General features: G+C 39.8%; 1 protein-coding gene across 1 annotated transcript; it reads left to right on the plus strand.

The window, feature by feature from the left end:
- Nucleotides 1-20,953: 20,953 nt before the first annotated feature.
- Nucleotides 20,954-186,253, plus strand: LOC136866638 (nose resistant to fluoxetine protein 6). Its single transcript, XM_068226786.1, is given in 14 exon segments — nt 20,954-21,004; nt 26,868-27,144; nt 59,585-59,760; nt 69,291-69,496; nt 105,690-105,760; nt 111,233-111,432; nt 125,395-125,555; nt 132,575-132,743; nt 160,922-161,115; nt 164,503-164,641; nt 166,314-166,503; nt 169,249-169,391; nt 185,914-186,016; nt 186,105-186,253. Coding segments are annotated over 14 exon segments (2,097 nt in total). The 3' UTR covers nt 186,122-186,253.
- The last annotated feature ends 43,562 nt before the right edge of the window (nt 186,254-229,815 follow it).

Consider the following 229,815-nt stretch of genomic DNA (forward strand, 5'->3'; position numbering starts at 1 on the left):
GCAAGCTTCAGAGCAATGGCTTTCTTTAAAACCTCGTATGTCGCAATGCTCCTCATACCCGATATATTCCTTAAGACTGGTCACGCCTCTCAGTCACTTATGGATATGCAGTTCATCAGAACAATATTTTCGTTGTGTTCATTTTCATATTCTATTGTGTAAAGGGAAATAGACCTTAGCATACCGTATTGCAGGGATGTTGTTTGCAGGGCGTATTTAAACACTTGCACAGTATAATGAGACCCTGTGCATGAATTGGAAAGGACTAGTAAATCAACTACGTAAAAGAGAACGCAGGCAACCACGGAAGATCTTAGGCAACAGATGGTTTGACGGGCAGGTTCGACTGAAATCCAGTAAAGAGTATACAACAAGATGGTACAGATAACAACAACAATTACAAACAGAAGATTGCTCTTTTGGACACACCTTCCGTATGAATAATAACCGGCGCACAAAAAGACTGGAATTTTCTAATACCAAACGCATCTAAGTTGAGATGGATGCAAGGGTGTAGGAAATATTTCAAAGAGGTGGGCATTACGGAGGATAACATCTATAGCAGAGTTAGTTCCAGAAGAATGGTGAAAGGCTATCAGGGTTTTATTGTGTAAACAGAACCCAGAAGACCGGAGAGGCCCTTTACCAAAAGAGCAGAAAAAAGTGCAGATCGATGGGCTCAAGAGATACTAGTAGGATGTCAAAGCCGGCAGACGAACAAGTCACAGAAAATGAAAATGGGATTGGTTGTTAACACCCAGGTCATTGAGGCTCAATTAAAAAAACTGTATTTAAGGTATTTTAGAACCTGTTTTCGCACATTTCAAAACCTATTTTGGTCACCTAAAATAATAATTTAATCGCCGGAAAATCTGATATGCAAAGAGGAAGGCCCATGTAGTCTCCAGAAAAAGCTGTGGTGCCTTTTTCCGAATTTTTCTACTTTACATCAGAGCTGGAAGGAAAGTAAGCGGTTAGGGTTTCTGATTATTACTTTGGAAATTAGGGGTCTGGGGTGTGGAGTCAGAAGTTGAATGTACCCATATAGCTGAGCATACCGACCTTTTCTAAATGTATTAAAATGTGATTATTTCCAACAAAGTGAAATCTGCTGTTCGCCATTTTAATTATTGATAGTTACCGTTATTCATTCTATTAAAAAAATCAACACTTCTAGCCCTTAGGTTAGCAACTCCATGTTGAAAATATCGTAGGGATATGAGCGGCGAATTTTAGGTAAACAATATAATAAAGTATGAAAATGTATTCTTTATTTATTCCTAAAAGTTATAATCCTTTCCTTAATCATCGTTCTTCGGCCAATTAGATTAGCAGTTTGCCTTTTTCTACCACTACGAAGGGTAATGTGAGTCAAAGAGATTTTCACTTCCTTCCTTCTTAATCTGCTTACCCTCCAGGGTTGGCTTTTCCCTTGGACTCAGCGAGGGATCCCACCTCTACCGCCTCAGGGGCAGTGTCCTGGAGCATGAGACTTGGGTAGGGGATTCAACTGGGGAGGATGACCAGTACCTCGCCCAGGTGGCCTCACCTGCTATACCGAACAGGGGCCGTGGTCGGGTGTGGGAAGATTGGAAGGGATAGACAAGGAAGAGGGAAGGAACCGGCCATGGCCTTAAGTTAGGTACCATCCCGGCATTTGCCTGGAGGAGAAGTGGGAAACCACGGAAAACCACTTCCAGGATGAATCGAATCCACCTCTACTCAGTTGACCTCCCGAACCTGAGTGGACCCAGTTCCAGCCCTCGTACCGCTTTTCATAATTTCGTGGCAGGGCCGGGAATCGAACCCGGGCCTCCGGCACTGGCAGGTAATCACACTAACCACTACACCACAGAGGCGGACGAGATTTTCACTTAAGCTCTAAAAAGTATGTTCGGTGTGGACATTTAAAAAATCCTGAGGCTATTGGACAAAGGAACAGATTACAGATTGAATGATGTAAGTAAGTTAATTTGGTAAGGATTTGAATCGAAAAGAAAGCGAGAGAAGAATCAAGCAATTTTAGGCTGTTTCGCCGGAACTGCATTTAGGCCGGACGTGATTTTATAAATTTGCTTTTTAGTTCGATATAGGTAGCCAAGAATCACAACTTGGAATCATTCCGTGTCTTTTAGCCCTTCAACTTTCGGCACAATTGTGTAAATTGATTAATTCTATAATTTTCTTAGTATGGGGACCCCTACTTTTTCTGCTAAGAAAAGTTTTCAACATTAAAATACATGATTGTTCTTATCAGTCGTCTTTAAGTCAGCAAGGAGTGCGGATGTGCTGAGTGGAGAGCGGAGCAATGGGTAATACGTTGACACAGTACAGAATAGCGATTGGTAGCTAGAACTGTAAAAAGGGAAGCAGAATGGAGAAAAGAATGGAGCTGAAGGGTGAAAACAGGAGGATGGTGGCTAATCTACTGGTGGCGACGGTGGTGATGGTGCTGTTGATAATAGGAGGAGTAGAAGTTAATCCCGGCCCAGGTCCAGTGGATTCCATTGGATGGGAAGAGTTCGAAACGATGAGAGAGATGATAAGAGATATATACTAGATATATACTTACCAGATATTGTAATACGAGTTCAATCATGGCTGAGAAATGATATAATGGACGCAGAAATTTTCTCACGGAACTGGAGGGTGTATCGTAGAGATAGGATAGGAAAGGTATGAGGGGGAGTATTCATTCTCGTGAAAGAAGAATTTGTAAGCTACGAAAGAGTTAAAGATGACAAGCACGAAATTCTAGGGGTAAGGCTCATTTCTAAAGATAATAGGCAACTAGATGTCTTTGGAAAGTATAGACCAGGAAAGGGTAGCGCAGATTATGATTCAGAATTATTGATAAGATAACCAGCTATATGGGAAACGATAAGGAAAGGAACGTGATCGTAACGGGTGATCTCAATTTACCAAATGTTAATTGGGAAGGTAATGCGAACGATAGGAAGCATGACCAACAAATGGCAAATAAGTTAATATGGGAAGGGCACCTGATTCAGAAAGTGATGGAATCAACTAGAGGGAAGAATATTCCGGATGAGGTGCTGGTAAAACCAGATGAGCTCTATAGAGAAACCGAAGTAATAGATGGTATTAGTGATCACGAAGCTGTTTATATGGTAATTAAAAATAAATGTGAAAGAAAGAAAGAGATTAAAATTAGGACTGTTAGGCAGTGCCACATGGCTGATAAAATAAGCATGAGGGAGTTTTTAATAAGCAACTATGATCGGTGGAAAACGGTAAATAAAAATGTAAACATACTCTGGGATGGGTTTAAAGAAATTGTTGAGGAATGTAAAAATAGGTTTGTACTTTTAAAGGTGGTAAGAAATGGTAAGGATCCACTATATTATAACAGGAAAGTAAAGAGACTAAGAAGGAGTTGCAGGTTGGAAAGAAATAGAGTTAGAAATGGCTGTGGAAATAAGGAGAAATTGAAGGAACTTGCTAGGAAATTGAATCTAGCAAAGAAGTCAGCTAAGGATAACATTATGGCAAGCATAATTGGTTGCCATACTAATTTTAGTGAAAAATGGAAGAGTAGGTATAGGTACTTTAAGGCAGAAACCGGTTCCAAGACGGAAATTCCAGGAATAATTAATGAACATGGGGAGTGTGTATGCGAGGATCTTCAAATGGCAGAAGTATTCAGTCAGCAGTATGTAAAGATTGTTGTTTACAACGATAATGTCCAGATAGAGGAGGTGACTAATACTAAAGAAGTATTAAAATTTACCTATGACAGCAATGACATTTAGAGTAAGATACAAAGTTGAAAACTAGAAAAGCAGCTGGAATTGATAAGGTTTCAGGGGATATACTAAAAACAATGGGTTGGGATATAGTACCATATCTGAAGTACTTGTTTGATTTTTGTTTGCATGAAGGAACTTTACCAAATGAATGGAGAGTTGCTATAGTAGCCCCTGTATATAAAGGAAAGGGTGATAGGCATAAAGCTGAAAATTACAGGCCAGTCCGTTTGACATGCATTGTATGTAAGCTCTGGGAAAGCATTCTTTCTGACTATATAAGACATGTTTGCAAAATTAATGATTGGTTTGACAGAAGTCAGTTTGGATTTAGGGAAGGTTATTCCACTGAAGCCCAACTTGTAGGATTCCAGCAAGATATAGGAGATATCCTGGACTCAGAAGGTCAGTTGGTCTGTATTGCGATTGACTTATCTAAGGCATTTGATAGGGTAGATCATGGGAAACTACCGGCAAAAATGAGTGCAATTGGACATGGCAAAAAGAGTGACTGAATGGGTGGCTCTGTTTCTAGAAAATAGAACTCAGAGAATTAGAGTAGGTGAAGCTTTATCTGTCCCTGTAAAAATTAAGAGGGGAATTCTTCAAGGCAGTATTATTGGACTTTTATGTTTTCTTATATATATAAATGATATGTGTAAAGAAGTGGAATCAGAGATAAGGCTTTTCGCAGATGAAGTTATTCTGTACAGATTAATAAATAAGTTACAAAATTGTGAGCAACTGCAAAATGACCTCGATAATGTTGTGAGATGGACAGTAGGCAATGGTATGATGATAAATGGGGATAAAAGTCAGGTTATGAGTTTCAAAAATAGGAAAAGTACTCTCAGTTTTAATTACTGCGTTGATGGGGTGAAAGTTCCCTTTGGGGATCATGGTAAATACCTAGGTATAAATATAAGGAAAGATCTTCATTGGTGTAATCACATAAATATGATTGTAAATAAAGTGTACAGATCTCTGCACATGGTTATGAGAGTATTTAGGGGTTGTAGTAAGGATGTAAAGGAGAGAGCATATTTGTCTCTGGTGAGACCTCAACTTGAGTATGGTTCCCATGTATGGGACCCTTACCAGGGTTACTTGATTCAGGAAGTGGAAAAAATCCAAAGAAAAGCAGCTCGATTTGTTCTGGGCGATTTACTACAAAAGAGTAGTGTTACAAAAATGTTGCAAAGTTTGGGCTGGGAAGAATTGGTAGAAAGGAGACGAGCTGCTCGACTAAGTGGTAAGTTCCGAGCTGTCAGCGGAGAGACGGAGTGGGAAGACATCAGTAGACGAATAAGTTTTGATGGTGTCTTTAAAAGTAGGAGTGATCACAATATGAAGATAAAGTTGGAATCCAAGAGGACAAATTGGGGCAAATATTCGTTTATAGGAAGGAGGTTAAGGATTGGAATAACTTACCAAGGGAGATGTTCAATAAATTTCCAATTTCTTTGCAATCATTTAAGAAAAGGCTAGGAAAACAACAGATAGGGAATCTGCCACCTGGGTGACTGCCCTAAATGCAGATCAGTAGTGATTGATTGACTGAAGAGAGGCTTGTCAGACAGAGCAAATAAGAGAGATGTTTCGAGAGCTATCCAGGGAGTTTATAGACCTAAAGTTGAGTATTAAGGAAGACATAAAGAAGATATCAGAAGAGGAAGGGTGTAATAAAGATGAGTTGGACCAGTTGAAAGAGAAGGTAAGAAGTTTGGAGCGGGACCTGAGAGAAACTAAGAGATCAGTAGAGAGGGGTGTGAAAGAAAGTGTGAGAAAGAATATTTTTATATGATGTCCAAGAAGAGGAAAAAGAGTCAAAAGTGGAACTAGTGTACAAAGTGGTGGACGTGTTCCAGAATAGGGTGAAGATCAACTTTAGTGAAGTGGATATAGGCGATGTGCATCGTGTGGGGAAAGTTAAGGGAAGAAGGCCCATCAGAGTGAAATTATTATCTACGTTGATGGCTGACATTGTGATAAGAAATTCGAGCAATTTTAAAGGAGAGAAAGTGTGGATAAGAAGGGAGATGAACAGGGAAGCCATTGAGGTGAACAGGATCCTGAACAGACATTTAAGGGAGGCAAACAAACAAGGCCTTAAAGCATATTATAGAGGGCAGCAATTGTTGAATGGAGACGGCAGATGGAATCGTATATGGGGGGTGGGCCGGCTAAAAGAACTTGATGAGGAACACCAACAACAGCAGAAGGAGTCCTTGACGGCAGAGGGAGTAGCAAGGAAGGGCATGAGGAGAAGTGGTAGTGACGTAGAGGAGAGTGATATTACGGAAGTGCGCGAAGTCCACATCATATCAGGTGCAGGAAGTAGAGATCTGCTGAACAGCAGTGCCAGCAACTAGATGGTCGGGAATGCAGAGACCTTGAAGAGTCAACGCAACGTAGAGGTGGAGGAAGCAAGTAATGTGTCACGAATGGTGCGGAGTGAAGTGAAAGTTGTGAATGAAGATAATAGGAAGCAGGATAATGATTCATCCTCCCCGAGTAAAAGGAATACAGAAAGTAAAATGGAGAGAAGACAGGTGCTAAGTAAGCAAAGATCATTATGTTTGAAGGATTTATGGGGAAAGAAAAAAGGCGTAGGTACGGAGAAAGGGAAGGAGGACGGGAGAAAGGAAGAAGAGGAAAGGGATGGAGAAGACTTGCAAGGAAAAGTGACAAGGAGTAGGGGTGGAAGTGGACAAGCACAAAAGCAGAGAGGGGGAGGGAATAAATAACTAGATATGACAACAGTGTTGTGGAATATTGAGGGGTTGATGGGGAAGCTAGGGAATAAGGAAATAGAGAAATTAGTCGAGTTTGAGATCATTGCCCTAGTAGAGACTTGGTTAGGAAAAGGGGTAGAGAGTGAATGGGATGGGTATAGAGTAGTCAACGTCATAAAGACAAAAACGGGGATGATGGGAAGAAACCCTGGTGGAATAACAGTTTTAATAAAAAATGACATAGAAGAGAGAGTAGAGAGAATACAATATGAGGTAGACGGGGTGGTGTGGTTTAGAATTAAAATGGGAAGTGAAGAGAAGGAGGCAATTTGTCTAGCTCTATTATACAATCATCCTAAGGATTCAGAGTATGCGAATATATTTTTTGAAGAACTGATTGAAGAAATAAACAAAATTATAGGTTTATATAGGGAAGATGGAATAATATTAATAGGAGATTGGAATGCAAGAGTGAGTAATAGGGTACCAGATTGTGGGAGGGAGGATATCGAAGTGAGAGGGTACAGAAGAAGCAGTAAAGCAAAGATATACATACTTATGGTGTAAGGTTGTTAGAGTTATGTGCTATAGAAAAATTATATATCTAAACGGATAGATGAAGGGAGACAGTATGGGGGAATTGACATTCATCACATCGAAGGGAGGGAGTGTGGTAGATATAGGTTTACACCGGAAACAGCTTAAAGGAAAATAATAAGTTTTGAGGTGGCAGAATGTGAGACAACAGAACACATGCCCATTAAGATAAAATTAAGAGATGATAATAATAAAGTGAAAAGAGGGGTAGAAAAAAGGGTAAGATATAAGGAGGGATGGAAGTATATTTGGAATGATACTGCGATTGATAAATTGAGATTAGAGTTAAGAGAGAGGGGAGAGAGTATAAGGGTAGAATGTGAAAGGGCGATGGAAGGAGAGGACATGGATAAAGTTTTAAAAATAATAGAACTCCCAGTATGGAAGGTGGGAAAGAAAGTGAAGATAAAAGAAGAGGGAGACAAAAACAGGGTCATGGGGTGGTTTGATGAAGACTGTAAGAGGAAACGAGAGGTTGTCGTGCCAGTTCTAGCAGAGTTTATGAAGGGAGGGAAACAAGAAAAAAGAGAGGAATATTGTAAATTAAGAAGAGATTACAAGAAGTTACTGAACGAGAAAAAGAAATGCTGGAAAGAGGCGTTAGTGGAAAGAGTGAACAAATATTGCAAAGAGAAAAGATTTGAGAGGAATTGGGAAACTATAAATAAGCTAAAGAGAACTAGGCCTACCGACAAGGGAACATGTGTAGGGGAAAATGAGTGGGTAGGATATTTTACAGGTCTTTTGGGTGGGAGGGGAGACTGGCATGGGGATATGGGCAAGACTTATATTCTAAGAGAACTACAAGTAGGAGTACAGTTACTGGATGGGGAGGTAACAAGACAGGAAGTAACTGGTGTGTTCAGTAAAGTAAAAACGAAAGCAGCGGGTGGGGCGAACGGTACTACTGACAGAGAATGGAAGGAAGTAGGGACAAATGAATCGATGTTGAAGGTGAGGGTTAAATTTTGTAACAAGATATGGGAAACGGCGAAATTTCCTAGCGAATGGAGAAAAGGAGTATTATGTCCTATATACAAGAATAAATGGAGTCGAAACGATCCAAATAATTATAGAGGAATAACACTCCTTGACTCGCTATCGAAGGTATATACAGGAATTTAAACCAATGGGATTAGAAATTGGGCAGAGAAGTATGGAAGGATATCGGAGTATCAAAATGGGTTTAGAAAAGAGAAAAGTACGGTGGATAATGTATGGATTTTGGATACCTTAATTACGAAGTATGTGAAGATAGCAGGGATGAGATTATATGTAGCAGCAATAGATTTAGAGAAAGCGTTCGATGCAGTGAATAGGGACGCGTTATTTACTAGATTAAGGGATATTGGGTTATGGAAGTAAATGAGGATGGCAATAGAAGGAATATACGGGAAAGTAATGGTGATGATTAAATTACAGTAGGGTGAGTTGAATAAATGTGTTGAATCGAAGAGGGGTGTGAGACAAGGCTGTAAGCTGACACCGATATTATTTTATTGTTTATAAATAATATATTAGACAGACATGGAGGTGAAGGATGGCAATGTCCTTGGATAGGGAAACGTGAGATACCGGGACTGATATTTGCAGACGATTTATTGATCTTGGCACTAACAGCAAGTGGATTGGAAAGAGGGCTAGAAGAAGTTATGGAATACACTAGAAGATGGGCACTTAAAATAAATGTTCCGAAGACGCAGATAATGGTATGTAGGAAAAGAAAAGAAATTTTGGATAGTAGAGCAGGAAGAAATCAGACCAGAAAAAATTGAGTATTTAGGGGTAATTATTAGTAGTAACGGATCCTGGAAGGATCAGAACAAAAGAGCCGAACTGAAGGGGAGGGGAGCACTTGCAGCAGTGGGGGTATTAGAAAATGATAGATAGATGAAGGTAAGTTGAGAGAGAACCTGTAAAGAGATGGTATAATAATTGAACTGGTAATGTAAAGAAATGTGCAATTAGTGAGTGTTTTTTAGACTAAGAGACGTAAATAAGATGAAAGAACTGTGAGGAGTAAGGGAACTGTAGAACTGTTGGCAAGGTCGGTGTTGTTAAAAGTGTTAAAAATATTAACTCTAGGACACAGTGGATGAAAATAAACAACTAGTGTGTAAATTACAGTGGATAAGTTACAATAAGGTAGATGAACAGGTGTATTGAATAGTAATGTAAAGAAATGTGCAATTAGTTAGTGTTTTTTTTAGACTAAGAGACGGAAATAAGATGAAAGGTCGGTGGGGAATAAGGAACGGTCGAACTGTAGACAAGTTCAGTGTTGTAAAAGGCGTTTAAAATTTTAACTCTAGGACATAGTCTTGAAAATAAGCAAGCAGTGTGTAACTATACTGGATAAGTTACTGTAAGGTAGATGAACAGGTATAAGTGAGAAAGAGAGATGGAAAGATTTGGAAAAGCGTGGGAGATACAAAAGGTGGAAGGGTGGTGTGTGACAGACCCATCCCGAGGTGAAAAGAATAAGCATGTCCGCACAGGGATGTACTGGAGAGTCAAAGATGGGAGCAGGCAATGTGTCTGTAAGACGACTCGGTATAGCAGGCGGGGTAGTAGATAAGAGCGTGACGGGTCGCATGATAGACTGGTTTCCGCTTCAGAGATTCGTCACGCAAAGAATGGGAGGGAAACACATTGCCAAAGAGGTTTAGATGTGGATGACATCTGACCCACGGGTGCAGCTGATAGTGGTATCATGGGTGGGAGGAGCTCTCTCCATATCAGGATATACCGTGAACAGCCAGTTGTCTTTTTTCTTTCTTTTCCTTTCTTTCCTGTTAATTAGTTGTAGTTCTAGTGAAGGGTGGTGCAGCTCATGTCTGGTATTACGTCTGTGCATGCTCACCAAGTTAGTTAGAGTATGTAGTTAAGTAGTTTTAAGAGACATACAGTAGATATTGTTTGTTTGTTTGTTTTTATTTTCTTTTCTGTTAGTTAGTTGTGGTTCTAGTGAAGGGTGGTGCAGCTCATGGTCTGGTATTCCGCCTGTGCGGGCGCCACCAAATTAGTTTTTTGTTTCTGTATGTTTCATTATCTTTATTGCCTGTAAGCCGATGGTGTATACGAGGTTGGGCAATAATGAAATGTTCTATTCTATTCTATTGTTCTTGTATTCTGTTATGCAATAATCAAAGTATTTAGAACCATGAAGGATGCAATATTCTTTCAATCAAAATTGTAATAACTGTTAAAAATTATCGAAAGGAGTGAGAGTGTATTCGAGGAACATCTCACTCACGTTATCGAGGAAATAGTGGAGACTTTGAACAGTGTAGGGGCACGTCCCTATTTGCAAGGTTTTGCCTTCTGATGTTTTTAAATGGGTTGGTTTGATCAATGTTTGTCCTTGTTGGGATGCATTATATTAATAAATACCTAGCATAGCAGATGACCTCGGTTTCCACTTTTAAATCGACCTTATTATATGACTGGTAAATGGCTCTGATCTTAATGCCCGCACCTTCCTTTCTTCCGCTTCCGCTGCCTATTCTTGGTACAGAATTCTGGTACCAGAGCCTTTATTTGAGCTCCTACCAGTTTTTTCCGGTGATTTTGAGCGCGAGAGGCTTATCTCGTTTACGATGTTCGTTATCCTGCTTGGTGGCCGGGGATATTTTCATTAAGGCTACTGGAGACGTGGCCTACCCTGGATATTTCGAAAAGAGGACCTCTTGCACGAATTATTAATTCGTATTTAGAGTCAAAAAGCACAGTTAAAGCGGATGAGCTATTATTAGGAACAAATTTAGGCAAGGTCATCGTAGTGCCCCATTTCTCCTACAGTGAGGTTGCGAGTTCGGAGTCCCTTCTTCAAGCCAATTGAACTGACATATCCTCAGTTATGGATTTTCTACATAACGATGTAGCGTCCCTCCACCAACTAAAACGAGCACAAGGGCGTCTAACCCATTATGTTCATCGGACGGAAGATTAACCTTCCTTAGAATTAAAGGAGGAATTATTAAGTCAAGTTGGAGTTTTATAGAACAAGTCAGTCTAACTCTTGGGAAAGGTTGAGGCTTGGTTGGCCGCAATTTCCAGTAAATCGAAACCTGTCATACCTTCTGTCAATCTGATCGAGGAGGAATCGAATAAGGGTATCTGTAATCTTGGATCCGATGGGAAGCAAGGCTCGCTGGAGTCGCAGCAATGTTCCTTACCTGGGGTTCCCCTCCAGGCGAATTCCTCTATTCAGCAATCCACCTTGCCTTATTTGAATTTGCCCTTTTCTAGTATCTCTCATCCATTAAATATTAAGTCAAAAACGTTCCTCGTTATTGAATAAATTCCGCGGATGATATAGACGCGTTCTTGCGATTTTTTTGTTGAATTTCAAGATCATGCCCTAGTGTTTTGACTAACTCACATTCAAATATTACAAATTCTCAATCCATATACTACAGGAGTGTTTCCGATAAAATAGTCAATAATATTACTGAACAGTTGTCACTTCAGCAGTTTCACGCCCATTTGTATACCATTTTATTCCGGCTAGGGCTCACAACTCTTTAGTGCTGAAATTTTACTTCAGGTTTCAACGCTTGGATGAGCCTTTAACTGTATTTCTGATATCAGATTTTATGCCAGGGTGTTTGCGTTACATTATAGTGTGGAGGAGGTCGTTCATACGATCTTAGGGGGCATTTCCCCGTCGTACCGCTCCTGTTTGTGCTTTGATATTCAATCTCATAGTTTCGCGGAGCTGGAAGCGATGGTGGTATCTGCTGAAGGTGTTCGCCATGCGGACTCGCTTCGTGTTAGAAGTTTACCCCCTATTGTTTCTAATGTGAGGGAGTCTTCGGTTGTATTATTAAGAAAGGGTTATAGCTGTGGTGCCCCCGATCATTTGCGCAATAAATTCCCCTCTCGATTTCGTATAAGACTCAGAGTTTTAGCGCGGGTTCTAAGGTAGAGGTTCCGTCTACAACTAATACTATTATATGTCTTCGGTGCGGAGTTGCCGGTCATGTCGCGCGGCGTTGTGTGACGACTCCAAATAGTTCCTGCTGCAATTGTGGAGGAAAAATGCGAATTTTTTGAGGAAGAAGAAGCCGTTTACGTTGATTCAGAACACGAAAATGGCGTTGAGGAGGGGACAATATCACCGAAAAAACGCAAACACGGAGATGAGATGGCTAAGGAATACCCTGTTAATCAGCGCAAGATAATGATTTCAAATCATTGTTGGACATCTAACAAAAAATAAAGGAGCGAGGACATATGTAGGCTCTAAGGAAGTATAAGAAGATTCGAAGACAAATTTATGGAATCGTCAACCACGTTGAACACAATTCAGAAATTAGGTTATGCGCAATGGTTCGAGCTTATGCGAAAGAAAGAGTTCACCAAGGCAAGGATGCGTTATTTAAATCTCACAAAATCGGTCATTGAGCGTTGGATTGGTGAGAATAGAGAGTTGTATTGCCACAAACACTCTCTTCAGACCTTATCCTACTTGACAAACCTTAAACGACATTTGAAAATTCGGTTCCGAAAAGTAACCAGACTAGTCAGTAAAACGTTCAAACAGACGAAATACGACATTAAGTGCTTAAAAAGTTTGTAACATTCATTAATGAATTGCAAGAAGAGAAAGAGGTCGCGGTTGCCAATATCTGGAATTTTGGATCTGTCCCGATTCGAGTACGAAATGGCAACACAGAGAAGTTATGATTTTTGTGGCGTGAAAGACGTTCTTGTTACGCTTGTTTGCAGAAATAGTTTTACGCACTCCCACACAGTGCAATATCACGTTTCCAAAGCCAAAGAAATGGGGCATTTGTTAATGATATTTTTCCAAGGAATTATTGGAAGGTTTGGACCAAGGGAACAAGAAAGTATCAAAGGCCACATGGATGGCTTTGAATATGCCGTCATTGATTGTTCATCTTCAAGGAAAAATGGAGAAAGGACATGGATGTGACAGGATCCAAAACGTTTTCTATCCCCAATACAGGAAGATGAAATAAATCTTCTTCTCATAGATTCATTCAATGGCCAGGGCAAAAATGCACAATTTGAATCTCTGATTAACAAACATGTACAAAATAAATACATACCGAAAGGAACTTCGTACATTTGTCAGTCACGTGATCATGGATTCTTACGACAACTAAAATGCTTAGTCCGTCGAATGGAAAACATTTCCTGATTATGGAATTTACACGGCCAGTCAATATTAAAACCCAAAAACAGACTTTTCATTATAATTAGTGAATACTAGCGAATAACCAATTACAAGCCGATTGTTTTGTACCAATGCTGAAATATGCCTGGAAATTATTTCGCAAAAAAATTTCATGATTTGACTGATAAATCTGTGCTGTAAATGATTGTACCAATTTTCCGTTTATAAGGAGAGCATATTGTTTTCTTGTGCTTTGTTATTCACATTTTGTGTTAGATTTTCACTCCAATGCCATGAACAACGAACCAATGACAGTTTGTGTTAGAATAAATGTCATTCCTTGAACACTTTGAATGTCATGATGATGCAGATGATATTTGATTATGTACTGTATCATTTGTAACTTAAGTAGTGATTTCTAAACTAGTTTTATAGTTTATTTATTCCATAATGAAATCATATTTGTAAATATAATATCCTAACTATCGTCCTCATTACACGCCATCCCGTGTATGCAACTGTAGGCAGCCGTATGTGGTCTGAGACAGATGAAATCCGAAGGAGCGGAGAGGGAAGGCGAGGCAAGACAGCCCCTGTTTGTCAGCGCTGACGTGTGCCGGCATGTACTGTACAATTCAGGGATCTGACCGCCTACTTGGAGCTCCCAACTGCCCCCTTAAAAAGCACCAGCGAAGAATTAGAATTCCACTACCTGTTTCGGTTTAAAAAGACCTTCACGAATATGTAAAAAATAAATCTATTTTCGCCGTCGAACTTCGCACTGTTCCCTCGTCATCCACATATTGGATGCATCAGTACAATTTCCATCGTGTTCTTTTTCGTATTTTGACGTTAAAAGAAAATGAACCTTAAATGGAAAGGGGGGGATTAATCCATTACTGACAATATTCTACAATTTCATACTCCTTCGCAACTAATTTTCATGATTTGAGTGCGTAAACAAGTCATGCTTACATATATTCTTAGAGTGCGATACGATAAGGTTCATTTACTTTCACACGCAGTCATAAGAAAATGATCCCAACGAATATTTTTCTGATTGCCTGCATATCCATATGTGGCTTGGAGATCTGGCCAGTCTTGAAGAAAATAATAGATAGGAAGAGCTTTGTGAAATATAACCTTTTGCCCGAACAGCGATGAATTTTCATTGTGTTCGTCTTCCTATGTGAAGTTGCAAAGGAAAATCAACCATGCAATATACTGTAGGAGTGAGTAAACACCACACACAAATATACATTTCTACAGCACTGTACAGAAGGGTACATTCTCTCTTAAATCTGCAGCACTGGTCCTCTGCATTGTGAACTGAGTGCTGATGCCTAGTTGCACACAACCATGTATATTTTTGAAATATTATTCTAAATTATAAGCAACAAACAGTTTTAATAATTTAATAGTATAAATGATTTGATAACAGGTAAAACCTAAATCAACCATTTGTGCTACAATTTACAGGCGCACTAAAAATTTTAAAAGTTGCTGTAAAAATGTGTAATGCTAGTTTACTTGTATTACATATCAAGAAATACTAGCGTCTATCATTTGCAATTACTTTACATGAAACCATATTCTAAAAAGCAAAACACCAAATGCAAAAATTGCATATGGTATAATGATAAGTGGGTTTAAAAATCAGGTTGTGAGTTCCACAAGTAGGAAAATTCCTCTCAGTTTTAATTACAGCGTTGATGAGATGAAAGCTCCTTTTGGGGATCACTGTAAGTACCTAGGTGTTAATATAAGGAAATATCTTCATTGGGGTAATCACATAAATATGATTGTAAATTAAGAGCACAGATCTCTGCACATAGTTAAGAGGGTATTTAGGGGTTGTAGTAGGGATGTAAGGGATATGGCATATAAGTCTCTGGTAAGACCCCAAGTAGGGTATGGTTCGGGTGTATGGGACCCTTGCCAGGATTACTTGATTCACGAAGTGGAAAAAATCCAAAGAAAAGCAGCTCGATTTGTTCTGGATGATTCTGACAAAAGAGTAGTGTTAAGAAATGTTGCAAAGTGTGGGCTGGGAAGACTTGGGAGAAAGGAGACGAGCTTCTCGGCTAAGTGGTATATTCCTAGCTGTCAGTGGAGAGATGGCGTGGAATGAAATTAGTAAACGAATAAGTTTGTGTGGTGTCTTTAAAGGTAGGAAAAATCACAATATGAAGGTAAAATTGGAATTCAAGAAGACAAATTGGGTATATTCGTTTATAAGAAGGGGAATTAGGGATTGGAATAACTTACCAAGGGAGATGTTCAATAAATTTTCAATTTCTTTGCAATCATTTAAGAAAAGGCTAGGAAAGCAACATATATGGGATCTGCCACCTGGGTGACTGCCCTAAATGCAGATCAATAATGTTTATTATTAAAGAGTAATCACTCTAGGCTTTAAATTCTATGGTTGAATTTGCTATTCATGAACGATTTGGAAACTGGAACGCCATTGATACAAAAATTTAGTATGACTTTAGACATAAAAACATTTTACAAAATTTGCAATAGTCTTACCCTCTATTACGTACATGAATCACATTATCTTTCTCGTCCCTGCCTGATTCTAAATCGATTTAATAATCTTCTTCCAGTAACACTCGTATATGATCACTTTACTGTTCACTGGCCATAGTTTTCTAAATAAACTGTCATTAACATAAAAATTCACACGAAGCCCAGCAAGAAGTTAGTAATCGACATTTCAAGCATAATTTATAAAACCCTAATGCGCTTCGACGTAATTTTATCCTCTAGGGTCCCGACTCCATCGTTTTGGTGCAAAACGTGAAATCTGCCATAACTGCACTATGTAGGAACCCCACATGGCAATTTCAAGAAGAATGTTTTTCTGCAGTTTCGTGTACTCGAAGGGCTATGTATCATATTTGATACATTGGGTCTCTACCAAGACCACCCACACAAAAGGAAATACAGGAAGTTTTGGTGTTTGAATATCTGCTTCATTGTCGCCTTTATCAAAGTCCAGATGTTTAATTGCAAGGGTCCCACGCATCCAACAATTCAGATGTTACATTCAGTTTAGATACTGGAGACAAAAATCAATACAATCATGACATTAACGGTAAAAATAACCTCAAATATTAAGGCAATATATTAAATACCGGAGCCACAACATGTTAAGAATACTACATACAAGTTTTCAAAGGCTTTTAGGTTCAACAAATGCAGAACAAATCTCGTGTTGCCCGTAGAAAGAAAGGTACTTCTCAGCATACAATATTGTTTTTACCGACCAGAAAGAATTTATAGAGTCCCAATGCAGAAAAAGCGCATGGAAGTTTCGCAACGTTAAAATGAATTATCTGACAGAGATGTGATAGTTACATTATCTATAGTCATCACGTTACTTGCTTATGAAAGTGAGATCTGAAAATAAGATTTTTACTGATATTTACCTTATTTTTTGTGACTCACCTTGAATTAGCCCCAGCATGCATTGGTAATAACTTAGAGCATTGGTAATAACTTAGAGCATTAATACTATAGAGTGCGAATAGAGCCACCTCGTGCGTGCTGCGGCGTGAAGCCAACATCACGATCAACTATGTGGGGGTAGTTCGAAGCAGATTCTGACAGAATATAAGGAGATTGTCATGTAGTAACATTCGAAAAGTGGACGACATCGGAATATCAGATGTACCCTGCTTAGCTGTTGTAGTTAAGCGTAAATGTAAATAAAAACCGTGGACATAAATGCGTAAATTACGACGAAAATCCTTAAAACCAAAAGGGACCTGCGATAGGATAAACCCTCATTATGATCGTATTTTTGCAAGTATTACATCTCCGTGAGTAACACAAATTGTTAATGTTAATTATTTATTATAATGTAAGAGACAAGTAATTGTTTTCCGAATTACCGCACCATATTGGGATTTGTAGCTGAAAGGTAACTTTTGAAAGTTGTCCGTAAGGAAGTGTAGCCTAATTTTAAATATTAATGCGACTGACATCTATAATAAACAGTTTATAACTTTCACAAACAACTTTAAAATACTGTATTTACCGTGTGGTGTACTTTTGAATGAAATAGGCCTACTTCAAACCAATGCCCAAGCACAAGATACAAAGAGTGACACAGCCTACAGGACCATTATGGAAAGAAAAGAACACAAGTATCATACTTAACTGAACCATACACGACCAACAGATGGAAACAAATATTAATTCTCCAGGGGAAACGATAAACAGGTACCATAATAAAAAATATTAACTTATCATAAGTTGAAAAAATCCACAATACAGCAGGGTCAACTACATATCAATTGGCACTGGTCGTCGTACCTATTTATGCCTATGAAGCAGGAGCCTGTCATAAAATGCTGCTTCAAGAAAAACAAAATAATAATAATAATAATAATAATAATAATAATAATAATAATAATAATAATAATAATATTGATGGTCTGGAAAACACAGCTAAATGCAAGACCGCTACTTGGAGGTAAATTACATCTGCTGCCATTGTCATTGCTGACAATGTGACCAGCACCATCGTCGCGCGTAGGCAAGTGCCCGAGATTTCTGGCGACACGTATGATATACTTCCGTGCATTATTGACCTTTTAGAGGTGAACAATTGCATGGTCAATTTCATTCCTATCATTTATTTGAAATGTTTTTACATTTTTATTTATATGGCAGGAGAATGTACAGTAATCTAACTTTATGTTCTCCAAAAGAAAAGAAGGTTCTTGAAAACGAACCCAGGAAAGATTAAAAATGATCAGTTCATGATCAGAATAAGTACATTATGAACAGTAAAATCAATTGGTCTCAACTCCTTTTTCACCCCACCGCCGTTAAGTTGGCTTATCCCCTCCCCCAAAAAATGAAGGCGTGTTTCCTTGTGTTTAAAGGAGATTCCAAATACCAATCTTCACGTCTGTTACCTTCAGTTCTGAGATATAAGCATCCCCATGAAAATAATTCACCTTTTCACTTCCTGTCACACCCCACCTGCCTTACGTGGATTTCCGTTAAAAATACTTGTTTCTTTAATAGTAAGGGGTCTTCTAAATACCAACTATCACGACTCTAACATCTTCAGTTTTTGAGATATGTGTCTTCATAAAAGGAATTCAACTCCTTTTCACCCCCGGCCCCAAGATCATTTCCCCCCAAAATGCTTTTTTCTTTGCTTTAAAGGAGATCCAAATACCAGTTTTCACGTCTGTAACATCTTTAGTTTTTATTAGATATAAGTATCCTCATGCAACTAATTCAATTAATTTTTTTTATTCTTTCAACTCCCCCCCCCCCACATCATTGGATTTTCCTAGAATAAGTGTTTCTTTAATTTTAAAGCAGATTCCAAATACCAATTTTCACGTCTGTAAAATCTTTCGTTTTGAGGTAATAGTATCCTCATACAAATAATTCAAATAATGTTCCAATTTCTCTACCCCCTTTAGGTGGATTACCGAAAAAAAATACATATTCCTATATTTTAAAGGAGATTCCAAATACCAAACTTCATGTCTGTAACGTCTTCAGCTTTTGAGATAATTAAACATGCAACCCCATTTTCAGTCATTTTTACCCCTCCTCCCAAGTTGTTTTTCAGTAAACAAAAAATCCATGTTTATTTTTAGTAGAGATAAAGAATACTATTTTTCACTTCGGTAACATGTTAAGTTTTTGAGATATACTGCAGAAATGCTCATTTCAAAATTTCATCCCCTATTTAGTTCCCCTTAAGTGAAGGTTCCAAAAACAAATCACCTATGTTTCTTAACTTTTACAGGATATTACAAATACCAATTTTTCCGTCCGTAAGATTTTACGTTTCTTAGATATACTGTAGATATAGTCTTTCTAAAAATTCACCCCATTTTGTCACTACTGTTTAACCCCCATTAATTGGATTTTCCAAAAACAAAAAATACGTGTTTCTTTATTTTCAAAGTAGATCCAAAATACCAATCTTCAGGTCTGTAATATCTTCTGTTTCTGAGATATAAGTATACTCACCTAGGGCATTCAACCCCTTTTTCACCCTTTTCACCCCTCCTATTGGGATTTTCTGAAAACAAAAAAATAAGTTTATTTTTAAAGGGGATTCTAAATACCAATTTTTACATCTGTACACTTTAAAAGTTTAGAAAGAGATACGGTATATATACACTCATTTTAAAAATTCACCCCTTTTCACCCCCTTCCATTAATTGGATTTCCTAAAAACAAAAAATACATGTTTCTTTATGTTTAAAGGAGATCCCAAATACCAATTTTCAGGTCTGTAATATCTTCAGTTTCTGAGATATAAGTATCCTCATTAAAGGTATTCAACCCCTTTTTCACACCTTTTCAAACCTTTTCACCCCTCCTATTGAGATTTTCCGAAATCAAGATAATACGTGTTCCTTTATTTTTAAGGGAGATTCTAAATACAAATTTTTACATCTATACTCTTTAAAAGTTTTGAGAGTATACACTCATTTTAAAAATTCACCCCCCTTTTTCCATCCCATTAATTGGACTTTCCAAAAGCAAAAATTACGTGTTTCTTTATTTTTAAAGGAGGTCCCAAATACCAAATTTCAGGTCTGTAATTTCTTCAGTTTCTGAGATAGGCTATAAGTATCCTCATTAAAGGTATTCAACCCCTTTTTCACTCTTTTCACCACACCTATTGGGATTTTCCGAAAACAAAAAATTACGTGTTTCCTTATTATTAAAGAAGATTATAAATGCCAAATGTAAATGTAAATGTAAGTTTTGAGATATAGTTACACTAATTTTAAATTTAACCCCCTTTTTACCCCGTTAGCGACGGAATATGGAAAAATCCTCTCTTAGCGAGCACCTACATATTAATATGAATGTATCCCCAAAATTTCATTTCTTTACCTCCAGTAGTTTTGGCTCGGCGATGATGAATCAGTCAGTCAGTCAGGACAAGTTACTTTATATATAGATCAGCCTACCTTACATTACTGGTTCTTGATTTCAGCAGTCTTTGTGTGGAAGCTTCGTACCCTCACACTGTGAAGGTTTTCTGTTTCAAGCCGTGCTTTATGGTGGAAAGTTACTTTAAAATATTCCATCAATTCTGCCCGCTTTAGCTGATGACTGTGGTTTTCAAGGGGCGGAGATTCAAATGTTAGCTCCTGAAGTTCATCAAACACTTCTCTCTTAGCATGGTTCAGTACTGCCATTACAAGTACATGTAAAGCGTCCTTAATCCTTGTCACTTTGTGCTGGAATTGTCGCATCGCCTTTTCACCTTTGCTGCAGAGATAAACTACATGTAATGATGGGATAGAAAAGCCACCTCTGTTTTTTTTTGTGCGTATCTTCCGGAGTGCTGAATGTGAAACTGTTGTTTGGAGAACCGCCTTGCAAACATGATATTTAACTGCTTTGTGTAATATTTTTACAACAAATGATGCTATATATTCCACTACATCCTCAACATACAATGTCAAGTTGGCTGGGTGTGAAATGTAGTCATGATCATGACTAACAAAAAGTACATCAGTACTGTTGGCAGGCAGATGAATAGGATCACCAGTTATTTGAGTGCGGCCTCTACAATTCACTATTACATTAGGGTCAAGTGCGGAATAATTGGCACTGGTTGTAGTACCTATCTGTATATGGAACAAAAGTCTTGTATATGCTGATTCAAACTGCCTAGCTGTGGGGTTATTATTATGACCACCATGACTCCTAATGGCATTAAAAAGTACTTCCAGGTGATCCCGACTAAGTGCGTAAGTGAGCAGAAAATGCATCTTCAGCTATGACGTGTTCAAAATTGAGTCATATACTCCTAAGACAGACTTTGGACACACAATCAAACCTATGTAACCAGTTTTCTTAGAGCACTTCACTAGACAAACACCACCACCCACCCCCTGCAGTGATTGTATATATTTAATAGCCTGCTGAATAAAGGTCCTCGTATTGTGGATATTCTCTGCTTTCAGTGGTTTCTGCCATCCCTTTGTTCCAGATAACAAACATATTGTTCACTAGCCTAACACATTTTACAGTCTCCTCACACTGTTGAAACTGTGGAAAATTTAAGTCTCTGTCACAATATGTCAATGCATTTGCAACACTCACTGAATGTTTGTGTGGCGAGCTTTACTTTCATGGGTTCCTTCTCCCAGTGAATGTGCCTTTTGGTAATTCTTGTTTCTAGATGAAGACCCTCGATACTCTGACGTTTCTCTAGCTTTTATAAGTACCTCAAATCTATGATATTATCACCCCTAGCAAAAGTTCTCTTAGCTCCTCATGTACTCCTCACTAATTTTATTACATGGCAAGAATCTAGAAGAGCAAACCCTTTAGAATCATTTGAGGGATCTTTAAACAAGTTCGACATATTATTATCATCAAAACAAGCTCTCAGAAAACGGTCCATGGATAAATTAGAAGCAGCAAAGTCAAAATTAAGTGACAATACAATTATATTTAGGTAATTAAAAATTTTAAGGCACTCAATCACGAGGTTTGCTCTCTCCGAGTCGCTTAAACCGTTAATCAATACATAACCCACTGGAATTTTCCGGTCTCCATTTAGTGAGACCACCATAAACACTAAAGCCTCCTTGGCTTCAGATAAATCCTGATACTCGTTTTAAGTACCACAATTAACATAACCAAGAAATTGTTTTCCATCAAATTGAATGTGCTTCCGGATGCACATTTCATCCATCATCAGCGCACACACAAATGGGCTTTCCGTTGATAGCCATCTCCTCCCCTTTCGAAATGAGAGCCGTTATGGCCTCTGAACTGAATCCTGGCTTACCATCCACTGACCGATACCACTTCCGCATTGTACCTGGATGGGAAAAATCGTGAGGAAATACGTATCTCAAATAGCTGTATGCATGACTTGAATAGAAATTCTATGTAAGTGCAAAGCAGCACAGATCAGGAGGATACTCTGCTCTTGTATCACCATCATTTGTTCGCATCAGAAGTTGGGCAGCAGCGGGAGAAAGACATTTCTGGAACAGTGGAATTTAAAAGGGGCATTATGCTTTTACACAAGTCAGTTTATGGTATTTCATTATTCTTGAAATATTTAACAGGTATTGTGATAAAATAAGAACAAATTACAGACTTCTAAAGGATACAAATTGTCTGTCTGTCTGTCTGTCTGTCTGTCTGTCTGTCTGTCTGTCTGTCTGTCTGTCTGTCTGTCTGTCTGTCTGTCTGTCTGTCTGTCTGTCTGTCTGTCTGTCTGTCTGATCATCAACCCAGAGACAGCTTGCATTCTCAAATAGCAACACCAAAGGTTATGCGGTTATAGGGAAACCGAAAAATATGATTTAAGCTCTTGTTTCCTTACCCCAAGCGGGCAAGCAGCACCTTCAGTTATCATTTTTTCCATCAAATGGTTTACTAAGGCTTTCCCATTCTGCAACAGATTAATAGCTCGCCGAAACTTCTGTCTTTCCAATTTTAGCTTCTTATGGGATTTATATGCCTTTGCTGGCGAGATGTAATGTTTACAGTGCACTATGTCTTCTGGTATGGGCTATATCAAATTTGTTACTTTCATTGACCTGTCTCAGTCTCATCCTTGGCTTTGACAATATGAAAGTGACTGAGCTATGAGTGATGCTAGTAATACCGTTCCTTATGCAGCCAGTCCCTGTTATGAATGGTGTGAAAATATCGCTCATAGGGTTGGTTGGTGCATACATTTCAGTGGGCTTGGCAGACTGATATGTAATAGCAACGGCTGGCTCGGTGAGGAAAGCAACGGGAAACTACCTCACTCCTCGTTTCCCTAGTACGCCTCTTCAGTGATGCCTAGGCTATTTATGACAGCTGTTGGCGGAGCTGCAGAGGATCAAACCAGCCTTTGGGCTGAATACCCAACATACATACATGGGATTTATGAATAACTTCCATGGCAATCTGCATGTAGGTCTGGGCTTTCCTTGGTGACTTTACTAGTTCCTCTGTGTAATCACCAAAATAAGATTTTCTGAACCAATTTGTATTAGGAAGATTCTCATTCTCTTCATCCTGAGGAGCACTGAAAAAATATGAAAATTATAAGGGTCAACAAAAAAACGTCTTCCCTATGTGTAATATAATAGTAACCTAATATGCTGCAATAGCTGTTGCAGTTGAACGGTATGTTAAGTGTCTTAAACACAAACAATTCACATATGGATGACAGGCCACATTCCTGCACAAATCTATGGAAAATAGTAAAAAATAAGAAAATCTGTTCACACATAACTTGTTGATGCAACAGGATCCATTTGAAGTTTCCTGTTCACAGGAGATTTTCTCCTCTTCTCAGTTGGTAAAATGTGGGGTGGAAAATTAAACATTTTTGGTACTGAATTTGTCTTCAGTTTAACTCCCACACCAAATGCTTCATTATCAAAACATTCCTGTGAAAAATGCTTAGAGCAAAATCTTGAATGCTTTCCGGCAACTACCCATTGCGTTTTTCTTATCTCATCAGCAGGAAAACTGAAATGATTTAAAGCACAATAGTCAAAATTGCTGTAACCCGAAAACTGGGATTGTAACCAATAATAAAAATTCTTTGCAATTGTACGTATTCTACAGACACCTGACAACAACTGGATTAAATCACTTACATGATCATAGTCTGTGACTGCCTAATTAATCAGAGATAGTTAGGTGAATATTTACTTACCCGTGAAAGGTGTTGTTGTTTGAAAGTTTTCATTACCCGCCTGTCGGGCGGGGCGGGCCCCCTAGATCGTTACGCGATCTCTCGTGCCGGGAGAAGAGAAGAGAACTGGGAGGTGTAAGAAATGAAGAGGGAGGATAATGCGAATTGATATTAGGTGGAGAAGTGATGAGGGCTTCTTGGCTGAGGAGATGTGGGTTAGGAAGTAGTGAAGGTTCAAATTGAAGTTCCGATGTATGAGATGAGGAGGTGAAGCGTAGCTGAGATGTTACATAGGGAGGAGGTGAGAAGTCGGAATAGGTCAGCTGTTAGAGGTGATGGGATGAAGGAGGGCGTTGGAGGAAGCGGGGGGGGGGCAGTTCGTGGTCGATGACATGAGGTGTGTGAGGAGGGTCTGGGAGGAGAAGGGGAAGGTTCCACGGTGAGTTGTCGACCACAGAGGCGTGCGCCGATGGTGATGAGGCGTTGAACTTCCTCTTCAGTTTCCAGCTGAAGGTGGACTAAGTATGTTGGTCCCGAGGTATTCCAGATGCGGAAGGCTCGCCGGACAGGGATACCTTCGTGGTTGAGTTCGTGGATGACGTCTCTGTCAGAAATGAGGGGATCCACGCAGCGGAGGACACAAACTATACGTGATGTTGCGGGCTGGTTTTAGCTGTGGCGATGGTGATTGTTGTGTGGCATCTGCTTGAGGCGGCGGTTTCGTTGCTGGTGGCGTCGTAGAGCTTTCTTCGGCGGTGGTTGGCGAGTGGTTAAAGTAGGGGGGAGGGATGTAAAGAAAACTGGGTGGATCAGGTTATGTTGGCTGAGGAAGTGTCGAAGTAACAATCGGTGGAGGGTGTGAGCACGTAAGAGTTGCGTTAGGAATGGGAAGAAATGTTAAAGCGGAGGTCTTGGTTGCGGTGGTGGTCGTGGTGGCCATGATGGGGAGGCTAACTTCCAGTGCAGATTCGGCCTATATGCTTTATTAGGTCGTCGGTGAGCTGACAGTAGAGATGAATAGCCACACAGCCGATCAAAAATGAAGAATTGTTGCGTAGGAGGTCGGAGTCTTCCAATTGCAAAGAGATTCCGAGAAGCGTTACCGTGAAAGGAAATGCCAGATCCTTTTTTGATGGTCGCCTTGCATCCATACGCTACGAAATAGTGCACCATAGCTTCATTAACATTAGCTAAAATTCACTTTTAAGTACGCTGATCACTATTCTCGCCTATAACAGAATGTTCAAAACTCTCGCGCTGCCCACCAGTCAGCTGATTGAGATCTTTGCTTCATGAATGTGACGTCATCATCCATCTAAAGATAGCGTTGTCGCTGGTATGATGAAACAGTTGACGCACACATAGCGTAAGGAAACCGGAATATGATACAATAGGTCACGTAGCAACATGAGGTCTCGCTTTGGTGAAAAATAATTTAAGAACGACTGTATCTTATTTAACACAAGGGGACGCTAGAGGTTATAGAGGAGTGCGTACGCTTAGATGTGTAACACAAACTCTGGCACCAGGACTGACAGACCCGAATGTCTATAATTTCCGGTTCTATAACTGACCACGCAACCCGAGAGGGCAAAGTCGAACTAGATAAGGGGAAAGGAAGGTACACAGAGAAACAGGTTTGCAACCTCCGTCCTTCGCCCACCAAGTGTAAAACATGTAGCATGGGACTGAGAGAGACAAAGCGCCAGTGCTAGAGGGTTAAGCTCGCCCATACGAAAATTAGCACAACAAAAAATTGTTCTGATGGCCTGCATATCCATATGTGGCTGGGAGGCGTGACCAGCCTTGAGGAAAATAATGGATAGGAAGTGCATTGTCGCATACGAGGTTTTGTTTCTGCAATGACGACATCATCCTATTAGAAAGAGAAGGTGTGACTGCAAGTACAAACACATCTAGGCTTGTAGTTCACATGTCTCTCTGTACCACTTGGCTTACCTTGATTCACAGCTTGTTTAGTATTAAAATAGTACTTTACCCGCATATCTCTCTGTGATATGCTTTACAAGTCTCCTTCATCTTCATGTCCTGTTTGTACACTGTCCTCCAGATAAGCTTCAAAACTCTGTGGATTGCTAATGTCAGTGTCTGTACCAGTTTAATCGGAAACAGTAAGAATTTTTCTTTCTTGAAAGTCGTATTTTCTTGAGAAACGCCGCCATAGGCGAAAGGTATATCTGTTCATCTTAACAAGAACGTTCAATTATAATACATAACCAAATAAATAAAAGGAGTGTATCGAAAGGAAATACACGCTTGTTAAGAACGTACAACACTCAGGATACATAGTGAGTCAAACTGTCGCAGGAACGCTATCAACGAACTTCAAGTTACTGTGTAGCTTGGGCAGCTGTCGCAGGCACGCTGTCAATGAACTACAAGTTACTGTGTAGCTTGGGCAGCTGTCGCAGGCACGCTGTCAACGAACTACAAGTTACTGTTTAGCTTGGGCAGCTGTCGCAGGCACGCTGTCAACGAACTACAAGTTACTGTGTAGCTTGGGCAGCTGTCGCAGGCACGCTGTCAACGAACTACAAGTTACTGTGTAGCTTGGGAAGCTGTCGCAGGCACGCTGTCAACGAACTACAAGTTACTGTGTAGCTTGGGCAGCTGTCGCAGGCACGCTGTCAACGAACTACAAGTTACTGTGTAGCTTGGGCAGCTGAAGATCCTCGCTATGAAAACTGCGAGAAGGAGAACCAGATACAGTATGTGAGCTCTTCACCTATATGGACAGCACAATCCCAGTCGAGGATTTAAAATTATACTCTTCACGTGAAAGTGAGTATTCCGATTTTCCAGGAATGCTGGCCTCGTGATACTGAATCGTGTGCGCAATCTCTCACTATCTGATACACACCTCGTAAAGGTATGATATCTTCTTCCTTTATCAGCTGTATATAATAATCTGTGCTCATGTTTGTTGGAACCAGATTCCAGTCATGTTGTCTGTGCTAATAACTCTGACTTGTTGTCTTGCAACACTGACTGCAGTCCATGGCGACACTGGACGTGATGTATGGAGCTTGCCAGCAGGAGGAAGCTCTGTATCTATTCCCGACCTGCTCCAGAAGCCACTTAGCAGTGATGTTCTACAGTCGGTCTCTATCAGTGACAGAAGTGGTTATAAAGATCTACTGAGTCAACCTTGCAGGAATCATACGGAATACTATGAATCAAGTACAATGATATTTGAATGGGCTATGCAAAGTAAGTAGTCATTAATTTATTCCATTTTGACAATAATCAGAGCATATTAAACAGTGCTATTATTATTATTTTATAATTCGCTTTACGTCGCTACAATACAAATAGATCTTGCGGCGACTATGTAATAGGAAAGGGCTAGGAGAGAGAAGGAAGCGGCCGTGGCCTTAATTAAGGTACAGTCCCAGCACATGCTTGCTGTGAAACTGGGAAACTACGGAAAACCATCTTTAGGGCTGCCAACAATGGGGTTCGAGCCCACACTCTCACGAATGCAAGCTAACAGCTATGTGACGCAAAAACGCACAACCACTTGCTGGGTATTATTATTATTATTATTATTATTATTATTATTATTATTATTATTATTATTATTATTATTATTATTATTATTATTATTATTAGCAATTTTTTCCAGTATTAGAAGACATTCAGCAAATAACTCAATGAATTATTCTCTCGTTTCTTATTGCTGTTCCAATAGGCTTTCGTTCTTTCTGAGGAAACACGTTTACCTTCTTCCGACCACTTCGGTTTGTACTGATTTTGTAGTGCTTGCTCTGATGTAGCTTCCCAATTGTTTACTTTGTGTCTCAAGACATTTCTTTCAAGACTTCTCCGTTGAACGTATGTTTGCATTCTTGAGGTCCTTCCGAAGTTCGTTAAGCTAAGGTGTTGGATTCTTAAACGAGGTTACATAATCTATTATACTTTTGTCAATCGATTTTCTGGTAAACTAGTCAGATGACCGAAGAATTTCGTTCGTCTTTCCCTAATGGCAGTTTCGATGTTTGATAAACTTTTTGTTGTTTTGACTGATTGTATTCTTTAACCGTCCTGGGTGTATCTTGCTCCTTGATTTCTTCAAGTTTTTGTTTTCTGTTGAGTGCCAGTGTTTTACTTGCGCAATGGACTGTTGGTTGTATGACTGTGTTGCAATGCCGAACTTTTGTATGTCTTGTATATATATTTTGGGCTAACCCTAATATTATTTTAATTTTTTGGAGACGAGTTTGTTGTGAGACCATTTTAAGGCCTGTCCGTTCGATAAATTCTCCGAGGTAATTAAAGTAAGGGACCCTGTCAGTAGTACCATATTTTGTTCTCAGGCTCTTCATATCTGTTCTTGAACATAACAATTCAGTTTTCGCGGACGATATCTGTAGTCCCACCTCTTCTGCACTTTCTTTAAGTATCTCTAGCTGTTTAACGGCAGTCTCCTCATCCTCTATTAATATCTACTGATAATATGCAAAAGTGAGTTATGGTATATAGAGGTTATCTTTGGGAAAGCCCAGTCGGATTGGCTTCCAAAACTCACATTTATTTATTATTTCTCCAATTATTACATTACCTCGTCTAGGACGAAGTTGAACAGATTTAGAGAGCGTCCATCACCTTGCCTCAGGCCTGTTTGGATGTCGAAGGGTTCTGAGATTTCCCCCGTAAGTTTAATTTTACAGTAGATTTCGTGCCAGTCAGTGTTTGTTTTATGAGTTCTAGAGTTTCAGGATCTAGTCCCCTCTCTTCTAGAATTTGAAACAGCGGGAACACTTAGCACTCCGACTTGCTGTCTTGCAGAGGTCCAAGCTCCCCAGAATCAGAATGCATTTTTTTTTTTTTTTTTTTTGCTAGTTGCTTTACGTCGCACCGACACAGATAGGTCTTATGGCGACGATGGGACGGGGAAGGGCTAGGAGTGGGAAGGAAGCGGCCGTGGCCTTAATTAAGGTACAGCCCCAGCATTTGCCTGGTGTGAAAATGGGAAACCACGGAAAACCATTTTCAGGGCTGCCGACAGTGGGGTTCGAACCTACTATCTCCCGAATACTAGATACTGGCCGCACTTAAGCGACTGCAGCTATCGAGCTCGGTAATCCGAATGCTTTGTTGCCACTTTAGCGTGGGTGGATCGTCCATCTGGGATAACGTTATCTTTGCTTATACGAGTCATGATTGCTTATAATAATTTCTTCTAGCTTTCGCTAGTGGTGTAAAACCAGGGCTTGTTAGTTCCTGGAGCATGTTTACAGCCGTACTTCTAGTGAACAGACTTTCACCACTTTGCCGCTTGCTACAAGTCAGGCCCGAATTGCTTTTGAATCAGTTCTGCTGCCCTCCCTGCCATTGGGATATATCCTCTTCTGCCATCGAGGCCGTTGTCCATTTTTCCCTTTACCTCAGGTGACCTGCGAGGAACTTCCTCAATCAGCCATTGGGACGCACCGTATCGGGGTTGAGGTGCCCCCATCCCAGTGTCTCATGCAGGGCTGTGCTTAGCTCATGCTCAGTTCGGAACTAAACCCCCACGCAAGCTAATCAGGTAATAATGTAATGTGGTGTCCAGTATAAAAGCCTCATATTGTCGGTTTTAAAGATGGCTGATAATATTGGCAGGCTGTGTGACCTAGGCAACGCCGAGTATAGTAGAGTGCATATCTTCTAAGGGATTTCCGTGGGAATAATGGCAAAATAAACAAAACGTGTGACAGTTACGACAAAGATGGAGCAAACGTAGTAATTGACTTTATGGCTGAAATTTACGGCATAAAATTAATAATAAATACAACACTAAAACATTATTATAAGAAAGTAGATTCACTGGATAACATTAACACAAACTAAGCACTCAAAATAAAGCCACAAATATTCCCTGGAAGGAACAAAAAAGCGCAGGCCTTCCTTATAAGTAGATATAAGACGCAGCACTATTACACGCGATTATTATTATTATTATTATTATTATTATTATTATTATTATTATTATTATTATTATTATTATTATTATTATTATTATTATTATTATTATTATTATTATTATTATTATTATTATTATTATTATATCGAGTTGAGCCCCTATGGATTGCTTGGCAACAACCAACTTCACGTTAGTACATGTCTGGATATTTCTCCTAATCTTGCTTCGACTTCCTGCCAGTATTTTCCGAGCCAATCAACAAGCACATTTTTGTACTCTTCGGGAAGAATTCCCCTCCTTCCTCTGGAGTTTGGTGCCATCTTAAAACTTGGTAGCTGTTCACCAATCGTCTAAATTTGTCCCGGTCTTTAAGTACTGTTACCTGCGTAACAATTTTTTCCCCCTTGGGAAATATTTTTGAACTAGCCTAAAGGCTGTGGAAAAACTGTGTCTTAAGAAGTGGTTCGCCGCTTCTTTATTTCTTCCTTTCAAACCTTATAATTGACTGTATGCACGTTCTTCGGTGCCTGACTGTATTCTCCTGCACTCTAGTGGCGTAGGTATGTACTACCTCGCGAGGTACGTTTCCACTCAGGCGCTTTGCCTCTGCGCACATGTGATCATTGGTGCCGGGACTGCTGAATCTTGGGAAATCGCCATTGCTGTTTGGTGACATGGAAGAGATGGACGTGTGTGGTTTCTCTCTCCCTAAGGAGATAATTTCACAGAAAATGTTCGAGCCTGGCTAAGTTAAATATACGGGGCTTTGGCCCTGTAGATTTCTGCAAGTTTCTGGTTAATTTTTTTCCTCGTCTGGAATTTACATGTTATGTTTTTTGAAGTAAGTAAGTAGTGTACGCTACTGAAGCCGTCCTCACAACTTTCATCTGGAAGAAACTGTAAGTGTTGTTACAATTAAACCTTTACTGATTTTTGGTGAAAGACCTGAAAATTTTCCTATGTGAAGAAAGTGCGCGCGGAACCATGTAACTGGCGTCATCAAAAAAAACTAAGTCTTGCCTTGTGGAAATTTAAACTTTCGGCTTGTTAATTGGAAATTATACCATATGTAATTATGTCTGTTAATTTGGGGCTTGCGTATCGTGTGAAAGTAATTTTTGGATTCTTCAATAATGTAATTGGGTAACCTAGGGTTTATTGATGACTTTTCTTGGCTTAAAAGTTTTGCGCTAAAAAGGTATTATTTAACCTGAAAAATTTAACAAGCGAGTCGCTTCAGGGGTGTGGGTGTTACGTGTACATTGTGTCCCGGTTCCTTGCTTTCGTGTTTCTCGGGTTGATTTTATTTTAATTTAACTTAATTTAATTTAATTTACCGGTTTCTGGGTTATTTTCTGCGTCTGTTTTCTTGGTCCTTTGTTGCTTTACGCCTATTGTTGTTTGCGGCCTGGGATTGGTCCGTTCCTTCCCTTGACTCATTGTTGGTCGTTGCCATGGGAATGCTAATGTTGTTGATGTTGGTTGTGATGTTTGATGATTGGTATTTTGATGTGCCGGTGATGTATTCTACCTTCTCCGCGGATTTCCTTGGTCCATTTCATTTTTCTTGGTGATTTTAATTTTACCTTCTGGTCATTTTCCCTCCCGGTGTTTCGGTGCTTATTATTATTATTATTTTGATTTCTTGAAAAGTGCACGTAATACCTACCCATCCTTGCAGGGGGTCGTTTGACACATCCTAAAAGGTGGTTTTCTGTTTAAAGGAGGTTAAAAGGATGTTAAAAAAAATAACTTTGGTACTGTACTAAGAAATCTTTTAGTCGTAAGAAATCTTCAGAGTTGTGGAGTGATTTCACAAATCTGCATTATCTTAAAAAGGTCCTTTAAGAACTAAATTATCATTTTCTTAATAAACGGTCGACCGTAGGGTTTTGCTTTGAGTTTAAGTATTTTCCAATTTTTAATTTTATTATTTTCCAGCGAGGATATTACTTTCTTGTTTACCTTTTATTATTTTGATTAAATATCTTTGTTCCCCAAGGTGTTTGTGTTTTCCTTTTAAAAGGGGTGAAAATTTGGGATGACCAGGTGTATTTTATTCGCTCCTTTGGGGCCCTGTTTAATTCTCTAATGGTAAGTGCCTTTGTTTTTCCTTCATTGGTCTTTGTCTAGCACGTTTCCACCTATCTGAACCGTGCCTTTCGTACACGGTCAGACACTTGGTGCTGTCACTTGGGGTAGTTATGCTATTAATTGCTCTAAGTGCGACAGTTTCGTGGCAGCAGAGCTTTAGTTAATTGACTTGTGTGCCTCTTACTTGGATCTACCTGTAGGTCTGTTGCATCCTCATTAAATTTATTTTGGCACTGTGTACTATATGCTTTATCTCCCTTTCATTAAGCTTTTCTATTTTGTTGGTGCCAACCACCTGAGTTTTTTTTTGCATTGTCCCTTTAAAAAACCTGGTCATTGGGGAACTTTAAATTATTTGAGGTTTCAAAGAGTGTAGAAAACTGAAACTTGTAAAGTATCTTACTGTGAAAGGAACGCTTTTATTTGGATTAATTATTTTTGATTTATTGTTTCATGTACATCAACTATGGCGAGGGCTGTGCTGTTCCCTTTCCAACTCAGGAAGTCAGAGCTAGTTTATGAGCTCACTATCAGGGGTATCAATCCTGCTAACACTGTTGCCGAGTGCGCTGCTTTGCTGACATCGCATGTCCAGGTTCCTATTAATCTTGACTCTGTAAAGATGTGCTGCAACTTTGGTGAGTCCTTGAATTTAATTACTGACTCCCTTACTGAAATTGAAGTTGTCAGACAAGAATTCATTGAAACTTCCCCCTCTAAGGGGCAGATTAACAGACTTAAGGCTAGGGTGTGGCATTATTTAGGCCGCATCCAAGATTTGATTACTATGTGTCCCCAACCTAGTCTTGTTTCTGAAAGCACTAAGCTGTTGACTATTGCTTCTAGTATTTCTGCTGAACTAGATATTATGCTAGCAAGTAAGGATATGGAGAATTTATCAGTTGTTGAGAGGGAAACCTCATTGCCTTCTAGTCATGCTGATGCCTCACTTAATAATCAACCTTCATGTTGTGCTGCCTCCCCAGTTCTTGAAAATTTGTTAGCCCGTTTAAATTGTGCTCCCTCTCACTCTTCACTGAAGGATCTTTTCAACGGAGTTAAAAATTTCTCCGTCAATTCTATTGAAGAAAGTACCAGGTTTCTGAGGTTCCTGGTAGAAATGACAGAGTCAGGTAGCGTGTATTCTGTTGATGACTTGGGAATTTTCCGAGCCCTATTCTCTCATTGTGAGGGAATTTTGAAACGTGAAATTTCTGAAGCAATTTCGAATAATTTAACCATTATGGAATTTCATGAACTGGTATTGTCAAAATTTATTCCTTCTTTGGCATTGCAGAGTTTGATTCCTCAGTATTGCTTTCGGACTCAATTGCTCCATGAAAACCTTTTGAACTATGTACTAGATTTGCAGTTTTATTGCAAGGTATTTAGAATTTCGGTGCCAGAAGAGGAAATGGTGGCCCGTATTCTGAAGGGTATTTCCCCTGCCTATCGTTCATACCTCTCCCTCACAAAGAGTCCGACTAATTTTCTTGAATTGGAAGCTGCGTGTACATTTGCTGAAGATGTAAAGCACGGGGATGCTGCAAGACCTATCTGCCACCCTCCTCCTACTGTGACCCCTGTTTTGCCTCAAACTAGGGATAGTGGGTCTTCTAAAAAATGTTATAATTGCGGGTCACGTGATCACCTTAGGAACGCTTGCCCCTCAGTCAAGCGTGGCTCTGGTCCTTGTTGTTATTTGTGTGGCTCGAGGCAGCACCTTAAAAATAATTGCCCTACTTCGTTCCGAAAACGCAGTCAATGACTAAGGCCTAAAGGTAACTCTGGTGAATCGCCTGCGCCCGAATTTTTCGTGGATTCTGAAAAGGTTATTTGCCCGCGGGAATGCAATAAGATTTCTGCTTTGGTTGGGTCTAAAAGTACCTTCGCGAAGGTGGAACTGAATAATGAACCCATTGTTGCTCTTATGGACTCGGGTAGCGTCGTCACCTTAATTGATGCTAATTGGTATGATGAAATGAGGTCCCCTTGTAAACTGCCTGAGTTGAAGAAGGTCAATGTTGCATGTGTCACGGCTAATAAGCATAATATGAAAATTTTGGGGTCCGTTGATGTGAAATTGCGTATTGGTAATTTTACTTGGAAGGTTCTTTGCTTGGTGACTCCAAAGCTAGCGTGTAGCATGATTTTAGGTACGGACTTCTTGTCAAGAACTGGATTAATTTTGGACCTCCAGGCTAGGAAATTTCACTTTAAATTTTCTCCAAATTGTAAATTCGATATTATTGATGCTCCTTTGGGTACCTTCAGGGTTTCTTGTGTAGGTAGGGCGCTACCTAGGGAGAACAACGAAATAGATCAGTTGGATCTTAGTCATTTGGATTATCAGCAGGCTAATAGTGTGCGTGACTTGTGCCACCAATTTCCCGATGTCTTCACTAGCAAGTTAGGAGTTACTGATGTTCTTGAGTATCAGATTGAGCTATCTGATAACACACCTGTTAGATCTCCTCCTTACCGTCTTTCACCACCTAAGATGTTAGAACTCAAAAAGATTATTGATCAGATGCTTGCCGATGGGGTCATCAGACCGTCCACTTCTCCCTATGCATCTCCTGTTTTCCTAGTACCTAAACCCTCTGGGGGCTATCGTGCTGTAATTGACTACAGGGCTTTGAACCGCAAGATCATCTTGCAATCTATCCCCTTACCGGATTTGCACACTTGTTTTGGGTGGTTCTCTGGAGCCAAGTTTTTCACTGTGTTAGATCTCAATCAAGCGTATTACCAAGTCCCGTTGTCTAAGTCATCTATTCCACTGACTGCTTTCATTACTGATTGGAACCTTTACGAGTTTCTGAGACTTCCGTTCGGGATCTCTTGTGGGGCGGCCGTTCTTACAAGGCTGTTAGATTCGATACTTTCGGGGATTAAATTCAAGTTCGTTTTTCATTACCTGGACGACCTCGTAATTTTCTCAAATTCCTTTGATGAACATGTCGAACACGTTAGAGAAGTCCTGCATCGCTTGAGAAAAGCTGGACTAACTGTTAAGTTGTCTAAAGTAGCGTTTGCTAAGCCGAGTATGTCTTTCCTTGGACACGTGGTTTCCTCTGATGGTGTCTCCATCGACCATTCTAGGACCCAGGCTATTAGGGACTTTCAACCCCCTAAAGATGTCAAAGGCATCGCACGTTTCGTGGGCATGGTGAACTTCTTCAGGAAGTTCATTCCAAATTTTGCAGAGATAGCAGCTCCTCTAAATCATCTCAGACGTAAGGATGTCAAGTTCATCTGGGGCCCCTCCCAGCAAGAAGCCTTTGAGACCCTGAAGCTTGCCTTGTCAAATGCTCCTGTGTTGGCTATACCCGACTTTAGTAAACGCTTTATTGTACAAACCGATGCCTCTGGAAAAGCAGTTGCTGGTGTACTCTTACAGGAATATGAGGATGGTCGTAGACCGGTTGCCTATGTGTCTAGGATCCTCAATGATCTGGAGAGTAAGTACTCCATCTATGAATTAGAATGTTTGGCCGTGCTGTTTGCTCTTGAAAAATTCAGACCTTTCATTGAACATGTAAATTTTGATCTGGAAACAGATAATCAGGCTCTGTCGTGGGTCTTGAACCGTCCCAAAAGAACGGGCAGAATCACTAGATGGGCGCTTAGGATCTTAGCCTTCAGTTTTCAAGTAAAGCATATTAGGGGGTCGGAAAATGTCATCGCTGACAGCCTTAGTAGAATGTTTGACGGGAGTTTTGGTCTTGATGAAAAATTTAAGGCTGAAGAATATGATGAAACTAATGTTGCTAGCGTGGGTGCCATTCTTTCGGACCTACCTCTGTTGTACCATGAGTATGCAGATCATCAAAAGGCTGATCCTGATTTGAGAGAAATCATCAACAAAATTAGTGATGGTATTGTGGTTAAGCCTTATTCTCTGGTGAAGGGTGTTTTATGCTGCAAAGGTCGAAGGGACACTAATTTCAAAATTGTTGTACCCAAGGTTTTAGTGCCAATCATCTTCAAGTACTATCACTCTTGTCCCATTGGTGGCCATTTAGGCACCTTTAAAACTAGACAGAAAATTCGACAGTTCTTCGTTTGGAAAAGAATGGATGGTGATATCCGAAACATGATTAGGTCCTGTAAAATTTGTTCTATCAGCAAGCCTAGTTTGAACAACCGTGTAGGTCTATTATCTTCTTCACAAGCTTCTCGCCCTATGGAACGGTTATTCATCGATTTCGTTGGTCCGCTCCCTCGCTCTACCTTGGGAAACACTCATATCTTCGTTGCTATTGATGCGTTTTCTAGATTCTCTTGGATTTTCCCCACTAGATCTACTACTGCTCGTACCACTATAAGTTGCCTTAATTCTATTTTCGCATCTTTTGGCCCTCCCAAGTTTCTGGTTTCTGATAATGCCAGTGCTTTCACTGGTCACTTGTTTAAGAAGTACCTTTTTGAGCTAAGCATTTCTCATGTCACCACTACCCCATACTATCCTAACCCTTCTTACGCCGAGAGGATGAACAGGAACCTCAAATCTGCTTTAATTGCATATCATCACAATAACCAAACCAAGTGGGACTCTTGCCTGCACTGGTTGGCTCATGCCTTCAATTCTGCCACACATGAAACTCATGGTAAAACCCCCATGTCACTTATGTTCTGCTACACCCCGTACTCCCCTATATCCAATGTTCTGGGTATTGATGATCTTCTTCCAGACTTGTCTAAACCAAATGACGTTCAGAAAATCTGGGATGAAGCAAAGAAGAAGTTGTCTGTATCCTATGAGAAAGGTAGGGTTAAGTATAATAAGGGTAGAAAGTCACCTAGGTTGAAGGTTGGAGATCAAGTTTTTGTGAAGACCTATCCTATTAGCAAGGCTATTAACAAGTTTTCTGCCAAACTTGCTCCTCGGTATCATGGTCCCTGTACTATTTTACAGTTCTTATCTCCGGTGTCGGTACTGGTGAGTGACCCCATCGCCAAGAGGATTAGACGGGTTCATTTGTCCCAGTTAAAAACAGGTTAACGCATGTTTGGACTTGTGGATGAGAGCTACCTTTCAGTGAGCAAATTTAATTGGTCTCCGTGGGTTATTATGTAATTATTCTGGTCTAGTGTGAAGTTAATCATGTAATATTTTTCTCCCTTTTCTCATGTACTGTATTTGTTTTGAGGAGTTTTGGTATTCCTTGTCGTACTTAACTTCTTTTCCTGTCAACCATGGTTGCTTAGTTGGGTGAGAATTTTTACCACGTGTTTAAGCTTTGGTGCCTTATCTGCTGTGTTCACGCCTCCGGTGATTCTTGGCATGACCATGTAGTACTTTCTAGGGTGTACTTGTTCTAATCATTGTATTTTGAAAAGGTAATTGTGGTTTGGGAGAAATGTCTGTACTTTCTCTTGGTCTATTGGCACCCAATTTCTTAATTGTTAATATCTAACTACTCTTTGGGTCTGGCTGCAGGTCTCTCCGTCTTATCATAATTCGATTATATCCTGATCATTTACGTTTGCAAAATTTTTATAATAAATTTATTTATTGGCTCTTGTACTGCTGTTGCCTTGTTTTGGAACTCATTTGGAAAATTCTGGGCAATTTCTGCTCTGTGCGTTGTTGTTAATCCGGTAGGAAATCTGTTAGTCTCCTAAACCCCTATTTATCTTGCCCTGTCTTTGTCTTTGGTCCTAGTTCTTGTTATCTGTTTCCTTGCGGGTAATATTTCGGTTATCTTTTCCTATTGTGGTTTGTTAGGTGTGCTTTGTTGAAACGAATTAGCTTTTGGTTTCCTTGTTGGTGTAGGTTGACTAGGATCTGGATATACCCGGTGTTATGGTCCTGTTGGTTATGTTTTGGATTGGATGTGGGTAATGGCAATGGCGGAACTCTGTCAATTGGAAATGGTGGTGGTTGGTTGTTTGTCTCTACGGCATGGACTTCACAGTCTTCACTGCCTTCTATCTCCAATTTCTGGTGACTCGATTCCCTAGGTTGCGAGTGCTCTGATGTCCTTCTCTGGGGCATTTCTGTTATCTGTTGTGAATTCCCGGTTTACTAAGTTATCCTCTCCTAATCATTTTGGTACCGATGGTTTTCTGGTATAAAAAAAAATCCTGCCCCGGCTAACCTAATTTGGTAAATTTTTCTTTGGGTTTTCCTTCCTGGTTGTGGCAGTTAACTAGGTGGTTTCTTAATGTATTTCTGCTTGCAAGTGGTATTAATTCTAACCTCTTCTGAAGTCTTTACTTCCCTGGTTTTTGTCTCTAATGTGGTGTATTATTCTTGTAGTATGTTATTTAAACGAGTCGTAGCTCCATGTTGTCCTGCCCAGTCTAATTGTTATTGTGGTGTTTTGCATGTGTTGCACCTATGGATCCTGAACCTGAGGAGTGCGGTCTCCTTTTCGTGCCTTGTAGGTATTGGTTTCGGTCCTGCCTTAGTAATGTTGTAAACGGTACCGTGGTTTGGTTTTAGGTTTGCCTTGTGAGGTGGAAAGATGGCTTCACGACATGTTGTTGAGGGTAGTTGCAGTTTCCTCCCTTTTAGCTAACGCATGTCCGTTGTGGTCCATTTTTGTTGTATTGTTGTTGCGTAGTATTGGTCACTTATTATGGCGCTTCGGTATGGGCGGTGTTGCCTTTAATTTACTCTGTGTCCCGGTAGATTGGGAAATAAACTCTGGCATGGATTTACTACTCTCTGTAGGTGTGTCTTATCTGCTTGCATATAATGTGTGATTTCTGTACGACCTGGTCTATTTTTAATTTTAATTTTCTGCATACCCTAGTAATCTGACGTCATCATGCAATTATCCTATACTGTAAACTTCTTCTCGAAATAACCTGCCAGCCTATTGGTCTTTTTTTTTCTTCTGGAGTGTTTGAAAACCTTGGCTATCGTTTATCATCTTGTCGTCCTACGGTGCTACAGTTGAGTATGGGATCAGCTGGTGCTTCATAGGCGGCACTGAAATCTTCCTACTGTCTGGTGATGTGTTTGTTTGGTGGTGTTTCTTATTTCTCTGTTATTTGAAGTGTTTTCTACTTACCTGGTTCGTGACCTTCCTTTCATACCTTATTTCCCTTGTACTATTGATGGCGAGGTACCTGTGACTCTGTGGCCACAGTGTGAGTCTCGGTTATCACTTTGTTTTAGTCTGGATTGGTCCGAGATTTCTTGTGGATTGTCGGTAGGGAATCTGGTCAGATCTGTGTTCCCATATTCAAAGGCGTTGGCTTGATTGAGGTGCTTTATTGAACCTTTTAATTGATTGAGTCGCCCATTGTTAAGGTATATGTTTGTATGTGTAGTAAAATTGTGGGAAATATGATTTTAGATTGGGTAACACTCCTATTTCCTTTTGGCCAATTTCTGTCCCGTTTCATCATGGTGTTAAAGATTGTGTATCATAACCTCTGCTACACTCCTATTACTCTTTGCTTGGTGTTGTTTTGGCTCGTTGCTGATGACCAACTATACGCGTACCCTCCATCTGAAAGATCTTGAAGTCTCCAACCGCAGCCTGTACATTCATCTTGTCTTGAGTAATTATTTACTGTGACCCATGAAATCTTGATTCTTACCTTGTATCCTGTTTCTGGAATTTTCTTTTAGTGGTAATATTAAAAGGGGGTAAACTATTTCCAATCCTGTTTCTTGTTTATTTGGGGTTTTGCATGGAATGTATACGTGGTATTAAAATTGATTTATTGCTAAATTTACTTCTTGTCCTTGGGCATGTGCTTAAAGGGGTTAACTCTGGTTAATTGACTCACTGATTGGTGGTTCTATTCCGTTTTAAATTTAACTTAAGGGAGGTTGTAAGCTTAATTAACTTGTAGTTCAGTGTTACGTTTTTCAACATCCTTTTCTTGGTCTGGGTCTTGGTTTCGTAATATTATGTATGGAAGGGAGTTTCTCTTAGCTTTTCCGTTATTGCAATTTCTCAGCACCCTTGAGTTGGTGCTTGTCTGTAAGTTTTTCTATGTAAAGTTGCCTCCTGGTTTCTGTTTGTCAATGGTGACGTTATTGTGTAACCTTCCTGGTAGGTTTGGTTGTATGCTTTGAAAGGTGTTTGGTGGAGATAACTATCTTGGTTTCACAGGTTTTTGTTTTCCTTGTGTCGTGAAAATTGTATCCTTGGCCATATATTTTAGTTAGCATGATACCTTATATGTAATGTAATTTGGTTTTTGGGTATGGTTTGTTTAAATAATTATCGTATTCTGTTGCTGTGCCATACCGTAATCTTAAGTCATGTTAATCTAGGTTAAGGTTAGGTTAAGTATTTTCCGGTTGTACCTTGTGATTGTGTTTTACGCTCACCAATGTTGTTTTCTCTCTTCCCTTCCCTTTCTGGGCGTTTTTCCTTTTTGGGGTTGTCGTTACCATCCAAACCAAAGGGTGGAAAACAAATGAAGGCGTTTCTTATCTAACGCAAGTCCTATAATATTACAAAGTTAACAAACATGTATTAATTTAAGTCTAGGTATGTGATCTGGTGCAATTAAGACCTAGAAGGTCTAATGTTCTGAAAGCAAATAGTTATGAACTTTACCTAAAGGTGTGTATGTGCCACAAGGTAGCGTAACCTCCGATCAGATGACGCAAAAGAACTTGCGGAAGATCATAGTCCGCATTAAAGTTTAGCAAGAAATCTAGAGAAGAAGTGTTCCCTGTGATCTGGACCATTAATAATTTTCCTGCGACTTGGGTGTTGCACAGTTTGGTGCATGGAACTTCATTATTATTGAAAGTGGCTAGACATTTGGTGTCGTCCTAGTGAACTGTACTGTTCCTTTAATTTAAATCACATGTGTTTGGGTTCTTAGTAACTATTGGACTCGTTCTGCTGGTGGTGCATAAACTGAAGCTGGCGATTGGTGGTCATTTTCACATTCGGACTATTCTACCAAAAACTTAGTTTGCTTCAAGGCCACCGCCTTATGATGGTAAACTTGTGCTGGACATGTCAAGTTTCGGGGAGGGAGACTGTTACCTGCGTAACAATTTTTTCCCCCTTGGGAAATATTTTTGAACTAGCCTAAAGGCTGTGGAAAAACTGTGTCTTAAGAAGTGGTTCGCCGCTTCTTTATTTCTTCCTTTCAAACCTTATAATTGACTGTATGCACGTTCTTCGGTGCCTGACTGTATTCTCCTGCACTCTAGTGGCGTAGGTATGTACTACCTCGCGAGGTACGTTTCCACTCAGGCGCTTTGCCTCTGCGCACATGTGATCATTGGTGCCGGGACTGCTGAATCTTGGGAAATCGCCATTGCTGTTTGGTGACATGGAAGAGATGGACGTGTGTGGTTTCTCTCTCCCTAAGGAGATAATTTCACAGAAAATGTTCGAGCCTGGCTAAGTTAAATATACGGGGCTTTGGCCCTGTAGATTTCTGCAAGTTTCTGGTTAATTTTTTTCCTCGTCTGGAATTTACATGTTATGTTTTTTGAAGTAAGTAAGTAGTGTACGCTACTGAAGCCGTCCTCACAACTTTCATCTGGAAGAAACTGTAAGTGTTGTTACAATTAAACCTTTACTGATTTTTGGTGAAAGACCTGAAAATTTTCCTATGTGAAGAAAGTGCGCGCGGAACCATGTAACTGGCGTCATCAAAAAAAACTAAGTCTTGCCTTGTGGAAATTTAAACTTTCGGCTTGTTAATTGGAAATTATACCATATGTAATTATGTCTGTTAATTTGGGGCTTGCGTATCGTGTGAAAGTAATTTTTGGATTCTTCAATAATGTAATTGGGTAACCTAGGGTTTATTGATGACTTTTCTTGGCTTAAAAGTTTTGCGCTAAAAAGGTATTATTTAACCTGAAAAATTTAACAAGCGAGTCGCTTCAGGGGTGTGGGTGTTACGTGTACATTGTGTCCCGGTTCCTTGCTTTCGTGTTTCTCGGGTTGATTTTATTTTAATTTAACTTAATTTAATTTAATTTACCGGTTTCTGGGTTATTTTCTGCGTCTGTTTTCTTGGTCCTTTGTTGCTTTACGCCTATTGTTGTTTGCGGCCTGGGATTGGTCCGTTCCTTCCCTTGACTCATTGTTGGTCGTTGCCATGGGAATGCTAATGTTGTTGATGTTGGTTGTGATGTTTGATGATTGGTATTTTGATGTGCCGGTGATGTATTCTACCTTCTCCGCGGATTTCCTTGGTCCATTTCATTTTTCTTGGTGATTTTAATTTTACCTTCTGGTCATTTTCCCTCCCGGTGTTTCGGTGCTTATTATTATTATTATTTTGATTTCTTGAAAAGTGCACGTAATACCTACCCATCCTTGCAGGGGGTCGTTTGACACATCCTAAAAGGTGGTTTTCTGTTTAAAGGAGGTTAAAAGGATGTTAAAAAAAATAACTTTGGTACTGTACTAAGAAATCTTTTAGTCGTAAGAAATCTTCAGAGTTGTGGAGTGATTTCACAAATCTGCATTATCTTAAAAAGGTCCTTTAAGAACTAAATTATCATTTTCTTAATAAACGGTCGACCGTAGGGTTTTGCTTTGAGTTTAAGTATTTTCCAATTTTTAATTTTATTATTTTCCAGCGAGGATATTACTTTCTTGTTTACCTTTTATTATTTTGATTAAATATCTTTGTTCCCCAAGGTGTTTGTGTTTTCCTTTTAAAAGGGGTGAAAATTTGGGATGACCAGGTGTATTTTATTCGCTCCTTTGGGGCCCTGTTTAATTCTCTAATGGTAAGTGCCTTTGTTTTTCCTTCATTGGTCTTTGTCTAGCACGTTTCCACCTATCTGAACCGTGCCTTTCGTACACGGTCAGACACTTGGTGCTGTCACTTGGGGTAGTTATGCTATTAATTGCTCTAAGTGCGACAGTACTCTGCCCGGGATAGCGTTTTGTCTAAGATCCTTTTCTCACTTCCGAAATGAACTCGGCCTTGTTGGTTGGGTTCAATAAAACTCCATATTCTTTTCGTTAATCAGTATTGTTCATCCTGAAGATGTGTTAGTAAAATAGTAGTTGTTTATTTTTAGTAGAGGATGTGATTGGTACAACATCACTGTACAATTCCTCATTTGACCTCAATCGCAATTTCCCAACAAACCATCTGCTACCTGGAACTTTCCTACGCTCCCCCTTTTATTAGCTGGTCGGTGTGTCCTTGTTCAAAGCTTCTGAAGCATATAATACCTCAGGTTTGGAATCTGTGTTACAGTGTTGACCTTGGCCAATGTACTCATTGGCTTTTTGTTCTAGATGTTTTTTGTCTGTTGAGATGCCCGTTGTCAGTTTCTTAATATGACGTTAATAGCTTTCTGTACTAATCCGTTCCGCTGGATCACATCGCTGAGATATAAGAAGTTCTTTCCTTATCCTATCTTCAGATGATTAGTGATTATGCATTAAGGACCATCACTGATGTATTTCAAACATTTTGCCTTTCCCAGTGAAGCTCAACCTGCAGGATTCCAGGAAGATATAGCTGATATCTTATATTCGGAGGTCAAATTGACCGTATCGCTATTGACCTATCCAAGGCTTCTGACAGAGCAGATTATGGGAGATGAGGGCTATTTGACTAGACACTAGAGTGGTTGAGTGGGTGGCTATATTTCTAGAAAATAGAACTCAAAGAATCAGAGTATGTGAAGTGTTACCTTATCCTGTTATGATCAGGAGGGAGATCTCGCAGGGCAGTTCTATTAGACCTTCTTATATGTACAAACGATGTGAGTAAAGAAATGGAATCGCAGATAAGGCTGTTATACTGTATAGAGTAGTAAATTAATTGCGGGATTGTGAGTGACTGCAGGTGGACTTAAACATTGTTGTGAGGTGGACAGCAGACAATGGTATAAACGTAAATGGAATGAAAAGTCAAATTCTACGTTTCATCAAGTGTAAATGTCCTCTCAGTTTTAAATTAGTGTATTCATGGGGTGATAGTACCCCATGGGGAACACTGTAAGTACTTAGATGTTAATATAAGAAATGATCTTCATTGAGGTAATCATATTAACGAGGTAGTTAAGAAAGGTTACAGATCTCCTCACATGGTTATGCGAGTGTTTAGGGTGTCTTAGAAGAGGGCGTCTATGAATGCAGTTAGAGTATGGCTCCAATGTTTGGGACCCTCACCAGGACAACTTGATACAGTACTGGAAAAATTTCATAGGAAAGCAGCACTATTTGTTCTGAATGATTTCCGACAATGGGGTAGCTAGTGTTACGAAAATGTTGAAAACTTTGGGCTGGGAGGACTTGAGAGTAAGGAGACGAGATTCTCTACTATGCGGTACGTTTCGAGCTGTCAGCGGTGTGTTGGCGTGGAATAACGTAAATAGAAGGATAAGCTTGAGTGAAGATTTTAAAGGTAGGAATGAAACTAAGATAAAGCTGGAATTCAAGAGGACAGATTGGAGCCAATATTCTATGTAATACGAGGAGTAAGGGATTAGAAAACATTACCAAGGGAAATGTACGATACATTTCCAAGCTTGTTGAAAATATTTAAGGAAAGGCTAAGTAAACAATGTTCCACCTGGGCGAGAGCACGAAATGCTCATCATTGATGATAATACCTCGGATTTTTAGGTGGCAATAGGTTAGAATGCAAAGTAATTTTGTTTGTAGGAAGTGTCATGCAACCCGTTGTACCACGATGTAGGAAGAGTAGCATTAATTCAAGGAGTTCTATAGGCTGTACTCCTAATATCTATGCAAATCTCGTAGCATAACCGTTGTACAGTGTAGGGTATACTTGTTACTGGCTAAAGTATGTTTGCATTCTAACCTATCAGTACCTAATAATCCGGACTCTGTTGATGATTGATATGGAGTGCTACTTCCTCGGCTATTTCTATCAGTCTGTTGATCTTGTTGACTGCTGAGTCAATATTGTCAGAAAAAATATAAAACGCAAGGCAGTCAATGCACGCCTGTTTGAGATTAGAACAAACTATGAACCGGTTGCTATTATATGTATTACACATACTATTAAAAATGTCACGTATATGTCTGTATGTGTTTGAATAGGCTAATCATGAAAGCTTCAAAACGGACTTTTTGTAATATCTGAAGCCATCTCTCCTCAGTGTCGGCTCAATTAATTTAAAACTCGTATGTTTCTCCGTCTGGTGAAACTAAATTTGAAAAATAAAATGATAAACCATTCGAAAAATTTAAATTCAGTAGTGGAACCGTGCTGCTCCGTTATAAATACGTCAGATAACTCATATGTCGTAGTCATATTGTTTGCCCTCCCTTTTCAATGGTTTTATGAACATTTAATAATACGCGCGGTATGTTATGCCGTAGTTCGCAGTCAGAATTCATCCATTCTGGCGTCATCGTACCGCCTGTTCGGTAAAAATATTTCCATATATTCGCTCTTTTAATCCTGCACTTGCTGATATGAAACTTTTTATTGTGTCGTAGAAGGCACTGATAATTTAAATCATAGTTTTTCTATATAGAACGGTTGTTTTGTGAGCTCATAGGTTAGTCTCGAAGAAGCGTTCATTGCCAGGCAGATAATTTTCTAAAGATACACTGCCTTCACTCTTTCTAGTGTAGCTGGGCAGATTCGATAGCTGGTCCCAGATAATGTGTGAGGGAGTCCGTATGTACGTAGATTGTTTTCTCTTAAAAACATGTAATAGGAAAGTTCTGCCATGTACTGAATATATTTGGAAGCTGGGAAAGGTTAGAGAATCAAAGCATATCTACCAGAGAATAGTATTCTTCCATGATAAGAGTGAGTGTATACTCTCTTGCTTAAAAGGCAGTAATCAAACATGGCTGCATGCATCAGCATCAGAATACTAATGAAAGTGTTAGACGCTTAACTACCTGCTAAGTACAGAATGTATTGCGGGTTAGGGTAAGCCTTCGCCTGCAATTATTGGAGTGATCATTTAATGATTCGGTTTAATTATTACGCAAAGTTCCTGAACTTAGAGACCTATCAATGTCTCATTATTCACCGGCAGTTAACTCTAAAGAGAATAAAACATAAATGAAGCAAATCGTTCTAGTAGAACGGACGGAAGGATTTGTCAAATCTGTTTCTAATAAACTCTTTTGGTATATAGACTATGTTGTTTCGTTTTCAAATAGAATTCTGTTACTGAATGCTTTATTTATCAGAGAGTTTATAAATGTATTCAAAATAAAATTTGGTGGACTGAACAAGCTGAGAGTTATATTTAAACGAACGGATTTCATGAAGATTTAACCATCGTATAGAGAGAGTATTTACTCGAGTAGTTTTGTGTCGCGTCCGGTTTAGTATGAGTATTGTAATAAACAATATATAAATTATGATATAACCTCTAGTAGTTGAAGTTAAGCAGGCCAATTCGAAACCAACACTTCAACTAATGTGGAAGCGAATCTCACAAATCAATTCAAGGTCAAATGTGCCCAGGAGTAAGCAGAGCGCAGGGAAGCGTAAAGTACTCGAATATTTACACAGTTCGAAGGCCGGGTTTAAGTCACCACAGACCCCAATACATTAACAAAGCAACGTGCAAGGAGTATTTTGGGCCATAACCCTAGAGGAAATCCGCAGTAGGTACATGTAAGATAATAAAGAGGAAGGGATCATGTAAGAAAGAACTCCCCAAACAACAGGTTTTGAAAATAACAAATATGTTGAACAATATCAAAGGTAATGACAGATATTTCCACAGGAACAGATAAAATGTATCATCTTCGGGTACATGCAAGTATGAGTTATCTGCAAATCACACAAGTTATTATTATTATCGCAGGTGCATACAGATACTGGAAAAAGGGAGAATACACTACTTATTATTGTTGTCTTTGGTATTGTACCAGTAAAAGTTCGGGGCGTAAGGCATGAGAAGGATCTCAGGTAGTGGAAGTTGGTTTTTGGAGCCGGTACAGAGCAGGATAGACTCGCAGGGCGAATAATAGATGGTTATACCCTTTTTTCAAGCAATTTATTAATGCAAATAATTTGTTGAAATCAAAACGGTTAACGTAAATCTTCTTGAATGCAATTTGTGAAAATAAATAAATCTCACAGATCCAATAGTCTTTTGCGAAAACATAAGGTGACACTTTTTCACCTAAAGTCTTTCTAAGTATTATGACATGACATGAACACACTTATAATTGAAAATAAGAATTTGAACTTCTGTTGAGTGTTTCTCAGTTTGTGAGCCTTGAAACATAGAACACTTGAAACTCCTAGAGTCTTTTTTATGTGAAATAGATTTTGAAAATAGATTTGTCATTAAAAGATGAATTTTGAGTAATTGGGGAAAACTACGAAGTATCGTCACACGCAGCACTGGGTAAACCACTGTTCACGATTGATAAGAAAGAAAAAAAAAAGAAAGTCAGTTTGTGACTACTCACTTATTAAAAAACTTGGCTTACGAATACTGATGAGAATCTGGAACATTCCGCGGGTGCGGATGATGATTCGAACTTCAAGTTCCACGAAGAAACCACGTTGACGTCATAGATGAAATGATGTTGAAGGTAGTTGGATCTTGTAGAATTTTCTGAAGATTTCTGCTGCTCGTGAAAATGATCTTAACACACGGAACATGCAAGTAGTATTTACAGATGCTATGTTAATTTTAGGACGTCAAATGAGTGATCACAGTCCTTGTTGCAAAAAGAACTATTTTAAACTGTCACTGAGAACGTCCAACACAGTGCAAACACGTAATATTTCTCATTACCGCCTATAACCACAGTCTTTGAATCGTTGTCCTGACAGATAACACTGATTCTCTAATGTTGATAGAACTATCTTATTTTAGAAAAAGTTCTTAACTTTCACTAAGTTTATCACTGTAACACGTCATGTCCTAATATGGCACATAAATAAAAAGACACAGTCCAAGGATGTGCTATGTTGGAAAATAAGTTCTAGAGTAGTTAAAGTTACTGTACACGAGAGTTTCTGTTGGTAATTTAATATTGTGTGCAATTAATTAAGTCCACACTTCATGTTGTGAATGTCCAATATATAACTTCAAACTTCACTGATTTCGTACGTGTTATACTTCGAAATGTCTGTAAGTTATATCGTAGTCGCGGCACAATAGACTACTTACGGTGCGACGTCTTTTTTTTCAAGTACGGTGGCGATTTACTAGCCCGTAATTTCGTCTCCGCGAAACACGACGAAAAGTTCTGTCTTCGAGACTGCACGAACATACTGTGTGAGGGCCAGTCTCCCCTCTCTCTTACTCATACACATACTGCACTGCTAGACTGGAATGCTTGCAATGAACTGAACTCAACCCAACACACACAACTACCTGTTAGCCTTGACCCAGTGGCATATATAGCTGGCGCTGGGAGGGGTAGTTTCTCTCGGCCATGTGACCGTGAGTGCGTAATTTCTGTTAGATTTTAAATCATTGTAACTCAGCAACCATAGGATGGATTAATTTGGAATTTATAGAGGTTAATTTTCATGACGTCCGCTACAATATAGCGTTTGTTCCATTAAAATTGGTACAGGCGTTGAAAACTTGCGAAAAGAAAGATATTTTCGAGAAATATCTCTAGGGGAGGTGAGCTTTGAACGACAGGTGACGTCACTTGACTCCGCCTAGCGCACTCGTGGAGGCTGGTACATACTGGAACATTTTTTTACTTAGATGTTCGTACGTCGGACGGATCTTATATACTGGAACAACATTTCTTTTGATAACTATGGACCAGGACCTAGGCTTTCCTAGTACAGTATGCATAGCAAAATTTACAGATATCTATCATTGGCAAATATTAACACGAAAACAAGGGAAAAAATATAAGTTACCTTTGCTTTGAGTAGTCTATATACAAAGACACCATGAAAGAGGAATTACACTCGTTATTACGCTCATCTTTGTTAAGCACAGGTACAAAAGGAGAACCATGGGAGTTCTTCTTCTTCTTCTTATTATTATTATTATTACATTTGAGATTCAAAACGGAGAATTTGACAAGAACTGTGACCCTCAAAAACAACATGTTTTAAAACGAACATTTCCCAAGGCTAGTGAACGAGCAAGTATAAATGACATTTGATCCCCCAAAGCTGTAACAGGCTTACTTGAAAGGGGCAATATGCTAGAATGTTCGAAAAGTAAACATTAAAATTACAATCGAATAGGCAGACCACAACATTTCCACAATCACTTCCTGACTATGATTAAATCTAACTGATAAGAAATCGGGAAAGGAGGTAGGAAAGGAAGTAAAAAAAGGAAGGAGCAAGAAAGAAAAGTAAGTAAGCGAGAACGATGGGATGGGAAGTCCTGGGAAGATCAAGCTGCCGAATCCCCAGCTCAAGATGACGGAAAGCAATGTTCATTACACCACCCGAGAAGTTTACAAGTTACTATTTTGTTGCAAGCCCAGCATTCCTTTGCCTCCACATTCCAAATAATAAAGTCCAAATGCAAGATATTAGTGCATCACAGCTACATCGAGTCCTGAAGGGACTAAAGTTCAAAGTTTCAGCAGTAGCAAAGCCCATGCAGGGGAAAGAAGGGCAGTTATGAAAACATGATAGTAATAATAAGTGTCTGCTCACCCAGTCAGTAGAGAAGAACGAAGTGAAGTTAAAATCCACACGGTCCAGCCGTGTACACTACTACAACTCCCACTGCCTATTACAGTGTCCGAAATCACAGCTGATCGCCGAACGAAGGAAAGCGGCGAGTATATATACACAGCAGGGGGCGAAATCTAGATATTACTGGAGCAGATGACGTCAGGGTGGATGCGCAGAGAGGGGCAACGGCCCATGCAGTAGTAAGACAGACAAGCAAGCAGACAGTTCGTAGAGTCGCGCAGTATAACGTGCACCAAATCGAAGCGGTGAAATCACATAAGGTAAGAGAAAAGAGCTCGTAACAGTTTCAGGTGTATAAAAACAAATAGCTTAACACGATGATAGTGGAAACTCTCCTCACTTACCACGCAGACTGGCGGCGACAGCGCATAATACTGTCACCTATCGGTTCGAAGAGAACACCAGCACAACGAACTATTAAAACAGTACATATACCGACTTAGAAAACCCCACTAAATACTGATTTTAAGACGTTTGCGTCACCCTTGCAACATAATATAGGGAAGGAAGAAGTGGTTGGTGGTCTGAAAGAACCAGTGATAAGAATAAAACAAATGTGTGGTACCATTAAATTAAAGGATTCGATCATCACGTTATGGCTAAAGCCTGATAACATCTCCAAGAGGAAATTACACATGCTATATATTTTTCAGTTTGATGTTTTTACTGGCAAGAATTTATCTGTTAAATCGTTGGTTCTATTCACATGTGACTTGATCAGGGCTGTGAAATACTCGTGCGTCAGTCATTAATATTATTATAATTTGCTTTACGTCGCACCGACACAGACCGAGCTCGATAGCTGCAGTCGCTTAATTGCGGCCAGTATCCAGTATTCGGGAGATAGTAGGTTCGAAGCCCACTGTCGGCAGCCCTGAAAATGGTTTTCCGTGGTTTCCCATTTTCACACCAGGCAAATCCTGGCGCTGTACCTTAATTAAGGCCAAGGCCGTTTCCTTCCTACTCCCAGCCCCTTCCCTGTCCCATCGTCGCCATAAAACCTATCTGTGTCAGTGCGACGTAAAGCAACTAGCAAGAAAAAAAAATAGCACCGACACAGATAAGTCTTACGGCGACGATAGTATAGGAAAAGCCTAGGAGTAGCAAAGATGCGGCCGTGAAATTAACTAAGGTACAGCCCCAGCATTTGCTTCGTATGAAAAAGGGAAACAACGGGATACCATTCTCAGGGTTGCTGACGGTGTAGTTCGAACCCACTATAACCCAGATGCAACTCAGTAATTTTATACAGTTGTTACATATACCTTCACTACATTCATTAACGAACAAAAATCTCTCAGTTAATTTGCTTCTAGTTCCACGTGTGCTTTCCAAAAAAACTGACAAAAACTATTCTCAAATATTCCCGATATTCTGGCAAACAATTCTGCCGACACATATTTTCAAACATCATTTTAGAATGATCATAATTCTTCATTCGTGTGTGCAAAATTCCCATGCTATAATCAACATCAGATAACAATACATCCCTACACTCAGGATGCGGAAACTTGCTACATGCCCAGCCCGTGACGTAACGGTCTGCTACGTCATAGTCACAATAATTTACCTGATCATTTACTTGAACACACTCCTAGTTTCTGAAATCCTTTTCTGAGAAGTAGTCCAAGCACACTACATAGTCTTATCAATCAATCAATCAATCAATCAATCAATCAATCAATCAATCAATCAATCAATCAATCAATCAATCAATCAATCAATCAATCAATCAATCAATCAATCAATCAATCAATCAATCAATCAATCAATCAATCAATCAATCAATCAATCAATCAATCAATCAATCAATCAATCAATCAATCAATCAATCAATCAATCAATCAATCAATCAATCAATCAATCAATCAATCAATCAATACTGATTTGCATTTAGGGCAGTCGCACAGGTGGCAGATTCCCTATCTGCTGTTCTTTTAGCTTTTTCTTAAATTATTGCAAAGAATTTGGATATTTAATGAACATCTCCATTGGTAAGTTATTCCAATCCCTAACTCCCCTAACTACGCAATTTCTATTTCTTAGACTATCACCCAACCCCGTAGTATTCTCTTTTCTGATCATTGATGTCCACGCCACCCATATGTTTTTGTGTTAGATGTTCTGGTCTTTGGTCCTTAGATTTTAATCTTAATCTGCCCTTCTGCTTTTCACAACTTACTGAGTACATCTGCAAATCGGTTAAATTCACTGCAATGTTTTAAAGAAAGTACGTTCACATAAATATTTAAAAAATATAGGCACACAAGCATTAACAGGTATACTCACAGCACTTCCTTTTTAGGAAATGCGTAAAATGTCTTGCGATCAGTTTGTCGTTAGTAAATAAAACAGCCGTACATAGCACAAATAACTCCTCTTCGTGCCATTTCCAAAATAGCTATAGAAAACAAGCTAACGCTATCTGAATTACAAATATCAGACATCTAACATACACAGCTGATTGCAGTAGCAAGTGTAGTTACTTCCTCGAACCGCTAGATGGTACGCAGAAGCAGTATCGCCAGTTTCACTCAGGAGTTTCCATTGTTATCATATTACGCTATTTTATAATGCATATAACGAAAGGAAAATAAGCAGTGACGATTTTAGTGGAGCAATTCAAAGGGAAAAATTCGTCATTCTAGAATTTTCTTGGATTTTCCTGCCTAAACCCCTAGTATTACTGGAAGTATTATCGGGTGTAAAGAGCTCTATGAAATAGTCCACGATGATACATACAGGATGTAAAAGAAATACACGATGGTGCAATCGTATTAGTGGAGACTTTTTCTTGTCCAGGAAATGAGATTACTTCCGGGCGCATGATTCAAATTGACGAACTTGGCGTACTTCCTATGCCAAAGACCCGGTTGCTGTGCGTAGGAGTAGGGAAGGGAAGGGATGGGATGGGAAGGGAAGGGAAGGGAAGGGAAGGGAAGGGAAGGGAAGGGAAGGGAAGGAAAGGGAAGGTAAGGGAAGGGAAGGGAAGGGAAGGGAAGGGAAGGGAAGGGAAGGGAAGGGAAATGGGAAGTTGGAGACAGAGGTAATGCTCGGTGTGAATTCACAAGTTTCTCCTTCATTTCGCGTAGTAGCTTCCCAGCCCCATTAGGCAGTGTAGAGCTTGTTCTGCATACATTGACTACTATGCGAACTCCTTAGAAAGAGACGATGTACTTGTACCAAGAATACAGGCAACTTTCCAGGTCGTTGTGACACACCACACATCCTGAATAGAGTTCGAGGGTCACTACGACCCCGTTGCGAACTGTGCATCGAGGAAGGATGTGGGAATATTGAACATCTAATTTAATCTTTGTTTTCTTCGTTCGGTATTTCATTCCATTTACAATGTTTTAAGTGAAGGAATACATAATCGTGGGGCGGTAGCATTGCACCGTCGAGCATCATAAATAATTAAGAACGTTACTGAGACTAGGAGATTAAAGGGGAACGAAATGGTGCATTTCTTGTCTGACAAGTGTGCCTTAATTACAGTGTGTTCTTGTACCAAGTATGCAGTTACGTCTGTTTAATGAATGAATTGTGGATAGTTGTGTTGTTTGGGACATCACTGCATGTATTCAATTATTGATATATATAATTAATTGATAAGATGTATATATTTAATCACTCATAGGTCATTTTTAAATTTATATGTATATATATAGGGTTTTAATCATCCATTTCACATCATTTCATTTCTTTTCTTTGTATCGCGGCTATAACGAATTCTGAACGAACCACATAATATTCATATTAATAGCTTGCAGTAAATTTTCCAATAGCCGTTGTGAGGTGACCAGAGTCAGCAGGCTAATTTCAGCCCATTTCCAGAAAATGTACGTCATCGAGGTTACGAGGGACCTTACCCTCTCCACCTTCTGAAGAGACAGCTGAAACATTATTAATGCCGACATTTCGAAGTACGCTACCTGACGCTTTGAATTCGCGGGAAAGTTCAGCCTATGTGAATGGACGTAATGGAGCATCGTGATGGATTCACACCAATACATAGGAGAAGGGATGAGACCTCGAATCTTACTGGACCATGTGATATGGCTGATGGAGGGAGGCTTTGGAACCTATATACTTCGAAGACAAGAGCTGGAAAGGACATTCTTTTTCTGACTCTTAGACACAGGGACACTCTTGGAAGACACTCTTACTACGATTCAACGTCTGCACATCGGAGAAGATTTTAACTTAGTTCACATCGCATCTGAGCAGTACCGTTGGATACTACTCAAAAGTTACTCTCATTGGGACTTGTTATCTCAATGACGAGAGGTATAGTCAACGGGAGACCGGTTTTGACTAGTACAGGGAAGGAGAGCTTTTATTATGAATTTAGTTACGCAACTGTTCCGTAATACGGAAGAATACAAGTGTATTCTCTCCATAAACATAACCCATGGTGGTTTTTCATTTGAAATTAGGAATCATTACGACTTTATGTAAGGAGTACAGTAGGAAGTGTTAAGGCAGGAAAGTCATATTACAGCTAGTGTATTATGCACAAAGCAGAAGTAGGACTGGAATCCAACAACAGATGACGCAGCCGGTACGAGAGATCCATCCATCATCAGCTTCAAGATAACATAGTCTACAAACGGTGAGCTAATGGCATTAATTACTGCAAGTCTTCGTGCAACAGTTCGTTTTCTTAGAGTTAATTTCATTCAAATTTTCTTTTGCTTCCGTAAGTTCAGATTTCGTTAATGCGCCGTTACGTCACGTTTCTCATCCTAATAAATAGCTGTTTTCATATGTATTTTCTGAAATTATTATTAATGATCCTGAAATTCCAAGTTAGTGTACTTAATGATTTGTGTTCCGTCACCTCAACCCTGGGAGTTTTTTGAGTCTCATTACGTATTATTATTATTATTATTATTATTAATAATAATAATAATTACCAACTATCGTTTTCAAGCCATAAGCTTGAAGACTGGCGCACATGAGATATTGTTTATGGAGAAACAATGAGATATTATTTATTTATATTAAAGTGACCCGCCACGTTATAATTTGTCACACATCTGTGGGCCGAGTGGGTACGTCACATAGTGCCCGCAAGAGACAAGGCCAATTCCGTGCGAGTCGAACGAGGAAACTTCTCCGTACGATCGGAGTATTATCACTGTCTCCATCATACACCTCACTTTCCCTCCCTCCCCTTGCTTTCTTGCTTTCTGACACAGAAATTACGGCGGGTTCGTCAATTTTAATCACGCCCGGAAGGAACTAAGTGAACTCATTTTCTCGAAACGAAACATTATCAGATATGACAACAGGGCTTGCGTAAATTGATTTTTAATAATTCCCAAAATTCCTAGTTTCAACCGGCTAAAATTAATACAAATGTAGTGTTTACTCCACAAAGTGGGGGTAGGGCGCCCGCCCTCTACTCGCTCCCAACGCAATTCCTTGCGATTTGTGGGATGAATTAAGAGCTAAACAAGAATAATGTGAAATGTTGTTTCACCGAAATTTGAATTAATTTAGTGGTGCGAAGAGGAGGGGGAATTGGTTTTACGAGTGTCTGTGATCCTTGAGGTTGGTTTGGTTGCTAAATTTTTCAGATATATATACAGTATATCCATTGCCTCCATTATGTTTAATTAATAGCATGTCTTTTTCGATTAATAAAATTTTAAGATCTGTGTGGATATGTGTGAAATGGTGGGAGCTGTGCTGTCCGAAGGCTGCATGCCTATTGTATCGAAATACAATTTTGAGTTCTTTGTACCTGGTGTTGAAACTGCGTTTTGTTTGTCCTACATATACGCAGTGCAGTAACGTTCTTAACATTCGAGTTCATAAACTCCTCATTTTCAGAGAAGGTCGATTTTGTTGAGGTTATTAGGCATCACATTCATCATTAAGGTATGTTTTAACGTTTCGAAGGAAAATCCACAATTCTGAACCGATTTTTTTGAGTTTCGTTCCATAAAACAAAAAATATTATACTAACAGTTTCGTATAATGCAATCAAAATTTTGTGCCTTATCTTCACCCAAAAATTTAGTTTAATGAAAAAAACACATAAATTTTCAAAATGTCATAAAATTTCCAAAAATGTAATAATCTTGAAATTGTTTTCACCAAGTTGAAGTATTTCATTCATAGAATGTTGTGAACTAGGATCTTCTAATTATCACAAACAGAAAGGGAGCTGGACATAATTTTTGACAAAAGTTTAAAAATAATTAATCACCCGTGTTACAATGGCTATAAAAATAATAATAACAACAATAACAATATTCACAATATTATGAAAGTACTAGTTTACAACATTCCCACGTTCATTAGCTTTAATTTAATCTATCATTGATTTTTCTATCTCAATTTTAAGGATATTTAAATGTATTTGAAATGTGGGAAGGTGTGCAAAAAATTACATTGAAGAAAAACAGCACTGAAGTTTTAGGACTATGTTATGAACATAACCTACTTATTTGGGCACCTAGAAACTTGCCTGTTCCATAGGCTCTACCCTCTTTTAGAAGTTTCTTGTCTTCTTTTAGTTTCCTTCTGCCTCTCAAGTACTGCCTCCGCTGCTTTTGTTCTTCAGTACTTTGATTTGCACCTTTGTGCAACCGTATTGCATCAGCTTCAAGTACACCAGATAATGTGTACTTACTTGCCAGGAGCAATTCCCATCCTCTTCAGTATTTCTATTTCCACTCCGTTCTCCCAGTTGAAATGGCAAACTGCATCCATCACTCCTAATTTTAAGGTATCAAGCCCCACATTTATGTCTCCTTAGGACACCTTCTCCATAACATGGCATTGAATGACTAATTATTTTGAGTCAATCCATGCAAGGACTTAGCATTTCTGGGTCGGTGAGTATCTCAATTATAGGCTTCAGTTTGAAGGACAGGCCTGGTTTGAATTAAAATTGTTCTAACTCATTATTTGCTTTAGCTCACTGATATGAGCACCAGCTGTCAGTTCCTACAGGACACCAATGGTGGGTGGGACGGTCCTCTGTTGCTATCAAATGGTACAATGTGGCCCATATGCCATTTGACATGGCGTGAATACTGCTTGTGTTGGAACGTAAAGCAATTCCAAATAACTTTGCATCTTATCGATGAGTGCTCCTGTCAGTTGCGGAATTCATAATCACAGTTGCTGCAAAACAATGCAAGGGACATTCCCCAAACAAATCTCAGAATTTCTAGGTTTTCTACAAAAACTGTATTACAGCTGAAGCAACTAGGGCAAGCTAATGCAGACAATATACGTGTAAAGCACTCTATGTCAATAATGATACTGTAAATGTCACTAACACTATCAGATTCAATATCTACAGATGAAAGTTTGGACTGAGAATCACTAGCAAATGATTCCCTTACGTTAGGCCTACCTTCCGTCTCTCTATTTATACTGATAGCACAAGTAACACTGACATTCACCTTGCTATGTCTGTTTCCATGAAATTTTCTCTTTTTCTTTGCTCTACATTGGCTTTTAGAACCCATTTTATACACACTCACAGAGAAACAAGCTCTTTGGTCGCAATGTGAAAGACCACTTGGCCACAAGGAAGGTTTGTTTATATCCGTTGCCTATCAATGGAATAAAAGTCTTTGGAATATACAAGTATTGACATCTGTTAGTCAGAACTATGAACTATGTACTCAGGAGGCATGTCACACCAAAGAGGTAAATTTGAATAAGAAAATCTGACGAGATGTTTACATGTAGGCAGGACACTGCAGCCACGCCCCTTATCACGCACGCACGTGGCTAGTTAGATCTTATTTTCGGATACTTACAGTTGGAATATATGTATGAATTATATCTCATTTTGAAGTAGAGACTTCAAGCTTTCATTTCCAGTGAAAAAATTAAAATGGCATTTTTGGGCGAAAAAGGCGATTTCGAACGTTAATACATACCTTAATGCGTGAGGGACACTTCGAAAGAACGGGTTGTAGTGCCACATCGTGTATTCCTGTGAGCATGTTTTGACAATTTGGGCGCTATTTTTAAAATTTTATTCTGTGGGCTGGTACTTTACTTTTATCCTGTATTGTCGGACATCCTTGTCCACCGTATCTTAGCGGGAAATCCAAAATATAGTCACCGGTGTACCCTCGGGCGCTCAATTTGTTAACCTCAACATTTATGAATACGGAAGAAAAAGAACAAGAAACACGCAGAATTTCGAATGAATGGAATTCATCTGCTGACTGTCCATTCCTCTTGATAATGAATTACGAATTACTCCATTTATGTAGTGACAGTGAAAACGAAGTGTCAGAGAAGGGGGTGGTAGTTTACATGTGATCCCACAAGAAACGGAAGACATTGCATACTAGCCCCATCTACAATACATGACAATAATTCTGACACTGGCGATAGTCATGTTGAGCGTCCTTATATGCGTAGTGTGAACATATATGGGGAAATTAGAAAGTTTCCGTACGACGCCCGTACAGTCCTGAATCGGGTCGCCAATCATGTAATGTCGCCGAGAGCACTTACTCATCTCAGCGACCCACCAGGTTGCAGATCCCCGTGTAGTAAAACACCGGGTCCTGCTGCGTTAAGAAGTCCGTGGTCACCTGCTGCACATCTTCTTCCGACAGGAAGCGTCGACACTTCAGTGCCATTTTCAGGGAACCGAACGAGGGATAATCCCATGGGGAGAGTTTAGGACTATAGGGCCTCATGGCCTCATCCACCGCTCGCATGTTGTCCTTAATGGTTGAGGCTGGCCTCCCAGAGTGAGCGGCTTCTTGTGTCGAAAAGCGACTCGCACGGAACTTGGTGCACAATTCCACTACGGTGGATTTCGGCAGACATGCTTCTACATACATAATCTTCATTCTCCGATGGATGTCCACCGGTGTTTGTCCTTCGGCAGCCAGGAAGAGAATAACAGCACCTGTTTGGATGTCGCCATAGTTCACGTGGGCGTATTTAACGCACCCATCTTGGCACGACACGACTGACACATTAATCTCTTTGCCTACATGTTCACACATATATACCCTCATCGGAGTTGCGCTACGTTGGATGTCCGCTGCAGCAACGCCCTCAAACGGAAACTCTTTAATGGGACTTTTCATTTCGGGTACAATTGATAACTTCAAACTCTCCAACCTTCAGCCTGTAGATAACAGTGACGATGAAGGTAAAGGCTTCAGTAGTGACAAAGGGAAGAACAGTAGTAGAGAAGTGAATAATTTTTATTCTAACCATACACGATTAAAATACCCTAAAAGTTCGGGAATCGAACCTGGTGCCCTCTGAATCAAAATCCTCGGCTGCGACCATTCAACCAAGTCGGACTATAACCTGGTACAGTAAAAGTCACAAATTACATGGTGATGATGTTTCAAACACACATTTATTGACTAAATTAATTTTTATTTCGGCATTTATTTTGGGACAAATCTATTATGTGACAAATTGGGTAATTTTCTGATGAAAGTGCAGAATTACATCACAGTGGGCTATTAGCAATATTGAAAAAATGGAGTGCATATGGTTCTATTAAATTTGTATGTACTATTTCTGTTTGTATCCACTTCTGTGGTGTAGTGGTTAGCGTGATTAATAACCACTCCCGGGAGGCTCGTGTTCGATTCCCGGGTCTGCCACGAAATTTGAATAGAGGCAGGAGGACTGAAAAAGGGTCAACTCACCCTGGGGACATCAACTGAGTTGAGGGGTTCGATTCCCACTCATCCATCCTCGAAGTGGTTTTCTGTAGTTATCCACTTCTCAAGGCAATTGCCGAGATGGTACCTAAATTAAGGCCACAATCGTATCCTTCTCTCCTCCTTGTCTATTCCCTTCCAATCTTCCCATGCCCTACAAGGAACCTGTTCAGCATAGCAGGTTAGGCCCCCTGGGAGAGGTACTGGTCCTTCTTCCAAGTTGTATCCATTACATAATGTCTCACTTCCCACTACACTGCCCTTGAGAACGATAAACTGACTTTAAAAAGTTGTTTGTTTGTTTGTTTTGTTTTGTTTGTTTGATGTAACCTGCTTTACGTAAATTTTGTTATTATTTTCCATATCAGACCTTATCTCACATCATTCCCTTATTTTGTTGCAGTGAAAGATTCAACCGCTAACTTCCCTGAAGGCATGTTTTACGGAGCATTAGTGCACATGGGTAATTATGACGAGTGTATCAACGTTCGTGATGTACCGTCTGAATCAGGAGTGTTCCATGGTCAACACTGCCTGGCCTCTATTACAGTGAACAAGTCTGCTGTGGCAGCGAGAGGGGTGAGTAATTTACATGTAACTAGTTTGTTTGTTATGCCTTCGATTTCAGGACGACTGATCAGTGAAACTTTGGAACTTCAATTCTTCTTAGAGTTGAAACTTAGACGGTGTGATAAACCAAAATTGTGTTATTTTCCGGGTTGCAGATGGCTGTTCGTTTATGAACACTTGCCGAAAGAGAAAGTGAACGTGGAGATATAGTCGCCTGCAGAATGTACAGATGGGATGATAGGACGTGAAAAATGGCCTTATTTCGCTGTCCTTTTACGGCCACAGGACATGGTTTTTACGTCTCTTGACCGCAAATGTAATATATCCATCCAATTAATATAATATCGTAATGCATGCACTCTATTTCGCCCGGCGGTCGCCTTATAAATTTGAGGAGTGCTTCTAAACATGCAGGCTTTGTTCAAACACTCCCCGCTGGTGTCAAGAGTTCGAGTCTCGGCAGGGTAAAATATGTTTAGCCTATATTTATTCATACACTGACTGAAATTCCTTGGTCTTATCATGCCATTATTGACAGTGAGTGGGCTTATCTGTAGCCCTAAATAGGGTCCTTGGGTGGTCATCTCAGTAGGAGGACCACGCATCGCCCCTGTGTGATCATGCAATCGATCAGGGCAGAATGTCTTATGGCCGGGGTGAAGCCAAAAATTTGTGTAACGTTAAACTGTGTGGCGGAAATGTAACCATCGTAACCATACAGAAAGTGACGTAAGGCAGTGGTCCTCAAAGTGAGGAAGGGGCGGCACCCTGGGTGCAGAGAGTGATGAAGGGGTTCGCCGGTTCTGACTGAATACGTCAAATTTGATCAGAAAAGTTGTGTCATCCATGCATATTTTGAAACGTAACGTGTCATGTACACCACCTTTCATGCGAAAACTACTTGTTCAAAGTCATATATTCCCCATAATTGACTATGGATCAGTCGTATACGACGACTTATCTAAAAACTTTTAACATAAAACTACAGTGGGTACAAAACGCATGTGTTCGTTAGGTGAAAAATGCCAGTCGTGATGAACACATAACACCCTATTGCATACAGCTGCAATGATAGAAACCCCATGAACGACGTGAATTCTCAATATCTGTTGCTACGCACAAAATTCTCAAACTGAAGACCCCAGCCTATCTTTATAATGCACTTAAAACTATGGAGTAAGTATATAACAGGTTAGGTTAGATTTACAAAATCTACCCTTCAAATTCCCCTTCATCGTACTACTAAATTTAACAAATCTTTGTTTGCACTTCGTCCCGTATCTTTAACGTCTTTAATCATAACGTTTCGTAAATGACACTAACTGTACTCAAAGAAAGGAGTCCTTAACATCTATCTTCCTGAATGAGTAAGCAAGAGGCTGAGATCAGGCACTCTTGTGTCTAACAATGAGAAATATGTATGTTTCGAAGAAAATTGTTTCTGTTTTAATATTCTTCAGACTCTTGTAGTCTAAAATAATAAATAAGTTTAATGATAAACTTTCCTACTTCTTATATACTTTATGTTTCAATTTTATTGTATTTGGTATCTGTATGTTAATTTCTTAAGTTTAATTTTAATTTAATAATTTCATATTATAAAATGTAGTTAGTGTGTTTATACACCTGTATTGTATTACACGGAGGCGCTACATAAAGGAGATTTTCAGCCTCAGTGGCATGTAAATCATCATCAATTAATTCAATTCAATTCAATTCAAATTCAATTCAATTCAATTCAATAAATATTGCTATCCCCAGATTCTTACATCCATGAACCTAGGTACGAAGATCTTCCACCACGATTCAAGAATAATAAACTCGTACATTTGCAGTATTATTTCACAAGAACTTACCAGTAGATCCTGCCAGCACGTATTCTGAGAAAAGGTGCACCCTTTCACCCACCACTCACAGCAGTATCACCTTACCAAGCACCTAACAAACACTAATGGCGATAATCCGCTTGACCATGTGACCGCCACTTCCCTACAAGAATAGATTCTTCTTCTTCTGCCATTGTCGACTCGATTTCTGCCAGGCCTTTGCAGCCAGTAGAAAGAGAGCAAGTGAACAGGGGAAAGCGTGTTTATCCCGATGTACAAGTATCGCCATGCACATGGATAAGTGGCTTCCTAGCAATTGTAAAACGAAACACCGTGGAAGTGATTTATCGAGTGCTTGCCCTCCCACGAAAATATTCATTCGTAATAAAGAACAAGATTCGAATTATACAAGGTACATTGTCCTTCCGCTTCTACTTGTGTTCCCACCAGCAACGTTAATTATTATAATTCTACCTCCAAAAGCAAAATGCGTAAATATCAAGATGATTCTCTGACACTAGAATGTAAGACTGCCTTGGACAGTAAAAATTAGTATGTAAAATGTAATTGTAAATTTGAAATGAACATAAGTTACACTTCCCATGTGTCACGACCGTATAGGATCGTAACAAGAATTATGAAATTTCCTCATGAACCACATTGAATGTAGTTGTAGGTGGGAGTTGTATTTTGATGTTTATGGATCTACGAACTATTGAGTGACTCCATAGGCCTCTAGGTATCCATGGACTGAACTCGATAGCTGTAGTCGCTTAAGTGAGGCCAATATCCGGTATTCGGGAGATAGCGGGATCGAACCCCACTGTCGGCAGCCGCGAAGATGGTTCTCCATTGTTTCCCATTTTCACACCAGGAAAATGCTGGCGCTGTACCTTAATTAAGGCCACGGCCACTCCTAGCATTTCTTCTCCCATCGTCGCCATAAGACCTATCTGAGTCGGTGCGACGTAAAGCAACTAGTAAAAAAAAAAAAAAAAAAAAAGAAGTTATCTATGGCTAAATATTGAAGTGGATATATTCATCCCAGATTTACACAACTTGTTGTAAAGTTTGTCCCTGTGCCTTCTTGCCTGTGAAAGAGAAGGCTAAGTTTTGAGTAAATTTCCAAATCTTTTCTTGGCATAAAACACGTTCTTCCTGAAGCTGGGCCCATCAGAATTTCTGAATGAACAATATTTTTGTCCAGCTTTACCACAGTCAAACTCGTCTCTCCATTTATATGTAGATTTATTTCTTCCTTAAGTCCACACCTTCATTTTTGTTTCAACCCCTTTCAACATTTCAATGAACTCAAATAACCGAATAGTTTTATTTAGTTTAAATGTAGCAGCCAGAAATTCTCACTATCTTCAAGAGAAGGAAGCTAGAATACTTCGGTCATATGATGCGGAACAGTAAATACCACCTTCTGGAAGTAATACTTCAAGGGAAAATTAATGTAAAACGTGGTCCGGGAAGAAGTAGGACATCGTGGCTCAGCAACTTGAGCCAGTGGTTTGGGGTGACAAAGCTTAATCTGTTCAGAACAGAGATGAAGAAACAACAGATCATGCTACTGATCGCCAACGTTCTGCGAGGACATGGCACATGGAGAAGAAGATAGGAACTTGATCAATAACAGGCAGCAACCGGTCCATACGGTTGTAGCCCAGAAATATGGTTGCCACTCGTGTCCATTAGCTTCAGTTCTCGCAGCACATTTGTGAGGTGCTCGACCACATCCTATTCTACGCTCGTTGGCAATCATCTACAGCGAAGCTTCACATACGTAATTTCCTTTAAAAAATGTAAAATTCCCGGTTGTGAGTGGTTCATAGTATTTTTATTGTAAGTGAGTAGCAACAACATATGTCCTGTGCAAAATTCAGCTATTGAAACCGTCTCGTTTTTTTCATAATCGCTGGGAATGACATACAGAACAGGGATTTTACATATAATATTTAGGCTTTACCAGTATTCTTTTGAGTAATAGATAGAAACAAATACTGAGCATCTCGTGATCTGTTTTTGTGGGAAATAGCCTATGAGTAGTGTTAAGGAAAGAAATAAGAACATATAATTCATGTTTCAGAACGTGGTAATAAGTTTGAGAACTCCTGATGTAAGGCATGAATGGATGGCCAGGCAACGTTACCTAGCAACCGTGCAGACTATAGGGTAATTCCGGGAGAGTTGCCGCACTTTTTATGTCTTTTGTTATATCTCGGTATATTTACTTAAAAAATTGTTGCAAATTCATCGAGCATAATTTGAAAACATGTACATTTGATCAGGGATGAACAAAATATTGGCAATTGAAAGTAAATGGGAGAAAGGAGTGAATAAAGGAATTGTTGCATCTGCGGCGTCTCTCCCTGGATCCCGGTATAGATGCCGACTTTGCTCGGGAGAGATGCCGCGAGTAAAATAATTAATGACAAAATCAAATTTAAGCCAATTTCTTCAACTCTAATATAACCGAACACAAGAACGTACTACAAGACAATTATATCCACATAATATAATCATTCAATGGAAAAAATCTATCTGATAATTTACAACATTAAAATCATATTTTAATTTCGATTTACTATAAATGTGCATGTGCAATGTATTCTTCACTGTGTTATATAAAACCCCACGGCACTTAACACCCTTGAAATGGCTCTGGCCTGCACAGCGACCGCTGCTCAGCCCGAAGGCCAACTATCAGGGAGAGACGCCGCACCCTCCTGTTTTCATACCTCAAGGCTATCATGGCCCAAAATTAGCTTACTCTCAACTACAGTTATGTTTCTGACGTCTACTGTACTAAAAACGTCTGATTTAAGCATTTGAAGCCAACTTAATATACAATAAATTAACACACGCAAAAACTTTGTCAGGAGGAAACATGTACTCGCCTCATGATATCGGCTATAATTGGCGTAATATACGAGCAAATTTCGTCACACTCGCAGACAGTAGTTCTTCCTTAGAAACTGAAAAACCACACATATTGCCATCTAGCTGTAACGATGGGAACCTTTAGCTACAGTGTATGCGGCATCTCTACCGGGGCGGCATCTGTCCCGGATTTACCTTATCTCATAGCTGGTTGCCATCTGAAATTAGCAGGCGTTGATGAATGGCCTTGACTGAGAGACATATTTATGATCATTTCATTTTCGCAAAGTGAAATAATTGTGTTTTTTTTCTCTTTCTGAAATGTCTGGTGTACATCATTCTCGGTCAAAGCAACCGTTTTGCAATTTGCTACTTCAGTCTCTTCTTCTCTAAATTCTTCGCTGTTCTCCTCATACATTCAGAAAAGGTAATCATTGTAGTTGGAACTTTCACTCGACGTTTGAATTTCCAAGCTTCTGATGACCTATTGTATCCGACTAAATATCTACCTCGGCACATTCTTCTCCCAAAACTTCTCTTTAACACAAATAAACATATATTTTACTTCTCTCTTAATTTTGTTGTCGCCGGACAGAGTGGTTCAGACGGTTGAGGCGCTGGCCTTCTGTACCCAACTTGGCAGGTTCGATCCTGGCTCAGTCCGGTGGTATTTGAAGGTGCTCAAATACGTCAGCCTCGTATCGGTAGATTTACTGGCTCGTAAAATAACTCCTGCCGAATTAAATTCTGGCACCACGGCATCTACGAAAACCGTAAAATTAGTTAGTGGCATGTGAATCCAATAACAGTATTATATTTTTGTCTCTGTTAGAAATTAACCATACCTGAGAAGCAACCTTCTTTTCTTCCATCCATTCCTTTGACGACTGGGTCATCCATTCCAAGAGTCTCCACAGCAGCTTGTGATAAACGTGGTTTAATCCACACACAGCAATGTTCATTTCTCTCCTTAGCCAATCTTAGTTTTTACTGAACTCATCTCTAATATAGATCACGTACACTCCAGTCCTGGAAAAGCCCCAAATTTAGTCGTTGCAAATCAATAACAAGTCACCATTATTCCCTTTCATCATCGTTATCTTAGAGGAATTATAACTCTTCCTACTACCATGCGGTGATCTGTTCCAAAATTATGGTCCACGAAACACTATTACATCCTGACCTACAGCATTTCCATCTTGTCTTGTGATTACTAAATCATTCATATAATTGATCGGAAAATCCTAGTTGGGTTGGATCCATGTATATTTATGGATATCCTTAGGTTGAAAAATTTATTTAAAATTTGATCGATGCCAAACTCTGCTGTTCAAATCCCGCAGTATAAACAGTTCCTAGTCTACATCGGCTTATCTCACCTACATTCAACACGTCACCTCCAAGGAATGCCTTCAGCTCGCCAAAGCACTTTTGTCCAGTAACCTGGCACATCAAACGTTCACTCTTATCACATCGGATTCAAACCGCTACGTCATTTCTATCATCTAGATTGTTCGAATAATTTGTCCCCATAATGTCGTAAGAGATTCAAAATATTCTTCTTTATCAGCCGAGGAAGAATCCTCACAAGAAGCATAAGTTTCTAATATAACCACTACACTACCAAACATTCCAATCACCAGTATAAATGTCCGGCTCCATGGCTAAATGGTTAGCCTGCTGGCCTTTGGCCACAGGGGTCCCGGATTCGATTCCCGGCAGGGTCGAGAATTTTAACCTTAATTGGTTAATTTCGCTGTCCCGGGGGCTGGGTGTATGTGTTGTCTTCATCATCATTTCATCCTCATCATGACGCGCAGGTCGCCTACGGGAGTCAAATCAAAAGACCTGCATTTGGTGAGCCGAACTTGTCCTCGGACACTCCCGGCACTAAAAGCCATACGCCATTTCATTTTCTTTTAACCAGTATAAATCATTTCACGTTAATATCCTTCTAGGTCTTTATTCTTCCATTTCAGATATTCTTCACCAAAATGGACACTCCAGCTTTATCCCGTATACTCTCGTCAACCCCACTCTACATATGCTGCTATTTTCCAAGAGTTTCACTTCCTTTACCTTTCTTCTTCGTCTCTTCCAAAACTAAGATTTCCTAGATGTTTCCAACTTCCGATATAACTTACTCGAATTTCTTGCTCATGCCATTCCATCTCGAATAGTTCTGTTTCGAAATTATTGTCGTTTTCCATGAGATCCTCCGGATTCTTTCTTTCTGGGACACGTATCCGGTTCTTTTTACCCGTAAAAGTGGTTGGCCTGCTGCAGAACCCTCAACTTAGAGGACAAGGGGACAACGTTTTCGGGCATACCCTAGCCTCATCGCAGCTTTGAGATCCCTCTTCCCATTTGAGTAGCTTCTTAATTTGGTTCCTCATCACCAACCTGTCCAGTGAGGGACACCCTACCATTAGCTACGCTGACGCCGACATGGCTTGGTGGATCTTTGAAACACGCAAGCCCCACCAGCGCGTCAAAATCTTGAAACTCCTGGATAGAGTATCCTACCCACTCTCTTCCACACTCACGTCTCAAATGCTGCCCCTTTCCTTTTGTCCACTTTCGTCGGCATCCAACTTACAGCGCAACACTCCGAAAGAAAATAGTCACAAGTCTGCTCTTCGGACGCATATCCAAACATTCACAGACGATTCTCACCTTTCTGTTGAAGGCCTTCTTGACCATGGCGATGCTAGTATTATCTCTCCGGTGCATCCTATGTCCTCTGTTATCATGATTGCGAGATATTTGACGGCTGACATTTGCTAAATATGTTGCTGGCTTACCTTGACGTTAGCTCTATTCCCTCTTTCAGTGATGGCCATTCTCTTTGCCTTATCAGCTATCCATGTTGTTCACAAGCCATATTCATCTCTCCTACTTCTCCACCATAATCAGTCCCGCTGAGACCAGATATAATGGTGTTGTCCTCCGGAGAAGACTGGTACAGGTCCACCGTGTTTACGTCGATGGGTTACCTGCGCGTCTACGAGGATAGCGCCCTACCTATTGTAGATGGTGTCAAATGGAAAGCAGTTTCATTTCCCGTCGCTTTTACGATGCATTTGTTTATCACTGCAAGTGATGGAATGGGTGAAATAATGAGCCGCTTGGTTGGACAGTTGTGAATAAACCCTTGACGCCAGGAGACTTCCTACTTATAACGGTCTATAGGGTGAAGTTTAGTGTCGAAGAAAGCACGGAAACCAACAGTCCTTGAGCTAAAAGAATTCCCCAGGGAACGTTAAAGTTCACGAAATCAAACTCTGGACCAAAGGCCAGCATATGAATCAGCTAGCCATTGAGCTACATTAATCTCTTATAGTGTTTTATAATCGTTAACTCTCTGATATGAACACCAGAGAATACGAAATTGAAATATATTCTCCTGCAAGCAATTTAACTAACTCAGCACTTCAGTGACTTTTCTTCTCTTCTTCTTCCTAGCGTTGTCCCGCTGGTGCAGCGTCTGCTTTCTTGGTCACTGAACGTCATTTTGTCCGGTCTCTTGCGTCGGCAGGTTGTAGGCTGCTTCGATCGTCTTCTGGGGCATAGACCTTCGATCGTCTTCTGGGGCATATACCTTCAACATCAGAACGGAGGACAGGTTTGGCAACAGTATCAGGCCATACCATCGGTGCTGTTTTTCTCTCATTTTATCCACAATTGGAGCTAAACCCATTTTCTCTCGAATTCTGTCGTTTCTGACATGGACAATAAGCGAGATACCAATAGTTCAACCGAGCATTCTCACTTCAATGGGATGTAGTTTACGTTCTGAAATGTTTTCATATGGTCGACATTCGGCTCCATACAGCGCAACAGGCCGTTCTACAGTCCGTTATATCTTGGATTTGAGACGAAGTGTAATTTCTTTATCTCAAAGTGTACCGGTGACCTCCTTCCACGGCAACCAGGTTGCATTTACCCTGGCTCTTATTACAGAACTGATATTTCCATCACTCTACAGGCGAGAGCCAAGGTACCTGAAGCATTCTGTCTTTAAGCAGATTTTCTCCAGCGACTTGAATGGTACCGATGCTAGGATTTGAATCCAAATATACCGCTGTTTTCATGTTCAGACGGAGTCCATATTGGGAGAGGCGATTATTCCAGTCTTCAACTTAACGTTGGAGGTTCTCTCGGGTGACATCTGCTATCATTATGCCATCTGTATACAGAATGATCCAATGAACGTTCGGTTGCAGGACCATCTTCAACGTTTGTTTTTTCCACAGATGATGGCGATCTACTTGGCAGTTCGACCTCTGAAAATGGGCATATCTCTTCCTTCCTCCTCCACTCCATGACAAGAACAAAAAGGGATGGCGATAGTGTTGAGCGTTGGCGGACTCCTACTTTTACAGGAAACTTTCCGAGTTGCCAGCAGCACAACGCACTCTCCTGCAGGTGTTCGTGTATAATAACTTGATCACATTTATAACTAGCTCTGGTACTTCAGTGATTATGGATCGGAAAAGGAATAACAGAAGGAAGGAAGGAAGGAAGGAAGGAAGGAAGGAAGGAAGGAAGGAAGGAAGGAAGGAAGCAGTCGTAGCCTTAAATATGGGACAGACTATTATTTCTTTGGAGTGAAAATCTCGGAAAATCATTTTCAGGGCTGCCGACGATGGTGGAGTTCGCACCCTCCACCTCCCAAAAGCAATCTGCTCTGTCCGTGCCACAAAGCTAACACACTCGGTAAATCGAATGTAACTTAGAGGAACATCTCCTATAAAACTTTTGTTATTATTGGTAGAGATTACTACTGAACAATGAGTCCATCCTCAACGTTTGTTATTTCCACAGATGATGGCGGTCTTCTTGGCAGTCCGACCTCTGAAGATGGGCATCTGTATTCCTTCCTCCTGCAGTACGGAAGACACGGCACTCATCGCTACGGATACGTATAAAAGCATTCTGAGTCTTTCGCCAATTCTCATGGTAGAGGTTAACGATCTGGAGTGTCACACTGCAGACGAACCAAGTTACCGGGCCGGGGACTGGGTCGCCATGTGAGTAGAGCTGTCGGATGATTTTAATTAAAACTAAATAATTCATACGTGGGTGAGTAAGGTGGGAATACAGCCACACCCCAGAGTAGTTTTATTCTGGGGCTGTCTGAAGTAGGTAACATTGATTTTTTTCATCTTCCCTGACTTTCTTTGTCTCTCTCTAGAAGGTAGTCAGTGTAACTGTGACATTTGGTCTCCTTGTTTATCAGTTGTCTGGACACTGATCATGGGGAAACTTCTCACCCCACCTTACTCTTTCTTGTGCAGTTTCACTGAATTTATTATCATGCCTGGAATATATATATATATTGTACCCGTCTAAATGGTACCTCAGTTAATTTGAGAAAGCTGGGAATATTTATTACGGAGCATTGCTTACGAGTGCGCGTGTACCAGCTGTGACACAGTTGTGCGAGAGCGAGCCGGCCGAAACTAGGTCAACAGCTGATCGAGGGCGACCAGAGCGCAGTTACGTCATGACACCGGCAGACGACAAAGGGGAGGAGAAATGTTCTCATAAAATCCACTCGTAGCGGTCAAGGACGAGCTATGGCGCAGGTCGATTACCAGCCAATAGAAATTGAGGAAAGTGCTGGAAATATTAGGATTGTTCTGGAACTAAGTCGAAGGAAGTTCTTGGGTAAGAACGTCAGAACAGTTCAAGAAAAATTTTACGAGACGACGGCCAGAACAGTTTTTCAAGAGCACGTCGGACAGTTGTTTCTTACGAGAAGTCGAACCGTGTATTCTCTACGGGAAAGAAGAATATGTTCAGACGACGTGAATACTAGTGTAATCCTTGTAGGGCACGATCATTACATTACTTGAATGCCAGTGTAATTCATTGTTAGCTCAACGCAGTATCCAGCGAGCTTATTACAGTTGTACATTCTCCCGGGTGGAAAATGTTAAACCGCAGACAGTCAGCGTGCTCATTAAAGCCGATTCTTGCCATAGAAGCTTTAGGAATGTTCCATTGGACATTATGAAAGGAAATCACGATCTCAAGTGGGTAGGCGAGAGGAAATCTAACCTTTATTTAATCATCATAATAGTCAGCCCTATTATTTGTCAGCCTAAGGCGTATCGTAACTTAATGAATGTGTTCAGAAGACGAAGCTTATAGTAATAATGGACCTAAAGTACATCGTTGCGCCAAGTTAAGTGTTGTACATAACTTAGTGAGTTATAGCTAGTGTGGATCCCTGTGCTAATAGAATATTTTAGTTTCAGCTATCTCCGAGGAAACCAAGTTGTCGACATGCGGCGATCAAGAGGGAAATCGAGAGATTTTCTGGGACTTTGCTGGAGTAAAAAGAAGACGCTGAATATAGCTACAGTCATGAGGAACTAAATTCCAGAGTGCACGCCAACGCGATGACTTTGTACATCCGTAAACCACCATAGATGAGGCAAGAGACGTTGTCGCCTGAAGCAGCATCCCGACGCCAAGGATTTTCACCGGAAATATGAGTACCCTTGTAAAATTTCTTCTCTTTTAGTAGATGACTAGATTGTATTCTTGCGTAGAGTAAAGTAGTTTCCTTAGTAATTTTGTATGTAATGGTGATGGGAGAGCATTCCTTACTTCGTTGATTTGTAATTTCAATATTGTTCTATCTTTGCATTTTCTTGGAATAATGATAATTTTATTTTTGGACGTGATGATGAATAATCCCAGTTGTTCTCGAGTTGACAAGAGTGAATGATTATGATCTTCGAAAGTGATTTAAGGGAGTAAGGTCTACTAACAATCATAATAATAATAATAATAATAATAATAAGAGTAAATTAAACTCATAAAAATAGTAAATGAAGATATGATTAAATGTAGGAGTAAACTATAATTAAATCGTAGTTTTAAAACCCTGTTAGTCATGTGTAGTGATTGATGGTAGAAGGGAAAGTGAACGACGAATGTTAGAAATATTCTTCGAGAGAACGATCTAGGAGCCATTATAGGATAATAGTAATAATAATAATGATCAAAATAGTAAAGGTCGGATAATGTAAGAGTTGTTGAGATTCAACTTGTATGGTCATTGTGATAATGGAGTTCGCCATTAATGGACGACATGGGACTACTAGGGTGCATGTCGGGCCTAAACGGTATTATGAGTCACAATGATTGTAATGAATGATTATGGCGATAATGATTTATGAGGATGTACGGATTTAGGGACTATAATAGGTCTATTTCTGGCTCAACCACTGATATGAATAATACACGACTTAATCGTTATTAGATGTTTTCGAGGCTCTTGAGCTCTTATCACTGATGATGGTGATGGTTATTCTTCGAGAGAGAAATTTGGCTTTCTGTATCATCATAACTATAGTCATGAGCGAGTTTTATTCTGGTCAGATGATTATAAGGATCTTCAATAAAACCCAAGAGGAAGACGAGATAAATGACTGGATAATAATAATAATAATAAATATTACAGATTCATTGTGTGATAAAAATGTACTTATAACCAGTTGGTAGAATTGGGTTATTTGGTGTCATTTACTTTTATCATTCCAAGGAAACTTATCTTGTATATTTTTTTTGTGACTGTGATGCATTGTTGTTGTTGTTGTTGATTCCGTGTAGGATCACATGATGCTCTATCCATCCATGAAATGCTAGGTAATTTAGAAAGGTTAAATAGAGTAAGGAAAGAATACAGTCAAGCGTAGTCTACGAGAGAGAGGGAGTTATGCCAAAGAAATTGTAAAAATATTTCCAAACGCTAAAATGAAATTGTAAAGGAATTTTATGATGACAAAATGAGTTAGAGGATTTTTCACAGGTAGAGTGAAATGAATGTTCAAGGAATTTTCTTGAACAAGTAAATGCTGAGTTAATAGTAATTGTTCTTCAAAATGTATGAAATTATTTTACCTGTAAATGACTAAACATGAGTTATAACGGGAAATGACAGCTTTGCTAATTTAGTGATTCATTCGATGTTACAGAGTAAAATCTTAGGTGGAGTTTCATTGGAGAAGCAATGGAACCTAACTCCAGAAGCATGCGAGGACTTACAGTCGTATTCATTTATTCACAAGCCATTAAAGATTGAGATATTCCTTTTATTGCAAAAATCACATTGTATTTAAAAATTTTTTTTTTCTTTCATGCATTTGTCCAGACTGAGTTTCCATTATGTTTTTAATAAACGTTGTTGTTATTTTGCCCTGATTTTCATTTATATTGTGTCACCTATCCAGTCACCAAGGGTCCTGAAAATATAAATTCTATGAAGTTGTCCCTTAATAGCATAATCGGCCCTGCGAACGGTCCACCCTTTTGGGACTCTCGCTCCGCCGACTGAGCGACCCCGGAGAAGGGGACATATTTCTGTGGCGCCCAACTTTCAGGGCCAACCCAAACCCTCATTGCTTAGGCATTGATCGTTTTGGTGAGTTATTTCCAGGGCATATTTTTGTTGTTGTTATATTTACGATCTTGTTGTTTCGGCGAACACTATTGTGGCGCAAAAGCAAGGAGATGGTAATTTTTATTCAGTTAAATGGTGACAATTAAATGGGTAGAGATACCAAGGTTGGTAATGACATAATACAGCTGGACATTGCTTTGGTATAGGTCTATTTGTTACAGTACGGAGAGCATGCTTGTGGAGTTCATACTTTGTATTTTACAAATTCTTTGGCAATTTCCGGTGAAATTTAGGCAAATGGGGCAAAGATGTACAGGTTCATCGTTGTTGGCGAGCACAATGCTTATGAATTGTAATGGATTTGGATACTTTAGCTCGGATGATAGCGGAGATGAGAGCCAGCGCTGAGAAATTGGGAGCTGAGAATAAGGCTAGTATTGAAAGACTTGAACTTGCGCAATCTCAAATGTCGGCCGAGTGTAGGGCTAGTGCTGATTCTATGAAAGCCGAAACTAAAGCTAGTATTGAAAGACTTGAACATAATCAATCAGAAATGAGAGCGGAAACTAAGGCTAGTGTTGATTCTATTAGGACTGAGTTTAAGGAGAGTCAAGCACAGATGTCACGTGAGTTCAAAGACAACCAGACTAGGTTAACCCAAGAAATTAAAGTGATGTCGCGTGATTTTAAAGATAGTCAGGCGAAGTTGAAACAAGAGATTGAACGAACAGTTACAAACTCGATAGCTAGCGTAGCGCAGGAGTTTACTGAGAGGCTAGGCACGCTCAAGAAATCAATTATGGATAATATGATCACACATAAGACTGAGGTGGAAAGGAAAATTTCTGAACTTAGCAACCAAATACAATCGCATAAAGAAAATACGACCGATGCGCAATTGAGGTGGACTAAACGATTTAAGGAAGTATGTGATAGTATAATTCAGGTCGACAAGGGGGTCAGACAGGAAGTTCGGATGAGCAAAGAACTCATTACTGATGAAGTAGAAGGTCTGAAAACAGCTGTAAATGACAATAAGAAAGCTATCGGAGAAGTTGTATCCAAGGTGGAACACGAACTTCTTGCGTCCCGTGGGTTAGTAGGACAAATGGAGGATAAAATAAAGGGGATGTCAGACGAAATATCAAATATGACAACGGAACTACAAACGTTGCGATTGCATAGTGACAGCACACGAGTTGTGACTGCGTCCGTAATTGAAAGGCAATCACAAATGGAGCAACAGTTTAAAGCAGGATTCATTTGTTCGACTCCTAATGCAGCACAGGAGATAAAAACTTCCGGTCGAGCTAAGAATAATACCGCATCTTCAAATCAAATGGACGATAAAGGGAACAGGCCGCAGATTGTGAATATTATACGTCTACAGGACAATCAACCCCGAAAGTTCAACAATCAAAACGGACCTACACCTAAAACCTTTATTAAGGACCTACAAGAATATTTTAAAGATAATGACATTCCTCCTGAACGACAATTACGAGTGACGGAAAAATACCTAGATTCGTCAGCTCACACGTGGTTTATGGCATTCCGGTACAGTTTCGATGATTTCGAAGGATTTAAAGTCGCATTTTTCGACAAATTTTGGAACACAGATATTCAGCACAATTTAAGGACGGAATGGTATGCTCGTCGATATGCTTCGACGCTGCCTACGAAATTTTCCGAGTTCGCCGCAAATCAGATCCGGAAAATTCGAGAATTGGACGACCCACTTCCAGAGGAAGAATTATGCCGAGTCATCATTCGACAGTTACCGCCGGACGTACAAAGAATATTAATAGCATCGAACATCCGAACAGCTATGGAGCTGGAAAGAGTATTAAGACAGCTAGATATGACGTCTAGGGATCATACCCGTAATACTCGAGCCTTGAGTCAGGAAATCAATTCGACTTATGTTGAGAAAGAAAGGACGGTGGTTCCACAGAAAAATAAAGAGGTACAAACTAAAGAGAGGTCCGAACGGAGTGAAACAAGGGATGAGCAGAGATTACAGAGGGGCTTCCATGGATTTCGACCGTATTCGATGGGATCAAGAGGAAGAGATCGATATTTTGGCCGAACTTCTCGAGGAGTAAAATATGCCGCCGAGAAAAGAAGAAATTATCATCGGTTTTATCAACCAAGGGGGACAGTTGATGAAAACAAAGAACATGTCCGGGAACTCAAGGAGAAAACAGACGGAGGTGAAATATGGAGAAGAGCTATTTTGAATCAAAATACAGATCCCGACGTAACAGGCGCAGAATCCCTCGCATTTCAGGAAGAGAAAAAAAGACGGAAAGGAGAGGAGGAGACCATCTGCCAACCCGGAAGGAGTCAAGGGGTGAAAAAAAACGTCAATTTTTGAATGAAGAAATACCCGAAATATTGGCGAATGGTCAAGGGGACTGCTTTGAGATAATTCAGGTGGATTCATGGCTCACACGACCGCATGATTTATTGGAAGAAAGACGCCAGGGCAACAACCCGAATAAAGGTAAATTACCTGTCATTACAGCACGAGTGTTCGACAGGAAGGTATCCTGTTTAGTTGACACTGGAGCTACCATTAGCGTTATATCCAACAGTTTTTTACAGGAACTGCAGGGAAAAGGAGATATACCATCAATTCCGGTATCCAATATGAAGATTAAGGGTATCATACCGGATAAATCCGTAGAATGCAAAGTGCAGGTTTTCCTCACACTTCAGATAGGAAATTCAGAATTTCCTCACATTTTTGTAGTAATGTCGCGGATCCAGTACAATATGATTTTGGGAGTCGACTTCTTAGAGTACTATCAAGCTCAAATTAAATTCAAAACTAATCAAGTTTTATTAAGGAAAACGATTTTTCAGAGATCGTATCCCTGGAAGATGGGGGAAAAATCTCATATCAAGAATTGGTCACCAACCAATTGTCGTCGCGGGACCATCTTTGGAATCAAGAACAGAATGAAAATCCTGGCCGAATTCAGCACAACATAGTGGATCCTGAAGAAGAAGTTTCCCTAAAAGAGATAGAGATGAAAGCTCAAGAGATTGAAGGGACGGCTGAACAAAAATTGATAGTTACATCAGTACTGTTAAAACATAAGGTAGTATTTTCGGACAAACCTGGGGTAATTCCAGACTTTAAATACACACTGTTAATCAACGATTGGTCTCCATATAAGAGGAAAGTATACCCTATCCCAGATAAATATTATGATAGAGTGGGAAAGGTGATTGAGAGGATGGAGAAAGATGGTATTATTGAGAAAGCCCGAACTCCGTATTTAAATGCTATTGTTATCGTTCCTAAGCCTGACGGTTCCCTCAGATTGTGTTTGGACGCACGGGCTGTCAACGAAAGGCTAATTCCGGAGAATGATAGGATGCCTAATGTGAAGGATATACTCCGAAGATTTTCCGGCATGAATTTGTTGTCAATCATGGACGTAACGTCTTCATATTATCACATCGTGCTGGAAGAAAAGTCTAGGCTGTTTACAGGTTTCCTGTATGGACAACACACCTATGTGTTCGTTCGTCTCCCCTTCGGAATCAAAAATGCAGGGGCAGCTTTATTGAGGGCCTTAGATCGATGCCTGACGCCGGAGGTAAAGGAGTTCACCACTCGTTTTGTAGACGATATCGTCATCGCTTCTAAAACGTTTGAAGAGCACGTGATGAAGCTAGAAAAGCTACTCACAAATCTAGAAGAAGCAGGGTTGAGAATTAATTTAGGGAAATCCAAGTTTCTTCAGAAAGAAATCCAGTTTGTAGGCCATGTGATAGACGGAGGAAACATTAAGCCCAACCCCGTCAAGGTGACCGCTATTTGTGATTTTCCACGTCCACGAAGGATAAAACACGTACGTCAATTCCTAGGCATGTGTCAGTTTTACGCGAATTTTTGCCCGGGTTATACGAGAACGATCTCGCCATTGCAGGAATTATTGAAAAAGAACCAGAAGTGGAAATGGTCGGAAGTTGAAGAACAAGCTTTCATCCAGACCAAGGAAATGCTAAGGAATAATGTTAATCTTAGCTACCCCGACTTCGAACGACCGTTCATTATTCAGACGGACGCCTCAAAGGTTGGAGTGGGAGCAGTCCTATTTCAAGAAAATCCAGAGAAACCGGACGTGAAAGACTTTATTTCGTTTGCAAGCAGGAAATTACGACCTAATGAGAAAGGATACACTATAACGGAATTAGAAATGTTAGCAATTGTTTACGCTTTGACGCAATGGAAAAAAATAATTTATGGGTTCCCCATACTGATCCGAACAGATCACCATGCCTTGACGTTTATGACGCGCGCCACAATGAGTAGCGAAAGGGTAATGAGATGGACACTCTTTGTCCAGCAGTTTGATATCCAAGTCGAGCATTGCCCGGGAAAACAGAATGTGTTAGCAGACTATTTAAGCCGTAATCCGGAGGAAGATGTCGAGGTTTATCGGATCGAGCTAATTCCGGATGACCTGGAGCTCCTACGAAAATTACGATATTTTCCACAGATGCAGAAAAGAGATGCTACTTTAAGGCCTTTGATTGATTATTTGTCTGGAAAGATCGAACCAGGTGATCCCAGGTACAAAATGCTGAGGAGAAAGGCTAAACGATATCTCAACCAAGGGGGCATGTTATGTCAATTCGTGGACCCCATGAGGGTCAATTTAAAGGCCGTGGTGCCCATGAAAATTCGAGAAGACTTAGTATGGCATGTGCACAGAATTACGGGTCATGCAGGACTCGATAAAACTGTAGCAACTATCAAAGAAACCTTCACTTGGGATAAACTCCGCCAGAATGTACGTGAAATTATACGCACCTGTGATACGTGTCAGAGAACGAAAGCCAGCTCACACTTTGCTAAGCAAAAACCTATTCCTATTATTCCAGAGAGACCACTAAGCTTATTCGCAATGGACATATTTGGCCCGATTCCAGCCAGTAGATTTAAGCATAAATTCCTAATTGTGACCATAGATGTGTTTTCGAAATTTCTAACCCTTTTTCCAATTCAGAAGGCGAACACAAAATCGATCCTATGGAGATTAAAGAAAAGCATAATTCCTATGATGGGGAAACCCAAGGTCTTGCTGACTGACCACGGATCGCAATTCACGGCTGAAGAGTTCAGACGAGGCTTATCTGAAATGGGGATCAAGCACACCATGAGTTCGATCCGGAATCCAGCCAGTAATCCCGCTGAGCGGGTGATGCAAGAGATTTCAAAATTTTGCAGAATTTATTGTAAAAACAGACACGAAAGGTGGATCGCAGTGTTACCAATAATGATGGACGTGGTAAATAACACAGTGCATGAGGCGACGAAATTAATTCCCTCAGTCATTCATTTCAATCAATATCCCGTCCGAACTTGGGACAACGTAATTCCACACCTGGATCAAAGACGTCCTACTCATGCGGAAGTAATTCTCCAAGCGAGAGAAAACCTTGTAGATCACGCCAACAGAAGACGGAGGAGAGTACGTAAGAAACGATTTCATCGTCCCTTAAATGTTGGAGAGTACGTATTACTCCGTAAACCCGCTATTTCAAGTCCTGTTGAAAAATTCTACGCGAAGTTCGCACCTTTATATGTTGGACCTTACAGAGTAATTAAAGATTTGGGGAACAATGCATACCAGGTAGAGAGCTTTGATGGACACTTTAGAGCTATTTATAATGCTGGGAATTTACGCGTCTATCACCAGTTCCGGAGAAATCCTAGAAATTAATCTTGAAAAGGAGCTGTAATGGTGCACATTTTCCGTGTACATTTAGAAAGTAAACTGAGCTGTTATGATTTAATCTGCTAATTAAATCCTAAATCAACCAAGGGGGATTATGTACCCGTCTAAATGGTACCTCAGTTAATTTGAGAAAGCTGGGAATATTTATTACGGAGCATTGCTTACGAGTGCGCGTGTACCAGCTGTGACACAGTTGTGCGAGAGCGAGCCGGCCGAAACTAGGTCAACAGCTGATCGAGGGCGACCAGAGCGCAGTTACGTCATGACACCGGCAGACGACAAAGGGGAGGAGAAATGTTCTCATAAAATCCACTCGTAGCGGTCAAGGACGAGCTATGGCGCAGGTCGATTACCAGCCAATAGAAATTGAGGAAAGTGCTGGAAATATTAGGATTGTTCTGGAACTAAGTCGAAGGAAGTTCTTGGGTAAGAACGTCAGAACAGTTCAAGAAAAATTTTACGAGACGACGGCCAGAACAGTTTTTCAAGAGCACGTCGGACAGTTGTTTCTTACGAGAAGTCGAACCGTGTATTCTCTACGGGAAAGAAGAATATGTTCAGACGACGTGAATACTAGTGTAATCCTTGTAGGGCACGATCATTACATTACTTGAATGCCAGTGTAATTCATTGTTAGCTCAACGCAGTATCCAGCGAGCTTATTACAGTTGTACATTCTCCCGGGTGGAAAATGTTAAACCGCAGACAGTCAGCGTGCTCATTAAAGCCGATTCTTGCCATAGAAGCTTTAGGAATGTTCCATTGGACATTATGAAAGGAAATCACGATCTCAAGTGGGTAGGCGAGAGGAAATCTAACCTTTATTTAATCATCATAATAGTCAGCCCTATTATTTGTCAGCCTAAGGCGTATCGTAACTTAATGAATGTGTTCAGAAGACGAAGCTTATAGTAATAATGGACCTAAAGTACATCGTTGCGCCAAGTTAAGTGTTGTACATAACTTAGTGAGTTATAGCTAGTGTGGATCCCTGTGCTAATAGAATATTTTAGTTTCAGCTATCTCCGAGGAAACCAAGTTGTCGACATGCGGCGATCAAGAGGGAAATCGAGAGATTTTCTGGGACTTTGCTGGAGTAAAAAGAAGACGCTGAATATAGCTACAGTCATGAGGAACTAAATTCCAGAGTGCACGCCAACGCGATGACTTTGTACATCCGTAAACCACCATAGATGAGGCAAGAGACGTTGTCGCCTGAAGCAGCATCCCGACGCCAAGGATTTTCACCGGAAATATGAGTACCCTTGTAAAATTTCTTCTCTTTTAGTAGATGACTAGATTGTATTCTTGCGTAGAGTAAAGTAGTTTCCTTAGTAATTTTGTATGTAATGGTGATGGGAGAGCATTCCTTACTTCGTTGATTTGTAATTTCAATATTGTTCTATCTTTGCATTTTCTTGGAATAATGATAATTTTATTTTTGGACGTGATGATGAATAATCCCAGTTGTTCTCGAGTTGACAAGAGTGAATGATTATGATCTTTGAAAGTGATTTAAGGGAGTAAGGTCTACTAACAATCATAATAATAATAATAATAATAATAAGAGTAAATTAAACTCATAAAAATAGTAAATGAAGATATGATTAAATGTAGGAGTAAACTATAATTAAATCGTAGTTTTAAAACCCTGTTAGTCATGTGTAGTGATTGATGGTAGAAGGGAAAGTGAACGACGAATGTTAGAAATATTCTTCGAGAGAACGATCTAGGAGCCATTATAGGATAATAGTAATAATAATAATGATCAAAATAGTAAAGGTCGGATAATGTAAGAGTTGTTGAGATTCAACTTGTATGGTCATTGTGATAATGGAGTTCGCCATTAATGGACGACATGGGACTACTAGGGTGCATGTCGGGCCTAAACGGTATTATGAGTCACAATGATTGTAATGAATGATTATGGCGATAATGATTTATGAGGATGTACGGATTTAGGGACTATAATAGGTCTATTTCTGGCTCAACCACTGATATGAATAATACACGACTTAATCGTTATTAGATGTTTTCGAGGCTCTTGAGCTCTTATCACTGATGATGGTGATGGTTATTCTTCGAGAGAGAAATTTGGCTTTCTGTATCATCATAACTATAGTCATGAGCGAGTTTTATTCTGGTCAGATGATTATAAGGATCTTCAATAAAACCCAAGAGGAAGACGAGATAAATGACTGGATAATAATAATAATAATAAATATTACAGATTCATTGTGTGATAAAAATGTACTTATAACCAGTTGGTAGAATTGGGTTATTTGGTGTCATTTACTTTTATCATTCCAAGGAAACTTATCTTGTATATTTTTTTTGTGACTGTGATGCATTGTTGTTGTTGTTGTTGATTCCGTGTAGGATCACATGATGCTCTATCCATCCATGAAATGCTAGGTAATTTAGAAAGGTTAAATAGAGTAAGGAAAGAATACAGTCAAGCGTAGTCTACGAGAGAGAGGGAGTTATGCCAAAGAAATTGTAAAAATATTTCCAAACGCTAAAATGAAATTGTAAAGGAATTTTATGATGACAAAATGAGTTAGAGGATTTTTCACAGGTAGAGTGAAATGAATGTTCAAGGAATTTTCTTGAACAAGTAAATGCTGAGTTAATAGTAATTGTTCTTCAAAATGTATGAAATTATTTTACCTGTAAATGACTAAACATGAGTTATAACGGGAAATGACAGCTTTGCTAATTTAGTGATTCATTCGATGTTACAGAGTAAAATCTTAGGTGGAGTTTCATTGGAGAAGCAATGGAACCTAACTCCAGAAGCATGCGAGGACTTACAGTCGTATTCATTTATTCACAAGCCATTAAAGATTGAGATATTCCTTTTATTGCAAAAATCACATTGTATTTAAAAATTTTTTTTTTCTTTCATGCATTTGTCCAGACTGAGTTTTCATTATGTTTTTAATAAACGTTGTTGTTATTTTGCCCTGATTTTCATTTATATTGTGTCACCTATCCAGTCACCAAGGGTCCTGAAAATATAAATTCTATGAAGTTGTCCCTTAATAGCATAATCGGCCCTGCGAACGGTCCACCCTTTTGGGACTCTCGCTCCGCCGACTGAGCGACCCCGGAGAAGGGGACAATATATATCACATATTTAACCATTTCCGATTTAATTGTGTTCATTGTTTCACGACATAATACTGTAATACAAGAAGACAGTGGTTACAAACATTTGTAAGAAAAAACTCTCTGCTGAATGGAGCTTGTCTAAGTGGCTACATTATCTTTCACCACAACCTAACATGTGCAGGTCAAATTTCAGCAAACCTAGACGTGTTTTTATTGTCATTAGGAGAGAAGTTGACGGTTCCATTGGTGGAGAAAGAATTTCTTATTAAAACTCTCCCTATATCTATCAAGACAGTTCTTGCACAGCAGCTAGGCAAGGAAGTTCCAGTGAGAGCTCCAACTCAGGTGTCTTCTGGATCTCAAGAAAGATGCTATGCCGGTCCGAAAAGTAAAGACCGCAAAACCAAAGTTTTCTGTGGTGTTTATAATAGGCCAATATGTCAGTAATAGAGTGATTATCTGCAATAACTACATTCGCTGTAATGTATGAAAAATAACATTTCTGAAAAGTATATTTTAGAACCTTCTTTTGTAACCATTTCCTTTTTTATTTTATGTATTGGCTACAATGTATAACGAACATAAATCTTTTTGCGATAAATTTGATATAATGCCAGGTTATTAACATCAATATATTAAAATAAATTTTAAAATGTTTCGGCTCATTATATTGCACCGGCCCCCCCCCCCATATATGGCACCGGCGTGGAATCTACAGGGTCGCTGACGGGTCAAGAAGTATGAAATAAATAGGCGCTAAACTAAAATCAACTTAGAGGCGTACAAGGGAGGAGAAGCGGGGCATATAGTTAAAATGAGAACACATACGAATTAAATTATAAAACTCACAAACCGGTTTATTGAACCTTAATGATGATGGGAAAATGACGCATGAAATACCCTAATGAATTACATTAAAATTTACAAGTGTTTGTTGTGGTTTGTTTGGCGGACGTCAGTCCGTTATACGTGATAGAAACGAGTACGTTATCGCGAAGCGATGTATCGTGACATAAAGCGAATGGTAATTTTATCATAACACTGAGGCTATATTATCGCTAACACATAAAACTAACATGCGTCCGACAACACATCTGAGCAATCTCTATTCTAATAAAGACCTAGATTTCCCAATGAAATGACGTAAAATAAATACACACATATGATACAACATCTGGGTTCGAACCCGACCCTCGCTATCCTGGATATCGCCAAGCTGATGGACAGAACCACCACTGGCCATATGTACAAGCACACATGACATAAAGAAACACATAAATGGTACATGATATGCATGAAAAGTACATAAAAGGCACTTGATCTTTCTTCTGACGTTGTAGGCCTCCAATGCCTACGTTGAGCATCGAACTGACAACCTCTTGCGATGAAGGCAGGGTCCTGTAATCCCTATCTAATTATACTCGCACAATTAACAACGATTCATCGGCAAACATAACCATTATCGGCGGGTCGCTTGTTAATTAATACACTGTTCTGCTGTGTTAGGTAAATCACATTATTTTTGCCGTTGAAAGAAACCAAATTCATTTTCACAGCCAAGTCCCTCCTTCCTCGCTTACGGGACATTCAAACAAAAAAAAGAAACACACTGGGCCAAGGCCAGACGGCGGTTGACCGCCCTCAAGAGGTCAACACCCACACAACCTTCCCTTTCCAAAGGGAACCGTAACATTTCACTCGTAAGTACATCTCCAATATCCTGCGGCCTTACCAGACTCGCGCAAATCACTTTGAATTAAATACATATCTACCCAGCAGTATCATATCATTTTATACAACGTGACTCCCGTATCATAATGGTAATCTTTGCCTCATTGTTATTATTATTATTATTATTATTATTATTATTATTATTATTATTATTATTATTATTATTATTATTATTATTATTGTCGTTCTACATAGCTTACCCGCTACCATGCTTATACATGGTCCTCGCGCGGAATCTATACAGCAATTACAACACAATTTAGCACTCGCGCGGCAGTTAACATCTGATTACTGACTACTAATTAATCGATGGTCGGCACATGGCTACTTTATCGTCACACGGCAATACATGCATTAATTAATTTTCACACGAATCGATGTTTAACACACTTATTATGATCACTTCCTGCTATATTTAATCACAGAATCAATTTGAACTTATCACTTCCTATCTAAGTATTTCAAAGGGTGGAGTCTTTGTCGTGGCTGTCAGTCCGGCCGTTGAATCTCGCAGCTGCATGCCTTACGTACTATAGCACTTACCGTTTCATATACCATACACTTATCAAATTAATGAATACTCTAATAACTACTCTCACTGCACTCCCATAAACTAATTATTCCTGGTCTTCTGACGCAAATAAACAAACAGAATCTCCCAAGAAAGAAATAATCGAATGAATCTCTATCCTATGCAAAGCTAGAGTATATATTCCCTAAATTATTTACACTCAATTACTCAGACCTGTTGTCGGTTTCCTAAACTAAGGATTAATAATTACGCGCCCATTCCGGCGCTCTGTTTCTATAGAACTACATCTTTAGTCTCTTATAGCGTCAGTTTACAACAAATATTCCCATCCCTTCTATGCATGCCAGATATTAGAATTTTGTACTCATCTCTATCACATGATGATGACACCTGCGCCAACTCAGGAGGTCCATCCTGAGCTTACTCCTCCTCCATGGGCACCACGGTGGTTACTTCAGTTTCCATTCCATCTTGGAGTTGAAGGTCCATTGTTCGATGCTGGTGGAGTCCTTGGCCGCTAATCCTGTGCACACACAACGTCACTGTTTAATTCACACTTCGGTTAACGGCGATCACTGTGAACGTCCGGTCACAATCTCGTAAGCTATTACGTAGCCCGCGGTTCAGTACCGAATCTCCTCTATCTCTCGGTTTTCCTATTCAGTCTGCTGCTACGTCAGATTATTATACTACCGTAATGATAATAATATTATTTTACACATCACGGTTTCCTAAAAAATTAACACATCCGTCACAGGGATCAAATTATACACTGTTTATGCGAACTGTATTATTTCACTAAAATTAGGAGTTAACTTCACATGAACAAAGAACTAACGAGGGCTTAACCGAGCGTAGCTTCGCCGCCGATAAGCCTCTAACCCCGACTGACGCTTGTCCCCTCCTGCAGTAGTATTTACTAGGGAGCGATACCCCTTCCACTAATTTGCGTAGCGCCTATTCCCGGCGTACTCGAGGTATAACAGTACGGGTGATCGGTGACCAGTATCTAGTTGGTGCGATTGAGACATAACCACTCAATTATCCTTCGGTGAATCTCTTTAAATTATTTAAAATCTGTTCTGCTTCCCCTACCACACGGGGTGAAGTCCCTCCGTCGAAGACGTGTCATGAGAATAACCAGATGGCCTCAGTACTTTTCCACGCAGAAACAACACAGTATTCTTTCTTCTGCTGAATGTTATCACGGAAGAGGACATTAAACACTCTAAATAAATGTCCCAGTAACATTTATCCCTTTTAAATCGGGAGATGAGCCCCTAATTCGAGTTTCATTAATTTTCTAGATCGTAGGTAATTAAGTTGGCCAGTCCGAGTCCAAGATGGCTCCTATATTTCGTTTCGAAAAAGTTAGTTTCCCCTCATTCTGTGAGTCTTGAGGAGGGATGTCTTCTCTCGAGTGATGTCACAGGGAATCCCCATTCATAACCCCTCTCGGGTCTAAGTTGGCTTGGCTTCATCTGCGGGGCCCCCGCTACACAAAGGATAATACCGCGCAATAAGTCGCAGACAAAGAAATCTTGTAGAATAATTTTAAAAGACACAATTTATCACTCTCAATGGTATGAATATTAATTAGTTTCAGTATGACCTCCATTAATGATATGAATATTAATCATTTTCAGCATTCTTTCCCTTTAATAGCATTGCGTGCGTAATTACGGAGATCGATATCAACCCAAGGTCCTTGGATCATGCCCCTGTCGGGTTCATATTCCCCTCTCCCCGAGAAGAAATGGGTACAGGCACTGGACACATTTCGTCGCTAAATATTCAGTTGACAATATCGATTCACAACTGTTTCCAAACCTTTGCTTTCTGGCGAAGTTCCTGGTTCTCTCTTTCCAAATAATATGCTATCTGACACAATGCTTCTCTGTAGTTCTCCAAGTACTGACATTCTGGACATCCTTCATCCCCAAGATCTCTCTGTGAAAACAAATTCTCCAAACAATTGACTTCTTCGGCTTCCTCATTTGGTCCCGACTCTTCATCCGACACGTCACGTCGATCCTCTTCTCCGTCTTCCTCATCGTCTTCTTCTTCCGTTGCCCCAAGTTCTTCAGCATTGTCCACTTCTCCTAAGTCCTGTCACGTTCGGGTAATTAATGTAATTCATCTGCTGCGCCTGGATGATAATATTTACAAATATTTACATACATAAGATGACCGTCGATAAATTAGGTCTGCCTTCGGTCGTCGGAACATCCTCCTGGATCCTCTGTACTCTCGTCAGTAACCTTCAGGTTCTTCCGGCTTGAGTCCCCACGTGCTACGAACTCAAGACTTCCACTTCTTCTTGATAATTGCAACATGGCAACATGCCGCTTCTCCTTGCTTCCTCGTTTACGTTTCAATTGTTCTACGTAGCGTTTGGGTTTCAGAACTCGTTCATCTCTCATCTCGTCTCTCCAGTTCACATGCTGTAGCTTCAAACCTCTGGTGTCCCGACGTCTTCTTCTTATACATGTCCCTCTTTGACTGGGAAGCCATCCATACTTAACTCGACGTTGCTTGTTGCGTTGTCGTCTCTTGTATGGGCTTGACGATCTCTTCCTTTCTGCTCCATCCTCAGCTTTCATCTCGTCTTCCATGTTCTCCATTTTTCCCTTGACGATCCTGATTTCGTCCTTTAGGTGGATATTGTCTCGCGTGATACTGGTTTCAACCTGATCATCGCGCTCAACTATTCCATCGACTTTCCTTTCATTCACTGCCTCTATCTCTGTTCGTTTTTCTTCTGCCTTATCCTCAAGATTTGTAAACTTATCCTCAGAGTCATTTGTACTGTTCATCACTTCACTACTCTCTGAACTATTCTGATCTATTTGCACTTTCGATTTAACTCCGAACCCTTTTAATCTGTCCTGTCTCCGTTCCTCTGTGAGCCTTCTTATCCCACTACTCGTTTCCCTCATATCTGCAGACTGCCGCTCCATTGTATTCTCGAGTGATTTAACGGCGTCCTTCACGCTGTCCCTAATCTGCGCATAACTCCGAACTATTGTATTCTCGAGTGATTTAAAGGCGTCCTTCACGCTACTCTTCATCTCCCTAATCTGCGCACTGTTTTCCTCAACACTTCTCTTTAAATCGTCTTTCACGCCGACCATAATCTCCTCCATCAAAGCCGGCATGGCTTCACTATCCATGTCGCTATCCTTTGAGATGACAGGACCCCCGTCGCTAACGTTGGTGTCAACAACCCACAACAACATGTTATTATTATTTAATTTAAAAGAAGAGATTCCTCTATCCAAACTTTACGTTCCTTCAGCTTCACCAATGTTTACCTTAATCATTATTGCAAATTAAGCCTCAAAACTGTATGATTGAAGCTGCCTGACTGCCTTACATCATTAAGGTTCATGAAATTTATATGAGAAGGCAACGGAAAATTTCCGAAAATAATCATAATAGTAGCCCTAAAATTCAGTTAATAAAACTGCCGGTTGACCTATAATTCTAAAATTGGGCTCGATTTTAAATACCAACACAAGTGGTATAGTGCCAGTAAATCAACCCATGCCTTCAGCATTGAGGTCCTTCAAACACACAAAGTCATCAGAATCTCAAACTGAACCCATGAAATCAACCTACTGCCAATCGAAAAAGAAAAGTGGGCGTGAGGTTACCTCTTCTCATCCACGGTTATACTAACGTAAAATATATTTCCTAATAGCAGGTTGTTTGGTGACGAAACACGCACCGCTGGCTAATATCCGTGAATAGATATGCACTAAGAAAGAGCCACTATTCACTTCGAACCTCACTTATGGGAAATTCATTTCATTGTTTCCCGGGATTCGAACTAATCCCTTTGAATTTTGGATACGCCCCTGCTTGCGCGAATATCATGGCTCTGCCCATTTCATTGGACCATGACTGTGTTCTCATTCATAAAACGATTTAAGATTGACATCACGGTATCACCTATTCAACTATAATAAACTGGGCTTCACGTGGAAAAGTCAGCAGAAGTATGCACGGGTTACCAAAATAATCGTGCCCACTCTTGGAAGCCGCACAAGTATACCTTGCCTATTAAACAACACAACACGCCCCTATCTTCGCATTGTTGTTGTGCAATAGGTGGGATAATTATGCGCCTATTAAACATTAAAATACGCCTATTAAACCGTAAAATATGTCCCACCTGGAGCGTCATTTATATGCCACACATTGGATGTCATTTTATATGGCGTTAAATTTCCTAAATCTTGGTAGCCCTTATTTACGGACATATCGAGCCCCACAGTTCACTTACGCCCTTTTATCTCGCCACACGTTGGACGCGCCATTTTGTATGGTGCACAACGTGTAAATGTCAGGTAGAATAAATATACGCGCCTATTTAACAGTAAAACACGCCCCACGTTGGGCGCCATTTTGTATATGCACCCGCCCCACCCTCTATATAGCACCGGCGTGAATCTACAAGGTCGCTGACGGGTCAAGAAGTATGAAATAAATAGGCGCTAAACTAAAATCAACTTAGAGGCGTACAAGGGAGGAGAAGCGGGGCATATAGCTAAAATGAGAACACATACGAATTAAATTATAAAACTCACAAACCGGTTTATTGAACCTTAATGATGATGGGAAAATGACGCATGAAATACCCTAATGAATTACATTAAAATTTACAAATGTTTGTTGTGGTTTGTTTGGCGGACGTCAGTCCGTTATACGTGATAGAAACGAGTACGTTATCGCGAAGCGATATATCGTGACATAAAGCGAATGGTAATTTTATCATAACACTGAGGCTATATTATCGCTAACACATAAAACTAACATGCGTCCGACAACACATCTGAGCAATCCCTATTCTAATAAAGACCTAGATTTCCCAATGAAATGACGTAAAATAAATACACACATATGATACAACATCTGGGTTCGAACCCGACCCTCGCTATCCTGGATATCGCCAAGCTGATGGACAGAACCACCACTGGCCTTATGTACAACCACACATGACATAAAGAAACACATAAATGGTACATGATATGCAAGAAAAGTACATAAAAGGCACTTGATCTTTCTTCTGACGTTGTAGGCCTCCAATGCCTACGTTGAGCATCGAACTAACAACCTCTTGCCATGAAGGCAGGGTCCTGTAATCCCTATCTAATTATACTCGCACAATTAACAACGATTCATTGGCAAACATTACCATTATCGGCGGGTCGCTTGTTAATTAATACACTGTTCTGCTGTGTTAGGTAAATCACATTATTTTTTCCGTTGAAAGAAACCAAATTCATTTCCACAGCCAAGTCCCTCCTTCCTCGCTTACGGGACATTCAAACAAAAAAAGAAACACACTGGGCCAAGGCCAGACGGCGGTTGACCGCCCTCAAGGGGTCAACACCCACACAACCTTCCCTTTCCAAAGGGAACCGTAACATTTCACTCGTAAGTACATCTCCAATATCCTGCGGCCTTACCAGACTCGCGCAAATCACTTTGAATTAAATACATATCTACCCAGCAGTATCATATCATTTTATACAACGTGACTCCCGTATCATAATGGTAATCTTTGCCTGATTGTTATTATTATTATTATTATTATTATTATTATTATTATTATTATTATTATTATTGTCGTTCTACATAGCTTACCCGCTACCTTGCTTATACATGGTCCTCGCGCGGAATCTATACAGCAATTACAACACAATTAAGCACTCGCGCGGCAATTAACATCTGATTACTGACTACTAATTAATCGATGGTCGGCACATGGCTACTTTATCGTCACACGGCAATACATGCATTAATTAATTAATTAATTTTCACACGAATCGATGTTTAACACACTTATTATGATCACTTCCTGCTATATTTAATCACAGAATCAATTTAAACTTATCACTTCCTATCTAAGTATTTCAAAGGGTGGAGTCTTTGTCGTGGCTGTCAGTCCGGCCGTTGAATCTCGCAGCTGCATGCCTTACGTACTATAGCACTTACCGTTTCATATACCATACACTTATCAAATTAATGAATACTCTAATAACTACTCTCACTGCACTCCCATAAACTAATTATTCCTGGTCTTCTGACGCAAATAAACAAACAGAATCTCCCAAGAAAGAAATAATCGAATGAATCTCTATCCTATGCAAAGCTAGAGTATATATTCCCTAAATTATTTACACTCAATTACCCAGACCTGTTGTCGGTTTCCTAAACTAAGGATTAATAATTACGCGCCCATTCCGGCGCTCTAATTCAATAGAACTACATATTTAGTCTCTTATAGCGTCAGTTTACAACAAATATTCCCATCCCTTCTATGCATGCCAGATATTAGAATTTTGTACTCATCTCTATCACATGATGATGACACCTGCGCCAACTCAGGAGGTCCATCCTGAGCTTACTCCTCCTCCATGGGCACCACGGTGGTTACTTCAGTTTCCATTCCATCTTGGAGTTGAAGGTCCATTGTTCGATGCTGGTGGAGTCCTTGGCCGCTAATCCTGTGCACACACAACGTCACTGTTTAATTCACACTTCGGTTAACGGCGATCACTGTGAACGTCCGGTCACAATCTCGTAAGCTATTACGTAGCCCGCGGTTCAGTACCGAATCTCCTCTATCTCTCGGTTTTCCTATTCAGTCTACTGCTACGTCAGATTATTATACTACCGTAATGATAATAATATTATTTTACACATCACGGTTTCCTAAAAAATTAACACATCCGTCACAGGGATCAAATTATACACTGTTTATGCGAACTGTATTATTTCACTAAAATTAGGAGTTAACTTCACATGAACAAAGAACTAACGAGGGCTTAACCGAGCGTAGCTTCGCCGCCGATAAGCCTCTAACCCCGACTGACGCTTGTCCCTTCCTGCAGTAGTATTTACTAGGGAGCGATACCTCTTCCACTAATTTGCGTAGCGCCTATTCCCGGCGTACTCGAGGTATAACAGTACGGGTGATCGGTGACCAGTATCTAGTTGGTGCGATTGAGACATAACCACTCAATTATCCTTCGGTGAATCTCTTTAAATTAATTAAAATCTGTTCTGCTTCCCCTACCACACGGGGTGAAGTCCCTCCGTCGAGGACGTGTCATGAGAATAACCAGATGGCCTCAGTACTTTTCCACGCAGAAACAACACAGTATTCTTTCTTCTGCTGAAAGTTATCACGGAAGAGGACATTAAACACTCTAAATAAATGTCCCAGTAACATTTATCCCTTTTAAATCGGGAGATGAGCCCCTAATTCGAGTTTCATTAATTTTCTAGATCGTAGGTAAATAAGTTGGCCAGTCCCACTCCAAGATGGCTCCTATATTTCGTTTCGAAAAAGTTAGTTTCCCCTCATTCTGTGAGTCTTGAGGAGGGATGTCTTCTCTAGAGTGATGTCACAGGGAATCCCCATTCATAACCCCTCCCGGGTCTAAGTTGGCTTGGCTTCATCTGCGGGGCCCCCGCTACACAAAGGATAATACCGCGCAATAAGTCGCAGACAAAGAAATCTTGTAGAATAATTTTAAAAGACACAATTTATCTCTCTCAATGGTATGAATATTAATTAGTTTCAGTATGACCTCCATTAATGATATGAATATTAATCATTTTCAGCATTCTTTCCCTTTAATAGCATTGCGTGCGTAATTACGGAGATCGATATCAACCCAAGGTCCTTGGATCATGCCCCTGTCGGGTTCAATATTTAAACTTCAGTGTTTGGGGTTCGCATACTCACACTGCTCTTACACTGTTAAGTTGTTTATTCACTAAGTTAGGTCAATGGAATTTCGCATGGGAGTATTTCTCTACTTCACACCAAAACAGAACAGGCATATCACTGCTTCCTCTCATTACATAACATCAATTACTATACCAACTGAAGTCTTGAGGGGCGTAACATACTTGCAATTCAAAGTTTTGGCGCACTCAGTCGGTGATATACATAAGCGCTCTTTTTTCAAGGGTTCTTCAGATTCTTGGTCACTTCCAGATAAGACTACGGGAATGGTGATATTATAATCTATTTGTGAAACCAAACGCTGATAAGGGGATCATTTATGATACCGCTGAACTGACTTGCTCTTATAACAGGTAATAGTTTCGTGTGCTATTGTTCGTAGTCGCTGTGCCTTCCCGCCTTTTCGTCGTTTAACTTTTGTCAGGCTAGCAAGGTTCTTCTCAGTTTAGTTCGTTTCGTAACAGTTAGATAATCGTTAGTGGTGCCACATTCGACCCCACGACGCAGTTTATGTTGAAAATGTTGTCATGGGTGTTCGTTCATTTAATAAGTTTTGTGAGTGAATGAAGGAGTCTGTGGGTAGGTTATGTAATGGCGTCTGTCATAGAAACTCATGTTTCAGTTCTAGACTCTAAGTTTTCGGAAATTATTGAAAATGAATTAAACATTTTCCTTGACGAGGATGCTGATAATAGTGAGCAAAGTGGTCGTGATGATGACGTTCCTGATTTTAACACTCCAGTGGTTGCGCGAAGAAAAGACGTCAGTGGTCACACGGAACACAGTTGTGATCCACAAGAAAAAATTGCTTTATAACGCAATAACCATCAGTCAAGGTTAGCAGACTACTGCGTTATCAGAGAGAGGATGGGGTGCGAGGAAGGTACACAGATGCTCTAGGTCAACAGCAATACCACAAATCAGGAGCGAAAGAAACTAAACGGCTGGATCACTATTGTGATCCGCGCGACCACTGGAGTGTTAATTCTATACATGATTCTGCGTCTGAGGAAGAGATTGACTCAAATGAGAAGAGTTCACCAATTCACAAGAAACTTTGCGGTCGCTATGTAGTGAATCATGAGCTGTATATGCCAGAAACAGGTATAATGGTGATTTGCCAAGAATGTACAGATGGAAATTTGTAGTGCTAATGGAAGTGCCGTGAAATGCGACTGTATGAATAACACGAATGAAATTCCTAATTTTTCAAAACTGTAAGCTTTGCCTCTTCCGTGAAATAGACTTCATTCAATTTATGCTGATCTCCTTTACATAAAGCCCTTAAATTTCTTATTACGTTTGAGTTAGACTTAGTGATGTAATTGTTGTAAATAATCGTTTATAAATACTGTCTTTGTTAAGAAGGCACTATATGTGGAAATTATGTAAGAAACACATCACAGAAAATAACCTAACAATAATGGTGTAATCAAGAAATTTCAAAGAACAGTGACATTCGCCTGTATATACCCGGTGCCATTAATGACCCCACGACGCAATTTATACGCCGGAAATATTTTTTTTGCTAGGGGCTTTACGTCGTGCCGACACAGATAGGTCTTATGGCGACGATGGGATAGGAAAGGCCTAGGAGTTGGAAGGAAGCGGCCGTGGCCTTAATTAAGGTACAGCCCCAGCATTTTCCTTTTGTGAAAATGGGAAACCACGGAAAACCATTTTCAAGGCTGCCGATAGTGGGATTCGGAGCTACTATCTCCCGGATGCAAGCTCACAGCCGCGCGCCTCTACGCGCACGACCAACTCGCCCGGTACACCGGAAATATGGCGACGCTGTTTGAGGATCAAAAGGAAGATGCGAAAAACATGTTATTAAACCAATAAATAAATCAACAGAACCAATCATCTGGGTTGATGACCGTTGTGAACGCAATAATGTGTAGTGGTGTCAACTCGTATGGCCCTGTCATCTAACAGTTGTGCCTGAAGAGCAAAGAATAGGAAAACCATCGTGAAAGATATTAATTTTTTCCTGAAAGCAGCAACAATAATGACTGAAGGTTGAAACGTCAACTTCCATTGAGAGCCGTGAGTAGTTTCATATGATTCAGGAAGGTGTAGCTTCCGAGCCTCGAACGCAAGACCTGCTCTTTAAGTGATTACGCTGCTTATGACTTGAACGTCAACAGATCGTTGGGAGTCACCTGAGCCCTTAAGAGAATCGTATTGACCATCGAATTATTTATGGACTGAAGATTTTAGACTAGAACAGATGGCCAAATAATACGTAGAATCTAGTGGTAGTGGATTTAAGATCCCAATATTAAATTAAGTACATCATCATCCTAAAAGAAAAGTGTTAAAGAATTGTTAATTAATAAAAGTTTAACCAACCCTCGTCCCGTTTCTCTACGGGGTCGGATATGAGGAGAGATGCATCTGTCGTGGCGGGATTTTATGACCGGATGCCCTTCCAGACGTCAACCTCATCAGAGTAGTTAATGAGTTGGAATAAATGACTTGTTATACAATAGTAAGAAGAGAGAGGGTGAAACCCGGTGCCGGCACATAGCCTACTCCTCTCTAATAACACAGAGTGGTCTACTTAAGGCTTAACATATCCATCCGACGAAACATCACCATCAACAGCGTCATAGAACCACTGCGGAGAGGTTTGGAATTTAATCCAGGCTCTTGGCACGCAATGTAGTGATTAGAAATAGTATACCCCCACCTCTCCTACCCTGCCGCTCAACATTCCGATGGAGAAAATATTTCGACCAACGGGACTCGATTCGCATTCTCACTGTAGTCACCCTTCTGCACTGTACTTCCTCGTTGTCTACTCACATATCTCCACTGACTCTGTAGCACGCTGATCCAATATTCGGCGGTACACACCTCTCAGCACTGTGTCGCTGGCATTCCTCAACGACACGATCGATGGCAATCGCCCACTCACTGAACACAAACTGAACTGGACTGTCCCGCACTTGCCCGCCACCTTTATATAAGGGGAGCGACCCATGGAAATCCATCGGGCACATAGAACCCAAGGATCTCAATTCGCTGATGCTCGTCCTTTTCACACTGCAGACACAGTAAATGAGATGGTAGCAATGGCAGCCCATTTCGTCTCCGATGAGTTGTCTCGTAGTGGCGCGAAGGTGGGAAGCGCAAATCGGCGAATCGCCCGTTCTGGAGACCCGGACTCGCACCGTTAAAATGAAGTCGCGGAGGCCTTCTATACCTCAATATGGACGCTCACATGCATGTATTATTACCGCTATGGGCAGAAAAATTGGTACAAGAAGGAGCAAGTACAGCTGATCTTTCCATCGTATTTGAAGTTACACCATTATCACACTTCGCGGATATCGATTGTAAGACACATTCCTGAAACTGCTCGCGTGAGTTGGTACGGCGCAACACCGAGAGGTAATCGGCCACCCAGTAAATAAGTGGCAGCGCCACAATGCTTTAGAAGCATCTACGTACAAAACCGATCAAAAGCTTTGGCCACATAAAGAAATAATAGATTGTCATCCAGATCCTAAAACTGTGCCACGAGACCTATGTAATTTGTTTTCATAGCTCTTACATCTAATAGAATATAAGCCGGCTCATATTTTAGAAGATATATTTTTAACTGTTGGAGGGTCACACCAAAAATTCAAATTGTTCAGAAACATAATGTACAGTATAGGCATACTCAAATTAGTTCCAAGTATTACCACCAAGACAGGCTTTTTTTAAGACTCAGCAATAGGAGGGAGTCTATTCAGTGGAGGGATGAAAATTCAGAAAAATGCTGCACCGTATTTTCTCGCGTTTATATTTTTCAAAGCAGTGCCAACATGGTCGAGTTCTCCTTGTTTTGGCCATGAAAGGCCCAAGGTCTCAGGGCGAACTATCGGCGTCGGTCTTATCTGCCCTGGTGGTTTCACTTGCACTCTACAGAATGCCATCCAAGAATGCATTACCGACTCGGATATTTATCGCCCTGATACCTATGACAAAACAAGGAAAAATCAACCATCCTCGCGCTGCTTTGAAGAAAACCACACGAAAACGGTGCTCAATTTTTCGGAAATTTTATATTTGCACTAAAATAACCCCAATCTAGGGGCAAGCCTACACAAAATATTTTGAATTTTTAGTGTGACCCTCCAGCAGTTAAAACTCAATGAAACCAGGGCACACACATCCTGTTAGATGTAAGAACTCAGAAAACAAATTATAGAGGTCTCGTGGCATAATTTTATGTTACAGGCCCTAGGTGACATTTCATTATTTCTGTATGTGGTCCTAAATTTTCACGGGTACTGTAGAAGAGGATTGCGGCCCGACAGTAGAAAAGTACATTTGTATCCATTGCCTTAGTAAATCTTATCTAGTCGGTGATTTGGGTGTGTTCCCTTTGTACACCTAACCTCTTCGTTCGCAAATTTGTCGATAACATTTGGTGGCGGTGAGTATAGTTCTAGTCTTAGACTCTGCTGAATTTCCGTGCTCTAAAACATTTAAAAACGCCCTTTAGAACTCATCAAAGGTGTCGAAGTGATATCGAAAGCCTTTGAACCATAAGAGCGGCGCCTCCTCTAGGTATCTTTCAGCTACCCTTAAGTGTCGTTCTTCAGGAATCTTGGCGTCCCGGATGTACTCCCTAAGATCCTTAAAAAATTCTTTTGGAGTGGTATGTGGACCTCCATTAAATATCTTAGGCTGATCCTCATGTAGCCTAATCATGTTGATAACATTCGTGACCCCTGAGCCTTGAGATCGACTGGTCTCAACATTCGAGCTCTGACCGTTGTAATTCACGTGACTGACATTTGGCAATTGAGCACTTAAGTCCGAATTAAGAGCTGCCGAGGTTTGGTTCAATTCTTTGTCCACCTTGGACTGCATATCAACTACGCTGCTAATCCAACTGCTTACCTCGCTCTTAATGAACCCGACCTTCTTATCCGCTTCCTCCTGGGCTAACGTAATTTCTCTTTGGTCCTGTTCCATGCTATTGCTCCTATCGTTGATCCCCCGGGTATGTTCATTTCTGATTCCAACTAACTCTTCTTGGATGTGCTTAATTAAAATTTCGGAATCCTCATTAGAAACTTGGAGTTTACTAATTGCTTCTTCATTCATTTGCAGTAGTTTCTTCTCCATGGTTTCAGTGTTTGATAATAATTTGCAATCCAGTTCCCCGCTAATTCCGTCTATCTTGTTATCCAGTGACTTAATGTCAGCTGATAAAATCTCACTATGGTTAGAGTTTTCCCCTTCTCCTGATCAATGGAATTTCGTATCTCTACGACCTGTTGGGTAATGTCGACCTTAAATTCGACCTGGCTGTCAATCAGCTGTTTGTGCGCTGCCTGGCTTTCCATTAAATGCTTGGCAGGTTCCTTCCTCACCTCCTCCGGACTATGGCATAATCTACTGTACATGTCATGGCTTTCGTCGAAACTCATGTCCATATCGGTTTCCAAACTGTCATGTATGTTGAAAAACTGCCTATCAAAATCATTCTTTAAATTGACCTGCACTTCCGCAAACTGTTTATCGATTTCATTCTTAATTTCCACCTGGCTATTATCAAAACGCTGGTTGAGTTTTCCTATCTCACCCCTAAATTCCTCTTTAATTTCGGTGCAAATAGTATGTGTCTCATGAACCGTGTTCTTTAGTCCAACCTTCAACTCATCACTACACTCTTTACAACTAGCCTGGGTATCATCAATCCTACTCTTTAAATCGTCACTAGTGTCTTTCAAACTGGACTGTAACTACTCACTAGTGTCTTTCAAACTGCCCGCTAAACACTCACTACTAACTTTCATATCCTCCATCTTACAATCCAAGTTCTCATTTGTCTTACTGTTTAAACTCTACATCTTATTTTCACTCTTGACTTTCGTGTCCTCCATCTGAATTTTAATCTTTCACATTACTACTCAAACTATCTATCTGGGCTTTCACGTCCTCTCTCAACTTACTACTCGAACTGTCTATCTTACTATTCATTTCTTCATCATTTTCATTAGCCTATCCATCATCGCCTGATCCTCCATCTCACAATACCACAAAAATACAAGAATGAGTACGTTGGCCGTTAATGCAGCCAGAATACTCCATACTACCATGGAAAGAATTCACTATCTACTTCGTTTTCGCATACAAACCTATTATAATTTAATACCTAACTGACAACATTCCAACAATTGCCTCATTAGAATTTAGTTCATGTGGCTTGTATCACAAAATGTTTAATAAAATAAAATTCTGAAGTTAATAAGTTAGTCTGGATAAATATCCTAAACAGTTTCGCTTCCATAAATTAATTAATTAAAGAACACGTTAACGCATAAAATATGAATGTAATTCAGCTTTACCACTTCCAAAATGTATTATTATGAGTTAGTCTTCAATAAAGCTATAAGTACTGGTTTCCTTAAAATGCATTGTGACTGTTATTATTATTATTATTATTATTATTATTATTATTATTATTATTATTATTATTATTATTATTATTATTATTATTATTATTATTATTTACCAAGTAGTTAAGCTCCTCGTTAAACGTGATCATATCTAGCACTCTCATTGAGCATAATTCGTTTAACTGTGGCTCAGCGATACTCCTCATTCGCTTGTATTGTTTATAATGTGGCTTAGGCCTCAAAATTATTTCATATTATCCTAACATTTTTCTTCAATATATAATTCTCTAATCGTTATGGTGGCATCGTATCGTTATCGTGACAGCAAAGCTCCACGATTGGGCCGCCACTCTTACTGAGGCCCAACGTGTAATATATCCTACAATTGGTCATCATGTTACTGATGTCAACCAACATGACTCGTAGTTCTTCCCTTGATGCATTTAGGCCCTCTCTGTTAAGTGACTTAAGCCACCACGTTGGAGCCATTCTTAATGATTCGATCACGATATTGGGCTAACGATGGGGTTCAGAAGAGAGACTAACTACTTGAAATGAGGAGCAAATATGTGCTTACTAAATTTTATTGAAATATTAATTGCGCAAAAAATTTATTTATATAAATCCTTGATCAAAAATTAATTATTATTAAATGTTTCAAACGCAGTCACATTGCATTGCGTCTATATTTTCTTTTACAATATCGAAGAATTTTCATCGGAGAAGGTAGAAATCTCATAAATTAGTGGACAGCGAAACTGAAATAGTGAAAAGAAAGCCTGAAAAATGGGGCACCTATTGATCCAAACGATAACTGAGAATTAATCCACACGATCCGTGGAAAATCTGACCTTCAACAAGTAGAGTTCCAGATTTACACTTAATTAAGGTTATCCACCATTCAAATACCGTGTCGGGTACGGAAACACCGCCGTATGGACCCTTAATCGAACCAAATTGGCTATCAGTTGCTTTGGATAGGTTGCGAAATATTCTAAAGCATGGTGTTCACTACCAGTTAACAGCAGCATTCACAATTGAAACAAACACTCCACCATGGATTGTCATTTCATGACACTCTTAAGTTATAAAATAATCCCGATGCTAAACGTGCATCACCCCAAACAGCTGTTGGGAAGGAACCAACAACAACACAATCCGCGAGGATCTTACGTTACATCGTTCTGAAGGAACAAAACTGCGAAATGCAGGAAACTCTTATTCATCACGCATTTAGAAGAAATGCCAAAAAATGAAGTTAAATAAAAAGTGGTAAATCACTTGAAAAATATTATTATAAAACCGACTTTCAGGTTATCAATGGTTACGTTACGCTTAATAAAATTACAAGTCCACATAGTAAAATAAAACAAATTTATAGAATTCTTTCCTATTTAACAATGACTACCATCACAGATCCATCTACTTATTGTTTGTACCAACACACTACCAATAAAGTTATCAAATGACCACACTCAACTACGTATAAAATGAAAGAACGACAAAAATTGAAAATAAAATATATTACCGGCTGACGAATCGACCTCGCATTAGTAACTCAAGTCCCACACTAATACGCTGAGTGTCAGCACGCACACTGCCAAAGCAAAAATGGGCGTCATAATGACAGAACAATTAAGTCCGTAAAATAAAATAAAATACTGGAGTTCATTGAACTCAAACACGCATGGCGAACTGCAGTAAATATTCAATCAGCGCTAGCTCATTACCCAATAATGGGCAACCCTCGTTATCAGGGCATTAGTGAGTCCATAATCTTAGGTAAACACCTTCGAGCTGTTGAGGGCTGCAGGCAAGCTTGGCCTCATTATTACTGAGCTAACCCTCTTCGCATTGCATACACTACTGCAGACACTACCATCGCTCAAGTCACTTCGCAAAAACATCTAATCTAAGACTTGAGTATGTACAGCTTACATCCCAGACCTATCGACGGGCCTACCTAATGTCTGCACACCCTAACACTAACCTCTATGTACACATACCTTCCTAACCCTATCGTTGAGCGTGAACTAGGACGTCTCATCATCAGTATACTCCTAGGATAACATGTGACGTCCTAAATCTATTGCCGAGCGGAAATTTGGTCGCATACCCTTCCTATAGCATATCAGGCTAAATCGTAATTTCACACTCACTCTTAGATATTTCGGCTGTAAACCTGGTCGAAACTAATAACACACAACGGAAGAAATCTTACCACAGAATGAACGCAAGTCGGGAAATGCAACTAAGTCCCTATCTTGTTACTATACGTGAAATTGAAAATAAATAACCCGTGGTGAGCTATCCACAACTCAAACACTATCTCTGTATGCGCAATAGAGTTTGGAAAAATAAATAGTGACTTCCAACAAGTCTAACATTACTTGACTATCGCCAAACAATAATCGTCACCACCGCAAAAATCCACACTGTAATTTTAGTGTGAAGCCCTCAAATAGCCTGCCGTCATTTCCCAAATATTCATATCCATGACTATCCAGTGAAACGAAACCCAATGAATCTACACAGCCAAACACATCGCTCTAATATCGTCCAATATCTCATTCCACAATGTTTCCGATTTAATGATAGAACGACAAAAATTGAAAATAAAATATATTACCGGCTGACTAATCGACCTCGCATTAGTAACTCAAGTCTCACACTAATACGCTGAGTATCAGCACGCACACTGCCAAAGCAAAAATGGGCGTCATAACGACAGAACAATTAAGTCCGTAAAATAAAATAAAATACTGAAGTTGATTGAAGTCAAACATGCATAGCGAACTGCAGTAAATATTCATTAATGGGCAACCCTCGTTATCAGGTCATTAGTGATTCCATAATCTTAGGTAAACACCTTCGAACCAACCTTCTCCAGGTCTCAGTTTTCGGATTGTTAGCGGAATATACTACAGCCTGCCACATAAATCTCACATTATATATTTAGCCGGTCTCAAAAATTCTTCTCCACTAGAAAATATAGCCTGTCTCAAAAATTCATTCTCATCGCCTTCTCATGGCGGTATTATATGAAATATACAGGCTTCCTCTGTCTTCAACATATCTACAACACTTATCTCCACATATATAAATTCTTCGCCGTCAATCCATTTTCTTATATTTCAAATTTTTTCAAACCTCAACCCTCTCGTGACAAACAACTTTTATAAAAAATATAACTTTTATTTTATTGTTACTATAACTTTCCGACCTCAAGAATACAACAACACGCCGTGATTTTCAATATCATCGAAATACACGATGTCACAAAATTTTACTTCCCATGAACAAAACCTAACTTTATCAGATATCACTGGAATTTTCTAGACACCCGCAAACCTTTTAGAACATACCTGTTAAATCCACTTTTAACATAGAAAATTTTTATCGTGCGGTAAACATTATTATTATTATTATTATTATTATTATTATTATTATTATTATTATTATTATTATTATTATTTCGACGAAAATTTTCTGAATTCAAACGATATTCGAAATTTTAGACATTCACCATGACTACGTTTTCGTTATCACCTTCCTAATTTTTCTCAATTCGGACAATATCTCAAAGAATATTAACACAATTTTTAAACTTCGCATTTTAGAGTTTCTTGACGTAAATTTGACAGCACTGAAGAGTTTCACACGATGACCAGAAATATAATACCTTCGCCTGATCATTACTAAATATCAACCCGACACACGCAATCTCAATTGGTTGGGACAAACAATAATCTAACTACAACATTGATACAAAGATATTCACAGACCTGTAATCGTAGACATCATCCTGGATTTCTGGCTGCATTTAGGCCAGCAGACCTCGCGTTTAGCCTTCCATGGCTACATTTACCATCATCTTCTCATACATATAACTTAAATTACACAACACTTTACAACGCACTTTCAAAGCGTTTAACAGGCGACGAGCACTCTGCTCAAATGACCACGTCCACTGCGTTCGCAAGACCTCTGCTTCCTCTCACCTTACTAAAGGTCCAGGTGTTCCAACAGATAAGAAACCAGACCCCGCAGCTAAGTTTTAGACTCCTCTTTAACAAACACACACTGAATACCGAGAGAAATTCAATTACTTTTCACCCACATATCTAAACCTTCGAAGTTCCCATTAGCAGCAGCTCAACAAATTTCTATCATCTTCCACTTTAACAGTACATTTGAACCATAGACACGGACATGTAATAAGTTACTGGGAGAACAAATCTCCACACTTTCCTGCTGAAGAGTGACGCGGGCTTCGCTGCTCCAGCAGCCAGACAGAGAATGTGAATTATACGGAGGAAGATTTATTTTATACTCTATGGGGTGACGCTACTCACACCATCAAGCTTGGTTGCACAATCTGCTAATTCTGCATCCAATAGACCAATTTTCCTAAAATTTGTTCCATAACTTCGGACAGACTTACGATTTATTACGGTGTTAATTTCATATTTTTCCCAAACTCGCAACAGGCGAAATAAAATATTTCTGCCCGGGCGTTTCGCGGGTTTTCTTTATCCATCGTCCTTGGCACGTGTCGCTAGTTCTCTAGGCTTAACTGCATTTATTTTTACCCTGGGGGTTCTTTCTTCCCATAGGGTTTAAGAATAATTTAGATTCTTTATTTCTGGATTTACTGTGTCACCAAAATCTCTCATTACGAACAATTCCTTGAATTTGAAAAATTGTTCAATATTCGAAGTCCGCCGAAGTGCCCTGCCGTTTCACGAGCTCGCAGCTTGCTTGACACGGGGAGCTCGTTCCCACGAGACAGCCAGACTCATGAAATGCAAACATGGCTGCTCTCAAAAAAATAGTTTGTAGCTGAATTAAATATTGGGAATTAAGAAATAATTTTCTCATCGTAGAATTATGGGTTCACTGTAATGAGGTAATATTTTCTATAGCTTTCAACATATATATTCCAGCTGTGGACATCCGTAGTTGATGTATCTGCGTGCTTACTTACGACATGAAGTTCACTGAGAGAGGCAGGCCTTGTGCGTTATATAAAGGATACCCTTACAGAAATTTACGGGAAAGTCAAGGAGTGTTGGTGACAAGAGTATGTTTAAAACTGATTTTGAAACATCGCCTATCTCCGCCATAAAGGAGATATTCACCCTCATTTAATATCCGCGGAAGTTTTTTAAAATTTTTACATTTTACGCAATCTCTCTGGAGGAGGGTTCAGCATATTGGTATGACTACACTACACAAGGAAAATAAGACATCAGACTGTCCACAAATGTGCGCTGCCCTGCTCTTCTCAAGCCTAAAATGTTGAAGAAGGCTGGCTATATATCCATGGGCGAGCACGAAATGGAGAAAAGCTCGTCGAATTCCTTCACTACATCGTGGAACAATCGCTACAAAATCCTCAAGTACCACTTGAATTATGGAACTTCTACCAGAGACGCCATAGGACCAAGAATTCAGTTGAAGGATTGAATCATAAACTGAGGAGTCGGATTAGAAGACCACATCAAGTAATTCAAATGTGAAGTTGAGAAATCAAATCATAAGATTCTGAGAACGGACTTGTATTTAGAAGAAGTGAAAAGGAAAAAGCTGAATAGGGATAGGAATGGAAGAATAGAAAGGATTACTGGAAGGTACGAAGAAGATCCTGATATTGGAAGGTTTTCTACGACGATGACACGCTCTGAAACTTGACATATCAGAAGGGCAACAAGGTCTTCAGTTGAGTACGGTTACTCGTGCAGCTCCATGGTGTCCATGGTTTACTTGACCCCCTATCTTGAAGCTGGTGCGAGGTGACAATACAGACTCACCTCAAAACAGTTGAGGTACCTATTTACGAAGAAGGTACGCAGTTCCGACTGGCCCTAACAATTGGTCTTTTAAACCTAACTTAATATAAACATTTTCTTAAGATTAACTTTTGGAATTTTGTACATCTAATCCAAGCGTTTACCCGGAGGCCCAGGGTTCGATTCAAGGCCAGGTCAGGGATTTTTACCTGGACCTGAGGTCTTGTTCGAGGTCCCCTCAGCCTACGTGATTAGAATTGAGGAGCTATCTGACGATGAGATAGCGGCCCCGGTCTAGAAAGCCAAGAATAACGGCCAATAGGATTCGTCGTGCTGACTACACGACACCTCGAAATCTGCAGGCCTTCGGGCTGAGCAGCGGTCGCTTGGTAGGCCAAGGTCCTTTAAGGGCTGTAGTGCCATGGGGAGGGGGTTAATCCAAGCGTACAGAGAAAATTATAATTTTATTTATATAGGTGAAAGTAGGCTGAGTCTCCGCGTCTTAACGCGCTACGACTATGGAGCCACGTGGGTTCGAACCTCCACCGTCGGCTGTCCTGTGGTTTCATGTTTTCACTTCCAGAAAAATGTGGAGACAATTCCTATCCATAGGCTACAACCGATTCCTCGCAACTCCTTACCAAATTTTATTCACCTTAAGACATTTCATCGCCATCAGCTTCTCGACCAAGGTTGGTGCCAGGAAGGGCATCCAGCCGTGGAAACATGCCGTATAAATTAATCTTATCTTCTACCCCGTATCAAGAAACGAGACTATAAGTGGTATACATACATACAGATATATGAAAGTAAGCTAATTATATTTTGAGCAGTTGTTTACTGAACATGCCTGTTTGAATATTTGAAAAATTTGAGCATTATTTTAGCATTTATTTAATAGTGTATTCCACTGTATAATAAAGTGTAAGTTTAGTGCTAAGTTGGAGATGAGCTTCAATTGCTTCAGAAAGGGTAGCACTGTCCAGGAAGCAAGGTGTTACAGAAAAGAAAGTCTGTTTTGAAATTGAAAAGTGTAACATTCAACGGTTTTAATACGCCCTTGCTTTTGAAAATTAATTTGACCACCATTACACCCACAGCAATCTGGTAACCCTAAATAAAGGATTCATTTGAGTCCTATTTAGTCTCTGTCCCGATATTAACGCATCAGACTCAAACGTTAAATATAAGTACGAGTTTCAGCATCAGAATCCCAGTACGTAGTTTTCGCCAGTTACTTGAGGGCTATCTCCCTGCACTCTCCTTCAGTAGAAATTCCTTCAGGGAAACCTGAGTGTTTGCAAGTCATTATTTTCTCACTGAAAAGAGTGGTCGCAAATGGGATAATGCACAACACGTCAACATAAATTAGTCTTGTTTTCTACCTGACTGATCGCAAAAGGGACGACACTCTGGAAACAGGCTGTGAAATTTTTCATCTGGTGAGACACAAATGTAAATTTTGCGGAAAAGTGAGCATATTTTCTTTTAGTGATTGATTTCTATGTTACGCACACATACCGCACGTACTGTTCACAAGCCCCGTTCACGAATTGGTGTCGGTACGTAGTGGTTTGGATCAGAATGCTGATTTAGGAAATACGGTATAACAATATTATATACTTCCTTTGATATTAATAAATTCCATCCTCGAATAGTCTGTCTCAAGCAGTAATTATATACATATTTCTATCTTTTCTGTTACAGTGTTATCCTAATTATCTTCGGCGTGTTGGTAATCGCCAGCACTTGGTACGATCTTCGAATGAAGGACACTGGTAAGTCTGCTAGTTCTAATAAGGTATACTACCATTATTATTATTAAAGAATACACCGCAAATGGGAAATATCCCGGTTATAAAGGTCATTCACAGTAGTTTAATAATAAAACAAAGTTAGCATAATTACCCAACAACAAGAGTTCAACAAGCAATTCCATGGAAAGAAAGTATGACAAGAAATATTACTAGTTAACTTTTTCAACCCAGAACCATTATATACAAATTCACACACAACGTAAGTATTTCCAGTACATAACACTACGGATTATAATGCTATGGTTTGAACTTAGGCCTACTACTAAGTCACTACAAATGATATTAAAGTTAAAACACAATACACAACAACTACAATAACAAAAGTACAACAAGCAATTCCATGGAAAGGAAATATTACAAGAAAACCACCAGTTTAATTTTTCTTAGTCCAGCAACATGATATACAAATACACGTACAACGTAAGTATTTTCAGTGCTTAACACTACGGTTTACAATACTGTAGGTTGAGCTTAACATTACAAGTGATGATAAAGAAAAGTTAAAAACATAATAACTCAAGGGCAACAACGAGTACAAGAGTACAACAAGCAATTCTATGGAGATAAATTATTACAAGAAATAGTACTAGTTTATCATCGTTCTAAATCCAGCAGAAAGTCACAAATTCAGTGTCCATCGTTTACGGGTTTTAATTTTCACTTTACGCTAGCACTAATCATCTTCTTAAACGATTCGATACCGGAAGGGAATCTATGAAGGACTGTTGCAGACAATTTATTCTGATCCCTTATGGTCCTGTTTACGAAGGAAAACTTGTCCACGTCCGTATGGTGGTTTCAGGCCCTCATTTTATTCTTGTGATCATTTCTAGATAAGTACGAGGGAGGTTCAAACCTATTCCTAATACTACTCCAGGCAGACATTCTCGTGTAGCTCTTATAAAGCCCACACAGGTGAGCTCTAGTTCTTCAAGACTTTCCCAATCAATGGTATTCCTCCTATCCTCGTTTACAAAACTCATCGCTCTTCTTTGAACTTCCTCTAGTGAATTTATTAAACGTACCCTCTACGGATCGCAGCACGTAGACCCATATTCGAGAATCGGTCTTACGAAACATTTATAAGATTCACTTTTGGCACCAGAATTAGCCTTCCTGAGATTCCGCATAATAAAATGTAACGTTCTCCAATATTTCTCAACTACACTTTCCACTTGCTCTGAGCAATTTAAGTCTTTTCTAATAGTAACACCTAAGTACTTACAACTATCAACATCAACAACACTCCGTCCCCAAGCTCGTATTCCCTCATTCCTGTCATTTTTGATTTACTGAAACACAATTTATTGTTTTCTTCCACTGTGAATTTTCATTCGAATTTCATGCGCCCAATTTTCAATCTAAAATAATAATAATAATAATAATAATAATAATAATAATAATAATAATAATAATAATAATAATAATAATAATAATAATAATAATAATAATAATAATAATAATAATAATAATAATAATAATAATAATAATAATAATAATAATAATAATAATAATACAGCTTAGCTGAGGAATGTATTGGGTCACTGCAGCCTTCGTAGCTCGTTTTCGTTATGATTGGCGATCTAAACTCCGCTGACTTTCCTGACACCATATGCTATGCCTTTTCAGATGAAAATTCCAACCCAAAATTGACCGGGATCGAACCTCAGTAGTCCAGATCGAAATCCAGCACCCATGTTACTATGCTAATCAAACTTAAGAAGAAGAAGAAGAAGAAGAAGAAGGAGAAGAAAAATAAGAATTCATCGATAGGGCCATCTGTGGTCCTTTTTTACACAATCCGCTCGCCCTTTCTGTTGCGCAGGCTAATGCTCTCTCGCCAAAGATCGTTAAGTCTTTGGCTTCTTTCTCTCTTCTGCCGAGATGGTTCCGCGATTTGGCCAGCGGCTTTTCGGCTGCATAGCTCAATGTCGAAATATTGTTCCTAAACTTTGTTCTATCCTGTCTCTCTTCCATCTTGTCACATACTTTTGTTAGGTCCTTTTGAACCTGTGTAAGCCTTCCTTACTGAGTTGTAGACTTCTCTTGCAGAGGGAGTTATCCTGTCTTGATTCTCTATTGTATGGTGTCTATAGAAGGTCGTTCTTCTTTTCTTCATCGCCTTTGTATGTTTTTCGATGATTTAAGAGAATTCCTGGTTCGATATCAGCAGGACGATTTTTTCTAAGGAATCTTCTCTCCCTTTTCTCTTCGAGGACTGAGTCTGCCACTGTTGTCAGTGTTTCCGCCCCGCAAAGGCACTTCATTCTGAGCACTGTCAGTAATATTTACATTTGTCTTCAATAGGAATGGACTTTGAACACGTATGTGTCACGTCATAGTCTGAAGACGATCTCCATCCTCCTTAAACTCTCACTAAATACCTCCTCTGCATTTCCATTGGGAGTGAGAATTTCTCGCAGGTACAGTACTGAAATTTATGAAGTGTGTTACAATTCTGTTCGTGTAATCTGCTTTTTCTGAGTCTATGACTGCTGTTTATTCACAGGAAATTCTTAACATTGTTTTGGCCACAACATTGTGTAGTTCTTCCACTTGTTTCTTGGCAGTGTGAGGGTTGTATGATATGAGAACGACGTCATCTGCGAAAGCTAGTCTGTGCAACACGAGGGCATTTATACCACAACATGTCTCTTCCCTATTGTGAATTATTTTCAGTCATTCTCGATCTCCATTCTCTGATCACTTTTTCTAGGATTCAATTACAGAGAAGTGGACAGATTCTACCTCTTTGCCTTAGACAACAATAATAATCTATACACATAAAGTTGTAGGGGGCCCTCTGTTTGTCTATTTTGTAACTTCGTTTATGTTGCCATGTTTTGATATATTTGTCCGTTTTAGGTTAAATCAAGACCGTGTTAGTAGTTTTTAGCACTCGTGCCTGCTTTTTGTGTTTGTTTGTTTGTTTGTTTGTTCCACCACCACGGGTAAATGGCTGGATAGATCTCGATCTAACTTCATATTTAGAGTCTACTTATCCAGTAATAGGTTTTGAACATATAATCCATTGCAAATTCCCTTTTGACGAATGGGTACAAATGTTAATAATGACATTAATAATAATAATAATAATAATAATAATAATAATAAATAATAATAATAATAATAATAATAATAATAATAATAATAATAATAATAATAATAATAATAATAATAATAATAATAATAATAATAATATGTAGGGGCTCCTGGTAAGCTGTAGAAATTCTCAAGTAGTGAAATTTTTGTCAGGCCACATGTGGTTTGGAGACAGCATGTCCACCTCTTAGCCGTAGGCCATGTCTTCGATTCCCGGCGCTGCCTATGACAAGAGTTGTGTCTACGTTCCTGTGTCCTGTCACTGGAAGAGTGTGTAATCAGCAACAGTCACCAGCCTTTAGTCATGACCTTATATTAAACAACACCTAAAGATCCTGCGTCGGGACTTTCATTGAAAATCCAGACGAGTGGTGAAGAAGAATCGTGCCTTTCTGTTTCTTGGAGGCCCGGGTTTTATTCCTGACCATTCCATGCATTTTAATGTCGGACTGAAGAATCGAGCAGGATTCACTCAGCAGCGCGAGACAAAATGAAAACAGTGGCCTTGACTACCCCTCGCAGGCATTCTGAATACACCATTTAGGTTACATGGCTGTCAATACATTTTTAATTTCCTAGCATTTCTCGCTGCGAGCGAGTGTTAACAAACTAGCCATCAAGAGTATTCGTCGGCATGATTCTTCGTCTTCGTCTTCTTCTGCTGCTGCTCCTTTACGATGAGGTCTGTTAGGGACCAAGTGTCAACTTCAATTCATAATTCCTCATTTTTTCTTCGTATGTTTTTTTCCAGTTCATCCTTGCACTATGCTTTATTCTTCTCTCCTCAGACCGCTTTGGACTGGATTACCTTTCCATTCCTAAAACGTTTATAGTTTCCTCTTTTCTTATTTTATTTATCTCTAAACCTTTCTTGAATTCTTATATCCAACTCATTGTTCTCTTTCTCTTCCGAAGGTACTTAAATATCTGTTTTGTCAATCACTTAGCATCCATTCTATACATATGTTCAAAACTAGCAATCCCATTTTTGTATGGTTTCTGTTTCATATTCTATGTTACTTCTCGTTTTTCATTGTTCTGTCGTTCCTATTGATCTTAAGATTTGTCTCATGATTCTTCTTTCTAGCACTTCCACTTCATCTACAGTTCAAAACTAGACATTCACTTGCGTAAAGACGTTATGGTTTCACCACTGCATTGTAGTGCCTTATTTTAAGATTGTTAGATAAACATTTATTGTTGTAAATTTTATTGATACCATAAGCTCATTCCATCTTGTGTCCGACTCGTTGGCTGAACGTGCAACGTACTGGCCTTCAGTTCAGAGGATCCCGGGTTCGATTCCCGGTCGGGTCGGGGATTTTAACCTTAATTGGTTAATTCCAATGGCACGGGGGCTGGGTGTATGTGTTGTCTTCACCATTTCATCCTCATTACGACGCGCAGGTCGCCTACGGGAGTCAAATAGAAAGACCTGCACCTGGCGAGCCGAACCCTTCCTGGGATATCCCGGCACTAAAAGCCATACGACATTTCATTCCATCTTGTGTAACTTTTCCTCTATAACAGATTTTTCTAAATCATTTTCTTCAATTATTTCTCCACTGTCTCTATTCGACCCGTATGCGTTGTTAAACAATTTGGAGCGCTTTTATGTTTGTAATACAGTAAACTTGTATCTTTATACAGAGATTCTCAAAGCTATTTCGTTCGCTATTTATTCCAAGAGTTTGATTTATCTTGTTGTATTCTTCTTCTTGTTTCGTTTTGCACATTCATACAGTGCGTTCATTGGCTTGATGAATTTTGCCTTTCTATTTTTCCGAATCTCTTCATGTACACAATATATTGTCTCTTCCGTTCTTCTGACCACTTAGTACCAGTCCTGCTGCTAGTTTTAACCACAAATGTGTGTTTATTTACAGAGGTACTGAGAACTTTGCTATTTTTATGATGTCTTCCCTTATGTTCAATTCAATCAGGTCCACTCTTGTCTCCTCCAGCCAATTTATTCTCCATCTTGGGAATTTATTCATTTGAATAACATTTTTGTGAGTCTATTATTATCCATCCTGAAAATGTGTACAAAATATTTCAACCGTCTCCTCCGTACAGTATTGTTGAAACTGTCTGTGTAATTATAGAGATCCGCAATTCACCTTTTGATCAAAATTCCGTTTCCTAGTATGGGTCCGAAAATTTTACTTGCTTTTCAATATCTGCAATTTTGGAAAGACCACCTAAAGAAAATTTTCTGATGCATATAGAGATTCCGGTAGAATTACTATTATTATTGGTGCATTAGCATTAGTCTCTATCTATCTCTCTCACTCTCTCCTGATCTGATTGTACCTCTTTCTTCTTGTCTAGAATCCCGCAGAGAAATACTGTTGGCTTTTTCGCTCTATACCAACGGCAAGAAGCTCTTGAAGACGTCCAGTTCGGGTGATACCTTACATTGTCTGCATGGGATAAGGTTTATAAGCATGGCCTGGGTGGTTTACGGCCATACCTACATGCACAGTGTGTCCAGAGCACCCGCCGTCAACTTAGTACCCTATGTGAATACCGTAAGTACTAGATACTTCACTTTGCAACGATAAATCTGGACGCTAGACATACATTATCGTAATAGCCAATACGACAAGGAGTGCGGCTGACAGTACAAGGTTGAACTTTTGTATGACCACTTACCATTATTTACCGTATCGCTGGGATTTCTCCTTGTGCATACGATAGTATCACATAGCTTCTTCATTCCTGCAAACATACAATAGTGTATCCATAAGAAGACAGGACCAAAAAAGTGACATACGATGAAAACCTCCAAATTGTCGGTTTTTGCATTTAGTTAATTTCAGTCGTCAAGGAAGTAGATAAATATTGTTACTTGTGCAGTAAAACAACTAATGATGGCAAAAGGTAAGGAGGATATAAAATACAGGCTAGCACAAGTAATGCAGACCTTTCTTAAAAAAAAAAAAAAGAAATTTGCTCACTTCGCACATTCATATAGCAATTAGAAAGATGTTTTTGAAGACGTTCGTCCGAAGCGTGGCATTGCATCGAAGTGAATGAAACATGGATGATAACTGGCTCAGAAGGAAGGAGAAAAAAGATTTTGTAATGTGGTCTTACAGAACAATGCTGAAGGTGAGATGATTAGATGGAATCACGAATATAGGGATATTGAATCGAATTGGTGAGAGGAGGTCGATTTGGCTAATTTTAACAGAGGAAGGGATAGAATGATAGGGCACATCTTAAGACACCCAGGACTTGTGCAGTTGGTTTTTGAGAGAACTGTAGGTAGTATGAACGGTAGGATTACACTAAGTTATGAATGTGACCAGCAGGTTGTAGCCGATGTAGGATGCCGATGTTACGTAGAAATGAAAAAGTTCGGTGGAATAGACAGCTGCATCAAACCAGTCTATGGACTGATGACTCAGACAACACCACCTCTGACGTCCAGAAATAATACTCTCGACAACAGCATCCCGTCGCTACTGCTGCAATATCGTACGATGATGAATACGGAATGTGGTTGTGTTAAACCAGTCCCATGTCATTCTTCTCGCATACCCACGGCAGGATTGGGCACGATGAGCACCGAGGAATAAATAACCGTAAAACACAACACATACTCGGGAGAAAGATAAAGAAGTAAACAAAAAATAAAAAATCAGTGGAAGCTCAAATCAACCATAAGTAACGGGGCGATACATAAACACTTACGTATCATGTTCGCGCGAAACCGGGTAGAAAATTACCAGAGACAAGTCATGAACTGAACTCGAGCCTATTAAATCAAAAGGTTAAAATTTAAAAGGCTACCCCTCCTACTACTGCAATAGTTACACCGAAAAGAAAACAAAGAGTTTATTAAATTACATTGGATCAAAATGATAAGTGGCCACACGAAAATCAGAGAGAAAGAAAATAAGAAAGAAAAGTGGCTCTGGTGAAAACAATGCATAGGCCTAATAACCTATTTACTATTGTCATAGCATCATGTCTATTTAATTATACGATCCGGCCAGCAGATTCAACCATTCATATAATACAATTATTTACAATATAAAAGAAGTAATTGTTAACATGGGAACAAAATAGAGTAATTCCATGACCCAGACCTCGGCCCAGAGTAATAAATTAAATATCCGTATGAACAAGACGAGTATATACAGATCGCGACACAGGCCATAAATGAGTTGCCACACACAACAATGGTTTCCAAGAACTCAGGAAAGACGAAAGAATAAAATATGGCCGAACCAAAGATCAAAGAAAGGGAGACACGCGCAAACATGATGACGCCCGGGATCAGGGATAAACAAGGCGTTGCTAAGAGAACATACACACACCAAAAACGTGTAAGTGCCCAAAACAAAGCAAAGATACGAATAAACGACACAAGTCAATATGATATGCGTCCTACATATCTCACATTCGAACACTCACGCAATAGGTTGAAAGAAGTCCAAGGAACAGGAAACGTATAACAGATAACAATGGTAAAAATACTGCAAAATGTAGGAACAAGGTTCATAAATAACGTCTCCCGCGGATATGCGAAGCGAAACCCACACAAGATCGAAGGACCAAATCACATCAGCAATTTGTTTCTCATTTACAACTCAAATGACAAAGCAGCACAAACCTTCCATATATAGGTCCTTTCGATACACAACAAAATAGGGAGGACACGGGAGAGCAATTGGTACATGAGTAATAACATAGAGACCTCCAAAACACGAACCGTAGAATAAAGTCGACATAACACACCTTCAAGGTGCAACAGAGTCCATTCAAGCAATACAGGCACTCAACGATAGTAAGACACAAATTAACGTACCGAGTTGCGGACGCAATGAAAAACATAGTTGATATAGAATAAATAAAATTACATGGGCAACAACAGAAAGAACAAATACGAGCCACAAAATTAATAAATACCTACGGAGAGCAAAGAAATAATGGCCATCAACTATGTCATGTGGTGATATAAACAAACACAAAGAATAGAAGGTACATTACCTCAATCAGGCTATTCATTTAAATACAGTAATGTACGTTTGTAACCTCCGAGACAAGTAGCATTCATGTCTTAAAACGATGGAAATAGCGCCCATGAAAACAAGCATTGTGAAAAATCGTGTCACATGCCACAACCCTTCACTTAGAAGAAAAGCCATGGAGAAGCCAGACAGACAAGGTCTGGAATAAACGTCGTAAAATCACAGGACGACAAAGGTGATATATGTGATCTCATTGGGCTAAGTTTGTGTGTACAATAGAAGTCGAAGTTGGCCATAACATCCATGTCAATGACTATACATAAGAAAGAGAGGGCAAGGAGTAGAGATGGCTAGGATATGGCACACAACTAGCCAGTCAGCGAGGTTGGACTTTTGACAACAAACGTTTTGAATATTTTGTCCAATGCATTTATTCCTTACTTCAGGGAGACACTAGGAGTTAGGTTTTTGTTACATTTCAGGGTATCTTAGTAAGTTTCAGGTACAAAGGCACAAGAAATTCAGGGGAAGGAAGCTTTCATCTTATGAGTGCCTGACTTCCTGGCTCAAAGTTGAGCAAAGGGTATTTCGGTTCGATTCCTGCCAAATTCGGCGATTTTAAACTTAAAACGTTATTTCCATTGGCTCATGGAGAGGGCGTTTATTCTGTCAGGAACTTCTATGCATCTCATACACCTCAACAACAAGAAGTGTACAGTGTGTGGCATATGCCACTCTTCTTCGTCTGAGAGATTGCCTCACAGGGCTGCACCAGGGTAGTAATAGTCACACGAATTTAATATAACAATACTACGAAGGAGAAGTAGTAGTAGTAGTAGTAGTAGAAGAAGAAGAAGAAGAAGAAGAAGAAGAAGAAGAAGAATTATGTGGTAAACACTCTCTTCGGTGGAGAGGGAACAATAACTCTGTTCATTGGAAAGGGAATTTATTATTATTATTATTATTATTATTATTATTATTATTATTATTATTATTATTATTATTATTATTATTATTATTATTATTAATATTATTTAACGGTTCATGGTGTGGGTTACTGCAGTCACGTTCTAGTTTGTGAACCATGGGCAACTGATGAGTAGACTCGTAAATGGTCCTGAGAGTCGGGATACCAGCTGCTACGGAATGGGAGTTGGTATCTCGGAAATATTCTGAGTCATGGCCCTCCTTGTGCTCAGGCGGTCAGGACTAATCAATCCACCGATAGTCCCTAGGTGCAAGAGTTCTCCTCACTTGGACTATGTGTAAGTAAGGTAGCATCCTGCTTCATGAATTCACCGTGCTCAGAACATTTTAAGTAAGTCTCGGACCTATGGAATTCGATGGGAAGCAATCCATATTAATGGGGCTTATGGAAGAAAGAAAGTAGAACTGGCTGAATAAGCAAAGAAGATGAATCTGGATTGTGCTAGGTGTAAGTGATATTCCGGTAATGGGAGATACCGAAGAAGAAATAGGAGACAATAAAATTTACTTGACGGGTGTTAAAAAGGGATGGGCAGAGTGTGGGGTAGGGCGTTCATCAGTAATACTATTGCATGCAATATAATTTCTGTTAGGCACGCAAATGAGCGAATGATGTGGGTAGATTTGGCGGTTGGAGGAATTAGGACGAGAATTGTCTCAGTGTATTCACCATGTGAGGATGGAGACGAGTTTTATGAAGCATTGAGTGACATAATATTCAGGGTAAACTGTAAGGATAGGATAGTGCTAATGGGTGATTTCAATGCGAGAGTTGCAAATAGAACTGAAGGATACGAAACGGTGATTGTTAAATGTCGGGAATATATGGAAGCTAATGGGAATGGGAAGCGTTTGCTGGACTTCTGTGCTAGTATGGGTTTAGCAGTTACGAATACATTCTTCACGCATAAGGGTATTCACCGCTATATATGGGAAGCTATGGGTACCAGATCCATAATAGACTATACCATAACCGACTTCGAATTCAGGAATTCGGTTAAGAATGTACGGGTTTTCATTGGATTTTCCGATGATACAGACCACTGTCTGATCTGTAGTGAACTATGTCTCTCTACGCGTACTACAGGAAAAGTGAAATCTGTCTGCAAACGAATAAGGGAAGAAAAACTCCAGGACGAAGAAATTAGGCAGAAGTAGGCCTACATGGATAATGTTAGTGAGAAGTTCCGAACAGTGGACAGTAAGCAGGTTTAAGATATAGAAATAGTATGGGTGGCATACATGGATGCTGTAGCAGAAACATCAAGGGAATGCCTAGGAATAATGGTGTGTAAGGATGGCAAAAAGTTAACATCTTGGTGAAATTATGAATTTAGAGCAGCTTGTAAACGTAAAAAGATTGCTTATCAGAAATGGCTCCCAACAATGGCCGGCACAGACAGCGAACTCTACGTATATAGATGAAAGAAACAGAGCGATACAAATAGTTGTTGAATGCAAAAAGAAGTAGTGGGATGTTTTGGTAATAACCTGTAATGGCTAGGTCAAGCTGCAGGACAGTAATAAAGAATCATAGGAATTGAGGGAAAAAGATATGACAAGTGTTTTGGGTAATTCAGGTGAACTCAAAATAGATCCTAGGGAATCACTGGACAAGTGGAGGGAATATTTTGAAAATATTCTCAACGTATAAGGAAATCTTCCTGGTGGTGTCACGAACAACCGAGCTAATAGGGAGGAGGAAAATGATTTTGGTGAAGTTACGTTTGATGATGTGGTAAAGGATAGTAAATAAATTCCATTGTCATAAAGCAGCAGGAATAGATGAAATTTCCCCTGAAATGGTGAAGTATAGTGAGAAGGCAGGGATGAAACGGCTTCATAGAGTAATAAGATTAGCATGGAGTGTTGGCAAGGTAGCTTCAGATTGGACAAAATCAGTAATTGTGCCTATCTCTAAGCAAGGGAACTGGAAGGATTGGAACAACTATCGACGTATCTCATTGATTAGTATACCAGGCAAAGAATTCACTGGCAAATTTGAAGGGAGGGTGCGATCAGTGGTTGGGAGGAAGTTGGATGAAATCCAGTGTGGTTTCAGACCACAGAAGGGCTGTTAGGATCAGATTTTAAGTACCGGCCCAGTAATGAGAAATGCTAGAAGAGGAATAGACAGTTATGTTTATGTTTCGTATATCTAGAGACAGCCTAGGACAGGGTACGAAGGGAAAAGTTGTTCGCCATATTGGGGGACTAGGGGATTGAGATTTTATTATTAAAATAAATCATAGGCATTTATGTTGACAATTGGGCTGCAGTGAGAATTGATTTTAGAGTGAGTTCTTGGTTCAGGGTACTTACAGGGGTTAGACAAGGCTGTAATATTTCACCTCTGTTGTTCGTAGTTTACATGGATTATCTGCTGAAATGTATAAAGTTGCAGGGAGGGATTCAGTTAGGTAGAAATATATTAAGCAGTCTGGCCTATGCTGACGACTTGGTTTAATGGAAAATTGTGCCGAAAGCCTGTAGTCCAATATCTTGGAATTTTACCTTACGTGCAACGAGTATGGTACGAAAATTAGCCCTTCTAAGAGTCAATTGATGTCAGTAGGTAAAAAAATCCAAGAGAATTGAATGTCAGATTGGTGAGATTGAATCAAGGTGCAGTAAAGCTAATGCAGTGAGCTCGCAATTACAATCAACAGTGTTCTGTAAGAGGAAGTCAGCTCCCGGAGGAAACTGTCTTCACATCGCACAGAGTATTATTTCACCTCAAAACCTGGCCAAAATTATTTAGGCATTTCATTTGGCATAATAAGCAATAAAAAGAGATTTGGTATAATTATTTAGTACATAGTTCATATATAACACAAGAAATCAGGCCATCAAATACATATTTACTACTTGTACACACTTGTAATATTGATAAATATTAATATATAATGCACGACGAGCTTAGAGATATGAATCAATTATATACAAAGTGTATATGGAATCCTCTCCGAATTATTTTCGTATCATTTCATATAACAAATCATTACAAATTATCCATAATCATAAATAATAAACCAGAAGAGTTTTCATAATTTACAGAAATAAGCACACATAATTATACACAGTATCTTCATTGAATCTGTCTAATGCCATTGTGCATAAAATATAACTCTAAAAAGGTAACTCATCACTGTCAGTTTCTTCTGTCTCTTCGCACAAGGGCACAAATGAACTTTGAAAGATGTTTGCGTCACTTCTGCACAATTCTGGAACACTTGTTTGAATTGTTGTTGTTGTGATACATCGCAGCCCCATTCAGACAAGAGTTGAAGATTATGTTTTCCTTCCTCATTTATATTTATACTTTCCAGAACATCCTTCAGTTATACGCAAAAACGTAAAGTTGTGTGATCCAGGAGCTTCTGAAGATTGATTTCGGCACGGGCTTCGGTCACTGTCATGGACTTTTCTCGCGGGTAACAAGCTTTCTTTGCTTCTTTCACTAGTAAATAATATGGGAACATATCTTTACTAGAAGCGTGAATACTCTCATATTGTTTTATCGTCATGCCAGCTTCCACAAAAATTGCTAATGCTGTTGCTGGTGTGTGTTTTTGGATGGCATTTCTTGATGAAGACGTAAAGGAATTTTCTGTACCTCGTGGCTCTTGATGGTGATGAGGTCAAGTACTTCATAACTTTGGAAGCACCAATATTTCCTGCAGCACGCTGACTCGTCTGTGCTGCATATCTCAACTGATGATGAGGTTTCTCCTCCCTTAAGTCCTTTGCTTTCCGGCGCTTGCTGCGCTCAGTGGTCGCTTCAAATTCCTTCGATACTCGACCTGGTTTTTGTGACTTCCATGTAGGTAGTTTATTGCTCGATTTGAGTTATTGTTCTTTTTTTAAAAAACGTCCTTCCTTTATTACTGGCAGCTGTCCACTTTTCTTTAAGTGAAACTTGAATAATTTTAAATCCTGTCTAAGTTAATCCTTCGAACTTTTTGGACAGTTGGTCATTTCTATAAGCGTACATTCCTAAAATGAAAACTTTTCGTCTGTTTGCGATTCGGACACTGCTTCAAAATTTTAAGGACATCACCAGAGTCGGCACTGGAGATAATAAAGCGAAATATGTATGATAATATATATATATATATATATATATATATATATTTGTTGGGTAAATAAAAATATACTTTTGTCTTACTGGCCTATGTACCTCAGCTTTCTTCACCCCACTTTACTTCGAAATCACATTAATAGAAAAGGCGTGAATATGCGGGACATTTTTCTTCTTGAATCTTTCCAGAAAAGGCCAAAGTTTATAATACCACAAGAATTATAGATGAACTCGGTTGAACTCACACTCAAAAATGCTGCAATAATTTGAATTTATCAAACATTAAGTCGGTTTGTACACCTTGTTCCCTCATGTGCCCGTAATCGACAGGAGTCATTAAAATACATATTATCTACATGTTAAAATGAAGTACATACCTTCTATATCCTCATCCTTAGCCCTCGTTATAAAACAGTTCTAATCACAATCTCAGAACAAGAGAAAACTGTTCGTCACATTAGCAAGAACGGACACGAGCATATTAGACGATGACTCACTTCCCACTGCATGTGTGGCAAGATCTTAGGTGTGGGGTTAATACAATTATTGATATGTGACGTAATATTTATTAACCTGAAAAGGGATATAATTCGTCACTGTATCTGACCAAGTTCATGTGTTCGACTTTTGGCCAGCTTTCTGCGTGATATACTCCTCTGTGCATCGGTCTGTTTTCAGACCAAGTTTGCTGTACGGAAGTGAGAACTGTGTAGACTTAGGGTATCTTATTCGCAAGCTAGAAGTAACAGACATGAAAGTAACTAGAATGATTGCCGGTACCAATCGGTGGGAACAGTGGCGGGAGGGTACTCGGAACTATGAGATAAAGGCTAAGTTAGGAATGAACACGATGGATGAAGCTGTATGCATAAAGCGGCTTCGGTGGTGGGGACATGTGTCGCGAATGGAGGAGGATAGGTTACCTAGGAGAATAATGGACTCTGTCATGGTGGGTAAGAAAAGTAGAGGTAGACCAAGACGAAAGTGTTTGGACTAAGTTACTAATGATTTAAGAGGTAGAGAATTAAATGAGGACACAGCACCAGCTGCAACAAGAGGACATTGGCTAGGTTTAGTAAGTTCACAGGGGCTGACTGAACGCTGAAAGTCATAACTGTCTATATATGTATTATTATTATTATTATTATTATTATTATTATTATTATTATTATTATTATTATTATTATTATTATTATTATTATTATTATTATTGTATGTATGCATATAAGGCCGGTTTCCTGACACGGGGTCAGGGATGATTCCTGACTTTTGTCCTATATTTTCAATGGAATCAAGTGAAGTTCGAGTAGAAAATTGTGTCGATAGTGATTTCATCATGAAAAGTTACTCACAAAATACACTGACTGACAGTGACAATGCAACACCAAGGAGGAGTGGTTCGAAAGGGATGAAAGTTGGGGAAAAAACAGAGTCGGCACGGAAGAATAATTGATGTTTATTTCAAACCGATATGTAGGTTACATAATGCACACGGCATCGACTCAGTAGGATGTAGGACCACCGCGAGCGGCGATGCACGCAGAAACACGTCGAGGTACAGAGCCAATAAGAGTGCGGATGGTGTCCTGAGGGATGGTTCTCCATTCTCTGTCAACCATTTGCCACAGTTCGTCGTCCGTACGAGGCTGGGGCAGAGTTTGCAAACGACGTCCAATGAGATCCCACGCGTGTTCGATTGGTGAGAGATCCGGAGAGTACGCTGGCCACGGAAGCATCTGTACACCTCGTAGAGCCTGTTGGGAGATGCGAGCAGTGTGTGGGCGGGCATTATCCTGCTGAAACAGAGCATTGGGCAGCCCCTGAAGGTACGGGAGTGCCACCGGCCGCAGCATATGCTGCACGTAGCGGTGGGTATTTAACGTGCCTTGAATACGCACTAGAGGTGACGTGGAATCAAACACAATAGCGCCCCAAACCATGATGCCGCGTTGTCTAGCGGTAGGGCGCTCCACAGTTACTGCCGGATTTGACCTTTCTCCACGCCGACGCCACACTCGTCTGCGGTGACTATCACTGACAGAACAGAAGCGTGACTCATCGGAGAACACGACGTTCCGCCATTCCCTCATCCAAGTCGCTCTAGCCCGGCACCATGCCAGGCGTGCACGTCTATGCTGTGGAGTCAATGGTAGTCTTCTGAGCGGACGCCGGGAGTGCAGGCCTCCTTCAACCAATCGACGGGAAATTGTTCTGGTCGATATTGGAACAGCCAGGGTGTCTTGCACATGCTGAAGAATGGCGGTTGACGTGGCGTGCGGGGCTGCCACCGCTTGGCGGCGGATGCGCCGATCCTCGCGTGCTGACGTCACTCGGGCTGCGCCTGGACCCCTCGCACGTGCCACATGTCCCTGCGCCAACCATCTTCGCCACAGGCGCTGCACCGTGGACACATCCCTATGGGTAGCGGCTGCGATTTGACGAAGCGACCAACCTGCCCTTCTCAGCCCGATCACCATACTCCTCGTAAAGTCGTCTGTCTGCTGGAAATGACTCCGTTGACGGCCGCCTGGCATTCTTAGCTATACACGTGTCCTGTGGCACACGACAACACGTTCTACAATGACTGTCGGCTGAGAAATCACGGCACGAAGTGGGCCATTCGCCAACGCCGTGTCCCATTTATAGTTCGCTACGTGCGCAGCACAGCGGCGCATTTCACATCATGAGCATACCTCAGTGACGTCAGTTTACCCTGCAATTGGCATAAAGTTCTGACCACTCCTTCTTGGTGTTGCATTTGCTCTGTCAGTCAGTGTATATACGAGTGAATACAATGAGTCAAATTGTGTCGATAAAGAACAAAATGTTCAAGGCGGACGGTATGATTGCCTGTGAACGATGTAATTAAGGTGAGGATACACAACACCAAGAGCCAGACAGAGTATGCCTAACTCACTTTGTTCAGCGAGGAGGGTGGGAGAAGTGTGGGGAAGGGACGTTCTCCGTGTCAAGAATTCTCTTCAGTGGAGAAGGGAGGAGAAATTTGGGAGATAATTCTGCGGCAATAACTATGTTCAGTGGAGAGAGGTGGAGAAGTGTGTGTGGGGGGATTCTGTGTGCCAATAACTCTTGTCAGAGCACAGGGTAGGTGAAATGCATGGGGTTGATTCTGTTGAAATAACCCTGTTTATCGGAGAGGGGTTAGGAAGTGGGGGGTTCTGTGGTAATAATTCTGTTCAGCGGGGAGGGAAGGGAAAGTTTCATTGGGGAGGGATTCTGTGGAAATAACTCTGTTCAGTGGAGAGGGGTTCAGAAGTGAGGGGTCTGTGAAAATAACTCTGTTCAGCGGAAAGAGGAAAAGAAATGTAGGGGCAATTCTGTGGTAATAACTCTGTTCAACGCAGAGGAAAGCAGACGTGTAGGGGGAATTCTGTACCAATAACGCTGTTCAGCAGAGAGAGGGAGAAGTACAGGGGGAATTCTGTGTTGATAACTCTGTTCAGCAGAGAGGGGTTGAGAAGTGGGGGTGAGTTCTGTGGTATTAACAATAAAAGGGGAGGAGAAGCATTAGTGGAGGATTCCGTGGCAATAACTGTATTCAGCGGAGAGGGGTAGGTGAAGTGTGGTTGGAGGATTCTGCGGCAATAACTGTGTTCAGCGGAGAGGAGAGGAGAAGTGTAGGGGGAATTCTGTGGTAAAAACTCTGTTCAGCGGAGAGGGGAGGTGAAGTGTAGAGAAAATTATGTGGTAATAACTCTTTTTTAGTGCAGAGGGGAGGTGAAGTGTAGGGGGAACTGTGTGGTAATAACTCTGTTCAGCGGAGAGGGGAGCTGAAGTGTTGGTGGAGAATTCTGTGACTATAACTGCGTTCAGCGGAGTGGAGAGGAGAGGGGAACTGTGTGGTAATAACTGTGTACAGCGGAGAGGGGAGGTGAAGTGTAGGGGGAATTCTGCGGTAAAAACTCTGTTCAGCGGAGAGGGGAGGTGCAGTTTAGGGGAATTCTGTGGCAATAACTGTGTTCAGCGGAGAGGAGAGGTGAAGTGTAGGGGGAACTGTGTGGTAATAACTGTGTTCAGCGGAGAGTGGAGGTGAAGTGTAGGGGGAACTGTGTGGTAATAACTGTGTTCAGTGGAGAGGGGAGGCTAAGTGTGGGGAAGAACTGTGTGTGAAGTGTGGGGGTTGGGAATTATGTGGTAATAACTCCGTTCAGCACTGCTCATCATTTTATAATGTCCTTTTACGTTTGTGCGGATAAGAGCATGAGAATGATTTTGATTAAATAAAATGTGATATTATCATCTCGTGATGGAGGAATTTATAAATATGTGTGCTCTACCTGAGCACCTTCAAGTGCCACTTGCTAAGCCCACATCGTATAAGGAGGCCAGCGCTGGTAATGTTTGAGCCATTCAGCGTGCCTGAAGTATTGTAATAAACGTACTTCCCTAGCTGGTTCGATGCCAGCTCACTTCACACAAAAGGAACTTCTGCGAGAAAAACTTGACACTATAGAATCTTCAAAATCTGTAAAAGTATTTAGTGCGATATAAAACCAGTACCATTGAGAAAGACTACTGTACTACTCTACTTGTACACAAGATCGTAGAATACACATATTCTTCCCGTACCCAATCACAAGATTTCAGTATATGGCAATTCCTTCACAGTTGTTGCAGTTTTCAAATGGAACTGACTGTCAAAATTCGTCGGAGGGATGCCAGTGTCCAAAACATTTAAACGACCATGCACGAAATAATTGATGGATAGACACAAATAGCAATGAAGCAAGACAAAATTAGGCCTACTTACCTGTTCCTTCGCCCTATTCTTTTATCCTCCTCTCACCCATTATTTTATCTTTCCTCTGCACCTTTCTCAACTCGCATGGAAATTCACAGTACAAGAAAACCAAAATCAAACCCTTTGGCAAAACATGCCCGAAGGACCATGGCCTACGCAGCGACCGCTGCTCAGCCCGAAGGCCTGAAGGTTACGATTTGTCGTGTGGTCGAGAATACGAGTACTCTCAGCCATTATTCTTGACTTTCTAGACCGGGGCCGTTATCTCACTATCAGATGGCTCCTCAATTGTAATCCAGTAGGTTGTGTGGACCTTGAACCAGCGTAGAGATCCAGGTAATGATTCGTGTCCTGGCCGTGAATCGAACCCAGGGCCTTCAGGTAAGAGGCAGACACACTACCGCTACACCGCGGGGCTGGCTCACAGTAATATAATTTTTATTTCAAGTATAATAATTCTACTTTGTATCGTAATCTCTTTCCTAACAACTTTAATATTTAGGTATCTTTTAAAACTGTGCCACTTTCTTTCTTTCTTTCTTTCTTTCTTTCTTTCTTAATCTGTTTACCCTCCAGGGTTGGCAGGGTTGGTTTTTCCCACGGACTCAGCGAGGGATCCCACCTCTCCCGCCTCAAGGACAGTGTCCTGGAGCGTGAGACTTTTGGTCGGGGAATACAACTGGGATGATGACCAGTACTTCGCCCAGGGGGCCTCACCTGCTATGCTGATGAGGAGCCTAGTGGAGGGATGGAAAGATTGGAAGGGATAGACAAGGAAGAGGGAAGGAAGTGGCCGTTGCCTTAAGTTAGGTACCATCCCGGCATTTGCCTGGAAACCACTTCTAGAATGGCTGAGGTGGGAATCGAACCACCTTTACTCATTTGACCTCCTGAGGCTAAGTGGACCCATTTCCAACCCTCGTACCACTTTTCAAATTTCGTGGCAGAGCCGGAAATTTTGAACCCGGACCTCCGGGGGTGAAATGAAATGGCGTATGGCTTTTAGTGCCGGGAGTGTCCGAGGACAAGTTCGGCTCGCCAGATACAGGTTTTTTGATTTGACTCCCGTAGGCGACCTTCGCGTCGTGATGAGGGTGAAATGCTGATGAAGACGACACATACACCCAGCCCCCGTGCCAGCGGAATTAACCAATTATGGTTGAAATGCCCGACCCTGCCGGGAAACGAACCCGGGACCCCTGTGATCAAAGGCCAGCGCGCTAACCCGGACACCTCCGGGGATGGAAGCTAATCACACTAACCACTACACTACAGAGGCTGACCGGAAAACTGTGCTACGTTTCTGTAATATTGTACTTTTTCTCCTTGAGATTTATAACAAGTACAGTAGTTAACGTTAGCTGTAGTTCAGTAGTTCTAAGTTTGTGAATTGTTAATTTGTTAAGGTTTGTAGTTATGTATCACTGTACTTTCCGACGTTGTGCTTCGAAATTCCGCTACGTGATAGTGTTGAAGGGAGTAATACTGACCCGCAGTACATGTATCTCTTGGAACGAAAAATCGTTGACGAAGTCCATGCAATACTAAGCGCAACGACTTTTCTTTAGTGGTGAAGAGTAAGGGAGGAACTGCTGAAATAAATGATCATCTGTCTATTTATTACGATACTCCTAGTCTTGAGTGTTACATGCAGGCCTGAAAGTCATTAATTGTTTTTCAGTTTCTACCAGACTGGAAAGGGATGGCTGTAACAAACGGAAATCTATCCGTTGACACGTTTTTCCTGCTGAGTGGCCTCCTGGCAGCGTACGTGTTCTTCAGACAAGTGCCCAAGACCAACTCGTTCAACATTCCTCTCTACTACTAACATCGGTACATTCGGTAAGGCAGTGATACATGTAACATTTCCTTAAATCATATACCTATTTTCTCTACAGAGCAACTCTCACATCACACCCTATCACAAGCACTGAAATTCGGAGAACTCGAGAAGTGCCATGTAACCGCATTCGTGTTCAGATCCCAAATTCAGATTTCTTTCTGTTACTATACGCTTGACTCCTTAACGATAATTGTCACCGGACGGAACATCAACCCTAGAGCAGGTAGCACAAATGCTCACGTGTGGGAAGGTGTCACCCAAGGTGCCAATGGTATTTCGTGAAGAATTAGATATACCTGTGGTATAGGGTTAGATTCACTAATCAATACCAATTTGTTTACTAAATCACTGTATTATTTACATATATATGGGACTAGTTTTGACCCGAGTTGGGGACATCATCAGCCTTATAAGTTAACCTAGAAATGGAATTGGTATATTAAGTAATAAGATGTTGTACTTGCATTCTGATGTTTAGTGTTGACAAACATGGGGGACACCCGTCGCCTAGCAGTGTTTAACGTGTCCTACTTTTAATATGAATGCAATAATGGAGGGTATAACTATCAGATAGTATGACAGACTATGTAAGTACGTTACTTAACTTGGGATACACAGTATTGTCCAACGTACTGTTCGACCGCCTTCTCCCAATTGTTCAGAGAGACAGGGTCATATCAATGCGGGTTTATCCCAGGAGAGTCAACTATTGATCGGATCTTCACCTTAAGGTAAATATTAGAGAAAACAATCGAATCTGGGATTGGCACACATCACCTATTCATTGATTTGAAAGCAGCATATGATAGTATAGAGAGACAGCAATTGCATCATGCTACGAATGATATAGGAATTCTTGGAAAATTGGTAAGGCTGGTGAGAATGACAATGAGCCGTTCAAGAATGCGAGGTATGATGTCTGTTCGAGACTTTGAATGAAAACCCACAATCTGTTATACAGTCAATGACCAGGTCAGGGATGGGATGAATGAAGCCCCGAACTTGCCGCGAGGATAGGAATTGTGCCGGCCGCCGAGGCCTGTAACACTCCTCTGGGGCAATGATTAATGACTGGCAGATGAAATGAAATGATAGTGGAGAGTGTTTCTGGAATGAAAGATGACAGGGAAAACCAGAGTACCTGGAGAAAAACATGTCCCGCCTCCGCTTTGTCCAGCACAAATCTCACATAGAGTGACCAGGATTTGAACCATGGGATCCAGTGGTGAGAGGCGGCGGGCTGCCACCTGAGCCACGGAGGCAATGTCTGAGACATTGAGTACGACAGAGAGACGCGTTGGCATGCCTCCATTTTAATGTTGCCTCGGAGAAGGTGATGAGAGATGCAAACTTCCTGAACAGAAGTTGCTGATGGTATGGTGGCAAGAACTCGAAAGGCAATGGAAGAGACATTCATCGCCCTTGAACAGGCCAGTAAGGAAATAGGACTGAACATCAACCAGCAGAAAGCATGCAAGGAGAACATGTCAGCCTCAGTAACTGTGGGGAAATACACCTTTGAGAGAGTTGAGCAATTTAAATATCTGGGATCGACAGTCACCTATTCAAATGATACGTCATACGAAATTCAACAGAGATTAATAGCAGTCAACAGAGCTTATTTTGCTCTAACAAGACTTTTCTCCTCAAGGCTCTTGATTCGTACCACGAAATTAACAATCCACAGAACACTTATAAGACATATGCTTACGTATGCCTCAGAAACTTGACCATTAACAGCAATAGATACCGGAATGCTGGATGCCTTCGAAATAAAGATACTTCGAAGATTCATCGGCCCAGTCTGTGAAAAGGGAACATGGAATAGAAGATACAGTCATGATTTGTGCACCATACAGCAATTAGCACTATGTCTTCTGGTATTGGCTAGAGCAATTTTGTTACTTTCATTGCTCTGTCTCAGCTTTATCCTTGGCTTTGACAAAATGAAAGTGACTTAGGTATGAGTGATGCTAGTAATGCCATTCCTTCTGCAGCCAGTCCCTGCTATGAATGGTGTGAAAATATTGCTCATAGGGCTGGTTGATACATGCATTTTAGTGGGCTCGGTAGACTGATATGTAATAGCAACTTCTGGCTCGGTGAGGAAAGCAACGGGAAACTACCTCACTCCTCATTTCCCTAGTACGCCTCTTCAGTGATGCCTAGGCCATCTATGACAGTTGATGGCGGAGCTGTTGAGGATCCAACCAGCCTTTGGGCTGAGGACTAAACATACACATACATACAGCAATTAGAGGAATAGTGAAATCAACCAGATTAAGTGGAGACAGGTCTCACCCACGTATATTTTAAAAGACGTGTTAATAAATCATTTACTCCAGGCTCGGGTGTATTTCAATACCTTTCTAGGACATCGTCACACTTTTTCTTCTTCTTATTATTCTTCTTCTTCTTCTTCTTCTTCTTCTAGGGCTCTACAGTTTGTTGTAAATCTTGGCCTCTTCACTGACTCTATGCAACTAACTGGTTCTCGGTCGACCTCCTCCTCTCTGACGCCCTGCATTTCCATATATTTTGAGTCACTTCCGTATCACTCATCCATACTGCGCGCTCGGCGCACCTAACTTTGTTGAAATACCGGCTAACTTGGAGCGGTACATCATCATTGATACCCACTGCACCTGATCGGCGGTGCTGATATAACACCCGTCTTCTTTGATATGACGAGAAATACGACAGAAGAACAGAAAGGGGCGAATTAATTCGCATTAAGGAAAAGCTGGAATGAAAACGGTGATGTAAACTATTATGGCTGATAGAGGAAAGCTACATATCCATGTTATTCTGAAGTGTAAAAATTTACCCAGGGCGAACTTACCAATAGGCATAGTGATTCACAGTCAGCAAAGAGGTTGGACTGATTTTCTGCCTGATGTCTAGAATAGGAGATGGAGCATTGCTTAGTAAGAGGGTCATGCTGGTTATCGAAGGCTTTAAGGGGCTCCGTTGGGGTGTACCTTTCCCACGCACTTTTACAAACTTCATGGTACCTTTTCTGAATAATTAATTGAGGTACATGTCTGGAAAGAAATTAGGTGAACCTGTGATGGTTTTCTAATTCTTCAACATAGGGATTTCTAAAAGTACCGTTTTGTTTTGCAGATTTGTTTTAATATTGCAATCTTTTACACTTTTTGATGTGCTGTACAATCAATAATTTACACACTATGAGGTGTGTGTTAAAGTACTCACAGAATCGTACTTTAAAGGTTGTAAAATATTCAGGTAATTTCCGAGAAAAGGTACCTACGATAAATCTTTCAAAAAGTAAACTTGCGGGTAACTTCCGTCAAAGTTTCAATGCATTTCAGATCCGTAACTTGTGTCATCTAGATCATCCTGATAGGTTTCTTCCAGCCTTCTCATTAGTTTTCTTCTCTTCTTTTCTTCATTCCATGAATGCTTTCTCTGAATTCCTTACCATTTCTTTGTCAAGCTTGTACAAGTCTCGTATGGTGTGATGACCAACGCTAGTACTAAGTTTCTTCAGTGCATAATATCTTGAAAAGTTGCTATTTTAAAAGTCATTAAAGCATCGTATAAACTTAAATAAAGTGCATTAATTGACACAAAAAATGTTTTTGGGATTCTTGACCAAATAACACTGTCGATGCACTCATTCTGACTTTGAGTACGACCATGTAAACATTTTTTCAGTAACTGTGCATCAGACAGGTCCCCGAAAATAGGCCTATGTTTCTCTATGGCAGCATATGGTAAACCAAACTTGTGTGTAAATGCTTGGCCTGCTGCTTATGCTTTGTTGTACTTATACCATGCATCGGTTCCTTTGCGGCTAAGTCAGTGGTAAGATGCAGAATCAGTTGAAGCAAAGCAACTATGACCGCCACGCCCACACTGCTTTCTCTTAAATCGTTTATTTGAAGCATTTCTAGGTGACAAAAATGTAGGTTACAAAAATATATGTATTATACAAGAAATTAAAGAGGACATTCCCAAGATCGATAACCAGCCAAAAAAACGAAAATGATACCTTTCACCATTTTCTACCATACCGGAGCCCCTTAAAGGTCATGCAACACCCGAAGTGAAGAATATATTTTCTTCATAGAAGATAGACTTCGTTATCATATTTGTAGGAATAACTTCGAAACTACAGATATGTGATGTTGTGAACAAGCCGTTCAAGGACCACCTCTTGAAGTACTATTTATGTAGGTAAGTTTCTACTGAGATCGATAGCTGCAGTCGCTTAAGTGCGGCCAGTATCCAGTATTCAGGAGATAGTAGGTTCGAACCCCACTGTCGGCAGCCCTGAAGATGTTTTTCCGTGGTTTCCCATTTTCACACCAGGCTGTACCTCAATTAAGAGCACGGGCGCTTCCTTCCCACTCCTAGCACTTTCCTATCCAATCGTCGCCATAAGACCTATCTGTGTCGGTGCGACATAAAGCAACTAGCAAAAAAAAAAAAAGATAAGTTTCTGGAAAGAGACCATGTCCTCACACCGTCCGGCAAGATTCAGAAGTCATCATTAAGCCATCTGTGCAAGTGGATTGTCATTTCGTGGTGAAAAATAACACTATCAGTGGGTTCTGAAAGTGTTGTGCGTCAAATGCCCTCGACGCCACCCAGGATGACGTTCTCTGTGAGGAGAGTGAGATAACCTGTGAGACTCGTGAAGTAAATAGTCAAGTTAGCGATGACAACAGTGATAACAGCAATGAAACATATATTATAACTACGTACGGTAACAATACTCTTTATTTCAATAATGACTTTATTTAATTTAATTTTATTTATTTATTTTGGAAACCAAAACAGCGAGAAGCCGAATTACAGAGTTCCGCAAAGGAAAAATAAATTTACAGTGGAGTAGCACAAGGCAAACATAAAAAATTAAGTGGAAGAACAATGAGGAATAAACATCTAATGATAAAAATAGAGGAAAAAATTAATACTAAAAAATAACAATAGAGACACAACAATTAAGAACAAAATATAAAGGCAAAATAAACAACGAGGAAAATTGAAGATTGAACGTAAAACGAAGAAAATAACTTATAGCTAGGCACAGTAAGATAAATACAGATATAACACATAAGTAATGGTATACCAAACCAAACCAAACCAAACCCCATGGCACTACAGCCCTTGAAGGGCCTTGGCCTACCAAGCGACCGCTGCTCAGCCGAAGGCCTACAGATTACGAGGTGTCGTGTGGTCAGCACAACGAATCCTCTTGGCCGTTATTCTTGGCTTTCGAGACCGGGGCCGCTATCTCACCGTCAGATAGCTCCTCATTTCTAATCACGTAGGCTGAGTGGACCTCGAACCAGCCCTCAGGTCCAGGTAAAAATCCCTGACCTTGCCAGGAATCGAACCCGGGGCCTCCGGGTAAGAGGCAGGCACGCTACCCCTACACCACGGGGCCGGCAAGTAATTGTATAGTACAGTAAAAAATAAATGAATGAATATTACATTATGTACAAAAGAGAAGACAGCAATGTCATAGTGGTTTATTATCATGCACTACTGTATAATTAGATACGTGTGTGTTGAACGGTAGTTCTGAAATGTGAAAATTCTGTGAAATGAAATTGTTAGTTTCTCCCTCCATAATCTCTCTCCTTTCTCTTGTATTTCTGTCTTCTTTTGTATTTTTGGTGTCTTATATTTCTCTGTATTTGCCCTCAAACGTTGATGGTGCGGCTTATATCCCAGTACGGATTATTTTCCGGCCAATACTATATTGAATCACAGTCTAAGATTTTACGTTTCATGCATTTTCTGTTGTATCATTTTGTAATTGCCACTTCATAAGGCTGCTTTGCTGTACTTAGCAAGATTAAGATTTCTTACGATTTCTGCGCACAGCGGAGTCCCCTCATTGGTGACGGTGGGGTACCAAGGGCACTAGTTGAATTTAATATAAACGCCATATAGTATTTAACTCAATGTAAGCTTTAAGCTTGCATACCAGGTGTATGTATAAGTTTTTTCCGGATTTTTGTGGTCATGAAAACACGTAATTATGAAGGGAAATTCATTGTTCCTTTATTCGAAATATTGGCTATCGACTTTTAAACACTTCGCCCATCTTTCAGGTAAGTTACGAATACCATGCCAGAAAAACTGCTTGTCCTTTGCGGCAAACCAATCGTCGAGCTATTTTCCAACTTCCTCCAAATTGCTGAAGTGCTGCTCTGCGAGCGCGTGCCCCATTGATACGAAGAGGTGATAGATGGCATTAGGTCAGGGCTGTACGGCGGGTGCGGAAAGATGTCCCATCCAAGCGATTTCAAGGTGTCCTTCACTAGTTTTGCTAACAATACTGCTATACTCCTTATTTATCATGGTTTATTATCATGCACTATAATTAGATACGAGTGTGTTTATCGGTGGTTCTGAAGTGAAATTAAATTATTACTTTGCCTCTCCATAATCCCGGCGCAATGTCGTGTAACAAAATCACTTTGCCAAGTTTTCTGGCCCATTCCGGTCGTTTTTGGATCAACGAATGATTTAAATTAAGGCGATAGCGTTCTGCATTAAAGGTTTCGCCGGGCGTCGTCTGCAATTGCTCGTCTTTGCACTTTTATGGTCTACCAGAGCACGCACTGCCTTTCATATTGAAATGACCAGGCTTAAATAGTCGAAACCATGTCTCAAATGTTCCTAATTGATGGAGCTTTTTCACCATATGTTTCTACCAGCAAACGATGAATTTCCACAGCCTTCTTCTTTAGATCAAATAAGAAAAGCAATGCGTGCGGCAAATATTCTTTTTCAGGCACATACGACGACATAATCACGGAACGGCACAACACAACCGCTACTGTTTGGCGGATTCAATTTTTGTGTGTTGGTACGCTAATGTCAGAAGAACAAACTGACGTATTTGTCAAATTCATACGCTGCGTACTGTTGACTGGCGCCATCTCTTAGTGAAACCCGAAAGGACTTATGCATACATCTGGTAGTCTTAATGATTTGACATATTGTTGAAGTTTTCTAATCGCTCTGGTTCTAGGTTAACTCCTGCATACGCCGTCTGCATTATGCTCGTAGCTACACTTTGGAGATACAGCGGCTCAGGTCCAATTTGGGACAGTCAAGCTCAAGAGCAACAATCTACTTGCGAGGATAAGTGGTGGGCCAATTTGCTGTACGTGTCGAACTACGTGAAACCACTGGAACAGGTAATCCCTCATACCCTGGAACTTAACATTATTTAGGAATATGCTGCCTCTATGCACAAATAATTTACTCTAGTGTACATTACTGAAAGTACTCTACCATATCAACAATTAAATGAAGAACCGCCTAAGAAACAGTCATCCCTTTGTTAAAATAGTACAATAGAAACTCGATTCTCCAGATTAAACGGGATAGGAGGTGATCCCGGCCAACCGAAATCTCGATTATGGTAAAATAATACGATATAATAACATTATCCAAACTATTTCTTGAACTTACCATTTATCATTACAGGCATAATATCTGTACCACTTCAAAGAGTAAGATTATCGCACAACACATAATTAACAACCTTTAACCAACACGAATTCCAAAGTAACGTTCATGGGAAAAATTTTAAAATCTTTACCAATGAAAACTGGCCGCAGACAAGGTGGCGGAATATCACCACTGCTTTTTTGATATGGCTTTCGATTACATTATGAAACTTTGGCAAATGAAAACGCGCCTACAATCAAAATTGGAGCAATACATTTAATAACAACAAACTGCCTAGGATTTGCGGATGATAAAATTCTCCTAGCCCTTGACTTGGAGGAAGTTCGTGCCAAGATCACCACTCCAAAATAAAACGCCCTAAAAATAGGAATACAATTATTCGTCGAGAATACTGAGCCACATTCCATAAATTTTTCATAAATGATTTAAAAAGAAATAATGTACTTCTACAATTTAAATGTCATGGGCAAATCATCACACACCACTTTAAAAGAAAGGAATGTGGATAGACAGAAACTAACAAAATGAAAAAGACCACTTTCTAACCTCATCAACGTATAATGAAAAACGTCTGTCAATGGACACTAAGATCCAACGTTATAAAACCGTAACTCTCCCGGAATCCTCCTACGCCAGTGAAACACTTTTCCAAATTAAATACGAAAGAAAGACTGATCAGCTCCTCTAAACTGAATGAAGAATCATCGGAACTTGCATAACCCTTTGAATCCCTTGACATGAAAGTCGGAAAATAAAAGTATACCTTTTCTAAAAGTCTACTAATGTGGACTAGAAAAACATTAATATCAACCACAATTCTTCAAATTTATTGACTACTAGCGAATGTACCCGTGCTTCGCTACGGTATTCTACATTGTATTCGAATATCGAAGTAAATAGTGTACATGCAGTAAATAAGATAGTTTTAAAATTGCATGTCTCTTAGCGTTATCCGAGAAAGAGCATGGGGAGGTCCCCGTACGTTTCCAATGTAAAGTGTTTGTTACGGATTTGTGATATAACGGCAGGCTCACTTGCCTACTGGCATTCACAATCAGGTTGGGAAGTTTACATTATAATTGCAGGCCCCATTGCCTACTATGCGGACAGAATCGATTTGGGGAGTTTTCGTTAAAATGGCAGCCCCCCTTTCCTACCTCCAGACAGATTACAGTTTTTATTATAATGGCAGGCAATTACCCTACTATCACTCGAAATTGAGTTGTGCAGTTATCATTATAATGACAGGCCCCTTTTCCTACTGCCAGCCAGCGTACTGCCAGTCACACCAAGTTGGTGAGTTTCCATCAAAATAGCAGGCCAATATGCCTAATGCCAGTAACATTTTAGATGAGTACATTTCTTTATAATGGCGGGCACCCTTGCCTACTGCCAAACACAATCGGGTAGGGGAGTTTTAAACAAAACTGCATGCTCACTTACCTTCTGCAAGTCAAATCGAGAAGGGAACTATTCATTACAATTGTAGGCCTTCCTTACTAATGACAGTTACACAGGAGTTGGAGAAGGAACCCTTTCCTACTGCCAGTCAAAGTCGGTGTGGGGAGTACTGATTACAATAGCAGACCGACCCTTTCTCGATCGCTAAATCGACATCAGTGAATATATATAGATCGACATACGAAAGTATATGCGTGTTTACAATATTGAAGACCTTCATTTACAGATTAACTGCTACTAAACGTACGTCATATCGACAAAGGATTATACCATAAGACACGCCGGATTTAGTGGCCTAAATGGCTGGTCCAATGATATGTCATCCATTCTTGGGTCAGATTTAGAAACGTGGAACAGGGTAAAGGTTTTGTAAGATCATCTCACATTACATTACTTTTCGGATAATAATGTGACAGCTACATACGTAGCATTTGGCTCACATATGGCTACTGAGTGGGCCAATTTTCGTGAAGAGTTTGATGATTCTGTATTTCATATAAGTAATTGAAAGTATGAATAATGCATGTGAAAATTCCAAATTGACTTAACATCGATTAATAGAGAAAAATCAAACGTAAAAGGGATACAGATACGGCATAAAGTCATAAGACCAAGGTTGTAGATCATTCCAAATTGAACGGAGATTGTGCAATCCGTTACGTGATAGGAATTTCCGAAGGTCTGCACCATCATTAAAATTGCCTGCATATTTCGATATTCTTCGGGGATAAAAAATGAAAAATTTAATGATATAGGATTTTTCATTCGTTACAGGCTAAAACGTATAATTTTGTCAAATTTCAATTATCTTCTTATTCTTCTGGCAGATTATGCCACAATGTGGATTTTGGGCGAGGCGGGTAAAAATTAGGACTTTCAGGAAATCAAAAATTATGGAGATTGTTATTATTACCCCTTAAACGGAAAGCTGTACGAAAATTTCGCCAAAATAGTCAGTGTAGAGGTACACAGTCGTTAAGATTTGATTTATATAGATAAGGAATCTGCTCCATGTAAAACACCTTTTGGGCTATGTCCGCTGGACTTAACCTGCAAAAGTGACCATTCATGATATCTCCCTTATTAATCCTCCTGACGAAAAAATGCACATGAAAAAAAAGGTTTAGAGGTGGAATTCCATCAGGTTTGGTCGATTTCCAGTCAGGTTGGTCTTGTTCTGTATATATTGTGGAAGAGTAAAATCACCATTTCGGTTCCTTATAAACCGCCAGTCCATTCCGGAACATGAAATGTTATTTACGTTTAAAACCTACCTTTGGACAGGTGGATGCTAAATATAAATTTTGTTTCGAATGTCTTCAGTAGTTTTCAAGTTGTAAGGAATACGCTTTACACGCACCCGCTCGTGAGTTAAGTCCGATGGGACTTGTACAGAAAAACGGTCCTTTAATGATATCTCCCTTATTGATCCTCGTATCGAAATGATGCACATGAGAAAAAAAGGTTTAGACATTAATTTCTACCAAGGTAGGTAGACTTCCATAAACTTTTGTTGTGTATATTTTTTGGAAGTGCAAAATCACTGTTTCGGTTTCGTATAAACCCCCAGTTAGTTCAGGGATTTAGAAACAATATTTGCCCTGAAACCTATCAAGGACAGGTGTATTCTAAATACGAATCTTGGTGGAAATGTATCCAGTAGTTTCTAGCATTCACGTACATACGGCGTAATTAAGGAAGAAAATAATACAGTTAAGAATGTTGAAACTAATAGAAAATGGATTATAACTGAGGACAGCCGGATAACGACAAATAAATAAATGCCGTGAGTTATGGATATAATAAAGCGCTAACAGAGGAGAAATTTAGGTTCAGTGATTCTTAGGTAAACAAATATGAAGATGACTAATGGTGTTATTACTTAATCTATTCGAGGGCGGTTATAACCTCCAACGATATTCCGCCAATATCCCGCAGATGAGCCGATTGATGCCTCTCTTGCCATCTACCCAAGGAACAACCACGAATTTAAAAGCATGATGAGGAAAATGGCAATACGTTACTTCCCTACTGGCATGCAGTCAGAGACGTTGCCATGGTAACCTGTAGGTTCGTTGTCGGTCTGTCGGTCACTAAATGCAGAGCATGATACCAGCAGAAAATTGTAAATTTCTCCGTCATGTGAAGAGTAAGGTAAATTATGAACATAACGAAAGTTGTTTATAATGAAGAGACGTTTCACGTACGGTAAACGAAGTTTACAGAAAATAAATAGTATAAGAGAAAATAGAGGAAAACCACTGTGGTTTTCCTATAAACACCCCGTCTATTCAAAGATTTTAAAATTATATGCATATCGGAACCTTTCCTGGGATGAGTATACTCTAAATATGAAGTTTGGCTGAGATCTATCCAGCCGTTTCGACGTGATGGTGGGAAAACCACTCTGGTTTTCCTATAAACCCCCCGTCTATTCAAGGATTTTAAAATGATATGCATATCTAAACCTTCCCCGGGATTAGTATACTCTAAATACAATGTTTGGTTGAGATCCATCCAGCCGTTTCGACGTGATGGTGGAAAAACCATTCTGATTTTCCTATAAACCCCCCATATATTCAAATATTTTAAAATGATATGCATATGGAAAACTTCCCCGCGATGAGTATCCTCTAAATATGAAGTTTGGTTGAGATCTATCCAGCCGTTTCGACGTGATGGTGGGAAAACCACTCTGGTTTTCCTATAAACCCCCCGTCTATTCAAGGATTTTAAAATGATATGCATATCTAAACCTTCCCCGGGATTAGTATACTCTAAATACAATGTTTGGTTGAGATCCATCCAGCCGTTTCGACGTGATGGTGGAAAAACCATTCTGATTTTCCTATAAACCCCCCATATATTCAAATATTTTAAAATGATATGCATATGGAAAACTTCCCCGCGATGAGTATCCTCTAAATATGAAGTTTGGTTGAGATCTATCCAGCCGTTTCGACGTGATGGTGGGAAAACCATTCTGGTTTTCCTATAAACCCCCTGTCTATTCAAGGATTTTAAAATGATATGCATATCAAAACCTTCTCCGGGATGAGTATACCCTAAATTTGAAGTTTGGTTGAGATCTATCCAGCCGTTTCGACGTGATGGTGGAACAGCCAAACAGACAGACAAACAGAAACAATTTTATTTATATAGATTTTTACACTCGTTCTTCACCCCCTTTCCATCCCCGCCCAAAGGAGTCCTATGAGTGCCTTACACAACAGTATATTTTTTTCCCAGATATTAAGTCTTATTTGTACCTATTTTGGTTGACAGCTATGCCCAAACGTACATGCATAATCTCACTGCTCTAGAATCCTGGAGCTGACGTTGCCATGGTTACGGCAGTTCATTTCTTTATCCGATTCCTAGAGCAGGGGTAGTGTGGTGCCAATATCTCCGTAACGGTTGGTTTTAGGGCCTTAAAACATGGTTTTCGGGCCCGTAGGGCTTACAGAGTTTTGTTCTTTGCGTCAAGAGGATTAAATTGAGCTTTGTCTCGTCCTTATACGACAAATTCGATATTTTGCCTATAATAGTATAAGAGAAAATGGAGGAAAACCGTTTTTCCTATAAAACCCCCGTCTTTTCAAAGATTTTAAAATGATATGCATATCGAAACCTTCCCCGGGGTCAGTATACTCTAAATATGAAGTTTGGTTGAGATCTATCCAGCCGTTTCGACGTGATGGTGGAACAGACAAACAGACAGACAAACAGACAAACAGAAACAATTTTATTTATATAGATTGTTACAATTTTCACTTGGTTTCAGAATGAAACCACTGGGCATCTATGTAACTGTTACATGATTCGTTGTAGAAAGTCTCTTTCAAACCAGTTCTTGTTTATACTAATATTATAAAGAGGAAAAATGTGTTTGTTTGTAACGAATAGGCTCAAAAACTACTGAACCGATTTTAAAAATTACTTAACCTATAGAAAGCTACATTGCCAGTGAGTAACATGGGCTGTATTATATTTTCAACATTATTCGAGGTGGGGGGGGGGGTACGGTGGGGGAGATATAAAATAATAGGCTAATATAGGCAAAATATCGAATTTGTCGTATAAGGACGAGACAAAGCTCAATTTAATCCTCTTGACGCAAAGAACAAAACTCGGTAAGCCCTACGGGCCCGAAAACCATTACCAAAACCGTTACGGAGATATTGGCACCACACTACCCCTGCTCTAGGAATCGGATAAAGTAATGAACTGTCGTAACCATGGCAACGTCAGTTCCAGGATTCTACAGCAGCGAAATTGTCTGCTATAAATCACAAAATCCTAACATGTTACAGACATGAAAATTGATATTTGCAATCCCCTTTAAAAATAAAATAACACAAATATTCATTTTCAGAAAATCCACTTAAGGGGGAGGGGTGAAAAAAAGTAAGTAAGGAGTTGAATTATTTATATGAGGATACATACAACTCAAGAAATGAAGATGTTACGGACTTTAAAATTGGTACTTGGAATCTCCTTTAAATATGAACACACTATTTTCGGAAAATCCACTTAAGGGGGTGAAAAGAATAAAAAGCGCGTGAATTTTTAAAATGAGTGTCTTCTTCTTCTATCACTTTACCCACACCTGTGGGGTTGCTGGTGTAAACTGTGTCGCACATGCGGATTTGACTCTGTTTTATGGCTGGATGCCCTTCCTGGCGGCAACGGTATGTGTAGGGACGTAATCTATACTTCTATACTAATATTATAAAGAGGAAAAATTTGTATATTTCTTTGTAAAAGATGGACTCAAAAACCACTGAACCAATTTTAAAAATTACATCACGTATAGAAAGCTACATTGCCAGTGAGTAACATGGGCTGTATTTTATTTTCAAAACAATTTGAGGGGGGGCGACGGGGGAGATATAAAAATATTAAAATAATAGTCTAATAAAGGCGAAATCGAATTTGTCGTACAAGGACGAGACAAAGCTCCTTTTAAGCCCATTGACGCAAAGAACAAAACTCGGTAATCCCTTCGGGCCCGAAAACCACGTTTTAAGGCCCTAAAACCAACCGTTATGGAGATACTGGAACCACACTACCCCTGCTCTACGAATCGGATTAAGAAACGAAAAGCCGTAACCATGGCAACGTCAGCTCAAGGATTCTACAGCAGCTAGATTATGCATGTACGTTTGGGCATAGCTGCCAACCAAAATAGATACACATAAGACTTACTATCTAGAAAAAAGTAAACTGTTGTGTAAGACGCTCATAGCACTCCTTTGGGCGGGGATGGAAAGGGAGTGAAGTATAAAAATAATAGCCCCGGAGATCTCCGTAGTACAACGACCAGCGGTTGCCGACAAGCCTCCGGTTTTACGTACTGGCTTAGGTTTCAGCATTTTGCGGAGTCTGTTACCAGTAGTTTAAAGTATTTTCTATCAAATCATGGAGTAGTAGGATCACTGATGTTATTAGTGCTGATACTTTGGTCCACTTTTACGATCATTGTAACCATGAAAACAACCTATGTACTCTACACAATTGTCAAGATGGTACGCCCATGACTTGAAAAAATTTCTCAACATTTATACTCAGATTCATTATATGATGTGCGACATGAGTGACAAGCTCTGAGAATTATAATTCTCGATAATTATAGTAGTTTCTTTTATGCATCGCGTATTTCCTTGATCATTTGTAATAGTTACGAAATGTCGGATCAAACAAATACATTCGATAATATTGATATTTGTGGCACTATCAAGCGGAAGTATACTTACACTAAACCTGCAGCTTTGTGAAAGGAGCAGGTATATCTAGGTGGGAATAAAAGAAAAACATGGTAGCAAAAGATCTTAGAGGTCGACGCTAATTACGAACTAATATTTAGAGGCCACCATGAAGAAAAGGGGAAGCAATACACTATAATTCCAAACATGTTACATAATTTCTACATACTTAAGTAAATACACCAGTGATATAAATATCTAATGAAGTCAGTCACACCAATAGTATGAATAACTAAAGCCAGTTTCTTATAACCCGTACGAAGAATGGGTACTTCTGCTAGTTTTCAATAAATTTCAATAAATGTCAATAAACTAACGTACAAACAATCTTCTGTGGAACTCTGCAAAGTAGTTCTTGGTTTTCAACAAGCAAAGTTGCATGTTTCGGACCATGATTTTGTGTGGTGAGGTTCATTAGCTGAACTGCAGTGAGCCCATCTCCGAGATGGCCCCCACTTTGGCAAATGGGCTGCTTTGTCATATCTTGTCTCTGGAGCAACATAGGCTTTGAACTTATTCTGCTGCTTCTGCACCCTCTTTCTTGTAAGAGTTGAGGATGAGGGCACCCCTAACAGACCAGCAATTATGGACAGACGAACCTGCTTTAGAGTGATTGGGTTTGCTTTGCAGATTTCTTTGTAGACCAGGAAAGCATTTACAACGGTTACATCTAGGAAGTGCCAAAGAATTCGGTGCCACCATTTCTTACTCTTTCTGTCAACCTCATACGTTGACTTCAACATATCGGTTTTATCCACAAACCCCAAATGACCTTTGTAGTCCTTATGAATGCATGGGCATCTTTGTTCTTTCGTGAGACCGTGGATATAGCTGCTACTGCATGGAAGTTGAGAAGGAAATCAAATCCTTTGTTGTGTTTCCGAAACATTGCAAACAGACTTCGGCTACTGCACCGGAAGAACTGGAATTCACCACGTGACATGATCTTATCATAAAATTCCTTAGGAAATCCAACTCTTCCCTTCTTCACTCTGCGGCAGGCATATATGCCCTTTTTCTCAGATGAAGCACAATCGGCACTGAAGTAAAATAATTATCAAAATACACTTGATGATGTTTAACCTCGAGCTCTACAGTAAGATATTTCACTACCCTGGAACTTAGACACTTCTCCGTGGTTTGCCCCACATTTCCTGTATATATTTGAAATTATGAAATATATCCGTTTTCATTTGCACGAAACCAAACTTTGCATTTAAGCCCCAAATTTAATGAATCGAACTAGCACGACGCGTTAGCCTCTAAGCTAGCTTTCTTCATAAGAGCAGCAGCCATCTTGCGCAAGCACCCTTAAGGCGTCTCATAAGGAGTCGTGTATAGCCGCCATCTTGCGTCCGCCATCTTGCGCAAGCATCCTTAGGGCGTCTCAAAAGGAGCCATGTATAACCACCATCTTGCGCAAGTATCCCAAGGGCGTCTCATAAGAACCTATGTATAGCGGCCATCTTGCATAAGCACCTTTAAAGAGTCATGTATAGCCCCATCTTGTGCAATTAGCGCCGAGAGATGGCTGCTGTAGAATTTTTCTTTTTAAATTATCCGCCACCATATTTCAAAGGTATGTACCTAAAGAGTGTAGCACTGAGCTCTATAGATTAAAGATGACGGATGACAGCTGACAAAAAAGCGCGTGAGTTTGTTTACTAAACAAGAGCACGTGGAATTTTTCAATTTGCCGCCACCACATTTCAAAGGTATCTAGCTAAAGATGGCAGCACGGGGCTCTCTTGATTAAAGATGGCGGATGACAGCTAACAGAACTTTTCAAATTGCCCGCTACTACAGAGAGCAGCACCGTGCTCTGTAGATTTAAGATGGCGGATGACAGCTGACGAAATTGCCCGCATGATAGCAGCACAGTGTTCTATTGATTAAAGATGGTGGATGACAGCTGTCAAAAAAAGCACGTGGCTTTGTTTACTAAACAAGAGCACATAGAATTTTTCAAATTGCCGCCACCACATTTCAAAGGTATCTAGCTAAAGATGGCAGCACGGTGCTCTCTTGATTAAAGATGGCGGATGACAGCTAACAGAACTTTTCAAATTGCCCGCTACTACATAGAGGGCAGCACGGTGCTCTGTGGATTAAAGATGGCGGATGACAGCTGACGAAATTGCCCGCATGATAGCAGCACAGTGCTCTATTGATTAAAGATGGTGGATGACAGCTGTCAAAAAGCACGTGGCTTTGTTTCCAAACAAGAGCACATAGAATTTTTCAAATTGCCGCCACCACATTTCAAAGGCATCTAGCTAAAGAGTGCAGCACTGAGGTTTGTGATGCAAGATGGCGGATGATAGCTGTCAGAAAAAAGCACGTGAATTTGTTTAAGAGGGCAGCACGGTGCTCAAAGATGGCTGCTGTCAAAAAGCATTTTTCAAATTATCCACCACCACATTTTAAAGGTAAGTAGCTAAAGAGGACAGCACTGTGCTCTATAGATTGAAGATGGCGGATGACAGCTGTCAAAAAAGCACGTGGATTTGTTTATCTCGCGCTAGTGAGGTTAAGTTGGTAGCACTAAGGTTTAGGCCCGCCAAGATGGCAGCACTGCCGATGACAGGTGACGAATTTTCAGCTACTGCGATAAAGAGGGCAGCACTGTGCTCTGTAGTTTAAAGATGGCGGATGACAGCTGTCAAAAAGCACGTGGCTGTCAAAAAACACGTGGATTTGTTTATCTCGCGCTAGTTAGGTTAAGTTGGCACTACTGAGGTTTAGGCCCGTCAAGATAGCAGTACTGAGGTTAGCGGTGCGTTGTTGTCTGTCAAAAAGCACGTGGCTTTGTTTACAAATTCAAATTTCGCGCTAGTTAGGTTAAGTTGGCAGCACTGGAAGAGGCCTCTGGCTGAGGTGGATTAGGCATCTGGGAGGCCTCTGGCTGAGGTGGAGGTGGAGGTGGCCTCTGGGAGCCTGAGGTGGAGGTGGCCGCCGAACCCGCTTATTATACTACTATCGCCAAATAAACAGTGAAATACTTCAATAGGATTTTGTTTGTCACCTGGAATATTTAGTCCACAGTCTTGAGAAAATTCCCCCTTTTCATGTTCATATATTGCTTGCACCCACAAACAATGCCCTCACTATGTTCTTCCTTATCTTCTGTATAACCACTGTTCACAACACACTTATAGTTACCAGCAAAGTTAGCTTCATTGATATTCCCACTACGTATCACAGATAAATTTTCATCATCGTCAAACTGATCTACAGTCTGTGTTTCTAGCGCTAATTCTTTTTTCACACTCACGGTCCACGTCAGAAATTTCTGATTCAGGATCACTGGGTATTTCGCCAAGAAGCTGTATAAGTAACTCATTCTTGAGGTCGTCTCTTATGGAAGAACGTGAACCTTCCATAGCCTTACCTTATAAAGAAAGAAAAATGTTTTAGAAAATTATGCAATAATTGCACTGCGTCCCGGTGGTTCCACGTACATTTATGTACAAAGCGTCTAAAGTAAATTTTAAAAGTGCTTAAAAATCATTTAATCTAGTCCAAGAGATATATAACTTAAAATACAGTATATTACCCACTGATCTTCATTCGCACATTATAAACCTCAGAATTAAAAATGTATTTACTTCAGTCTTGAACAGACACTGCACAGAATGCATCAACTAGAAACAGTGGCATCACGCCCGTCACTAACAATCTAACAGTCCTGCTGTTGTACGCACTCTACGCTAGAGGACTCTACAGAGCTGCGCACGCGGGTGGTATCAGTCTGAAACCAGTGGGCCGTGTGAGCAAAGCCAATGAAAATGTGGTTTCGAACTGGAATCACTGGGCCTCAAAGGGATAAATGATAATTACCACCTCGAAGGAGTACTGAATATACATCCTAATGAAACTGTCTATTGAGGGACTGATGTATTCACCAGCACAATGAAGAAGAAAAGATCGTATTTCTTTAACACCTTTCGACTGCCAGGACACCGGATGTTACGGAAACTGATGATAAATCTTGGAAAGATGTCAGGAGGTGGACAATGGATCCACGAAATTCAGCGAGATCTCAAAGCAGTTGGACTGGAGATAGCAGATGCAGGGAATAAAATAAAATAAACATTATTCGTAAGACCCACAAATTTTGACCAAAAATGTCACATAGAAGGGCTATAGAGTTTTCAAGCGAATTGAGAAATTTACGATCTGAATGAATGGAAATATACTGATCAGATCACAAGTGCCAAACACTACTGCCTTCAAAGATAAAGTGAACTTGGAGCAATTCAAGTGTCCGAATGTGGGCAATAACGTTAATAATAATTAATAAACAGATTCCGAGCCTGTTGGCAGCGAGGTCATGTGCGTACAGTTGTGAGATTTTATTCGGGAGATGGTGGGTTCAAATCCCACTGTCGGCACCTGTGAAGATGTTTACCAAACTCTACCATGTTGTGCTAGGAAAATGCTGGAACTGTTCCTTAAATAGGGCCAAGCCCTCTACCTTCCCAATTCTAGCCTCATCCTCCCCTGCATCTCCAAAAATTCCGATGCGTTAGTGCGACGTTAAACGCCTTTCAAACGAAAACAACAATAATTAAACAGATAATTGTCAGAACATCGCTCAAGACCGTCCCAGATGGAGAGACCTCATGGAAACCTGCCTTGCTTCGGACTTGTAAGTGTCAACTTCGTGAACATGACTCATCAGTGCAGTACGCAGTGAATTCCGAAGGAAACAAATACAGTACTGTAACTCCTTTAACCTGCCTTTCCAATCAGAATAATGTATAACGCACTGAGCTAGTGCACTATTTAATTTAGGCTAAAGCGATATTCACTCTTATGTTTTATTTTTGGAAATAAAGTACTGTGTGTCATATCAACCACATATTCTGGTGTCCTATTAGTTGCTGCGGATGCTGACACAGTGAATTCTGGAGAATGAAGTAAATAACACGGAACGTATCATCATAATGTACCGGTTGCTGCAAATACATGTCCCGTAGTAGGACGGGTGGTCTCCTGGTCAACTATAGGAACGTTCATTTAATGCACGGACTGGCTACACATAATAACGTAAATCTGCCTAACGTATCAGGTGTCGCAGACTAAACGGAAACTCAATTTACTGAGACGACGGTTGAAGGCTCTGAACATTGCCTAAGGTACAAACATCTCTAGTGCGTAAACATTCTCTCGCTCACTCTCCTGGTGCTGCAGGCCGTGAGGGGCTCGCCTCTTCAATAGCGCTAGCCAATTTCATTCGGTCTAGAGCTCTCCTTATCCAGCCCTGGATACCCAACAACTCCACATCTCTCGAGACGTTCTGCAGCCATCTTTTCCTTGATCTCCTCCTACTTTATTAGCCACCAGAATGTTGGACGATGATCTTCTTTATTGTTCGGTCCTGCTCCATCTTTACGATGTGCCGGAGGTACAGAAGTCTCCACTTTTTGGCCTCTGCGATATCTCGAGGCCAGCGTACTGGGCGAAGACATCTTCGTTGGTCCCGATGCGCCACTTTTCTCGATCAAAAATCGCGCCGAAGATTTTGGTCAAGATCTTTCTTTCCCTTACAAGTAGAAAGTTCTTGACGCGCTCGCTTAGTATCCACGTCTCATAGGCATGCAGCACCATTGGACGGATTATAACTAGGTATACGGCGAGTTTCAATCTTCTAGACAGCGTTGCAGTCTTCAGTAACTTCTGGAAGGCAAAGTAACACCTGTTCCCAGCTGCCAACCTCGTCTGTATGTCCTTGTTGACCTTGTTGTCCTCACTTATGAGGTCTCTCAGGTACTTAAACTGCGTCACACACTCGTAGGTGTTACCTGGATATTCCAAGCCTCTCACGCCATGAAATCTTGCTACGTCTCGGGTTAATCGTGTACATTGTTTTGTCCCTATTGATCTGTAAGTCAAAATGTGATGCTTATGTGATGCAGATCATCCGTCAGGTAGTTCCAAAGGCTAATACTGGTGGGTTCTGTTGCAAATGTTACCGCCTGGTTTCAATGGTTTTCGACGTATAACGTGCTCCAGACAGAGGTAAAACAGGGTGGTTGACACCACAACACCTTGCCTAAACTTTCTCTTCACGTCGAACTCCCAAGAGAGCTGCCCCTGAATTTTCAATTTGGCTCCTGTACACCTCATAGTCATCAGGACAGGACTGGTGACCTTCGTCGGCACCTACACTTCTCCCAACACCGGCGTAACCTCGACCTGTTTACACTGTCGTAAGCCTCCTTGTAGTAACCATCTAGTTTCATCAAATAAATACCAGTAGAACGGCCTCGTTGTACTTTAAGTCCTGGATATACTGCTTATGTTTGGGGAGTATCATCGCAATGAACGACAAGCAAGTCCACTTTATGTACAGCAATATCCGGACAGACGATATCCAGGTCGCAGTGTATTCCAAAGATAGACTGCATCAGAACGGAAACCTGTATATGACAACTTGTCCATTGAAGAAACATCAGAAGGATCCAGAGGAAGTGAATACAGTGACATCAATTGTTGTCCCTGGAAACCCTACAAGTAGCGGAGTTATGCCACATACGTGAAGAATATATCGTACTAGCTGAAGCACCAGTAGTTGACGGGACGATCCATATAGCATGAGCAACTACCGAGCTACCTTTTGCCAATATACATGAATGCTGTTTTGCGCGCGACGCAGCAGTAATCTCATCTATCGGAGATGAGCGGCAGCAGAAGAGACAAATCACATCACAGCAATGGTCAATTTAATGTTCTTGTTGATCAGTTTTATGAGCTTTCAGTATTACAGGCCTTCACATTCAGATTTCTTACGACACTTTGATATGACCCTTCCTTCATGAACCCCTCTTGTCTTATTCTTAAAGTGATCGTTCCATTACGGTTATAATAATTTTTTATAATCATCTTCACCATTTTTCTTGTTATACGGACCGATGACTACGCTGTTGTACACCTTAAGACAATCATGACAAAGACCATCACCAGTTTACACGATTGAACACTATTTCCGTATTAGCAATGCTCGGCGTTGATATGCACTGAGACACGAAAGTCTAAATTCAGGTATTACGCTATCATAGTCGGTACGGTTAAAGCTGTATAAGACATAAATGATCAGAAATGTAATTCTATATAACTTCAGTTATGTAGTATTTATTGATAGGACCACTAATAACATAGATATTTAGAACTAGCAAATGTACCCGTGCTTCGCTACGGTATTCTGCATTGTATACGGATATCGACGTAAATACTGTGCGTGCAGTAAATGAGATTGTTTTAAAATTGCATTTCTCTTAGCCTTATCCGAGAAATAGCATGGGAAGGTCCCCATACGTTGTTTCAAATGTAAAGTGAGGGTTGCGGAGTTGTGATGATAACGGCAGGCTCACTTGCCTACTGCCATTCACAATCGAGTTGGCAAGTTTATATTATAATTGCAGGCCCCATTGCCTACTGCGCGGTCACAGTCGATTTGGGGAGTTTTAGTTACAATGGCAGACCCATTTCCTACTTTCAGACAGATTACAGTTGAGGAGTTTTTATTATAATAGCAGGCAACTTCCCTACCACCTGTCAAAATTGAGTTATGCAGTTATCATTATAATGACAGGCCCTTTTTACTGCTGCCAGCCAGCTTACTGCCAGTCAAACAGAATTAGTGAGTTTCCATGAAAATAGCAGGCTACTATGCCTAATGCTAGTCAAATTTCAGATTGGAACGTTTGTTTATAATGGCGGGCACCCTGGCCTAGAGCCAAACACAATAGGGAAAGGGACTTTCGAACAAAACTGCATGATCCCTTGTCTTCTGCAAGACAAATCGAGAAGTGAATTATTCATTAAAATGGTAGGCCCTCCTTACTAATGCCAGTTACACAGGAGTTGGAGAAGGACCCCATTCCTACTGGCAGCAGTCAAAGTCGGTGTAGGGAGTACTGATTACAATAGCAGACACACCCTTTCTCGATCGCTACAAATCGACATCAACGAATATATATAGATGGACAAACGAAAGTATATGCATGTTTACAATATTGCAGACCTTCATTTACAGATTAATTGCTGCTAAACGGTACGTCATATTGACAAAGGATAGTACCGTAAGGCGCAGTATTTAGCAATCTAGATGGCTGGTCCTATGATATTTTCTCGCATCTCATCTATTCATAGGTCAGATTGAGTCAGAAACGTTGAATAAGTTGAAATTTGTGTAAGATTATCTTACATTGCATTACTTTTCGGATAATTATGTGACATAGCATTTGGCTCACATATGTGTACTGGGTGGGCCAATGTTCGTTTAGAGTTTGATCATACTATCTTTCCTGTAAGTGACTGAAAGTACGAATTATATAGGTAAAGAGTCCAAATTTACTTAAAATTGAGAAATAGAGACGAATCTAACGTATAAGCGATATAGATACGACAAAAAGTCATAAGATCGAGGTTGAAGATCACTCCTAATTCAACGAAGATTTTTCCATCCGTTATGTGATAGAACTTCCCGTTTTTCCCACGAAATACCTCGAAACGAAGGTCTGCACCATCATTAAAATTGCTTCCATATTTCGATATTCTTCGGGGATAAGAAATGAAAAAATTAAAGATCTGTCAAGCTTTCCGTTCGTTACAGGCTGAAGCGTATAATTTTGCCAAATTTCAATTTTCTTGCTTGTCTGGCAGATTATGCTGCAATCTGGATTTTGGGTGAGGGGGTAAAAATTATGACTTTTAGGAAATTAAACCAAAAAATATGCAGACGATCATTATTACCCCTAAAAAGTGTATCTGTACGAAAATTTCACCAAAATAGTCAATGTACATGCACACACAGTCGTAACGATTTTATTTATATAGATAGATAAGGAATCTGCTCCACGTGCAACATATTTTTGCTACGTCCGCTGGACTTAACCTGCAAAACCAACCGTTCATGATATCTCACTTATTAATCCTCCTGTCGAAAAATACACATGAGAACAAAAGTTTTAGAAATGGATTTCCATTAAGGATTGTAGATTTCGATTAATTTCGGATGTGCATATTTTGAGGAAGTTCAAAATCATGGTTCCGGTTTCGGATAAACCCCCAGTAAATATAGGTATTCAGAAATAATATTGGCCGTAAAACCTACACAAGGACAGGTGGATTCTAAATATCAAGTTTGGTAGAAATATATTCAGTAGTTTTCAAGTTATAAAAACTCATACAATCAAACCGACAGATACCAAAGAAATATGCAGATGGTCATTATTACAATTGAAACGGTGAACCATGCTCCTTTTGCATGTTTCTCATATGTTATGTTTACTACTCGTACAAGTTTTGTTGACCTCAGTTCGAGGAAAAACCTGAGTATATCCCTTGATAGGCCACAGAGCGCAGCACTCTGCGTGGTGTGTATTGACGATCTTTTGCCGTACTAGACTACTGTTTTCATCTTTTGACGCATATCTTTGCCTTCCTCACTCGTGATTTTTTTTTTAACAATGGAGGCTAGACGATGTGAAATCGCCTTCCTTTGCTTTAGGTGGATTTTTACCTTATTTAAACGTGGGTTTACCACCATTCATGCCATAATTAATGTCTTGATTTAACAGGTATGTGCTTTCTGTTGTCTTTTTATTATTACTACGTTTGGATTACCTTTTTACGATCCCTGATGGGCCGGTCGATGTGCATCTTCTATTTCGGTTCGTGTAAATGGTGTGTGTGACTGTGAGAGGTTAATATTATGATTACTGCTAATTTGGGAATTTGGTCTCGAATCCATCACGTTTTTGGTGCACTTGTTCGGGTGCATTTGTTTTGTTTGTACCTGGCCGCCTTCGAAGTAACGACTTTCGTATCGACAAAGTTTAATTTGAAGTCGTACGAAACTCAAGCTTAATGTGATTTGGTGCACGATCCTGCCTGTTTTGCCCGATTATACAAAATACGTATAATCTTATATTGTGCTCCCATAGTGCACGTTATTAGTTCAATATGCGAGATCTGGAACTGTGTTAAGGTGAGTCATGTGGCGTGTATTTGTACCTCATGTGAATGTTATGAGTGAATGCTGGTGTCTGAAGCAAGTAGAAGATGGGCTATCGATTGGTTCATTCATGTTTTATTTCGGTTTCATTTCGATTTTGTTTGGGTACCTCATTTCCTTATCTTGGTACAGATTTGTCATTTACTTGGCCATGTGTTGGTTGGGGCTCGGCCTAACCGCCGATCGGCCATGTTGGTATTCTTATTTTTCGTATCTCTGCGCATGCCTGTTTTATTTTGCTGGACCAAAGATGCTGTACTCAGCGCTTTTGGCTGGTTCATTCCTTTACTCCTTGCGTCTTATGTTGATCTCTGTGGTGACGTGGGTTAAAATGTTTTTGTAGTAGGAGGCTTCTATTGTTGTCGTGCGAATGGAGAATGGAAAGATATGCGCTGTGAATAATTTAATCTGAAGTTTAAAGAAATAAAAAAATATATATATTGGCTGTACTACCGTGCGCACGGCAAATTTAATTGAAATATTAATGGTAATGAGGTCATTACTGTATTAGTGAGCTGATAACGAAATATTTGGTGTGTGTTATAATTATTTATGTTGAGCTCACCTCACGACCTCGGCAGAAACGCTTGTGAAGGTATGTTTATGTCTTGTTTTTTGTTTTCTCTGTTATGCGATTGGCTTCTTTTTCCATGTTTGGATTCTATTATTAATTTACTAATAAACCTTGTCCTTATGTTTATTCTACGTTTCATTTATGGTAGTGTTCTATAATCGTCCTCGTTGGTTAATAACGAGGCCCATCTTGAGCTCAGGGCCGTTTTCTGCCTTCCCTAATCGCGGTCCGCACCTCATTCTCCCGTTACGTTCGTTTCATTTTCGTCATATGCTATCCGTAAGGGAGGGGTTTGGCACAAATGGTAGCAGAGCGTCTTTGATTAGGGTATCTCTTCTGAAAAGAAGGAAATTCAGACGAGATAGAGCTGGAGATGGAGATTATGTACATATTAGTCTAGTGCAAATTCCCATGCCTTAAGTTCATGAAGCCAATATATATATATATAATTTAATTCTAACCTTCTGTGTTTGTTTGTCATTATATGTGTGTGTTGTTTAATATCTCTGAGAAATAATCTGCATCATGGAAAACCCCAAAGATTTAGAGTTGAGTAAAGATAGCGAGGTATTCGCGGCAGATATGTCTAATCTTGAGAATGATAAGAGAGATCGTAGTGGTAGAATTAATGATATGCCTGCTTCTGGTAGTAACAGTGATAGATGTACTGATGATAGGCATCCCATTGCATATGGTAATCGCGCCCTCGGCGAAAATCGTGTTGACCCTTTTTCTCCAAATTCCAGATTCACTAGCGATTATAAGGTTAATGTTAACCCTGTGTTCGAGGTTGTACGTAAGTGGAAATTAAACTTCTCGGGGGAAGGGAACGGCTTCAGTGTAGTCGAGTTTTTGGAACGGGTGGAAGATATCGCTCAGTGTAGCTCAATACCCCTTGACTTGTTTATCCCTGTTATTCCTGGAATGCTGGAAGGCCCGGCGTTGCGATGGTTCCGATTAATTAAAAGTAACATCCAGTCGTGGGAGGAGTTTGCTGCTCGAATAAAACAGCGCTTTGGATTGTCCGACATGGACTATTGTTTGAGGCAGGAAACTTTTAGAAGAACGCAAGGGATAGGGGAAAGCATTGATGATTATGCTACTGGAATTCTCACCTTGTTTAATCGGATGTGCGTGAAGGTACCTGAGTCCGAGGTTTTCGATCAGTTTTACCGGAATTTAGCCCCTGATTATAAATTGCATATCAAGCGGTCTGAGGTCGAGTGTGTAGAGGACATCATAAACCTTGGTCGCGAGTTTGAGTCTGCCGTAAATCAAAATAAACTGTATCGCCCACCTCCTACCCCATCTGATTGTTCTTTCCCCGATGTTGCTTGCCGTGCGCCCGCCAAATCCGTCTCCTTCGCTACTGCACCTTCTGCATTCCCCCCTTTTAGTACCCCAAATCGTAGACCCGACTTTGCATCTGCCCCTCAGCGTTGTGTAAATTTTATCCAACCTTCCAACCCACCCAGTGCAAGTGTGCCCACAGTGAGAAATTGTTGGAATTGTGGGAAAATGGGGCACGTTTCTAAAAATTGTTGGTCAAGGTGTCCCGCTAAATGCTCTAAGTGTGGTGTTGCTGGTGTTACACTGCGCGTATGCCCTCGGTGCAACTCCCAGCAAGGAATACTAGAGGCGCGCTGGCGTGGTGGCCCGTCGTTGGCGCCTGATGATGGTGTGAATAAGAGGATCTGGGGCCTTCCTTCGTCTACACCCTGGGCCAAAATTCTTATAGGATCGCGCATATTTTATGCTCTGTTGGACACCGGTTCGTGTGTTTCGTTTGTCAATCAATCCTTGGTGTCTTCTGTCAATTTAGCGTATCTGCAAGGTTGTGAAAGCTTAGGAAAGTTCATGTCTGCTGACGGTCGTGAGGTATGTCCGGTGGGTCGAGTCATATGTCACATTAAAATTCATGGTTTGTCCTGGGATTGGACTTTCAATGTCGTTCCCGACCTGTCGGTACCGATGATTCTTGGAACTGATTTCATGCTAGCTACTGGCCTGTCTCTTGACTTTATCACTCGAACCTTTGCCTTCCGTTTTAAATCGGGCGTTAGCTACCCCTTTGAAGCCCCATTCCAACGCGCCTCTGTGTGTACCCTAACTCAATGCCAACTTCCCAATGACTCATGTGACCTTTCTGACAATCAAAATCTTATGTTAAATGCGCTGTTGGAAGAGTTTTGTGATGTTCTAAGTGTCGAGCTAGGGTGTGCTAAAGATTTCTCCTACACCATTGAACTGAAAGAAAATACCCCTGTAAGATCTCCTCCGTTCAGTTGCTCGCCCCCTAAGTTACGCGCCATGCGTGAATGTGTGAACGACCTGTTGGAGAAGAAGGTCATCTCCCCCTCCAAGTCGCCCTATAGTAGCCCCGCCTTCCTAGTCCCCAAAAAGGACGGTAAATCTAGATTGGTGATCGACTATCGAAAAATAAATAAGAACGTCGTCTTCGACAGCTTCCCGTTGCCCACTATCGAGAGTGCGTTTCAACATTTCCATGGGGCCAAATATTTCACTGTTTTCGATTTCAATTCTGCTTACTTCCAAATCCCCTTGGACCCCAAAAGCCGCCCCTGCACTGCCTTTGCCACCCCTTTTGGCTTATTTGAGTTCAATAAAGTCCCGATGGGCATCTCTATTGGTGGCCAAGCGCTCAGCCGGGTGATGGATACGATCTTCGGCGATTTAAAATTTTCCTACGTGTTTAATTTTCTGGACGATCTTCTCATTTACTCTGCCACTTTCGACGAGCACCTGGCTCATCTGCGTGAAGTTCTGACTCGCTTGCGAAAGCACGGATTCACAATCAACCCCAAAAAGGTGTCCCTTTGCTCCAAACGTTTGAACTTTCTGGGTCATATCATCTCCGATTCTGGAATCGCTGTTAACCCTGACAGAGTTAAATGTATTAGGGAGTTTCCTCAGCCCAAAAATGTCCGTGGCGTCAGGAGATTTCTCGGTATGGTCGGTTTCTACAGCCGTTTCATCAAGGATTTTTCTCACATTTCGGCCCCCCTTAATTTTTTGAAAAGGAAAAATTGTCGTTTCGTATGGGAGCAAGATCAAACCCGTGCCTTTGAGCTACTGAAGAAAGCTCTTTGTGAAGCCCCGGTCCTCCACAGCCCCGACTTTTCACGAGATTTTGTTCTGCAGTGCGACTCTAGTGAAATCGCCATTTCTGCCGTGCTTAATCAGTCTGATGAGGATGGGAAGCTAGTCCCCATTGCATACTTTAGCAAACTGTTACGTGGAGCTGAATTGAAGTACTCGATTTACGAGAAGGAATGCCTGGCTGTTGTATTAGGTGTTGAAAAATTCCGCTCATACTTGGAACACCGTCATTTCTTCGTCCATACGGACAACCAAGCCCTGTCGTGGATGAGCGCGAATGTCAAGCGGCTCGGTCGCACGGCTAGATGGATTCTCAGGCTGTCGGCCTATAAATTTACAATTGTGCATGTACGTGGTAAGGAAAATGTCGTGGCCGATTGTCTGACGCGTATGTTTGACGGGGAAATGGAGAGTGAAGCCGAACTAGAGGAAGACCATTGTCAAACTGATAGTATTGAGAGTATCAATATCTTGCAGAATTATCCCTGGTCCTTCACGGACATCTCCGAGCATCAGAAGGATGATTATGAGTGTCAGGAATTGTTAAAAGAAATCGCTGATGGGTCTGTGCGAGACAAGTCGTTCTGTGTCAAAAGGGGTTTGTTGGTTCATCGTAATTGCAAAAAAGGAAAGGACAAGGTTTATGTCCCGGTTAAATTAAGGCCCATGATGTTGCATTATTACCACGATTCCTACCTAGGCGCTCACCTTGGCCAGTACAAAACCTTGCACCGCGTTTCTCGTGATTTCTTTTGGCCCAACCTCAAAAAGGACGTACTTGAGTATGTAAGGAGCTGCGATGTGTGTCAGCGGTCTAAACCTGCTCAATCATCCCTAACCGGTTTCCACTCTGCCGATGTTGCGACATATCCGGGGGAAAAACTGTTTATCGATTATTTTGGTCCTCTCACAAAATCTAAGAATGGCAACGTCGGAATTCTGTCCGTCGTCGACGCCTTTTCCAAGTTCGTATGGTTGTTCCCCGTGCGTAAAATGAATTCGAGCAACGCTGTTCTGCTTTTAACCCGACATGTATTTGGTGTTCATGGACCCCCGAAAGTCCTAGTGTCTGACAATGGTTCTACTTTCAGATGTCGCCAATTTCGGCATTTGTGTTTCGGATGGGGTGTTAAACACGTTTTTCTGAGTCCCCACTACCCCAAGCCTTCCCATGTCGAACGTTTCCATAGAAATTTGAAAGCCTGTCTGTCAGCCTTCCACAGCGCGGACCAGCGTAGCTGGGACAATAACCTGTCTTTCTTTGTTTTAGCTTTTAATAATGCACTTCATGAGTCTCATCGCAATTCCCCAGCTGTTCTGTTTCTAGGGAGAAATCTTACTGACCCGCTCCAATTGAAATGGGACATAAACTATCTGTCGGAGGCATCCAGAAACAGGAGCGTGGAGGAGAAATGGAAAGAAGCTTTGGACCAGTTGGTCAGAGCCCGGAACCGAGTGGCTAAAAGATTCGACCAAGGGAGAAAAAGAGTCACTCTTGAAATTGGAGACTTGGTCGTGGTGAAGATGTTTCCAATAAGCTCTGCTGCTGACCAAATTACTGGTAAATTGTGTCTGAAATGGTCTAGCCCCAAAAAAATCGTAAGATTCCTGGGACCAGTTACAGTGGAGTTAATGGATTTAGCCGATAAGAGGGTATCAAAAGCTCACGTGAGTTTGTTGAAGCCCTATCGTCAACGGGCCAGTAATGTTTGATGTTTTTGCCTTGTAGTTTGGTAGCATCGTATACTTGAGTGAACTGTCATACCATTATTTGCATTCTAAAGTCCTTCCTGTTTCAGGGATAACGACGCAAAATGAAATGGTTAGAATGGATGGTGGTATTTTTCGATGAAAATGAACCGAATGAATTTCAAAACCTTGGCATAACGGGAGAGGTTCACCTGTTTGTACCATTCCTCTTTCAAGCCCGGTCTCGAATTTATGAATGAAGTGGATCGTTTAATGCAATAAGGCATAGACTGATTGATTCAGCGTAACCCTTTGTGAGAAAATACACACGTCAATATGTAACGAACTGACTTATTTGAATGTTGTTGAAACATATGGTTAAAATCATTTATGTTGTGCTTGTATATAGGCATAATTTAATTTTAAGGTCTTAGTTTAATAAATGCGCGCATTTATTTTAAGGGAAATCTCGTTTAAAACGTGTCTACTTGCTTGATCACCAAGATAAGACACATTTTAAACGTGGGGCTGCTGGATGGTGAACCATGCTCCTTTTGCATGTTTCTCATATGTTATGTTTACTACTCGTACAAGTTTTGTTGACCTCAGTTCGAGGAAAAACCTGAGTATATCCCTTGATAGGCCACAGAGCGCAGCACTCTGCGTGGTGTGTATTGACGATCTTTTGCCGTACTAGACTACTGTTTTCATCTTTTGACGCATATCTTTGCCTTCCTCACTCGTGATTTTTTTTTTATCAATGGAGGCTAGACGATGTGAAATCGCCTTCCTTTGCTTTAGGTGGATTTTTACCTTATTTAAACGTGGGTTTACCACCATTCATGCCATAATTAATGTCTTGATTTAACAGGTATGTGCTTTCTGTTGTCTCTTTATTATTACTACGTTTGCATTACCTTTTTACGATCCCTGATGGGCCGGTCGATGTGCATCTTCTATTTCGGTTCGTGTAAATGGTGTGTGTGACTGTGAGAGGTTAATATTATGATTACTGCTAATTTGGGAATTTGGTCTCGAATCCATCACGTTTTTGGTGCACTTGTTCGGGTGCATTTGTTTTGTTTGTACCTGGCCGCCTTCGAAGTAACGACTTTCGTATCGACAAAGTTTAATTTGAAGTCGTACGAAACTCAAGCTTAATGTGATTTGGTGCACGATCCTGCCTGTTTTGCCCGATTATACAAAATACGTATAATCTTATATTGTGCTCCCATAGTGCACGTTATTAGTTCAATATGCGAGATCTGGAACTGTGTTAAGGTGAGTCATGTGGCGTGTATTTGTACCTCATGTGAATGTTATGAGTGAATGCTGGTGTCTGAAGCAAGTAGAAGATGGGCTATCGATTGGTTCATTCATGTTTTATTTCGGTTTCATTTCGATTTTGTTTGGGTACCTCATTTCCTTATCTTGGTACAGATTTGTCATTTACTTGGCCATGTGTTGGTTGGGGCTCGGCCTAACCGCCGATCGGCCATGTTGGTATTCTTATTTTTCGTATCTCTGCGCATGCCTGTTTTATTTTGCTGGACCAAAGATGCTGTACTCAGCGCTTTTGGCTGGTTCATTCCTTTACTCCTTGCGTCTTATGTTGATCTCTGTGGTGACGTGGGTTAAAATGTTTTTGTAGTAGGAGGCTTCTATTGTTGTCGTGCGAATGGAGAATGGAAAGATATGCGCTGTGAATAATTTAATCTGAAGTTTAAAGAAATAAAAAAATATATATATTGGCTGTACTACCGTGCGCACGGCAAATTTAATTGAAATATTAATGGTAATGAGGTCATTACTGTATTAGTGAGCTGATAACGAAATATTTGGTGTGTGTTATAATTATTTATGTTGAGCTCACCTCACGACCTCGGCAGAAACGCTTGTGAAGGTATGTTTATGTCTTGTTTTTTGTTTTCTCTGTTATGCGATTGGCTTCTTTTTCCATGTTTGGATTCTATTATTAATTTACTAATAAACCTTGTCCTTATGTTTATTCTGCGTTTCATTTATGGTAGTGTTCTATAATCGTCCTCGTTGGTTAATAACGAGGCCCATCTTGAGCTCAGGGCCGTTTTCTGCCTTCCCTAATCGCGGTCCGCACCTCATTCTCCCGTTACGTTCGTTTCATTTTCGTCATATGCTATCCGTAAGGGAGGGGTTTGGCACACTGTACGGAAATTCCGCCAAAATAGCCAATGTATAGACAGACGGTCGTTGCGATTATATTTACATAGATGACAGATAAGCATGGGCACGTTTGAAAGTGCAAACCTTCATTTCGAGATTTACTGCTCCTAAACGGTACATCATACCAACAATTGCACCCTCAGACGTCCCTTTTATCGCTCTACATGTTTGGTGTTAAAACATTTTCTCGTATCTCACATATTTATGGGTTCGATTGAGTTATGATATTTGAATGGGGTGAAATTTGGGTACATTTTCATAATTTTACATTATTTTTCACATACTTATGTGGAAGCTAGAATCATGAAATTGGGTTCGAATATAGCCATTGGTCGTGTCAATGTGCGTGCCAAATTCGATGACTTTCCCTTTCCTATAAGTGTGTCAAACTAAGTAATACACGCGTAAAAAGCACAAAATTTATGAACCATCGAAATATATAGCCAAATCTATCCTATAAGGGAGAGCGAGAGAGAGACGACAAAATATCACAGCACCAAAGTTGTAGATCACTCAGAATTGAGCAGAGATCGTGCCATCCGTTTTGTGATAGGACTTACCGTTTAGCCGCGAAATACCTCGAAACGAAGGTCTGCACCGTCATTAAATTGCCTATATTTCGATATTATTCGGCATAAAAAGTGAAATATTTAAAGATCTTGGAAGTTTTTCGTAGGTTACCGACTAAAACGTATACATTTGCTTCATTTCAATTATTCAGCTCGTGTGGCAGATTGTGAGGCAATCTTGATTTTGGGTGAGGGGGGAGGGGTAAAATTTAGGCCTTCCAGGAAACTATAACTAAAAAATATGCAGGTGGTCATCATTAACCCTTAAACGGAAAAGTGTACGAAAATTTCGCCAAAATAGTCAATGCACAGACACACGGTCGTTACGATATGATCTAGATAGATAAGGAATCTGCTCCACGTATAACACCTTCTGGGCTATGTCCGCTAGATTTAGCCTGAAAACCGACCTTTTATGTTATCTCCCTTATTCATCCTCCCGTTGAAAAATGCACATGAGGAAAAGAAATTAGAATTGGATTTCCAAAGAGTTTGATCGATTTCCAGTCAGGTTGGTCTTGTACTTTATATATTGTGGGAGAGTAAAAATCACCATTTCGGTCCCCTATAAAACCCCAGTCCATTCCGGGAATTTGAAATGAAATAAACCTTAAAACCTACCCTTGGAGGGGGGATGGTAAATATAAAGTTTGTTTCAAATATCTCAGTAGTTTTCAAGTTGTAAGGAATACGCTTTACACGCACCCACTCTTGCGTTATGTCCGATGGGACTTGTACCGAAAAACGGTCCGTTAATGATATCTCCCTTATTAAATCGTGTTATCGATTGATGCACATGAGAAAAAAAAGATTTAGAAATTAATTTTCATTAAGGCAGGTAGATTTCCATTAAGTTCGGTTGTGTATACTTTGAGGGAGTGCAAAATCACGGTTTCGGTTTCGTAAATATCCCCACTCAGTTCAGGGATTTAGAAACGATATTTGCGCTAAAACCTACCCAAGGAGAGGTGGATTCTAAATATGAAGTTTGGTGGAAATATATCCAGTAGTTTTCAAGTTATAGAAGGACAGACAAACAGACAAACAGACAAACAAACAGACAAACAGACATCAAAGCTAAAAATTATGCAGATGGTCATTATTACACCTGAAACGGATAACTGTTCGGAAATTTCGCCAATATAATCAACGTACAGACACACGGTCGTTACGATTTTATTTATATAGATTAAATATTAAGCCTCCCCTAAATTACCATTTTAATCAGCATGAATAAAATTATTTGCAGACAATATTGCAGAACCTCATTTCTCGACTTTACATACCGATTTTCATTAAATTCTCTTCAACCATTTTCTCATGATGCACGTACAGACAGAAAGACAGACAGACAGACAGACAGACAGACAGACAGACAGACAGACAGACAGAAAGACAGACAGACAGACAGACAGACAGACAGACAGACAGACAGACAGATGGATAGAAAGATATGATGGAAAATTAAAAAGATATAGAAATGCCACTCATTTGAAATTCTGAGCAATTTACACACGGTTATGTATATACATTCTTGAATATAATCTGCTTCGCCACAAGCTATTTCAACAGTTCTGAATGTCTTGGAAGGATTATTATGCAACAAAACAAAATTTGATATTTCCACTATGCGCTGTTGCCAACAATGTGAAACGAAAAATTCACAAACAACAACAGACAGTTGCCGTACAGAAACAGTAACTGTCGTGGACATGAAATGTACACGTGACGTCACGAGTTCTGGCAATATCTAATGCAGACTGTCTCAAACGACATTGTTAATTTGGCGAAATTGTATATTCGAACCTTATTGAATTTGCATGTCTTCAGCAATCCACTTGTGGTTGTTTTAGCCGCCGGAATCAGTTGCCTCATGACTTTCAACGCTTTGGCTTTCGTATTAGTGATTGAAATATAAAGATGGATCCTGATAATTCGATGATGACTACACGTATTTGATTTTAGTGAACTATAGAGACCGAATGATATGGAAATAATATGGCTGTGCCTACATGTTCTATTATAGTAATAATAATAATAATAATAATAATAATATGGCCTTAGCTGACCTCTGCAGGCATTTTAAATTGACGTTGTCTGGGTGCTTGCTCGTCAACGACGTTCACTTTTACTAGATGGCAGAGCAAATCAAATCTTCTTGAGGCGCCTATAAATCCATGACGCAAAGGCCCTGTAGCAAATCGCTGGTTCCATGGAGATTCCTACCTCTATCCAGTACAAAAACAGGGCATTCTCACGACACACAATTTAAAAGCAGTGTTTGGCACCAACACAAAAACTGTTCTCAATTTAGGTAAAGCAAGGAAAAATTGTCCCCATTACAACACCTGGGTGTACAATATTCTCTGTGCTTGCAGCAAGGTATACATTGGCCATACATGCCGGTCCATTGGTACCGTTTCCCCCTGTAAAATACTGTTTCCGTATCTTTATAAACTAAAGAGACTGCTTCATTATGAATTTCATCTGGTTCCAGTGCATAAATCAAGGCTGGTACCTCGCAGTGGACATGCAGCTCCATTGGTTGTCTCCCATAGTCCTTATTCCTCTCTGGAAACGACCGAAGATTGGTTGGATCCTGATAGCAGCGCTGATGGTGGCAGGTGTAGTCACCAACTTTGTCATCTCTTATGTGAATGATTTCACCGGCAGTTACGTGGGAACTATGAAGTAAGTCCTCTCTCATCACAACCTGAAGTTCAACTCCTTGATGTGTGTGTGTGTGTGTGTGTGTGTGTGTGTGTGTGTGTGTGTGTGTGTGTAGTGGACTGACAAGAAATTGAGGTTTTTCTTGCAACAGACTCATCCACTCGGTGTTTTGTGGTATACCACTCAAAGGTAAAGGTTCAAAGCTTTGCGACATTTCTTGTTGTTGTTGCTGTTGTTGTTGTTTGAGTCATCACTCCGTAGACTCGTTTGATGCAGCTTTCCATGGCACCCTATCCTGAGCTAATTTCTTTATTTTTACCTAATTACTGAATCCTATATCTGCTCTAATCTGCTTGTCATATTCATGTCTTGGTCTACCCTTACCGTTATTACCAACTACACATCCCTCAATAACAAACTGAACAAGTCCTGGGTTTCTTAATATGTGTCCTATCATTCTATCTGTTCTGTTCAAATTAGCCAAATAGATCTCCTCTCAACAATTCTATTCAGTACCTCTTCATTCGTGATTTGATCTATCCATCTCACCTTCAGCATTCTGCTGTAACAGAATATTTCAAAAGCTTCTGTTCTTTTCCTTTCTTAGCTAGTTATCATCCATATTTCACTTCAATACAGTGCTGCGCTCCGAATGAAAGACTTCAAAAACCTATTTCTAAATACTATATCCATTTTTGAAGTGAACAAATTTTCTTTCCTATGAAAGGCCTTTCATGCTTGTGCTATTATGCATGTTTATCCTCCTTACTTCTGCCATCGTTCGGTATTTTACTACCCGAGTAACAATATTCATCTACTTCCTTTAAAACTTCATTTTCTAATGTAATATCTCTTACATCACCTGACTCCTTTATTAAGGTGATTACGTTGCTTTTGTGACAAGCAATTTCTAACAGTTTGTCAGTAATATGTCATCTCATGTTAAATCGATCCATATTATATTGTTAAAGTGGGAAGCAATGGATATTCTAGACATCCTAGAATTCCACCATAAATTGTTGAAATATTCTTCCCTAAACTAGCCTCCGTAGCCCAGGCGGCAGAGCGCCGGCCTTTCACCACTGGATACCGTAGTTCAAATCTCGGTCACTCCATATGAGATTCGTGCTGGACAAAGCGGAGGTGGGACAGGTTTTTCTCCGGGTACTCCAGTTTCCCTGTCAGCTTTCATTCCGGCAACACTCTGCATTGTAGTATCATTTCATCTGTCAGTCATTTATCATTGCCCCGACAGGCTTCGGCAGCCGGCACTTTTCCTATCCTTGTCGCTAGATAGATTCATTCCATTCCTGACCCAGTCAAATGACTGGATCATTCTCGCGTACAGTTAACTGTCTTAAATATAGAGCATCCTTCATTTCACAAAATAATGTTTGAACGATCGAAAGACTGCTAGAATCGTATTTAGTTCACTCCATTGAATATATTTTTGAAAACCCACAAAGGAAATATTTTTTGGCATATCAGTGCTTTTGAGTTCGTACCAAACACCCATGGTAATAATTGATCATGTACACAAATGAATTAGATAGAATAGAATAGAATAGAATACAATAGAATAGAATAGAATAGAATAGAACAGATAGAATAGAATAGAATAGAATAGAATAGAATAGAATAGAATAGAATAGAATAGAATAGAATAGACTCATGTCTCCAACTTCGGTTCACCTGAAAATGGAGAGGAAGTCATAATTTATTTTAATTCAAAATCGTTTTGATACATGCATTCTTTCCCTTATTAGTATTTGTTTATCTATAACCACATTAAACATCACAATTTAACTTGTTAACTATTCCACCCAAATCATTTATTATATTTTTAAAACGTATTTATTTATTTATTTATTTAATTATTTATTTATTTATTTATTTATTTATTTATTTATTTATTTATTTATTTATTTATTTATTTATTTATTTATATTATTTATTTATTTATTTATTTATTTATTTATTTTTCTACTAGACGTTAACTGCGTTATATAGTTTAAGTTGGATTAGTGCTTACTTTTGTGTCGCAAGTTTTTGCGGAGTTATCCTACAATTACGACATACATTTTGAATGAACTGAATGAATGAATGAGAACATGGATTGGTTGAATGAATGATTTCATGAATGAATTGTGTTCGTGCATATCGTCACGGATATCCACCAACTGGGGAGAGAGAGCCATGAACTAGTTATTCAAATACCTAATATTGTGGCATGGTTACGCCATACCAGTTCCACGCCGAGTGTACCGAGCTGCTCTGTCCCCGCCTACAAGCCGCGTCAACAGGACTGGGCTATTAGCTGCAATCTGCGAGTTCAAACAGAAGGAGGAGCTCGTAGTTGTATGTTCAGCTCTCCCTCTAGTGCCTCTCTGTAGCGAATAGCGATGACCAGGAAAAACGATAACTGTGAATGTATAGTCATAATATTGAACAATATGTTCTGACAGTTCTTAGAGAGAGATCCGTTTACTGCCTGCCGGGGTGGGGAGAAGAGAATAATGGCTATAGTTGCCATGGAAAAGTGGGCCGACCTCTGCGGTTGTCGTGTAGATTAACTTGCTGGCCGGGTCCTGTTGCTTGAAGTAGGCAAACCTCTCACTTCTGAGTTACGTACAACAGAACACAGCGGTCAGAGCGAAGGAATAAATAAGCCTGAAGAGAATGGAAGGAGAAAAGAATGCAGAAATGTGTCAACACCGTATATTACGGGTGTCGCCTTCCATCTCCAGGCGCTTCCACGGACTTCTTAGTGCCCGATGTACTCGAATGGGCCCATGGCTATGAAAGATGCGCGAGTCTTGCCAGTCCGGATAACAGTTCGGTTGGGGTGAAAGTCAAGTTGTGCTTTATCAGCGAACGAAGTGCAGTAAGTCTGTGTGTGTGTGTGTGTGTGTGTGTGTGTGTGTGTGTGAACGAAGTCAACTGTAACGAATGAGGGGACAGCTTACGTCATACTGAAATATTAGACTGCCGTGTGTGGGCTTTGAACTGAGGACTGTGATAGCGGCAGCGAGAGTAACAGTGGAACTGAATGAGACTGAGTGTTAATTAGTGTGACTGAATATTGAGAACGCTGAGGAGCGGTAACTAGTGTAATGCATGGTGTTGTGTCAGTGTAAGCCGTGGCCCTGCTATGCCTGTGTAGTTGTGTGAAAGTTGCTATTAGTACATAGTGAACATACTTTTAGAGTTAAGCGATGCCATTTGTTGCATTTATTTAACTGTCCCGCCAACACATAACAAAGTCTTATATGTGACTTCTCCAGTAAATACTGGAACGATTAAAACAAGTACTTGCAAAATATACAGGATTTAAACGACACTTTATCATTCTAATAGTTATGCATGTAATATCGAAGTAAAGGTATTTCTCCTTTTTGCTTGTTACAGGTCAGAACACGCTAATGATTATACAATAAACATGTACTACCCAGTTTACACTAGATTCATGCCTTATATAATTGGAATTGGTCTTGGGTACCTGCTGGTGGACATCAAAAATAAGGAACGTACCATTCAATTGTCTAAGGTGAGTGTTCATACATACAGTAGGCCTATGCGGCGAACTAACTTACTCTGAAATAAAAGATTACCGCTCTAGCTATTTCATGTTTTGGTGAGAAACATCGTGATCACCAATCCCTTGAGCAGAACATTTATACGAATTCTGGTTTGTGTTCTCAGGCGATGTATAATTATTTGTGCTTCTGTAGTTGGAATTGTCAGAGTAATCTTCTGAGTGTGTTGGGCCGCTTTCTTTTAAATCACATAATAGCATTGAATTAGGTTACTTTGTCACCGAAATTAATAAGTCTGACATATAGCAAGCGTCGACTGTTAACCATTAGGGAACTGTTGATTGTAGGGGTTAGGAAACAAGAGCAGCAAATAAGGAGACAAGGAATAAATCAACTAATGTTGAAAAAATTGTTGAAATTGGTGGGATGGGTCCCGATATTACACTCCATGTACAAGGAAATTCGCAAACATTTCCGTCCATGGACTCATGATCGGAGCTCGAGACACAATCCGTAAACTTCGTGTACAGGTATGGGATTCTCTCACAAGGGAACATCGGAAATGGGCAAGTCGCCGATCGCGATGAAACTTGGAAAACACATTGAGGTACACGTAAAAACGATGTCGGCATCAATTTTGAGTGCCAACATTCATTAGGGCGTTAACTACGGGGCCTAAAAGTTGCGACATTTCAAATTCCGCGCGATCAGCGATGAATACCTGCTGACCAATGCTAGGCCGGGACACTGCGTGCATGGAGACACGCCTCTGCACCTCCTCCCCTCCCAATCCAATTGGTTCGCCACCGCACGTTTCCCTTCTCCTCGCGCTTGCCGGCTGCTTAGCCGTCGAAGAGAACCGGTGCTACACTTTGCTTACTCTATCAGCCTTCCTCATATCTCTCCTTTGTAATGTCCACATTGTATTAGTCAGTTTACATTTTCTGAATTGTTTATGAAAACGTTTGCACTGGGCGAGTTGGCCGTGCGGTTAGAGGCGCGCGGCTGTGCGCTTGCATCCGGGAGATAGTGGGTTCGAAGGGAAGGGAAACGTGCGGTGGCGAACCAATTGGATTGGGAGGGGAGGAGGTGCAGAGGCGTGTCTCCATGCACGCAGTATCCCGGCCTAGCATTGGCCAGCAGGTATTCATCGCTGATCGCGCGGAATTTGAAATGTCGCAACTTTTAGTTCCTGTAGTTAACGCCCTAACGAATGTTGGCACCCAAAATTGATGCCGACATCGTTTTTACGTGTACCACAATGTGTTTTCCAAGTTTCATCGCGATCGGCGACTTGCCCATTTCCGATGTTTCCTTGTCAGTCTCAACCGGACACGACTCCACGATATCGCTATCCCCGCAATACGAGGTTTAGTAAACATACTCCGCAACCATCTATATAACATTTGAAGAACCATACAGCATGCCACATTCCAAATTCGTTCCAAACTTATTCCTGAGCCTTGTGATGGGTATTTCTATCTGGCATACTAGCAAATTTAGACGACAAAATACTGTGGAGTTGATATACTTTGTCCTTTTGGCAGCCTCATGGGGAAAAAAAACATATTTTATGGATTCAGTTATGGAGGCCGGATTACCTAGGATCTAGTGAATTTATTTATGTAGGGTCTACTTATGTATTTACTTATGTATGTACTTACTTGGTGTGTGTTGTTGCAGATAATGACCTTGCTCCTGTGGCTGGTAGCAGGTGGTCTCCTGCTCCTGACATTGTTCATCGTCCACGTCTTTCAACAGCCTGACTATGAGTTCGAGCCTGTTGGGTCTTCATTCTACAACGCTCTCAACAGACCGATGTGGGGCCTTGGTCTGGCAATCATCATTTTCCTTTGCGCTACAGGACATGGAGGTCAGTCTTCAAAAATAACGTGAAATATCTTTTTACATCACAAATATTCCCCACCACGAGTGCTATTATTATTATTATTATTATTATTATTATTATTATTATTATTATTATTATTATTATTATTAATATCCACGTGCGTGATGTTTCTAGGCTATTAGATGGCATTCTCGGGCTTCCGGGTTTGATCCCGGCCAAATCCGTGATTTATCATTAGCAAGATGCCCTCCTCTCTCGAATTGGTATCAAAGGTGTACGACGGCCATGCGTAATTCCAGCTCTAAACATTACACCCCCACCTCCGAATGCGCACACATCTTGAACATGTCGATACTTTCCACCACGTCTTTGACATCTCCACATCCTTTGTCGTCGTGTATCCGGCCTAAGTGATTTCCGTGTTTCATCTATGCCATTCATCCAACCTCCAATTAAAATGTAGTGGAACACGTCCAATTGGTCTAAATAACCTCAATTGGGAACTGTGAAGTCGATTTTGTGCGATTTGTGCAGATACACGGACCTCGGTTGCATTCCAGACGTCATCTGCTCCTGAGCACTAGAATTTAGAATTGGTCTCATCTGCCCTTTTACGCGGATATATCGATCGCGATGTGGCATTGACACCCTCGGTCTGTCAGTCACATCATTGGTCTCACGGTACGTTTCCCAAGTTTTTTTTACAGTGCACTTCGTGTAAACCTTACGATGCTTGATATTGCTCCTTGTGGGTTATTATTATTATTATTATTATTATTATTATTATTATTATTATTATTATTATTATTATTATTATTATTATTATTATTATTATTTATATTATTATTATCATTAATATTATTAACAAGTACATCACAATTGGGAAATACCCATGTGGCAATTGTCACTTACAGTAGTATGATAGTAAATTAAAGTTAAACATAATAACGCAGCAACAACTACAACAACAACTGGAAGAAGAATACAACAAGCAAGTCCATCAAAATCAAATATTACAGGATATACTAGTAGTATGAAATTCTTAATCCAGCAGAAAATCTCAAATTCATTGTCCGGCGTTTACAAATTTTACTTTTCGCTTAACACTAGCACTAATGATCTTAAACGTTTTGATACAGGAAGGGAATCTATCAAACACTACTCCAGGTAATTTATTTAAATCTCTTATGGTCCTGTTCACGTAGGAAAACTTGCACATCCTGAAGTAATGCCATCATTTTGCCTGGGTCATATTGACAAATACGCATCACACATGAAATTTAAACAATATATGAAGTTCGTACTACTCTGTACACACTACCACCAGTCTTCAAATGAAATGGCATAGTTCACCCAAGGCTCAATATAAAGCGTAGTAAGCGACATCTGCTGTACCGTAAACAAGAAATTTATCATCATCATCCTCTTGTTTTCTCCACATACTTCCTTTCCATTTTTCACCTCCTATTTTATCCTGATGTCTTTAGTTGCGTTTATTTTATTAGTTTCTATTTTTTTCTACCACATTCTTCCCTAATACGTGTGATGTGCTCTGTGATACTTCTCAAAAATGCACGGTGTGATAGATCATCACATTTGGAGCACGGCCTTCTAGATCCCTCGCTGCGCTCCTTGAGCTAGCTAGAGCGACGCATCAATTCGGCCGTATTTGGAGATTAATGTTGTCATAAGCTCCCGCTTGGAGCGCTGAGCCAGTATACAGCGAGCCACCTGGTGACGGACAAGCGTACCACTACAAATCTACAACGGTAAAATATTCTTAAATTCAAACCCTCATTATTCTAGAGGACTTCCTCGAGAACAGTTGATATTTTTTTCTGGAGATGCGGAGCAAATTTCTTTGCGAACGTCAGGAGTTTCACGTTGTTTCCTTGACACGGAATAAGCCCAAATGCCCATATAGTGACTACAAGTACGGGCCGTGAAATCATCAATATTAACATAATAAATGTAATTACTTGTGTGTACACAGTACTGTCTACCACTTACTAAGGGACCGCACATGACATACTTTTACTGAGATGTATGTGAGGTGACGGTGAGCATGAACGTACTGTACTGGATTCAAGGGGCTGGCGTGGCAGTTACTCCATCCGCCCTTCTCTGAGAACGATTGATGCTATAAATTTTGAAAGATAGTTTTTAATTTGGCAACAAACAACATCAAAAATGGTATGGGAATGCCAAAGGATGTCACATCAGCTGTGTGAACTTAGCTCAGTTACCCTATTATGAGTGCCTGGGCACACAGGTATCAGTGGAAGAGGTTAACTATGGCAAGGCAGGCACGTGAACTTATCAAAGGGCCTAGCCAAAGTTATAAAAAGATCCTGATAAATTTGAATAGGACCAGAATGCGAATGGTAGTTGGACTGTTGACAGGCCACAATACCTTACAGAAACACCTACACATCATGAAAATCAGCCAGGATCCGATGTGTAGAAGATGCGGTAGGGAGGAGGAGACCTCCGCGCATGTGTTGTGTCAGTGCGAGGCTCTTGCAAGCACTAGACATCGATACCTTGGCTTACATTTCGTGAGCCTGGAAGACATCAGGAATGCCAACATTCGGACACTGGTATCCTTTATAGGAGCACTAGGGATGGACTAGGCAAACCCGTTTAAGGGACACAAAGGGTCTTCACAGACCTACATGTGGAGCCCTGCGAAGGCAGGGTTCACCCATTCTTTATCTATCTATCAAATTTGGCAACAATCAATGCAAATTTCAATATAATATGTTACAGGTTTCCCCAACTCTTTACTCTCCTGGGAGTGGTTCCAGGTTCTGGGAAGGCTTACATACTCTGTGTATCTCGTTCACATGTCTGTACAAGTGACACAGTACGGTTCCATGCGGACCGCCATGTACATTGATGACATGACTCTGGTAAGTACAATACCACTTAATTTAAAAAAATGGTATGCTTCCAACTAACGTATAGCTTACATGTTAGAAAGTCAGCTTTGAATTTCTTTTATTTTCTTCTACATCGCAATATCACTTTGATAAGTTCAGTACGGAAGATCGCTCGGGATCTCTGGTGACGAGTTTGAAGGCCGCTGGCTGCGCTGTTATCAAATTGAGCACATTAAAACGTGGAATGATGATTCACGTCAGTACTCAAAACGTGTGTGTCGAGTTTCGGGACATTAGCTGCAACGTTGCCGAAGCGGATTGATCCCTACTGGAAGGGATACTTAACAGCCCTTTTCGATGAAAAATATAGCTATTCTGCGATCCCAGGAATGTGCAAGAAGCGTAATTTCTTGATATCAAGGAACGGGATCAGTGCTGCACTTATTTTTAAAAAAGGCAAAGGCCGAATGGGCTTAATTCCAGAGGGGAAAAGCAGGCAAATCCACGCCCAGCCAGCTGACGTTCAACAGGACTAGTGAGGATAGATTTCTTTGTCTCAGGTGGTAACCCTGACCCCCAAAGAAGTATCGCACTTACAGTAAGTTTGGGATGTCTATTTCAACTGTAACACCGTAATCAATAAAGACCTGCAATTAGAAAAGCGGAATGAGCGTCGAGTTCACAAGCTGTTGCAACGTCACACTTTGGAACGTCGTACTAACATAAGAAACCTGTATGAGGCCTATCTGGCAGGGGGCAGATGGAAAAATGTGGTAACATAAGACGAAGTATATGTGAACCTTAGTAACTTTATCAATCCCTGCTCGATTTACTATCACAACAGAGACAAAAAAAAAAATCAAACCTTGTATAAATGATGGCAGGAAACTTGTACAAGGGGTTTCATGATCGTCGCCGGACAGTGCTACAATGACAATTGGACCATTCTCCGTGTCTCTAGTAAAGTGAAGGTGAACTCTACACACTATCAGAAAGAGGTTTTGAACACCCATTTACAATACAGATAACCCAGCACTGTATGGAAGGGTGAAAAGTCAGCTATGGGTACATCAAGATAAAGCACACCTCTTGTTCGACTCGTCTGTTCTTAGAGAGAATGGGGATGGAAACTGGAATCTGTGCAATTCCTTTTATCGACATTCCGGTGAAGACACCCGATGTGTCCCACATGGACTTCTGGGCATTTGGACTACTTAAAAGTGTCTCAGGAAATAGACGTCCACGCACTATCAATGGCCTCTGAAAGTCTGTCAATAGGATTGTAAAAAGTAGACATGCTAGCTCTGCGAAAAATTCTGATGCAATGGAAATTACGTTGTCGTGATATAGCTATAAATGCTAGTTTTCGAACTGAGCATGATCGTTGGTGGAGACATGGCTTTTCGTAAGCTTCAAACTTCGTCCCCAGATATTCCAAACGACCTTCTGTAAGGCAAAGATAGAGATAATGTTTAAACGTTGAAGAATGCAGTATAAACCACCAATAATACAGTTTTGTTGCTTCTACACATATTGTTATCTATGGCAAGATTTTACGAGTCTACACACATGTCCTATTCTGGAAAATTTTCAATGTCACGTCGATGGAACGATACAATTATTGAGCGTTCAGTTTCGGTTCGTCAGTCTAAGTTTGGAGTTCATAGCTAACACACAATTAACCTATTTAAGTGAAATATAAATTAAAGAATAGCAGAAGGTTACGGAGCTGGAGGGTATTAACGGAGAGTGAAAGGAGAGTTATGGAGTAAGGAATGTCAATACGATGCAAGGAAATCATATATTGGGTGTCCACAATTGAACTGACGGAGTTCATCACGTCTGTAATGATCGTAGACATCTGAAATTTCGTAGTTATGCTTATTGAACAATGCGCTCGCGAATTATGTTATACAAATTATTATTACCAATTCCTTCCACTACGGTAGGCGAAATTATGGCACTTTACGCAGTCAGAACGTGCAATATTCCGTAACTCATACATCAGTTCCTTGGTGGTTCATATCGATTACTTTTTGCTGCGATAAACCCTTAGATATGGCTGGCATTTTCCAGATGCATGGCCTTCAAAACCCCCGACCTAAATCCATGCGACTTCCTGTTGTGGGGATATTTGAGCGATCGTTTCTATCAGGGATATGTCTGGTCTCTGTTTGATCTAAACGCTAGCATACAATGACATGTCGCTCTGATTTATTTATTTATTTATTTATTTATTTATTTATTTATTTATTTATTTATTTATTTATTTATTTATTTATTTATTTATTTATCTGAAAGTACACAGATTTTACACCCAATTAAGTACCTTCTTGACATTCAGTAACATTCTGTACATTGAGTTAACAATGTTTTAACAAAAACAAAATTTAAAATGAACAAAAACAAAATGGAACAAAATTAACATTATATATGATACCATTTACAGTTGATAATAAATGAAAAATTCACTAAGAAATCACACGGTAATACAAAGGAAAAGACAATGCAAAAACAAGGAAACTTAAAACATTAATGAGTACACTGGGAAATATGAAGAATACCAGAAAGAAGGAATTATAAAAAATTTACAAATTGTAAAGGCAGGCTTCTAGTTTCTTACTGAATTCTTTATCCGATTTGGTGAATATATCGACTTCTTTTGTTACAGTGTTATGAAGCGTTGTCATTTTTACGAAAGGTGAATTTGACTGATGCAATGTTATTGACGTTTGAACGTGAAATAATTGGTGCTGACGTGATCTTGTCTGCGGAACAGGGAATGAAATGCGTCCTAACAGGTCCAAGGAATCAAATCGTCCTATTAACACGTTGACTGCCATGCGACCCCATATGGGTACGTGAGAGTAGTCAAGTTTTTGAACTTCACGTCCCCATATGGGGTCGTACGTTCGCTCTAAATCAAGGACGGTGCGAACCCATTTGGGTACGCAGTAAGTATGTGTTTCGAAGATGTATAAAGTCTCTTCCTGCCATCTACTGTTCGTCTATTTATGTACATGCGTAGTCCACCTTCCATTCCTCAATTCCTGTTTTGGCGCGACCCCATATGGATAAAAAAAGAGTGCTTTGTAGGGTGACAAAGTGCTTGTCTATACCGCGCACGAATTTTTTATGTAACTGTGCAGTGCTCAGAGTTTCCTTTTCTTTTTTTAAGTCATTACGAGTAAATCGAGCAGTAAAAGACTTAGTGCAGATAGTCTGGACGATATATCGAACAAGTCGAACAATGGTGATGTAGACGAAGTATATAGTTACAGTGATTTTGAAGCCAGTATAGAGCAAATAGCGATCTCGCATGTTCATCCACAACCACCTTTCATGCAAAAACTACTTGTTCAAAGTCTTATATTTCCAATAATTGACTATGGTTCAGTCGTATACAACGACCTATCTGAAAATTTGAACATAAAACTACAGAGGGTACAAAACGCATGTGTTCGTTACGTTACAAATGCCAGGCGTGATGAACACATAACACCCTATTACATACAGCTACAATGGTTGAAACTCCATGAACGTCGGGATATCTCAGTAGCTGTTGCTACGCAGAAAATTCTCAAACTGAAGACACCATCCTACCTTTATAATGCATTTAAACCTATGGAGTCGGTACATAACAGAGATAATAAGTTTACAAAAACCACCCTTCAAATTCCCCTTCATCGTACCACTAAATTTAACAAATCCTTTGTTTGCACTGCATCACGTATCTTTAACGTCTTTAATCTTTACCGTTTCGCAAGTAACACTAACTGTACCCAACTAAAGCAGTTCTTAACATCTATCTTTCTGGAGGAGTACGCAAGAGGCTGAGATCAGGCATTCTTGTGTCGAACAATCAGGAATATGTATATTTCGAAGAAAATTGTTTCTCTGCTTTAGCTTTATATCCTTTAAACCCATGTAGTCCAAAATAACAGAAGGGCTTAATGATTTACTTTCTTACTTATTATATAATGTATGTCTTAACCTTACTGGTTTTGGTATCTGTATTTTCATTTTTTTTAAGTTTCTTGTTTAGTTTAATACCTTAATATTATAAAAATGTAGTTGCTGTTTTCATAAATCTGCATTGTATTATAAGAAGACGCTGCATAAAGGGACTTTTCAGTCTCAGTGGCATGTAAATCATGATCAATAAATTCAATGATCAATAAAATTGATGAATTACAGTCTTCAGCATACACAACTTCACTGTACTCCGGGTTTCCAAGCTAGCTGTTGCAACAATTATGACTGTATTCAACGATATATTCACTGGTTTCCCATGTTGCACAATCATCACTGCTAGGTTACCTTACTCAAATTAAAAGTTATACAAAATTATATATGGTACTTATTCAATATTCCGTAACTACTAATTCTTCTTACAATATTGTTCTGTTACATCCTAATTTACGAAATTCACATGATTTTCACTACATTATGTAACTACATTTTATACGAAAATTTCCTAACCTAAAATCGGACGATCGTCATTTACAAATATTTCCTGACCTAAAATCGGGGATGGTACATTTTTACGGCTCCAGTATGAATAAGCTAACATATCTATCAAAATCAACAGCATATAACGCGTCCCTGCAAAGGAAAATGCAAGTATGACCTAGCGTCGGGCAGTAACTACTGTATAAGTACGACCCCATATGGGGGCGCGTGTACGTGTACAGTTCGTAATGACCAATACACCCCATATGGGGTCGCATTATTTTACCTAATATACATAATAAGTTAACGTAATATATCATAAATACATCTTAATTTCAACGATAATTTGCTTGATTAAGCCTGTGAACTTTTTGGCACCAGGGAATAACTCGATGTTATTAGCTCACGGCACTAGACGGCAATCCTATTAAATTCGGTCTGGCACTCAACGTGTTAAAAAATTTCTTAGTATTTGTATAGAAATTAGGGACCGTCTAGTTTTCAATGAAGTAAATTTAAACATATTCCTTAATAAATGGGTTGATGTGTCGAAAGGGCAAAAAGTATTAAAAGTTTTGAAATAAAGGTAACGTACGAATTTGTTTTGTACAATTTCAATAGCCTTCACTTGTTGCTTTGTGTACGGGCTCCAGATTATTACAGAGTATTCCAGTATGCTCCGTACCAAGGTAATATATAATTTATTTAGTAGAGAGGGCTGAGTAAATGGTCTCGATGTTCTTATCAAAAATCCTATCATTCGGTTAGCATTCTTTGTTATTGTATTGATATGATTATTGAACGTTAGCTTACTGTCAAAAATGATACCAAGATCCTTAAACGTTAAAACCCTATCCAATTTTCCCCCCCCCCGTATATGATAGGCTGAGACTTCAAATTCCTTCCTCCTGGTAAAGGTCATGTATTTACATTTACTAACATTCAAAGACAACTTATTAACGTCACACCAAGAAATGACATGTCCTTTTGCAACTCGTGTTGGTCGTGGTGGTCGCTAATGTATTTGTAAAGTTTCAAATCATCTGCAAAAAGTAAACAGTTAGAGTGGCAAATATTGTCTGGTAAATCATTAATTAGAATTAAAAACAATAGAGGTCCAAGATTTGAACCTTGCGGAACACCAGAAGGACTGATAAAACTATCTGAAATTCCATTGTTAAAATAAAGAAACTGCTGTCGGTTTTTTAAATATGAACACATTAACTGCAACAACTGTTTACAAAAACCAAATTTATACATTTTTCTAATTAAAATTCTATTGTCAACTTTATCGAATGCTTTTTCCAAATCCATATAAACAACATCAGTCCTGCCGTTGGTATTTATGGTATCATACAAACTTTGAGTATAGCCCAAAAGTTTGGTGATAACTGATCTGTTGGTACAAATCCATGTTGAAATTCTGACAGAGCAATCTTAACATGGTTATAAATCTTATGGTGCAATATATGTTCATATACCTTAGCTACGGCATTAATAATACACACTGGACGATAATTAGATATGGGTCCAAAACTGCCTGTCTTAAAAATGGGCGTAACTTTAGCGACTTTCCATTTTTGAGGAAAGGATGAAGTGCGAATAGAAAGGTTGAAAATGGAAGTTAATAGATTAGCCAATAAATCGGCACAAGCCCTAATTATATATATAGGTATGCCATCAGGACCACTCGATCTTTTAGGCTTTAGTTTACCATTAATAACCTTTTTCACTTATTCAACAGATAACTCGCTGACATATAATATATCAACAGAGGGAAATAGAGGAATGTCATCTAAAGCCAAATCATCCAATATATAATTAAAATCTGATCTGACGTAAACTGACGAAAAATATCGAGCAAAGCCATGAACAACATTACCGCCCTGGTAGTTCCCACCATTATACTCAAACGTAGTTACTCCTGATCTCGTGAGTCGCTTATTTTTAATGTGTCTCCAGAAAGGTGTTATATCACATTTTAAAGTAACCACTAATTCACTTACGTAATCTCGATATGCGGTATTTATTTTTACTTTCAATTCAAATCTGAGTTGTTTGAATCGTTCGTCATAGTACCTGGAGAATTTCCTCTTTTTGGCACACTTCCTTTTCTTTTGGATTATCTGAATGATATCGTGATTAAACCAGACTGAAAATTTTGTTTTTTAATGACCTGACACTTAGGTATGCAATTATCAAAGCATCTATATATCGGGTAAAGGAAATCCACAGCCTCATCCACATTCTGATACTTATACAACGGGTTCCAATCAATATCTCTTAACTCGTAATACAGTTGTAGAAAATCCGCTTTCTTGAAATCATAGTATTCTCGATTTACATTTTTGGTAATGAACACCTCTTTACTGGAGGTAACGATAAACATAGTGGGGGATGATGTAAATCTTCAGGCACAAGATCAAATTCCTCACGTTTCACGTCAACTATGAAATTGTCCAGTACAAGATCCAGCGTCCTAAAATTGTAATTAAGAATATTATAGTACGACGTTAAACCTAAGTATGATATCAATTGACCCAATCTTTTACTAGTCACAGTTCCTTCTGTAAATGAATAACCAGTACCATTAATTTCAGGAAGATTGAAATCACCCACGATAACGCAATCCGAAATCATAAGATTGTCAGTGCTTTCTAAATAACCAAGGTAGTCCTGATAAACTGTTAAAGATGATGCTGGAGTAATGTATACACCATTTATGAATAACTTCCTGTTATTATTTGAGATGCAAATAGTAAGTGATTCACAATACTGTTTAGAGTACTTGGATAATAGTTTCGCCTTGAAACTCTTTTTGACGGCTATCAAAACTCCCCCGCCCCGCTCCTTACCAGATACTAAAGGATCTCTATCATTTCTGAACACTAAATATCTACTGTCAAATAATTCACTATCATATATACTATTTGATAGAGAAGTCTCAGTAAGTACAACAATATCGTATGAAGAGCACAGGAGATTTTGGATAAACACATCAACCTTAGTTCTAAGTCCTCTTACATTTTGATAATAAACGAAAAACTCCATGTCAGGGCTCATGAAAAATCAAAGTTGAAAGAGTAACAACATTACAATGAAACAATTACAATTTATCCAAATCTCCCTCACAACGAATAGCATGCACTTGGCTTCCATCAGTCTTTCTCATCAAAATTTTGCCACTCCTGTTCACCCATAGATACTTATATTCCCTATCTCGTTGCAATTGTTTAGCTTTAGCAAATAAAATTCGCCTGTTAGGAGCTAAAGACTGATTAACTGATTAATATATATGGGACTAGGGATGGAAAGACCAAGATGAGTTTCACTCGATATGCTGCTTCCATGCCGTATTACGGATGCAGCATGTAGCTCAGTTGCGAGGCCATATTCAACATCTTTTGTAAATATAAATCCTAATAAACGTGATATGCCCGTCGCTGTAATATATTTAATCCTTCCTGCATTTATTCTACGACCCTACCAGTGCTCATAGCGCCATAATTCCGCCTGGTGGAAAAACTTGTAACAAATAATTTTGTGGAAAAAATCTCAGGCGCATTTCATAGTCTGCCTACGAAATTTCACACTCGTATCACCATCACAGCCTGAGCTGTACTGTACCGTAGCCAAGGGTAATAACCCTCTAGGACGATGCCCCCATTCCTGATTAAACATCCGACTAACTCAGGTTTGGGCAGAGAAGAGGGTTGATTGTCAAAGGGTAAGTCTAAACGTCGAAGTTTATCACTTAACTGTAAGTATATGACAGGAATAATAGAGGTTTATCTCGAATGAGAAACAATAATATAGGTAAGGATGAGTTTATTCCATAAAATAACCCCGAATCATACTATCACAAATGAAATTCAAATAATAAAGTGATTATAAAATAATCACAAAGATAAAATTGAAAAGATAATGGATAACAAAACGTTAATTACGCAAACAATTACATGCTAAAATGAAAGTTCAAACACAACATTAAATATTTGTGAACTTCAAAATGACTTCCCATGATTGCCCAATGTTCATGTTCATATTTGTATTCGTATTAGGATGCGTATTCGTATGGGGTAGCACGATATCACCATAATACGGATTGAAATTCGGAGAAGTTGCCGCAAAGGTTAACATTAAACGAAAATTAAGACGCAATGAGACATGATGTGAACTATGAAAAATACTAGTGGCATTTACCTACGCTATATTTACAGTAATCACAACATAATTAAAATATCTCAAATATTTACATTGGATTAGGAAAGGGAAAACTTATATGCTACACTGACGCGTTCAGCAAAAAGATCTAGTATGAACTAGATTGACCACCAACATTCACTAAGCAGTCGGGCTGTTCCCCATTAAACAACAAGACAACATATCAAAACAACATTAAATTGCACAAAACACCATCCTGTAAGAGAAAACATAATATACTTTAATAAACACGTGGAAAGCAGTGGACAACATTATGTTCCTCTGCTGCATTTGCGCACCGGAAAGTGCCTTCATCTGCCACATGTTTCCTACTTTGCTGTGGGCTGAAAAGAAATGTCTAAACTCAATACTACTCTGAGGACGGGGGCACTGTTCGACAAGATTGTATTACGGAAACGACATCTCATTTCACACTGTCTACATAAACACGGCTGATAAGTAAATCTGTAAGGCGAGCTCGTACATCCACAACAGCTCGGAAATTCACATACAATCGTACTTCATGCTAGCATGCTATTATAATTGAATACACATATCAGATTCACTGGCCTGACATTAATTTCCCGTCAATTCAGATTCTCAAAAATCTCTCAGAATACAATTGTAGGACTATTCTCACTGCACACAATTCTTATCGCATCATCAGGCATACAAACGCCTGCATAATCAACTTCATAAATCAGCATGCATTACGTTCTCTAGTATATCTTACGATCTCATAAGACTTTCTCATTACATATCCGGGTTCGAATCCCTCTCAAATCATTGTACGCAACATTTTCCAACCCACATTGGAAGAATCCTTTTCTAGTCAACGTTGCAATACAGCTCCACACGTGTCACAGCTCCTCAAATAACATGCGTCATGCAACCTATCAGGTACTAATCTTCCTAAATGGAAAAATTGAATTTACTCTCAATGCCGCAAGTGTTTAACTCGGAAAGTGGATGATCTTGGCAATCTAATCCCCTTATCTCTAACATACAAGAATATCGGAATAACCCTAAGCTAATTAACATGTATAAATCACCAAAAGAAAATAAATCCTAACATTTGCCTCAATATCCCATCTAACTAATCGTAAAGTAAAAGAAAAATAGAAAATCATACAAATCCATCCTATCCATATTTACAGCATAGCAAATGTAAAATAAACACATACCGTCCGGCAAAAAATACATTAAAGAAAATCCCTACACTAAGCTTCACTAGTATTAAACACAATTCATATAACATGCCATTTAATTTAAAAACATGCGTCTTATCTTTGGCAACTCCCTGGACATCGGCAGCGCCTCACATCCCGGCACTGGTATTGTGTTACTCCATTTTCAGCACGTATTTAACACATGGGAACAATCTTCTTTCTTCTAAGGACGGTGCCATCTTCTTGATGAAAGTTCCTGTACACTGCAACACAGAAGACTTCAAGTAAATACCTCTTCACCGCTCTATGTGCACGTTCTGAATAAACCCTTGTCAGCTATGAATTGAGCCAACATTAATCTGACAGAACAAACACACGTAAAATTCAGAATACAAATGTTTACGGTTTAACACAGTTAGTTAGAGCGGCTCGCGGTTCGGTACGAAAGTCCTTCGCGATACGCGACCGACCCGACAATTCAATGCAGCTGAGCGTCTCTCCTTCACTCACCAGTATGCGGCTGATATTACTGTCTATTACTTTAGAGTAAAACATTGCGACATAATGCAATTGCCAATTATCACTGCACCAAATTACTTAGCACTCTTCACAAATGAATGCACTGTTTTTGGTCGAAATGATCTTACACTGTTAGATGTCTGCCCACGTGGCAACATTCGCGCACAGATATGAGAGCAGTATAGAACGATGTTCACTTCTTGGCGACTCACACAATCAGAATGAACGCTCCCGGCGACTCACACAATCAGAATGAGGCTCCCAAATTTTGGGACGCTTAAGAAGCTTAGCTAACGCCGTTGTAGCTATGGGATTCCCGCATATTCAAAGAATCAACCAATCAGCGTGCTTGTTATTCTCAATGACCTTTATCTTAATTAAAATTAACATTAAACACACTCCTGATGACTTAATAATGACTCAGATAACAGCTATAATATATTCCTTATTATTTCTCACTTTCAGATCTGTGGAAATCCATCCACTAACAGAACTGACTCCTCTATACCGATGTACTCTTCACGCAGATATCCATGTTCATCAACCCGGGATTTAAATTCCGCGCGGTCCAGAATTCATATTGGCCACACCCTCGCTTCCTAATTGGCTGAATGCTCCTCTTGGCCAACGACTTCTACACGTGCCAAAATGTGCTAACTTCTGGTAACTCTCAACATTTCCCACGGTCGCAAGCAAGCATCGCGCAATATACAGCGACTTTATGTCTCCATGGACTTCTGGTCTCAACTGTTCTGCGATCTGCTACATTTCCCATGCCTGATTGAAGTCCATCTCCATATAATTATTGAATATGGCATATATATTTCATTGTCTCTTATGGCCCATCAGGATACGGCTCAGTACCGTCAGTTTAACTGTAAACAGCCGGCACAATAACTACTTTCTATCAATCTTGACATATGGAGTTGAAACTTGGGTAACAACGAAATCAGATTAAAGTAAAATGATGGCATGTGACATGAAATTCCTAAGAAGTAGGCTGGCCAAGGCTAGGCAGGACCTAATACGAGAAACAAAATAGGGTATGCGGAGTCGAAGCGAGAGTAGAACGATCCAGACTGAGGTGGAATGGGCACGTGAAAAGAATGGGATGGACATGGATCCCTAAGTGAGATGGTGAAATGCAGGGTGGAGGGAAATGGCCTAAAGGTAATCTTTGATTATTTATTTAAGCGTTTGATGTAATACAACATAAAAGTAAAATAATACATATCCATAAGTACACCACCAAAACGATCTCACACGACTGAAGGATTCGATTCGTACACACAAAATCTTGATCCAATCCACCCGTTCAGGACTAGATGAGTTCAGGTCCTCCAGAATTTCGGGGAAGGCACGGAGGGGACAATCCAACACCATGTGTACCGTTGCCTGTGGAATGATAGAGCAGTCGCAGTGAGGGCTATCTCTCCAACCCCACCCATGAAGAACAGAAGAGGTTCTTCCCAAGCCTCATCTGACACGGTTGTGCCTATTCCAGACACACCTAGCAGGTTGAAGCCACTAAGTTTTATACTTTGGTTGTCAACTTTCAGGATGCGTGGTGGTATAGAAGATCTCTACTCATTTCGACTGTTGTGTTCGGGATTGAAGTGATTGTTTATCAATTCCAAGGCAGTTTTATATGCCGGTTTGCGGGACTTCAGTCTAGGTGTTCATGTATTGTGAGTGCTATGTTCTTGCGCATTCTTGACCATATGTGAATAAGATAACTTTGTCTTCTGATCGGAGGAGGCATGATGTTACTCAGCACTCGAAGCCACTGGATTGGAAGAGGGAACATTGTACTAGTTATGATTCACATGCTTTGGCGGAGCTAAACATCCACAAGGTGGACATTGAATTGTAATGCCTTATCTCTTAAAAGGACTCTGGGTAAGTAGTTTGCAAGCCTGTTGTCCAGGTGAAAAACTGTTACATTGATGAAAAATGGTGGGAAGTCATGTAGGGGTGGAAATCAATGACCTACTGTACTATTCAAACCAAGATTATATCGAACAAGGGGTGAGATGATGATAATGATGATGATGATGATGATAACTGAATTTTCAAACATATAGTGAACTATATGAAAACGAAAAAATACAGAGTAGCGCATAAAATATTTAAAGTGTTATAGTGCGGATACGCTATATTAAATGTAAAATAATATTCAAAAGTTAGTAGAAAAACGCGTCAACATCGAGGAGCACGGCGAATTTCAAAAATGATGGTTAGAAGAACGTTCAGCATTTGGTGATGCCAAGAATGTACCACTTATTAATAACGAATGGGACAAACATTACGGGGACAGGAAGAAATGGAGCCTCCCTCAAAGAAAGCGGTATATCACATTTGGCAACTTTTAATAAAAAGCTGGTAGTTCGTTATATAATGAAGGTCTGGATTTAATTATTCCTGTAAATGAATCTTATACTTCCTCCTTCTTAGTTAAATATATTAATTTAGATGTAAATGATATCATAGAAGGATTGGAATGAGAAAGCTGTAAACTCCCTGGAAGAAAGTGGTAAATCACCACATAACTAGAAATGTGTGCATCACGTCATGAGTTCCGAAGTACCTTTGGGCTATAAATACACGACAACGCTAAATATGCATTCTTCTGTTTAAAATATCCACAGTTCTTGCCCTTCAGGCAAGCAACTCAGTGTTTAAAACATCCTAAGGATATGAGCTACGAATTTTAGGTAAATAAAATATAACAAAGTGACAGAACATTCTTTTTATTCTTAAAAGTTACAATCATTTTATTAACCATTGTTACCCAGTCGATTAGATTATCAGTTTGTCTTTTTCTATCACTACGAGCGGTAATGTAAGTCAATGCAGTGTTTCACTTAAGCCCTTGTAACTACATTTGGTATGGACATTTTGAAAAATCCGAAAAGACCTGAGGGTATTGAAGCAAGGAACACATTACAGAACGAATTATGTAAATAAGTTAATTTGGCTAGGATTTGAGTTCAAAAGAAAACGAGTAAAGAAACCAGCGATTTTCGGCAGTTTTTCCGGAAGTGCATTTAGACCGGAAGTGATTTTCGAAATTTGTTTCTTCAGTTTGATATCGCTAAAGAAGACTCAGATTTTGAAACATTTGCGGAACATTTAGCCCTTCAATATTTAGCACAATTGAGGAAATTGCTTAATTTTATGTTTTTCGTTGTATGGGAAGTCCTACTTTTTCTGCTAAGAAATATCTTCAACATTAAAGCGGGTAATTTTTACAAAATGATGCCTGGATTTAATTCCATCTGTAAACAATTTCTCCTTCTTACTTAAATAATCTATTTGAGTGTAAAAGGTATCATAAAAGATTACAATGACAAAAGTGGGAACTCCCTGTATGAAAGTTTTATATCACCAAATAAGGTCTCATAAATACATGACAACACTAAAAACGCATATTTTGGAAAAAAAATACACATTATCGGAAAAATAACATATGTACTGTTGTAATTCCAAAAGCCTTCTCTTATCAGAACGAGGTATTTCAACAATTTTTAAATGATGGTTAGAAGAAAGGTTAACTCATGGTGATGCCAGGAATGTATCACTTATTAATGCCGAACAGGACAAACATTACCGGGACAGCAAGAAATGAAACCTGCCCTCAAAGATAGTTTTATATCACATTTGACAACCTGGATGGGGTGAAAGTTCATTTTGTGGATCATTGTAAGTACCTAGGTGTTAATATAAGGAAAGATCTTCATTGGGGTAATCACATAAGTGAGACTGCAAAAAAAGGGTACAGATCTCTGCACATGTTTATGATGGAATTTAAAGTTTCTAATAAGGATGTAAAGGAGAGGACATATAAGTCTCTGGTAAGACCCCAAACAGAGTATGCTTCCAATGTAGGGGACACTCAGCAGGATTACTTGATTCAAGAAGTGAAAAAAGTATCCAGAGACAACCAGCTCTATTTGTTCTGGGTGATTTCCGACAAAAGAGTAGCGTTACGAAAATGTTGCAAAGTTGGGCTGGGAAGACTTGGGAGAAAGGAGACGGGCTGCTCGACTTACTGCTATGTTCCGAACGGTCGGTGGAGAGATGGCTTGGAAAAACATTAGTAGACGAATAAGTTTGAGTGGTGTCTTCGAAAGTAAGAAAGATCACTAAATGAAGAAAAAGGTTGGAATACAGGTGGACAAATCTGGGCAAATGTTCGTTTATAGGAAGGTGAGTTAGCGATTGGAATAACTTACGAAGGGAGATGTTCAAAAAATTTAAAATTTGTTTGTAATCATTTAAGAAAAGGCTACGAAAACAACAGATAAGGAATCTTGTCACCTGGGAGACTGTCCTATATGCAGATCAGTGGTGACTGATTGATGATGTAATAAATCCTGCAAATGTAGAAATCACGTGTACACTATCCAAATTCAAATTATCTGTACTTTGTTTACACAACACCTCTGCATCCTATGTTTTAGGTATAACAACTTATAAACTTCAAACATACAATTACCATAATACCTGTAAACATTACTCTCCATGTCTTATAGATGGCAAGTCCATATGAATTTGCTTGCGTTCTGGCTTCCGTAACACACCCGGGTCTAAAGGGATGCAAACATTTCAGTATTAAACCAGTAACCGCATTATCTGACATATTGTTATGAAAATCACGTTACACGAATATACACTTTATACAACGTTCTTCCCTTACCTGCGTTTGACTTTGCTTTTCTTCCACTACATGCCCTGATGTTGATGTACAGCTTCATCCACTATCCTTCAATCGTTTGTGAACTTTGTCCTTCGAGTGTAGTTGATTAACCTATCTTTCCCTGATCTCATTAAGTGTTAACATCCATCGAGGTGACACGTTCAGATTACTGACATCGGCCACTTTCTTGTAGGGAAGTCAAATTTGAAACAAAACCTTCTCCCTCATTTGTTTGAATATAGAGGAACCTTCCTGTGCCAAGATTTTCCGTAGATGATATACAACATTCTTCTTCTACCGCTTTTCTTCCACTTGCGGGATCGTGGGTACGCACTGTATCACACATGAGAATTTGGACCTATTTTACGTCCGGATGCCCTTCCTAACACCAACGCTATATGGAGGGATGTAATTTGCTATTGCGTGTTTCTGTGATGGTTGGTAATGTAGTGCTTTGTCTGAATATGAAGAGGAAAGTGTTGGGACAAACATAAACACCCAGTGCCCGGGTCAGAAGAATTTATCAAACGCGATTAAAATCTCGAACCCTGCCGGGAATCGAACCAGGGACCCACTAAACCAAAGGCCTCGACGGTAACTATTCAACCAATGAGTCGGACATGATTTACAGCCTTATTCCATGAAAATCTCAACTTGTCCAACTTCTTTGAAGGCAGACTTCACATGCTAGGGCGAAGTTGCCACCTGGCCTCAGAACGTACGTACGGGACATTAAACACCCCCCCCCCCCTGGCACAACAGTCCTTGAAGGGCCTTGGCCTATCAAGTGACCGCTGCTCAGCCCGAAGGCCTGCAGATTACGAGGTGTCGTGTGGTCAGCACGACGACTCCTCTCGGCCATTATTCTTGGCTTTCTAGACCGGGGCCGGTATCTCACCGTCAGATAGCTCTTCAATTCTAATCACGTAGGCTGAGTGGACCTCGAACCAGCCCTCATGTCCAGGTAAAAATCCCTGACCTGGCCTGGAATCGAACCCGGGGCCTCCGGGTAAGAGGCAGGCATGCTACCCCTACACCACGGGGCCGGCGTACGGTACATTAGGGAACGACAAACCAGCGTCATCCAATTAACCGTTGCTGATTTGACTGACAAGGTGAACAGACGTGGAACTCCATCCCACAAAATTACAAACAGCACCTATACAATATAATATTCGCACGTTTGTACGCTTGCCTTCAAACTCGTTGCGACTACGATTATTAATGCACCACCATATCACATGTCTTCACGCGCCTACATGAACCTGTGACCTGCAAATATTAAACAAATAATTATGAACCTATACAATTGTTTATCCCAAATTGCGTTCCTCTATTAATGTCTTCTTTGCGTTGGAATTTCATTTTTCACGAGTGTATTACGTGAATAGTGCGTTCGTGGTTTAATACTCCCAGTCAAACTGTGGCCTTTATTATTTGTTCGTCTATGTGAACTATTTATTTTAATAATGCCCAATGTGAATAATTCTGCTGTTTTTTTTTTTCGCAGGTCCCGAGGTTCTTTGGTGATCTTATGATATCCCTTTTGATAGCTGTACCACTGTCACTGGTGTTTGAATCTCCTTTCATTGTCCTTGAGAAGGAACTGTTAGGTAATAAAACAATATTTATCATTCTGAAATTTTTAAATCATTGCTAATTCACAATATATCCTCTGAAATATTGTACTTATTATTTCAGGAGGAAAAAAGCACTAAGCCTGCAAGTCGACAGAAGCAATACCATCGACAACGGAGGGGACTAAAATGGAATAAAGTTGTCAGGAAATGTAACAGACGATGAATAAAGAAAACCATTATGAAAGAGAAATAAATATTATTTATTGACTATTCTATGAGTTTTGTAGTTATATAAAAAATTTAAAAGTGTATTTATATTCTAATAGCGTTTGTTAGAGGGAATTAGCTCAAAATTATCTTTCATTTATACAGAAAGATATCAATCAATGTTATTGTATTAGTATGTTCCAAAAATTTTTTTTTTTGCTACGGGCTTTACGTCGCACCGACACAGATAGGTCTTATGGCGACGATGGGATAGGAAAGGCCTAGGAATTGGAAGGAAGCGGCGGTGGCCTTAATTAAGGTACAGCCCCAGCATTTGCCTGGTGTGAAAATGGGAAACCACGGAAAACCATTTTCAGGGCTGCCGATAGTGGGATTCGAACCTACTATCTCCCGGATGCAAGCTCACAGCCGCGCGCCTCTACGCGCACGGCCAACTCGCCCGGTGTTCCTAAAATTAAACCAGGCATAGGGATTTCAGTTTTGTCTGCGTACAAATATTCTTCTTCTGCTTAGCATATTTGCGTTGGTGCAAGATTTCCTTTGTAGATCCCGTTAAACCAGTTAATACGATAAACTGTAATCGCCTGCTCGTAGATAGACTGTTTTCAGATACTGATGTACTGCATCAGGTTAATTTTGTTCGGGTCGTCAAGGTAGTGTTGCTCCCGCGACTTCAAGATTGTAAGCTGTCCTTGCAACTGTGTTAAGTACTGGTCATTTCGACGTACGCACACAAGTGATGATTTCCTTCACGTACCCTCTCAACAAACGGTACGACGCCAGTATTATTCCTGGTATAAATATAATGAGGTGTGCCCTCCGGAGAGTTCCGTTGCAGGTCTTTCTATTTAACACCGTATAGGAGACCTAAGCAACTATGAGCAAGGAGGTCCCAGCTATTTATTGTTAAAATCACAGCCTCGGGACCCCTTGGAGCAAAGACCAGGGGCCTGTTCCATAAACACACTTTGCAACTTTCCACTTTTCACTTTTCAATTCTTGCAAGGTGCAAAGTCTTTCTGTTCCACCATGATCTAGGTGTTACTTTTCAATTCCTTTGCAAAGTGAAAAGTCTTTGCGTATGAGTGAACCGATTATGTTTATTTCATGGGCAAACTATATAATACTCCAGGATTTTAATTCTTTATTTTTCGCGGTGAATTTGGCGATAATTCTGATACGGGCAGTTTTAAAGTTTTGACCATGGGAAAGGAAAAAAATTACAAGAAGCTAGCGGTGTTATAAGTTATCAAGAAGAAACGGGACTTTTTTTGGCAACTTCAAAAATAGCCTATCACATGATGATAAGCGATCCGCTCGGACTGAAGTTCTAAAGAAAGCTCAGTCTTTCCAGTTAGCTGGAGCCGAAATATCTTGGACGTACGCGAGGGATAATCTATTTGGATTATGGAAATGTCGTGCAATAGTAAGTAATTATTTACATTTTCATTAAATGCATTAATCGAGAATATATCGCTTAAATCAAATTGTATAACCTCACATATGTCGATGCAGCATGTTACATAAAATTGTGATGTAGAATTGATTGAAGAATATATGTAATGATTTCATCTTATCTATATATCACGTCTGAAGCAATAAATTCTTGCTTTTAGGCAAAAAGAGATAATTTAAAGTAATAAACTTCATGGTTGGGTTCCGTATTGAGTTAAGACTTAACTTAAAAATGAGTACAAAAATTTATTGTTCTACCTTCTCAATACTTAAAAATACTTAAAATCCTAAGTATTGAGAAGGTGGAACAAAAAAATGTTTTACTCATTTAAAGTTAAAAAAATAATGCCACGAAAACTGGAGGTGAAGGAGGGAGAGGTAAGCAATTGGATGAGGGGGATGCTGGACGGGTTGAATCTTACAGAAAGCTACATGGAAGATAAAGCGACCTTGGAGCCAATACCGACTCCTGCTGAACTTTCCAGTGGCGAAAACCTACAATATACACCGAGAAGAAAGAAAAGGAAGCTGTCGAATTCCCCACGTTCTATTGCTAACATTGAAGAAGATACGGTGGCAAAAAACTGAGGCAGGAAATTCTCCGTGTGGAAATTTACCATAGGAAGTTGCAAACTACAGACGAATGAATAGAATACATAGCCAACGAAAGTATTGAGTGATTGATTTGAACTTAAATTTCATAGTAACATGTTTATTATATGTAGATCAGTAGAAATATAGTATAGTAAAAAATTGAATGTTATTAATATAGAAACAGATATTATTGTTCAGTTCAGTTAGCGAAATATCTCAACAACGAATTGAGATTAGCAACTCCATCTGGATCGGCTGCCTCATCATTTCCAGGATTGGGGTCTTCATTTTCATCCATTAAGGTAAGTAAGTCTTCTTCAGTTTCTCTCCCAACCTTATGTGCAACACAGTGCAATGCAATACATGCTAAGACCAACTTTCCCGCTTTTGTTGGCCATAATCGTAAGCGGTTTAAGCAGGGAAAACGTTCCTTTAAAATTCCGATACTGTTCTCAACAATACGCCGTGTCGATTTTTGTGCCTTGTTAAATCGTTGCTCAACAGCATCGTCAGGATTTTTATTAAAAGGGGATATTAGCCACTCTTTTAGTCCATAGGTACTGTCACCTAATATAACTGCTCCTGGGAACGGCCTCCAATCTGAGTCAAAACGTCTGCATACGACCCTGGAATCGTGCACGCTACCTGGCCAACTAGCATTAGGACTGTAGAAGGTCAAGTCTGCGCCACTAATCACCATAATATTGAGAGAATGATGCCCATGTCTACCAACATAAACCTCCTCGTGCTCAGTAGGAGCATTAACCGTCAACACATCCGCACACTGAAGGAAACCACCCTTCATTAGAAATTCCGTCGCTATATTATGTGTATTATCAGGCCAACGTACCATGTTAGGAAATGTTACATTTACTACAGCATCTATGACTTTAGGAACAGTTCTGCAAACAGTTGATTTTGATGTGCCATGCATTGCTGCCACACCGTGCAGCTGTGCACCATTCCCTAACCAATGTAAGCATATCAGAATTTGTTCTTTTTCGGAAAGGAATTGACTTCATTTTGTTGCAGATTTCAATAAATGACCAATCATTTCAAGAATACAGCCCGTCTGTAATGTGTAACACGAAAACACTCTGAAATTCCGTCGAAGTGAGGTTATGAAAATTAATCCTGTCTTTGTATGTTCTCCTGTTGGATTCTTCATCACTGTCCTCATTTGATGATAACAAAAGCTCTCGTCGTAACACGTTTATATCACTAAACCAAATTCTAGGCCCAGAAACGGGTGTACATATTTGTTAATTAACAACTGAAAAGAGAATAATCCTTTTGCAAAATTTCTGAAAACTTTTCACTTCATTACTTTGCATTTTGCATTTCTGTACCAATGGAGGAACATAACAGGCTTGAAAAGTAACAAGATTCCTAACTTTTCACTTTTCACTTTGCAAGATAAATCTGAAAAGTGATGGAACAATATGTGAACTGTAAAGTGCAAAGTGCAAAGTGAAATGTTGCAAAGTTCGTTGGTGGAACAGGCCCCACTTTGTCATGGGGATAGACACTCCTGGTATGATCAGACAAGGAAATGCCAATCATTCAACGAGGTTTCCTCAATTCCAGGATCTGATAAAGTCCAGCACTCAGTCCTGTGTAGTGCAGCAAGACTTAGAACGATATACAAATCCTCGAGGCAAGCAACTCAATGTTGGAAACATCCTAGGGATATTAGCTACGAATTTTAGGTGAATAATAACGTAGGATAATATATTATTTATTTATCCTAAAAATTAAAATGGATGAGGATAGGTTACCCAGGAGAATAATGTATTCTACTATGGAGCGTAAGAGAAGTAGAGGGAGACCAAGACGACAATGGTTAGACTCAGTTTCTAATGATTTAAAGATAAGAGGTATAGAACTAAATGAGACCACAGCACTAGTTGCAAATAGAGGATTGTGGCGACGTTTAGTAAATTCACAGAGGCTTGCAGACTGAACGCTGAAAGGCATAACAGTCTATAATGACAATGTATGTATGTATTAACATTATTTTGTTAATCATTGTTATCCGGTCTATTAGGTTAGCAGTTTGCGTTTTCTACTACTGCGAGCGCAAATGTGAGTCAATGCAGAGTATTACTTAAGCCCTTATAACTACAGTGGGTATGAAGATTTTAAAAAATCAGGGAAGTCCTGAGTGTAATGAATCAATGATCATATTATGGAAATAATTACGTAAATATGCTAATTTGGCCAGGATTTGAATAAAAAAATGAAACGAGTAAAAGAACAAGCGATTTTGGGATGTTTTTCCGGAGGTAATTTTTGAAATTTGTTGTCCTAGTTTGTTAGAGCGAACCAAGACTCAAAATTTGAAACCTTTTAACATTCCGCACAATTGAGGAAATTGCTTATCCTAGTATGAGGACCGCTACTTTGCCTGCTCAGAAATGTTTTCAAGATTTAAATAAAAATATCGACGTTAGATTCAAGTATCTCAGTTAAGTATTCGTTCTTACTCACAAGGAATCTCCACTCAGTCTTACAAAATACTGTTTGAACCCAGTCCAGTTTTAAGATACGTGATTTACTACACATTCAATAAACATTTTATTACGCTTATCCGTGCCGTATGTTAATCCCGTAAGTGTAGGGGAAAGAAAACGATCATGACACCAAATATTGAGCAAACACTATACCGTTAAATAACACGCAATCTACAGGGGTATCTAAATAGCGTGTAATCACTTTTTAGTTCAATAGAACAAAGCAAGAAGCAGTGTTGAAAATTTCTCCATTGCGAAGTATTTTAAATAAATAAATAAATAAATAAATAGTCCACCTCTGTGGTATAGTGTTTAGCGTGATTATCTGCCACCCTCGGTGGCATCGGTTCGATTACAGGCTCTGGCACGAAATTTAAAAATTGGTACGTGGGCTGGAACGGGTTCCACTCAGCATCGGCAGTTCAACTGAGTAGAGAGGGTTCGATTCACTCCTCAGACATCCTAGCAGTGGTTTTCCGTGGTTTCCCACATTTCTTTCAAGGAAATACTGGGAGTGTACCGAACCTAAGAAAATGGCCACTTCCTTCCTTCTTCCTTGTCCATCCCTTCCAATCTTCGCATCCCGCACAAGGCCCCTGTGCAATATAGCATGTTAGGCCACCTGGGCGAGGTGCTGGTCTTCCTCCCCAATTGTATCACCCGACCCAATGTCTTACGCTTCAGGACACTTAAATTTAAGAATTTTATTCTTAAGTCCGTATTGAATCGAGAATAATAGATAAGAAAAATAAAAACTCCACCTTTTCAATACGAATATTAAACTAAATAAGTTTTAACATTTACTTCGAACTAGCCTCGACGTTGGTGAACGTCATCTTCAGCCAAATATGAGAACTGGCAATAGTAAATATACATATCATCATTAAATAAATGCACATATAATCAATCAATCAATCAATCAATCAATCAATCAATCAATCAATCAATCAATCAATCAATCAATCAATCAATCAATCAATCAATCAATCAATACTGATCTGCATTTAGGGCAGTCGCCCAGGTGGCAGAGTCCCTGTCTGTTGCTTTCCTGGCCTTTTCCTAAATGGTTTCAAAGAAATTGGAAATTTATTGAACATCTCCCTTGGTAAGTTATTCCAATCCCTAACTCCCCTTGCTATAAATGAATATTTGCCCCAGTTTGTCCTCTTGAATTCCAACTTTATCTTCATATTGTGATCTTTCCTACTTTTATAAACGCCATTCCAACTTATCCGTCTACTAATGTCATTCCACGCCATCTCTCCGCTGACAGCTCGGAACATACCACTTAGTCGAGCAGCTCTTCTTGTTTCTCTCAATTCTTCCCAACCCAAACATTGCAATATTTTTGTAACGCTACTCTTTTGTCGGAAATCACTCAGAACAAATCGAGCTGCTTTTCTTTGAATTTTTTCCAGTTCTTGAATCAGGTAATCTTGGTGAGGGTCCCATACACTGGAACCATACTCTAGTTGGGGTCTTACAAGAGACTTATATGCCCTCTCCTTTACATCCTTACTACAACCCCTAAACACACTCATAACCATGTGCAGAGATCGGTACCCTTTATTTACAATCCCATTTATGGGAATACCCCAATGAAGATCTTCCCTTGTATTAACACCTAGATACTTACAATGATTCCCAAAAGGAACCTTCACCCCATCAACGCAGTAATTAAAAGTGAGAGGACTTTTCCTATTTGTGAAACTCACAACCTGACTTTTAACCCCGTTTATCATCATACCATTGCCTGCTGTCCATCTCACAACATTTTCGAGGTCACGTTGCAGTTACTCACAATCTTGTAACTTATTTATAACTCTATAGAGAATAACATCATCCACAAAAAGCCTTACCTCCGATTCCACTCCTTTACTCATATCATTTATATATATAAGAAAATATAAAGGTCCAATAATACTGCCTTGAGGAATTCCCCTCTTAATTATTACAGGGTCAGATAAAGCTTTTCCTAATCTAATTCTCTGAGATCTATTTTCTAGAAATATAGCAATCCATTCAGTCACTCTTTTGTCTAGTCCAATTGCACTCATTTTTGCCAGTAGTCTCCTATGATCCACCCTATCAAATGCTTTAGACAGGTCAATCGCGATACAGTCCATTTGACCTCCAGAATCCAAGATATCTGCCATATCTTGCTGGAATCCTACAAGTTGAGCATCAGTGGAATAATCTTTTCTAAAACCGAATTGCCTTCTATCGAACCAGTTATTAATTTCACAAACATGTCTAATGTAATCAGAAAGAATGCCTTCCCAAAGCTTACATACAATGCATGTCAAACTTACTGGCCTGTAATTTTCAGCTTTATGTCTATCACCCTTTCCTTTATACACCGGGGCTACAATAGCAACTATCCATTCATCTGGTATAGCTCCTCCGACCAATCAATAATCATTTAAGTACTTCAGATATGGTACTATATCTCAACCCATTGTCTTTAGTATATCCTCAGAAATCTGATCAATTCCAGCCGCTTTTCTTGTTTTCAAATTTTGTATCTTATTGTAAATGTCATTGTTATCATACGTAAATTTTATTACTTCTTTGGCCTTAGTCTCCTCCTCTATCTCGACATCATCCTTGTGACCAACAATCTTTACATACTGCTGACTGAATACTTCTGCCTTTTTAAGATCATCATATACACACTCCACTTGTTCATTAATTATTCCTGGAATGTCCTTCTTGGAACCTGTTTCTGCCTTAAAATACCTATACATACCCTTCCATTTTTCACTAAAATTCGTATGACTGCCAATTATGCTTGCCATCATGTTATCCTTAGCTGCCTTCTTTGCTAGATTAAATTTTCTAGTAAGTTCCTTCAATTTCTCCTTACTTCCACAGCCATTTCTAACTCTATTTCTTTCCAGTCTGCACCTCCTTCTTAGTCTCTTTATTTCTCTATTATAATAAGGTGGGTCTTTACCATTCCTTACCACCCTTAAAGGTACAAACCTGTTTTCGCATTCCTCAACAATTTCTTTAAACCCATCCCAGAGTCTGTTTACATTTTTATTTACCGTTTTCCACCGATCATAGCTACTTTTTAGAAACTGCCTCATACCTGCTTTATCACCCATATGGCACTGCCTAACAGTCCTACTTTTAAGACCTTCCTTTCTATCACATTTATTTTAACTACCACAAAAACAGCTTCTTGATCACTAATACCATCTATTACTTCAGTTTTCCTATAGAGCTCATCTGGTTTTATCAGCACCACATCCAGGATATTTTTCACTCTTAGTATGGGACTGAAGATGCCCCTAAAAGTATCTGGAGAAAAAACTTCAAATGATCACAATTTCACAATCTTGAAGTCACGATTAGAACGAGGCTCAACATAATATTATTTTCACTCAAGTTCTATATTGTGTTAAGGGTCGTTCTAATCGTAAGTCATAAGTCCCATATTAAGCGTGTTTATATGTGCATTGGTTTAAAGATGATATGTTTATTTACGATTTGCTGTTCTCATATTTGGCTGAAGATGACACTCATCAGCGTCGAAACTAGTTCGAAGTAAATGTTATAACTAATTTAGTAGTATTGAAAAGGTGGACTTTTAGTTCCAATTATCTATTACTCCAGGACACTGCCCTTGAGGTTGTTCAGGTGAGTTCCCTTGCTGAGTTCGAGGGAGAAACCGACCTTGGGTGTTAAACGGATTAAGAAAGAAAGAAAGAAAGAAAGAAAGAAAGAAAGAAAGAAAGAAAAAAGGAAATAAATAAATAAATAAATAAATAAATAAATAAATAAATAAATAAATAATAAATAAATAGCCTAGTAAACCCCCTAAGGTTTATGGCCTCCTGCAATGCAAGGACAATGCTTAGTTTAACTCCTTAAGTGGGCAGGTCCAGGGAATGAATTTTAAATCATAACTTTTACTATTCCTAAATGATAAATAATCACCATCAACGGGTCGCATATGTGCTCAAGTTTATAATACTCAAGTGCTAATGCTCAAATGCTCCTCCATTAATTTCTACAAAGGCTTCTGCTTCGAGCGTATATTCTGCCGGCTAATATAACAATATCTAGAACACATCTAAAATAAAATGTCAATTAAATACTCAACTTCATATAAATAATCACGCTAAAACTGTAGGCCCATTTATTATTATTCACTGTTTTATAATCTTACCACGCATCTACCGCAGCTGAAATAAATTCACAGGCGATTCCCTCACTTCACCTAGTATCTCGTAGAAACGTATCGAGAAATGTCTAACACTATCCCGTTAAATAAAACTCACCACCATCAACATCGTGGAAAGATATACATTTATATATATACATTTATTTGAATTTAGTTCACGTATCTGAGTAATATGTTTACGTAGTGATTATTCACACAACGTTGTTCATGAATTCTGATGTTTAAAGTATGCACACATATCAGATACTACAAATTCTGTCTCAACCAAGATAGAGGAAAATAAGAAAAGGTACTATAGTATTAAAGTCAATAATAGAAACAAAATTACTATCTATAAGGATCTTTCTACTTTCTAATAGTGAAGGAAAATATAATTTGCACAGGTACTGTAATTAACTGATGACGAGGCTCGAATCACCGTCTGTTGTCCTCATGGCTCCGATAGCTCCATTCTAGGCGATAGGAAAGCGCCCACCATCTAGAAGTTCATGTTGGCTGTGTCAAATGGGATGAAGAACTCTTCAATGTCGACTTCATCGAATTGAACAGCATTTTGACGTGGGCTAGTACCATTGGACTTTTGTAATTCCTCGTGGCGAGAATATCCTCTTCATGCAGAGAAACTGACAGATAACATTAATATATGTACACTTCCAATTAAATAATTTCTACCGAACACGCGTTCGAAACTTAATTATTTATTTATTCATTCATTTATTATGGCTTCTTCCATGTGGCGAAGTTAGGGAACACAGCCCTCTCTTACACTTAACCACAATACAACGAATAATATTAAGGCTCCCTACTATTTCCTAATTAAGCTTAAGTTACACATCCTCATAATATGCAGGTTAATTCAGTCCTGTTTTCTCTCTCACACAGTCACTTGCACACACACTCACAATTTACACACTTATCAACTACCCTTACGTTTACATTATATAAAACTAACAGAAACAATTTTTAATTTTACAATTACCAATCACACGCACACAATTCACACTTCAGTCGGTAACTCTCAACAGGAAGTCTCGGCAAGATATTTTAAATTTGAGTAAGGTGGCAATGCCCCTGACACTTACCGGCAGGGAATTCCAAAGCCCGGAACCGGCTACAATAAAATATTTATTATACACAGAAGTTCGGTGAAGAGGAATAGTTAGAGTCGATCCCGAACGAGTGTTACGGTTATGGAAGGATGAGAGGAAGTGAAGTTTGGATGAAATATACTGGGGGGAGTTACTATGCAGGAGTTTGTGTATTAAGACAAGTACTGTATATGACATTCACGTCTTTTACCAGGTTTTAACCAGTTCAATGCTTGATAGTGGGACCTTTCCCACCGACCCCCATGATTCATGGGACCATGTGACACCAAAACCAACCCTTTCGGGTCACGAACACATGGGACCATGCTCCACGGGAGTCGAGAGTCAAGGGACCTATTCGGCCTGTGCCGATTTACCCTCATTGGGATTGTATCATTAATCCACTCACATGAGGAGTTATCGGCCATACAGCACGGCCAGTTCAAAGCCACTCTCCCGTTCCTGAGGTCTGAACACGGACCCCTCCGGGTCGAAGACCGTTCGCGGCATGTAGAGGCTATCAAACTTAAACTAACTTAAAGGCCTACATGAACGGAAGAGGTTTTTGGATGCTTGTTTTTCGGCAAAGAATAAGCACAAATAAGTTTTCCAAATTTACTAAGGCGCTCGTTGAAATCTATACATACACTATGACATACTTGGTAAACTGATATAAAATGACAAGTTGAATACAAATACTTAGCAACGGTAAAATCCGTGCTATCATCCATCAGCTAAACTTCATCCACATTCCATAAGAATATTTATGTGGATGACCACAGTTCCTAAGAATATTTCAAATGGAAGAAGACTTCCATCCGAACCAACAATCTGATGGATACCTGATTTGACAAACACAGAAAAATATACATCCCCGAGGGATGACCATTCTCGTAGACATACTACATTCATACCATCGGTTTTGTCTGTCTATCACCCGTTGGATATCAAAACTGTTGAGTGTTACACAAAAACAAAATATAACACAGATTACCTATTCACAGTTACAATTCGAACCATTTTCCTCCAAATATCAGTATTCCCTGGGACCGAATCCCATATCATTAAGTTAAAATTTACTTACACTAATTCAACTACCCTGGAGTGGTCATTTATCTTATATCTACCGCCACCAAATATCTATACGTGAATAAAAGGTATACTGGAGAAATAAACATACGTTTACGTAAACCATGGAAAAGAAAATAAGCTTACGCGTTTCCACCAATTGGAAGACAAATGAAATAAAAATCACACGAACACAGGCTCGACAACGAACCCGTCACTTCCAACAACTACCAGTGAAATTTCACGAAGTCTAAAATAGCGCAGAACAGTACATAACACAAAACAAGATCACACTCTGAAAAAGAACACATATTTATACAATAACACAAAATATAAATGGCTGTATTTCATCTCGTAGCACCCGCTACTTGAGCGAGCTATCGGTCCCTTCTGTGCTCTATTGAGGTTCGAACCTGAGACTCTGATCGGCTCCATCAAGGGTACTGTAATCAAGCCCTAATTAGTCTAATCATGTAGAGAACAGCCATAAATTCCTACATTGCCTTTAGATCATGGCTAGTGGATCGTGTGTGGTAGTTACGTAAATATTCTGTCTTTATTCTCACAGAAGACTGCAACGTCTTAAAAAGAAACACTTCTCGGCCAAGCGACTTCCCTCAGCTGCCCTCTCACAAGGACCTTCCCATTCTGGGGTAATAAATCACTCCTTGTGAATGCTTCCCTTCGCACAGCGGCGAGAGACCATTTAACGCACTCAATATCGGCAGTCACCGAGTCAACAAAATCATACAATTGAGCTAATGCAGTGTACACCTGCTCGAACCAGCTCATATTATCATTATGTCCAAGAATTATTTCTCAAATTAAGCCGCTATCTTATACCAAAAATCCCCTCAACTCTCCAGGAGTCTGGGGTTCAACCATACATTTCTTCCGTCGTACGTTTTTACCACAGTTACGTCAGCCTTTAACCCAAAGAACAATGTCCCCTAATCTCTCCCCCTTGAGGCGAGATTGTGTACCTGTCATATTCTACCCTATTGCTCGAGATATATCGGTATAAAATCACCGGTCAAATGACTTTAAGGAAATAATCATAATAATAATAATAATAATAATAATAATAATAATAATAATAATAATAATAATAATAATAATAATCATCCTCTAACCTGTTGCTTGAAATGTATCGGTATAAAAACACCGATCAAATTACATTAAGAAAATAATAATAATAATAATAATAATAATAATAATAATAATAATAATAATAATATTCAGACATGATCAAACTCAACTAGAAAATCTCTACTTTATTAGCCTAGCTAATGTGTAGGGGGGGCCAGGTTTGAACCTCCGCACATATCTTCACGAACATCTTCAGTCACAGCCAAACTTATACACTAGCATGCGAAACAAACTACTGCCTCTACTTTTATGAATTTAGTGCTGTCACTATCCCACATTAACTTCTGTATAGGCACATGTTAATGATCCTGGCACCTACTAATCCCTGCTCGTATTATGCAGTCACGCAGATGAAATTTACGGCATTAACCTGTTCAATTTTCTACTTATTTTCCCCCTCAAAACTTTCTCAGCACTCATGACAAAACTATATACTATAGCATGCACATGCAGCTTCTAAAAGGGGTCCCAAACTCTATACATCCTTCCTGGTTCACTTCCTTCCCATATCTACTTACATAAATCACATTAAACAAGGGTCATCCGACCACTCCAGGTAATTAACCTATTAATTACCTCATCATTAACCCTATCTTTACATTAACTCTATTTACAAGGGGAAATACTAACATTGGAAGAAAATAGCTCAATACTCAACAGTTTTTGATGTTTTCTGGCCCCCGCCCGAAGTTTCAGGGGCCTGCCGTTGGTGCTCACTCCATGTCGCTGGCTCGTGCAGTTCTGGGTTCTAGGAGTTTGATGACTTTGCTGGAGTAATCCATCTTCCTGGTAAACAAATCACTGCAGTTATATTTACACAATCTTGCACACTTGTTGATCACTCGACAGCACCCAACTTCCCCTCTATCGTTCTAGATCGATGCTAGTTACGTGATGCTAATTATTATGGATATCTCAGCTAGTCTATTTCGTTTAAATTAGGCGAGTTGAAAATTCATGATCTCCTCCTTCCCAAATCTATCGCCTCCTACTTCCGTGACTTATATCAACCGTCCTTCTCCTAATTTCTTGTCTAGATCATTCAGATCCTGTACTTATCATTCCCCGTTACTTAGTGTGATAATCTGTTCCGGAAATCCTGCTCTCAATGTTACATGGATTTAAACTGATAGTATTTCTTCACACGATCTGATTTTCTTTTGAAACAAAGTTTACCAAATCCCAAAGTTAGACTCCTCGAAAGATGAGCTCCCTTACTGCTTCAGACATCAACCTCGCGATGAGCGTTCTCCGTCTAGAGTTCGTTCCCCACGGCGTACTCAACCTTTCACAGTCACTACCTACGACATAATGACAATTATTCAGTGTTTACTTCGCGATCGGATGTCGCACAAATACCTTTGTCATATAGTTACATTTTCTACTATCACTGCACACTGGAAAACACTTTTAGAACACTCCCGTTTCTTTGTGTCAGTTATTCAGACAAAGAAGAGGTAGACCTTGCTCGCGGACGGCCCGTAGTTCCACCTTCTGAAGCTCGTTCTCGACTACTGACTCCCCCGAGAAACTGCAACAACTTATAGCAAAGCTGGGAATAGGGGTGGCTAGCGTGTCCTTCCCCCACTCTTATTCTGGCCTTTCCTGGATAAACCAGCCTGTCGAAATCAGCAATACGCTAGATTGTGTGACTATGTTACGCACAAGTGCGCTATGCCATGCGGAGTTGATTATGTTCGGCGGATCTGCCGTAATTAATTTATAACATCGGAGGGGAAATGGTGAATCCCCAAAGGCATCTGGTTTCAGCCATCGCGTCCGTACGCTAACGCAGTTATATAAGTTGTTTACCAACGCCTTTCGCTTGGAGAGTATTTTCTATCAGAACTCCTGACTTCATAATTCAACCTAAATTCTGCACACTGCTCTGACGCATGCAGTTTTGTTAATCAAGCCTTATTTACGCCGAAAACACATTAAATTTGGCCCAATCGCTCTGGCATCGCTGTACGCTGGCATTTGTTTTTCAACATGGAGTCGCTAAATAGTGTTCTTCTGCTGCTTCTTCTATGTCGTGTGCCTAGTTTGGGGATTCTTTAAGCCACCCAGTGGGCGTGTGAGGCGCCTCTCTGGCGGGCGTCCTATTGCACAACCTGATGCTACTCCCAACATCCACACAAAGAAAGCGTGTTGCCTGCGTCCTTACCAAGCATATCACTTGAAATAAATATTAATTGTGCAGATACTGTCACAATAGTAAGGAATAATATGCACATCATACCTTAAGTTGAAAACGAATCTAAGGCAACAATTCATAATACGCTGCAGTTTCTTAGTTTGTTCTTTAGTAGCGTCTACCAAGATTACATCACAGTAGTCAAGGATATGAAGAATTAGGGTCTGTGTTAATCTTTGCCGCATATTTAGTGGTATAATATCTTTATTTAATTTCAGTGGGTGTAGAGTAGCAAACACCTTCTGACCAACGTTTTTGATATGTTCTGCCCAATTTAGAGTTTCAGTCATAGTAACCCCAATATTTCTCACTGTTTTACTGTACGGGATTGTGTTATTAGTATTTATTTGTAGAGGAGGAATGACCGAATCGTTGATCTTGTGTAGGAGCTTCTGGGAACCGACAATGTTAGCTTGCGCTATTGATGGATTTATGAGAAGTCTGTTTACGGGAGCATATTCACTGAGTTTTTTCATGTCATCATTTATGCATTTTACTGCGTTTGGTAATTCGCTTAAGCTGCAATGGTAGTATATTTGGAGATCATCAGCATTTAGGTGATAATTACATGTTTTTAGAGAAGATGAAATGTCATTGATATACAATGTAAAAAGCAACGGTCCTGAAATACTACCTTGTGGCGTATCAACTTTCCTTGTACGCCATTCTGAATTTCTTTCGTGAGTTATCACCCGCTGCCTCCGATCTTTCAAATATGACGTAAAAAACTTCAGTACTAAAGGGTCAAACAAGTAAGATTCGATTTTATTAGTAGCTGTGTCAAATGCACCACTGAAATCCAGTAACGTTAGTACTGTAACTTGTCCTTGTTCCATACCTAGTCTGATGCCTTCTGTAACTTTAAGGAGGGCCGTGGCAGTGCTATACCCTTTCTTAAAGCCCGATTGTAATGGGTCAAGGGAGAATAGTTATTTAAATATTTCAATACTTGCTCGTACACCAGTCCTTCAAAAGCCTTAGAAAGCGCTGGAAGGATAGAAAGTGGGCGATAGTCAGAGGTCAGCTTAGGATAGTTTATCTTGGGCACTGGGATGACATTAGCTTGTTTCCAGAGTGCAGGGAGAGTTCCATTTTTAAGAGAGTAATTTAATATATGTGTGGTAATCGGGAGAATAGTGCCTGTTATATTATGTATGAAATACATAGGGATGTCATCTACCCCTACTGCTTTAGATTTAATAGAGTATAGTACTTTTTTAATTTGGTTGCTAGTGACCTTTTGGAATGAAAATTAAGGACGGTTAAGTGGAGAGATGGCTGGTTGATTCATATTTAATTCTGCCTGAATGATTGGTGTTAACGTGCTTCGTTCTTCAGAGAAATATGTAATAAGCTCGTCTAGGGGAACAGTTGGTTCTCGTTGCTGTTGTTGGTCTTTTATTATACCAAGTGAGCGTAGTTCTTTCCAGGAATTCTTTGCATTCACTTTACCTAAAAGACAGTTTATGTACTTAAATTTCTGATTTTTTATTTCTTGCTTAATTCCGTTTCTAAGTACCCGATAGTTTTCAAAATCGGATTCGTTACGGGTACGTTTGTACCGTCGGAACCATGAATCACGGCAAGCCATCATATTCATAATTTCGTCATTTAACCATGGACTCACTTTCACTTGTCGTTTGGGAGCGTGTTTGTCGTATAGACTAATAATGAGGGAATTTAATTTGTCTATTTTTGCGTCAATATCGTCTAGTAGTAGAATATCATCCCAGGGTAGGTTGTAGGCGTCATACTTCAGGTGATCTAAATTAATATCTCTTATATTCCTGCAAGTGGTGAACTTAGGTTTGTATTTGGGTATGCGAAGAGAATAGGATAAATACACTAGGTCATGTGTTGAGATCGATGGAACAGGAATTTGCCCGTGATTTAAGATTTTCTGAGGATTGTTAGTTATGATTAAATCGATTAGAATGCATTAAGTGTAAATATTAATGTATTTTCCTTTCCAGGTGTGGTTTATTTGTGTTCGTTGTATATATGTGGCTTATGTGTCTGATACTTTGTCGATTATTTGTGTTGGTTAGCATTTCACAGCCCGTTGACTGCAGCTGGATTGTGAGGTTTTCAAACCTCTGCCTTATGCCCACGATTTGGACATTGTGCTTAGAATCAGTGTTTTCTGGAGGGTAAATTGGGGTCAGTCTCAAACAAAGTGTTTTTTTGTATGTTTATATTCGACTAATTAAGAATTAGTGTAATTAGCCCAACAGTGAATAGGTCATTATACATTCATGTAAGAGAACGATTTTAATCGGGCTAATCGCAGTCGACTTATCTCTGTCACCGTCACAAACAGGTAGACTTCATGCTTCCGAAGTTATTGAACTGTCTATGCCTCGGTTCATGATATTCATACTTTGAACGACAATTAGTGTCAACCATAAACTGTATGTTTTGTCATGTATAATTTGCAGATTTCATTGGGGAATAGTTTCTTTTGTTTTCAATTTGAACTGTATGTTTTGATTTAATAAACGATGCTTTTTACTCCTTTATCTTTCCGAGGTCTCATTCACGAAGACATACTCTAGAACCTGTTCCAGTATTTTATGATAATTTTAGTTAGACACAGTTTTTGACCCCTCGTTTTCGGTCGCAACACGCAGCGTCTCCGCTGAGCCAGGCCACACAGGGACAGGGGATGATGCAGTATATAGAAGCAGACATCTGGCACTAAGCAATAATGTGAAAAAAAAGACTTAGATGATGAAAACTCGTAGGTTACCACGGTCTTGGTTTTCTGACCACACAACATTGTCTACGCTTAACTGATGACATTAATCCTAGATAGATCGCCAGCCTAAAAACATATCCATGTTAAAATATGAAAAGGAGAATCAGTTATTTGAGCTCTTCACCGATATGGCCTGCATCATGGCACTTGAGGATTAAAATGTGCATTCCTCACGTGAAGATGAGCACTCTAATTTCGGAGAAAAGCCGATCTCGTGATTTTGAATCGTGCCCTTAATCTCTCACTATCTGATACACAACTGGTGGAGCTATGGTATCTTCTTCCGTTATCTATTGTAGGCCTATACAATGTCTGTTCATTTCTAACCCAGCCATATTATAGCCTGTTCTCTGAAGTAATAAATTACACTGACAAAAATGTGTCTGCCTCTACGGTATAGTGGTTAGTGTGATTAGCTGCCACCCCCAGAGGCCAGGATTCTATTCCCGGCTCTGCCATGAAAATTTGAAAAGTGGCACGAAGGCTGGAACACGGTCCACTCAGCCTCGGGAGGTCAAAGGAGTAGAGGTGGGTTCGATTCCTACGTCAGCCATCTTCGAAGTGGTTTTCCGTGGTTTCCCACTTTTCCTCCAGGCAAATGCCGGGATGGTACCTAACTTAAGGCCACGGCCGATTCCTTCCCTCTTCCTTGCCTGTCCTTTCCAATCTTCCTGTCCCTCTACAAGGCCCCTGTTCGGCATAGCAGGTGAGGCTGCCTGGGCGAGGTACTGGTCATCCTTCCATGTCGTGTCCCCCGACCCAAAGTCTGGCACTTCAGAACACTGCCCTTGAGGCAGTAGAGATGGTAACCCTCGCTGCGTCCGACCCTGGAGGGAAATCAGATAAAAAAGAAGGAAAGCACAAAAATGTACAAAAGGTATCAGTATTGTAAAGAAAACAATATAATTAAGTAAACTTAATAGATATTTACCAAAAAGATAGAAGGTCTTTATGATTGGGTAACCACTTTTAGAATACTGTACAAAATTATTGCTTTATATTTAATTTAAAAAGAGAAATGTTTCGTCTCTTCACTGCGAGGCATCTTCTGCCTATTTGTAATTATAATAAGCAGCAGTCTCACACAAGACAGCACACAAGTTCGCCGGACCAGACAACCTAGTTTACTTTATAATTTGTACAAGATGATTACCTTTACTATTTCATTTTATCATTTTGGAATATTTCACATACCCTAATATAGGGACCACACGACTTGTACTGCTACAAAACCAGTACGTTAATAAGTTACACCTAGCAAAGCAACCCCTGTTCAACCAGATAGGTATGCACTCAAGCATCCATAAACTTGAGACGACATTAACCTAATCAAGATATTATTTCTACATTTAGAACATTGCCATCTCCACATCGATTTTTATTTTGATAATCGAAACTCAATGAAGCTTTTATTATCAAGTAATTTGTTCCTACGACACAAAATATTTTAACAACATGAACTGCTTTTAATCGTGTCTACACATTATAGACTGAGTCAATTTGACCTTTAAAAATGTATGGATAAATCATTTTTTAGTGTTATCAAGAATATCATATGCTTTCAATACAGTTATATTTAGGCTTAAAATGCCTCACACAGTCCCTTTTTAAAATAAATATGAATAATATTGTGAAGGTTGAATTACTCAATTATTAAAACCTTCTAACTTGTTGAGGTTAACAATATGGATTAATCATGAAATATATTTCTTGTGGTAGATATTGCAACCGTTAGGGCTTTAATCGTCGCACCAAATTAAGTATGAACTAGCTCTGAACACAACAGGCGACAAAATGAAACTGGCCCCGTTATTTGGGCAACAAATGAGGCTTACTCTGGGTACAATTAGGGCAATATTATTTAACTTGGTTTCACAAACAGATGTACAAATGGCACATTTGTATGAGAACCGCCAGAAGTCACTTACCAGGCTTGAAGTCTCATCCTCCCTACTTTCATAACATCACCGGCTGAATGTTGTCACTTATGAGGACTATTGTTGACTATTATTGACGTTTGAAGTTATTATTACTGACCGCTTCCCGCTTTCTGGCCTGTAGGAAATGTAAACAATGCCCTACAGCTCGCTCGCCTGCCAACCACACGGAGCTGGGACTCACGCTGTAGTAGACAGTACGAGTGGTCTTTGGTTCAAGTTACAAGTGATAAGTTATAATGGCACGGAAATATCTGTCACAAGACGGGGTAATAGCCACGTTGAATGATGAAAGTGATGTAGACGACAGAAGTGATCCAGAAAAAGATGATGTTTCTATTTGTTATGAATAAGAAACGGAGAACGGCGAGGTAATACAGCATAAGTCAGAGTCAGAATCGCGAAGTTCATCCCCTGGTGAGCAGAACGTTCCAAATGTCAGCAATAGTGTTGTTGAAAGAAGTGATAGGTAATTTACTACTGTTGTTCCGAGACAAGCTCGAAGATCAGTGCAAAATATAGTGAACTTTCGTGAAGGTTTCACTAAGGAAGGTTTGACATCTGATATTTCCGAGTCATTCAAATAGTTTATAACTCCTGAAATAATTGATATTATTGTCCAGCATACTAACCAGTGTAACTGTTCAAATCCCGTTACAAGATAATATCATTATTATTATTATTATTATTATTATTATCATTATTATTATTATGTCAGTATTAGTATGTCATCTGTGAGATTACTATTATTTTGTTATAATTATTATTCAATTCCAGTACGCAAAGCTTGTCGCATGCGTATTTGTAATTGAGTGTATGCATATATACGTATATGTAGATTATCATTAAATACCTGTACAGTGAGAGTTTCGATGTATCAGATGTGGATGTGACGTCGTTATATTGTTATACTACTGGCGATTCTGCCAAGTCATTGCTACGCCATGGCTACGTCATCGTATTTAGTTAGCACTGAGCTCACTTTCTTTTGGAAACCCAACGAGCCGGCGGCGGTTTCACAACTGTATGTAATATTTGCCGCGTTGTGGGAGTATGTCATTGTTATTTCTGGATATTACGTAGCTGTGTCAACCAACGTCTATAAAAGGTGAATGCACATTGTAGCGTCAGTCACTAGTTAAACGGAAGCTGAACAGTGAAGTAGTCTACGGGAAGGAGAGGCCTCAGTCGGTCATAAGTCATTATTTAAACGGAAGCAGTACAGTGAACAAGTGTACTAGATGAAGAGGCCTCAGTCGGTCAGTCAACGAGTGTGAACGAGAGATGGAGAAGACTCAGTGAGCCATTAATTATTGGTCATTGAGAGAGTGAGGCCACGGTTGGTCGGTCACTTAGTGGAAGACACGGACGCAAGGGCTTACCATTGAGTCAGAGAGGGCAACCCTGGACCTGCCAAGAGGTAATACCATATTGACTTACAAAGAAGTCAGATGATATGGAGAAGAAGCAGTCACAAGGATGTATCACCAAGTTAGGCGTGACACATCTACAGTAAACACCAGATCAAAGGATTACGTCGTAATTACACTCAAAGTGTTGAAGGTACAGTCAAGTGAATCAGTGAGGGAAATATTTCGTATAAATTGTTAAATGTCCGGTCAAGAAGAATTCAAATTCATGCCTAGTTTCTTTCAGTTGCAATCATAATTTCATATTCTCATCTGTTTTATCGCAACAAGACTCACTATTTTTTGATATATTATTTAAAGAATATATATTGTTCTATCAAACGAATTCATAGTTTTATTTCAATGAAAGTAAAATATCTTAACCTCAAAATTAATGGGGAAACCGAACGCCAATCTCCTTTACCCAGAACTTATATGGTATGTTGTCAAAAGTAAGCTTATTACCCCACACCCTAGAGATAGTCAAGAGTCTCATTCTATTATTGCTGCACTGAGTGGTAGCTGGCGCCCTTCAAATAACGTATGTGTAAGTAAGCAGGTAACAAGTAAATGTGAGTACAAGGTCCGACGAGTGTGTATTTTATTTAATGAATATTAATTTTCATAATTTTCATTTTAAATGCAGATATTTCATAATTTTCAATATAAAAGCAGATTTATATGTCTGTATAGCTAGTCAGACAGTTAGGAAAGTTTCACCAGGAAGCAATTGTCAGGAACAAGGAAAACAACAAACTCGAGGGAAATGTATGCATTAGTGGGTATATTGTTACAAATTGGTGCAAATAATGGTGCCACCTTACCACTTCAAGACTTATGGAGTAGCGTACTGGGCAAGAGTCTGTGAGACGTGTAAGATTTTCAGAATTGGTATCTCTGATCATATTTGATGACTCACAAACAAGGGCAGAAAGACGAAAACATAAGTTTGCCCCACTTCGTGAAGAGTTTCAGAAAACTAATGAAACGTTCCCCGAGTGCTATGTATCTGGTTTTTATCTAACAATTGATGAGATGATATCACTTTTAGAGGGAGATGTCTTTTTAAGGTTTTTCTAAAAGATAAACCAGGAAAGTATGGGGTCCTGATCAGAATGTTAGCAGACGCTCATACTCGATACGTGCTACAAATGGAAGTTTATGCTGGCAAAGACGAGAGACCTACAGTAGAACAGTCTGCAAAGGCAGTTGTGAAACGTCTGGTAAAGCCAGTGGTGGGGACTGGAAGAAATGTTACAACAGATCGTTATTACACATCAATTGAATTAGCAGAAAGTTATTTGAAGCTCACTTTACTAGGGACATTGAAGAACAATCGTCATCACATACCAGAGGAGCTGAAGAAAACCTAGGGCTGTAAGAAATATTCCTCCAATTTCTTATCAACAGACCCAAGAACACAAAGACCCCTCATAACCCTGGTTTCGTACATCCCTCGCCAAAAACCCACGAGAAATCTCCTCCTCCTCTCCACCCAGCATAGTGATGACAAAGTTGATAATTCTAGTGAGAAAAAGATAACTGAGATCGACTTGTATTATAACGATAGAAAAGGAGGTGTTGAAAGTGTTGACCAAATGGCAAGACATCACTCTGTAAAATCGAAGTACGCGATGATGACCTCTTTGTGTGTTCTTCACCCTAATAGATATTGCTTGTATAAATGCCGGCTCCATATTCATAAAAAATAACACAGACTCGAATAAGAAGAAACCGAATCTAAGGAGGTTGTTTATGTTAGAGTTGGGGGAACAGCTTTTAATGCCACCTGCCGAAGGCGGAGCAAAGAACATGCTTGGTTTGAAGAAACCTATCATTTCAAGTATGGAAAGTGTTCTTGGAAGGTCTTTATACAGTGATATTTCAACAACTGCTTCTGCTCCATCATACACAAGAGGAAGATGTCATTAGTGTTTGAAATCCATTCACTAAGAAGGACAAAGAAAAGATGACCAAAGTGACAATAGTTTGCTGCAGATGTTCCAAATACGTCTGCAAGGCTCATTCTACGAAAACTATTATCTGTACCAACTGTGAGAGTGAAAGTTAAAGCGAATGAACATTCGTAATGTTCTAATGATTTATGACTTAACGTTGCTATAGACCATGCAAAATTTCATTATTCTCTTTGTTGTTGCTTTTGCTGTTGTCTGCGAGTGCCGTCATTGTCAACTTATCTCAATACTGCAATATTACAGGAATTGTGTATTAGAAAACTTCATCAGAGATGAGAATAATAGCGGGTAAATTATGCCCCCTCTTAGATATCCAAGTGACAGATTTTACCTTGGTAGTGCTAGGTTTAACTTGTCTCGCTGCTAGGTAGTCACGTGATTGACACGCAACGACTTATCACCGTGTGTGACAGCGTAATCACAGATACAGTAAATGCACAGTAGCGAGACGTTAGCTGGAAATTCCTCATTATGTTCAGTGTTATGTGCGTAAATATACATGTGATCTTGTGTTGATATTAATTACAATTGAGTAATATAAAGTGGTCCGGTGATCAGATAAGAATACTTCTGGAGGTTTTACGTATCGTACGTATGAGGTCCTTTGGAACGCCTCGATCTGTGATTACATGAAGAGAGATAGTGGAGACAGTGCTTATTCTAAAATGAACAGTGATTTGCACGTGCCGGGCTGAGTGGCTGAGACGGTTAAGGCTCTGACCTTTTGAATCCAATATTTACCCTGGCCCAGACCGATGGCATTTGAAAGGTGTTCATATACGTCAGCCTCGTGTCGGTAGACTTACTGGCACTTAAAAGAACTCCTGCGGGGCCAAATTCCGGCATCTCGTCGTCTCTGAAAACCGGAGAAGTAGTAAAGCCAATAACATTATTATTATTATTACTATTATTATTATTATTATTATTATTATTATTATTATTATTAATTACACGTGTTGGGATGTATGCTAGATGAGGTCAAGAACATGATTAAAAAGAAAAGACGCATACATAGCAGAGATTAATTACTTTAAGAAATCTTCGAAATCTGCCGAGATCCAACAGACGACATTATTAAAAAGGCAACACGAAAATTTCACAGAAATGTGCTTACTGAAACACAGAAACAGGATGTTATAGCTGCTTGTACTTAATCTTAGCGATTTTACTATCAACGAGAACTCGCAGCTAGAACTAGCAAAGAGAAAATCGCCAAAAATGACCTAACCTTAAGGGGAGTCAGTATTTGAATGTTACGATTTTTTAAGAAACACCCGAATTTTAAATTTTAACCTTAAGAATATCCCAAGTCTTCCTCTCTCAGTTCCCGTTATCAGTCTTCCCTAACGCCAATTTTAATGTTTTAAATGCCAGATTTTAAAAAGGAACGGCACAGCGTATATAGAGCAAGCAACACCATTTCCTCCCACGTTGTTGGACAACGTTGCCTTCTAAGTTCTTTCGAACTACCATTTCAATAATCCCGTTGGAATGTATTCACCTTGTAGTAGACTTAAGCTGTGGATAAGAGGAGACAGACGTCAGGGGTGGAGTAACATACAGTCCAGAACTATTTTAATGCAAGTATGTTTCTTAAAACTATCAACTGCATTTTTCTTCTTCATCAGCCTCTGTTTACCCTCCAGGGTTGGTTTTTTCCTTGGACTCAGCGAGGGATCCCACCTCTACCGCCTCAAGGGCAGTGTCCTGGAGCGTGAGACAATGGTTCGGGGAAAACAACTGAGGAGAATGACGAGTACCTCGCCCAGGCGGCCTCACTTGCTATCTCCCTGTGGGTGGGGGCGGTAGAATAACACCCACGGTATCCCCTTCCTGTCGTAAGAGGTGACTGAAAGGGGCCCATGGGGCTCTGAACTTTGGAGCGTGGTTTGGTGACCACGGCGCTCTTAGCTGAGTCCTGGCATTGCTTCCACTTACTTGTGCCAGGCTCCTTACATTCATCCATCCTATCCTACCTCTCTTGGTCAACTCTTGTTATTTTCCGACCCCGACGCTATTAGATTTTGCGAGGGCTAGGGAGTCTTTCATTTTCACGACCTTCGTGGCCCTTGTCTTTCCTTGACCGATATCTTCATTTTTCGAAGTGTCGGGTCCCTTCCATTTTTCCCTCTGATAAGTGTTATATAGAGGATGGTTGCCTAGTTGTACTTCCTCATAAAACAATAATCACCGAGCTCGATAGCTGCAGTCGCTTAAGTGTGGCCAGTATCCAGTATTCGGGAGATAGTGGGTTCGAACCCCACTGTCGGCAGCCCTGAAGATGGTTTTCCGTGGTTTCCCATTTTCACACCAGGCAAATGCTGGGGCTGTACCACTCCGATTAAGGCCACGGCCGGTACCTTCCCAGTCCTAGCCCTTTCCTGTCCCATCGTCGCCGTAAAACCTATCAGTGTCGATGCGACGTAAAGCCAAATAGCAAAAACAATAATCACCACCACCACCACCTGACTTGCTATGCTGAACATGGGCCTTGTTCGGGGATGGGAACATTGGAAGGGATAGACAAGAAAGAGGGAGGAAATCGGCCGTGACCTTAAGTTAGGTACCATCACGGCATTTGCCTGGAGAAGAAGGGGAAAACCACGCAAAACCACTTCCAGGATGGCTGGGATGGGAATCGAACCCACCGCTACTCTTTTGAAGTCCCGAGGTTGAGTGGACACACTTCCAGCCCTCGTACCATTTTTCAAATTTCATGGCAACGTCAACGTCGGTAATCGGACCCGGGGCTCCGGGGGTGGCAAATAATCAAACTTACTATTACACCACAGAGACGGACTTGCATTTTGCTACCTCAATTTTTTTTTTTTTATTTTATTTATTTATTTTTTTTGCTTGTGACTTTATGTCGCACCAACACAAATAGGTCTTATGGAGACGAAGGGACAGGAAATGCCTAGGAATTGGAAGGAAGCGGCCGTGGCCTCAATTAAGGTACGGCCCCAGCATTCGCCTGGTGTGAAAATGGGAAACCACGGAAAACCATCTTCAGGGCTGCCGACAGTGGGATTCGAACCCACTATCTCCCGGATGCAAGCTCACAGCCGCCTCCTAACCGCATGGCCAACTCTCCCGGTCCTCAAAATATTATCAGCTCATTGCCATGTATAACATTTTCCTTGCGACCGACTTCTTATCAATTCGCCTGATTTTTTCTGATAAAGTTTCATTATTTACATTGTCCGGCTCCACGGCTAAATGGTTAGCGTGCTGGCCTTTGGTCACAGGGGTCCCGGGTTCGATTCCCGGCAGCGTCGGGAATTTTAACCATCATTGGTTAATTTCGCTGGCATGGGGCTGGGTATATGTGTCGTCTTCATCATCATTTCATCCTCATCACGACGCGCAGATCGCCTATGGAGGTCGAATCAAAAGACCTGCATCTGGCGAGCCGAACCAGTCTTCGGACACTCCCGGCAATAAAAGCCATATGCCATTTAATTTCATGTTATTTCTTCTTACTTTCTTTCTTTTTTTCTTTCTTTCTTGCGAACCGGCCAAACTTAGGACCACGCCAAGACCACTTCACTTCCTTCTTATCATCCTTCCTCTTTCTCCACAGTGCCTTCATTCTTTCATAATGTTGTTCTCTTCTCTCTTCAGTCCATCTTCACCCTCTGTGCACTTTCTTTTCTTCAACAAGAACTGTTATATTGAATAGTCTTTTCCTGAATTGGTCTCTATCACGACATTCTTCATCTGAAATTCCTAACCTCTTGAGTTCTTCCTTCATCTGCTTGGCATATCCCCCCTGGCCCCTGGCTCTTCAAGTAGTATATTTTATTAAAAATTTGTTTATTTAACCTTGCCGGATCTATTCTGACCATGTGTTCATAGAATCGCAGCCGTCTTTTCCTTATTGTTGTTTCCAGGTCTTCTGTTCTTTTATATATCTCCTAATCTGTAGTTTCCCTCTACCACCCTTGGGCAGCAAATCCTCCTTAATATTCTCCTTTTAATCTTTAGTAGTTTTTCCAGGTTCGTTAGTGTTGCTATTTCCACTCCATACAGAATCACTGGTTTTACCACAGCGTCATAATGTCTTAGTTTGGCATTAATGGAAAGATTATTTTTGTTGTAAATAGCTTTGGTGGCAATATTTAGCCTTTCCAACTTAAGTCTCCTATTTTCCATGGCCTCTCCCAGGTATTTAAACTGATTTGTGACCTTAGGTTCGCCATATTTCTTCTTCATTGTTCTCTTCACATAATTCCTGTCCGTGCTCATCATCTCTGTTTTGTGAAGGAGATTTTTAAACCTGTTTTCTCGGCTATCTCCTGTAGTTCATTTATCTGTTTTAATGCTTCCTGTTCTGTATCTTGGGTTTGACATGTTTACTTTTACTACCTATTATAGCACCTAAGTCATTATGTTTCCACAGTGTTTTCATGACATTATCTAGAACCACGTTGAAGAGTGTTGGGGATAAGCAGTCACCCTGTCTCCGACCTGTTTTTATCTGGAATTGTTTGTTGATCTCTCCTCGAAATTTCACTTTGGATATGATGTTTGTTAGTGTTAACCTAAGTAAGTTGGGTGTTTTTGATCGATGCCATATTCTCTCAAAATTTCAATGAATGTGTGTCTATCTATTGAATCGTATGCTTTTTGAAAGTCAACGAAAGAGATGAAGATGTTCTTTGGTCGTCATGTTATTTCATTATTTACATGAATTAAATTAAATTCTGCACTTTATTGTCAGTGGAATATTACCTTCATATGTTTGTTCCTAAAATAGGACCAAAGTAGATTTTCGCCAATTGTATGAATTACGGAATAATTTAAAAACTTACATCTCTAATAGTTTATACCTCAGTACAAAACAGAGTTATTATTAATTATATGAGTATTTTGACATGCCTGTCAAATTAAAACCCCAGAAATAATGAAAACTGTGCCACAATGAGTATTTTCGATACAACTTATAAACTGAACGCTATTTGTTAATAACATTGCAACAAATTAGCTAATCACCTTCAAACTTTGTGTGGTGATCTGTCATATTAACATATGCTTGCATTTTTAATTTGTATGCGATACGTTGTAAAATGAAGTTCCGAATTTCAGTCTTGACTCCCCTTAATCAGAATTAGGTACAGTACTGGATGTAATGGTTCGGTAATAATTGCTTTGAGAAGAAGTAAGTCTACAACTGAGCTATTATCACCAATCAGAGGGAAAATTTGGCAGAGGTCCTACCCTTTAAAGAATGAAGACACCGACAAAAGAAGAGTCACCTATTATGACAGACAAGTGATTCCGTGGATGTCTCCAGTGGTGATGGTGGTAATTATTGTTTTAAGAGGAAGTACGACTGAGCAAACATCGTCCATAGGTGAGACGCGACACTTCCAAAAATGTAGTTATCGACCAAAGAAAGACAAAGGCCACGGAGAGCATCAACATGAAAGACTCCCTAGGCCTCAAATGCTCTAATAACGTCGGAGTCGGAAAAGAACAGAAGTTGACCAAGGAAGATCGGATAGGATAGCTGAAAGTAAGTAGCCAAGTATTTGTAAGCAATGCCAGGACTCAGCTAATGGTCCTGTGGTCGCCAACGGGCGCTCCCAACTTCAGACCCCTAGGGCTCAATTTTATTTTTTATTTTTTATTTGTTTGCTATTTGTTTTACGTCGCACCCACATAGATAAGTTTTATGGCGACGATGGGATAGGAAAGGCCTAGGAAGTGGAAGGATGCGGCCGTGGCCTTAATTAAGGTACAGGCCTGGCATTTTCCCGGTGTGAAAATGGTAAACTACGGAAAACCATCTTCAGGGCTGCTGACAGTGGGGCTCGAACCCACTATCTCCCGATTACTGGATACTGGCCGCTCTTAAGCGACTGCAGCTATCGAGCTCGGTAGGGCTCCATTTAGTCACCTCTGACGACAGTTGGGGATGCCATGGGTGCCATTGTATCGTTTCCACCCACAGTGGTAAATTAATCGTTCCTCTGTTAGTAATAAGCTAGAGAGTGGTTTATCTTTCTTTTTTGCCAGTGCATTAACGTCAAACTAAGGCAATGAACGGTTTCTGTGGCGTGACCGTGACCTTAATTAAGGATTAGGCGCAGCATTTGCCTGGTGTGAAAATGAGAAACCACGGAAAACCATCCTCAGGGCTGCCGACTGTAGTATTCGATCATACCATCTCTCGAGTGCAAGTTGATAGCTGTGTGACCCTAACCCCACGCCAATAAACTGCTGAAGTGTGGTCTTTCGTTTGTAAATTGCTGAAATGCAAAATATTGTTGAATCACTCGCAACCCTGTGACATATTCATTACTCTATACAGTATAACAACAGCTGCGGCCTGGCCAAATTTGTAAAGGCGTGCTCGGTTTAGCCACAAATACATGGCTTCTACTAACTGTCAAGAAATCGAAAAAGAAAAAAAAATGAAACCAGATTGCCACTTCCGGAGCTGCACACGGCACTGAGTTTCACCAAAAGTTAGTCCCAGGTTACTTCCTGGGGGCCAGATGTAGAGCTAAACACTCTTCCGCACCAAGGGAAGCATTTACCCTTGACCCTTTCAAGAGCCTTCATGGCATATATGGGGATGACTTTGCTTTAGTATAAAATATATCCGCCAAGGTTGAGTGAAATCTATTAATCATGAAAGGAATGCTGTTGTCATCGCTGTTGAATTCTTTTATCTTGTATCCAATTCAGACTACTGATATGACAACAGGTTAGTAAATTTCAGGTGTGTGAAATTTAAGAACGAAGTTTCTCTTAAAATTAGATTTACCCACGAGCATCGTTGCACACACGGAAAGTAGTGAGTGATTATCTGATCATCGCAACCCGAAGGCTTATTGTAACCGAGTTCGATAGCTGCAGTCGCTTAAGTGCGGCCAGCATCCAGTATTCGGGAGATAGTAGGTTCGAATCCCACTGTCGGCAGCCCTGAAGATGGTTTTCCATGGTTTCCCATTTTCACACCAGGCAAATGCTGGGGCTGTACCTTAATTAAGGCCACAGCCGCTTCCTTCCCACTCCTAGCCCATTCTTGTCCCATCGTCGCCATAAGACCTACTGTGCCGGTGCTACGTAAAGCCATAGCAAAAAAAAAAAAAAAAGCACCAACTTAAGCCATCAAAAATTGTGTATGCATTACTGAAGAGACATATTAGAAAAATAATAATAATTTCGTGTGGCTATTTATAGCCGAGTGCATCCCTTGTAGGCAGACCCTCCGATGAGGGTGGGCGGCATCTGCCTTGTGTAGGTAACTGCGTGTTATTGTGGTGGAGGAAAGTGTAATGTGTGGTGTGTGAGTTGCAGGGATGTTGGGGAAAGCACAAACACCCAGCCCCCGGGCCAATGGAATTAACCAATGAAGGTTAAAATCCCCGACCCGGCCGGGAATCGAACCCGGGACCCTCTGAACCGAAGGTCAGTACGCTGACCATTCATCCAACGAGTCGGACATTAGAAAAATGGGGAGTGAAATTGTTTGCCGTTACTCTCTTCATTGAGTCATACATAGTAGTCTTCCAGGCCCACCGAAACGCTCGCACCAAACGACCTTAGGAGGGACAATTTCACACCATTTATATCAAACACTGACTGCATAAGAAATGGCTTTGGAAGAGGTTGTGATTATTGTTTCCTTCTGCTTTGATCAGTTCAGCTGGGATACGGTCAGTGTTTAGAGCTTTGTTATCTTTCATTCTGGCCACTGCCAAACTGAATTCTTCCCTCAGAATTGTATCACCTTTATCATCTTCATCTTCTCCCTCAGAAGATTCCAGCACACCTATTGGTACATTTCTTCCTCTATACTCCTCGAATCGTTCACCTTTGTCATCCTATTCGTATATAAGAGTTCCATTTATAGCCTTAATCGCTCACCCCTCGTTTCTATGTTTACCACTGGTATATCCAGTTTCAGTCTTTCCATTCATTTGTTCTTCAGCTTCTTTACATTTTTTCCTGTGAGAATGCTTCTTTTGTCTGCTTAAATTTCATGTTAATTTCTTTCCTTAGAACCCTGTAACGCATTCCACCTTTGTCTGTTGCACCTTTCCTGAGATCCCAACATAAATATATTAGATTAGTTTCTTATTATGCAATCCATTTTTTTCTCTTTCCCTATGACGACTTTTCAAAACAATTCTTCGTCGTCTTCCAATCTTCATTGGCAATACATCTTGAACCCAGCTCACTTGTATATTTATTACTCGCTTCACTATAGGCTGCCATTACTTTCACATCCTTCAACTTTGAAACATTGCACCTCATGTTTGGCTTCTTCTCCAGTCTTTTATATTTAATCTCGCATTCGGTTATTATTATATTCACTATCGATGTCTGGGCTGGAGTAATTCCTGCAAACTTTCACTTGATTTTTGTCTGTCTAACTTAAATATAATCAATCTGATACGGTATCAGCTTTTTGTCCCCCGGTGATTTCCACGTGTACCTCTTCCTTATTTGTAGGAATTACTTTGATTCCATGTGTGTTCCAGTCAGAAGAACTTACTAAGGGGAAACGTCTGGCTTCCTGATCACTGCTCCTCGCTTAGCACCACCCAGCTCATTCATAAACACTGTAGCACCAACTGGGGATCAACGGCAGACACACTACGATGTTCTGTGATCTTCTTAGTGTCCTCTTCTTGTTCTTTCGTTACGGCCTCTATAGCACCACGAACAGCTTTGTCATGGTTTGGGTTTTCTCCTTCTCCTCCCGGAACCCCGTCATCCTGTCACTCATTCTCTCCCGCACTTCAGGTGATAATTTCAGTATCCTCTTATCTTGTCTCCCTCACTGTTGCTCCTCGATCCTATGCCTGTACCATTCTCCGTCCCCTCCACCTTGATCTCCATCCGAGTTCAGACAACCCACTTAGTTCCTGTCCTTCCTCTCGTCCTGCCCGTTGTCTCCCACTCTCTTCTAGTAATTCTCTCCACGTCCATCCTGATCATATGTCCAGAAAATCTAGCTGTTTTGAGTCTTATTTCTTCGGAAATAGTCCTCCGTTTTCAGTACAATTCGTCCCTGGATCCCATCTCTCACCTCCCCTTTTTGGTCCCAGTATCTTTCTCACAATTTTCCTTCCTTCTTACTCCAGTTGCTCTGCCGCATGCCTTCCTAGTTTCATCGATTAAACCGCGTACACTACTGCGATCCTCACTGTTGTAGTGTCTGAGCTTTGTGTCTGTTGACATGTTTCTTTTATTGCACACTTCCCTGGTCACAAGGTACGTAGACCTCAACTTCTTCACACTCTCCTTTATGCTAACACTGCTCCCGTTCATTTCTATTACATATTCTGAAAGGTACTTAAACTTTCCTATTTTCTGCATGCTGTTTCCCAATCACCGGTGGTGTTCAGAATTATAGTTTTCGTAGGCGTTTCGTAGCCCTATCTTACTAATGTTGTTGAGTTTTCATTGCATTTTCTTCCGTCTCGCTTACTATGGCTATGTCGCCCGCAAAGGATACAAAGTCCACCTGTGCTCTGTTATCCTTTTTTGGTCCCTACATGTGTACCTCACATAAAGAAAATTAACACTCAGCTGAATACTCCACTATATTGGCTACGAACACTCAGCCATATATCCCTCTCTGCATTAAGGAGACAAGACGCACTATGAAAGGAATATTTGAAACTGAAATAATGGACAATACCAGACTTCCGATTCATGACGACATTCCATATTTGATAATAAACCTGCTTCGTTCTAGAAATCCACCGCTACGACTAGCGCAACTGCTTGCTGACGACTTCAACATTGATGCTAAGTGGCATGACATCCAGACTGAGAGTGCTCCATCTGAGCACAGAAACCCACGGGTACTGAACTTCCGAGACATATGTGGAAAAGTCTCAATCGCATCCGAGCAGGACGTAGGAGTAAGTGCGTACAACTTACACAAGTGGGATAAGCAGTCCAATCCAACCTGTGATTGTGGTTCACCTTACCACACTATCTAGCACAATGGAGTCTTGAGTGGTTAGTTAGACTGGAAGTTAGGCCCTAACATTATTTATTTGGTGACATTCAACTATATGTAGAGTAGTTTATTACTTGTATGTTTTATTATTATTATTATTACATACACTTCTCCACAAGAAATATGGGTAGTAACGAGGCACGGGAAGATCCAAGTGCCTTAAATTCTTAGAGTATTTACACATTAAATTACAAATATTGATGTACAGATGTATACAAAACTGCAGATCATGGGATCTTTATTCTTGCGAGAGGAACGATAGCACAGTGTTGCATGTTGACAGGAAGAAAGAATTTTGCATAATTTTGTATATGTTCAGTGGAAGACCCAGTTCTTGCAGACTCCTGTGAAGTGTGCGTGGAATGAAGCCGTTGACTGACAGAATCACAGAGACTATCCGTACAAGCTTCATCTACCAAATAATCTTGATCTCTTCTGCAAGTTCTTTGTACTTACAGATTTTTTCCAGTTACTCCCTGTCGATGTTGGTACCATTGGGCATTGCGATTGAAAGTTTACTAGTTTACCAGTATGATGTCTGGTCATTTATGGTTGACCGTTTTGTTTGTCACTACAGCAGTGTCCCAATTAAGCTTAATCGACTCGTTCTCCAGGAGTGGTGTTGGGTGGTACTTGTATAAGGGTTACGCTCCTGAGTTATTTGGTTTTCCTGAGCAAGTGCCTAGTGCATAATTCCCGAGGCATAATTGTGTCGTCCCATGTTTTCTACGGAGGCAAGTACTTGGCAGCCTGCAGTGATATGGTCGATGGTCTCGAGATGAAAACAGCATCGTCCGCATTTGTTGGAGAGTACGCTGGTGTCTTTGATGATGTACTTTTTGTAATTGTTTGTAGCTATTACTTGGCCTTGTATAGCAAATAAGCGCCCAGTTTGTAACCACATGCATGACGCATTCTTGTCGATGCTCTGTTAGTTTATATTGCTGTAGTATTTTCCGTGGAGGGTGTACTCTCCCCAAGTTCTTTTTATCTCCTACAAGGATTCTTGGTGATTGTATAAGGGTCAGAGACATCATATGGATTTATTATTATTATTATTATGATTATTATTTAATAATTAAATATATTGGCACCCTACACTCAGTCATATAACCTATCTGCATTAAGAACACAAGACGCACTGCTTAACAAATATTTGAAAATAATAAACAATAACAAACTTCCGATTCATGACGTCATTCCAAATTCCGCAATAAAGCGACTTCGTTCCAGAAATCCATCCCTGACTAGCCCATAAGATTCTCCATAAGAAATGTAGGAACACGTGAAGCAATCTTAATTTTAAGTCTGATCTTAAAATAACGAATAGTGTATAAAGATTTTTTTGTCGTGCCACCATCCAGGCTACAAATGTTATTCAACAATGAACGCTAAGAATTGAGAATAATGTATTCTTATTTCCTGTTAGCTACAGACTTTCTGAAGTGAAAGAAAGTAGTGTGAGCTTAAAACCAAGCATAAAGGTCGTACTTCTCATCATTTTTAAGACGTCCGATTTTTCGGACGCTATGCACTAATGGGTAGACATGCCCACAACATGTCCTTCATATATCTAGAACAGGCATTCGATAGTATTGATTGAACCAAGCTATTTGGGGTTCTGAAGGTGATAGGGATCAGATACGAGAACGAATAATTATCTACAATCGGTATATAAGTCAGTCTCCAGTGATGATAATCGATGGCTGTGAAAAAATTGTACCAACAATCCAGAAAGAAGTGAGGCAATACTTAAGTTTGGCCGCCTCTTATTTCCAATCGTTTCCTAGGTAGTCAAATAATTGAAGATGGCAGAATTAAAGGAGGACATACAACGCCGACTAGCACAAGCAAGAGAAGCCTTTCCTAAGGGAAGGGAAGACATTTGTTCACTTCGCACATTGATATAGGGAATAGAAAGATGTTTTTGAAGACTTTTGTCTGGAGCGTGGCATTGTATGGAAGTGAAACGTGGACGATAACTCGCTGAGAAAGAAAGAGAACAGAAGCTTTTGAAGTATGGTGTTACAGAATAATGATGAAGGTGAGATGGATAGATCGAATCACGAATGAAGGGATACTGAATCGGATTCGTGAGAGAAAATCGATTTAGCTAAATTTGACGAGAAGAAGAGATAGAATGATAGGATAAATCTCAAGACACCCATGGCTTGTTCACTTGGTTTTGGGTGAAATTGTAGGCAGCATGAAAGTTAGGGATAGACCAAGGGAAGAATATATCAAGCAGATGAGCCCAGAAGTAGGATGTAGTAATTATGTACAAATGAAAAGATTAACATAGGATAGGGTGGTATGGAGTTCTGCATCACACCAATCTATAGACTGATTACTCAAAAACAAATAACTCCTCGGGCTTCTTAAACTGAACATCCCGGCATGAATACTACACGATTTCATCAACCTGATTCACAACCCTCCCTTACTTCCATTTCCGCAAGACTTGAAACACTTGCTCGACACAAAAAATCTCGACACGACACTAGTACGGAATATCTCTCTTGGGTCGTCTACAATGTTTTTATCCAAACACTCCGTGACAATTTAACCATCTCTCCCCGCATATCTGAACAGATTTTTATGATTAATAATAATATCTGAACTTTGACAAACACAAAAATTTAGAAAATAAACGTACGGAATTTATCCTTTACTTTACACATAAAAATCGCTTCTCAACCAGCAAATCTATTACTTTACATCACTTTACACGCAAGTTTCGCGACTTTCCCGATTATCCAAGAAAATAAAACCTTTTGTCATATTTCTCCGACATATTCACAAAATAAAAAGGGTGACCAAAATGAGTCACAGATGCACACACACACACACACACACACACACACACACACATGAAAAATATATGGTGACATCATGAAACAAATCAAAGCACGTTTTAACAAAGTGGTAATTCGCATACCTTTTAGACGTACGTCTTCTCCCATCTTTACAGATTCACCAGCCTCTCAAAAACTTTATTTAGCCATCTCGACAGACAGAGGCTTACATACATTATTTTCCTTTTATTTTATTCACCTGAAAATGATGGCATAAACAAATATAATACCCTCCCTTGCTAGCACGGACCGAATACGTCTGTCAAAACCGACCGCACACGCAATTATTTTTCAGCACGACAATTTATTATTTATAACTTTAATTGCATGAATTGCAGGATCGCGGCATTAGAATGACCGTCTGAAGTTAAATTAGTATGTTCTATTCAGTATTCTCTTCTCTACTTTGCTTCAGGTAATCTAAAACTGTATGTAATTTTATTAGGACCTATAACTGAATATTAATTTTCTGGAATTTCGCAACCAGCCAAATTCAAGTATGTCTTCTAAACTTAAGTGTTCTGAAATTCACAAAATCATTGAAGATCTATCAGAAACCTATCCCTCTGATTTGAAAATAATTCACTTAAATGCTCAGTCATTAGTTGATAAGGTACATTTCGATGAGTTTTTTGACTGCTTTGTTGATTCAAATATTAACGTTATTGCTGTAAGTGAGACATTTTTCAAGGGGTCCATTCCGGACTCAGAGATTAACATTCCTGGCTTTAATCTATATAGAAACGATAGATTGGGCAAGAGAGGAGGAGGGGTAGCTGTGTACGTGAGGAGCAATATAAAATGTAAAATAGTTCACACCTCCCCTGCAGAATATTGTCGTAAGCCAGAGTATATTTTCCTAGAACTTGAATTACCTATAGGTAAAGTATTATTTTCATGCATCTACCGTCCTCCCAAAATTGGTTTCATGGATTCGTTTGTAGAGGCGATGTATAATTACGTTTTTCATTTTAAATATGTTATACTTGCAGGTGATATGAATGGGCATTTTGGATCAGGGTCCTCGGAAACTGTAGTAATCGATGATGCACTTGACTCATGCAATTTAACTAGAATACCATTTGATGACACATACCATACTGCATATTGTCATTCTAATCTCGATACCATAGCTTCAAATTGTAATGATACCCTTCTTAAATTTGGGCAGACTCCAGCGAGTGGATTTTCTGGACATGATATGCTATATGCTGTCTTCTCTATATCGACACCCAAATATGAAAGAAAATGGATCACATTTAGGGATTTCCGCAGTTTTAATCCTGAAGATTTTCGAAAAGACGTAATTTCCGCTCCCTGGTATGAAGTATTTTCTCAGCGTAATATCGATGATAAAGTCATCAAATTTAATAGTTTAATTTCCGCGTTGTACGACAAGCATGCCCCATTAAAACTAATTCGAGCCAAACACCCACCTAACCCGTGGATAACGTCTACAATAAAGAAATTAATCTCTGCGCGGGACAAGACAAAAAGAAAGCACATCAAAACCAGGAAACCTGAAGACTTTGAAACCTTTCGCATCTTGCGTAATAAAACCAAACTCGCGATCCGTGATGCTAAAGTCAAACACATGCATTCTTTGTTCATTAAGAGAACAACTCCGTCTGCTCTCTGGGGAACTATAAAATCACTAGGTATTGCTAAGAAAAATTCGGAACATACTTCCTCATTCATATCTGCAGAATTGCAAAATGATTATTTCTTAAAGATCTCACCAGTGAACAATTCTCACAGAATATCCGAAATTATTCATAGTTACATGAACACAAATGAACCTCAACATGATCTCTTTCACTTTTCGTACATTTACCCAGAGGATATAGTCAAGGTATTTAAGAGCATGAATACCAAGGCTGTTGGACCAGATGGTATCTCACATCCCCTCCTAATGAACTGTTTGGATATAATCACTCCGGTTATAGCTCACCTGTATAATTTCTGTTTACAATCTGGAGTATTTCCAGCTGTATGGAAAATGGCCAATATAAGACCTGTTCCTAAAGTTCCTTCTCCTCAAAAATTTGATGATTTCAGGCCAATCAGTATTTTGTCAATATTAGGTAAAGGATTATAAAGGATTGTTTACCAACAACTCACTTCGTATTTAAATACTCATTCTATACTTAACACATTTCAGTCTGGTTTTCGAACAGGCCATAGCACTACGACGGCACTTCTCAAAGTCACCGATGATATCAAGTTTGCAATGGACAGAAAGGAACTAACGCTTCTGGTATTATTCGATTTAAGCAAGGCATTTGATAGAGTTCATCATGACCTCCTTCTGACTAAATTACGTACAATGGGCATATCTCTATCAGCTCTCTCTTGGTTTGAATCGTTCTTGAAAGGGAGATCTCAGCGTGTAGTATTTGACAAACAAAATTTTTCTAAGTGGTCTAGTGTGCATTCTGGCGTCCCTCAGGGTTCCGTGTTGGGTCCCGTTTTGTTTTCGCTGTATATAAACGAACTGCCTGGAGTTTTACGCTACACGAGACATCATATGTATGCCGATGATTTACAGATCTATTACCATTTTCCTGTGAATCGTGTTGTCGAAAGTATTAGTAAAATAAATCTAGATATAGAAAGACTACATCAATATACACTAAGTCATAATTTACTATTAAATGAAAACAAAACTTTTGCTATTTTTCTAGGATATCGAAGAAACTTATCAAATCTTTTCAACAGGGACATTCCTCCAGTAATTGTAAACGGTTCTGTAGTCAAGTATCAGGAATGTGTTAAGAATTTAGGTATTCTAATGGATAACACTCTGTCCTGGACCTTTCATGCCAAGCACTTGGTCAAGAAAGTGTCTGGCATATTGCATCAGTTTCGACGAAACTTGCCGTATCTTCTTTTCTCGGTGAGAAAGATGCTGATCCAAACTATGGTATTTCCTATTTTAGATTACGGCGCTGTAATTTACAGCGATATCTCTGAGAAATATAATAGCAAACTCCAACGTATTCAGAATGCCTGTGTTCGATTCGTCTTCAATATTCGTAAAGACTGTCATGTAACATCTTACTACAAAGCCGCAGAGTGGTTGAAACTCAGGGATAGACGATCATACTCAGCTGCTTGTTTACTTCTGAGAATTTTAAAATCTAATGCTCCCTCATATTTGACCAAGTCCTTTGTCCAGATGAGTCAAGTGCACGACCGGGACAATAGGTTTACAGCTAACACCCTTCAGGTTCCACAGCATCGTACGGTCAAGTGCAGTAAGTCGTTCATTGTCACTGCCTCTCAATTATACAACGATCTTAAACTATATGAAATTCAGCAAAGTAGTGTTGGAACTCAGAAAAAATATCTTAAATACCGCTACCTTTCCACTTATTAAGCCATGTAAATGAATTTTCACCAAATTAATTAAATAGTACGAAATATCATAATCCCCTAGATACATTTTAAATGCTCAGTTTTACTCTTAATTCATCCTCGGCTTTAAAATTCTTAGGTTTCTGTTTCGTCTTCTGTTCCTTGTTAGTATAGTGTATGTTTATGAAATGTTAAAGTATTATTGTAACCTCCTAGATGTTTAGTTTTTAATCTTATTCTTATATCCTCTGTAGGAAAATGTATCTTACGCTTTTTATGTATTCTTTCATTAGATTTTGTATGTTAGGTGATATATTTAAGTTAAAGTGGCAGTTAGTTACAGCCAAAGGGACCTCTGGTCCTACTTGTAATTAACTTTAAATAAATATATTTCTATTTCTATTTCTGTTACCTGTCCCTGAAAAATAACGTAATGTTTAAAACTTATCTCCACTTGGAGGTGATATTACAGTCACCTTCGGCCGAAACCTGCCTTCCCTTTGGACTTAGTCCTTCAAACGCTGGTTTATAAAGTTACTCTGAAGTACGTGGACTCGCCTCGTATTCAATTGACACAATACTTGATTTGAAGATGGCGCATCGGTATTTTACAATTTTTCCTCCCATTCTCAAGTCGTTTCCACAGACACTTTTCCTACCCCAATTCTGGAGCTATTTAGCGATCTAAATTCTGTATCATTAATTATCAAATTGTTTTACTTACAATTTCCTGACATTTATTACAGTAGTTTCGTTGCCAATTCTTTTTAAAATGCACTTTTTATTAGAACAAATAGTTCACTGTCTCCATGCTCCTTTTCCACGTACGAGTGACGTAATTTCCTTAGCGTGAGAATGAGAAGTAACACCTGTCCTCAACGTGCCGTCTCTGTTCAGAGATAAAAAATGTGGGTGGAGATCCCTACTCGTAATTTAAATGGGACTTCATGTAATGACTTTAGGACTCTGGTTTCTTATGACAAAAAGGTCATGCGTTCAATATACACTAATTGTATTATTACAGTATCAACTGTACTACCCATATCTTTCTAACATGGTTGTATGTTAGCACGATTCCAACTCTTCCAATTCCGGGCTCATTTTTATGGTATCATTGTGAACAATTCCAAATACCACTCCAGAAATCATCATCATCAGCCCATGCCATTTCAGCCAATTTCATCATGTCAACTCGCATCCTTTCCATTTCACACTTAAGGTTATCTACTTCGCCAAATTGTAGAAAAGTGCGAGCATTCCATGTTGCTATTCGTCTGCTGGTGTTAAATTTCATATCTTTTGTAGTAAATGACTGAGCTGTCAGCACGCGAAGATCCGATCTTGGGACTATTCCTGAACATTTCACGGAAGTACTATTCGTTATAAATATTCGCCTCTATGATATAGTGGTTAGTGTGATTAGCTGCTACCCCCGAAGGCCCGTGTTCGATTCCTGGCTATACCACGAAATTAACGAAGTGGTACGAGGGCTGGAGTGGGGTCCACTCAGCCTCGGGAAATTAACCGAGTAGAGGTGGTGGTTCGATTCCCACCTCAGCCATCCTTTAAGTGGTTTTCCGTGGTTTCCCTACATCTCCTCCAGGCAAATGCTGGGATGGTACCTAACTGAGGCCACGGCCGCTTTCTTCTCTATCCCTTGTACATCCCTTCCAGTCTTCCCATCCTCCAACAAGGCCCCTGTTCGTAATCGCTGGTGAGGCCTCCTGGCTGAGGTACTGATCCTCTTCGCCAGTTGTATACCCCGACCCAAAGTCTCACGATCCTGGCACTACCCTCGAGGTGGTAGAGGTGGGATCACTCGCTGAGTCCGGGAGGAAATCAACCATGGATGTTAAACGGATTAAGAAAGAAAGAAAGAAAGAAAGAAAGAAAGAAAGAAAGAAAGAAAGAATGATGACTTTTCGTAATAAATTTGAACTTCATTTCTTGAAAATTCAGAGGATACTTAATGTGGTGGTTTTTCTTGCATTCTGCATTCAATATGGTTGACCATGGAACTGGTTCATGCCCCATTAGGGGTTATTTATCAACCAATGTGCTTAAGGGTGCCCTGGACTTCTCCATTAACATCTACCCTCCTAAGAGACTATTGACACTTGGTAGAGGGACAGCACTTGAACCTGTGATCACTCGGTGGGACACACTTTAACGTCCTGCCTTATATTAAACTTTCTATGGATAAAAGTAATTTTCTGCGTGAATATCAATTGTGCAATCAGCTGATGAACCAAACTCGTTGTATGAGTTCTATTTTACAGCAGAAGATCACGGCAATCAGACAAAAATATTAATAATTACAATGAAAGAATAGTATTCTCTAATATTAAATTATAAACTCCCAAGAGTGGCAAAGTATATATTAAAAGAATGCTTAACTTAAATGACGTTAAACTCATTCATAATGGCGATACTGGAATAAATCGTCTAAAGCCTCTTCTTACACTTAACAGCGTATATGTTACAACATAATATCTCCTATCATTATTAAAATAGGAATTGAATTCAGCAATGATAAAATACCAATAAATTCTACAAAATATTGTCCTAAATGAGACTAGTATTATAATGATGACAGATGTCAGCTGTCTATAGCCTAATTCAATCATCAATCTGCATTTAGGGCAGTCATCCAGATGGCTGATTCCCTATCTGTTGTTTACCTAGACTTTTCTTAGATAATTGAAAATAACTTTTAAATTTATTGAACATCCACTTTGTAAGTTATTCCAATCCCTAACTACCTTTCTTACAAAGAAATTTGTCCTCTTGAATTCTAAATTTATCTTCATATTGTAATCTTTCCTACTTTTGTAAACACTACTCAAACTTACGCGTCTAGTAATGTCATTCCTCACCATCACTCCACTGACGGCTCGGAACATAACACTTAGTCGAGCAGCTCGTCTCCTTTCTTCCAAGTCTTCACAACCCAAACTTATCAACATTTTTGTAACGCTACTCCTTGGTTAGAAATCACCCAGAACAAAATGAGCAGCTTTTCTTTAGATTTTTTCCACTTCTCGAATTAAATAGTCCTGGTGAGGTTCACACACACTGGAACATTTCTTTTTTCAGAATTCGTTTTACGTTACACCGACACAGATAGGTCTTTTGGCGATGATGGGATAGGAAAGGCCTACGAGTGGAAAGGAATCGGCCGTGGCTTTATTTAAGGTGCAACCTGCTGTGAATATTCCACTTTTTTACCCACATCATTTATATATATAAGTAAGAAAACACAAAGGTCCAACAATTAAACTCCAAGAAAACCGTGTTCGATACAGGCTACCAGGTATAATCAAAATTTGTCAATTTATCTGTAAAATTAGAAACACTTGTAAATATTAATTAAATAATACCAAAAATAGTGTAATTGACTACAACAAGTTGAATTCGAAAAAAATAAATCTTCTGGCATGCCAAAGATCCGTTAAGAACGGTGTAAACAAATAAATCTTCGCGTACAAGAAATATTTAACAAGACAAAACTACAGCAAATGATTCACTCAATAATCAGAAGAACCAGAAATAGAAGCAGTAACACGGTAAGGACAGGATTAACTTATATATCACATAAATAAATAAGCAGGGTTGAAACTCCGGTGAAGTTGCCTAGTCACTGCCTTCTTCTGTTCTTCTAACAAGTACTCTTAGTTATCGTACTGAGTTCAAGTATCTTCGAGAGAACAGATGACTGCGTCATAAGTCACACGCATGATTGTCACTTCCAGCATTATAATAAGGCATATGACATCAGAGTCGTTGCTGCTTCTAATACATAAAGTAGTTCAAGTATTATTTTCTAGATTCGAGGTTAGTGATAAGACATGTTATCTTACATTCTTTTAATTCCAAATTATCGATAATATTATCGTACTGAGTTAATCTTCGAGAGAACAGATGTGTTCACTGCGTCATCAAACACTTGTGAGATTGCCATTGTCAGCGAATAACAGTGTCGTTGCTCTTTCAGTTTTCAGAAATGAGTTATCAGTTGTAATTATGATCACTCAAGAATAGACAAATGTGTTTATGTTTCGTAGATCTAGAGAAAGCATATGACAGGGTACCGAGGGAAAAGGTGTTCGCCATATTGGGGGACTATGGAATTAAGGGTATATTATTGAAATCAATCAAAGGCATGTATGTTGACAATTGGGCTGCAGTGAGAATTGATGGTACAATGAGTTCTTGGTTCAAGGTACTTCCTTACAGGGGTTATACAAGGCTGTAATCTTTCACCTTTGTGGTTCGGAGTTATATATGGATCATCTGCTGAAAGGTATGAAGTGGCAGGGAGGGATTCAGTCAGTTGGAAATATAGTAATCAGTACTGACTATGCTGACGACTTGGTTTTAACGGCAGATTGTGCGAAAGCCTGCAGTCTAATATCCTGGAACTTCAAAATAGGTGCAATGAGTATGGTATGAAAATTAGCCTTTCCAAGACTAAACTGATGTCAGTAGGTAAGAAATTAAACAGAATTGAATGTTAGATTGGTGATACAAAGCTGGAAGTGGTAGATAATTTCAAGTATTATGATGTGTGTTCTTCAAGGTTGGTATTATAGTAAGTGAGATTGAATGAAATTGCAGTAAAGCTATTGCAGTGAACTCGCAGTTGCGATCAACAGTACTCTGTAAGAAGGAAGTCAGCTCCCGGATGAAACTATTTTCACATCGCGATGCATCGGTCTGTTTTCAGACCAACTTTGATTTACGGGAGCGAAAGTTGAGTGGACTCAGGATATCATATTCACAACTTAGAAGTAACTGACATGAAAGCAGCGAGAATGATTGCTGGTACAAGCAGGGGGGAACATTGGCACGAGGTTAACCGGAATGAGGAGATAAAGACTAAGTTAGGAATGAACTCGATTGATGAAGCTGTACGCATACACCGGCTTTGGTGGTGGGGTCAGGTGAGGCAAATGGAGGAGGACAGGTTATCTAGGATAATGGGCTCTATTATGGAGTGTAAAGGAAGTAGATGGAGACCAAAACGACGATGGTTAGACTCAGTTTCTAACAATTTAAAGATAAG

Source organism: Anabrus simplex, chromosome 3, assembly GCF_040414725.1.
Source record: "Anabrus simplex isolate iqAnaSimp1 chromosome 3, ASM4041472v1, whole genome shotgun sequence".
Taxonomy (NCBI): Eukaryota; Metazoa; Arthropoda; class Insecta; order Orthoptera; family Tettigoniidae; genus Anabrus; species Anabrus simplex.